Source organism: Perognathus longimembris, chromosome 24 (genome assembly GCF_023159225.1).
Source record: "Perognathus longimembris pacificus isolate PPM17 chromosome 24, ASM2315922v1, whole genome shotgun sequence".
Lineage (NCBI taxonomy): Eukaryota > Metazoa > Chordata > Mammalia > Rodentia > Heteromyidae > Perognathus > Perognathus longimembris.
The window spans coordinates 25,277,567-25,522,075 of NC_063184.1; the positions used below are offsets into that span (position 1 = coordinate 25,277,567).

Genomic DNA, 244,509 nt, shown 5'->3' on the forward strand with positions numbered 1-244,509 from the left:
CTTCTAACCTCATTTCAGATGTGAGAAAACCTAATCCAAAGTGCAATTCATCATTATCCCTTTCATTTTTTCTTCTACGATTTACTAACAATAACACATAATACGTTGTACTTCACAGAATAACATTTGAAAAACAATATGATCCCAAAGAGTTAGGCCAAAAAAAGTGTTTTTTTGGAAAACAATTTGAAATTTTACTGAAGTGTTTCTTTATTTCAAGTCAGACTTATTCAACACCAAACTCATTGCCAAGGCTGCTCTATTCTAACATGAACGAACTGACCAGGACTATTTGGCCCTTATGTTATATGTTAGCTAGTTGTCTATTTTCACATATCTTGCAGACAAACTAACCACACTGTGAGCTTTCTTCTTCCTTTCTATTAATTTGCCTAACCCACTGTTTTCTGGGCAATCAAACAGACTGATGGATGGAAGTTACCACAGTCTTTATTCCAACTGATTAAATGACAAATGACACTGCTGCCTTGAGAAGAGATAAATTAGTATATATTTTGATTTTAAAATGCACAGGTCTTAACAGAAAGAACCCAACAGATATCTACTAAAGTGTAGCAGGACTGAAAAGGAAACACATAGTTGGAACGTTGACATGGGAAAAAAAAACAATTCTACTGGATCCTAATCTTGCTCTTTGATAGGCAGAGTTGTTTTGTTGAATGTTCAGCCTAAGATTACCAATCAATCAAAACAACCAAGCAAGAAAATAACTTCCATTTCCATGTAGCCTAGAAACTCATAAGTAGAAAATATTTTCTCTTTTTGGCTAGAAAAACTGCAAGAGGATGGTTCTAGTGGAATAGCTTTATTATTAGGTATATAGCTCATTTTTTGACATCTATTTTTCTGTTTCTCTATTTAAATAAACAGTGGTTTCCATCATTTGAGTGTCAATTTGTCTGAAATATTAATTAGTCATACCTAAAAGTGTTTATCCTTATATTTGTCTGGAAACCCTTGGAAAGAACTTTTAACCAATAGGAAAAAAATTAACATTTATCCTGGAGAATATTTTTCTAAGTCCATTTGGCCATGACAGTAGGCTTGGAATGCAACAGTGCCTGTAATTTTTATTTAATTTCCCTTCACTTTGAAATCTTGCTGAATAAATAGAAACTAATGGAAAGAATCAGAGAACGATTGATTATGAGAATCTTTTCAAATATTGCCTGAAATGTGGAGAGAAAGACATCAGAAGGTAAGAATAAGTTGAAAGACAAGGGAACCACTCAAAAGATCAGCCAGTATCTTAGAAAGCCAACGTCCCTAAAGCAAGGACTTTACTTCTCATGGACATGACTTTCTTCTAGAACAGTTGGTGCACAGAAAGACTTCACTAAAGGGTTATTTTAGTAATAAAAATGAAGTGTCATTAAGAGAGTAAGGTAAGACTTTAAAAGGATTTACAGGAATTATTCTATGTTGATTACAAATGATCGCAACTCTTGAAAGATGTGCAACCATCTCCAATGGACAGCTCTCTATGGACCCCTCTCAATGGACATCTTCCTTTCCAACTGTTGGTTTCCTCTGCAGAGTGGACGTCTAAGAGCACTGTTGCACATCAATCCTGGGGGAGTGCTAAGGGACACATACACAACCCCTGTTCCAACAGAAGGGAAAGCAAATGCAGTTGTGCATAGGTGACAATGGAACCAGGTAGCTCAAGGGAGTTGGGGGAGGGGGGGTGGGAGAGAAGGAGGAGAAGGATGGAATGGGTGACATTGCATTGTACTCATAAACTGGCCTGTTGGATTGAAACCTCTTTGTACACTATGTCAAGATAATTTTTTTAAAGAATATTCTGGTAAGACTCCCAGGGAATACTCTATTTTGTCCTGAGTTTCCCTTTGAAGCAAATGTCCAAAGACTGGAAAAGGAGGGATCCCTGCTTTGAGTCGCCACTAGTCAGAAGATGCCGGGCTAGCTCTATACCTCCTTCTGTGTAAAGATCCCGGGCCTATTTACCCCCTCCATGTGTTCCCCTTTCGCTCTCACGCATATCCTCTGGCCAGTAGGAAGTAATGCGGGAGCGAGGGCCACGGATAAGCTCCAGACCGGGTGTGGCCTCGAGAATGCCCTCCCCCCGCATACTCGCCAAGGAGGCTGGGTGAGCATGGACATCTCGGAGTCAGCTTCAGGAGCTTCCCAAAGTTTTATTCAGGGGAGGGGCTTATATAACAGTAATGGCGGCAGGAAGAGGAGAGACTAACTGGGTATTAATGATTGGCTAATGGACTGTCCATCATGGTGATGTCACGGACCTTCCCACAGAGGCGGAGACCACAGTCCCTCCAGGACCGGTCCCCGGGGCAATTAGGAGACACATGCTCGCAGAGGAGAGGTGGGGCTGGTTTGGGGGAGGTTCCAGACCCGGGGAGAAAGTAGGAGTGGCTAGCAGCCAGCAGTCCCAGGTCTTAAAGGTATAGCCATCCCCGACATCAAGAGGGACAACTATAAGTGGCCAAGAAACTTCCAGGTTCTTTGTTGCCCTTGCAACTATGGGCCAAAGGAGTAAAAGATTCCAGAAATGTGAAGGCTAAGTACCTTTTCCAAAGAAGCTTTCTCCAGGCACATTTCCACGAGATGAGAATCCTAAGGTGCACAAAGGACCAAGAATCTGCCATTGTGAGGAACGTAGCCTTCTTTAACACACTCAACCCAAATAAGGTAAGACTGCTTTTGGAATCCCTCTTATGTAGCCAGCTGTGCAGCCCAATTCCAGATTGGAAGACAGAAGGAATGGGAGGCACATGAGCAGATAAAATAGGGAGTTACCATGGGACAGAACACCACCTGTGCTATTTCGGTCTTCCAAGAAAGCATGACTGCTGAGGGCTGTGCTTTGGGCTTCCATAACTAGCTCAGTGGTGCTGTTCTACCTGAGCCAAGACTGTGAGTCCCAGACTCTAGAACATTCCCCTGATGCTCCAAGGGCAAAGAGACTGAGAACAGCATTCCCAGGGCTGAGCCTAGAATCTTCCTGGAGAAAGACAGGGGCCAGTTCAATGTGTAACGGGCCAACAGAGCCCTGAAATCGGGAATATGCTCTCAAGAGTTGTCATGAGCCTGGACGTAAGAAAGGGTCTGTGACAATGAAACCCATGACATTTGTCAGACGAATGACACATGCTCAGATGTGAACCCAGCCAAGTGAGTGAAAGTAACAGAGATGCATAGTGCTGAAGGCAGGAGGAAGAGGCATCTCCCGCAAAGATGAAGTCGACCTACCAGAGTGTCTAAGAAACCTAGATGTGTCCGATATGCTTCACGTCATAGGAATGAAGGACCCTGAGTATACAGAACTACCTATTGAGTATTTCTTCACTAATATAGCTCAGTCGACCAAAACACTAGCCCAAACTAGATAGGTTATCTTAAAATTCCCAACTTGGTCAAGCATCGCTAAGGCACTCAAAGATGAGAGAACCAATGTGGTTGGCAAGGAAAGCCTCCCAGAAAAGAGTCTTGAGCCACAGGAGAAAGGTAGGAGGAGACCCAAGAGCTGAGCAGGAGCTCAGGGGTGAATATCTAGGCAAAGGTTCAAAGGAACTTTCCATAAACAGAGCACATGGATGAGGAGGCAGGCAGCAAGGGTGGGAGACATTTTAAGGGCTTCAAAGAATGCAGCTGGGCATGGGCAGGGGACACGCTTTTCTAAGGGCAAACATAACACAGGATGGACTCCATGAGCGACTTCCCACCTTCAGTTTATGGGCCTGCCATCCACGCCACATGCAGGAAGTGTGTAAGAATATTTTAGACTGAGAAACCCACATGAGAACATAACCCCATCATCTGCCCATCACCTGGCTGGATAGTGCTCACGAGGAAGCATCTCCCGGATTTGAACATCCTGTATTTTGCAGAACCGCATGAAGACAGATCCATCAGATTCTTGATTTAAAGATTCCAGGAGGTTGGACAACAAGTACCCTAACACAATTAGACACCAATAACAAGCTCTGGAGTCCCATACCTCTGTGGGGAGCACTGTGACTTGCAACCACTTAGGCCCAATTGGAAGAGAAGAGCTTGACAGTTCCAAACACAAAGTCATGATAAGGAGATGGAAATGATTCCAATTTGATGGGTACACATTGCATATAAGAACTGAAACATCGCACTGTACCCTATAAACATGTATGATTATCACATTAATAAAAAGTGCTGAAGAACAAGGAAATTTTAACTAACCTGATTGGATCATTATGTGTGTGTACATGTGCCAAATTATGACGCTGTATCCCCACACATGCCCACAGCTAAAATTACAAATATACAAATAGTCAAAGAAAAGTAATGTGGGATTTGGGGACTCTTGCTTGAGCTTGTTTTAACTTCAATAACAGGAATAAACCCAATGGAAAACCATAAAATTGACAATAAAATATCCTCAATCACTTCAAACTTCATGGAATCCAAAGTGGAAAGAAATAGCACATAAGGAAGAGTGTCTAGCAGCAATTATTTAAAGCAAATGGCTCCAGCAATTGAAGATGAACCAATCGATACAGATGCAAGGCTGCGCCGAGGCCCTGTTGTCCCTTCGGTCTATCCAGAGAACCCCAATGTCTCACTAAACAATTGCGTGCTCCATGAAGCACTTGGCAAAGGACCGGTTGGACATATGCGACCCAGACTTTCCCATGGAAGGCTAGTCTTCCCAGATGGAGCCCTCCTCTTAAGAATGTGTGCAGGATTAAGATGTAATCCGTCATTCCAAAGAATACAATGATGCATGAAATAAATGTTCAAGTTGACTCTTCCCCTAAAGAATTCCTCAACTGCAAAGGATACAGAACCCTCTGCTGAAGAAGAGACATCTCTTCTATCTACATGCTGAGGGGAACATGGAGAGAGTAACAAAAAGGGTTGAAGACAAAGGACACATGCACGCACGCATGCACATGCACACACACGCACACACAGGAGAATCGTCTTGCTTTCTCTCTTTCTCTAGCCGAAGAGGACATTGCTAACCCACATTCAGGATCACACCTGACAGAGGTGTCTAAGAAAGCAGCTACTTCCTCTTCCTCATCTCCACCCTACACCAGAAAGACGTCAGGTGTAGGTACACACTGGGACAGGGACAGTCCATGTTGGAGAAGAAGGGTCGATGGAAAGAGCCCCCTGGCAGGCTTCGGTCCTAGACTCGGGGCCCTGGGTGAAGGGATCTGAACTTGGGGCCTGGTCCTCTGGAAACAGTCTAGGAGAAGATTCCAGACTTTGAGTAAACATCTCCCATAGTGCCTCAGGCTCCTCCCCAAGGGCAGAGACACCCCTGAATTGCCACCTGTGTCCATCCCTCCAGACACTATATTTTTGGCTTCTCCATATATGAGGATGTCTTTGTACAGATCTCCTAACCACCCTTCCAACTCTAAATGCCTTGGCTCATGAAACGTTGTCTCTGCAGGAAGATCAAGAGCATCACGGTATATTGCGATGTCTGCAATATACCTGTAAATTTATGAAGGCTCGTGGAACTGAATGTGGAGTGGTAAGAGCGACATCCTATACGGAAGCTGCGTGGCTGTTCTGCCTCCCTTTAACAAACTCCCCTACGAGCATCCTAAAAGCCCTATGACTGTACTAGGGATGTCTTTGGCAACTGTCTTTATCAGTGGCTGGCATTAGAGTGGGCGATCAATAAATATTAAGCATATTTAATCCACACATTATCTGCAGGACTCAAAATGCCCGGGCTCTAAACAATTGGCTTAATTTCAAAAACCACATAAACAAAAGAGACCTGCATTCCCTCTCCTAAGCCTCTTCCTATGACTACAAATGTTTTTAATCACAGGCAATGCCTGTAGCCACATGGCGTGGCATTGTTTTGCTCAGCTAGTCTTTGTTATGAGGACCTAATTTACTTACCGAAAGCTCTTCAAAAGGTTATGTGAGCTTTCGGCTCTTGGCTTGGGAGCACAGGCAGAGCCCTGGTGTCGGCAGCTGGGAGAAGACAATCATTCAACAGAGATGGTGAGGAGTGAGGACGTCCAGTCGTCACCTAAGACCATCCTCACCATGGAAGGGTGCTTGGGCACTGGCTGGAAGGAACCAAGATCCATGGCGTTCCATGTCAATTGACTTTGGTTTTGTCATCTGTTCCTCTTCCTACTTCATGGCACTTGGAAACGACTGAAGCAGAGGCAAGAAAACCCTCCACCTGTTAGGAACTTTGCTTTGACCAAGACCAAAGTATTTACTTGTAGATTTATAGGCACATTCTAATTACTACAAATGAGGGAAACTATGCAATCTATGTTTCTTTGGGTCTGGCTTATTTCGCATAATGTAATTTTTTCCAAGTTTTTCCATTCCCTTATGAATGGGGCAATAGCTTTCTGATGAAAGCATAGAATTCCATTGTGTAGGTATACCAAATTTCCTTGATCCATTCATCCACTGAGGGGCATGAACTCCAAGAAATGGAAACAAGAGGGTTTTTATTTTACTTTTTGTGGGGTTTTGTTTTGTTTTATTTTCTGTTTTTCCTCTTTGGTTGCTTTTTTTTATTATTTCTGTACCTTTTGTATTGTACGTACATTTATCTGATTTGGGGAGGGTAAGGGGAAACACAGAGAGGGTGGTTTAAAAGGTGAACTGATTCAGCAGAGACACTATGAACTATGAAAATGAACTATACAGCTTGTAGGGAAGGCCGGGAGGGGAAAAAACAAAACTGGGAGAAAATGAGAGAAAAGGTGACACTGTTTAAAAAGAAATGGACTCATTACCTGACCTATGTAACTGCAACCCCTCTGTACGTCGACTTTACAATAAAAATTAAAGTTAAAGGAAAATATTTAAAAGCATGTAGATACTTTTACCTAGTACATATAATCCCATAACTAAAGTAAATTGCAACCTTCAGCAGGAGACCTATGCTAACGCTGTCATGATGTTAGGTGCTAAGAGCAGCTGTATGTATGTTATTGTCAGGGCTGGGCTCAGTCACATTGGACTAGTCCACGCAAATAGTTTCTGCCACAAGTCCTGTGGGGGACGCAAAATAAAAGAATGACAGGGAAACAGAAGGCCAGCCTGGGTTAATTTACCTAATCTTTGGATGACATGTAAAAGCATAAAATACAGTGGATTTTTTTTTTTTTTGGCCAGTCCTGTGGCTTGGACTCAGGGCCTGAGCACTGTCCTTGGCTTCTTTTTGCTCAAGGCTAGCACTCTACCACTTGAGTCACAGCACCACTTCTGGCCATTTTCTGTATATGTGGCGCTGGGGAATTGAACCCAGGGCCTCATGTATACGAGGCAAGCACTCTTGCCACTAGGCCATATCCCCAGTCCCGGATTTTTTTTTAATTGAAGGAAAGTTAAATCATCAGAATCACCTCAACCATCATTGTAATTTCAGGTATAGAGTCACTTGATCTCTTCATTCTAATCATCGCCAAGTTAAATTTCTCCCACCAGCTATCTACAGGAATGTGAATTCAGATTCCGTATTTTGTGACCCAGAGTAAGCCACTAACCCCTCTCAGCCTCCGTTCCCCTGCATAAGGGACCAAAGGGCTGAACTGATGAGCAGAAGCTGTGCTGAGGAGAGAGGAAGAGAGAGGGCTCAGCCTTGACGTTGGCCTGGGTGGCCCTGTACACCGGTCACCTCCTTCTCTCTGCTGTCTTCCTCTGCTCCCCCTCACACCTGAATCTTCTCAATTCTTCCATGGGCAAAGTTATAAACCACGTCATGTAGACCCAAGCCAACATCTGTCACTCGTATGACATCCATTGCTTGCGAACCCCCAGCCCTGTCCTCCTGGGAGCCCTTGCCTTTGTTTTGCCAGCCCCTGTCATCCTGCTGTGCGTGTCTGACTGATGCCAGCAGCAAGTGGCTGAGACTTGAATGGACTCATGTGTTCAGTGAGTGTAGATGCCCTCAGAGTCCCAGGGACCTGGAGAAATCCAACGGCAACAGCCCCGCCTTCCTCCTCCTCCACAGATCTGCACAGCATCCCCGGAAGTGCTCAACTCTGGAAAAACTCTTTCAAGTGACAGCTTCCCTCCTCCCTCCCCCAGCCATCCGGGGACATCCATGTCCCCTTGGGACACCCGTTTTTCCCAGAAAGGGACAGAAAGGCACCCTAGGTATACCAGGGTCTGAGGGTCAGGGGTGGGGCTGAGGGGGTCTCGTGGCACACCTTATTTTGAAAGATCCGTTTGTCTGAAATCAAAGCCTGTATTTTCCTTCGCGAGGCCCTGCCGTCCTCAGTAATCCTAAGAGAAATGAGCAGAACAGATGTTCCACAGATTTCTGGAATTCAGTCTTCCCTCTGCCGGACCACAAAGGTCAACTCTTTGTCCCAACAGGGAATAGAAGTTTGTGGTGTCAGAAAACACGTGTTACGGTCTTTCCTGGACTTTGGATCTGAGACTGTCAGCTCATGAGACATTTTTATTCCACAGTGCCATGGCCAGTCTACTTAGAAATTCCATTGTCCCCCTGCCCTGTCCAGCCCTCCAGTGACACCCCACTTGATCACTACAGCCAGCAAATCCATCTTGTTGTGACCTCCCCAAGCCAAGAAAAAACTCAAAACTACTCTGAACCTAAAAGAAGAACCATCCCGATTTTCTGGCCCCAGAACTGAACGTAGTTTGAAGTTCAAATTTGAACTAGTGCTCTTTGCTGAACTCTCTTGACTCTATCTAAAATAGAACCAAATCTAGTTTTCTAATGAGTAGTCTGGAACTAACCTAGCATATTTAATTTTTTAAAAATCAAAACAAAACAAAACACTGTCTGAACCAAACGTGCCAAAGCTAAAGTCTTCATGTCATGTGAATAACACAGTTGTAAAACATCCCAATACCACATGCTTCCTTTGGAGCTGGGTCGGGGCATGAAGGTCTGAAAACCATTTGATATTACTAGAGTGAAAAGTTCAAAACATGAAAGATGAAACTGCAAACTACCAGTCAAAGTTGAATCAGTGATCTGGAGTGAATCTGACTAAAATTTCTTGGTGGTAATATGCCCCAGTTGGGTAGTGTCAGAAAGACTCACGATCCACAAACCACCTAGGGCCTCTGGGGCCAGAGACAAGAGCAAGAACCAGCAAATGTTAAGGGATGGGGAGACAGGAAAGAATCAGGTGGATAATGCAGAAGAAGCCAGCGGAGGCAGGATTTGAGAATCTGGTTGAGGAACCCAAAAGTTAGCAGGAAATAGAGATAAAGAGAATATAATGCAAGAAAGTAGAAGGGGGGAACGAAAGAACCAACATTTTAATGGGATAATGATGGAAAGTTCTCGCACTAACGAAAAAAATGAGAGCTGATGGGCCTCAGGCTAAGATGGCTGAGACATTGGCCAATTTCCTGAAAGCCAACCTGACCAATAATGGACATCAAGAGGATGTGGGTGTTCGACATAGAGCACATTCTCTTGAAGCATAGTTCTGAATGGATGAAGCGTGCCTGTGATCTGAGCGATGAGTTTGCTTTAATATTTTAAAAATATGTCTAAGGTATAGTTCATTCAGACAAGTGGAAGTCTTCTAAACCTAATGCCTGCAAAGAAGCACTGTTGGGTTCCTCACTTTGGACGTGAAGGAATGACCATTAGGCTCTCTTTAACAATTGCCTATTTCCCTTCAATGCCACTAGAAAGATCTTTTCGTTCTAAACTTAATGCACTTGATCAAAGGATGGGGTGGTGTCACTGGGATCCTTTTCTGGATCCCCACATATTTTTTGGCCCCCAAAACCTGATGTGTCTGGCCTCCACAATTATTCTTCTGGAATTAGATTTCAGATCAAATCTCTTCTTGCTCAGAAGGGAACCAATGACCTCCAAGCCATTGCTTCCTTTCTTCCATGTCTTGTGCTTTCACACTTATGCTTTGTTCAAGCAGGGTTCCACCTGGAATGTCCTTTTCCCAGTCCTGGTCCTTAGGTTTAAACCCCGCCTATCCCAGATCTTGGGCCCCATACCCTTGACTTGCTGCTTCTAAGCAGTGCAGAGCCCTGTGTGGCTTGACATAGAAAACATGTCCCGTCTGGACCTCTGAGACAGACAGTCATATTCAACCCCATCCCGCTTGGTGCGGAGGAGAGCTGGCAATTTCACAGCGCTCTCAGAAGACATATTTAGCACATGAACAAACTTACAGGATGTGAGACTTCGTTTTACAATGACCCGAAAGTGAGAACTTAGGGATGGGTATCAAAGATACACCAAGTTCCACACAGAAACGAAGAGTATTTTCCCCCAGGCGGAGGAAGCACACGTTCTGCCCATCATGGTGATGGTCACACGAATCTCCCTCTGTGTGAAAATAAGTAGAACTGAGCACTGAAAGAGAAGAATCTTACAATGAGACAATTTTATATTTTTATCGACTTTTTTTTTTTTGCTTTTTGAAACTATGCTGTACTTTATCTCAGCCAAAAGGCAACCTGGCCTTAGGAATTTGAGGCCTCCTGCCTCAGTCTCCTAAGTGCTAGGCTTACAGGCACGTGCTAGTAGGCCTGGTAACTTCCTTTATTTTTTAAGTAGTCATCAATTAGAGTCTAATTAATGATTTGCCTTTGGCACTGTCTCATCTCCAAGGAATAAACAGTATTGATCATGGATTGGGAAGCCTGTGGCAAAGGAAATGTTTTATGCTGAACGATACTGTGTAGTTGGGAAACATGAGCCTTACTATATGTAGTACCAGGCTTAATTTTCAATTTCCTTTCTCACATACCTTAAAACAAGAACCTCATACAAATATAACATACAAATTTTGTTTTTTCTATGTAGCTTTTTTTTTCACCTAACCTAGACCTTTCTACTCATTTCCATGCATTATTTCTTATCTAATTAGTTTAGTAATTTCAACTAAGTCTGGCTGCAGGTGATGTAGGTAATTTGCTTCACAGCCGTAAAAGTACGTGTGCTTTTATTAATTACTAGAATTTTCCAAAGTATGCATCACTTGTGACACACTTGATCAGGTTAATAATTCATTTCTATATTATTAAGGATTTGATGAGCCCATAAAATCCAGATATGTGAATCATAAATTTCCTGACGTGGTATCTTTTCCATTGCTTCTTTACATTAATCTAATTTCCATCCTGGTCTAATTCCATAACAATCCTAATTGAACTCTGCAAAGGGTAGTTAAAAATCCGAGCTCAAGTGAGAATAGATTTAAGTGAGTTCTTAATGGAACCCAGAGACCTGCAAATTTTAAAAGCTGCTTAATTCCTAACTAGGTTCTAAAAGCCTTTCAACCAGGAAAAGGTGCTGCCCCAAATTCTCAGCAAATCTGGGCTATGAAAGCCCAGCCAAATGTTTTGGTGTTTTGTTTTTGTTTTAGCTTTTTCCCCTAGAGCATGCAAATACAAACAATAACCTACAAATTCTCTTTTTATTAGTATTCTATGCAAAGCACATTCTCTCAGCCAGGTTCTGCACAGTATACATCTTGCCGTATGCTTCAATTTTGCTGAACAATAATTGGGGTGTGGAATCAACAAGAAAAATGACTATAATATGGACGGCTTGGAAAAATTATTAGCAAAGTGTTCATGCTGCTTTAATTTCCGTGCTGAATCAATGTACTTTGTCTACATGGAGCCATTGGATTTTAGAAGCGTCAGATTCTAAGTCTCAGACAATAATGGAAAAAAGTTTGCTATATTGGTACCTCAGTTCTCTGCTCCAGTTCTCAGACAGAAGGCAAATCTAATCATGCTAGACTAAAATCAAAATCAATATACAAAAAAAAAAGGGAAGGACAGCTTTGTCCGGGAACATATATCTGAGCACGATGGTTTTCAAAGCACTTAGCCCTGGTTCTACCCTTTGAGCATCCTAGTTTGCTTTGCCAAGGATTTGAACATCCAACAACTAACGTCTCTATTTTGATTCCTTATTGAAAAAAAGAAATCTTAACAATGAAATCCTTAGGAAATCTCTGTCCAAAAAGTAATATCACCCCCCAGAAAGTTGAAAACTCAGCTTCAGAGTAAACACACAAATAATTACCACATGTAAGGAAGGAGAAATTCTTCCACTGAGACATCAGTCAGGAGAGGAACAATAACAACTCATAGCTGTGATGTGGAGGGGAGGTTTGGAACCCTGTGCTGGTGTTCCAACATCAGTTAGGTAGCACCCTGTTCCACAAGAACATACAGAGTGATCATCAGCTCAGGAAACAGCCATGACACATGCTCCTGGGCCAGTCACCTGGAAGGAACTGGAAATGGTCCAAAGCAATCCAGCAGTACAACTTACGGAGCTGTCTCATCAACTTCCTTTTTCCAGCCATCTGCATGAGACTCTACTACTACTGGGAGGTGCCAGAATAATATCTCCTGGCAGACTCTCATCTTTACTTAGTGGGCATGGCCCAGTACATGACCACTGACCCAGTACAGTGAGGAGAAAGTTCCCATCACACTGTCATTCCAACAGAGAATATGGTGTTGTGCAGATCCATCCACATTCTCCTCGGCTCATAAGCTAGAACCGAGACGTGGAGCAAGGAGAATAAACCTGTGTGCATGCCCTGTAACTGACCTTATGAGCTGAACAATAGCCAGCAGTCAAGAAGGACAAGGAAGATGGTTACAGATATAGAGGAACTTAACATGGAGAGCAATATGCCATGTCTTTGGGGAACAATGTGGATATTAAATATATAAGTATATGTATATATATGGTAAGGTACTTTATAATAGCTGGGTACCAGTGGCTCATGCCTGTAATCTCAGCTATTTGGGAGGCTTCAATCTGAGGATCACAGTTCAAAGCCAGTCTAGGCAGCAAAATCCATGAGACTCTCCAATTAATCACAGAAAAAGATGGAAGTGGTGCTGTAACTCAAGTGGTAGAGTACTAGCCTTGAGCAAAAGGAGCTCAGGGGACAGCACCAGGCCCAGAGTTCAAGCCCCAGGACCAGCAAAAACAAAAAACAAAAATTTCATAATAGTCTTGGAGATGATATGGGCTTTGTTTTCAAAAAATAAGCCCAGAATCAAAGTAATTATCATCACAATTTCAAGTGAAACACATCACAGCCCGCCCACCCCCCCCCCCCACCAAATGCCACTGGCTCAACAGACAGCAAATAGGAAACATTCCTTAAATGATAAGGAATCTAAAACTTAAAATTTTTAAGCTAAACTTCTGGAACTCTTTTTATGCTCTAATATTTCTATTTCCTGTGAAGGAGCCTCGGGGCACCAATGCTCTTTGGGACTGGCTAGCTCTCTGCTCTGCTCTCGGCAGGTGTTTTGGAAAGGGAATTTGGAGTCTGTCCGCTTCAGTCTTCTCATTTCAGAGAATGGAAAGATCTGGCTGTGCACTGCTAGGGAAAAACCAAGGGCTGAACACCGCACCTGGCTGGCAGAGTAAAATCACACTACACCAAAGCAAGTGGCCTCTACTGACAGCTCCATCTCCTGGCAAATGACAGCAGGAAGGAGGGAGGAAAAGCGGGAGTTAGGCAGGGACAGCGAGAGAAAGAGGGATTTCATTGTTAGATAGGACCCCTCTGCTGCTTCTCATAGCCATTTCTATCTTCCTGTGAGTGGATCAAAGAAACAAGCTGTTCAAAGACTTGGGCAAGTGTTTAGCAAGTTCAAGGCCCGACTGGCAACAACATAGCAACTCCCATCTCCTAAGAGAACAGGAGAAAGGGAGGGAAGAAAGGAAAGGAGGGAGGGAGACAGGGAAGAGGAGAGATGGAGAGGGAGGGAGGGAAGAGAGGGAGGAAAAGAAGGAAAGGAAGGAGGAAGGGAGGGATAATTTGGGGAAAAACATGGTTTAAACCAATGAAGAAACAAAATTAAAACTGTCATGTATTTTAATTGCAGTCCTACACTTACTTTCAAGCTGTTTTTGCCATCTTAGTGCATCTTAGCCCAGCTCTGACAGACCCAGCTAAGAGCAATAGCTAAGAAAGTCAGAGCAAGCCTCTTGGTCCAGCTAGGCATTCGGCTGGGACCTTCCCTCCCCTCTGGCGTGAGCCCATTCTTCCTTCCTGAAACCCTTTTTCCATTCATGCCCAGATCTACTGGGTGGAAGTTTTCTGAGTCAAAACTGGACAGCATCTTATTGAGTCAGGTGGCTCCTTCCTTGACAAGAAGGAAAGCCAACATGTAAATGGTTTCCCATTACCAATTTTCTGAACAGAATATGATTTCTCCTTTGAGAAGTTACAACACTCAAAAGGAAAAGCTGGGGTTGCATGGTCCAAAAAAAGAAATGTACTCATTATCTGACTTCTGAAATGATGACCCCTCTGTATATCACCTTAATAATAATTTTTTTAAAAAGGCTCATAGGGTGGAGCTTGTGAGTTTATGGAGGGCAAGCCAAGTCTGTAACTCAACAACAACTGCTTCCATCTGGGGGAGAAAAAGACAATTTCATAGAACTTTCTCCTAGAAAATCATTACATTTCAATGAGGTTTTGTATCTTTCAGACCCAGAAGAGCACAAAAATGTTAATTACTTAGGTTTCACAGAACTAGCACATGGCCCCTGAGTTAAGTAGGAGGTCAGATAGAATCGATCTTGCTCTTATCCAGAACACTCCACACAGGAATTGTCTGTTTTCCTAGTGCAGATCGGCTGCTCTTACCTGACCCATTACAGCTTAACAACCTCTTCAGTCTTTCAGATATAGGTGCATTAAAATCACCAAGAGCCCACCCTTCTGACAACTGAAACACTTTCCTTACCCAAGGGATAGACTAGTTTATCCTCCTCCAATTTGGAGAAACATTTCGTACTGGCTGCCTTTTCCTAACTGGTAGAGCAGAAAACAGGACCTCAATTTCCTGGCTCTTGTGTTTTCCTCTCCGATTCCTCTTGGTTTCAGAATTACATATACACTTTCGGTGTGCCTCCTAGGCTCCAGCTATGTTATTAAACTATTATTACCTAACAATACTCCCATTAATCACCATGACAGATGGAAACCAGCCCTGGTCATGTTTTCTGAGCTCCACGTCAAACAGTCCCAATGCTAATGCAGATGACGCCAGCCAGGAATTAGCTTGAAAAGCTTCTGTTCATGTCCTCGCCTCCTTTCTACTACTCTTCATTGCAAGGCCTTTTTCCTGTCACAAGACGCCATACTTCTGCACACAGCAACTCCTTGTGGAATTGTGGGAAATAGTTTACTGTTGACAGACACCATTTAATGATGATAAACGATGGATAAGTCAGCAGTCTTAAAACTGTTACTCCCCTAGCAGCCCACTCCCAAAATACATGGAGTGTTTCTACAGGCAAGAGCTGGAGGGGGGCGGGGATTGCAAACCTGGGGGCGTGGGGTGGAGGACAGAATTCTCCATTCAACCTCCTTTCACAGACTAGGGAGAAAAGTGATACTAAACAGAAAATGTAAATCACCTGTGAGGTAATGTACCCCAAATGATACCTTGAAAGTTCTGAGGGTACACAAACAGTTTCTGGACAGAAGAGCTTTGTTTGGACTCTGGTATGAATGGGGGTGTTACTTCTCTATGCTTCCCCTGAATCAATTACACATTGATTCAGGGAAAGTTCCACATGACTATGAATGTCTTCCTCTGAAGAGATGCATCGTTTTCTAAACTATTGGACTCCTGCAATAATGCTTGTTTAGTCATCCGCCCTGTGCTCTCCTGCCGTTAGATAAGCAACACCACACAACTAACAGGTTTCTAGCGGAAGAAAATATATCATAAAGAAGCTGAGCCTGAGAAGCAGGGGATAATTAACAAAGCTTCTACTTTACTAAGAGATGCTTAAAATCGTAAAAGACTGAGCCTAGTTCACTGCTCTATTTCACTGATGCAATGAAGACATAAAAGGAAAAAGTATCAGGGAGAAAATCCTCTAAAAAGTTTCTGCTGCTTTTATTACTCATATAAGTTCTGATAGCTTAATACTGATAGATTCAATCACTAAGTACCATAAGCCAAACAGAGCTTCAAAGTCTAAGATAATATGGTCCACTGTACTCAAAAGCTAACATCATGCATTAGCCCTGTGTAGTAGTTTGATGCTTAAATTATTATTAAGCAGGTAAAGGAAAGCAAATTCAGCTTCTTAGTTACCATAGTCTCATTTCAAGGGCTATACTGGCACCTTATGACAAGTGACTGACTACCTTGGTGGAAAGTGCAAACGGTAGCACATTCTCCTCAGTCCTGCTGCAGTGCATCAGCACGGAGCAGTCACGCATTTGTTTACACACTAGTGCTTTATGAAACACAATAGTCACCAAAGCAAAGTACGTACACTTAAGAAGTTTGCATCTTACAAAGGGGAGAGACAACAAACAACAAGGGGGACAAGACTGTTCTGCCGGGTGTTAATGGCTGCAAAGAAAATACAGGTAACTGGGTGGACAACTGCCCTGGGGATCGGGTGGAGATAGAGGCAGCTTCATTCAGTCCACGATGCTCTCTCGAAGGAGATGACACTACAGCACTGCTTCAATTGATAAGAAAGAAGCAGCCATAGGGTTGGGAATGGAGCTCACTGGCACAACACTTGCCTAGCATGCACAAGCCCATGGTTCAATCCCAGAAGGAAAGGAGGAAAGGAGGGAGGGAAGGAGGTAGGGGGAAGGAAGGAAGGAAGGAAGGAAGGAAGGAAGGAAGGAAGGAAGGAAGGAAGGAAGGAAGGAAGGAAGGTTCCACAGAATTCCCAGGACAGAGCTTCTGGTGAGAGGTGGGAGATAACACTAGCTCTCAAACACAGAAAGATCTGGAGCATTTCTGGCACTGACCGGAGATGACATCAGATCTATCAGCACAGGCCAAATGCGATAAGGCCTTGTTGCTCATTAGGGAGACTTGACATTTCATTCTTCAAAGAACCAAATGTATCTATTTTTAAAGCTCTCAGCCTAAGGAAAAAAATGCACAGAAAAATAACTCATTCTGCTGACCTCTCAACAGAAATGGAGGCCTTCCTGAGCACGGCCGGGATTAACCCGCTGCCGCTGCTAGGAACAACCAAAGCTCACCTTCATTCACAAACATCTCATGGCCTCCTCCAACATTTCTTAGAAACTGTGAGTGTAGCTCCTGGAGGGGTAGGGAACTAGAAAGGCAGAAGCTCTTTCTTGCACAAGGTTCTGGATTCAATCTACCACCTGCCAAAAAGCAAGTGAGTTATCTACACACCTTTGGTTCTCTTAGCTAAAATAGTGCTGACCTGTTCTTTTGAACACAGAAGTGAGCTGAAGAGGCACTTTACATATGCAGGAAAGGGGGAGAGGATAGAAGAGGACCCAAAAGTCCTCTTGATATTATGTGAGATCAAGTGGAACGGTTCACTGTAGCCAACAGGATGGGGCATCCTGAGTGATGCTGACACCCAGTCTCTATCTGCCAAGATGCATCTCGGTAGAAACCAAAATTAGAAAGAGGGTAAGAATGCAAAGTCAATTTCAGCCTTATTTCCTTTTTCTCTTTTTCATGACAGTCTCTCCCACAATTGAACCTCAGCTTTCTTTCATTTCACTTTTCAACAGAACAATGGATTAGTTACATTACTGTTCAACTTTTAGCACATTTATTATACTGGCTATTTTTCAAGTATTTTGTACAAAACGCTCAAGTTTGAAATTGTAGGAACCTAAAATAAATAAGAAATATTTTTTTCTTCTTTTAAGAAATCTTGTTCTAATTAGGTAGTTCATTTTTATGCCCAGATGCTAAATTGGAAAGGTCCCCCCCCACTTTGTAAGGATAAGATATACCAAAAGTACAAATCTGGCTAGATACTGGTGGCTCACGCCTGTAATCCTAACTACTCAGGAGGCTGAGATCTGAGGATTGTGGTTCAAAGCCAGCCTGGGCAGGAAAGCCTATGAGACTCTCATTTCCAACTAACTACCAAAACCTGGAAGGGGAGCTTGCAGCTCAAGTGATATACAATGCTAGCCTGGAGCTCACAAAAAAAATCTCAGGGATAATGCCCAGGCCAACATGAGAGACAGAGAGAGAGAGAGAGAGAGAGAGAGAGAGAGAGAGAGAGAGAGAGAGAGAGAGGAAGAAGGAGGAGGAGGAGGAGGAGGAGGAAGAGAAGTAGGAGGAGAAAGGGAGGGAGGGAGGGAGGGAGGGAGGGAGGGAAAGTCCTGATTTTTTAAAGAATATTTTTATGCCAGATTTTCTGTTTACTACCTGGCTAATGCTTATGGAGAATGAACTGCAAAGGGATTGTTGAAAGCACATAGTTATGACTTCAGTAATGAGACCTAAAGGTCACAGGCCCCTTGACCCTTTCACAGGCCATATGACTACCTGTCACAGGTCATGCGTAGGTCTCCAGACTTCCAGACTCTTTCAATAAGATGAAGGCTACACTAGCCACTGACTAGTCACTTGACCCAACACAGGTCAAGTTGTCCAGAAAGGTCAGCAACTAGACAAGGCATCAAGATGAATCAACTCTCCCTTCCCTGTTCTTTGTGAAACATCTCTTCTAGAGAAGACTTTGGAGACCCAAAATATGATCTAAGTAAGATCACAGTATGAGTGACAAATACAAAGTACTGTGTCCTAGAGAAGGACACACAGTTCTAGAGAACCCAGCAGGACTGCTACCAGGACTAAGGCTTGTGACTAAGGATTGTTGCATCCTGGTTAAGAATAGACAGAGACCCATAACTCCAGGAGAGCTAAACTGCCAGCGACGGCAGACATGCCAAACTAAGCCTAAATAGACGAGAGCTACAGACTCTGGCTAAAAACAGAATATCCTACAAATTACCCAATCAAAGCCTTAGCAGACTACAGACAACACTTGAGATTTCTGAAAAGGTGAACGCTACATAAATAGCCTTTCTGTATGTAAACCTTACTTTCAACCATGTATCATCTTTTCTAATTATAGAATATTCCTTCTAATAAGCGCAGCAAAACTTACAACCTCACATGTGAAATCACAGGAGCCTCAAGAACTAATGTTCCATGCAGTCTCCACTACTAGTCATCTTAAACTTAAATGCATGAGCATAACATCATCAAAATAATAACACATCTCCCATTACTTAACACTTCACCAGAATCATTCTGCTTGCAGCTGTAAAATCCCAATGTCAGGAGCAAGAAATGCAATCTCTTCTGATCCCCAGTTCAGTGATTTCTGTGGAGGATGTGGTTTTTACCCATTGTCAATCCCAACTCTTTCTGGAACACACTTTCCTAATTCGTCCAGAGAGTTGTCAGCAGGCTGTCCAAGTTGCCCTTCCCTTCCTGGGATGCTGTTCCTTGTGGTGTTCTACAATAACTCATAAATAACTCTCCTTGCCACTATCTGTCCTCTACAAAAAGTAAACTGAATTCCTCTTCTGTTTCAGAAAGAAAATCCAAGCTATTTGAAATAATAGACTCACCAGATCAAAGAGGTCTGATCATGTGTACAAGCTCAAGAAAGCTACTCCTCGCTGAGTCAATCATGAACGAGCAGCTCTGGAAAGCTCCTCTTTCCAACAGAGCAACCGCATGCAACACAGACACGGCCATTTGCTTTGTGCAGTTGTATGGGGTGAGGATGGATGGGGTGGTGCTCTGACCACTGAGAAAGAGAGAGAGTGAGAGAGAGAGGGGGTCATGTTAACGTCTATAATATCTGACTTCTTAGAAAGTATGTTTATTGGTGGAAAAGACACAGGTCAAGATGCTAGAGACAGAGAAAGCCAGGCTTCAGATAAGTCTTTCTAACTATTCTTTTTAACTCAAGACCTTGAGCTTATTGAGCAGGTGTTCTACCACTTGAGCCATGCCCCAGCCCTTCTTGCTTTATTTTTCAGACAGTGTGTCATATTTTGCCCCAGTCATCCTAGACCACATCCTCCAACCTATGCCTCTCCCAGAGCTAGGATCACAGGTGTAATGGACTGCCCTGCTCATGTTGTTGTTGTTGAGCTCCAGGTCTCACTAACTCTTTGCCCTGGACTGGCCTTAAACTGCAATCCTCCCAGGCACCTGGGATTACAGATGCTATTCATCATATCTGGCTCCTTCCAACTTTTATAAACCCTCCTTAAATCACCTACAGTTTTCATTTAGCCCTGAGAGATGGAAGCATAAAGAAGACACAAAGAGAGATAGCAGGAAAGCAATCTTATTTGCAATAGTGCCCATCCTCCTCCCCCCCCCCAAAAAAATAAAATACCAGCCAGGTGTGGGACGACACACCTATCCTCACAGTTACTTCAGGACACACATGCAGAAGGATCATAAGTTCTAGGATAGACAAGGGCAAAGTTAATGAGGCCCTACCCCAAGGACAAATAGGAGCAAAAGATTTGAGGTCATGGCTGAAGTGGTATAGCACTACCCATCATGGGCAAGCCTAAGGCTCAGAGTTCAAGTCTCGGTACCTCCAAAGCAGCAAGCAAGCAGGGACAGGGACAGGGACAAGGACAGGGGCAGGGGCAGGGACAATGAGAGGAGAGGAGAGGAGAGGAGAGGAGAGGAGAGGAGAGGAGAGGAGAGGAGAGGAGGGGAGGGGAGGAGAGGGGGGAGAGGAGAGGAGAGGAGAGGAGAGGAGAGGAGAGGAGAGGAGAGGAGAGGAGAGGAGAGGAGGAACAGTTCTAAATGTCATTTAATACCACAAAAGACCCCCAAATTACCAAAAGTATCCATCTTTTGGAGAGCCTCATTAGCTAGTTGAGCCATACTCCCACTACGACATCTTGTAACTTAACTACTGAGATACAAGATTAAGATGGTAGGGGAACAGAAGAAGGCAGAAAAGAATGTGCGTGTGTCCATTTGACCTAGCAAATGAAGGATGAAGTACTCCTGAGACTTTAGTCCTTCCCACCGCGCCCATCGTGTGGTCTCTGCTGACATCGACAACTTCCTTCTTCCATTGCCCACTCCCTACGCCCTTTGCCCTCCGCAGGTGCTTCAGGCTCAGATCTGCCTCTCCTGGCCCCATGTTTAGCAGTGACCCTCAGTGGAATCCATCACCTCAACATGTCCGGTGGCCGCCCCCCCAAACCCCTCACCCCAGCTCCAAGCGTCTAATTCCTTCTCCAATGTGAGGAACCCAAATGGCCAGCAGAAAACACCACCACCTGGCTTCGTGCAGCCACGGGTAGAAATCATCTCCCTGTGGTCGCTAAGTCTTCCACCCCAACAGAACCCAATGGCACTGGGGTAGGAAGCAAGACCTTCCTCATGAAAGCCGCACTGTGAAGAGGGGAGCCCTGTCTACTTCCACTCCTTCATGCCGTGGACACGTGAACCCTGGCGATGGGCCAGGAAACGCTGTCCAGATGAGTTGCTGACTTAGAGCAGACTCCTAACTCTGAGGACAGCGCTCCAACCGTTCTGGGTGTTTGCCATCCAGTTGGCACTCACGGAGTCTTCAAAGGCCGCTCCATGCTTCTGTTCGGCCAGCTGGGTCAAGGTGTTGGTGAAATGGCCAAGCGCAGTGAACGGCACGAGCGGGAACCCACGGGGACGCTTCACTGGCTGCAAAGTGAGCCTGCTGCCCCGAAGCCACCCTGCGAGGGTTCCCACGACGCCCCCTGAGCCCCTCTGGAGGATCGCAGATGGCGATTTGAGCAGAAGCACCAAAGGAAGGCAAATCCAAGGCCGGCATGGGGCTGTCCCCTCCTCTCCCACAGCTAACCTGGGCCAATGGTATCACCCTGCCCACAGTGGCTGCCAATTAGCCCCCTGGGCAGGGTTGGGGGGGGTGGATACTGCGATGTCACAGGCTCCGTGTCAGCCTCCACGGTGTGAGCTAGTCAGCCGGGTCCCCTGGTTACTTAGATCAGCTTCCCCATGCTGCTCTTCGGCGGACGTTCTTGTGGGACACAGCTACACCCGGCCCTGGCTCCGTCGCCAGCTGTGTTCCTTCCAGGGCCTGGCGACTCTAACGCAGTCATTGACCTTTGTCCTGGCATCAAGGCGTGTGATCCTCCAAGCCAAGCGCTCAGTGGTCCACGCGAGGACGCCTGCACACCGTGTGTTCCTCAAGGCCAACTATAAGGCCGGCTGTGGTGCTATGTCCACCCACATCCAGGAGACGCCAGTCCGTGGCAAAGACCCACCTGAGAACTAGGCCCAAGGTTTCTAGCCAGTTTAAGGGGGGGGGAAAAAAGAGCCTTTTTGTGCTGAGTTATAAAATGGTTTGCCAACCCAATGGGAAGTGTGGAGAGAAGTTTCCAGGAATGATCCAACACAGAATCAGGCCACCAGGAAAGGTGCTGGCCCTTCTGCGACCACAGTGCTATGAAACAAGGGAGGCTCCAGACAAAAAAACAAGTGCGAGTCCCAACTAGCTATGGGATGTAGAGGCCTGCCAACTTTCCACAATCCACCAGTCCAGTCACGTGGATCTTCCATCCTCTGCTTCTCTATAGCCTTGAAGCCAGAGGGAGGACACGCAGACCCGCTAAAGCTGCTTCAGAAAAACCACCCTTGCTTATCTTGAGAGACACAGACGTGCGAATCTAGTTTTCACGCTATTTCTTTTTTTTCCAAATTTCATTCCATACCTCTTACTGAAGAACCTCCATCACAGCCAAGATACTGCCCACAAGGTACTCTAGGAAAAATAAGAGTTGTTAGCCTCTCAAACTGGGTAAGCCAGAAAGGGAACAGCGAGAAGGTCGAGTATGTGTTCTGTGGGCCAAGTGTTGTGATCTACTCTACAAAGGTGGTGGCTTCCAAGTGAGAGTCCTTACTCTGGGAGGAGCAGAGGGTTACTTGACACACAAAGGAGGGGTAACTGGGAGAGCAAGACGTGAAAAGGAAAGAAAAGGATGAGATCCCCACATAGGCACGAGGTCACATCCTAAAGGAAGAGAGAAAATGATGCCTTCAGAAGCACGAGACGAGGAGTGGAGAGATGGGTTCCTCTTGCTCAAGACATGGAAGAGCAGAGGACTGGCATCTTCCCACTCCCCTCGCCCTGCTCTCCGCTGGCCCAGATGCACGTCGTCAGTGCTGAGTGCTAGGAAACAATCACTTCAAACTTTCAACACTCCTCTACTGTAGGATTTTCTCAGAGCAGCATCTGCATTATCTCTGCAGCGTGCATTTGCCTCGGGGATTTATTTTTTTTTTTTTTGCTGGCTATCATTATCCCTTGCAACTGATAACACGAGCTGTCATTGGAGATGTGTGGTCGCAGCGGCGCTCTGCATTTCCACTGACAGGTCCGTGGCCCTCTGGAACTCCAGATCTGAGTGCTGTGTGCTGTTTTAAACCCCACGTGGGGCTCGAGGCGAGAGGGAATTTGGGGCAGCACAACTCCACCCCCTCGGGCCTTGTCTTGAGGGCTCTGAGCCCTACTACACTTCTGACCTTCCCTGAACAGCTTACACTCCGTGATTCAACCCAAGTAGGGCCCCACTTGCTGTCCTGACCCTGTGGCTCCGTGGTTGTCTGCTGAGTTAAATGAGGTGAGGAAAGTTCAGAAAGAACTCACTTAGACCAGAGGAAGATGTTCTTAAGCGAGGAACACAAAAGTGGGAGGAAAATGAGGGAGGAGGTGTCGAAACTGACAAGAAATGTACTTACTACCTTACATGTGTAAGTGTAACCCCTCTGTACATCACCTTGACAATAAAATTAAATTAAAAAGTTCAATGCCTGTGTGCATCTGGTCATATAAAATGGTATGTATTGAAATGACCTCCAGGAAATGGAAACAAGCGGTTGGTGCTGTTTTTGTCTTCCTTTCCCTTTGTCTTATTGGTTCATTTATCTGTCTTCGGGAGGATCAAGTGTAGGGCACAGGAATGGAGGGACAAAGGATGAGCAAATGCAACAGGGATGCTCACTGGACACCATGTTGAAAATGAATTATACAACTTGTGGGTGGGGACAGGAGGGAAAAACTGGGAGAGACCAAGGGAAGAGGCGACATAGCTCAAAAAGAAATGTACTTTTTACCTGACTTATATAAGGAACCCCTCTATATATCACCTTTACAATAACAATTTAAAAATGCATTAAAGAAAAAGGAAGAACTCGTTCAGGCTTGGACGGGACAAAGAGCTCTATAGAACTTGTCTGCATTTTCTACAGTGGGAATGCACTATTTTAAAAATAAATAAAACAGAAAAGGTATCCAATAAGTGTTCTATACTTTCTGGAGGAAGATAGGGCCTTTCATTTGAGCCCCCTCTTACAGGAGCCCTGAAGGTAGGAGGAGAGCCCATGGACTCAGAAAAGTTTTAAAGGAACTCACTTCTAAAAACTCAAGTTCCTAAACTAGGCCTTATTGAAAACAACACCTGAAGACATGCCCAAAGTCAGCCTTCATATAAAAGAAATGTACTCATTACCTGACCTCTGCCACTATCACCCCCTCTGTACATCACCTTTACAATAAAGAGCAAATTTTTTAAAAAGAAAATAATCTCACAGGATGGGAGAATACTGCCCCCCTAAATAAAAAGAAACTAAGAGAACATTCATGTCCAGTGTTCCAATAATAAATGGACTATCTCACCTGGGGTTTTTTCTTGACTCTTAACATCTGTGAAACTTCAGCAAATATCCTCAGCACCCAGTACATCTCAAGGGATTGATTCCAGAACTTTCCACATATACTAAAATCTAAGGATGATCTCAAGGCCCTTTAAGACATGGTGCCTGCATAATTCCGTGCATGCTGTCCTAGAGGCTTTAAATTACAATGTCTAAGACAATGGAAGCTCTCTGTCACTAGCCGCTATGCTGCACTGTTTAGAGAATAATCACAAGGAAAATGGGGGTTACGATCCATAAAACTATGATTACTCAATGTATCCAGTCCATACACAAGCTTTCTTCAAATATTTTCAACTCCAAGTTGTTGAATGCAGAGATACGAAATGCACAGATAGAGCCAACGTGTCTACCTGCCTGTCGAAGACACATATATATGTTTCATGAGCATTCAGAGCTCACCCATGAAATCCTCTCCCCTGTGAGAATAATAGCACTTTGGAAGTTAATCAAAAATGATTCGCTTTAGAAAAGCGTTTTTATTAAAATTGGAATAAAGAGCACACTTGAAGGCTTTTGAGGTGCTCACCTAGAGCCTTTATCTATCTTCTACCTCTCCTTTCTTCTACCTGCATATGGAAGGAGGAGAGGTTTCAATCCACTGGGATTTCTAATTCTGTTCTCTGGAACACCAGGGTGTGTAAGTAACCTGAGTTGTTTCAGCTTGTAAACAGAAACATCACACACAGATTTTTCTCTGAAATCATCTGATCTGATCTGGCCTAGGAAATGGACTTGGCCAATTTTTTTTTTCAAATATTATGTTTTCTAATAGACTAGAGACTCAGGAAGGATTTTTATTCCTTTGGGCCAAAGTAATACATTCCTTTTCCCCCTTGACAAAGTTCAACAAGATGGGGGCTGAAAAAGAGAAGAGCTTCAGGGTGTGTGTGGAATGCGAATTAGGCTCTTGAGCTCTAGACTGGGGAAGCAAAGCTCTGAGTACTGGAAATCCAAAGTTAGGGGGGTGAGGGGGAGCATAGCTCTGTAACAGAAGAAGCTAGGGGGGGAAAGTCATAAAAAGCCCTAATGAGTTACTCAGGAACTAGAAATAGTGAAGTGAGTCGAAACTCAGAAGATTTAAAATTGGAGTAGAAAGAAAACACATTTTATATATTATTAAATTTTTTTGTTGATTTGAATGACCCAGTTACTTGGGCAAAGGACTAAAATATGTGAATATAATTACATCTCAGTCTTGCAGGAGCGAATCTCGGCCCTCGAACCCTATGTCATGAACAAGCCAGCCTTGAGAAATGCAATAGATTGAAGGTCATCTTTGTAAGGTCCGCTCCGGAAAGGCTCCATGCTGACGTCCCCACCTGGTTAAGTCTCCACCCAGTTATCTGGGTAACCAGCAGACCTAGAGGCAGTTACCTCCCCCTTCCTTAAGGTCACAACCTAATCCACCTGGCCACACCCCCTGCCCCTGCCCTAGATTAGGCAGGGCTGGGTGAGGGTCAGCCCTCCTACCCTCTCTCTCTGGCCATGCATCATCTCAGCCACAGGCCAGCAGTTCGGTAATAAACTTTTCTCTTCGGCCTGAATACTGCAGGTATGCTCCTTTACCGGCTACCTACTTTAAAAACCTAACAATCTTCTCTCTAGATTTTAGCTGGCTTTTAGAGAAGAGGCCCATAAAAATTAAGCTTCTCAGCCAGGCACTGGTGGCTCATGCCTGTAATCCTAGCTACTCGGGAGGCTGAGATCTGAGGATCTCAGTTCAAAGCCAGACAGGGCGGGAAAGTCTGTGAGACTCTTATCTCCTATTAGCCACCAGGAAGCTGGAAGCGGTACTGTGGCTCAAGTGGTAGAGCACTAGCCTTGACCTGAAGAGCTCAGGGACTGCGTCCAGGCCCAGAGTTCAAACACCATAACTGACAAAAAAAAATTAAGCTTCTCTCTCTGGTGCATAAATTTAATTTTGCTTTAATGTAAACAGGCCTTGACTTCAGCTTTCTAAGCTTATCAGCTCCAGCTCAACTTGTAAAGCTGTCGGGCACAGGGCAGCCAAATGTCCATTTCCATGCTTAGAAATTAATTTTGGTAAGGAAATATAAGGAAGACTGAAAATATCACTATACAAAGTATATTGTTTGTGGACAGGGTCCACAAATGTGGGTGGACAGGATAGGCAGGAGAAATCCACTTGGAATGAGAGTGAATTCTTGTTTGCATTTTATTTTGCTTGATTCATTCAAGCAATCTATACACTAAATAATAATAAACTAAATAGAAGTTCTCCAAGAAACTTCTGTGACTGGGAATCAGTTGGGACTTTTTGTCAAATGGCAATGTGACTTCCTTGGAATCAGAGTTACTATTCTAACCCAACTGATTCCACTTGCACCAGATTCTGGTTTTTCTGCTTGGTTGGTTTTAGGACTTTGTGGTTGGGGTTGGTTTTGTGTTGCTTTTTGGACTTCTTCTTGTGGTTTTTGTTTGTTTGGGAGGGGTATTAGGGTTTATACTCAGGGCCTTGGACTTACCAGGCTGCATTCCTGCTCTAGCTCCTACTCACCTGGTCTTGATTAACCATCCAAGAAATGCAGTAGGTACTCATCCAACATACCTGAGTTGTATTACAGGATGATCTAAATTGCTTTTATAACATAGGCAAGGTATGACCTCACTAAATAAATGTTCATAGATGTTTAATTAACGTGCTAACTTCTCAGGTACAAATGGATCCTACCAAATACTTGAAATATCAAATATTCCCCATTTCTAGCATGAGACAGGCATGAAGTTGAGTTGCTTTCTTCCTCTTTTAAAAAGAAAAAAACAAAGTCTTTCCATTCTTAACATTCATCTTAATTTTCTCTTTGTTTTCTCTGAAGGCCCATTGAATACAAGAAACAGCGCTAGACACGGAGATTACAAATAGCAGTGAATCCCACGAGGACACAGGGAAAGGCAACAGTTCCACGGAAAATAATCCCAAAAGGTCCAGGCTTCACAGACACAAATCCTTGGCCACATGTAGAAATCATTTGAGTTTCTAGACAATACTTGTAAGTGGGACACGGCCCCAGAGATTTTGATTTCCTTGGTGTGGGATGAGGCCTGGCCACGCGTGTTTGTTAAGAGCGTGTTGTGTAGCTGAGGCTGGGCCACACCTCGCGGGGAGCTCACCGGAGGAACCCAGGGCACAGGGTGACTGACTGGGTGTGTCACGACACACGCACACACGTGCCCGTCTGGTGGCTTGAACTCACGGCTTGGATATGCACTGGAGACATTCCCTATGGTTTACCCCCTGTGGTCGCTGTGTTGGATTTTGATGCCCTGGGTGTTGTACATCCGTTCAACCCGCTCTCCCCGCTCAACCGCACCACTGTTCTCTTCCCTCGCTCATCGCCCTGAGCTCCAGCCAACAGCTTCTCCTCCCCACCCCAGGTCTTTGCACGAGTCCCACGGCGTGGCCTTCTGAACCGGGAAGGGAAGGGTGTTGCCTCTAGGACAAAGAGCGGGTGAGGATTGTTAGACACCACCCGGCTGATCATGACGCTAAAGAAAGACCTAGTGATCCTCTCTGCACGGCCCGCAGCCGGCACAAAGCCACCGCCGCCCTCCTCAGTGCCCGGGAGCCTCAGAGCGCTGGCCAAGCGAAGCAGAAGGGGAAGACAAAGGGAAATCCCTTGACAAAACAAGGCAGGAGGAAAGGGGCTGGGAGGTCAGGGGTCACGGGGTATTGGAGCCCTGAAAGTCCCCTGGATAAAGAAATCACTTCAAGTGTGTCTCGGGGGGGAGAGTGGGTGAGTGGGCCTATTGCACCCTGCACAGTGACCTCACCGCCCTCTAGGGCATCCGCGTGATGGAAAGGGCTGGAAAGGGCCAGGCCGCCTGCCCTTCTTTGCAAGAAGACCACAGCCGGACTCCCCCAGCAGGGATTCCTCAGGGATGTCACCGGCTTCACGTGGCTCCAGCAGCCGAGCCTGCAGCCCAACCTCAAAGCAGCAGACCCCGCTCCTCCACGCCAGAGGCTGCCTGCCAGCCCCAAAGAATCACTCCCCCAGGGCCCCTCGGGTACACAGGGGATGGGAAGACCGTCAGCCCCAGGCATCCTCCTGGGTTTCAGGCTCTAGAGTAAAACCTTTCAGAGGTGCGTCACTGAGGGGGACCCACGGGACCTACCAGGGCCTCTTCCTCTCTTTTCTGCTTCCCAGTCATGAGGAGAGGGGTTCGGTTCCACCATGCGCTGCTTCAACGCAGGCCCCAATGGAATAAAGCCAAACCGTGAGCCCAAACCTTTCTCCTTTATCAGTTTACTGTCTCGGGTATTTGTGATAGGAATGGAAAACCCACCATGGTGCAGGTGGGCAAACACCCAGGAGGAGGTCAGCTTTAATGTCCATCTGTACGGGCCATGCTGCCCTGCCCCACACAGGTGTGTACACACACCTACAAACACACACACCGCCACACACACCCCCCCCCGGGCTGACACAACCCTTTAACTGCTTCCCGTTCACCTCAGTGGCAGCTCCAGTCACCTCGCATCATCTAGTCTCTCCTTGGATAGTTTGAAGGTGGCTGACAGGGTGGACATCTGTCACGATGAGCTCTGCGAGCCTCTCAAGAGGTCTGGCGGGAAGCTCTCTCAATCCCCTGGAGGATCTCCTCTCCTTCTGCTTTGGTTTGTTCTCCGGTTTGGGACATCAAGGGAAGTCAAGTCAGCAGGATCGCATCTACTTAGATGTGTTCCATTACCGAATGCAAATAGTGCTTTAGCGGTCGTCTCCTAACAAGTTTTCATTTAAATGAGCCAGTAGTACATCTGCCTTAGGCTGAGGTATTTTTTCCACAGTATACCCACAGTTTAGTATATAACAAAGAAATGACAAAGGTTTCCCAGAGCTCCAGGTGAATAAGGAATGCAACGTGCCAGTGTGTAATACCCTTCCTTTTATTTGAAATCCAGCAGAATAATTTGTTTGCAAACATGTTCTAGACACTAATGGTTTTGATTGCTCAAAGAAATCTCCAGAGATTGAAAAACAGGAAATTAGTTGAGAAAATTACTCTTTCTTCTCCTACATTGAACTCAGGGCCTGAGCACTGTCCCTGAGCTTCTTTTGCTCAAGGCTAGCACTCTACCACTTGAGCCATAGCGCCACTTGTGGCTTTTACCGTTAATGTGGTACTGAGGAATCGAACCCAGGGCTTCATGCATGCTAGGCAAGCACTCTACCACTAAGCCACATTCCTAGCCCTGAATATTTTTTTTTAAATCACTTTGCAGGAAGTCTAATTGCTGAATTGAAATTACTTTTCTTTTTTTCTTTTATGAGGCTAAGGATTGATCCCAGGGCCTCCCTAATGTGTAAGCACGTGTTCTACCACGGAGCTCCCTCCTCAGTCTGTACTAGCCATTAAGGTCATCCTCAACACCAACGTTTATCTCTCAAGTAAAAAAAAATATCCCGAAAAGATGAATAGGCTTCCAAAACAGATCATATGCTGTTTATTTGGTATCATCCAGGAATAGTCACACGAGATATATCTGGCTTGACATTTAATCCCTGCTGTCATATTTTTGGCTCTTGCACTATCATTGACCAATATTTTATATAAACTTCCACTCTGAACCTAGACTCAGTAAATCAACTGTATCTTTTGCTTTGGATCTCTTTTTTTTGCGGAGTTGGCAAGTGTTGACTCTGAAAGAAATCAGGAGTAGAGGCGCCTGACAATTCCCTTGCAGCTTTCACTCCAACGTGGACACTAGCCACAGGCATTGCTACAACCCTTCGTCCTCGGGACCCGTTCAAGGCGGACTGCCCCCTTCCTGTACTTGACCCAATGCGGAAAAACCACTCTTTCTCTGCAAAACCATCTTGATGACCGCCTGCCTGTCCTCGGCTAACAGCCTCTGTGCCTCTCCTGTCCTTCCCATCCTCTTCTCTCCTGGTGGCCCTCAATCCCTTCTCCAGAATACATCACGTCCCTGCCAAACCAGAGGAATGTGTCCCGGAACCTTCTCTCTTTCTCTCTTGCTCTGCCTTTTTCTTGCCCTGGTTATCTACTAGTCTCTAGACTTCAAGGACATTCTCTGTTTGCTTGTTTGTTTTGTTTTCTGGTACTAGGGCTTGAACTCGGGGCCCTGTCCCTTAGCTTTTCACTCAGGACTGGTACTCTACCACATGCGCCACCCCTCCACTTCCAGCTTTTGTTGATTAACTGGAGATAAGACTCTCATGGACTTTCTTGCTCTGACTGGCTTCCAACCCTGAGCCTCAGAGCTCAGCCTTCTAATAGGTAGGGTCACAGATGTGAGTCACTGGTATCTGGCTTATTGATTTAACCTGGCTCCTTCCACCAACTCAAGCAAAAACTCAGAAAACAATCAGGATGAATGGAGGACCATTAACACTGACACACACGAAACTGGCAAGGTTCCACTTTCCTCTAATGATTTTAGCAAGCTCTGGGCCCCCATGGCCCTTAGCTATAGCTCTGACTCTGAGAGGCGTCTGCGGGCCTTGGTCTGTAATGATGTCTCATTGTTACCCTGACTCTACCACTTCCCTATTCCCAAGATTTCGCCCCACAATGGCCCAGTCACTTCCTTCCTGAATACCTGAACACACCTGCCTTTCCTTCTCTGCCAGTTACTCTACTTGTCCTCCCCACAACCACATCTCAGTCTTAAGGCCTTGTTTAACCTGCTCCCCATAAACAACCCCCTCACTCCCAGAACCTGAAGCAAAAGTACTGAACCCAAGGAAAGCTCTTGCCCATAACTCCTGAAAAAGGGAAGAGAAACCCAAAGCAAGTTCATAGCTCAATCTCCCATCACTGAAAGAACACACAGAGGAGAGGTCAGTTCCCATGGGTTCCTGGTCAATCAGTCCAAAGCAATCCTGTGTGCTTCTATCTAAGCCTGCCTCTGAGACAAAAATTACTCACGGTTTAACAGAGGGACAGTTCGTTTCTGAATTTAGTAAATTTCCAATAGAAAAAAAAATACAAAAATTTAGATAAGAAAATAACATAAGAAGAGAAAACACAATTAGTTTCAAGAAGAGGGAAATCATTCATCTAACACATGATTTAAATTTCAATTAAATAAACTTTTTCAAGTACCAACTTAGGGAAAATAACAATCCTTAAGGTAAGAGAATACACTGACAATTATTTTTGGAAAGCAATTTTATAAAACTAATATCTTAAAAGGTTTATATTCTCAATAATTCCATCCTTAAGGAAATTTTTAAGTTTAGGAAAATAAAAATACTATTTTTAAATTTAAAGCGATATTATGATTAAGAGCAAAAAGTTAGAATGACTTAAAGATCCAATGACAAGAGAATGCTTTAATGAAATATATATATATATATATTTAGTGAAACAGTAAGGCAGAATAAAATACTCATATGTATATGATGTATTTTAGAAATGTTAAAAGAAAATATTAGCACTGTTTTCTCTGATAAATGAAGCTAGTGGTCATTTTTAATCTGATATTTTTCCATGATGAGCATGTACTGTAAATAGTGGCGCTTTTTTTTTTAACATATCTTAGCCACGTATGGTGGTGCATGCCTGTAATCTCAGCTCTTGAGAGGAAAAAAGCAGGATCATAAGTTTAAGGCCAACCTAGGCTGCACAGCAAGATCCTGTCTTTAAAATCAGAAAACAAACAAAAACTCAGACGAAAACAAACGAGCATATCTTGAAAGAAATCGCTGGTAAGCAATACTTATCCTCAGCCTGGTAAATGCAGAAATCCAAAAATACCTGAAGAGATGCACTCACCCTATTCACCCTCTGCTGTTTCTTGAGCTCTCTGGTTCCCACTGGTGAAATAAAACAATCAAGTTAAAAGCCAATACGCAATTTCAGTTTCAGATGGTAAGCTGAAACACACACACAAACCTACCTTTCCTGCAGATAAAACATGATCATGATTGTTCGGGAAACTTCCATGTCCGGCACTCTGCTCCTTTCTGGGTGTCTCTTCATGAGACCTAGCAATGAATGTAGCAGAAACAGTAGCATCATGAACACAGCCATCTATGCAACGCTTGCTTCCTTCCGTTCTCCCTCTGGTTCTTATTGGTTCTATAGCAACCTCAGTCTGCATGTTCCCTTCCCCAATCCTTCACTCACACGCCTGGAAGGGACTCAGCTTCCAGAAGAACTGACCAGAAGAACTGCCCACAGGAACCTCAGATTGGACTCAGTGTGAGATAGAAAGAGGCCGTTGCTCTATGAAACCACAGAGGATGCAAGGCTTGTACTGCACTCCATTCTCCTGCATTAGCTCATCCACCATGGCCACCACAGACATGAACTCAGGCACACTGGCACGAGAGAAAGGTGAGGAGAATGACCACAGAGTCCGCCCTACTAAGTGCAGCGAAATGCTGCAAGGAAAAGGGGAAATGGTTTTCCCCAAAGGAACCTCCAAATGATGCGGAGAAGGAGGACAGACGTGAGACATGGAACTGAAAAGAAGGAGGAGCAGCCACGCAGGGCCTGTTCACAGGGCAATAGAGGTTCTAAAACAAATACAAAGGGTGTCCAAATGGGGGGTTAAAAGAAGACCTGGTTGGAAGAACAAAATAAAAACCCAACAGGGCAACCATAACATGAATGAAATCTTAGCATCCCATTTCCTGGCAACTGAGGCAAAGAAGGAGTTCAGGTGACAAAATTCTCATCTCATAGAAGAAAACAAGTCATGTCTCCAGAAAAACAAAACACAGACTTCCTGACATGAGCTTTGAGAGAAATATCCTTGGTGGGGGGGAGGGGATGTGTATGTTGGGGGGGAATGGCTTACCCAGGGGACAGTGAGAAACACAGGGTGATGTTGTTCCAGCAACTTCTCAGCAAACTCAGAGACCGAGCTGTCCCCTTTGCGTCCACGGCTTGATCATCCATCCATCCCAAACCCACCCTGTGTGAAATGCCCTCCCTGACTCTCAGGGGAAGGATTCCCGAAGGCGTGCCCTCAGAAGACACAGCTGCACTGCTTTCCAAAACATTCCCTTCTCCTGGGGAGGATTCTGACGGGCTAAGTCCGCCCAGACCTCCATGTTGAACTGCCCAGGTGAGCAGGCGCGTCTGAGAGGACTGTGACAGGGCACAGCCGCACATCAGCGAGTTCCTCGCGTTGATGATGCCTGAGCTGTCTAGCTGAGGGAGGCTAGAAGACTCTCCCCGCAGCCCAAAGGCTGGATCTCTCAGACATACATTTGCAAGAAAGCATCTGAGGGAGATAAGGAATGTAACATTTGTTACTTGATGGTAATAACTCCTAATTCCCAGTCCCCTCCCTCCTGAACACAAATTTCATCCACACTACCAGGGGAATTCACTGGAGGCTCCATGTGAGATATATCATGCACACAATTCGGTACAAACACATCTGAGCTGATGTGCACATCTTTTTATCATTAGAGATGATATTTCAGCCAGCCTGGCTGCTGAAGAACTTTTTTTATTTTTAAACAGATCTTTTTAGGAAAAGCACTGCATACAAAGGGGGCAGACGTCCCCTTTGTTCAACTCCCATTTTGAATTCATTTCACATCCAAAATCTTCTGGCCTGAACTATGTTTCAAGCAGGCTCTGAGCTCCAGCGAACACAAACCCCTTCCATACACATCAACATCAGAGCAAGAGCCAGAGTTTGCCTTCCCCCAAACCACGGGGTCTTGTTTCTCTCCTGTCATTCATGAGAAACCTGGTCCAATTTGTTGCATGGCAGGGAAATTGGAGATGAAACCATCCCCAAAGCAGAGCGATGTTTCGCCTGAGGACAGTTATATGTGTTCCAGAACAAAGTGGAGAAAGTCAAACCTTAGTCAAAGGAATGGCTCGGTTTTCTCTCAGGCAGAGACAGAAAACTTTTCACAGCTGAAATCATAACAAGAGCAGGAGAAGAAAGAAACCTGAGCGAGAGCTTGATAGCATTCTCTCGCTTGGGCCAAATATTCATTTGGATTGTCAAAATGAGTAGGAAATCAAACTGTACTTGAAACCTAAAGTTCCAGTATCATCTACAGAAATTTAAAAGATCTTTAATAAAAACTTAGGATGGGGGACCCTCCCATCACACCCCCAAATGCATTGTCCATACTCCCTGTTGAAAGATGGAAAAGTTACAGATTAAAAAAAAAGGAAAATCCAGCTAGCGAGGTCAGAACTGCTATGTGCATTCCAAACCAGGCTAGCCAGCCAAACCTGGCCATCTAGAAAGAATTAAGGATTACTTATCATTTCAATTTGGTGAAAGAAGGTCTATATTTCTTTTTTAGACATAAAATTCTCCTGAGGATGGTGCTTGCCAACACTCTGAAAAAAAATAATCTCTGAGAATTCTTGTAACCCACTGTGTTATGATTTCATCTCATGAAATATAACACCTTTACATTAAACCTCATAAAACTGAATCCCCCACTCCCCACCCCCAATTCCTTCCAGACTTAAAGGATAAACAGCTCATTGGTGATGCTTCCAAAGGTGAAACACCCTCTCCTCAGCAGGGAGCAAAATTTGCTTTACTTCTACAAATATTCACAGGTGATTATTCTCACAGATAATAAATAGATCATGCAAATGTTCTGTGAATGAAAGACTATGTTCCATTCCAACATGGCAGTGTTAATTTCCCTGAAAAGGATCTTCTCAACTGGAATGTACACAATTCCAATCTGGTTTTCTGGCCTAGAGAAGTTATTTCTGCATTTGCCTATGGGTGGTCAAAAGTATAAGTAGAAAGGTCAGAGAAAACAAAATAAAATGAAGGTTCTGCTGGCTAAAGAGAAACTCACCCGAGTTTCCATTCTATTCTTGATGTAAGACCCAGCAAATAGTGCCTCGCTAGATCAAATGGCAATTTCTCCCTCCCACATACTCCCACAGCGGAGCTGAGCCCGCTCATAGGACTTCCGGCAGATTTTCTGTTCTGTAACTTGGTGCCTCAAGGCTATCCTTTAATAAGACATCTCCAAGAAGTCAATAGATGATCAGGAATGCAGGCTGATATCTCAGACCTCTGTATTGTTATGACCAGAATCATTACTCTTCATCCATGTTTAGCTTCAGTCTTTCCATTTGTGACAAAGATAGGTCAATATGCTAAGGAGTTATCACCATTAGCCCAATCAAGAATATTCTATGGGCTGGGCACCGGTGGCGTATGCCTGGACTCCTAGCTAATCAGGAAGCTGAGATTTGAGAATCAGTTTGGAGACAGCCTGATCAGGAAAGTCTGTGAGGTTCTTATCTCCAATTAACCACCAGAAAACCAGAAATGGTGCTGTGGCTCCAAGTGGTAGAGTGCTAGTGTTGAGCGCAGAAGCTCAGGGACAGTGCCCAAGCCCTGAGTTCAAGCCCCATGACTGACCAAAACAAAAAAAAAATTCCTACAGGAATTCTACATACCTTCCCACAGGCCTTTGACAGCTTTTTTTTTTTTAATGTCAGATGTAAAATGGCAAGCTACAGACTCTTTCTTGATTTCTTTATAGATAAATTCTGTATGCCCCAGCAAATATTACATGAAACCAAGACTTTAACCTAGGAGGGCTTTCCTCTTGTTGGGCATTCATTCATTCATTCATTCATATGATAGAATGGAGTTCCCATCTTATTCAACACATTACAGCTTCATTTAGTGAGTAGGATGATGTGGAATATTACTAGGCAGTGGTAAGTACCTGGCTCGGTGGAGGATCTATTATTCTAATGTATCTTCTAGAGGGGAAATCTGGGGGAGGAGGAGGGCAGTCTTAGGAAAGAGTGGACTTGGGAGGCTATGCTTGAGCCTCCCAACAACACCTAATGTTAGTTCCAAGTATTCGAACAGATATTATTTTCATTAGATAATATGAAAGTCCTACTAAGAAGATTTAGCTCTGTTACTAGATTTTTTAAAATTGGAGGAAGATGTCCAGGTGGCAGTAGCTTGTGCCTGTAACCATGGCTACTCAGGAGGTAAGATCTCATGACCAAGGTCTGTGAGACACTAATCTCCATTAACTACCAAAAAAGTGATAAATAAAGAGCCTGAAAGTGGAGCTGTGGCTCAAGTGATAGAGCACTAGCACAAAAGCTCAGGGACAGCACCCAGGCCCTGAGTTCAAGCCCCAAACACAAGAGGAAGGAAGGAAGGAAGGAAGGAAGGAAGGAAGGAAGGAAGGAAGGAAGGAAGGAAGGAAGGAAGGAAGGAAGGAAGGAAGGAAGGAAGGGAGGGAGGGAGGGAGGGAGGGAGGGAGGGAGGGAGGGAGGGAGGGAGGGAGGGAGGGAGGGAGGGAGGGAGGGAAAGGGAGGGAAAGGGAGGGAAAGGGAGGGAGGGAGGGAAAGGGAAGGGAAGGAAGGAAAGAGAAGGGAAAGAGGGAGAGAGATAGGGAGGAAGAGAGAGAAAGAGAGAAGAGAGAAGGAAGAAATGAAATCAGAGGAAGAGCAGAAGTTAAACATCCTAACATCTCATACTCCTTTATCGTGGCATTACAGAATTTGACATCCCAGGCTTGATCTACTTCTCTGTTTCTCCTTTTCTGTGTACATGTTTTCAAGACTGAGCCTGCTGTTATTTGTGAGTAAAATATCTAGGTGACTCACTAGCAATCTCAGGCTTTAGGCTGGTTATTCCAGGGTTCTGCTGGAGTTTCAGATCATCTCCTAAAGCATTCAAGTTGTAAATATTCACATCTCTACTAGATTTAAAGAATGTATATAGTCTTTCATGCACATACCCATTCTCTCCACTACTTCAAAATTGATGTGTGTAAATGCAGTAATTCTCACATGCAATCAAGGGATCTGTCTAAGTCTTTGCCTTTCATATAACTGGGGCCATAAAAGCTTACAGAGCCCTGACCTAGCCTTCCCTTACTACATCAGATGGCCAATCACCAGGACGATAAGTTGATACAGAAAGAGCTTAATTCTTCAGAACCCTAAGATATCCCCCCTTGGTGTTGGCATTGACTTGACCTGAGAGATTTCCTAGGCTGCCCCTCTCTGGATGTCCTGTAGACCAAATAAAGAAGACTATTTGCATTCCTGCAAAGCTGATAAGAGTGAGGGAACAGATATTGTCCATTTCAGTTATCATTTCTCACATAGATATAAAAATGTGCAAAATACTTTTTGTCAGTCATGGGGCTTGAACTCAGGACCTGGGTGCTATCCTTGAGCTTCTTCAGTCAAGGCTAGCACTCTACCACATTGAGCCACAGTGCCATTTCTTGCTTGTGAAATTTAATACATAGACATTTTATACATTAAAAAAAATACTCCCTCCCAAAATCATATATTTACTCACTTGTATCTTAGACCACTAAACCATCTACAGAGCTCCCCAAAGCCTACTGCATGGTCAAAAAGTAATCCAGGCTCCGACTCGGAGCAGTGCACACCTCTGCCCTTCCTCTGTCTTATCCATACAATAGAAATAATGCCCTTTAGGGAGGGTTTCGTGATTACTACATGAAAATAATACCAGTGAAAACGTGTTCAACTAGCATGATGTAATGTTGCTACAGAGACTGTTGTGAAACCTACACCGAGCCCAGGATCCATTTTCATTCTACAAATACAGACCAAGCACCTAGTGAGCGCCAAGTACCGCAGGACTCAGTGATGCCCGAAAGCGGTCTCAGCTTCTGTCTCCGTGGAGTGTATGATGGTCTGCCCAATGAAGGGAAAAGATGTTGATTTAATAATAAAAACGAAAGCAAGTGGAAAAGCCTAATGGTAGCTTTGAAGGAACCAGACATAGAATTTTCAGAATTAATTATAGTGGATGTTAACCAGTGGGGCCATTAGGATTCATTAATTGAATAATATTAATTGGGCCCACGAAAGCCACCCACTGGGAAGGTACTCAGGATTCCAAGCCAATCTGAAAAGCATGACACCACTGGCAGTCAGCTTAGGATGAAGCTTATATCGCTAATTAACAAACCACAGTGGCCTTGGCCAGAACTATGAAGTGAAATGGCCCAGGATAGAATTGCACTGGGCTAATTGTGAACTAGCAGTGGTGAAGCAGAGAATAAACATAGACAGCTCCTCCAAGATGCTGAGCTGTGAGGAGATAGCAGGCTAGATACTGCCCTTTTCTGCATGTACAGAAGGCTCACAAACGTGTATAAACTGCAAGAAAGACAAGTCATGGAAGGCAAGAGTGAAATACAGTAAAAGGAAGGGATTCCTAAACGAACAAGGACAACTAAGAAGCCACAGCCAAGAATAAACTCAGGCCTTAGAGGAAAAAATAGGCTTCACTAATATTTTAGTATTTTGAAAAATGAGGTACTTTGAAGTAAGCCATGTCCAAATGAGAGCATTGTGTCGGTCAGCTTTGCATTCCTGTAAAAAAACACCTGAGGTAATCCATTTATAATAAGGAAAGGTTCACAGTTGGGCTCATGGCTTCGGAGTTTCAATCCAAGTTGCTTGGCAGTATTGCCTTCGGGCCGATGGCTAAAGACGAGATGGAAGGAACATATGGTTAGGAGAAGCTGCAGACTTCATGGAAGCCAGGAAGTGAAAGAAAGGGACAGACAAGGGCCAGCACCCCCTGTTAGTCTCTCCGCAGTACAACCCAATGACCAAACTGCCTCCCACCAGGCTGAATCTTTCAAAGGTACCCCCACCTCCAAAGAGCACCAAAGCCTGAGTAACACGCCTTTAATGCATGGCTTGGAGAGAGACATTCCAGAACCAAAGTACAAAAAACAGAAAGTCTGATTCTTTCTCCCTCACCATCTGGCCTGGTCCTGAGTCTTAGGTTCCAGTAGATCAGAGCACTCAGCAAGCTTATATAGGCCAGTTTTGAAATACAGATAATGTGGACTTGAATTTGGAATCAATAATCCCTACAATTTCCTCACCCCCCCCCCCCAGGCCTCCTCTTGCTCTGTCCTAGCTCCTCCCCATCAGCAGCCTCACTTCCTAGGGATGTGGCTCTAGTTGCTTCCCCTAGAAAACATCAGACGCGCGCACTGTAGAAGTGAGCCTTCCGGTCAGGGAGATTTTCCTTCTCACATCCTAGAGAAGGAAAAACAAGGCCAACGAAGCAATATTCCCCATGGAACTTTCCAGCATCTATCCTCCCTCCCTTCTTCCAGCCCCCAGTCCAAACAACATCAAAAGATAAAATTCCACTCTGTGGTCAGTACACCCCTCAGGATAAGGCAGAACTAATGTTCGCCCACACTAAGAATCACCCTTTTTTTTGTTTTTAAAGCTCTTCTGTTTACATCAAGGAAAACAGTATGGAGGTAATCACAGAAGGACCAAACAATCTGTGAACAGAGCAAAGACATTTACATGCCTTTGTATGAAGTGAAAATCATCGCAACACGTTTGAACTCATAAGCATGACATTTTCAATTGAAAAAGGCAATCTTCAAGAAAGATAGGACAAGACAGAGTGAAACCACACCGTCCCATGTGTCTCCACGAGCTAGATGTCAAAGTTCAGAAGCTCCAAGAACTCTATTCCAACATGTGCACCATCTAGGACACGCAGCAAAGTGTGGCGCAGAAAGCTGACTCAGAGAGTTTTCCAAAGAAAGGCATTACCAGCACCATCACAAGGAGCTGGCAAGCTGCCCCTCACCTCGGCCCTGCTCCCTGACACTCGCAATTGCTACTTCTAGTATCTCCGTACAAGTTCTGGTCAGATTGCAAGTGCCGGAGATAGACCACGGGACAGCCTGAGTCACAAACCACACAATCAAGACAACACCAGGCTCGCTGCACAAACCCTGACAATAGCCTCTGGGAAACACTGATGAAATCCAAGGAGAACTAACAATCCCAAACATTCCCCAAGCCAACTCAGGCAACATGACCAGGCCTTCAGCCGGTTCCCTCCCTCCCCTCCCAAGCCAACTTCAGCCTTAACCAGAATCAAAGAAGACCTTGGGAGTAGAGGAAGCGTGGCACACAGCATTGCTGGATGTTTGGTCAGGGAAAAACCTGATAGAGCATTCACTATCAAACTTAAATCTAGGACTTTAGGGCCTGGGGTGTAGCTCAGCTGTAAAGTACAAAGCTCTGGTTTGATTCCCAGAAGAAAACAATAATAATAATCCAGAATTTTCCGATAATGGAGCAAGTCAGATGGTTTCCACATTATATTACTGTCAGAAAATAAAAGCATAGAAGATTGGAGTGTGTCTTAATCTGTTCATGCTATTACTTTTAATGCCTCAGGCTAGGTCGTTTATAAATAATAAAAATTTACCCGGTGCCAATGGATTACGCCTGTAATCCTAACTACTCACAAGGCTGAGATCTGAGGATCTCAGTTTGAAGCCAGCCTGGGCAGTAAAGTCTGTGAGACTTTTAGCTCCCATTAACCACTAAAAGCCAGAAGTGGATCTGTGGCTCAAGTGGCAGAGCACTGGCCTTGAGCACAAAAGCTTAGGGACAGTGCCTAGGCCCTGAGTTCAAGCCCCAGCACTGGGAAGGAAGGAAGGCAGAAGGAAGGAAGGAGATTTATTCTCAGGTCTTGGGTCTGGTGAGGGCAGCTCTTCACTTCCAGGACGGAGCCCGGGGCCATGTCCTCCACAGAGGACACACGGGGGGTCCTCACAAGGCAAAAGGAAGGGTACCAACTCACTCCTTCAGGCCCTTTTCTAATGACTCCATTCCTGTCCCTGAGGGTCAGCCCTCGAGACTTGGGCACCACCTGATAAAGGCCTTGGGCCTTAATGGGATCACATTGATGAGAAAGTTTCAACACAAGAGTACTGGGGACAAAGTCAGAACATGGCAAAAAAAAAAAAAAAAAAGAAAGAAAGAAAAGAAAAAAGCAAGCAGGTTTTTGAGCTCCTAAAATGTTCAAGCAAGAAATTAATTATGGTGAGGGATCCCAGGGTGCAAAACAACAACATGTCGGCAGCGACCATGCAAAGCCCGGCCTTGGGCTGTACGCGGGCTTTTCCCCGTTGGCTTCTTGTCTTCTCTGGGTTGGCTGCTCATCTCTTGCAAAGCCATAACGATGCAGAGAGCACCCTTATTCTGCAATAGGTGGAACATACCTGTTTCCTGAGAGGAACTCCTACTTATGGCTCCAAAGGCAATGTTCTACGGATTGCTTCTTCCATGAACACATCGCCATACACCAAGAATGCTTACTGTGACTCTGAGAGGACGTGAGACGTGCTGTCAGGATAGGGATGCACGAAGATGTCCGTGAAATGCCAAAACCACCACAGTGGATGTCACCCGAGGGAAACGTGGGGCCAAAGGCCATGCACGGACCAACAGTGGTCCCAGCTCGTTTCTCTCATTATAAATTTGTTTCTGAATACACAAGGTAGGCACCGTCTTCTTTCATCTTCTTTCCTCTCTTTTGCCCAACTTCCCCGCACTTCACTAACATTCATTCCTGCACATGTTGTCAGCGATGACCAGTACAGAAGGAAGAGTCATCAAAGCTGCATTGGGTAGGTATTTATCTGAGCAAGATCCCCAAAGCTAAGTACTGCATACGTGAGAGCTAGAGGAAAACAAGAACACATAAAATAAAATAAAAGGACAGAAAAAGGGCTGGGAATTTGGCCTTGTGGTAGAGTGCTTACCTCGTATACATGAAGCCCTGGGTTCGATACCTCAGCACCACATATATAGAAGAAGCCAGAAAGGATGCTGTGGCTCAAGTAGCAGAGTGCTAGTCTTGAGCAAAAAGAAGCCAGGGACAGTGCTCAGGCCCTGAGTTCAAGCCCCAGGACTGGCCAAAAAAGAAGGACAGAAAAAAAACCCACAAAAACCCAAGAATTACTATGGAGATAGAAGACAATGGGAAAGGATGAGAGGCATACAAAAGAGTCATAGCTTGAAATGTTCACATGTTGAAGTGTCATAATGTCAACTGTCACTTTGCACAATTCATAGATACAAACACCCAAAAGTAACGCCTTCACTACAAAGACTCAAACAGATACAGATTAATTTTTGCCTCTGAAGACAAGACGTGAGCCCTGGCAGGAGAGCTCAGAATTCCACAGGTCTCGCTCTTTAAGCTCACAGGCTAGCTTCTGCATCGAAAAAGCCCGCATCTCCAATTCCCAAGAAGGAAGATCGCGTGGCAGTGAAAAGCGTGGCCCGGGGCAGTTTGTTTGTTTTGTTTTGTTTTTCATAAGAAAAAAGTGGCTTGGGTGGCCAGAGCTGAGCCATTTGGCCACCAAAGCAGATGATATCTAAGAAAAGTACATTCTTAGCTTTTAATCTCTATAAAAGGGGAACGTAAGGACCGGGATTGGATGAGCTATGTGCAGACAGCTCTGTCCTCAAGAACAAACAGGTTTCACGTGCCTTGCATGGCTCTGACCTGGATTTGTGTATTTCAATCACCCTGTTTAAGCTTGGGGGTTGGTGTCATTAAGAGTTCTGTGGGTTCCAGTCTTAGATTTCCAGAGCTCAGTGGTAAGACCTTATCTTCCAGCCTGGCCAGCCATCTAAAATTTAGGCAGACAGCTTGCATTTCTATCTCAAACGTCTCTCCAGTTGTATTCATTTCAGTGCCAACTTTTGCAAATTGATTCATTTTGTTAGACATCTTCATACCTGGCTTGGTTTATAAATGCGAGGTTGGAATCCAGGTTCCGTCACGCCAGCTACCATCCTCATTAGCTTCTCCTGAAACACCTGCGTCAACAGCAATATTGGACACACTTCATCACTGGGCAGCTTTCCATTGTCTTCTCTGTGGAAGGCTGAAGTCGGAGGCCCGGATAAACTAGCCTGGCATGTGACAATTATGTTTAAAAAAAAAAAAATATATATATATATATATATATATAAATCCTGGAGCTGCTGGTGAGCTCTAGGAGTTGGCTATCCTTTGGGGGAAAACTGTAAGTTATTAATTTCTTTATTTGTAATATGTAATGTTTATGTTTATAATATATAGTATATATACCATATTTTATATAATATTTACATATATATTAGACTCCTTCCCTCACACTACACACAAAGATCAATTGCAGGCCAATTAAAAATGTAAATATGAATAACAAAAGTTCTAGAAAAAAATGTTAGAATATTTTATGAAACATGCTGGGAATATTGCATGAAACATGTTAGGAAAATAGAAACCATAAAGTGATTTATCATTTGTCTGAAATGTTTCATTACTTCCAAATAAGAGATCATGAGAAGGCTTTGAAACCAAGACTTGGAAAAAGTGAAGATAGTTGCTACTTATTTCATTGAGTTTTTAAAAATATGGCTTCAAAAATATATAAAGACCTACAAATCCATAAAGAAAATGGCCCCAAAAACTCAAAATAGAGAAAAACAAGATATTAGGTCCAGAAATGCTAAGTAACCCATAAATGTGCAAAAAGAGAAGGAGGAAGAAGAGTAGGAGAAGAATTGTAAACCTCACTGGAAATTATTAAACTAAAAGATTACTATGCACCCATCAAATTGTTAAAAAAATTTTAAAAATTACAAAGTATGTCTGCCAATACTAAAATATAACGGATGTGGAAACCAAAAGCTCCAATGTCACGGGTGGGAGTTTCCGTTGGAATGGCCACTCTGGAGAGCAATTTGGACTACGTAGCATATACCCCACTGCTCAGCAATTCTCTTCTTCAAAATATCTCCCAAGTATGCACCAAAAGACACAGACAAAGCCGTTGCCAGCAGCTGTGGGCAATTAACAAAATTTTAGACACACTCTAGCTGTCCATTAGAAGTATGGGTAAATAAGTTATTACTATTCATCCAACTGACTATCTAAAAATAACATTAAAATACATAAGATCAGGCTCCGGGGTCAACAAGAAGGAATTCCCAAAATATAGTGGAGTGAAGAAAGGCCACTCTGGGCCACACACTTTGCCCTGCTCTCCCTCTGTGGACGTTGCTCCTCCTTTTCAATCATTCCTGAAGCAATCATCCATCCAGGAATTGCTGTTTCCAACGTTTCCCCCAGAGACCTTGCTTTGTAACAGCAACCACAGCAAGGCAACCCCAACCTCGAAACCTCATCAATGACCCTCTTCTTTGTGTTTTTTAATCTGATGGGGGGGGGGAGTCTCAAGAATAGCACCTTGGTCCTCAGTTCGAGCTCCAAGACAGACACACACAAAATAAACAAGTAACTAAAATTATTTAGTTGGAAAGCAAACCCAAGCAAAATAATAATCCCAGGGATAGCTTCTAAGCTGTCTTTTCACAAACTTATAGAGAATTTGGTCTATATATCTCTTTATATTTCTTTTATTTCTTTGGTATTTCATTCATTCGGGTATTTGCTTCTATTTTTAGTGTCATAAAGAAATAAGACCTTGTTTTAAATATGTAATTATCATGAGTATAAACATCGCAAAAAGTTAAAGAAAAAAAAGAAGAAGAAGAAACTAACCTAAACCAGACTTTGGTTCCTATGAAAGCGTTCCCTTGGGAACTGGATTTTTACATTGAAGACCCTGATTTAGCTACAGGATTTATAAGGGCACATGTAGAAATACAAGTCCCTCTAGGGTGATGAACAAGAGCTGCGCCATAATTGCAGTTCTCTCCGCTCTCCATTCCACTGGAAACGGCTCCCCAGAGCTCCGAGGGGAGGTGGTGGGCAGGAGCCCCACAAATACTCCAGGCAGCACCTCTGCCCAGTCACCAGTCACCCACAGCAATCCAGAAACTGTTAGAAGACACCACTCAAATCCTTCCAGACGTCACATCAAGGCGGGGGGGGGGGGGGGGCACTTAGTTCACCTGCAGCCAAGGTCAAGTGCGTGTCTGAAGGCCTTCAAGCCAAGTTCATTTGGACCTACCTGAGCGTTAGAAGTCCAGGCTGTGGCTCAGACCAGCCATCAGAAGCACAGGGATCCTCACCTCTGGGACAGTGGCCTGTTTATCTGTCCACAGGGGGGCGCCACCGGCTCCCCTGCTCAGTGGTTTACTGGGGTTATGACAGCAGGTGTTTCCATTGCCGCTGCGGCTGCTCTCAATGTAACCATCCCAGCAACCACCGGGGCCACCCAGAAATCTCAAGCAATCTGTTCATCCACAGACAGGGACTCCAGGAACAGCGGGGTTGAGAGTCAAGAACATACACACATATACAAGACATTGACCAAGGTAGGGTGCATACAATTTTCTGGAAAGCAGAGTCAAAAAAGTTCCATATGGAGAAGCAATTTTAAATCATTGCTTTCGTCCTGTTTAGCTCTGTGGAATAAAACACTGGTCATCACTAATTGCTTATTCCCTGCTTACACACTTTTCTACCACTGTCATTGAGGCTTTCTTAGTCCTTTGATGAGAGAATATCAGTGTTGTAGCTTGACTAGCAGCCACTCATTTTTCATGATTATTTCATTCTAGTTTATCCCGCCCATTATAAGGTTTGTCTCACAGTGTAATTGCATGAGGTGTTTGTGGAAATTAACATCATTTCTGAATAGCCCAGACATCAGGCTTTATTGATGTCAGAAAAAGTTTAGTCTGCTGATTTGTGTCAGCATCTGCCCATCAACTAGTGCTGTGCTGGTCTGTGGGCCTTTTGGCTCAGAGCGAGGCAGTTCGCTTCCCAGATGGCTCTGCTGGTCCGTGAGCCACGAGCTCTGATACAGAAACTCCCCGGCCCTTCTGCAGAAACAACAGGTGAATTTGCCCACCACTGACAACCTTTCTCAGAGTCAGCAACATCCTTTCCTAATGCGAATGCATTGCACTTGCATTTATACTTTATTCCCGGTTCTAGAAGAGCACTTCTTTATCTAGAAGAGCACTTCTTTATTTGTTTTTGACATTTAAAGGTCTCCACTATGCTTCATACACCACCACTGCCTAACAAGATCCAAATGGAAAAAGAAGTTGAGTAGTGAAGATGAAAATAATACATGCATTGAAATACATTTCATAGAAGCAGAGTATTTTTAGCAACTGACCTTTCAAAATGACCAGCAGAATGGAAATGGAGGAGGTGGTAGTCCATCAGTTGCAGACACAAAGGAAGAACAATGAAAGTGTCACCCCACATAAGTGTCACTTAAGTGCCACCACATCCATGACACTAGGAAGGTTCAGTGTCCCCAAGGAGAAGCGGGAATGCCAGCTGAAGACGCCCCTGGGCTCCAGGGCCGGGGGGAAATGGCGGGGTGTGTGGTTAGTCACAGCAGGACAATTCCCTGCTTCTAAGGAACTCATCAAACCCAAGGGCATGTAGAGGTCATTACACAAGAAGGGCAAAGAAATAACCATAGTAAAAGAACATGCCTCATTGGACTTGGTAAGGTAGACTAGAGCACGAGCCGGTCATGAGCAAGCAAGGGCAGCGTCCTGAACCTTGCAGGGCGAACCTGCGGGCTTGACGGAGTATCTGCACCTATCTGCCCCCCACGGGTTGAAACGAGAAATCACCACCCTACCCTTAGCAGCTCTTTCCAATGGGATTGCTCTTCTGTGGCAATGCACGCTCGCTGCACGGCTGTTGGGTACCAAACCCCCAAAGCCGGCCACAGGATGAAGCCCTCTGTGACCCGCCCTGTGCTGCCTGGTCACGTGGCTGGAGGGCTCTTCTCCATGTCAAGCATTGAAGGAGCAAGGGGCCCACGCGCGGTCATGAGAGCTTCAGCGGCACATGTGGGCACCAAGTGCCACCTCTGTGCTGGGCTCAGGGCTGGGTGTTCGAGGCCCACAGCCGGGAGTGCAGACCGCCTGTCTCTCTAAGCTTGGGTGATGCTGCTTTAAATGTGCAAAATCCAATTTTCAAAAGAAGGAAGGGAGGGAGGAGGGGGGAGGACTTTAAATCCTTAAGGCAGAACCTTCAGGGCTCTTTAGTGAATGTTCTTTATTTTTTGGGCGGGGGGGGGGGTCAGTTGTGGGGCTTGAACTCAGGGCCTGGGTGCTCTGAGTTTTTTTGCTCAAGGCTAGTGCTCCACTTAACTGGAGATAAGAGTCTTGCTGACTTTGCAGGCTGGCTTTGAACCTGGATCCTCAGATGTCAGCCTCCTGAGTAGCTAGGATTACAGGCATGAGCCACCAGCAACTAGCTGTACATTATTGAAAGGCACCTGTCAGCTGTGTGTCTTTGGGTGAGTTCTTTAACATCTCTGTGGTTCCCTTCTGCATCCATAAAATAGACATGATAGTAACTGCCTCATAGAGTAGCAAGAGAAATAAATTAATGAATGCAAAAGACTTGAAATAGGCATTGTGTAGCTTAAGTTATAGAGTAGCTGCCTAGTAAGCACAAGGCTCTGAGTTCAAACCCCGGTACTGCCAAAAATAAAAAAAAAAAATACTTAGAACAATTCCTCATATTGTGATCATTATAAACTTTTTAAAAGAACTTGTTATTACTATTAGAAGCTATTTATAATTTTAAATTGAAATTCTCTACAGTGAAATGTACATACACATGAAATAAATCAAGACACTGTAATAAATGCCCAAACATAATTAAGCATTTTTCCTTGTGGTTTGTATTTCATTATACATGATTTTAGTTTACAGAGAAAGAAAACAAGACTGCACAGGCAAAGTAAATCTCCAGATCACATAGCTGTCTCCATTCACATGCTAAGTCGGTAGTCTATTACATCTTTCTTCGAGTTTCAGCCCTTTTGCCTTTCCTCAATGAAGTGTCATTGCACCTCAAGCGGCTTTGCTGTTGTGCATGGAGACCTTTCTTCAATTTACATCCATCTTTCTAGTGGGGGGGGGAGAATAATGTGGGAGGAAGAGGTCATGGAAAATGAGCAACTATGCAAATGATGTCAAACAATAACTTCAAGCTGGGCAGAGTGATTCACCGCTGTAATCCAAGCTACTTGGAAGGCTGGCATCAGGAGGGTCAAAGTTTGAGGCCAGCCCAGGCAAAAAGTGTGCGAGTCCATCTCAACAGAAAAACATGAGCATCGTGGTACTCGCCTATCATCTCTGCCACAGCGGGAAACATAAACAGGAGGACCCTGGTCAGACCAACTAGGGCACGATGCGAGCCCCTATCTCACAAGAAATCAGAGCAGAAGCAGCTGGTAGTGATGCTCACGTGCCCAGAAAGCACAAGGCAAACCCTCCAGTATTGAATTAAACAAGATGGACTCCCACTTCTTCCCCTATGGCACTAAATGCTGGGTGTTGGTGAGCAAAGCGAGGAAGGTCACTGGAACTAAAGTGTGCAGGTGTGGGTGGAGAAAAGAGTCCTCCAAACCCCAGGGTCAGAAACAACTAAGACAAAGAATGCACACCAGCACCCTTTAGCAAGTCCACTACCTGCACACACACACACACGATCTGAATAACAAATGAACAGCACTTAAAACAATATTGTCTCCAAAGAAGATAAAAGACAGGGCAGGTGCCGGTGGCAGAGGTTTGTCGTCCTGAGGAGCTACTCGGGATGCTGAGATCTGGAGGATCCTGATTCAAAGCCAGCTGGGATTAAAAAGTTCATTAGACTCCATCACCAATCGATCCAGAAGAAAAGCTGGACTGGAGGTATGGCTCAAGTAGTAGCGCATTAGCCAAGCGAGCATGAGGCCTGAGAGCAAACTCTTTATCTTCAAAAATAAAGACAGGTCTGGACACTGGTGCCTCACTCCTGTAATCCTAGCTACTCAGGAGGCTGAGGTCTGAGGATGGCTGTTCGAAGCCAGCCAGGGCAGTAAAGTCCCCATGAGACTTTCATCTACAATTAACCACTCCAAAACCAAAAGTGGTGCTGTGGTTCAAATGGTAGAGCACTAGCCTTGAGCACAAAGAGACTCAGGGAGAGTGCCCAGGCCATGAGTTCAAACCCCACAACCAACAAGAAAAAAAAGGGGGGGAGGAGGAGGAAGAGACTGAGGAGGAAGAAGAGAAAGAAAAGGAGGAGAAAGAAGAGGAGGAAGAGAAAGAAAGAGAAGGAGGGGGGAAGGAGAAGGCAGCAGCAGGCATGATAGTATCATGGCTTATCACTGAAATGAGGCAAAGGACAGTGTGTTCAGTTGAACCAGACCCAAGGGAAGATGGGCAAAGGCAGGATGTCAAGAATATCCTGATGGGAAGATTCAGAGAGGCCAACTTGCGAGTAGTCAGCCGCTGGAGTCGTGATAGCTTCCTGTTACTGAGCAAGACAAGAGCACGATCCTTAGCATTGCTGATCTGGAAATGCAACAATCTCTGTGCACACAGGGTTGATCAGAGATACCGAGCCCAAAGGGTAGCAATGCACACATGCAGAGCAGAGGTGGGTGACCCTGGAGGCCCAATTCTTCCCATTTTCTGAGTAGCTAGGGAAGAAGCCAGCTCTGCTCCTAAGGTTGAACACTTCTATCCTCTTTCTCTTCGGACTTTAGTTTCTCCATGCAAGAATTGTCACCTCCATCATCAAATTTATTTGGCCTCTGCTGTCCAGAAATTGAAGCGAAAAACAAAAGCACATGAAAAGATTTCTTCACTTGACTCCCTCTGGCGCCTCCTTCTTTTAGCTCCTTCATTTCTCCAACACATGGTCTCCTGCCAGCGTCTGCTCGCCACTCTTTGGACGTGTCTGAAATGTGCCTGGAAAGACGGCCGGCTCTTATCAACAGGGAGGAAAAGGCCTGGGGGTATCTTCACTGGCGAGAATGTGGGCGATGTCCCTTCTCTTACTCATCAGGATAGACTGTCTTTGAACAAGCTCAGTGACCCTATGAAAACAGTAGTCTAGAGTCTTCACCAGAGTGAGTCCATCTAGCCTGCTGTTGGGCCTCAGCACAAGCATTCTCTCTGCTTCCCATGGCTTCCCCGCCACCACGAACAGAGACCGCTAAGAGATCAGCCAAGTAAATCCCCCTCTCTTCACGAGTTCTGTTAGGTGTCCTGTCATCAGTGCTCCCAATCATGGCCAGCGCTTTGACTTCACAAATGGACATAGGAGTTGGCCCTGCTGGCTCACGCCTGTCATCCTAGCTACTCACTCTCAGGAGGCTGGGATCTGAGGATCATGGTTCAAAGCCAGCCTAGGAAGAAAAGTCCACAAGCAGAGCTGTGGCTCGAAGTGGTAGATAGAGCACTAGCTTTAAGTACAAATAGGAATAGTGCCCAGGCCCTGAGTTCAAGCCCCTCAACAGGCGCACACACACATATATACACACACACACACACACACACACACACACACACTTTAACATGTATACATAGTACTGCTGAACTTTACCCTAAAAAATATGGCCTAATGATCTGTCTTTGGGAGAGCAAGGAGGACAGAAATGGAGGGACACGGGTGAACAAATGCAGCAGTGGAGCTCACTAGACACGATGTGGAAAATGAACTTGAACTTGTGGGTGGGGATGGAAGGGGAAAACTAGAGAGACAGAAGGAAGGCCTGACATTGTTCAAAAAGAAACGCACTCATTACTGACTTATGAAACTGTAACTCCTCTGCACATCACTTTTATAATAACAATAAAAATATATTTTTAAATGTTCAAAAGGCACCAAAGTGTGGGGGGAAAGGGGTGAATGGTATTGTTAAGCCTATTTTTACCACAATGAAAAAGCAACAGAGCTTTAATCACAAACTACATCTGTGAGCATGTTGAAGTTTAAAAAACAAATAGATAATTCTTTGGTGTGCATGATGGAATGGAGTGAGACTAGGGGGTTGAAATACATACCAGTGGCACCCAAACAGATGTAAATGCCTTCATGCTGAGTTCACACTTGCTGTGGAATCACACGAGTCCCATTGCCCTGGTGGGTCTTACAGGATTGAACTCTATTTGCTGTTTGAATCGGTTTTCTACAAGCCATCCATCTCCAGTCCCTGCTGGCGAAGGTCAAGGCCAGGGTGCAGCACCGGACTCCAGATGTTGTGGCTCCTGCTGTCAGAACCAAATTCACTCTTTCCACTGGGGTTGTGACTGCAAAGGGCAGTGGCCCCGTTCCAGGCAAACCTTCTGCTCAGTGTTTAGCCCTCAACTGCAGAATAGTAACGAACTACATTCATTATGCACTTGCTGTATGCAAAAGCATACCGTTCTGTCTTGAGGGTATAATAGGACAAAAAAAAAAATATATTCCTGCCATCATGGAGCTTAGAATCTGGATGCATCAACAAAACCTGTTTGTAATTAGTAATGGTTACCCTGAAGAGATTACCAGGGAAGATTAATTACAAGGGTTCTTCTTGGAGTGCCAAAACTGTTTCCCTCAGTTAATATTTCAACTACTTGTCATCTATTTTGTAATACAATTTTGATTTGCAATTCAAATTCCAATGACAAGAACATTTTAAAAATAATTCCATCTATTTCTAGTTTAGTGAGTCTGATTTTTCTTTCCAGGATGCAATAAAGACTAAGTTGGCGTTGTTTCCCCTCTCCGAGAGGAGGACATGAATGAACCTGAGTGCTGGCCCCATCCCTAACCGCTGAGCGAGTGAGCTAGGCGGGTCTCCTCACACCTCAGTGCACCCGCATGAAGAATTCCCGGCCACCAGGCTACTAATTGCAAGGTGGAATAAGAAGAATAAGTAGCATGTATAGCACTTCTTGCTATGGTTTGGGTAAGTGTCCCTTAGAGGCCAGAGGGATAAAGGCGTGGCCTTCCATTGGCACCGTTGGTAGTAGAAGCTTTAGGAAGCAGGACCTTGTGGGAGAAGTTCAATCACATAGCATGCCCTTGAAGAAGATTGCCCCATCTGCCATTTTTCTCTTTCCTTCTTTTCTTTGCTACCTGTCTACAAATCGAACAAGCCTCCTCCACTATGATGTTCTTTGCCACTACAAGCCCAAAGCAATGGGATCAATCCGATAAGGGCAGAAACTTCCAAGGCCTTGGGCAAAATAAACCTGTCCTCTTTTTAAGTTGATTTTACTTGAGGTGTTTGTTACAGCAACAGAAGACTGACTAACACAGTGCTATTATTATCTCATTTTACTGCTGAAGAAACAAAACCACTAAGGGTTCAGGTAACCTACCCAGAATCTCACAACCATGTCAACCAACATGGAAAAATAAAAACTAGACTACTTTTGGGAAGTCTAGATGCATGTAAAGCTGTTCCCTGAAATTGAGAGGGCCTCAAGTGAGGGAACTATGAAAGTTCTATTATGAGGTACAGTTACCAATTAGAGATGGCTGGCATTATTGATTATAAATGCAGTAGAACTCGATCATGATCTGCAGAAAACAGTTCCTATAATATTTTCCAGTGATGCTTTGCTTACTAATTCAAACTTGACCAGAAAGTGATGTCTCAACCTTTATGGGATTTACTTAATACCCAAGAGTTATTGATGACAACGGTATCTTCAACACTAGTCAAAACAATGGAGAGAAAATGTGTATAAAGACACTAGTGGTATGAGCACTGTCCCCTATTATCCACACTGAAAGTCTTTGAATTCCACCTTTCTAAAGCCAAAGGTAGTCATCTTCTGCCATCCTCAATAAATGTAGTCAAAGTAACCTAGGCTCCTTATGGGTATTTAGCAACCAGGACGGACTCCCCAGCGCGCTCTGCCCTTCCAGCAGTCCTCTGATCATATCTTGATCTGGTAACACCATCCATAAAGTACCAGAGAATCCTGGAAAACAGCTATTCTGGGAGGACCCTCGGATCCACAGCAAACTGTATTCACGAGCCAGGTTTTTGCTGAGTGTTCATTGTTATAGCACTCCTAATAGAGTGCTGTAGAAGATTTATGATTTGCATCATACTGAAGCCCAGAGCCAAATGGGCAAGTCTTAAGTATTCTCCTTGTCCTGCCAATTGCCAGATGCCATTTTAGCTCTACCATCTTGAAACTGAGTGCCTATGTGTGGTTGCTAGGAGAATTGAAAGAAGATAACCGGCATCAATCAGTGTGGTGATTTACAACAAATCAGATCCTTTACTTCCACAAGAGCAAGTGATGGCATACAACTTAATGATCAAGGTTCAACAGTACCATCATTGAACATAAAGGATAGTCTATTTTATCTTGTAAATCAAAACCCTAGCTTGATTAAACTAATTCTGAAAGTAGAATGCATATATACACAACACACGCAACTTCCCCATCTATCTATCTTGTGCCAGCATGAAAATCTTTGGGGGGGGGGGGCATGCGTGTGTGCGCACATTCTGTGGGTTAGAGGATCTCCATGCAGGTGAGCGTGTCAGACCAATTCTGATAACATCCCCTTCCGAAGCAGCTCACAATCAACCTCGGCTCAGACCCACCTCGCCTCTGCTGTCGCTTACCCTCCTGACAGAGAAAATTCAGCCTTTCCAAGTATTTTTATCCGGAAACCAGAAAGTGCTGTTTCCCAAAGGGCATCCTTGTTTGAATAAAAGGGTACTTTAAGTCCATGAATGGGAAAAAATGATTCAGAAAAATAAGGATGAACCCTTCTCAAATTTTAACCATGCCATTTTTGAGGTTAAGAGAAAAAGCTCTATTGCTTTTTCTGTTTTGTTTCCTTTGCAAATAAAAAATCCCCCTTTTCAACCAAGCGGATGTGGGAAATGTCATCTTGAGAGCCACAAGGAAAACACTTTCTGAGTTGAGGGTAACCTGCCCAAACTGCAGGATCTAATATTATGATTGTGTCTAGACCATGAGATGCTTGCCCAGAGCTCTACCCGGCCGGGAGACCTCACCACCACTGCAGAGCCGGGGAGAAACGGGCGGCAAGCGCCAGGCGGTGCACGCTCCTGCTGGAGCGTCCTTATTATGACACAAGGTCGCCATAACATATGCGGGGCTGTGACAAATAGAGGCAGCATTTGCTTGCATTTTTAGACAGCTTTGTGTGTATGCACTCTCATGTTGAAAGAATGTCACTACTTTTTCACCACTTTTGTGGTATTCAATAGCTTTCCGCTGTCTTTTTAGGACCTGGTGTTGTCTGAGTTTCTTTCTAGGGGATGTGCAGAACCTTTATAAATAGAAGAGGAGCTTTGGGGTTTTTTTGTTTGGTGTTGTTTTTGAGGGAAAGCAAGTAATGACTGAAAAGCCTTATACTAACTTGAGTTGAGGTTGTGTTTATTCCCATCTCGCCTTTCTCCAGTTGTTGCCTACTGCTTTGGGAAATGCAACAATCTTCAGGATGCATTAATGATTAATGAGCCTTAAGAATTTCCCATAGTGATGGTACACATTTATGGGATACGGGTGATGTTTTCATATATGTGTACACTGTGTAATTATCAGATCAGGACAATTCGTTTATTTCTGACTACAGACACATCATTTCCTTTGGGCTATAGGCATTCAAAACCAATTTAGAATATTCTTCTCTGAAAGTAAATTTTAAAATGGAACCAAGAACAATCTCCCTGTGGTAGGTTAAGCTGATCTTAGGATCAAGAGCCCCAGGTCATTTACAGAACTGTTTTCTGATTGCTTGTTTTCTTAGAAAGTTTACATTGCCATTGAAAAGCCAAGGGTCTCTGACATCACTAGCAAATGAATTTTAAGCCTTTCTTTTGTTGTTATCAACAAACATATGTCTCACAGTATGAGGGTCTTCCCCCTTGATCCACGTGTAATTGGAAAGATTCTTTATTCCAGATGATGTGCCATCTTCACCCTCCAGACTGTAGAGCAGCGGAAATTTTCCCTTTACCTGCAAATACACACACACACACACACACACACACACACACACACACACACACACACACACACACGGGAGAAGCCAAAACTATTTTTGAAAGATGGATGGATGCATGGATGGATGGATAGATGGATGGGATATGAGATGGATAGATGGATGAAATTTGAGAGATTTGTTTTGTAAGATTCTAGGATACTAATTTAATTCCATCCCCCACAGTTTAAAAGAAAAGGAAGGTAGAGTGTCCTGTCTGTAGTGACATGCTGGTATCCCATGGAATCATCTCAATGATTCTCTGTACAGTCCTCCACATCCCATGATAATATCCTAAGAAATAACATCATTTTCCAAAAACGATCCAATAATACTTGATTTCGAAGTTGGGAGCAGCAAAAAAAAATAACAGTAACAGTAAGACCCTTTACCCCTTTCCTATTTCCCTCTCCCTGCCTACTCCCCACCCTCAATCCCCGCAAGTGGAACAAGAACCAGGGAAATCAAAGGCTTCAACGGACTGCCGCCAAGCAGAAAGGGGCTCAAGACATGTTTTTAGCATTTGTTCCAGAGAAAAATGGATGGTGGAAAACTTCAGATGGTCTTGCTCAGTGTGCAGTTTTAAGTCCAGCAAGATGGACTTAGGGAAGGGTTTGTGCACTATTACAGATGATAATAAGTTATCTCCACTCATAAAAAAGCACTCTTTCCACTCTTCTTTTTCTTCCAGAGCAGAGCTTGTCATAAACTTCTTCAGTTAATTAAGATTTCAGGGGGAAAATAATAAAGCCTTGCACAACACAGCCAAGATGATCGCGAGCCACTCTGCCCACTGGCTGCCTTCCAGGAACCCAATCTAACATTTGGAAACGTTATTTCACTCCCAACTGTCCCACTGAAGATTTACAAATGATTAAGACATTCAGATCACTAATGAAACGTTGTGAAGAGTTAGTGCCAATGAATTCAGCTGGAGTGTTAGTCTAAAATGAACTCAACTTTGAAACTACATATTCTCTTAGTCCTAGATTATCACACTGCTACCGCCATCACACACATACACACACACACACACACACACACACACACACACAGAGAGCAACTTCTCTTATTTAGAATTACTAAAGCTAAATATGTCATCAAGGGATGGATCACTTAGATGAACCTGACCACTTTCTTAGTTTGGGCTGCATTTAAATTTACCATTATAGAGAAGATTCAGATGCACAGAAAAACAGAGAATGACAAGCACCCCTAAAAGTCAGTTCCCTAAGAACCACAAAGAGGTTTTTATTCTGGGGTTTAGCTCTGGACACAGCATGCCATCTGTTGCTCTAGAGCCAAAGGCTTTATTGTATTGACTTTGTACTCTTATCTGATGGCCATAAATTCCCACCAGAGGGATGGACCGGCTTAGCCCATGACCCCTGCAGCTTCTACCCCACAAAGGAGCAGGTCTTTCTTCCCAGGGACTCTGAAGCTTGGGGACTGCTCTCTGTGAATGGCCTTGGGGTTTTGCTGTTTCCATTCAGGATTTCCTAATGTGAGCAATTATGAGATACTTCACTTCAAGTCTCATGGGTAGCTGCAACACCTCAGTGAGCAATAAACTCCTGGGACCTCAGAAGGAGACAGGGAAAGCTGTTGGTAAAGGGGAATGTTAATAAATCTTTCTGTAATTAAGAATGCAAAATGGATACATAGGCACGCATCCTTGACACAATTTTCTATTTTTGCAACACAAAGACTAAGGAATTACGACTTGCCCAGCAAATCTGAGAACGTGGGCTGCCGAGAAGGCTGGGTTTACTAAAGCAAAAGTGGATTTTTCTACCCAGAGATGAATGTGCCTTTATTGATGGGGGGGGGGGGGTTGCTTGGTTCAGGGGTTATTAAGCAGCCCATGGATATAAATAGGACATGACAAGCCCTAGCCTCATCGTTTTGTTTTGTTTTTTTTTTTTCAAAATGTCTAGGACGATTTTCTCATTGAAGGAACAATAGAAGAAATGGAAACTCAGTCCTTTTCAGGGTACTGACCACAGAGAGGTTCTACAGCGCTGGCCTGGGCCTTCCGGTGGGAATCCGCCTGTGACACGCGTTGTTCCTCCATCCCCAGTCAGTGGGACATTGAAATGTCCTGTACCGCCATTGTGGTAGGTTAGGCCAGTGGGTGACACTTTATCACGTGGATCATTGCCTCATGGTGGTCGTTTTACAGACTTCCCTCACTATCCATTCATCAACTTCAGACCTTTCTCCATAAGCCAGATCACTACACTTAGAACAACAACAACAAGAAAATGTTCTGGAACTGGAGGGGTTTGCACACCAAGCACAGGGCTCCCAAAACCCAGCCCGGGGAGGGGGGGGGGGTCCTTTGATTACAGCCAGCACCAGACTGGGGGGGAGGCTTTGGCCCCCTCTGCCCCCCAGGGAACCAATGCCAGTGTCTCTGAAGTCCCCGGCCAGCCATCAGCCCTGCCCGGGAGGGGACAGAAGGAGGGGACAGGCCCAGGCCCTGCGGGGGGGGGGGGGGGCAGTAGGAGGGGACAAGCCCAGGCCCTGGGGGGGAGGGGGACAGCAGGAGGGGACAGGCCCAGGCCTCTCGCCCTCTTCCCAGCCACCATCTGGGGCGCTAAAATGAGATCGGTGCAGCGGAAACAAGAGGCCAAGGCTCTCAGACCCTGCGTCTGAACTGCTGGGGCCCCAGCGCCAGACGGTGCCTTGCAGGGAGAAGCCCGCACCTGTCACCACCACCCCCAGGGGGGCTCGGGAGCATCGGGTACGGCGGGATCGGCGTCCCCGCGGAGGGCAGACCCAAGGAGGAGGAATCGACCAACCCCCCCCCCCCCCCTCAATAAAACCTCACTGGCAACAAGCGACGATGTGACTTGTCTGAAAGCTTGGCGCAAACCCCGCGGGCTTGCCGGGCAACAGCGGCCCCCGACGGCCGCCGCGAGCCGCGGTTAGGACGCAGGGAAGGGCGCCCCGAGAGGGACCCGCGGAGACCGGGGCGCCCCACTGGGGCTCGCCCCCCACCCCAGGAAGCCACGTGACCACGCGGTGGGGGACACCCCTGGGGGTCGCGACCCGGCCCCAAAGCTGCCCATGCCACGAAGTTGCCAAGGCTCAGGAACCCCGGCAGCCGGGCCGCCTTCCGAGGGACCCGGTCCCGTGCTTCAAAACCAAACCCGTGCCTCAGTTTCCCAGCGACCCTGGTGCGCAAAAGCATTAACGGCCCCGGCCCGCCTTCCCTCCGCCCCCCGCCCCCTGCGGCCAACCGCAGGGCTGGGGTCCACGGGGGAAGGGCGGCTGCTCCGGGTGGTGTGGACGGCGGGGGCCGCAGCCTCCTCGCCCCCGGCGGGGACGGACGGCGAGCGAGCGCCCCGGGCCGCGCGTGTTACCCGGCGGCGGTCCTTGCTCCTGGTCCCCGGGGGTCACCCCGACCCCCAGCCGTCGCGGGGCTCCATCCCCGCGGGCACCAGCGCGTCGACGAAGGGGAGGGGGTGGCGCGGCCGCACGTGGCGAGGGCGACGCCGGGCGGCGGCCGCGGTGCTGGGAGAGGCCCGAGGGCGTCCCGACCGCGGCCACCCAGCCGGGGGCTGCCGAGTCCACCGGGCTGCCCGCGCCCTCTGGCGGCGAGTAGAGCCGCGCGGGGCGGGGGAGTGGGGGGGGTGGAACCCCGGTTAGCCCGCAGTGCGAGGCTCCCACCAACCCCGCTGGTTCCCCGCAGGGACTCCCCGCCAGCGACCCCGGGGGGACGGGGCTCGGGGCCCAAGCCCCAGCTTAGGTGCTCCGACGGAACGTCCGCTCCGCGTGGCGATGGTCCCGCCGCGCCCCCCTCCCCGCCCCCCGCAGCAGCCCGGGGACTGCGCGGGCCCGGCCGCTCCCTCGCCATCCTCAACCGGAGTCCCGGGACCGCAAAACCAGCCCAGCCACCCGGCGGGCCGGGAAAAGCATCCTCCGGAAGGAGGGGACGGCGGGCGCCCCGGGCCCAGCCCGCCGCCGACCCCGGAGCGGCCCGGGAAGTGATCACAAGGCGCCTAACTTGCATATGAAAGGCCTCCCTGCGGGGCGAGCTCCGGGCTGAGCGCGCAGCCCTGCGGGCCGGGGGGCGAGGGGGGGGCGGGCGCGAAGGCCCCGACACCCCGGAGGAGCGGAGGCCTTGGGGCGAGCCGCCCGCTCCCCCGGGCACTGTCCGGGCGCCACGCCGCCTGCTCTCGAAGGGTGCAAGGACGCACTCCGCCCGTCCAGGGACCCCAGCGGGGCCCAGGTACCCGCCCGCGCCCGGCGCATGCTCCGTGGACCGTGCGGCGGGAAGCAGGGGTCCCGCGGGCCCCCCACCCCCACCCCGGGCTCCCGTGCGCTACAGGCGGGTCTTCTCCAGCTCAGCCCAGCTGGCGTCCCGGAGCCCACCCCGCCCACGGTGAGGCCGGGGCGGGACGGGGGGGCCCGCGTGCCTTCCGGTAAGGTGGTCCCCGTGCGTTCCGGGGACAAGTGTCTCCGAGGCGCCCCTGCGACCCTCCAGACATCCCGACCAAGAAGGAGCCCGCCCTCCGCGCCGGGGCCGTGCGCTCGCGCCCGCGGGTGACTCCCGTGTGAGGGCGTCCGCCGGGCTGCGGGGCTGCGGCTAGGGGCGCCTCGGGGAAAGGAAGCTCGCCGGGCGCGCAGACCCCGGGCTCCTCGGGGTCACCGTGCTTAGCGCCCACTTCGGGTCGCCACCGAAGGCGACACTGGCCGGGGCCCGGCGGGCGGAGCACGCTCCCCGGCTCCCAGCAGCAGCCCGAGGGGCCGCCGCGGCCGGGCTCCCGTTTGTTGTTTGGGGCGATGGCGCCGCGTTGCGCGCGCAGCCTCTGGGGAGGGAGCGCCGCGGGGATCCCGAGGGGCGCACACTCCTCCGACCCGGGGCCCGCGGGACCCGCCCTCCTCCGGTTACCCGCTGGCTCCTCCCTGCTCCCCCCCACCCAGAGATTTGCATAAAAAAGGCCGTGGACGCTCCAGCTGCGCCCCAGCCCCGGCTCACTCCGCTCCCCCGCCGGAGCCCCCAGAGCTGCGTGCGTGCGGCGCCCGCCCGGTCCGCCTTCCCCGCCGCTCGGGCTCGCGGGTCCGCTCCCGCCCGCCACGCCGAGCAGAGCCGGCGGCCGCAGCCGCCCCGCGCTCCCCCCACCTCCCACCCCGCTCGGCCTCCTCCGCCCCCCCACGCCCCGGGGTCGCGCAGCCACGATGCGGCCGCAGGGCCCCGGCTCCCGGCTGCTGCTGCTGCTGCTGGCGTCGCTGGGCTGCGTGCGCTCGGCGCGCGGGCTCTTCCTCTTCGGCCAGCCCGACTTCGCCTACAAGCGCAGCAACTGCAAGCCCATCCCCGCCAACCTGCAGCTGTGCCACGGCATCGAGTACCAGAACATGCGGCTGCCCAACCTGCTGGGCCACGAGACCATGAAGGAGGTGCTGGAGCAGGCGGGCGCCTGGATCCCGCTGGTCATGAAGCAGTGCCACCCCGACACCAAGAAGTTCCTGTGCTCGCTCTTCGCCCCCGTCTGCCTCGACGACCTCGACGAGACCATCCAGCCGTGCCACTCGCTGTGCGTGCAGGTGAAGGACCGCTGCGCCCCGGTCATGTCGGCCTTCGGCTTCCCCTGGCCCGACATGCTCGAGTGCGATCGCTTCCCGCAGGACAACGACCTCTGCATCCCGCTGGCCAGCGGCGACCACCTCCTGCCCGCCACCGAGGAAGGTGAGCCTTCCCCGCGCCCTCCCCGGCCCTCCCCGGCCCGGCGGGGGTGAGGCGCTACCGCAGGGCGGGGGCTGGGGGAGGCCTGCAGCTCCCACCCCTCCTCATCCCCGCTTGGCTGCCGCAGGGCTACCTGCCCTGCTCAGTCCCCACTAGCTGGCATCATGTTTGAGACGCCTCTTCCCCCACCGTCACCCCAAGGGCGCTCCCCGAGTTACACCAGGAAGGAAAATGAGGCCAGGGACGGTGGCTTTCTAGAAACAACTGTGGTGAGGGCGAGGGAAGTGGTCCTGCGTGCCCGGGGGCCCCCCTTGCTCTCATCCCTGGGCAGGACGCTCATTCTAGAAGCCTTTGCCATGCAGGATAATCCAGGGGGCACAGACAGATGACCTTTAAGCTCCTTGTTGGTCCTCTTACTAATTCCGGTTTTAGAGAGTGAACCAGCATGGAAATTCATCGAGCAATGACCGTCACTGCCCAGGTGCCCGGGTAGAGTCCCTGGGGATCTTTCTGTCACTATCAGCTTTTATTTTAGGAGTGGTTTTAATTAACTGGAGAAAATCATGCAAAAGAGTTTTCCCCAACTTTTTAGAAAACAGCCGGGGAGTTCCTGGGCAAAAACCATCAAAGCAATGAAAACCTCATGGGCTCTTAATATTCTTTCTGAAAGGAAAAAGTATACAATGTGTCTGAGCTGATTTAGGTCCCCCTGGGATAGCAAAGGGGCTCCCTAATCCTTCTCAGAGAGAGCCTCCTAGCATCTCCCTTTCAATCTCCTACAGACATCATTAGCTCAAGAAAATGCAAAGTTGTTTAGCAATCTTTCCTGGCAGCCACCATAAGCTTGCAATCATCTTATTGGTTAGATTTCTAATTTATTGCAAATGTTTGGCATTTTTCAAACATTTGTCCAACATATACCATAGACTAACCAAACAGGTTAGTAACATTTCATATACATTTGAGAGTTCCTAATTGGAAATGTTTAGTTTGGGAAGGGTGAAGAAAGTTAAAACAGTTTTGTGTGGGTTCCTTTTGTTTTTGTTTTATTTTTGTTTTGTGCAATCAACACCAACATTGTATATTGCCTAGTCCTCCAAGAAGGCGCTTTCTTCCTTCAAAGTAAAAGTTTATCCCCTTCAAGTGCTGTTCCTTGTGACTTTGGACTAATGTGATGAATAACTTTTCTGTTATGAGTCACAAAGTTTATTTGCTGTCACAAACTTCACTTTCCTATTAGTGAAAATCGAATCCCATGTAAATCCGAACGACGGCATTAAACACACTTAGAAAGGATAGATAACATTTTCTTCCCTTTCCTGCAAGAAATTCAGACTCCAACTCTTGCAATGGGCATTTTGATAGCTATGCAAGCACACGATCCTACTTTGCCTAGACCTCACAAACATGGTTATCAGAAGCAAGGAGGGGCAAGAAAAACCCCCACCAAGAAGCTGATGGATCATAATGAGCTCTATTTTGCCTGATTCACACCCAAACTTGGCAGAGAGCACAAGGTGAGATAGAACCAGTCTGGAGCCGGGCGGAAACAGCCCACCGGGAGCCACGCCTCCCAATCCAGACTTGCAAGTGCCCAGCAATGACTCCTGGGACCTCTCTAAGGTGAGGGGGCCAGCCCCATGCCCGCTTCTTTCAGCTACATTTCATGGTTACCTATTTTTCCAAATCCTTCCAAGAGCTTTTGGATCTTCCGGTGATTTATTTCTCCCTAGGGAGACCTTGGGGGCGGGACTTCCCTCTGACTGAATAGGTCCCAGAAATGGAAGGTGGCAAACTGCCCTAGTGACCTAGTGACACATGCCTGCAAGCTCTGCTCCCTTCTGTTGGAGAGATAATTGCTCATGAAGCACCACCTATGGGTGTTGTGGGGTTTGGGTGGGGTTTTTTGTTCGTTTGTTTTCATTTTCTCCAACCCAAAGTGAGACACAAAGAGGACTTTTTTAGGTCTGAATGATCCACATGACTTTTCTAGAGGAGGCAGACGCAGGGCTCAGGTAGAATGCTGCTGCCCGGGCCTGGAAAAGCCCCTGTAACTGGATTCCCAACGCCACCTGCTGTTCCCTTGAAAAGCCAACTTACCAAAGACTGCTTTTCCCCATTTCTAGCTCCCAAAGTATGTGAGGCCTGCAAAAATAAAAACGACGACGACAACGACATCATGGAAACTCTTTGTAAAAATGACTTCGGTAAGTACACCACCGCCGCCAACAGATCCCACGTTCTAAAGCTGGATTTGCCAGGGCACGCTACCATCACAGGTGATTAAGATGTGGCCAGGTAAGCGCCGGGTAAGATGCGGCTCGTGTTCCCAAGTCATCCCTCTCACTCTGCCTCGGGTTCCTCCTTGTGTAACCACATTTGAGTTAAGCCTGCTTAGGTGAGATTCATTGCTCTCCCAAGCAATCATCAAATGATAAAAAAAAAAATTATTCAAATGAGCAGTGGGCAGTGGCACATATTTTTATCTCATTTGGCTTTTTCACGGCCACAAACCTAAACCCTGAGCCATATTCTTTCAATCACGAAACATACACGGGATAGGTATTCCCACTGCTGAAATTAGAATGTCAGCACGGTTTTAAATAGTCCAAAAATAAACATCTAGCCTAGTACCAAATAGAAATCTTTTTGCTTTGTTCATAAGCCATAATGACTGGCTCCCCTGTGTAACATCTAATCGCCATACGTTAATCAACTCCAGGTATCTTCCAGGCAGTGTGCTGGGTTTAACTATAGTAGAGGAAGGAGAAAGGCAGACGGGAGCCCACAGCCCCAACCAACAATTCCCACTAGGAAGAGCCACAAATGGAGCTGATGGCTTTTCTATGTATCCAGGTGCACTGGGATCGGATAAGCCCCCACCACCACACCTTTACCCAATCATAGCCCTTAGCTGCCACACTACAAGACTTTCATCTATAAAGTATCCTTCTCTTCAGGCACCTTACGAGTTTTGCACATCATATAAGGACTCCCTCCTGACTTTCCAACACAGTTGCATTTAGGGAACATATGCACATTCATGCACACGCACACGTGCACACACACACACACACACACTACTTGCTTTGTGGTTTGCTCTATAGAAGGCGGCCCCCTTTCTGAGGATGCCCCAGTAAGTTCTGAGCCAAAAAAGTGTGTGTGTGTGTGTGTGTGTGTGTGTGTGTGTGTGTAAGTATGGCCAGAAATGTGGCCACGCTCTGTCTCCCTAGAAAAAATCCTTTCAAATCATGCAAGTCCTCCTACTTGAGAGATCACACGTATACCCTCCCCAGCTTTCTTTTCTATTTCTGCACTCCTCTTCTGGTCCATAAAGAGAAAGCAAAGCCAATTTTCAGGAAGTGTGTCATAAACTTTTGGTTTATACTATTCCCTGTTGCCCTTGTCCTTTGGGAAGTTGTGGGTAAAAGGAAAGGGTACAGATTCAGATTTATTTTAAGCCTGAGTCTCTGGGGGAAGGCATAACATTTCCCCCAGGCACCCCTGACGACAGGGGAAATCCTGATGCCGTAGCACTTCAAGAACACACGTACCGGAGTAAGGAATGGCCGAGAACTCCCTTTCTAAGTGTCCAGCATATGTCTGGGGCCTAGTAACATCACCTAAGTCTCCTACCCCAGCCTGAATCCCCAATCACATCTTCCAGGGCAGGGAAGTTCTGTGGGAATCTTTTGCTTCTGTACATTTGGTCTCTACTGAAGATCCAGTAGGAAATCCCACGTGTTCTCCCACGATCTGCATCTCCAAGTTGGTTATTTGAGAGAACCATGGGTGCTATTCTTCCTGCTGCTGCTGCCACTTCAAAGTGGTGATTTTCCTAATGGTGCTTTTCCTAATGTTGATTCAAGCCCAAGAATGTGTTCTTGGATCAAGTGGCATCAGGGACATACGTGCTCCATCACGCTAGAGGCTTTCTGGCCTCCTGTACCAACTCTGACTTGCTCCCATGGCGGGGTGGGTCTGATAACACTACAGTTCGCCACCCCCTAGCACCCTTGATTTACCTGGCTGAGCTCTCGTAGCCTAGTTGGCTAGAAAGGCATGCTTAGCAGCATATCCTGGGGTTTCAAGGAAAACCTCAGTAGACAGCGATTACTAATTCCAGCTGCACCCGAGTCTCCTGGAGTCAGGAAGCTGTTCTTGTACGTGGTCTGCACAGAGCAGCCATCAGTGGCCCCAATAGTCTTAGGACACGCACGCTGGATAAATGAATGCACCAGCCAGGGCAAGAAAGCTAGAGAACACAGCAGGGCTACAGAAGGAAGGGGTCTGGAGACTGAGGAGTAGACAAAGCTCTAGGATCCAAACTCATTGGGTGGCCTAATGCAAGTACTACATTTCTAGACTTCAGATTCTTTGAGTACTAACTAGTGATTTACTTAGGATGACCATTTGTAGCCTTAAAACGATTATCCTTTTCCTGCCTTCATGCCGTCTTGAAATTTAACTCCAGCCTGTGTATTTGGTAGAACTTTCTTTCCCAAGGCACACAATAAAATGTGTCTTTTATAGGAAAGCACTTACTTTCCATCTTTAACATTCTAATGAGTCTACATATACGTTTTTGGACACAGTACATATATGATCTACAATGCCTCGGCCCTGGACAGGTGAACCAGAGCCTAAGAGGATGAGGTCTTCAGAAACTTTTATGGCTAAACATGTTGTGCTCTTAGAGAGTCTTGCATACGTTTTTCCTCTCCTCCCAGTGACTTTACCAAATCAAATGCAGCTGCAAGATCAGTTCTTCTTTCCCGTCATCTGTGCTATAGTGTACAAGGATTGTGTGATACCGTTTCCTTACAGGTTTATCCAAAATCTTCCCTGCCATCATAAGTGGAGTTTAACGTTGGCAGCCACGGGTGATCAAGTTTCATCTGGGACTCAGGCATTTGTTCTCATGCTGAAGTTTCCAATAGGGAAGCTCAGTTTGCTGGGGAAAGGTGGGTGGACCCCAACCAGCAGCCTGCTTCCTTACTGGGGTGAGAAAGAACACCCCATTGCGTCCTGCAAAGTTCTGAAAGCAATGCTGTTTTCAAAGGGAGTGTCTGACCAATGCTCTGAGGCTTTAGAAATGGAGCCACCCCCCCCCCCACCCCAGGCTCCAGAGTCCCAATCATTTTCACCGCCCCACCCCCCCCCACCACCAAATCAGAGGAAATGAGATCCCGTCCCTACTGCCTTCCATTGTAACCACCTAACGTAACGGACGCGATGCTGCCTCTTGTCTTCACAGCACTGAAAATAAAAGTAAAGGAGATCACGTACATCAACAGAGATACCAAAATCATTCTAGAGACCAAAAGCAAGACCATTTACAAGCTCAACGGCGTGTCCGAAAGGGACCTGAAGAAATCGGTGCTGTGGCTCAAGGACAGCTTGCAGTGCACCTGCGAGGAGATGAACGACATCAACGCGCCCTACCTGGTGATGGGACAGAAGCAGGGCGGGGAGCTGGTCATCACCTCGGTGAAGCGCTGGCAGAAGGGCCAGCGGGAGTTCAAGCGCATCTCCCGCAGCATCCGCAAGCTTCAGTGCTAGTGCCCGGGGCTCCGGCCGCCACGGGCCAGCTAGGCTGACCGCCCCGCTCCTCCTGCTGCCCCTGCAGACTGCCAGGCACACCCCGGCCCCTCACACACGGGCCCCCGCAGCCTTCCTGACTTACAAGACCCCAGGGCTCCTCAGGCAAGGAGAGTGGCCTCTCCCATCAAGGAAAACCCCACCCAAATCTTGCAGCAATATCCAGACTGATTAGAGCCAGCAATATCTTTATCAAGTTTGAAAGTAGCTCTTTTCCTTTTTTTTTAATTTCCTAACCAGTTCTGAGGCCTGAACTCGGGGCCTGGGCATTTTCCCTAGGCTTTGGGATACAAGGCTAGTGCTCTACCACTTGAGCCACAACTCCACTTCCTGCTTTTTTGCTGGTTGATTGGACATAAGAATCTCACGGGGTTTTCTGCCTGGGCTGACTTTGAACCATGATCCTCAGATCTCAGCCTCCTGAGTCGTGAGGATTATACAGGCGTGAGCCACCCACACCCAGTGAAAAATATCCCATCTTAAGCCTAGTTTTGAATAGATGGGGCTGTGGCTTGGGTCTGAGTTCTCCCGTCTCCTTTCTTTGGTCGGTCAGCTGATTTTCACTGCTCCTTGAGGTGACTATTACACAATCTGCTTCTTTTTTCCTCTGACGTACAAACCTGCGGACCCCAAACCTCGTTGAGATAAAGCTGGCCATTGTCTCAACATCTCCGTCCACCGCAGCCTGAGACTCTGAGTCTTCCAACAATTCATTTTCACGCTGCTCCCTCACTAGGAGCTTAACACAGCTGCATGTACCTCAATGCAGCTACAGAACTTCCATTTATAAACAGCACAGGAACCATTCTCCATAGCTTGATGCGTTCTTCAAATAAAGGGCAAAGAAACCTTGATGAATTGACTTGAGTACTCTAAGCCTTGTTTAAAACATTTTTTACTTAATTTTTGCAAATTAAACCCTTGTAGCTCACTTGTAATATACATAGTAGTTTACCTTTTCAAAAGTTGTAAAAATGTTGCTTTGACCAACACTGTAAATATTTCAGATAAACATTATATTCTTTGTATATAAACTTGACCTTCTGTTTTACCTTTGTCTTTTTTCTTGTCTTGGAACAAGGAGCTAGGAGGGGAGTCATGCCCCAGTTCCCTGGCAATCTCAAGTCCTCGGTGACTCAAGGATTCTACCATAGCCGGCCCTGTGGGAAGCAAGGCATGAAAGTACCTTTTGTTTCTTCTCGTAGTTCAACTGTAGCTGTATAACAACAGCCAAATGTGTGGCTCACGTGGTATCTCCCTAGCAAGTGCAAGGTCCTGAGTTCAAATCCCAGTACCACCAACAGAAATTGGCCAAGGGCTTTACAGTTTTGCTTTCCATCTGCTGAAATTTTTTTTATAATGCCAAAGAATAACCCTTGCAAAAATGTTCATCCTTTCCCAAGTTTAACACTGACCCTCGGGTGCAAAAGCTCTAATTTGGAAAGTATCTCCCAGAAGTCCAGGGATTAGAGAGAGTGGACTGAAAAGTTAATATTAGGAAAGAAGTAGACAGACATTCACATTGACAAAAGGTCTTAGCCCATGGGTTGCTATAACAAAACACATTAGGATGGTAATTTATAAACAGAAGTTTCTCATACTTCTAGAGGCCCAAGTTCAAGGTCAAGGAGCTGTGTAGTCTCAATGTCTGTGAAGGTAGTGGCCTCTTGCTCCTCCAATGGTGAGGGCACCAATCACAGGGGTTCTCCCAGCCCAGACAGTCACCTGAAGGCCACTACCTCCTCCTACCCACTCGCTGGGGACCGAGCAGGAGTTCTGGGGGAACACAAACACATTGTAGCAATGCGCATCCAAACACATCATCATTTTACAGTGGAACCTCCTCAGAAGAGGGGCAGTTAGACAGCAAGGCTGCTGGAAGGCAGAGCTGTGGGTGCAATCTGGGTGAATCAGAGAAACCCCAGGTGCTTGTGCCTGAACAAATACACACCAACGAGTTACCAAAGAGCAAGGCCCTGACCTAAGTGCTGACGTTGCACCTTGGTCCTCGTTCCCACGGAGCTCACACGAGAACAAGGAAAGACAACAGCCAGGTAAGGGACAATGCCTAGCAGTCTCCCCGTGACATCTGAAGTTTATCTGATGCCATTTGTCCATTTAGTTGAAAAGATTCCTGGGAAAGAGATCCAAGATGGCAGATTAGATACCGGGCAATGCCAGAGCTTTGTCTGCTCTATGAGAACCATAAGGCATAAAGAGATTGCTGGCCATGCATCGGTGACTTCTCTACAGCAGTGCAGTTAGCATCACCTGGGCTGCATGCCCTATGCAGTCCTTGAAATCCTCTGCATTGACACTGGACACAGCCTCTCATCCCCAAACACGGGGTGTCTATGGGACAGACCTAGAAGGGGCGGGGGACTTCTCAGTCAAGGTTAATATTTGTTTTCAACATTTGGAATGAGAGTCTGGAAAGGACAGATAAGACTAAAGGAAGGAAATGGTAAAGCAAGGATTGAGTCCAACAAGGATCAGGAATGAGAAAGGGAAATAGAACTAATTCTATTACGACAAATGCAATGGAAACAATGTGGAAGAATCAACCGAACCAAACGCTCCATTTCCATTCAAGCCCAAAGTTACTTACCATGCGTGTGCGATGGGACAGGAAAACGTCAGCTCTGGAGAAAAGTGGACGCTAGACACGCTTCAGTCAGTCATGCTCTGAGCCGCTACAGCATCTGCCTGCTGCCCAAACCTAGGGCCATGTTAAAGGTCAGCTTGCAGACCCTCAGAAAAGCCACCAAGCAGCCTGAAACAGATGTACTTGCCAAGAGCTGAGATCAGGTAAGCAATTCCCTCCCTCCCTCCTTTCCTCCCTCCCCCTTTCCCTCCCTCCCTCCCTCCCCTCCCTTCCTTCCTTCTTTGCTTCTCTTTCCTTTTTTGTGCCAGTCCTGGGGCTTGAACTTAGAAATTGGGTGCTGTCCCTGAGCTTTGTTGTTCAAGGCTACTGCTCTACCACTTAGGCCATAGCTCTACTTCGGGATTTTTCTGTGATTAACTGGAGATGAAAGTCTCATGGCCTTTCCTGCCTGGGCCGGCTATGACCCATGATCCTCAGATCTCAGCCTTCTGAGTAGCTAGGATTACAGGTGTGAGCCCCCGGCCCCCATCAACACTGGGGACATTTTGAGAATTTAAAGGAGAGATCAGACATATCAGCTATGTCTGAGGTTATGCCTGATATCAGATACAGTGTGTGCGTAGCTGAAGCATACTGTAGGTGCTTAATAAAGATGAACCTTTTATAGCTAGGACAGTAGAGCTTGGCCTGGCTGGCCAGGGCTGTCTGGCCTCAGTGCAGTAAAGGAAGCCCTCTCAAAGGGCACTGGCCAAAAGAAAACAAGGAGAGGGGAGGGGAAGGCGCCCCAGGGGGGGACCGAAATGTGGCCCCCCCCTCCCACTGATGAGACCTCTACACTCAATAAACCACGATGACCCCGGCTGAACTGCCAGGCTTGAAAGTATGGCTGGGTTTTAAAAGGCCTTCTTCTTCTTTCAAGATCAATTGTTCAGAGTGCTGAAAAGCTTGCCTTCCAAAGAGGCTCCGTCCTAAAACCTGGAGGGTAAACCATTAAAGAGCAGGAATGCGCCATTTCTCCACGGGGGAGCAGGGCCCTGCTCCCCGCCACCGCCCCTCAATGGCCATTCTGCGCCCTCTCTGCTCTACGCTAACCAGAAACCAGAGAACCTGAAAGCTGAGCTCCGGCGAACACCAGTGAAGTGAGCCAGCTGTTAAACACCACCCTTAAACCACATGGCATTTGGCACAGGGGGGAGGGGGCTGCCGACGGGCCCCCAACTCCACACATGAATTTGGAAGGCTGTGGTTTGAAAGGCACAAGGCATTCTCCCATAGAAGCAAGGCTGTAATCGACAATTAGGGCTTCAAGCCAGCTCACAAAAAGACATGTGACCATAACATAGCCCCAACCCAGTATGGTTTAGCTGGGGGCAGTTGTGGGGGGGAGGGGGAGTAGCAATCAATACTGTTATAAAACCAATAACTGAAGAATGAGATAAGTGATAAAGTTAAGAATCTCATTTGTTCCTAGAGCCATGCTTAAGCACAAGCAGATTTAATTAAAAGCATAGAAAGCTGCTGTTCAGACAGGCTGAGGGGCCAGGGAAAATGGAGACTGCAGTAAAGAATCTAGCAGTGAGAGATTAGACCAATGTGCAGATGAACCTGAAGTCTGGACCCGGTAGGGATGGAGGGGAGGGGCGAGGAGGACAGGAAAGGAACCAGCCTGATGATCTCGCTCCAGGGGGCCTGATTTCATAAGCCCACCCTTGAGATGATCAAGCCCACCAATCCCAAGGGTGCCTGGTCCCGATCACCAGAATCAGACGCTTCCTGCCTTTCAGGGCATATTGACTTCTGAGATCTCAGGAGGTCTTGGACAGCTTTGAATCTGACCCCCTCCCCCCTCCTCCCCCACCTGCCCACATCCTTAAAGAGACAGAATCTGCTGCTCGCCCTCCCCTTCAGGGAAGAGAGGCCCTGGCAGCTGTCCAGACTCTCCTTCTGCCCCTCAGCACACAGGTAAATGGACTCACTTGTGTTAGCTTCATGCTAAACAGTAAATACACATTTTGGTCAGTCAATATAAAATGAGAGAGAGAGAGAGAGAGAGAGAGAGAGAGAGAGAGAGAGAGAGAGAGAGAGAGAGAGAGAGAACAAAACACAAAAAAGGAAAGGAATGAACTGGAAATTCATTTGTAAAGCAACATAGAATTTTGCAAGAACTAACCAGCAGGGGGCACCATCCTCCCAAAGCAGTTCTGTTGCCCCTGAGGGAGGAACTGAGGGGTGGGGATCCGGCGTTAAAGCAGTTTGGGTTAAAGCCCCTAGTGCTGAGACAGTTGAAGGGAGTTCAGGAATTCCTGTGAGTTGTGTACTCTACATGAGCTTACATATATACACACACAGGTGCAATTATTAAATTATTAATCCCCTATGAATTACAAAAAGTCTCCTAACCTTATTTCTTCACATTGGTTTATGTATGTCCTCTGTCTATTTTCTATTGACTTAATGCTTGCTTGTTTGCCTCTCTCTCCTTATTTGGGGGGCCTGGGGTGGGGGGTGTCCTGGGACCTGAACTCAGGGCCTGGGCAACTGTCTCTGATCTTTTGTGCTTAAGGCTACTGCTCTAAAACTTCAAGCCACAGTGCCACTTCCAGCTTTGTAAAGAGTCTCACAGACTACTCAGGCTAGCTTTGAATTTGGATCCTCGTGTCTTAGCCTCCTGAGTAGCTAGTATTAAAGGCATGAGCCACCAGTACCTGCCTGACTTAATGCTTGAAAAAAAATTAACTTTTAGCAGTTATTTTTTGTTCTGAATCCTAATCCTTTGTCAGTGAGAGGTATATAAATACGTCCTACTGAACCACAGCTTGCCTTTTTAAATTGTAACTTTGTACAGAACATTTCAATTCAAACATAGGTCAGGTTATTATTTTTTTCTTTGTGGTTTGTTCTTTTGGTTATTGTTTGACATATCGTCTCCTATTTTAGGACGAAATTCTTCCCAATCATCTTCTTAAACCTTGGCTCTCTAACATGGTCCCTGTCTCGGTATTTTTTTTTAGTGGATAATCTAGTTACTAAATAGCTCAAGCCTTCTCCTGCTCACAACAGATGCACGCCTGTGCCCAGCTGGTGTCTTCTACAATCTCCACCAGACTATTTGTCTATACCTTCACCGAATCACCAAATACCGTATTTACTTGTCTAGCTATTTTTGTCCACTTTGTTTTCTAATGCCTTCGCCACATTCACGCATATATTCCTTGACATCTCCACAATCCCTTCAGGTCTCTAGGCGTCAGGCCACAAGCAGAAGGCAAACAAACAGCTACCAAGACACTAAACCTGCTAGCACCAGGCAACAGGGAGCCACTTCATCTAATCCAGAAGACCGGTTAGATGTGGGAGGCCAAAGTCGCAAATCAATTAGTCTCGTACAGAGGTCCATTTGTATTACCAAAACCAAATACCTTTATAAAGAAGTACTTTATAAAGAAAAGAGATTATTCAGCTCACAGTTTTGGAGGCCCAAAGTCAAAGACTTACATTCTGGTCTGTTCTACTTCGTGGTGAATAGAGGCACAAACAGTGAGATGGGAGGCCAGTGAGAGTCAGAAGTTAGCCTCACTCTTTTTATAACCATGGAAAGTAACCAGGGTCACAGGTGAACTACATGAATGCCCTCTAAAGACAGCGCCACAATGGCCTAACCACATCTCACTAGCTCTCACTTCTTAACGGCTCCACTACCATACTGAAAAGCAAGCTCCAGCCTGTGCACTTGGGGTGCATGTCCAACCAAAGCATTGGGGGTCAGGGACTAATGCAGAGCCACCTGGACATTGAGTGACCCCTCTGGCTACCAAGAATCGCATCCTCCCACCCCACCCCAGGACAGAAGCACAGAAAGAGGAAAGGCAGGGGCAAATCCATTACAGGTGAGGGAGCAAAAGGGGAACTATTGAATTTTATCCTGATGCAATTATTGGCCTAAAGCCAGAAGAAAGACCTCTCCCTTTGTGTTTATAAGTATGAAATATGTGGACATTTATGCGTGCTAGCAATCCATCATGGAATAGAGACTCCAATCAAGTGGCTAGAACCTTCATCAGGATACTGAGCCAGATTTTTACAGAAAAAAGAACTTCTATTTCCATCTGCAATGTTTTCATTATCATTTATTTGGCTGACTTGGAAGAATCCAAATGAATTGAAGGACTTCCTAGGCTGGATTTAAGAAACAGCATTGACTACAAGATGGTAGGCCAACAGCTTGGTAGGAATACAACATGACCAAATGAACTCTCCCTGTTCCCCAAAATATACTGGTCTTTAAATATGACTATTCATAGACATGGCAGCAACATCTGCCCAAATACTAAGCTGTTCAAAAAACCACATGGTTGGGCATCTTCGCTAAAGATCACTCAAGCTTTGTAGATTCAATCACATAAATCTCCAGGCTCCATTCTTCTCTCCCCCTTCTCCACTCCATCACACACACACACACACACACACACACACACACACACACACACACACACACCCCACAAGGCCACTGTCATCTGTAGCTACAGTAGAGTGACAGCTTTCTGAGCAGTCTCTATCTTCAATCATGGTCACATCCCTGCTTCTCAGGAAGCAACTAGTACTATTTCCTTGCTCAAAACTCTGCAATCACTTCCTGTTCTCCCGTGACCACAGTAACACCCTACTTAATATAACATCCATAGACCTTCTTGATCCTGCCCTACTAACCTTGCAGCCACTTTCTTGTGTAGTTAAGAGCCAAGAACTCTGGGTTCAAATTTCCACTTGGAAACATGGATCAGCTTTTCTCTGTTTCAGTGCTGGGAGGTGGGGGGTGGGGTGGGGTATAGGGGAAAAAAAACCCAGGGCCTGTGACTCTTAGACAAGCACCCTGCCAGCTACATACCTGGTTCCTTCAACAAACTCTGAACCTGTGCCTCTGTGCGCCTGTCTGTTCAGTGACAATAATGACATCACCCCCCTTGGGAAGTGGTGGGGGCCTGAATGAATTAATGCATGTAAAATATTTTGATACAGTAGACACAATGAACCTTCTATCAGTGTCAGCTATTACTTCTATTTCCGTTTCTCCAGGCTCCAGGCCTAGACACACACACACACACACACACGCACACACATCTGGAACACTTAGCAGGTCTTGCCACCGGCCACCTCTGAAAGCCTGAGCAGGGAGAGTGGGCTTAGTGATCCGAAGTTGTCAGGAGCCCTTCCTGGGATTCGGATCCGTAGCCGACGCCCTGACCTGGGTAAACTGCCCTTAAATACTCATTCTCCCCCTGCTAGGCCCCAAGTTCCCCCAACGGCTCCCCAATGCTTCCAACCTGTTGACCCATCATCCCCATCTCCACAGGCCGGCCCTCGGAGCCTCCCGAGCTAGGATGGAGCCTTAAACCACGCTCCGTGGGGCATGGCTGCTTTGTTCACATTTACGTCTATTAGCTTCTGTTTGCTATTGGAGGGCATGTGGTCCATCTCCAGTGATGACGCTATATTCCCATCAACCTCTCCTTCACCCCCACTCCCTCCCCCTCCCCGCAGGGCGAGTGGTTTCAGCTGCGTGGCCCCCCTAAATGACCAGCCAACCTGGGGTTCGGGCTTAGCTGGGAGGTGGGGCGCCCTGGGGTGGGGGTGGGGGGCGGAGCTGCATTTCCTGGTCTCCCCCAGAGTGGAGCAACTCAACTCTGCCAACCCTGGAGAGCCAGGGGCACTGAGAGGAGCAGCCGGCCCAGGGGGTGGCGGGGTGCAGGGCGGGGGTCAGTGTCTCCCACTCCCTGGACTCCCCACGGTTCTTCCTACCTATCCCAGAGCCCCCTCCAGCCGCGTCCTCTGGTGACCTCCGGCCACGCGGGGCGGGCGCAGGGCGTGGGCGGCCCCCACCCCACCCCACCCCACCCCACCCCCGCGCTAGCCGGGCGAGGCTCGAACCCTGCGCCCGGGCTCCGCTGGGAGGGGGCGCGCCGCAGGCGGGTCCCGGGCGGGAGGGCGGCGCGAGCTTCCCGGGGCGGGCGGGGCGGGGCGGGGCCGCAGCCGCAGCCGCAGCCGCCGCTCCTCGGCCCCCACTGCGGGCGCGCGGCCCGGGGCGCTGGGCTCCGCGCTCCGGAGACGCCGGGGCGAAGGCGCGCGGCCCGGCCATGGCGGCGCGGGTGGCTGCGCGCAGGGCCGCCGTGCTGGAGGCGCCCCCGCAGCCCGAGCAGGTACGGGGGGCGGGGACCCCCGCGGCATGGCCGGTGCCGGGGCGCACGGCCCGGGGACCCCGGTCTAGACCCGGGGTCCGCGCTGAGCCGGCTCTGGAGGCCCGGACCCCATCTAGAAGATGTCACCATCCGTTCCTCCCTCTCCTCTCCCTTCCCTCGCTCCCCTCCATCCTCTCTCACGAGATGACCCCATCCCTTCCGGCCCCCCAAACTGCCTCTTGCCTCCTAGGCCCAGGCCCGGGGAGCAAGGGGCGTGAGGTGGGGGGGAGGCCCCGGCCTTCAGAAGGCCACTGAGCCCGGCAGGGGTGGGGAGCTGGGTGGGGGAGGCACCCATCCCCCCCGGGGGCGTCATTTTTGGGGGTGGGGTCCTCTGGGTGCTCCTCCCCTCCTGCCGAGGGTGCTCATGGCCACTCGCGGCGATCTTCCCTAGTGGGCCGTGGTTCAGGAGCTGTGCTGGGGTGGATGGAAGGCCTCCATCGTCCGGCCGGGGTGGAGGGGGGGGTGGGGGGTGAGTGTCTGGCCCCGGGGTGGGGGGGGGATGTTGGATGAAGGTTGCTACTGACCCGGGGACGGGCGAGGGCACGGTGGCATGGGAGCCAGGCCTTCAGCAATGGACAGGATCTGCCCCAGCAGAGACGCCAGGCAAGGAGAACCCCGGATGGATGGGGCACAAGTCACAAAGTACTTGGAGGCATGGACCAGGCGGGTGGCTGGTGTTTCACTTTGCAAATGGGCATCTTTCAGTCCCTGGTTTTCCTGTGTGAGTTCTTAAGTTCTCTGCCATTTGCTAACGCTAGGGCTCCCATTAGTTGCATGTGAACTCTCCTCATTTCCTGTGGTTTTGTTTGTTTGTTTGGTTGGTTGGTTGGTTGTGGGGCTTGAACTCAGGGCCTGGACACTGTCCTTGAGGTCTTCTGTTCAAGGCTAGCACTCTACCCACTCACTTCTGGTTTTCTGGTGGTTAACTGGAGATACATGTCTCATGGACTTTCCTGGTTTCTAACCGCGATCCTCAGGTCTCAGCCTCCTGTGTAGCTAGGATTACAGGCCTGAGCCACCAGTGGGCTTTGTCTTTTAAAAACTCTGACAGAGCTCTTCAATGTGTTCTCACTCTTGCATGTATATTATAAATACACATTGTGTTATGGTACGTGTAATTTCTCTCATCCCATTTTAATTTCTGAGAGTTTATTCTCTTCGGCACATGCTGGGACAGGTGCGCGTGCTTCTCGTGTGTTTCTCGTGTGTTTCTCGGAGGCTGCCTACACGAACGGTTGCTTTCGTGTGGAACACAGATGATGTGATGCATATCCAAGTAACCCGTGGCAGAAATAGGTTGCAAGCATGGCATTCTTGTCGTTCTGGGTACAGAGGGCTGTTCTCTCCATCATCGCGTGGCCTCCTGCTGCCTACCTGCACTGGCTGCTGGGGGGGGGGGGGGGGGCCTGGCCTCTCCACACACCCAGGCCTGGCCAGGGCCTCTGAGCTCCACGAAGGGATGGATTCTCAGGGAACCTCCTGTTACCAACCCCACTGGACCCCTGTTCCAGAACCCGCTGGGTGCTCTCAGTTGCTCTTCACCTTCCTGAGTGTCTAGGCGCTGTCAGCCATTTTGGAACCTCCCAGAGTTGGCCATCTCCACATCTTCTTCTGCCCGCTGCCCCCTTCCTTCCCTGGGCCCCCCTGCCTCCCAGCTCCTGACACGGGTTGCTTCCACGCCTCCCTCCCGTTCTCCCTGGGCTGGGAGTTTGTGCTGCTTCGTCTTTTGTGGCATCCTCCTGGTGTTTGAGCAAGGGGTGAGGGAGACGCGACAGCGATTTCTCATGCCTCATCCGAAGACCTTGTTCTGACTTGATTATTTCAAAACACACCATGGTCAGTGAGCCGGAATATCTTTCCACAGATATATTGGTATTTATATTTGCTTGGTGAATTTCTAGTTCAGATACTCCATCCTTCCAGATATTTGCCTTTTCATTTTTAATTACACTGTCAAAGCTCTTATTTATCTTGACTATTTATATTAGCTACCTGCCTCGCCCTTCCCCAGTGTAATCTGTCTTCCAAATAGAGTTGTTATCATATACTTCATTTTTATGTCCTCAAAATCTGTTCATTGTTTTAGTTTATCATTTCTAGGCTTCATTTCATATTTAGAGATACCGTTTCTACTTCAAGATTGGAAAAGTTGCTCAGCTGTATTTTCTCCTAGTGTTTTTAAGGTTTTCTTCCTTACATTTAAAGTTTTGATCCATCTGGAATCTATTTTGAAGCAAGAAATTAGTATGAATTGATTCATTTGTACTTCTTTCCAAATACCTAGCCAATTGTCCCGGTATCATTTATTAAACGATCTACTTTTCCTCTGATTCGAAGTGACTCATTTGTCAAGTGAGTTTCTGGAGTCTGGTTATTCGTCTTCCCATCTCTCCACCAGTACTGCCTGCTTTCAACTGATTCCGTGGCTTTATCATAGATTTCGGGACACTGGTGGGCCAAGTCCTAGTTTTGACTTTTCTTCTGAATTTTCCTGGCTATCCTCATATGCTGTCCTTCCAGATAAATTGTAGGGCCATTTTCATTCCTAAGTAAATACTCTTGGTATCTTTAATGGGCTTCAAAACTAATATATTAGAAAATATTGTCATGTAGACTTATCCAAATATATATGTGAAAGCCTAACTAGACTAGAGCACACTCTGAATATCAACATCACTATTGTCCTCACCCTCATCCTATTTCACTTTTTCTCTAGCAAATAATGGAAGGTTTTGTTGTTGTTACTGCTGTTGTTTTTGTGCCTGTACTGGGGGGTTTGACCTTGGGGCCTAGGCACTATCCCTGAGCTTCTTTTGCTCAAGGCTATTTCTCTACCACTTTGAGCCACAGCTTCACTTCTGACTTCTTGTGGTTAATTGGAGATAAGAGTCTCATGGACTTTCCTGCCTGGGCTGGCTTTGAACCTTGATCCTCAGATCTCAGCCTCCTGGGTAGCTAGAATTACAGATATGAGCCACTGGCACCTGACAGAAACAATGGTTTTAATATCACTTTACCTGAGAAAAGTATTGTATTTTGCAATTTTTTTTCAGGAAAAATTCTACCCCTTCAACTTTCCTGGTCTTCAAAACAATAATTTGCCATTCTATATATATTTTATTATCAAACTTAATTACAGAGAGGTTACAGTTTCATACATTAGGCATTGGATACATTTCTTGTACTGTTTGTTACCTCGTCCCTCATTCCCCCCTCCCCACTTCTCCTTCCCCCCACCCATGAGTTGTTAATTTGCCATTCTTTATATAAGATGACTTAGTCTCTAAAAGATCTGTGGAGACAGTTATGCCCAGGATTGTATTCCTAGTAAAAAAGCAAATGGAACTTTTACAATAATCAATATTCAGTGCCTTATCTTAACATCAAATACTATGAACCTAAAGAGCTCTAACAGCAACAAAGAAAGTCGGTCTGTAGATTGTGACTTTTATGGAAAATAACTAGCTCTTGGATTAAGCATCCTCTTACAAAATCCTCCTAGAGTCTCGTTGGGGCTCACAATATTCGTGAAGGAAGCACAAGCAGTGGTTTTAAGCGCAGTCTCCAGTATCGGAATCAGGAAGTGGGAACAGACAGCAGACTGGTGATGCGCACCGAGAACCAGCTGGGTGGCTGTGCCCAGGGCACTGCGTGTCGCATAGCTTGGGATTCCTTTCTGTGTTTCTCTCTGAAGCAGAAATCAACAGACAGAGAGAGAGAGAGAGAGAGAGAGAGAGAGAGAGAGATCTTCTCAAACAGATGAGTCGGGGGCAGCTATTAATAGAGGGTTCCTATTCCCCTGGAACTTGACATTGGGAACCCACTGCTGTGAACTCCACCTTGAAGCCCTGTCTATAGACAGGAAGCCATGAAAAAGAAGTTTCCAGAATCAACAATTGTGTCATCCCTGGCACTATGCAAATAGCATCTCACCCTCTCTGTGACACTTACCCACGTCACCAGGGCCCTGCTCTTTCTTGTAAAGGAATTCTTTGTACCTCTGGCAGAGATCTATGTTCTTCCCAGCCAATTTGCCTTAAATCAGAAAAACCCAAGGCACAGCCAGGAGTGGCATTTGTTTCTTTCATTTGGCCAGAACTGCCTACACCACTTGAAGAAAACAGAGGGAAAGAATCTGGTTAATGTCAGATGTGTATGACAAATGTTTTATTGTCCCTCCCTTCTTCGCCATCTTTGGGAATTTTACTTTCAAACAGTATCACGGACACTTGTTTTTATTTTTGGTGCCAGTCCTGGGGCTTGAACTCAGGGTCTAGGCACTATCCTGGAGCTCTTTTTTTTTTTTTTTTTTTAACAACAACAATTACGCATCATTATTTTTCTAATAATAACACCTCATGGCTAAAATATCCTTGAAAGAATCTTACATATACCTTACATTTTATACCTTACAAAACAGTTCTATTTCTTTATCTAAGTCCTTGTAACCACTCTGGGAGCAATTTTCCTTATGAGAAAATGGACTTTCCAAGAGGTCCAGACGCTTGTATAAACCGTGTCTTTGGACCCAAGGGTCTTAAGTGCAAAGCTTTAGCTTTATAAAATGATCATGTTCCATCAGTGAACAGCAATGAGCCAAACCAAATATAAATAAATTTGCTTTTCCCATTGGTCTGAATTTTTTTGAACTTAGCTTTGACCAGCAACGTTGTCCTACCGCCTAGAGCTCCTTTGCTCAAGGCTAAAGGTCTACCCTTCTGGCTTTCTTTCTTCCTTTATTTTGCAATGAATTAGAGACAGGAGTTTAATGGACTTCCCTGTCTGGGTACGATTCTCGCATCAGCCTCCTGAGTAGCTGGGATTACAGGCGTGAGCCATTGGCATCTGGCTCATTCAACACCTGTGAATGCAGCATTAAGCTATCTGCTCTCTCTGCAAGTTGTAAGATCGTGTCTTCCCAATGAGTGGCCCTAAGGTTTCAAACAACCAGATGTAGTGGATGAGCAGTGCTCATGGGAAGGCAGCGGATGGATGATCTCTGTCCCAGGAATGGTCAACCTGTAAGGACGCAAGGCCTGAGCAGGCCCTCTCCAGGGTCGCTAATGATGCCTGCTTGCTAGAAGGATACACGTGTAACATGCTCCCGACACAGCCTCTGGTCAGCGCTTTCTCTGAACTCTTGAGCTTGGAGTTGGTTTCACTGAACTCACACATGAAATCCCAGACACCAGACTGCCTCTGCCTTAGGAGAAGCCACTGTCTTCCATGATGACTTGATTGGCCAGAACAGAAGTTCAGGCACGACCTTCTCTGACCTAGACGCAGAATGAAATATTCATTAACAGTGGCCTGCTTCATTTGTTCTGTTTTAGTTCTATGTACACAAATCATTTTATTTGGACTTGCATCCTAAATTACCCTAAGGAACATTGCTGTTTTCAGAGTTTAGATTTCCCCTGAAATGCTCGAAATTACAAACTGATGAATAAAGGCAACTTTAATCCGGGTCTTTTTTTTCTTTCCAGATTTCTCACACAAAGCTTTCAGCAGATGACACATGGAAGTAAGTTCTTAGTATTTTTGTAACTTTTTTAAAATTAAAAATTAGATTTGCTTGACAGTCTGAGAAAAGGAAGGAACTTGTGCCTTTAAAAGGTTGCATACTGCACGGGGTAGGGCATATGGGTAAGGAAGCCATGTTCTAAGAATAAAGAAACCTCAAACTTACCTGTGTCCCAGGAAATCTCACGAAGCCAGGGTCAGGTTACTATTGATTTTAGGTACATGGTGCATCTGGTTTTCTTTATATGCTCTGTCCTCTGTGTTCTGGGACCTGCGTGGGACCATTGGGTGTTAGGAGCACCACATGAAAGAAATAAAAATAATAAGTTCCGGGGCTGGGGATACAGCCTAGTGGCAAGAGTGCCTGCCTCGGATACACGAGGCCCTAGGTTCGATTCCCCAGCACCACATATACAGAAAATGGCCAGAAGCGGCGCTGTGGCTCAAGTGGCAGAGTGCTAGCCTTGAGCGGGAAGAAGCCAGGGACAGTGCTCAGGCCCTGAGTCCAAGGCCCAGGACTGGCAAAAAAAAAATAATAATAAGTTCCTCCCTTTTTGCACTATAGTCACCAATTATAAATGTATTCCTACTTCAAACAGGAAATACATATTGCAGTTATATTCCAATTTATACTTTTCAAAGGGCTTCCACATAAGTTAACCCATTTGAAATGGATTTTCATGAAACATATGCAAATGTATTTATGTGTATATAGATACATAGATCCAGAATAGATTAATATCATATAGCATATTCTGTCTTCTACCTATGCAAGTTCTACTTTAGGTTGATGATGAATTCACTCTTCAATCCACAGGGCCTACATTGGAAGTCTGTGAATTACGTAGAGTATTGAATTGTTGGGTCTGTTAAATCATAACTAAGTTCTTCAGCTGTTGTCATTTTTGTTCACTTCTTGTTTCTTCCAAGGAATGAATTTCTTATGAACCTCTAGAAATCATTCTTGTCTCCTGAGTTCAGCTTCCAATAGTATCCAAAGAGACTGCAGCTTCTTCACTTCATAAATGAGATCTTGCTCACTGACATGCCAAGGGGCCACCTCAAAGAAGCTGAACCCAAGCGGGAATGTTTACTGGGCTGGGTGGTTTGGCCACGCCTTGCCCAGCAGGGGGCAGCCATGAGGTTTGGACAGAGTCCTTTCAGAGGCACTGGGCTCTCCCAGCTCTGTAGAAAAGCCTGTAGAGAGAACAAGGCTGGCTTGCCTCTGAGCTGCTGTCAGAGGTCGTGGTCTTTTGACTGGCACACTAGCTGACTAGCCGCTTCTGTGCTTGTAATCTGCTATCAGTGGAAACGTGAAGCGTTCTTGTAACTGATGGCACCCCACTGCCAGTGAGAGAGAATACCAGCCCATATTCAGAAGATGCCACGGCCTTCGGAAGTCCCCTCCTTTGCTGTGAACATTCCCCCCCAGCCTCCCTCAAGGCCAGTGATTTGGAACCTTAGCTTCCCCTCAAAATCACACTGGAAGGTTGAAAAATCACGGATGATACCAACACTATACAGTGTATACACGTATCCAAACATTACATGGGCCCCATTAATATTATTGATAAATGTGGATTACAACTCCCAGCCATCCTCTGAAGGTGTACACATGCCACTCTACCCTTTTTCCCTAAATTATTTCCCAGTAGCGTACACAGATGGGCTCTGGAATGTTCTGTTGTCCCATAGACAGTGTGCTCACCTTCGGCACAGGTACCATCGGCATACACAATGGACTTCTACTTGAGAACTAGTAGAAGTTACTCGAAATTACCAACGTTCTGTTATTTTTTTTACTTTCAGAAATCGCTTTTTTTTTCTATGATTCAGCCTAATGATAATTACTCGTCATCCAGTTACAGATAAAAGGTGTGCTTATGGTCTTGCGCCATATATATCATGCGGAACCCAGGGATGATCTTAACCTTACAAATGAGGAAACTGAGACTCAGAGAGGTACATGACTTTCCCAAGTTAGGAGGTGATCAGGTGGCAGATGGGGACTAGAACCCAAGTCTTCTCAGCCTCATCGCTGAACCTAAAAAGACCAAACTGCAGGCCAAGCGCGGGGGCTCGGGTCTATAATCCCAGCTACTCGGGAGGCAGAAAACAAGAGGTTCCCTGTGTGATAACAGCCTAGGACAATGAGCTGGCTACGGTGGTATGGCTTGTGGTACAGCTGTGCCAGAGGTGGAAGAGAGGAGGGTTGGTCCAGGCTGACCTGGAACATCTGTCTAGCACGTGCAAGGCCCCGAATACACACACACACACACACACACACACACACACACACACAGACGAACTACGCCAGGCACTGGTGGGTCAGGCCTGCCATCCCAGCTAGCGGGAGGCTGAGCCGCCAGGTGGCATTTCTTGGTTGCAGCCTGCAGCAGGAGAGGATGTACCAGATGCACCGAGGCCACGACTCCATGCACGTGGAGATGATTCTGATCTTCATCTCGGCCCTGGTGGTCGCCCAGGTGGCGCTGGTGCAGTGGCGACAGAGGCACGGCCGCTCCTACAACGTGAGTGCTCTGGGCCCCGGGAGCCCCTCCTGCCGTCTCCCCCTTTGTGGCCACGGAAGGGCTGAACTCCGCGGTTCTCAACTAGGTGCCATTTTGCCCTTCCGAGGTATTTAGTCATCTACAACCCTTTTTTATTTGTCACAACTCCATTGCGGGAAGCGGCGTGGAGGAGGGGCAGCGAGCTCTCCACAAGAAAAATGATCAGTGGGCTCAAATGCCCATCGTGCAAGGTTGAGTCATCCTGATTTCAGTGAACCGAGTTCTCTATCATGGATGAATAAATCCCAGCAATGGCCCGGGAAAGGGAGGGTTTGGAATCGCAGAGGTGGAGGAGGCCTCGTGAGTTCCATCAGGGACAGAGCTGTGTGGTAATCCCACCAGCACCGCGCAATGAAGGGGCTGCGCATCCGCGGAAATGTGTCCGTGCCCACGCGTGGCGTTGTGTTTGCCGAAATCTTGAGCGAGGCACAGATATTCACGTCCATACTTGCATACATATGTGTAGTGCTGTCGAATCATCGTGCACAGCTAAATGGCAACATCAACTCTCTGGATTGATTTGGAGACACAGATCTGGGCGAGTTGGATTTCTACATGTCCTTCACGGGCCAGATTCCACTTTCTTCCTTCTTGCTCAATTTCACATCCATTTTCTTCACTGCCTTTGGATCAACAACACTGGGGTTTCCTGGAGTCATTCATTTCCATAAACCTTTCCTGCTCACTTCTGAGCATCCTCTGCCTCCTCTGCCCCTACACACACACACACACACACACACACACACACACACACACACACACACACACGAAACTAGCATCACACACATTCTTTGCATCTGCATACTGCCTGCTCCATACGTCATTTTGTGCAATCAGGCAAATGAAAGGCCTCTTTGTTGTGACTTGATCTGCAGTTCTTTTCATATTCATTACGTGCAGGGCAGCCAGGAGGAAAGAAACATGGTACCTTGGGCAGCCCCTGATTGGTCAGAGGCGTCCTCCTGTTCCGATCGGTGGGCGGGGAGGTGGCGATGATAGGATCCAGATGTGTGCGCGGCCTTAGCCGTGCTGCAGATGGGTTTTCGAGGCACATGCCCAGATGCTGACCCCTCTGGCATTACTAATGTGCTCCACATGACAGGCGTCCCCCTTGGCGTGTGCCCAGCTCCATTTCACGTCGCTCATGTGTTTATTTATGAGGCACAGCATTCCTCCATTTCATATGTGGCAGTTACTATTAAAAATGAAAAGGTTTAACTACTCTGGAAATTGCTTTTTTTTAAAAAAAAAAAGTCTTTTAAATTGCAATGAAATGTGGCCTTCATTTCAAAATGACGTCTCAATTATTGAATCCATAATGTGAATTTCTGACCCATCTCTTGACATGTTGAGAAAAGATGGTGCTGGCTGTCCACTTTAAAGATGGCTAAGAAACCAAGTATTTGCATCCATAATATAGTGTAATGATTTCTTTCTTTCTTTGCATTTCTGATGTCCAAACACTATTTTTTTTTTTTTTGGCCAGTCCTGGGACTTGAACTCAGGGCCTGAGCACTGTCCCTGGCCTCTTTTTGCTCAAGGCTAGCACTGTCACTTGAGCCACAGCGCCACCTCTGGCCATTTTCTGTATATGTGGTGCTGAGGAATTGAACCCAGGGCCTCATGTATAGGAGGCAAGCACTCTTGCCACTAGGCCATATCCCCAGCCCACCAAACACTATTTTTTTTAAAAAGTAGTGTGTCTATACATTAAACATTGTTACTCATTGTTAATTAGATCCAGGCATCAAGTAAGAATTAGGGGGTCTTCTAGAAATGGCCCATTCTTACAGATTCATGGGGAGAGAACTAATTTCATAAAAATAGTGTCCAACTATACCTCTGTTCTATCATTATTTTCTTTTGTTGGATATAGGGCTTGAACTCAGGGCCTGGGCGCTGCCTCTGAGCTGTTTTTTATTCAAGGCTAGCACTCTACCACTTGGAGCCACAGCTCCACTTCCAGAAACTGGTGGTTAACTAGAGATAAGAGTCTGATGGACTTTCCTGCCCTGGCTGGCTTTGAACCGTGATCCCCAGATCTCAGCCTCCTGTGTAGCTAGGATGACAGGCGTGAGCCACCAGCGCCCAACCTATCATAAATGTTAAGGAAATGGATTACTCTTACAAATTTCAGCTTATGATATGCAATATAAAATATAATAGCATAGTAGTTTCACTAAATGAAATCATTCAATGCTTTATGCAGAAAATTTCATTCTTAGGAGGGAAATGTAAAGTGAATCAAATTCTTAGAAATATGAAAAGGGTTGGTGGTGTGGCTCAATGGTAGATCACCTGCCAAGAAATACTGAAAGTCCTAACGATTATTAGATTTTGAAAGATGCCCATTTCCTTCTTTAATATCTGATGTAATACTTTTAAAAGTCAGTGAATCTGCAATTTATGACTTATAATGTATAGCTTTCTCTATAACCAGCTATGGGAAATAAGTGAGCCAAAAGTACTGATGAGATCGTGTGTGTGTGTGTGTGTGTGTGTGTGTGTGTCTGTGTGTCTTAGGGCTTGAACTCAGGGTCTGAGCACTGTCCTTGATCTTTGGGGCTCAAGGCTAGCACTCTACCACTTGAGTCACAGCTCCGCTTCAGGCTTTTGGGTGGTTAAACGAGAGAGAAAAGTCTCACAGACATTCCCATCTGAGCTGGCTTTGAACTATGATCCTTAGATCTCAGCCACCTAAGTAACTAGGATTCCAGGTGTGAGCCACTGGTGCCCGGCCTGATGAGATATTTAAATGAACTATAACTTGTATTATCAATACAATGGCTAGTTTTGAGTGCTAGCATCAGCATTTCTTGAGTCTTAGTTCTCTAGTAGGTAGGTTCCGACACTCAGGAGAACTGTTGTATCTCTGTAAGTAAAGCCTGCTTTTCCTGCTTGTATATACGTATTTATGATTATGTATATATTTATCTCAATGTCATAAATAAAGGTGCTTACTTATTCATCAGTTCTGACCACAGCCACCAATAGGATGGAAATTTAAAAGCAATTTATCTGACTAATTCAGGCAAAAGTAAAAAAAAAATATTCCCTTTCCCCTGAAATTTAAAACCAACAATAGCAAAAAATAAGTTATGGAATGTTTTTCCCAAATTCTTTAGCAATCTTTCTCTCGGGCATTTTTTTTTTCCCCAAAGGCATGTATGTAACAGCCTTGGTGTTTTCAGAAAGCAGACTTCTCTAAGAAGTCTTGTGCTTCTCAGGTTCTGAGGAGAACGGAGATGTTCCTTATGAACAGAGTGGCTATGGTTTGCTCACTGCCACATACGCCTCACGTCCTGCCCAGTAGTTTTCCTGAGTGACCTTAGACCACTAACCAAGACCCTTCCTTAAAGGAGCCCAATAGGGTGGGCGCCGGTGGCTCACGCCTGTCATCCTAGCTACTCAAGAGGCTGAGATCTGAGGATCGCAGTTCAAAGCCAGCCCAGGCAGGAAAGTCTTACCTCCAACTACCCCCTCAAAAACCGGAAGTGGTGGTGCTGTGGCTCAAGTGGTAGAATGCTAGCTCTGAGCAAAAAGGCTCAGGCCCTGCGTTCAAGTCCTCTGACTGGAAAACTAAAATGAAACAAGAAAGGGATTAAGCCCGCTAGGGTCACCAAAGCAAGGCAGCGCCTCTCTGGCCCCTCAGCTTGGTCTTCGCAGCTCAGTGAGCTGTGAGATTGGAGCCAGCCGGGCTAAATGGCCCTCCGAAGATTTGGCACTCTCTCATCGGGCAGCATGGCCACAAGAGATCATGCACAAGACGGTGAAAGCACGGCCCCCACATTGAGAGACAAGAAGGAACCCGATGGTAGGGACAGGGTGACTAACCTGCAGAGCACACAGGAGCAGCAGGGAGAGACGGACCCAGGATGGGCCTCTTCCTCTTTAGACACAGCTGTGCGCAGGCGCACGGACAGCCCCTGGGCACCACTCGGTGCCGGGTGGTTTTCAGAATTCTCTCTCACCTCAGGTCTTCTCCCTCTTCACCTAGGGCAGCGCAGAGAGGAGGTGCAGCCTCCCCCCCCCCCCCCACCTGCGGCTGCTATCCTAAGACTTGTTGGTCCAACATCGCATTGTCCGGGGCAGCTATGTTCTGAAATAAATGAGAGGAGGTGACAGAAGGTGGGGTGTTGGGATGGTTTCCCATGTGGATTTTCAGGGGATTATACCCATTCTCCCCACCATTACAGTTGGAGGGTGAGCCGGTCACGTGACCCTGGTAGTGAAGATCCGGCATCAGTCCTGGGTCTCGCGGACGGGGCATGTGGCTCTGTAGTGCGGTGCAGCCTTAGCTTGCCCGAGGTCCTAGGTTCAATCCCAAGCACCACAAAACCATAGTAATCCTGGAGCTGTTCTGCGGGCCCTCCGTCATTGAAGAAGACCGTGTCATTTCTCTGACAGCTGGTGACCTTGCTGCAGATGTGGTTTGTCCCTCTGTATTTCACCGTTAAGCTTTTCTGGTGGCGGTTTCTGTCTCTGTGGAGCATGTTTTCTCTTGTGACCAGTTATGTCCTCTTCAGAGCCACGCGAAAGCCTCTCTCGGGAGCAACGCCACGGTATGTATTCCGTCCCCTCCTTCCCCCCGGAGCCCCTTTATTTTCAACATGAAGCAGCAGAGCTGATTTCCTTTTGTCTGGGGGTGGGGGTGGGAGGGTTATACTTCTGTTCAATGTCTTTTTTTTTTTTTTTTTTTTTTGGCCAGTCCTGGGCCTTGGACTCAGGGCCTGAGCACTGTCCCTGGCTTCTTTTTTGCTCAAGGCTAGCACTCTGCCACTTGAGCCACGGTGCCACTTCTGGCCATTTTCTGTATATATGTGGTGCTGGGGAACCGAACCCAGGGCCTCATGTATACGAGGCAAGCACTCTTGCCACTAGGCCATATCCCCAGCCCGTCTTTTATTTTTTTGGTAGCCTATTTGGAGGTTAGCAATACTACTGTTCATCCATGGAGGTTATTTAATGGTGATTGACACATAGCTGTCAAATTTATCACTGCACACTTTCACTGGGCAAGGCCAAGACTGAGAGAAGTGAAACCTTCTAGACTACTATTATTTGCAAGGTTATTTTTGGTTTTAATCCACTTGTAAGTTCTGTCGCACACTTGAAAATAAAGCAAGAGTTGGACGTCTGTGTTTTAACCTGAAACTATTTAAGCTGACAAAGACAAGGAGTTAAGTAATTTATCTGAGCTGTGTGAAGAGCTCTGAATTTCTGGCGGGCTCAGATGTCCTTGTCTTTGTCCCCTGGGTATGATCTCTATTGCATATCCACGAGACAAGTTTGCCGCCCCCCTGTGTCATGAGTCATTCCGGCTAAATGCAAGGTTTCCAGGCCTCCGCTGACTTCATGACGAGGTAGCCGAATGCAGCTTCATTGCTCTTCATGGTCGCCCCTCTCAGACGGCCGGCGGGGCCTCGCCTCTGCTTCTCATGCCCATGACCCATCTGCCTCAGCTTCCTGCCCACGCAGCTCTGCGCCCCACCTCCAGCCTGCACCCCAAGTCCAGCCTGAGAGCCAAGAGCAGCCCCAGAAGGCATGGGAAGAGAGCCCGGCAACAGTGTCAGAAAGGGTTCTTCTAGACAAGCAGCAGGGAAAAGGAGCGCTTCCATAGTAGTAGGCCCTGACATCCTTCTAGATCTTTCCGTCACCACCTACTGTAGGTGAGTCAGCTAGACTCCACTTGGAAGTGGTAGATTTGGGCACAGGAGGAAGCCATTCATGAAGAGCCCCAAGCCCGCGGCTCCTCCTCCGGAGAAGGAGAAGTGAGAGCCCCTCTTACTCCCTGAGGTCGGGCTCCCAGGCAGCCGTGAGGTTCGGGTGGCTGACCCCGGCCTCACCAACTGCAAGGCCAGGCCGGGCTCTCGCTGGGAGGTGGCTCCGAACCAGGAATGCAATTGTTTACCTGGCCTCTCAGTTCTAGTGCCATTGGAACAGAAACACCCCTGGACTCTACAGTGCTTGGAAAGTTGTGTCCCCAGTAAGCAGGAAAAGAGGGGGGGGGGGGAATGCAGCCCTAGCAATGGGAGATGAGTATGTTGCAGGCCAAGTCCTCTAAACATGCTATGTCTCCTCATATCATCGTCAGCACAATGGCAAATATTGGTGTTATCATCGTCCATCACTGGGGCTTGGCACCCTAGGCCCTGGGTTCGACCCCCAGCATCTCCAAAAATAAAATAAAAGCTCTTTAAGAACAAAGGGATCGGGGCTGGGGATATGGCCTAGTGGCAAGAGTGCCTGCCTCGGATACACGAGGCCCTGGGTTCGATTCCCCAGCACCACACATACAGAAAACGGCCAGAAGTGGCGCTGTGGCTCAAGTGGCAGAGTGCTAGCCTTGAGCGGGAAGAAGCCAGGGACAGTGCTCAGGCCCTGAGTCCAAGCCCCAGGACTGGCCAAAAAAAAAAAGAACAAAGGGATTAGCGGCATATATCTACAATTCTTTTATTCTTCCGAACATAAACATATACCAGAAGTTTCACAAAATCACTTGGGATTGCAGTTGTTCTAAGACTGTTGCTGCCTAAGATTTTCAAGAGCAATAGCCTCAAAATAGCAATAAATCAAAATATTATTTATAACAATGTCCGGAAAAGACAACATACTTTTCTGTCATTTTCTGTATTCTCCTCAATTGTCACAGATTTGTCTACAAATGGTTTCTTCTCATCTACAAATTGAGCTATGCCTTTGGTGTTGTGGGCTATTTGGCGATCATGTTTACAATGTGTGGATTCAACTTACTTTTCAAGTAAGTACCTCCAGTGAGGGCCGGAACACCCCCAAGGACCTGCCAGTCACCATTCAGCTGGTCACAGCCCCTCCCAGCTTTGACCCCGTGGTATGCTATGCCCGGTTTTTTTTTTTTTTAATAACAGTTAGCACTATTTTCCCCATAGTGCTAATGATGGGGGAAAGTCACTAGAATAGCAAGAGGGGAGTTCCTACAAAATAAAGTATTTTTTAAAAACTTTGGAACTTTAAAGAGAATCTGTAATTGAGTACAAATTTAAAAATTCACCATTCAAAGTGGGCCTCCAGTGGTGATAGAATATCCTGACTGGTCCGGTACTTTCCCTTCCTATGTATCCTTTCTTCATAGATATCGAAGCGCTGTACTAGCCAATGAGGTCACTGCTAGCTCATATGACTGATAGAGCTTAAAATATGACATAAGATGTGCTGTAGTGTAAAATGTACCAGCATCTCTAACAAACCAATGTACCGGAAGTTATAACAAACCAGCTAGGCAAGGAAGAAGATTCATACACATTTAGGGCTCATTCTTCCTCTTTTGAGGAGATCTTTCCCTTAAAGTGTGAGGGGAGAGGAAGGACTAGCACAGAGAAACCTAGTATTTGAAATATGTTTCAACTGGGAAGATCAATTGTTTTCATTAACTAAGGAATAGTAGCAAAGGTTCTCAAAAGTCTGAGCTTGAGCCAGGTATGGTGGCTCATACGGATAATCCTAGCTACTCCGAAGACTAAGATGGACAAGGATGACAGTTTGAGGCCAGCTTGGGCAAAACAGTTCCTAGGACCTCATTTCAACAGAAGAGGTTAGGCATGATGGGTCCTGCCTGTCATCTCAGCTACAGCCGAAAGTGTAAATAGGAGGATCACAGGACAGGCCAGTCCGGGCCAATCCAGACAAAAGGTAAGACCTCGTCTCAAAAATAACCAGATCGCAAAGAGCACAGCCCATGTGGTAGAGCACCCAGTAAAACCTGGACTCCATTCCTGGCCTTGCTAAGTACTGATTGTCATGGGAAACAGCTATTTTTTTTCCCTAAGTCTCCGTGTTTTCATGTATAAAGGGGGAAGTATCATATCGATCCCTAACATTTGTTAGGTAAAACAAATTACTTGGAAGCATTTTATAGACTCTAAAGCCTATAACAGCATTCACAGCTCTTGTTATCTTGTAGAGATACCTGGTAAACACTTTACGAATGCTGCCATCTGGGCTGGGAATGTGGCCTAGTGGTAGAGTGCTTGCCCTGAATGCATGAAGCCCTGGTTCAATTCCTCAGTACCACATAAACAGAAAAAGCCGGAAGTGGTGATGTGGCTCAAGTGGCAGAGTGCTAGCCTTGAGCAAAAGAAGCTCAGGGACAGTGTCCAGGCCCTGAGTTCAAGCCCCAGGACTGGCACACAAACAAACAAATAAAAACTGTCATTCAGGGCTGGCGATATGGCCTAGTGGCAAGAGTGCCTGCCTCATATACATGAGGCCCTGGGTTCGATTCCCCAGCACTACATATACAGAAAATGGCCAGAAGTGGCGCTGAGGCTCAAGTGGCAGAGTGCTAGCCTTGAGCAAAAAGAAGCCAGGGACAGTGCTCAGGCCCTGAGTCCAGTCCCCAGGACTGGCCAAAAAAAAAAAAAAAAAAAAAAAAACAAAAACAACAACAACAACAACAAAAAAAAACTGTCATTCAGACCCTACCTGAGACCAACTCAACTAGTGTCCTCGGTGAGCCGATGCATCAGTATATATTGAAATCTCCCTGGTGATTCTAACCTATGGCCAGAGCTGGAACCCATTTCTCTGGTGGTTATCGGTGCTAGCCACTCACTGGAGTCACTTGAGGTTTTTGCTGCCCGGGTCCCATCCTGAAGATTCTGCCTGGGATTGATCCGGCCTGTGGCCTGGAGACATAGCTTTTCGTAAGCTACCCAGGCCTTTCTGTGATTAGCCAACTTTGAAACCACTGGTTAGAATGACATCATTCTAAAAAGTTGTTCATCTCTTGCTATGCCTTATTTACACACTAAACTTCATCATAGATGTGCATGTATGGGTAAACACGGCCTACATAGGGCCCAGCGCTGAGATTCACATACCCACTGATGGTTAGGGAATGCATCACCCAAGAATAAAGGGGTTCCTCAGGAGGTCCTTGTCCACTGGCTGTGAATGGAGCCCTCCGAGGGAAACTTAAATGCGTTCAGACCCCACTTTCTTACTTCCTGCTGATGTTGCTTTGTGTAGAATCAAAGCCAGAGATTCCATGGAGTTTGGCATCGTTTCCTTGTTCTATGGGCTCTACTACGGCATCATGGGGAGAGACTTCGCTGAGATCTGCTCCGATTTCATGGCTTCTACTATTGGGGTAAGCATTGCTTTTCTTTGCAGTCATTTATGACATGGGAGAAACGGTCTCATCTTTAAATATTTACATCCATGTTTGCATCTTTCTTCTGGAACGATTTTGGTACTCTCAGCCCCATTGATTCTTGGCTAGCTAATTAGAAAACACATCTATTATATATAATAGTGAGGATTAAGTCATCTTGTAGTAATTCTATGCTATTAATGAAATTTGATATTTATTCAAGTTATTATCCCTAGGATACTTCTAATTGCTAACAAAGAATAAAAGGTCCACCATAACCAAAACCCTTTATCTCTGCCTGAAACTCCACCCGATGCAGATAAAATTCATATTTGAGAGGCTACGGTATATAGCTCAGTAGTAGAACTTGCTCTGGGTTGGATCCTCAGCACCACAAAATGTCTAGATTTGTATTGGATGCTATGTGGAAACACTTTGGCATCACCAGTAACGCAGCACGGGAAAGATTAAGTTATTACGACCCAGCATCCACACAAGCAGAAGATGCAAAATGTATGTTGAAGGTATCATGATGATATATTAGTGCCTTTCATATTTCAAAATCTCAAACAGTGTGTGTGTGTGTATGTGTGTTCCACTCTCTTAAAATTAAAATGATTAAGAATCAGAATGAACATACTTTCCAGTTCAATGGATTCCAGATTCAGGCTTCTAGAACATTCCTCTATGTCTGAGCATGCATACATACCTCTAAGCACTTACAAAGCCAGGGCTCCGGCTGGCAGGTGTTCCGTGTCCTCTCCACTTCCTGTCTCATGACCCACACGCAGATCTGAAATAGGAAAAGGAGTGTAAGAGAGGTGCAAGCTTCTGGGCTCTTCCCTCTCCATTTGCGCACCTTGACCTTACCAGCGCCTCGCTGTCTTCCACGGACCATGGCTCTCTCCGTCCTCCTTCCGGAGCCTGCCCCGTCCTCTGGTCCTCTGCAGTGCCACACTGCGACCGCAGGCCCTGGGAACTCCGGGTCCCGGGGCACCTGCGGGCCACCTGCCTTTCTGATAAGGTGCAAGGTGGGCGCAGGAAGGTCACCCCACTTCCAGCGATATCCAGAGGTCACATCCACCTCACCACCACCCCAAAATTCCCAAAGCTGTTGTGCTTGTTCATGAGCAGGGGACGGAGAGATTTTCAAGAAGAGATGTCAGCTAGCCAAACAACCAGCTTTCCAGAGACCTCACTCGCTCACACCTCCAGACAGCCCAGCCGTCCTCGGGGCTGGAGGGGGGGGGCTCTGTGACCTTCATTCCAGCTCCCAACTCTGTGTGTGTGTGTGTGTGTGTGTGTGTGTGTGTGTGTGTGTGTGTGAAGAAGTGAATAAAGGAGGACCAGCCTCCATTCCCTGACCAGTGCCCGAGCCTCACGCCAGATCAATTTAGTCAGAATCTCCAGGAGTGAAGCCAAGGCATCTGCTGGGTTTTAAAACTCTCCTTAGAAAAAAAAGAATGAGCGATTAAGCCATCCAGAATCACGGAGAAACCTTCCCTGCGTGTTGCTGGGGGGACGGAGCGGGAAGGGCTCCGTGCCCAATGTCTCCTTGGATGGCATTGCAGAAAAGGCCCCGCTGCAACAGCTCAGGGCTGCAGGGGTGAGGGAGAGAGCAGGGGTGAAGAGGTGACGCGCAAAGATTTTTTTTATATGTGTATATATCTCCTTAAGACCTTAGTTTCTGGAGAATCAAAGCAGAGGGTCCACAGACTTTGGCACTGTGGGCTTTCTCTATGGTTCTCTGAAGGAGTCATAGGGACAGGTTTTGCTGAGACCCGCTAGGACTGCAGTGCAGTGTGAGTTCGTTTTCACACTACGACAAGGATCTGTGACACACAGCACTTTTCAAAATCCTTAAGAATGATGTTGCAGAAAGGATGAGCCTTCAGGCATGCAAAGTTGAGAATTTATTTGGGAGGTCAGAGAACGAAGACTGTGAGGAAAGAATCAAATTGTATTACAAATGTGTGAACTAGCCCTACTGAAGGTAGAGGATGCTGTCCTAAGGAAATTAGCGGAGAATATAAGATCAAAGCAAAAGGAATTGACTATCACATTGTAATCTAGCCGATAAAGTCACTTCCTTCAAGCCTATGGATTAACAACTCTGATACCACTATACATGTATTCTGAAATGGAGCCATTAAAAATAGATATTTGATCATGGAAGCTAAGTTTCTCACTGTCTAAATGAACAATTACAGGCAAGCCAAGGAGAAGGGGCTAGAATGATATATTAAAATGGGACCAGCATTAGCTTAGTGTCAATGCAGATGAACACCAACAGAATACTTAGAGGTATGGACATACACACAGATTACTATATGCAGATAGACACATACAGAATACTTAGAGGTGTGGACATATACACAGGTTAGTATATACAAATATATTCCCTGTGCAGTCTGCTAAGAGGTTGTAGAAGCAATGCTTCCTTCGGCACCCCAATTTCCAGATCTTGGTTTCTAATACTATTCTATAATAAAAAGAAACATGGGCCAGGCCCTGGTTGCTCACACTTGAAATGCTACTTATTTAGGAGGCTGAGATCTGAGGATTCTAGTTCAAGGCCAGCCCAAGCAGAAAAGTCCATGAGGCTCTTATTTCCAATTAACCAGCTAAAAGCTAGAGGGTGGAGGTATGGCTCAGGTGGTAGAGTGCTAGCCTTGAGTATAAAGGCCAAGCAGGAGTGGGAGGCTCTGAGTTCAAGCCCAGCACTGGCACATATGCGTACACACACATACAGTCTGCTAAAAGGGGAAATGATGCATGGCATATATACTGTCTTTATGGATACTAAAACTATTATAGATGTTTTATTTAGAAAAAACAACCTGGTATCCCATCCAGGTTGAGAAGAACCCCCTCTTTTGCCCTAGTAGGCCCCTGCACCCCAAGATTCTAAGGGCCTGTGGCCAGCCTGTGAGCTCCCAGTAAAACCACGGGCGTTTAAAAACAAGACATGAGGCCCTGGGTTCAATTCCCCAGCACCACATATACAGAAAACGGCCAGAAGTGGTGCTGTGGCTCAAGTGGCAGAGTGCTAGCCTTGAGCAAAAGGAAGCCAGGGACAGTGCTCAGGCCCTGAGTCCAAGCCTCAGGACTGGCAAAAACAAAAACAAGACAAGTGCTTGGATTTCCTGCAGTTCTCCGAATCACACACAGGGAGGAAAGGAAGGGCCGGCCATGGATGAGCCGAAAGGCCTCCCGTGTGACCGAGGAACCATCACCCAAACCTCTTCTCTTTAAGAGAGAACGACAGGCAGACATGATTAGCAATGAGCTTCGGGGTCCCCTTGGGGTTCAGGGCTTCTGCCTGGAAATCTCAACTCCCCCGCCACAGTGTTCCTAAAGAGAAGGTGGCTGGGGTTCTAACCCGGCTGGGCGCCCCGCTGTGCAGCAGTGCTCCCCCTGGTTACTTCCTGACAGTTCTACAGTGTCAGCGGGATGCCCACCCGGAGCCTGGCAGACAACATCTGCGCCGTGTGTGGGCAGAAGATCATCGTGGAGCTGGAGGAAGAAGGGCTCATCGAGAACACCTACCAGCTGCCGTGCCACCACGTGTATCCTTCCCGGCCTTCCTCCCCCCCTCCTTCCTCCCCTCTCCCTCCCCCAGCGCTGCCCTCGGCAAGCCCCGCACCTTCACTCTTCCTTCCTGAATTGTGAACTCTTCTCTAGTAATTGCCATCAACCACATGGCAGTTACGGCTGAAGGGAGCTCCCGGGGCAACGGTGGAAGCCGTCAGTGAGCACGCAGCCAAGAAGGCCCAGAAGAGGAAGATGGGGTAAAGAGTAAGCAAATGAGGGCTGGGAGTGGGGCGCATGCGCTCTCACGCTGGCCAGGCCTGGCTGTCCCGAGGGAGAAGCACAGGGCGAGGCCCGTGGTCTCTCAACCTTGACCCGGTGCGCTAGGCCTGCAAAGAATCCAGGGGTCCCATCTGCAGCGCTGAGACACAGGGGTGGTTGTGGGAGAGAAAAACCAAGATTCTCACCAGCTGCCTTAGAAGTCTTTTAAAAACACCAGTTGCCATTGGCTCACACATGTAACCCTGGCTACTCAGGAGGCTGAGATCTGAGGATCATGGTTTGAGGCCAGCCTGGGCAGCAAAGTCCATGAGACTCTGATCTGCATTTAACTGGCAAAAAGCCAGAAGGAGAACAGTGGCTCAAATGGTAGAGCACCATAGCTCAAAGACAGCATCCTCCGCCCCCCTCCCCCAAAAGTCACGCCGCATGCAGTAAGAAGATATCTTAGGTAACGAAAAGAAAGACCAACATTTGATATCTTGTTGTTGGACTACCGGGTTCTTCAGCCCGTGGGCTCCTCCTCAGGTAACTCTCTAAGGCTGAGGGAGGGGCTGGGAATGTGGCTTAGCAGTAGAGTGCTTGCCTTGCATGCATGAAGCCCTGGGTTCCATTCCTCCGCACCACAGAAACAGAAAAAGCTGGAAGTGGTGCTGTGGCTCCAGTGGTAGAGAGTGCTAGCCTTGAACAAAAGAAGCTGGGGGACAGTGCTTCTTGGCAAAATAAATAAATAAAACAAAAAGGCTGACGAGCCTGAGGTGATAGTCACCGACAGCCATGGAGTAGAAAGGCCCCATGTGTCCCAAAATGCTTTCCTCAAAACCCCTGCACAAAGCAGACGGTGGATTTGGGTTTGGCCGGCAAAGCATACTGTAACCTGTTCCAAGATACAAAACAAAGCATCGGTGATCTTTTTTTTTTTTTTTTAATTGCATCCAGCGTTTATTGTATTTTTTTTTTTTTTTTTTTTTTTTTTGCCAGTCCTGGGCTTGGACTCAGGGCCTGAGCACTGTCCCTGGCTTCTTCCCGCTCAAGGCTAGCACTCTGCCGCTTGAGCCACAGCGCCACTTCTGGCCGTTTTCTGTATAGGTGGTGCTGGGGAATCAAACCCAGGGCCTCATGAATACAAGGCAAGCACTCTTGCCACTAGGCCATATTCCCAGCCCCGCATCGGTGATCGTTACTCCATAGCACAGTGGCACCCTCCCGGTCTCTGTGTGCCCTGTGACATCAGAGCCGAGGCCTCGTGTGGGCGCCCCTGGAATACCTTCTGTGTCCCCGGAGAGCAGGGCTGGCCATCCAGCGCTGCTTAATCTGGACAACGTCCACCTCTTCAATTGCGAGCCAGCAAGGAAGCCGTCCAAATGCATCTCAAACGTACCAGGCGCCTGCCCTCCCGCGGCGAAGCCTGGAAAGGCCAAGGGAAGACATGCGAAGACATCCCACATGGAATCCCATAGTGATTTTTCACTACAATGCCTTTCTCCCCTCTCCTCTCCTCCCCACCTCCCCCCAAAAAAGATCGTTCTTAGTTAGAAACGTTCCCAGTCTGGCCTGAGTTTTAATATGATTTGCTTTTTAAGTGTTGGCACGGAGCCCCTTCGGCCATTTGCAAATGGAAATATTTTCTCTCTCTCCACCTTTAAAAGCCCCTCGGGGATTGCTGGACGTGTGTGCATAGGTAATGTGAAGTGTAGTCACCTTTACATTCGCCTCGCGGGGAGTATTAGTAATGGCTCACGAGCGCATGAGTCATCTCAGCAAGCGGGGGGCTCACGCGCTCACCCGGGGGGGACCGGGGAGGGGGCCTCGGCAGCCCGCCACCCTGCGCTGCCAGGTCTCTTGGCGTGTGTGAAAGCCAATGTGGAGGGAGGCTGGTGGCTCACACCTGTAATCCCAGCTATTTAGGAAGCTGAGATCTGAGGTTTCCCGGGCAGCAAAGCCGGTGAGACTCTTATCTCCAATTAGTCACAGAAAAAAACCAGAAGCGGCGCCGTGGCTCAAGCGGTAGAGTGCTAGCCTTGAGCAAAAAGGAGCTCTGAGATAGTGCCTAGGACCGGCCAAAAAAAAAAAAAAGGAAGAAAAGAAAAAGTGAACTTGTTTTGTTTTTTTTTTAAGTGCTGAACTCTCCATCTAGCTGGCTGGCAGGGCTATATTTTAGCCCTTCCGACTAAAGGACTGCATAGGTTTAGATTTTAATGTGTGTTGCAATCTGCCATTTTCTGTTAATCTAAAGATATATATATATTTTTTTTAAATGTCCCCAATTTCTCAACCTAGTATTGAGAAATTATCCTTGGCCTTGCTGATGTGACAGCTCATTCAGGAGGGAACTTCTCCACCAGTCATGACAAATGACAAATGGGTGTGCAGCAGGCTGCTCGGAAGACCACGTGATCCCAGCCACGAGCCCACGCGTCTTCTGTGAGTGACAGTAAATCAGTCAGCAGGCTGAATCTCATTATAGTCAATCATTTCGTCCATATCTGCAGTTCTGCAAAAGCTGGAAATATTTATTTCCAAAAACTGCTTTTGAATGATTCATTCAATAAATATTTCCTAGACACTTGCTTTCTATGGTGAGGACAGGAAGATGAATAAGACTATATCTTATTATGGCCTGAGAGGGAAAGAAAGAGAGAGAGAGAGAGAGAGAGAGAGAGAGAGAAAACGCATACACAGAATGTCCTGATGCCTAGACTAAGTTCCTGGTACTGAAGGAAAACACGGGGTTTATGTTCAACTGTAGAGACAATGGCTAAAATTGGAGAAGTAAGTATATTAGGTTTCTATTCTATTAAAAGTAATTAACTGGGGCTGGGAATGTGGCTTAGTGGTAGAGCGCTTGCCTGGCATGCATGAAACCCTGGGTTCGATTCCTCAGTACCACATAAACAGAACAAGCCAGAAGTGGCGCTGTTGCTCAAGTGGTAAAGTGCTAGCCTTGAGCACAGAGAGGTTCAGGGACAGAGCCCAGGCCCTGAATTCAAGCCCCAGGTCTGGCCAAAAAAAAAAAAAGAGAGAGAGAAGAAGAAGAAAGAAAGAAAAGTAATTAACTCATTGTTAGTAATTTTTTTAAGTGTAAAGAAGGAAAGAAGTTAATAGAAATATTTGTAAGATAAGGGTTTTGGGGGGGGCGGGATGGATAGAAGGAGGGAAGGAATGATTGGTTTTCAGAGGTATTGACATATAATTTAAATTTCCATAAGACAAGTCTGATTATACAGAAAATAACAAGTAACTGGGGAAAAAAAAGTAGAACTGTGTGCTGGTAGCTCACACCCATAATCCTAGCCAGGAGGCTGAGATCTGAAGATTTGAGGTTCAAAGTCAACTTGGGCAGGAAAGTTGGTGAGATACTTATCTCCAATTTACTACTAAAAAGCCAGAAGGGGAGCTGTGGCTTAGGTGGTAGAGTGCTAGGCTTGAACACACACACACACACACTTAGGAAGTACTAGGGTACTACATGAAAAAATTGCACACGCGGTTGGGGACTGGGAAATGCATTGACACCCGCAGCCATCTGCTTTTCTCACGTTCTAAGAGCTTGCAAGGAAGGTGAAGAAGGAGCCGCCACAGGGTGAGCGCCACAGGGTCAGGCTCCTTTACAGCTAGCTCGCTGGCCTGGGGCTTCCATCGGCCCCTAGAGTCTCCCTAGAGGAGTGCTGTGCATTGTACACATTCAAGGTAGGCCCGGCAGTCATTTCCACCCGGTGCTGCTAATCTAGGATCTTCTCCACATCACCACTCCATGCTCCTGACTATCTGGAACCTTCCCTAACAAGTTCCTTCAGCTTTCATGAATTCTGCATCCGAGGCTGGTGTATTGTTGGAAAAAAGCAGACCTGCCCATACTGCAAAGAGAAGGTTGATCTAAAGAGGATGATCAGTAACCCGTATCCTTTCTACGATGTGCAAACTCTCATCTCCACTATTTCCAGGGATGGATTCTTTAAACTTTCATTATCTCCATACAGCTAAGGTAGAAGTCTTCATCGTCTCTAATAACCTATTTTAGAATGGCTTGTCTGTACTTCTGCTCTTGTGAGGAAGTTAAATGCCTAACATACCGCTCTTTCTGTTTCGTATTTTCCACATGAAGGGATTTAGTGGAAATGAAACAGGACGTTGAAAACCGTAAGGAAAATACAAGGGATGGGTGGGTGCATGATTGAATTGGGTGGGTGATGGGTGGGGAGGTTAATAGATAAGTTCGAGTCTGAAATGTAAAAGCCCCAAGTGTGAACTGAATTGCAGAGTCTCGTATTTTTAGGCCATACTACATTTTCTCCTCACCCTGCATTGTAGCTTGTGAAACTCCTCGCGGCTCTGCCTCTGCTGTTCTCAGGCTCAGCCCTCGTGGTGATGGTCTCGAAAGGAAACAAACTCCTACAGATAGACGTTCATGGCCGCAACTAGGGTTATTTTTAATACCTGCCAGGGACCCAGCAGAATAAACGCAAGTCTCATAAAGACCATGGAAAGGGAATGGCCCTGGTCCAGAGCTCACAGACAGCTAATCCTCTGCCTTGTGGTTTGGCTGTAGGCAGCAGCACCCCATCTCTGAGGACCACAGACAAGGAGGGTGTCTGGGCAGGAGGCCTACGGGCCTGAGCACTCGCTGCGACGGCAGCAAGCGCCTATGCGATCATCCGTGCTACAGGCCTGGCTCTTGGCTGACCCTGTGCCAGCTTCCTGGTCTTCCCTCTCCATTTCCTGTTCTTCACATCCCCATCCAGGATGTGACCTGGTCCCCAAGTACTTTCAGTGAGGAACTAATAGAGCGACAAGGCGTAAGTCTTTGTCAGAAAACGGATAATGAAGGCATGATGGTTCACGTGTGAAATCCCAGTTACCCCACCAGGCAAAGACAGGATCGCAGTTCAAAGACAACTCAGGCAAAATGTGAATGAGGCCCCCATCATAATACACCGGCGGGGCACAGTGGTGTATGCTATAATCTCTGCTACTCAGAACCTGGATATAAAAAGATTGTGGTTCAAGGCCATCGCTGAGCAAAAAAAAAAAAAAAAAAAAAATTTAAGACTATCTCTGAAAAATGCACTCTACGCAAAAATGTCTGTAGGCCTGGTTCAAGTGCTAGAGTGCCTGCCGAGTAAGCTTGCAGCCCTGAGTTCAAACAACATTACTGAAAAGAGAGAAAACCAGTGGTAATGGGATCACCAGGGTCACTTTAACGACAGTTTAGGCATGAAAGGGTGATTTGTTTCTTTATAGATTCTGGAGAGAATAACTCATAAATATTAACCAGTATTCTTTCTAGAGACACAGTGTAAGGTAAAGCTACATGCTCTTTGTAAAACTGCTACCAGAGATGATATGGATTATGTTCTCTTAGGTCTATCTATCAAAGACACCAGGTAAAAGTATGTCTTATCCGAAGAACTAGTGCTGTGGTTACCATTGTTGACACTGTACTAGAAATTGGACCCAGGACGTTCACTATGCATGGGCGAGAGCCCGGCCACTGGAACTGGGCTCCTACCCCATGTCATATAGACAGAGGGTTTTCTGTTGTTTTGTTTTGTTTTCTTCCTATGGTCAGGGGGCCGGGGTGCCATCCCTGAGCTTTTGTGCTCAAGGCTAGCACTCTACCACTTTGAGCCACAGCACCATTTCCTGTTTTCTGGTGGTTCCCTGGAGATAAGAGTCTCACAGACTTTCCTGCACTGGCTGGCTTCAAACCATGATCCTCAGATCTCAGCCACTCCTGAGTAGCTAGGATTACAGGCATGAGCCACTGGCACTCGGCTTGGTTTCAATTTCTTTTCAGAGAGTGTGGTATAAAGAACTATGATAATCATCATAGTACTAAAAGAATCATGTGACAGGCTTCCCCCCCCCCCCACCTTTTATTTTGGCAGCACCGATGTTTGAAGGCAGAGCCTTGGGCCTGCAAAGCAGACACTGTACCATTGGGACCGCGATCCGTTTTGCTTTGACTAGTTCTTGAACAAGCTCTCACATTTTGTCCAGGCCTCCCTGGACTTTGATCCTCCTATTGCCTTATCTCGTGTAGCTGGGATGACAGCTGAGTGGCAACCAACTAGATTTGATCAGTTGAGGTGGCCTCGTGAATTCTTTGCCTGGCTGGCCTCGAACTGCGACCTTGCCAATCCCAGCTACCTGAGTACCTCAGTTTACAGATATGAACTGATGGAGGGCTTTGAATTTTGCACAGAGGATGAACAAGAAAGAAAGCACCCATTCATTACATTGTGTATGATAGCTGCAAGCCATATTGATGGGTATTTCTGGTCCCACCACTTTCCTTTACTGAGACTCAGCTGGGAGCGCACACACTTTCTGTATGGACAGATCCTGGACTGGCTTCGTTACCTGGTAGCCTGGCAGCCGGTGGTGATTGGCGTCGTTCAAGGCATTAACTATTCCCTAGGGCTGGAATAGTAAGTACCACGGACGCAGTGGACTGCAGGGCAGGAATAGTTTTAAATCCTTGGTCTTACGTGCAGTAGGAATATTTCATTCTAGAAATAATCTGAAGAGTTCAGAATACTACCAACTAAAAATAAATAAAGGAAAATGTAACATTTGGTGTCACCCTAGAGCAAGTTATCTCTGTGGAAATAACTGAAGAGAAGCTGAACAATGGATTCAGCAAATAAACGATGCTGTTTCATCTTTCCTCTTACAACTGCTTTCTAACGGGACACATGTGGTTATACCCCAACCATATGCACTGCGCCCCCAGTTTGGCTTACAATGACGTCTTTTCTATACGTTGTGGTAGCTTGGCACCACAAAGCCCTTCTGTGCAGAGGGTCGCGCACAAAGCTCCAGGAGCAGGGCTACTGACACACGGGGACTAAACACTAAGTACTTGGGGGAGAGAATGTTCACACACACCACGTGCATGCACACACGCACACACACACACACACGCTTCATCCTGCCTGAAGCCTCTGCCTTCCTTCATCTTTTTCACAGTACATCCCAGTACCTGCGGCCACGCCAGCCCGCGTGATCTGTCTCCCACTCAGGGAAGGCAACGAGTCTCATCCACTCTGTGCTCTACTGTACTCATAGCACTGCAAGCACCCAGCACAAACCCCACACAGCGGGGTTGCTGAAAGAAAAATAATGAATCTGGCATGAGGAAACAGAATTAGCTGAACAGGGATGACTAACCAGAAAGGACTGGCCAAGAATGACGTGTTGGATTCCAAAAAGTAGTGCCAATGGCACTAACGGGACAGGAGACATTCGCTCACTCAGACCACCACCCTGTGTGGAGTCGGAAGGAACTCTGCTGATGGTTGCTCTCCCTGTCCAAATATCGGCAGTGTACTTAAAGCTACCTCAAGTTCCCCATCAAGATAACTCACGCTAAGACTTCTACCTGCTGTGGACTTTCCGTCTCCATGCTACCTGATGCCTTAGCGTTACAACTGGTTTGCCATCTGGATTGCCGGCAGACCTAATTCCAGTTGTTTCTGTAGTCAGCAAGACACCAGCAATTCAATGCTCATTATATGATAGGCACACTCAAGAGTTAAGGAAACAAAACAAGATTCTTGAGTGTAGTCCATTGGCAAATAAAAATCAATTCTCATACTTGCAGAAAGTACTAACTACATATTTATTTTTATGTTTTTTTAAAAAAATGTAAAGATGCTATTACACTGTTCTCTAGTGTATTTGCCACTTATCTTTTATAGATAGCTGCCAGAAAATAGCTCCTGGAAGCTTTTAGAACTCTGGACAGGTAAAGCAGTATTTTTTCTGCATGGAACTCAAAACAGCCCTCACCGTCCAGAAAGATGAAGTAATCGCTGTGTTAGTCAGCTTTCTGTTACTGTACCAGCAGTACCAGCAACAATCAGCTTTTGGAGAGGAAAGGTTTGTTTGGGTTCACAGTTTGCGGAGGTTTGGTCCCTGGTTAGCTGGCCCTTGTGGTTTCTGGGCCTGTGACAAGGTGATAAGTTGCAGCAGGGAGCCCACAGGGAAGAAGATGTGAGAAGCAAGGAGAAATGGAAACGAAACTTCAGAGTTAAAAACAAAGACTTTGCATAGAAGAAAAGCAACAACATCCACGTAGGGGAACAGGAGCTCAGATAACCAGATGCTAATTCGAATTTGGCAGGTGGTTCAAGGCCAAGAAATATCAGACTTGACAGGAGATTTCTTTCAAATTCTTCTACATATTTCATCTATCCCAATAGTTTTGGTCTCATGGTAAGTTACAGTTTGTGGCATCTTCTGTTACATACCCTCTTCCAGTCACGGCTGGAGAAATTCAAATACCCAGAAGCACAAGACCCAGTTCACACGGAAACACACCCACCAGCAACAAACCTGGCCGAGTACCCACATATCCTGCCTGGTTTTTAGATCAACTTCAGGGAGAGGGGGTGGAGCAGAGTCTGCCCCGTGTACCTACCCACGTGTCTCTTTACAGAAAGCAGCCTGGACAGCCAGGAGCGATCATTTGTGCTGTTTCCCGATGATCCGGGCCAATGGTGCAGAGGATTCAGATATCACTGATGGATTCAGATCCGGACTATCTTACAGAATAAAGAAAAGCCCAAACCCATTTTTCCCTTAATCTGGTAACAGGTTTAATAGCCCAACACTCTTAAATAAAGCTGACAGGTTAAGTAGTTTTAGTTAAGTCCTCAAGTGACAGTACATTGTGTGACTTTGATCTCATGATGTCAACACGAACTGAGTGACAGCTGGTGGTATCGAGCTCACACGGTCACGGGCGCTGGATGGAGAGAGGACCTAGGCTTTGATTGCGGTCCTCAGGCTGACCCAGAAGCCCTCCTGCAGCGCCTCGTCTCGGGGCCACTCCAGGTAGGTCTTGGTGTTCATGACCCTGCGCAGCTTGCAGAAGCGCTGGGGAATGGCCTTTCTCTCAATGGGCTCGAGAAGCACGAGGATGACGGCATCGTTGTTCTCATCGAAGAGCCGGAAGTGCGAGAAGTCCAGTTCATACTTACACCACTCGCTCCTCACGAAGTTTTCCGACAGCACAAAGATGGTCTTGTGGCTCTTTTCAATGGAGTCGATGATGTTGTCGATGATCCATTTGCCAGGGATGAAGTCCCGCTTGTGGAGACACAGCTTGAAGGGGGGGAGAAAGTGCTCCAGCTCCCGGACCATCAGGTTCTCCACCCAGTGGGAATCGCGCTCACTGTAGGAAACAAAGGCATCGTAGCAGATGTCCCTGACGGGGGCCTTCCTAGGCTTCCTCTTGGCCTGCAGCCAGGCCCACATCATTTTCATGTACCACAGTCCGTGGAAATGGTGGCACAGGCCCCCAATGAGCAGGACCAACAGGAGAAGGGCACAGCACACAGCGGATACCACTGCTGCCTGGTGGCACTCAGAGATGGACAGCCAAGCGTCCCGAACCCGCTGGCCCCGCAGATGGGATGGGGAATCACACAGGTAATTGTCTGGCCAATCCACCAGGACCTCAGCCAGAGCTGGTTGCTCTTGGATGAATGACACGAATTCACAGGAGCAGATGAAGTTGTTTCCACCAGCTTCCAGAACCTTTAGTTTATGAAAGGAATCCAGTTGCTCCTTAGAGAAAGTATTTATTGTATTCCTGTTGATCTTCATGACTACTAACACAGGCAAGAAGGATGCATCTGGTAGAGTGTTCAACTTATTTTGGGAAATATAAAGTTCTTTAAGTAGAGGCAAAGACAAAGAAAATGAGTTGAGATTGTTATTGCTCACATCTAAAACTTCCAGGGTCTGCGGAACACAGTGAGTTAGGCTGTGTATTTGGGTGCTAGATAAGTTTAAGCTTTTCATCTTTTCTGGCCACTGGCAGGTTCCAGACATCGAATGAAAACCGTTCCTACTGAGATCAAGGTTGGTCAGATTTTTCAGGGCCAGTAAAATCTTTGCAGTTTCTTCTATAGATGTTAGATGGTTCTGCCTTAAAATCAAGGTTTGTAGGGAGGGCCAGCCCCCCTCACAGGCTGAATTTTTCAAATATTCTTCAACCATCAGATTTTCACTGAGATCCAAATATTCCAATGATGTTAAATGCTGTGAGAAGGAACAAGGAACCAGAAACACTTTACTGTTTTCAACAGTGACTCGTTTAACACTTCCGGCAAGCGAATAGATGGTCCTCAGATCATAAAATAAGAAGAAATTGGGAATACGCAATCTCCGGATCGTTACGGTTTCTATGCGACGTAGGTCTTTCAAGTCCTCAATGTCAGATTCCCCAAAGTCTCCAACACCATTGAGAGTGCAGCCATCAAGCTCCAATTCCACCAGTCTGGAAGCATACTGCAGGAGTCTCAGCACGCCCTCTAGACTCTCATCGGTGAAAAACGCATTTCTAAATGTCACCTTGCTAACGGGAGGGTTTGTTTCAGTGACAGATAGGCCTAAAAACTGAAATCTGTTCAAATCTGTATCCCTCAACTCCAAATATTCCACAGAACTTAAAAGATCTCCAAAAATCTCTGTCAAGAAAGTCATCTGTTTGAGGTGAAGGGTCAGATGACTGATGTTTTGAATTGACTTGAAACTTCCAGGCTCATAACTCTGGAGATTTGATGCAATGACTTCAAGTTCCTCAAGAAACACGAGTCCAGCGAAATCTATTCTCTGAATCAGTAAGGTGTGGAGGCTTCCGACCCTCAAGGTGTGTAAGTTGGTCAAGTGAGAGAAAAGAGACACTTCCCCGAGTGTTTGGTAAGGATTTCTCATTACATTTAAGACTTTCAAGGAAGCAAGGGGTTGGAACCAGGAGGACGATAAGTTCGACAATCGATTGTCAGACAAGTCCAAGTGCTCAAGGCTGTGCAGGGAGGAAAACGCGTCCTTGTCTATGGCATGGATGCCATTGGACTGGAGCATCAGGGCCTGGAGCTTCACACAGCTCTGCAGGTCGGCTCGGCCCACGGAGGCGATCTTGTTGTGGGACAGGTCAAGGCTCTGCATGGTTGCTGGGAGGCCTGAGGGAATGGCGGTAAAAGACCTGGACCGGCCATCACACACACCTGCGTGGTCACATGACAGAGACATGGGATCAACGGGCCCTTGCTGGGAGAGGCCAATCATGGCGCCCACAGCCCACGCTGTCCACAGAGCATGGAGCATTGTCTGCTCAGGCAACCTACAGATAAATGAAGTTCATATTAGTGGTTGTGTGTGTGTGTGTGTGTGTGTGTTAGTTCTTCTAGGTGAGATAAAGGGGAGGGGAAGCCCATAAATGTGAGGGGATTATTAATTATAACAGAATTAAGACTACCAGGTAGTGAGTTTTACAGTCCTCAGTGAACACAAACATGCAAACACATCTACTTGCCTTTGAGACAACACACATTGTGTGACTAAACCAATAAAATATCTTATTTGTGCAGGTTCTGACCACCGAACCTCATCAACTCAACTCTTGACACTTAAAGGAAAAAAAATGAATCAGTTGATTAATTTCTAGTATTTTTCTCTTTCATTTTCTTGCCAGTCCTGGGGCTTGAACTCAGGGCCTGAGCACTGTCCCTGGCTTCCTTTTGCTAGCACTCTGCCACTTGAGCCACAGCATCACTTCTGGCCTTTTCTATATATATATATATATGTGGTGCTGAGGAATCGAACCCAGGGCTTCATGTATACGAGGCAAGCGCTCTTGCCACTAGGCCATATTCCCAGCACTCTCTTTCTTTTGAAATCAAGAAAAGTAAATGCCATGGCTTAAAAGTGATCATGTTTAGTAAAATGCCTCCTCCACGGTGACTCCCAAAGCAGCGAACATGCCACTGTCGTGTTCTCCATGTGGCTGAGGAAGTGTGTAGGCCTTGCAGCAGACTGCCTGGGCTGAACCCAAACCTCTGCTTGACCCTCTGACATGACCTGCTCTTAAACCTCCCCCTCAAATGCTGACAGGGCCTCCCAGCTCAGAGTTACTACATGGTTTAGTCCTATGACAGAGCACACACAACACCCAGCAGAGTGCCCAGTGTGGTCACACTCAATACACGGCAGCAATGGCAGAAACAGCCCGGTCACTGGAGTTTGTAAAAACATATCTGAGAGTCTATGTGAAAACCAGAAGCAAGTAGCTTAAACATGAGTCTCCCCATTTTATCAGCTCGATTTTCTTATGGTTACATAAAAGTTTACTGTGAAAGGGAAGACAGATTCTCCTTAAGGATTTAAGGAACAATTTCTCTCTTGGCTCCATTTTTATGTCAAGTTACACAGGTGCTTACAAATTCAGAATTTGTAACTGTTCTCGTTGTAACTTTGATTCTAGGGAGATGTTCTTCCTCTTCTCTACTGCTGATTATTTTATTTTGTCTGATATTAAATAGCTCTAACAACTTGCTCTACCAGTAATTGGTTGTAAACTTTGGCCTTTTCTTTAGTGTCCTTAACTATCTCTGGTCAACAATATGATTATTCAGTTGTAGTTTTTAAGTCTATTCTAACAATATTAGTATGTTAATTGTAAAATTAACAGACTTTTCCTTCTATGTAACTACTAATACCATGATCAAATTATGACAGTATTACTTTCTTTCCCGCTTATTTTGCATACCTTTCCTTGCTTTTTTTTTAAATCAGGGAAGGGTTATAATAAGACTTTTTTTCCAGTTAGCTTCTTTATAAATAAAACAGTACAAATATTATCTGATAACCTAGAAATACCTAAAACGTAGTGGGATTCTGCCAATATTTTGTAAAAATGGAGACATTATAAAGATGCAAAGCCATTTAAGATGCAAAGATTCTTTGCTGGAACAGGAATGAAACTTGAAATACTGACGAGGAAGAAGTCGTTTCTCAATCAAGATGGTTGGTACTTTCTGTGTGTGGGTGTGTGCGGGGGTGGGGTGGGGTGGGGGGGTGTCTCTTACCTACCTTCTGGTTCTTTAGAACAGAGTCAGGGTCTTCCACAAGATCAAGGTCCTCTGAGCAGGCCCCGGGTCTCGTGGCTAGCACGCAAGGCATTCACAGGGATGGAACTCCACCCGGGAGGCCGCAGGGGTTTCCTCGCGACACGCCCTTCCACCCCACCCGCCGTGGGAACGCAGCGCACTAGCTCAGCACGGGGGTGGGGGTGGGGGGTGGCTCACACCTGAAAGGAGACAGAGCGATTCCAAGAGCGGAAGCCGGAAAGCCTGCAAGATCAGCCGCTCGCCAATGAACCAGCAAAAGGCTGGACAGGAGGCCCGGCCCAAGTGGGAGAGGACCGGCACCCAGGCGGGGTGCAGAGAGTGCGCGCCCAAGAGACGCTTCCCACTGCGGGGTAAAATGACCGACACACACCCCACTCTTCGTGGGTTCTTTCCTGAAGCGATCGGGGTTAGGTCTCAGCCTGGGCAAGGCCACTGCGCGCCCCCCCCCCGGGGGGCTGCGCCCCATGCCGGGCGTCTCCCCAGGGGTCCCGGGTCCCCAGCGCCCGCCCTGCCCGCCCGCCCCGTCCGCGCTGCCCGCAGGGGCGCCCGCGTACCCGGGCCGGGGTCCCGCGTGGTCCTGCGCCCTCGCCCCGCGGCGCTCGCTCAGCTCACTGGTCTCGTCCCGGGGAGCCGCGGCGCTCCAGGGCGCGTTCCTGAGCTGGCCGCCCGCCGCGGGGCCCGGGTGATGCCAACCCCCGCCAAGCCCCGCCCTGCGCCCCAGCTCCTCACTTGGCCCCGGGGCTTGGAGGGACGGCAGGGCAGGGAAAGGGGAACCGAGAGGTCAGAGTGCGCCGGAGGGACTTCCCGGAGCACCCGGCAGAGCCGGCTAGGCGCCCAAGCCCTGCAGGGTGGAAGGCGGAGCGCCCCCCCGCACCCCCTCCCCGCACCCCGACACCTCGGAGCCCGCCGTGCTCCTCCATCCCGGGCCTTGCTTCTGAATCCCCCCTTCCAGGGCTTTGTGGAGCCCAGGCGCTCTGGGATTGTTTACCCGAGCCCTGTGGCCGGCACCCCGGGCTGAGTTCCACCCCTTGGCTCGCCCTCCCTCCTACTTGCTCTTTTGCTGTTGCTCATTGGCCAGGCGGTGCCTCGCCCCGGCCTCGGTCTGATTTTTGCCCCGAGGGCCTCCGTGCCCATCAACAGCGGTAGACTGGGTGTCTCCATTTCCACACAGGTGTGCCCCACGCTGTCCCTGAGAAAAACGAAACAAACTGCTTTGAAAAAGTAAACTGCCTTAGTATTCCCAAACTATTATTTCATACTCATAATTGTAAGGTTCACCCCACCCCCCCCCAAGGCCCCGGGGAGGGCTCCATGCAGATTCCCCACCCCCCACCCCCCCACCCGCGTTTAAGTCTTGAGTTACCTAGGTAACTGGCACACCTGGAGGCCGTTACCTCCCCCTCCTCTAAGGTCACATCCAACCTACCTGGCCTTATCTCTCCCTTTTCCTATATAATCCGGCTCCACACGGTATCCCCGCTCTTTCCTTTTCTCTCTTACTCTCTTCTCTTTTGCTCTTTTCTCTTTTTCCCTTCTTCCTTCCCCTCTGTCTCCTCATGCCTCGGAGGCTGGCAATTTGCTTTCCCCCCAATAAACTCTTCTCTGTTTGAACCATATGGCGGGTTTCCTTTCCAGCAAACCTTACAATAATTACATTTGATCTTCACAAGGTGAAATTTGAATTAAAGGAGGCATTCTTGCTAGAAAATGCCACGCAAATTTTAAGCAATAGGACTGCGAGTTAAACTAGAATTTTACCCCATATCCTGGGTTCTCTCAGCCCTGGTTAGATCCTGCTGCGGGTGAGGGGCTAGTGAGGTATTTGAATCCACAGAAGACAGGAGAATAGACATACACATCCACTCACAGACAGTGCTTGGGAGCACAAAACGTGAAAGTCAAAGATGGGTCAGGGGGTTAGGGATCAAAGCCCTTCTCTTCATGAGAAAGAACCTGAAAGGTCTAGGCAACTTCAGACGGACAGCAAATAGGGATGGGACAAAGTTCCCAAGTTTCACCGTTTCTAGGAGCATGGCTCATAAGGGCAAATGGTCCAGGCCAGGAAGACTTGGGTTCCAATCTTTACCCTTCCACGATTGAGATCTAAGAGCGGATCACAAGGCTCAGTTTTCACCACTGTTAAAGAGAGATCATTCGTATCTAGAATATGGTGCCCAGAACTGGCAAACGTTTGAGGTTAACTTTTTTTTTGGGGGGGGGGGGAAGCCCTGGGCTTGAACTCAGGGCCTGAGCACTGTCCATGCTTTCTTTTTGCTCAAGGCTAGCACTCTACCACTTGAGTCACAGCCCCACTTCTGGCTTTTTCTGGTTCTGTGGTGCTAAGGAATTGAATCCAGGGCTTCACGCGTGCTAGGCAATTACTCTACCACTAAGCCACATTGCCATCCAGGTTAACACTTTCAGGAAAGAATTTAAGTATAGGAACTTAGTCTCACTTCTGAAGTGGGGTCCAAGCAGTTCAGTCTAAGTGTTGAAGCATTGGGGTGAAAAGAATATCAGCCAGGGAGTAAGGAGCTATGTCATAAAATCAGCAACTCCATTCAGTCAATCCTCTCTCCTGCTTGAGTGAGCGCTGCTGTGGACAGATTCAGAATCTGTCAAGAAGAGCTATGATGTTGCTAGGTAGGCAGGGACCATCACCTGGCCCTAAGTACGCAGTGGTGCGGGCAGATCCTTTCATTTTATTGAACTCTTTACATTTGCTTTTTTTTTAAAAAATCCTGCCCTGAGGCTTGAACTCAGGCCTGGGTGCTGTCCCTGAGCTTTATCCACTCAAGGCTAGCACTCTACTACTTAAGCCACAGCCCCACTTCCAGCTTTTTTTTTTTTTTTTTTTGGTGGTTAATTGGAGATAAAAAGTCTCCCTTTCCTGCCTGTGCTGGCTTTGAACTGCAATCCTCAGATCTCAGCTTCTTGAGTAGCTAAGGTTACATCCTTTTCCCCCTAGGGAGGTACTCTGCATGGTCTGGGCAGAGCGGGGAGTGCCCACTTACCACCTATGCTGGAGGGAGCCCCAGGGAGAGTTCTTTGTGGAGTGGAAGGGACTGAGGCCCGGGTAAGGAGGAAATGCTAACAGGATTAATATGCCTCTCAAAAGGCAAGACCGCTAAAGAATGTGAACATTCTTTGGCTTTTAGTCAGCCGCGCATTAGTATGAATGAGAGGCCAAGCATACTATCTTCTTCCCTTGAAGTGGTTGAGCTCAAGTTTCTCAGGGGAAAGGAGCACCTTGGTATTGTCAACAGAGCAGAGGGTGTCGCCTTCCAGAGAATCTCAAAGGATGGACTGGGGCTGGGGGAGAATTGGGAAGCAGAGTCCAGGAAAGGCAAGTGGAGTGACAAAGGGGATGGGCAGAGACCTGCCGATGAAAGCTTCCTTTGTGGCAGTGTAGCCCAATAACAAAGACCACCTTGCTCTCAGAAAAGGGGAGATAGGCCATTTGACCTTTCTCTCTCTTACAAGAAGGGGGCAGCTCTGCTGAGAAAGCTCTCTGGGCCGTAGAGAATCACGGGAAGATGAGCTCTGCAATTACCCTCGGAAACTCGTGTCACTGAGCAGTAGCAGTGCTCGCTGTGTCCAGCCCTGGCACAGACCCCACTCTGTTCTGGTCCAAGCCAATCCCCTTCAGGAAGTGACTGGTGGAAATTCCACTCTTGCACAATACACTTCTCAGACGTTTCAGTTTTAGGAAGTGAAAATGGCTGCTATGGACGGCTGCAGTGTACAAACTGCTGTTGCTCCAGACCAGTAGCACACGCTTGTAATCGTAGCTAACCAGGAGGTAGAAATCTGTCAAAGCCAGCCAGGGTAGAAAAGTCTTTGAGACTCCATCTCCAATCAATCAGAAACAAAACAAAACAAAACAAAATCCCACAACAAACAGGACCAGAGGTATGGCTCAAGTGAGAGCATTGGCAAAAGGAAGTACAAAGCTTCAAGTTCAAAACCAGTTCTGACCAAAATACAGTAAAACATCCACAGTGCCCTGTCCCCGCCCCCCCACCCCCACCAGAAGGAAGAACATACCACACACTCAATACCTTCATTCAAAAGAAGCGTTTGAATGAGGTGCTGCTACCAGCACACTGAGCAGGAGCCAGGAGAACGGCCCCGCCCCCCTCCTTCTGACTGGCTGAGTCCGTCCCCTGACTCCACTCATTCCAACAACCTGTTAAAATACAGGAAATCACTGTCAAGCTCTAAGTAGAGACACGCCTCTAGAATGGTAAAAAAGGCACGTTGGAAATTGCCATTAAAGTGGCATCTAGATAACAACCCCAAATCCTGGAGAACAAAGAAGCAGAGAGAAAATTCTAAACAACTAGCCGAGGACTCTGAAGCATCATGCTAAAATACCAGACCCCTATGACTAATATAGCAGAGAAGGATTAGATCTATGGGGGCTGAGAAGCCCTTTGTACTCCTCCTCCCTTCCCCATGCGGCGGGCATTCCAGCCAGCAAGGAGGGAAAGGGCACTCCTGACGGGGAGCCGGCTTCTGCTCCTGGAAGTGGCAACCTTAGGACCTGTGCTGCGCCGCGCACAGGCAGAATGGCTGTGATACCCACAACCTCACAGTCCCGTGAGCCGGCCCAGGCCACTGCTGTGGGCGCCTTCCCGCTCCACGTACTGCAGCGTCCCGGTGTAGACCAGGCCACGGCCTCCCCAGCTTTTTCCCAGGTTTGCAGCGACCCTCAGGGGTGGCACAGCCCCCCCCCTCCACAGGCCCCATCTTGCTATGGCTGGGATGGCATGATTTACCGTTGTCTCCTGGACCTGCCCGCTCCTGGTCCAACTGATGCACCTGCTTGGCGCTCCTCACCAGGCAGACGTCCACAGCCTCTCCTCCCTCCCTGGTACTGTCTGAGATGCACCCATCTCCACTGCTTCAAATGCTCTCTGGGGCTGTGGACACTCTCGGCATGAAAGCTCCCCCCAGTAACATGGAAGCCTGGGATGTACTCACTCTGTACACCTGCTGTCCACCCTAGTCCCCTGCCCCCCCAACTCAACTATCACAAAAAGGAAGGTAGCACTCCACTTGAGAAATCAGTTCTACTTCCATTTCCAACGAAGACAAAACAACTGAAGGATAAAATTTTATTTCAGATATTTTGGAAGTCTACACATGCACATATATGTAATTCCTCACCTTAGCTAATGCCCAATGCAGAAAGAACTGGTGTGTGTGTGTGTAACAAGCACTGCTCCTACCTCCTCCTAAGACTGCTGTTTAGAGTTGGCCTGCTTGTGGGGAGGGCAGCCTGCATCTACTAGAATGTCCCCGCTTCCATCTTGGGAGAGGGGCAGGAACAATCACCACCCTAATGGGAGCTCAGAGTAAACACCAGGCCCCTGTCTGTTCAGCAGCCAAGACATGACAGGGCTGGGAGTCTTCAAGCAGCATCCGCCCTGCTGAGCAAGGCTTTCCTAAGTACACTGGCCACTCTGCTCTGGGATTGGTGCCCGAGTAACTTATTTTTGGTCCTGGGACTTGCCCTCAGAGCCTGGGTGCTGTCCCGGGTTTTTTTTGCTTAAGAGGTTAGCACTGGAGCCACAGGTCCACTTCTGGCTTTATCTGGTGGTTAACTGGAGGTAAGAGTCTCAAGGGCTGTCCTACCCAACTGGTTTCAAACTGTGATCCTCAGATCTCAGCCTCCCGAGTAGCTAGGATTATAGTCATGAACCACCAATGCCCGGCTCCAAGTAATTTCTTAATGTTCACAATGGTGCTGATACTCAGCAATTTCCCTCCAAACCTTACCTTCTCCCTGGTGCTCATTTAAAAGGCTGGGATTGCTGGACACGTTTCTTCAATTATGGAAATTACGACAGATGGATGTTGAGTCTGCCACTGATTTATGAATGAAAGGTTAAAAAAACAGAGCACCCAGATTTCATTAAAAAATTTATTTTCATATAAAAGTGCCAAAATATCTGCCAATGTCGTAATCTATCTTAACAACCAGTTTACACTCGTAATCCAAACACAAGCCTCTTTATTCACATTGTTTAAAAATCCAATTCTCTTCACACATTCCCACAGTAGCTGGAGTCTCTGGACAGCGGGAAGTTCGTGTTGCGATTTGCTGTGGAAGTCCATATGTCCAGGTTCATGTAGGCACGAAATGGGTTAAACCCTGGGTAGTACTCCTTACACATGACGGCCTGGTTTTCCATGTGGGTTGAATGTTCCGTGGGGGAACTAATGGGGCAACAATTTTCGTACACATCACTTTGTGGGGCCCAGATGGAACCAAAAAGTCCAGACATCGGAGACAAGCTTCGGGTACTGGTGAGGTAGGGCTAAAGGATGAACAGGGAAAAAAGACGCACACAATTAAAATCTCCAGGAGCTTTAGAAAGTTGAGTCTGAATACTTACCAGCAGACAGGTGCATGGTACCTATCCAAGATACCTGAAATTGATTGAAGTATTCTGAGAATTCTGGGTTGCTTAACCTCATTTTTCAGGAGTATTATTAAATCTAAGGAAAAACTCAAAGCCAAATGCCTTTCATTAAAAAAATAATGTGAAGAGGCAGGAATGATGGCTCAAGATAGTAATTCTAGGGCTGGGGATATGGCCTAGTGGCAAGAGCGCTTGCCTCGTATACTTGAAGCCGTGGGTTTGATTCCCCAGCACCACATATACAGAAAATGGCCAGAAGTGGCACTGTGACTCAAGTGGCAGAGTGCTAGCCTTGAGCAAAAAGAAGCCAGGGACAATGAGTCCAAGGCCCAGGACTGGCAAAAACAACAACAACAACAACAACAAAAAACGTAATTCTAGCTACCTGGTGAAGGTTGGGAGGATCATAGTTCAAGCCCAGCCGAGGCACAACGTTTGCAAGATCTCACCTTGAACCACCAAAAACGTGGGTGCCAGCCAACCCAGCTATGCAGGAAGAATAAATAGGTTTGTGGTGGTCCAGAGTAGCCAGGCAAAAATGAAACCTTATCTCAAAAATAAGACCAACAGAGTCGTTTCTGCCGCGGGCGCGTGAAGGAGGCATCAATTTCGGTTCCCAAGCATCTCTGAGCCCGCAGAGTAGGAATCATGAGCAAAGCTCACCCTCCTGAGCTAAAAAAATTTATGGATAAGAAGCTATCTTTGAAATTAAATGGTGGCAGACATGTCCAAGGAATATTGCGTGGATTTGATCCATTTATGAATCTGGTGATAGATGAATGTGTGGAGATGGCAACTAGTGGGCAACAGAACAATATTGGAATGGTGGTTATACGAGGAAATAGTATCATCATGTTAGAAGCCTTGGAACGAGTTTAATAAATGACAGCTAATCAGAGAAATCTGCATCCCCTCTCCAAAAGACTACTTAACTGTATACAATTTGGTCATGTACATTTTTATAGTTAACTTTTTTTTTTTTTTTTTTGGCCAGTCCTGGGCCTTGGACTCAGGGCCTGAGCACTGTCCCTGGCTTCTTCCCGCTCAAGGCTAGCACTCTGCCACTTGAGCCACAGCGCCGCTTCTGGCCGTTTTCTGTATATGTGGTGCTGGGGAATCGAACCTAGGGCTTCATGTATCCGAGGCAGGCACTCTTGCCACTAGGCTATATCCCCAGCCCCAACTTTTTTTTAATAAACATTTGCAATAATAAAAAAAATAAGACCAACAGGGCTGGGGGCATGGCTTAAGTGGTACAGTATCTGCCTACCACACACAAAGGCTCTGAATTCAAATCCTAGTCAAATCTTAGCCACCACTCCTGGCTCCTCATTTTTTTCTCTTGAGAAGGGCATTTGGATGTGGGTCTTTCCTTTGGTTACACATTTGTCTAATTAGAAGAGGGAAAACGTGTGGAGTTAATGTGTTGAACCTAGTCACTGTCCCCTAACAGACCTTCCTGTGTCCTTCACTTCATCTCTTAACACTGAAGTGAGCAAGGCCCCACACAGACGGCTATGATGCAGACTTTGCTGGCCCAATTTCTATTTTATTCATAAGCAATCTCTGCTTGGTGTAGTTTGGGACATCATTTTCATTCAGGGCAGCCAGTGTTGGTGTTGGCAAGCCTACACATTAGGGTCCTCCTGCCTGTGGAGGACGGCCAGCCTATGATCTAGAGAATCCCACCAGCTCTGGCTGATCTGGGCTCAATGATAATGCAAGCTGAGGCTCGGATGAAGGGGGGATTAGACAACTGGAAGCTGCCGTAACACCCACCTGAGAGTTGACGAAGCTGGCATGTCCCCATGCAGTGGGCATGTTGGGCGGGGTGTTCCAGGTAGAATGAGAGTTGTGGTCGATGAAGTCAGTTTGAGCTTCTGCAGGACAAGGGAAGCCGTTGGTGTAATTCATGTTCTCTATGAGGAATGGGAAACAGCAACAAAGTGAATATTTTCATGGAGAGAGCTGAATTCTTACTCTCAAGAGAGAACTTTCCAGGCCTTCCCATACTGGCAAGGGAGAAACAGACATAAACATGTTGTGCCCCCATTGCATGGTCATCCCGGGTTAAAGGTAAAGCCTGTCCTGTGACCCCACCTGTGAACCCTCGTGAGGAGTCTGACTCAGGGCTTGTGTGTCTGTATTTGATTATTTGACAGGAATCTTTCTTATATAAAGTGTGCTTAAAACACTACTATAGACAGTGCCACGATTCATATATATTCTTTTTCAGGGGCATGCGTGTGTCCTGGGGATGGAATCCAAGGTCTCACACATGCTAGGCAAGCGTCCTAATGTTGAGCTATATACCGCCCTCATTTTTTGTCTGTCATGCAACCTTAGCACCTGTACACAGCCTGATAAAGCAATTAGAAAATCAAGGGCTTCATGGGTATCACTAGATAATAAACTCAGAGCCCAATAATCCTAGGAAGGAAGCTACCAAAGCACCCCACCTTGTGGTTAGCAGAGAGCAGTGCAGGTAGCAGAATCCAGGCTGGAAAGGCAGTGCTAGTATGAGAAATCATGAGCATACTATAGTCTATAAGAGGAACACTTTCCAGATGACCAAGGGAATATTTATTACAGCACATGCTTGAGATCAAGAATTTCTAACTGTCCCATTTCCTGTCCAGACTTCTATCATTCCTTATCCAGCACTGCTCATCTGGCCCAAGAGTCAAGACATGCTCTTAAGAACAAGCAGGCAAACACTTCTATTTCATATGGGGCTATGAAAAAGCACAGCAAACAACTAGTGCCCCAGACGTCCAATGGTCCACAGAAATACAAATGACCTAGTTCTACCTCAGCACAAGGATGAAATGGACAAAGTTTATATGCAGAAGGCTTGAGGGTCATATAGAATTGTACATGGCGGGCATGCACAACTGGATCCACATGAAATCATTGACAACCACTCTAAGACCATTCTTTGAGTCTGCTTGCTACTAAAAGGCACATTCTTCACAGGTTTGTGCTAAAGTCCACACACGTCCTGCTTTGAGCTTATGAGAGAATAAAAGCACTGCGACTGCTCAAGTCACTTTTACCTTCTGGAAAGGCATTGTAATCATTCAGTTCCAACGGGCAGTACACATTGGGAAACTGGCCTTCGCAAGTTGCATTCCAGTCAATGAAACTGCTACAAAAAACAAGAGGTCTAGTTTCAGAAATGGGATGCCACAAGATCAAGTAAATAAAGAGTATGATTTTATGGTCCAACATCCTAATCACTGTAAATCCCCCAATTTAGGAAAATGAAAGATGTTAATTTTCTCAAGTCAGAGAATCAAAGACCATCCCTAGATGCTCATAACCAGTAACATCCACCTGTAAGACGGGTTCCTTTATGACCATTGTGAAGTTTCACCCAAGGCCACAGCTCTATCAGCACTGAAGAGTCTTAGAATATATCTGGACCCTGCCATGTTGGTTCTGCTAATAAAATGCCTACCTCTCACAGCAGCACTCAGCTTAGGAAGTCGCCACTATGAAGACTACTAGTCATGACACACTCATCACCACTGCCAACTGGGCTCGCATTACAGAAATCAGACAAGCAATACTGTTGTAATAAGCTGAACCAAAAACATCTTTCAGTGGATCCTGTGATTAAACAAAGGTATTAGCATTTCTTCCAGGTTCCCTAACGGAATGATTTATTAATACCCAAGGGAAAATTTAAGATGCCGTCATTGCGTAACTTTGTTGATGCTCAAGCTCTGTGATCTTTTAAATTTGTCAGTGTGTTCAAGAGTGATGTCATGGGACAATGGAAATCTTTGCTGCTATATAGTAGGAATTATGAGTTGACTGTTTTTCAAATTTGCCTCATATGTGTTATGAGATAAAGAAAACAGTGACAAGGGTCCCCAGCTTTTCTTGATTTTATTGCATATTTCTTTCAGTGCCTGACTGGTTGGGTTATTTTCTAACACGTTGTAATATAACTCCAAGAGACAGAAGCAATGTTTTAGTACAGCTGAGTTCAAATCCCAGCTCCCAGCCATTAGGGCAAGCGAGGCCTGCATCCGAGGAGCAAGGTCCTACCTGTTGTGGACTGGGTCCCGCGTCACTCCAGGCATGTTCTCCATAGGGCAGCTGAAGCTGTTTGCCAGACAAACTGGCTCGGGGGGCCACAAGTCCCCAGGTGAGTAAAGACCTGAAGAAGAAAGCAAGGTCTCTCAGTCCACTTCCTTCAATATCCAGTCCTCAGTGGCCCTTCAAATGATGCCTGGCTCAACCTCTCTTCCCCTGTCTGTCACCCCCACACACTGACTGCTGTGGCCGTCCCCGAGTCCCTTTGGGAGACACTATTTCAGGACACAACTCTGAAGGACAGCATGCTGCTTGTCTGCTTCAGATGCGGCAATCGCGATTGTCTCCTTGCCTGCCTGGACAAGAACTTAAACAGATATTTGAGGGGCTGCTCTGTGCAGGGCCTCCCTACAGATCCTAGAGATGCCGCAGCAAACAAGGGCATTCAAGTGAACAGACACCAAGGACAAAAGGACAGCAAGGCACCATGAACAGTGCAGTTGTAACTACGGTAGTCAGGCCTCACTGCTGGAGCTTGCCATCAAATATCCAACTGTAGACAGGGGGTGAGCCACGTGGCTCCGGGAAGCACAGGCCAGGCAGTGGCAACCATTTGGCAAATGCCCTGAAGCGGGCGTGGCTGAGCCCCACGCAAGTACAAGGTAAAGGGTGGTGTGAGGACTTTGTGAAACAGAGTCCCTAGAAAGAAGGAAAGCAAAGAATGGCTTGCTGTGGTGGGTGGAATGTGGAGCTTCCTGAAGGCCTTATGCTGTTTTTTTTTCCTGTAAGCCAGGAAGCAAGATCGATGTCCTGGTGAGGCAGAAGGCACTGGCCCGTGGTCCAGGAGGCCAGCCGATGCTGCAAGGAAGCCCATGCAAAGCGAGTGGTCAAAAGGCAGGGCCGTCAGACGTGTGCTCTCCAGAACACAGGGGGAGGGGAGCACCCGGTAAGACCGCGACTGCGGCTTTGCAGCAAAGAGCCAGCAGCCCGAGAAATGCTTAACCATGAACAGGATGTTTTGGCAGTGCAAATGAGCCTCGGTATGAGGGAGGCATTAGCTCTATAGACAGCAGGCCCAGTGTAGACACAATCTGCTTCAGTGACCTCAGGACCTAACCCAAGGAATAACAGCTGCAGACTTATTCATGAGGACCACAGGCACAAGTCTAATTTCTAAGAGACAACACAGAGCCTGGCGCTTCCCATGTAAGAAGGATCTGGTAGGGATAACACCTTTCCTTTTTCTCACAGTCCTGGGTTTGAACTCATGCTACTCTTCCACTCGAGTCACAACATACTCATCCCCATGGACCTTGCTTGGTTATTTTTGAGATCGAGTACTCTGTGTGTATTTGTCCATGCTAGTTTGCTTCCCAGAGCTGGGATGACAGACATATACCATTACACCCAGGGTTTTTTGTTGTTGTTGTTGTGATGGAAGTCTCACTTCCTCTTTGGCTGGCCTTGAACTGCAATCCTCCTAATTTCCATCTACCTAGTAGGTGGGATTATAGGTATGAGCCATGGTGTCTACCTATGGCCTGTAACTTGCAATCCTCTGACTCCTCATTCACCATTAATTTCTATGAGCTGATATGCAATGATGCAAGTATGTGTACTAGTGCTAAATGCTACAGAGAGTACAAAGCAGGCATATCCTGCTATGATTCCTGATATTGATTTGGCAGGAATGGAGAGAGAGAGAGAGAGAGAGAGAGAGAGAGAGAGAGAGAGAGAGAGAGAGAGAGAGAGAGAGAGAGAGAGAGAGATGGAGGGGAGTAGGAGAAAAGGGGGCAAAATGAAGGAGGACTGGACTTAATTTTCCATTGAAAGCCCAGGAAGGAGTGCATTTCCTTTCTGACTATTCTTATTTCCACACACTAAAACCACCATCCTCACTCCCCCACCTGCAGAAGGTGGGGAGCTCTCAGACTTAGCCTTGTGCCGACTGAGGCTGAGCCCAATCACTAAATCAAGATTAACAGGCTTCCAAGACAGAGTGAGCTGGAGGAGAAAGTGGCCAGGGAGGACTATGGAAGCAGGTGAGGATGCGGAAATCTCACTCCTGACTTTCTCTCCACCGGGGTCTCATGCCGGCCCGCAGGCATCATGTCTGTTTCCTGTCTTCTCCAACTAGGGAAATGAAGTACAGTGTAGCAAGTCTCCAATAAAAGGCTCTAAACTGAACTGGGACTGTAGGGGCAGGCACCTGTGCCTGGGCTACCAAAAAGGTGCTGCATATCCATAGAGTGACAGGCAGAAACCAAAGTCACATACCCTGATGATGCCTGTCCACGGGGCAAGTGCCTTCAACCTACACACCCAGCTTGGAGAAGGGTCCCACCCAGGGGACAGAACAGAACATCTGGCTGGTATCAGCTTTGCTGTGCCTCACCTTTATCTTCTTCAACACCTGAAGAGCCGGCAGGGAGGCTGGGACAGGAAGGGTCTGCGTAAGACAGGAGGTCACTCACATCTCTGTGGGGAAAGTGAGCACAGAGGAACTGCTGACTTTTCTGCACAGGAAGTACAGATAGTACATCGTAATCTATACAGATATGGCATGTTTTTATTACTTGAGTTTTTACCCACAGAAACATACAGCTATTGCAGACATAAAGGTGCACAGAGAGACAACATTTGAGGGATATTAAATTCCCAAGATCCGGTAAAGTTTTGCTTGAACAAACAACAAGTCAGTCAAACTGTAGTTTCCAAGCTGCCTACCACATGGTTGCAACAATTCTTAAACATTAGTTTACTTTTCACCTGTAACAAAACATTCATAAAAAGCTTTTCTTATCTGCTAGCTGGGTTTCCTTCTTCGCAAACTCACCCATCTAATTACAGCTTCTTATACACTAAGGAAGACAAGCACACTTGCAACTGCAATGCACTCCACTCCCTCCTCGCTAACCCTGCCTTCATGTGGTTATAGGTACAGCTGGCTGCCCTCTGTGCCACAGCTTCTATATCCTTTAATTCAAGCCAAAAATACTTGCAAAAAATGCGACATCATTTTCTGTAGGGGCCTTGAACATGTGCAGACTTCAGTGTCGGTCTGCGCGTGTGTGAGCGCGCACACGCATGTATATGTGCGCACGAGTGCGTGTGCGTTTACATGAAGGAGGGCCCTGTAACTCACGCCCCATGAGCAGTGAGGAACCACTGCAAGTGGGAGAAGGGAATCCCGGAGCATGCACGAGACACTGGAAACTGGAGAACACTTACGTGGGGCTGCAGATGTGATGTGAAAGGTTCAAGGAGATGGGAGTCTCGGAAGGGAAGTCACTTGAGGAAAAACTGTCCCCTGCATTGAGAAAAAGTTACCACAAGTTTTAAGAAGCGTGATTAGCTGTATATTATCTGTATTAAAATGTACATTTTGTTAGTATTATTAACCCCTAAGAGTGATCTCTTTTTCACTTCAAACCAATATTCACAATTCAATTAAATTGTAACGGTCTTCTATTGTTTATCCTTTCATTGAAAAATTAACAAAATTAAATATTTGGATGAAGAATTTTGGATCAATACCTTACACATTCTGGAAAAAAGAAACATCTTTATTATGAATATTTCAATAGATTTTTTCCTGAAAGAAGACATTTAGCTATATAATTTTAGTATTTACTCCCTTAAGTTTATTAAATATGACCATTATAAGAATTTATAAAAGGAAATGAAAGCTGAAAGGGGTACAAATCACCTACACTTATACTGCCAGTATGAACACTCGGTATTTATTTCTTATAATCTTGTTTATGTGTGCATACACATACAGGTGTAAAATTGGGATTATACCCCATATTATACTTTCCTTGGTGGGAGATGGAGCTGTGTAGATTGTGGGCCATGAAAAGCAAAGATGTCTGAACAAAGAAATCTCTCTCCATCATGAAACACAAAACCAAGTGGCTGCTCCTTCCCTAGTCCGCGTTTCCCCCACACAATACACACTGACCCCAAGAAGTCAGCATTGGCTTGTTTCTTGGGGGGTTGGGCTATCTTTTTATGGCTTATTTTATCAAAATAAAAAAGAATGAACAAATGTACAGCTCTGTTAAGTGTGTCAGAGATAGACACTAAATAGTAATAACAGTGTTAGTGATTAAAGAGAGAGGAGGGAGGAGGAGAGAAAAGGAAAGGAGAGTGCAAATCAAAGCCTCAGATCTGGGCAGAGCAGGACCTTACAGGGGGCGTGCTGGGCACACGGGGAAGAAGGGTGTGTGGCGATGACAGGGAGGCCACGTGGGACTCACCAGGCGGCAGGAAGTGCTGCACATCCACTGCAGGCTTCCTGTCACCGTCCGAGCTGCCACTGCTACTCCAGCTGCCCCAGCTACCCCGGCTGGCACGCACACTGCCGGAGGAGCTGCCACACTCAGAGCTGGAGTCCAAGCAAAACTTGTCTGAGGGTTTCTTCTCTGGCTTCTGGTAGTAGCCCTCTGCAGGAGGCAAGGGGAGACGCTGTACTTCACTAAGACAATTGCAGCTAGTGCCACTGCTAACAAACAGGGGAAGCTAGCAAGAAGACCAGAGTCAGCTTCAGGACTGGACAACTCTGCTCAGCTACAAATGATAATAAAATATGACAATGAGGCTTAGTGAAGTTAACACAGGACCTGGAGAAACTCCAGGCCAAGTCTGTTCCGTGTGTGGATGGACGATCAAACCCAAGCACAATTTTCATCTAAAAATGATTCTAGAGGCTAGGTAGGGACAAAGCTCAGTGGTAGAGTGCTTTTTTAGCATGCACATAGTAAGGTTCGATCCTTAGCATTATATAAACACAGCAAGCAATAAGTTTGCTCTGTTGAGAAACTACTCTATTAAATGGATGGAAGACCTATAGGTGATTTTCTCCCTCTTTCATTAGGATGTAAGTTAGGAATTTCAAAATATTACTGACATATGGGTGGGGAGAAACTCCGATTAAGACTGAAAATGAGCTAGGTACCAGCAGCTCATGCCTCTAATCCTAGCTACTCAGGAAGCTCAGATCTGAGAATGACAGCTCGAAGCCAGCCTGGGCAGGAAAGTCCGTAAGCATCATATCTCCAATTAAACACCAAAAAGCTGGGAGTGGAGTTATGACTCAAGTGGTAGAGCACTAGCCTTGAGTAAAAAAGCTCAGAGACAGTAATCAGGCCCTGAGTTCAAGCTCCAGGGGTGACAAAAATAAAAAGAGATAATTGAAAAGGAGCACACATAAGTTAAGGGAATGAAAGACAACAAGAGATAGAGACCAGTTTCCTCTGGCTGACCAGTGTGTGTCCCAGTGGAGCCTGTGACTAGGAAAGCGGGATGTGCTGGATTATTCTCCTCTGGCTCCAGCACAGGGGCCCCTCACTTCCCATTCCCAGGGCACTGCAGCAGCAGTCCCAGGCTGGACGGGGCGTGGCTCTGCAGAAGCTATCGGACTTAAGAGTGGAGTGGCACTGTCTCACCTGGCCGCTCCCTCTTCCACCAAGCAGATCCTGTCTCCCTCTTCCACCAAGCAGATCCTGTCTCCAGCCAGCCACTCTGTTTCTTAAGCAATGTTTATGAGGACTGAGAATGGCCAGGGTAGGGGGTAGGCAGGAGGGCAACACTAGCAGCCTGCCTAGGCTCAAAAGAATCCTTACTTTCCAACATGGTATCGCACATACAATGGAGATTTCCTGGAGGAAGCAAAGATTTCAAGGGCAGTATCTTGCTCAGCTCTAAGTTGTTACATACCTTCCTCTCTCCGTGCCGATGAGCTGCTTGCCATTTCCGTAGCTACCTTACAAACCTCGCCTGTGTTTTCCTGTATACACCAGCTTCTTACATCCATGTCGCCACGCAGCTCTGATCTCTCAAAGTCACCGCATAAAAGTTTTAGCTCACTTTGTTCTGTAGGCCTGAAGTCATTTAAAAAAAATCACTTATGTATTTTGTCATGTTTATACATATACTTCTTTCCCATGAGACCACCAGAGGTGGGAATGTCAATCTGCAAGACAAGGCAAGAGGACATGCCTGCTGGGTGCCTTGCACATGTGAGTGTAGAGTGCTAGGCAGTTAAAAGAAATCAGAACTCAGGGGTCTGGGCCACATTTGGCCTAGTGGTAGAGTGCTTGCGTAGCATGCATGAAGCCCTGGGTTCAATTCCTCAGCACCACATATATAGAAAAAGCCAGAAAGGCACTGTGGCTCAAGTGGTAGAGTTGCTGGCCTTGAGTAAAAGGAAGCCAGGGACAGTGTTCAGGCCCTGAGTTCAAGCCCCAGGACTGGCAAAAAGAAAAAAAAGGAAGAAATCACAACTCAGAGGCCACACCACTGAGGGTATCTGGAGTCACATACACACTGTGGATCTGCAGAAAAAACCCTCAAGCTGAGAAATGTTTCATCAGATTCCATTTAGGGAATGTTTCTGGAACCCCTACAATGTAGGACTTCCATGCCAACACTGTCCAGCACCTTCCTTTTACACACAAGAACATGAAAACTTGGGAGATTCAGTGCCTCTAGGAAGCAGAGTTTCCAAGGCACAGTGCCAGGCTGCCTGGGCTCCACTGTGGCTCTGCTCTACCATGTAATTTGTCATAAATGGTGGACTACCTGGGCGCCTCTCTTCCCACATCCAAGGAGCTCTCTCTACCTATACTGCAAAGCACTACCGAGGGCTATGGAAGTTGGGAGTATTCTAATTATTGCAACTTCTAGGTGGCCCAGTGGGTGGGTACCTGCACCCAGGCTTTCCCCACTATGTGCGCCTGCCCCGTAAGTGCACTTGCCCTGACAGGACACACAAGGACTTGGTTTTCCCTAGAACCTCCTATGGCTTTAAGCATCTTGTAAAGGATGAACTACAAAAACTGGTCACTTTTAAAGTATCTAACAAAAAAATATGAGGGAAAAAATGGCAAAGTGACAAATTAGATCAATATGGCAAAGGGACTGTAGAAATAACACACCTTGAGGCCTGAGCAATGCCCTTTTTCTTGTTTTTTCTACATGTTCGGTTCTTATTCCAGTTTAGATTTTGTACATTTCCTTCTCTTTTCTCCTGAAGTTTCTTTTTCCTGTAAGAATCTTCTTGCTAAAGTAGAAAGAGAAAATGTTTAGTAGTTTAAATTGACTAAACATGAAGATAAACCTGTGCTTGTTTCTGTCCTAACTTCTGGAGACCAACTCCACCTGCATTTAGAAAGTTCCAGTTCTGGGGAAAGCTGAGACGTGCGTTTCTCAGTTTCTAGTTTGTTTTCCTTTCCCTCCTTCCATTGCACTCGGCAGAAAGAGAAGAAAAGAAGAATTGTTGCCCATAAAATTCCTAAGGGGCTAAGGAGGAGAAACATCTGCTAGCAATTTAGGGCGGGCTGGCTCTGTTGGCTTCAGCAGCAATACATCCTCCAGCCGCCACCTGTTAATTTGGTATGTGCAACTGGCATGAATTACTACTGAAGCAAAATCAGATTAAAACCCAACTGAGGAGCAAGCTGTGTATTTCTGTTTTCATTTGTTTACTGATGCAATTTAGAAGAACAGCCAGATCTCCACAGAATGCTCCAAACTATTGTAAACTTCTAGGATAAATAAGGCAAGAATATCCTTCTTAAATATACTTTTTAAATGTGCCTCTGAAAACATAATTCATCAGCCAATGTATGTGCGCGCATGCACACACAGACACACATATATGAATGTATATACGGATGTAAGTTATAGATACATGTATATTATTAATAGGCTCAGAACAGCAGGATTCTCTACCTTTTAGACATGCACAGGGCTCACTGACTAAGACCAAGGGATTTTCAAAAAATATCCCAAGTGTGTTAGTTCCTTTCAGGAGGGAACTGCCTCTTCCAGGTGCTTCAGAGGGACAGAGACCCCAGAGCAACAGGGACTCAGGCACATTCAAAGCCACAAGTCTCTTCCTATTGGCCTTTAGGAGTCACACTGCATGAAAGCAAAGACTGGCTCATTTCATCTTCTTGCTCAGAAGATTGTTCCAGATTAGGAATCCATGAAGTTATAGAAGATAGTTGACTACAACATAGTAATTGAGAGAAGAAAAGGTTTCTAAATTCCCTACATGTCCTAGATCTGGAATACCAGAATTCTCCTGCATCTACAATAAGCCAATACTAGAAACACACTGTAATGTTAACTGTACATTCAATTATGGGGTTTTGCAGTCTTTTTTTTCTTGTCAGTCTTGGGGCTTGGACTCAGGGCCTAAGCACTGTCCCTGGCTTCTTTTTGCTCAAGGCTAGCACTCTACCACTTGAGCCACAGTGCAACTTGAGGCCTTTTTTTTTTTTTTTTTTTTTTTTGTATATATGTGGTGCTGAAGAATCGAACCCAGGGCTTCTTGTATATGAGGCAAGCATTCTTACCACTAGGCCATATTCCCAGCCCTCCTTTATACTCCTTCAATTCTCCTCTCCAATACATGAACTGCAACTTTTATTTTGATTCTACAAGTGTTTTAAAACCTGACAGGTCAAATACACAAAACCTATAGGACTTTTGTCTAATCCTACAGGACTTCTGGCTAATTGTTTTAAGTCTGACAATAAACAGACACATGATCCAATTGTCAAAAATCAGACACACGGGGCTGGGGATATGGCCTAGTGGCAAGAGTGCCTGCCTCGGATACACGAGGCCCTAGGTTCGATTCCCCAGCACCACATATACAGAAAACGGCCGGAAGCGGCGCTGTGGCTCAAGCGGCAGAGTGCTAGCCTTGAGCGAGAAGAAGCCAGGGACAGTGCTCAGGCCCTGAATCCAAGGCCCAGGACTGGCACAAAAAAAAAAAAAAAAAAAAAAAAAAAAAAAAAAAATCAGACACACACTATTTATTCATGGATTGTTGTTTCTTTGTAGTCTTATTAGTTCTCCTCTTCCCCACGCCTTGTTCACTCAAGAGCCAGCAAAGGCTTGTCAGCATAAGTACATGAGCTTTGCCAGCCCTTCAGGGCCTGGCACCAATGAAAAACTGATTTCTATGTGGGGTCAGAGAAAGAGGGAAGTGACACTTGATTGCCCTTCCCCAATGAATCTGGTTGGAACTGTTCCCCTGTACAGGCAAGCAGGTCACTGTATTTAGGATGAGAAGAAGGATGCAGAGCTCAGGAACTTCACAGAAATCTCTAAGGGTAATAAGGAAGGGGCCTGAGTGGAATGACCAAGAAGTGAAGTCCACGAGCCACCTACCAGGGGACGACACAAGGGTTAGAGACATGAAAGTAAAAGACAGAAGACAGAAAATGCATAGCCCTTTCCTTTTTAGGTGAGTCCTACTCAAAACCGTGGGCAGTGAGAAAGGCGAGAACAGTCCTCAATGCTGGCCATGGACGTAACAGAGGGGAAAGCACACCAGAGAGCCAGAGCAATATACCTGCCTAGAAACGTGTAGAAGAGCAAGACAGGTGCTGACTGCCTACTGAGGGTCTCACCAGGATGTAGAAGAGCTACACAGTCACAATTAAGATCAGTGTCAGGGCTGGGAATATGGCCTAGTGGCAAGAGTGCTTGCCCTGTATACATGAAGCCCTGGGTTCAATTTCCCAGCACAACATATACAGAAAACAGCCAGCAGTGGCACGGTGGCTCAAGTGGCAGAGTGCTAGCTTTGAGCAAAAAGAAGCCAGGGACAGTGCTCAGGCCCTGAGTCCAAGGCCCAGGACTGGCAAAATAAATAAATAGATAGATAGATAGATAGATAGATAGATAGATAGATAGATAGATAGATAGATAAAGATCAGTGTCACCAGGCCAATCCTCAAATGCTGCAGTCTATGTCAATTTGCACAGGCCTCCTAGCCTCTCTGCCTCGGTTTACTTCTTCAAAGGGTGATTCTAAGAGTTAAATTCCTTGGCACCTAACAAGCAGTTTAACATCACTAAACCATGTGAACTAATTAACTTCTCTGATCTTCCTGGCAGAGGTGACTATTGATGGGTGTCAGGAGTGAAGAAAGATTCTGAGTGTTAATAAAAGCAAAAGAGAGAAACCAAAGAGAAAACACAGATTGGATGTATAATGTGCTTCCCTTCCCCCTTCCCCCTTCCCTTCCCTTCCCTTCCCTTCTTTTTGCCAGTCCTTAGGCTTAAACTCAGGGCCTGAGCACTGTCCCTGGCTTCTTTTTGCTCAAGGCTAGCACTCTACCACTTGAGCCACAGCGCCGTTCTGGCCTTTTCTATTTATGTGGTGCTGAGGAATTGAACTCAGGGGCTTCATGCACGCGAGGCAAACACTTTACCACTAGGCCATATTCCCAGCCCCTGTATAAAGTGATTCTTAAATCCATGGCATAGAGGTAAAAGTAGATACATGAGGGAAAAAGAAAACAAAAAAATCTGTGCTTCATTTTGAATGGATTTTTGCCTTCTTTTTTATGTTGCTGTATTAATCATGAATGATTTTCTCAGGAAAAGATGCCAGAGCTAGGGTTAAATTTTAGTTATGGTTTCTAAACCTGGGCTTCAATATTTTTTGACAATAAATCTAGAGAAATGTTCTCTGTGTACTATAGACAGATTTACACAGTTTTCTAAGCTGCAAAGTTAGGCCCTAAGCAAACACTGAGTACTGCACTTGGGAATGTGTTTACTCAGAATAATTTTCTCCAAAGTAACAAAGAAGTGGAAAGTACACTCTTGGGACCTTAAAAACAGTTCTACAGAAGAAGGGCGAGTCACAGAAACAGCAAGAAATGAGAAGGACAGCTCAGAATACTGCATCAGAAGGGATCACCTTGGATGACTTAGCTGGGTACAAGTCCAGTCTGCATGGCCTGAACTGGCCCATCGCCATCATTAGGTGCTAATGGCTGTAACAACAGGCTCAAAGACTCGCTGCAAGAGGACAGTCTAACCACAAGGACTGACTGCAAGGACTGTCTGAGTTCCAGAATTAGGGATAAACGGCAATACCCATGCTTGACAGTCAAGAATCTAGTGATGAAGATGCACAGGGAAGAAAATGCTTTTAACACATTCAGAAAGCCATCATAATGAAAGGCACACGGGCTGGGGATATGGCCTAGTGGCAAGAGTGCTTGCCTCGTATACATGAGGCCCTGGGTTCGATTCCCCAGCACCACATATACAGAAAATGGCCAGAAGTGGTGCTGTGGCTCAAGTGGCAGAGTGCTAGCCTTGAGCAAGAAGAAGCCAGGGACAGTGCTCAGGTCCTGAGACCAAGCCCCAGGACTGGCCACCAAAAAAAAAAAAAAAAAAAAAAGGAAAGGCACAGATAAGGAGGTTAAGTCTGGCCCAGAGAACCAGAAACAGTTTGTGATGGGAACAACATGCACACAATGTGGCACGAGTGCCAACATACAGCAGTGTTCTTCAGGGGCGCCTCAGTCCCAGGCTCCAACATCACCCTGCATGGCTGTTTCCAGGCCAAGTCTCCAAAACCTGAGGCAAAAAGCCTATCAGGCTCAACTCCTGCCCTCATTCTTTTCCTTCCATCCCAAACACGGTGACCTGATTTCTGTCTAGAAAAGGAAGCCCCCCACCCCCACAATGTTGTAGCTCCAATGCCACCCAACATCCACACTCAGACCTGGCTTCCTGCTATAAAGCTACAGAGAATACCAGGCTACTTTCCAATCTACCTCCAGAGGGACAATGTGCTATCTAAGTTCCAGGGCTGACTCCTCATAGCAGCTGTAGCTGACAACCTGCCCCCCCCCCATGCTGTCCCTCTACTTCATATCTCAAAACTCCCCTCCCTGTTGTCATGGCACTTACTACTTCCCAGAGTGGCTCATTTACTTGGCACAAACCTGTAAGGTGGGTACACCATTATCACCATCATTCCACATGAGGAAAATGCAGTATGGAAGCAGTAAATAATGGTCTGGGGCTCTGGCTATGTTCCATACTTTTTTTTTTTCCCTGGTGGCTGGTTCTAGGACTCAAACTCAAGGCCTTGGGGGTGCTGTCTGAGCGCCTTTTAACTCAAGGCAAGAGCTCTATCATTTGAGCCACAGCTCCACTTCTGGCTTTTGTGGTGGTTTATTGGAGATAAAAGAGTCTCAAAGACTTTCCTGCCAGAGCTGGCTTCAAACTGCGATCCTCAGATCTCAACATTCTGAGTAGCTTAGGTTTACAGATGTGAATGAACCACCAGCACCTGGTTGGCCCATGCTTTTAACCATGATGTAACATTGCTTTGAAAGATGTAAAAATGAACCTGTTACATAAATCAGAATTCCCCCACCTTCTAAGTCACTAGGCTTTGGACCCTGATGTTATCTTTTGCAAATTGTTATTTAAAAAAATACAAATCCTCTGGGCGCCAGTGGCTCATGCCAATAATCCTAGTTACTCAAGAGTCTGAGATCTGAGGATCATGGTTTGAAGCCAGCGTGGGCAGGAAAGCCCATGAGACTTTTATCTCCAATTAACCACCACAAAACTGAAGTGGGGTTGAGGGTCAAAGTCAGTGACAGTGCCCAGGCCCCAAATTCAAGCTCCATAAAAGATAAAAAAAGAAAAAGAAAATCCTTTTTGAGTGAAGTACTGAGAAATCTCAATGGCTTTGCTTCTAAAAATGTCTCATTTTTCTTGACCATTACCCTACTGTCACTATACACAGGTATTGATTCCATTACGCTCCCAGGCATAGTAACAGTGTGCTAACTAGAACTAGAGTGGATGCCCACCTCCCTTCCTCTATGCCCATCTCCCAAATACTCAGGTTGATTTTCTAAAACTACCTGGTTTACACATTCACTCAAGCACTAGCCAAACTATGCTCTTTCTGCATAGGAGCAATCTGGCCATCTTTGTGGAACTCAATTGAAAAATGTGTAATTTACTTCTCTCAAAACCAGTGTACTGAAGACACAAATCATCAACATAGATTCAAATGCATTGGGGTTAGAATACACTTGTTGTATAGAAGCTACACTGCTCTGTTTTTAATAGGCAGGAAGAAGGAATACAGACCTCAACTGAAGGTATGTCCTGTTTCTCAGAACACACATCTTCTTTAGATACTTTGTGGATCTTCTTTTCTGAAGGAGACTTTGTTTCATTTTTTTTCAAAGTTTCACAACTGTCTACTTCATTCTTGACAGGCACTTGGTTAGTCCCTTAAATAAATAAAAACAATTCAATTTCTAGGTTATTTTTTTGTACTTAATACCTCCTAGTTAAACTTTTTTTGCTACACGAAATCCCATTTAAGGAGATTAAGGCATACGGGGCCTTTTGACATCGATGATGGTACAAAAATTGGCCTTGTTTTACAAGTGAAAATAAACTCAAAGTAAGAGACACTCGGGAACGGTATCCCCCCAAAGGACACACGAGTTGTGGTATGAGGGTGCAGGCTAAGGAGTGGACATGTGCAGGTTGTACTGCTGAGAACCTTATTCCGAAGCTTTCCCATTTTGTCAGTTAAAGTGTAGAAAATCAGTGTGAAGATGAAACCCAGGGCCTTTGCACATGGAGGCAAGTGCTCTATCCTCAGCCACACCATGAAGTCCCCTTTTCTTACTTTACAATAAAGGCAAAACAACTTCAGCCCCATGGATAGGTAAGTGGCCTCAATTTTCTAATTCCAAACAGAAAGCATCTCTTCAATACCACAGGTATTGAATCTATAATCTGTTACTTGAAAGGCCGAGGCACAAGAATCGCAAAGGAAGTGCAAACACCAGGGCTAGGGCTTAAGTGGGAGGGTGCGTGTGGGAAGCCCTGGGGAAGAGACTAGCTGGTCTGGCACAAGTGGGTCTGGCAGAGTAGGTAGATGCAGAAGAGGCAGAAGGGATGTCTGACCAGACAGGGCACCTGGGCTGGCAAAGCTCTCCACTGTCAGAAGGAAAGGAGCAGCCAAGTCCCCTCTGTTAATGAAACTCCCAAGTGAGCCTCATGCAAGGCAAGGCACACACATTCCTTTTTCAAATAACACAAGTTAGGCATAATTTTAGTCTGTAAAACTGAGGAGTTATATAAATATCACATAACTTTGGGAGGGAGGGAAGGGGTGACATGGTCCAAAAAGAAATGTACCCTTTACCTGACTTACGTAACTGTAACCCCTCTTTACATCACCTTTATAATAACAATTAAAACAATTTAAAAATATCACTTAACTGTCGAGTTAAGCATGTAGAACACACACTGTGTGATGTGGAGCAGGTTTAAGTACAACTACAGCATACCCTGGCATGCCTACACTCTGAAAGAAAAGGTCCTATCATAGAATTAAGGTTATACCTCCAAATATCACAAGATGGGGCTGGGAATATGGCCTACTGGCAAGAATGCTTGCCTCATATACATGAAGCCCTGGGTTCGATTCCCCAGCACCACATATACAGAAAACGGCCAGAAGTGGCGCTGTAGCTCAAGAGGCAGAGTGCTAACCTTGAGCAAAAAGAAGCCAGGGACAGTGCTCAGGCCCTGAGTCCAAGCCCAGGCCTGGCACAAAAAAAGAAACAAAAAAAAAAAACAAATATCACAAGATGAACACAGAAAAATCAATCTTGTGGCTGGATTACATTCATTATAAAAAGTAAACTATCATGGAATGCTTTTATGTTTTGTCTGTGACAGGAGAGAAAGGCCACAGAGAAAGGCATATCCAGAGGAATAAAGTGTCCCCAAATCAATTAAGATCTTTAAGTTATGTAACTTTGTCCTTTGATAGTGAATATTACCAGATGTAAAGGCAAATCACTGATCTATGATACAACATGGATGATGAACCTTGAAGGATAGGATAGCTCTCAGATCCCCTTTGTCCTGATCTTTTCTGAACTGAACACCCAACCACACCCCACTGAGTCATCACCATCACTTTCACAAGTTGTCAACATTAAGTCATTTTAGAAATGTGATTCCTACTACATGACAAACCAGATGTCAGACAACCACAAAAGAAAATATGCAACGCTGAATGGGTAAAGGGAACTGCCCAAGCCAGGGAGAAAGGGCTGTGTAACAGAAAAACTGATCAGAAATGAGGATACCACTTTGAATTCTGAAATCTGTAAGTATGAGACAAATACAGATAACCATTAAAAAAGGATGTGCCTTTACTTTCCCAGCATTTTAATTCATGAGCAAATGGAGTTCCTAAAGTTTTCTTCAGGTCAAAAATAAAACATCAAAGGTATTAGCTATCAATGTTTCTAAACAAGGACCCAAATTTAATAGCCAAAAAAGCAGGCTCTTGAAAATTACTAGTGCCTCCTGGAGAAGCGGGAGGGAGGAAAAAGAAGTCTATAATCCTGTATCAGGACAAATAACAAAATAAATGCTAATTACAAGCTCACTGATAATTCTTTATGAAGTTCTACCATGAAAATACTTAAGAATATAAAAATACCGTGAGTGTATGTATGCTTCCTTTTAAAAAGGAATCAATCCATGTCAACCTATTAAGTGTGCAACTTCCCCACAGAGTAAGAGTGTTTATGCCACACTTAAAACTAAAGAAATGGAGAAGGCAGGGTGGAGCATGGCCTGTTTATCCCAGGACTGGGGGAAGTTGTTATATTATTGTAAGGGGCCAGTCCCCATCCCCAAACAAAAACAAAAACAAGGAAAAAAGCAACAACAATAAAGAGGGAAGGAGCAAGAGTGATCACCGAGATAAGCTGAGATATGGTTTGTGGCTTTGATGGTAGTGCACATCTTACCATGTACTACCATGTACTTACCTCCAAACTTAGTAAATGCTCACAGCTTTTTATCTCTCCATCACAGAAGCAGTTATAATAAAAAATCAAGAACAAATGGAAGAACAAAGAACAAGGAAACTCACAACATCCAGTTCAAAGTTTTGTTGTCTAAATCTTTTTTTTTTCCCCTTGTGCCCATCCTGGGGCTTGAACTCAGGGCCTGGGCATTGTCGCTGAGCTTTTCTGCTCAAGGCTAGTGTTCTACCAAGTGAGCCGCAGATCCACATCTGGTTTTTGGTGTTTAACTGAAGATAAGCATTCTCTTGGGTTTTCCTGCCTGGGCTGGCTTTGAACCATGATCCTCAGATTTTTCTGAAACACCAGTGCCTGGGCCATTGCTGTCTAAAATCGAATCATCTGACACATTTTGAATAAACCATTACAATTTCATTTCAAATTATTAGCATCTGTAAGTAAGCAAGAACTTTAAAAAAAATTCTGCAAATACAGGTATTTTGGAAATTTGGGGATACCTCATTCAAAAAGAATTTTGAGGTACTATTAATTTCAAGGCTTAAAATACTATGAAAATTAAAGGTCTGGCTGAGCTCTACTGGCTCACTCCTGTAATCCTAGCTACTTAGGAGGCTGAGACCTGAGGGATTTCAACTTGAAGCCAGAACAAGCAGGAAAGCCCAAGATACTCCATTTCCAATAAAAATCAGCAAAAAGCAGAGCTGGAGATGTGACTCCTCTAGTAGAACACTGCCTTATAAGCAAGCTGAGCAAGTTCAAGGCCCTCAGTTTAAGCCCTGGTAAGTTTATTATATTCTTTACTTATGTAAGTAAAATAATAATGATCATGGTAACAACAATAATAAATTGTTAAGTATTTCTGAGGTTGAAAATGTATCTATTTCACTACAATCACAAATTTCTATTTATTTAGATCATCAAGCTGAGCAAGTTCAAGGCCCTCAGCTAAAACCCTGGTAAAAGTTTATTACCTACTGTATTATCGTAAGTAAAAAAAAAACAAAACATGAAATAATGTGCTATTTCTCTTTGGTAGTTCTAAGGTCAAAAATTTAGTAATTACAAATATCCATTATTTAGGTCATATTTAAAATGAAAGCTATAAATATTTGCCAAAAGGTATCGTATTTCAAAAGATCATTTAGATTAACTATAAAGCCCTTCCCTCATGAAATGATCATGAGGTTCTGGGACATGTAACAGATATTTGGAAAACTTAGCTGTTTACCGTTGTTTGACAGGTCGATGCCAGGACACAAATGTGGGAAAGCAGTCCTGAGACTCAGACCATAGCCTTTACTTCCATCATTTTACCTTCTCATATACCAAAGGCCTCTCAGGAGCAGGCAGATGGAGAGGTGTAGCATAGGAATAAAACTTGCTCTGTTATCAGAAAATGTCTGTTTTTCAACAAGGACTCAAGGAGGGTAGTCCTTTGAGTGCCTGAAATGATATTCCTAACCATTAGAACTTTTGCACATAACCCCATCTCTTGAAAGAACTATGCTTTCCATTCGGAGGCATTTCCACCTTGCCACCTAGGCCCCAGGTGTCACTTGTGCGACAAGAAAATGTTTCAGGGTACGTGCTAATTTGTGGCTCTAACTTTGTACTCCTTGTTGAGTACCGTGAGCCAAATAAATCTTTGAAGTTTAAGGTTTCAAGTATTTCACTGAAGAAACATGAAGCAGCAAAGGTAACTGAGTTTTTCCAACATGTATAGGATCATGGACATTAATATGATCAGATGCAAAGGAAGGAAAGGCCCTCTGCCCTCCGCCAGAGGCCAAAGGGATCAGCTAAAGCATACCACCAGTTTTCTCTGTAAACAGTCTGCTTTTACTTGGGTTCCCATTAACTGCATTTGCTACATGAGAACATCTGCCTTCTTTTAACCAAGAGAAGCTATTAAAAAAACAAGGCCAGGAAACATGAGCTGCTGGCAGCTGAAAAGAAGTTGGTATAGTTCTGTTCAGTCAAAAACAAAGCAGGTCTGATTAATTTCTGCAAATAAGCTAAAAAACTGAGCACAAATAATCAAAAAAAGATGTCATTATCCTCCTAACAATGAAGTATATTTGTATCCTTCTCAACTTACGTTCTGACAAACTTCTTAGCCATAATATTCTGCAAGCTTGGTGCATTGTCTCAAAACTACATTTTTCAAGTCACATTTCAACATTTACAGACGTTCACGAAAACTCTGTATGAATTAAAGAACTCAGCGCCCACAATTAAAACAGAAAGTCACAGGTGAGAACAAACCTCATTCAGAATAGACAGGGACAAACAGCAAAGAAGACTCATCAAGGAGAAAATATTACCATTATGTTTCCTGGAAACTTCTGGCAAGTCTGATTGGTGGTACTGAGGTGAGGTTCTTGGCAAAGGATTTTCAAGTAGCTTTTTAGAGTTTTTTAATGGACAGAGCTCTTGTTCCTTGAACTCAGCCATGTTCTCTGTTTTAAGGTCAGTTTCCTTAGGAAACATACATGTCTGCATTCCCTCCTTCATACTACATTCTGAAGAAGTGTTATTGACAGTAACTGTGTCTTTCAGTGTGTTTTCCTCTTTATTCAGTAAGTTTTTGGGCAGAGTCAGATTCTTCTGCAGATTGACATTCATGCCACTTGCATACTTGAGGTTGACCCAGTTCTCACCCACATCGGTGCACGCGTCCTCCTTAGCAGCAGAGAGGGGCGTGCCCAGGGTCAAGGTATGCTTTTCCTCAGCAGTAGCGTTAGCACCGATGGCGGTGGCGGCACTGGCTTTGTGTCTGCTGTAGTACACGGAGCACTTGTGCTTTTTCTGAGAATGCCCGCAGGTTGCAGGGCTCCGCTTGGCAGCATTCTGGCTCCTGCTCTGTGGTGTGCTCACAGGAAGGCAGCTTTTCCCCCGGCCTTTGTCAGAGGGGCTGTAAGTGTCCAGAAAGTTCTTGCAGTTACTTCTGAATTGAAGGAAAAAAAACATTTACCAAAAAGGCAAACTAAATAAACTCTACTCTGTTTCTACATCATGAGAGGGAGGTCACAACCTTTAAAGTTCCTGAGTTTTCTGCCAATAAGGAGACCAATGAACTAGGCCCTTCAGTGAAGACTGTATCACAAACATTCACACAATGATGTAAAGAAAATTTTATAAAAACAAATTTGGAATCAAATATCTTAAAGCCAGAAATGAGCAGGATCAAAGGTGAGAGATCACACATGTACAATATCACATGCATACACGCACAAACACAGATTCGTACTTGTGAGAATGGGAGTTGATTACATCCATTGGACTGCTGCTCTGCTGTGAAGAGTTATTAGCATGCTGCCTCTGCCTTGTTTTCATGAACTCCGTGAGAATGTACTGTGCTTGCTGGAAGGCTATTAAGATCACACCCAACAGAGACAAACTGAGGAAGAAAGCAACGATACTCATTACTGCATGGTTCAAAGTAACATTAAAAGATTAGTTGTAAGCTACACATGGTGCTGCATATGCCTCAAAGGGCAGCACTCAAGAGGCTGAGGCAGGAGGGTTCTTTTGAGCCTTAAAGTTCCAGTTCCTGGGAAATATTAGGGAGAGCTTATCTCAAGAAGCCAAAAGTTGAAAGATAATTTCAGATGTTTCTTAAAGATTAAAAAAAAAAGCCCTCAAATTCTAACAACATATGTGTTAGGCTGACAATACAATTCAACTTTGAAACATACTTTTAAAGGGCTGTTTTGGTCTTATACTCATAAACTGTTACTGCACTGAATGAATAAGCACTTCCACTGTGACTGCCAATGGACAACCTGTGGAGCACAGGTCTGTGACACTTCTAGGTCCTTTGGCTTGCAGTTAGTGTCTTATGATCTTAATGCTCACCAGTTACAACCCTACCTGGCTCAAAGAAGTCAGAGTCCTCAAGGCAATAAAAATCCCATTCACTTCCTCTGCTCTGACCTCTACTCAGGTAATTTGTATTTCACGCAACTTTCCAGCAAGACTTCATTACTCAACAGGGGCAGAAAAATGAAGAAGTGGTGGCTTACCTGACAAAGAAGACGGTGAGCCTCCAAAAGGCTTCCTCCCAGCTGGGCCCTGGAACCACATCTGCACATAGGGGCAACAAGTGATGGGGCAGGGTCACATTGAGAGTGAAGTGGAATTCCAGGTTTGCTGCCGTGACCAGCGTTAGCTCACGAATGACCCAGGAAGAAGTAAAGTCTGGGGTAAACCTGGAAACAAATGCTTCAGCTTTACAAGTTTTTACTGGTTTTAATTTTATTTGCAAAGAACCTAATAGTATCAAAACTTCTTCCTTCTACAAAACAAAAACCTAAGATGCCTTACCAATGGAAAAAATTAATACCCCCCCCCAATTGTCACATGTATCACAAAACTGGAATAAAATTAAACCCAGCACTTACACAATGCTGATGTCACGGGATGTATTTGGACTCAAGGAGAACTGATGACAGTCCAGGACTTCGAATCCATAGCCCTGGCAATGATATCCACTGATCTTCAGTGATGACACAGTGATAGGAAGAGGGCCAATGTTCTCCACTTTAAAGTTCTTTGTAATAGATAAAATCTGCTTGCTGTCTTTCAGTTCTATTGAGGACAAAAGGTGTCGTTTAGAGTATACTGCAACTTATTTTAAACACTTAAGCAATAAAGAATCTTCCCAAGTCTTCTGCCTAAGTACTGGACTCCTTTACTCACAAGAGGTAAAAGTTCACTATTCTTAGAGCCAAACAGGTTAAATTTACCTGTAGTTGTAATGTACCCTGAGACACTGAGACTGTCACTCACACCAAAGCAGGAACCACTTCCAAATACCTGTATCGGCTTTCTTGTATATTCATCATTGTTATTAGACAGTTCAAATAATCACAATTATTAAACCACTAATTAAATCTTTGCAAATAAATGAGTGTATATTTTACTTAGGAGTTTGAAAAGAATTGCAGTACTTTACAAATATACCTATAAACATGTAGTTCAGTCTCTCCCATATAAGAACTAATATTTGGCTACTTCTGTACTTTTTATGAGTCCTAAATTTATCAAAGCCAATTCTAGATTATACTTAAGATTTTTTAATACAAAAGTGTTGGATCTTTTCAAAATCAGGCTCATTGTAAAGCACTTTTCTAAAATTAAAAAAATTAAAATAGTGCTGCAAACCACATAGCAGTTGCATCAACTAGTTTTCTCTACAGAAAACATATTGTTATACTAAAAACAATATATGCTCTTTACATGAATTTTTAAAGAGGAAAACAGGATAAAATTCACTGAAGAACAAAAAAAGATTTGTCTCTTTGATTTGTTTTACTTCTTGAGAAAGTTCTTGAAACAAATATAAATTATTTAAACACATTTAAGTGAATGCATAATTTGCAAACTCTAGAGCAAGATATCAATGTATTTTTTAGAAAGGTGTGTAGATAAAATATATGGCTTCCAACGTGCAAAGCACATAATTTGTGGCTGATCTCAGTATATTTCTAAATCAGCATTGTCTGATAGAACAGCCATTAAACACACAGGGCTATTCAAACTCAAATTTAAAAATAGACTTCATCAGTGAAACAAGCTCTACTTTAAGAACACACTAGCTGCATGTAGCAAGGGACTACTGTATTGGATGACAGAGTATACACAAAGAAAACAGTCTAAGCTGGCTTTCCTTTCCATACAACCAGAGACATATATAAAGAATATTTCTACCACCACAAAAAGCAATATTGGTCAACAAAACTTAACTGCTCTATTTGTCACTTCTGTGTGATATTCCTTCTTTAGATAAATGGTAACAAAGTACTTACTTTGTATATTTATCTTAAGTATTTTACACTATACTGTTTCCAATCCAGAGGACTAGCCTACACATGCTCAAATGTTTACCTGATTGAATTATTTGCAGCAGTACAATGAATTACTCTAGGTTTTAAAAAGAATCTTCCTATAGAATCCTTTTGTTCTTGGTTTCAAGACCAAAGTTCCCCTGTCAGCACGCACACAAGCCAACTCACGTCGACGGCAGTCCATCAGCGTAGACTCGGGCACCTTAAATCGAAGTGAACCTCCTGTGCCAGGAAGTCTTCCGCCCACTTTCAGTAACTCTCTTGCTCCAAGCCCTTCCACACCAATCATGTCAATACCGGTCAAGTTATTCCTACAGTAAACCAAGACAGAAACGAAAAAGCATTATCAAAGAGACACAGGATACACTGAACTGAAATGCACTTACACTTAAATTTTCCCAGACAGCAAAAATTGTTTTGAAGTTAAAAATGTAGTAATCAATTTAAAAAGCATGGCACTTCCTGCATCTCACAGACTAAGAGTATGTCCAGAGTCCCTACAAACTGACTACAACAAAAATGCACGAGCAACTGTGATCATTCTCTATTTACTACAGGCCACAAATGAAATTCATAGATTTTTCTAAATCAAAGCACTGAGGTGGTGGTCAGATATGCAAGAGAAAAAAAGAAATGAACTGGCAAACACAAACCCAATTTTGGACAAAATGGTGTTTATCAAGTAAATTAAAAAGATGCTCATAGTAACTTTGTGCCTGTAAGAATTACACATTAGGGATGATAATAGAAATAAAAATGCTTTTTCTTTGGAATCAAAGATTTTAAATATCACCCCAGGAACAGCATACTTGTAGTCACATTTTTACTGACAACAGTGATTCAGACTGTTTGCCTCTTCACACGTTGAATCCAAGATTTCTGGGATGAAATACATGGAAATGATGCTTAGTGACACATACTGAACTCAAGGCTCATGCTATATAGAGCACCTAACAAAAACTGAGATAATTTATTTTACTTTTCTAATTATGAAAATATACCCAAAGCATCTTCGTGTTTTGTTAAATGACTAGAAATTTAATCTTTTAAAAGCTCTTACCTGAAAAACATTATGACTAACTTACAGAAAAAAACTAATTGATTCTGTATTGATAAATAGAAACCAAATTTAAATTAATTTAAAACTACTTTTAAAGTGTAGACTTTCTGAGACGTGACCTGATTAATAAACCTTTTCTCTACACGTTCTATGCCCTTCGTTCTCTGTCCTTACAATAGTTTTTAAATCACACATGGAAGTCAACAGGGCATTAGAAAGTCTTACTTAAAATATTTCAGAACAGGGCTGGGGATATGGCCTAGTGGCAAGAGTGCTTGCCTCGTATACATGAGGCCCTGGGTTCGATTCCTCAGCACCACATATACAGAAAATGGCCAGAAGTGGCGCTGTGGCTCAAGGGGCAGAGTACTAGCCTTGAGCAAAAAGAAGCCAGGGACAGTGCTCAGACCCTAAGTCCAAGGCCCAGGACTAGCAAAAAAAAAAAAAAAAAATTCAGAACAAATGCTTCAAAAATTTACTTTAGAACATATTCTTTTGAGTAACATTCAGTTGCACAAACTCTTTCATATTTAAAGGATATCTCAAAGAGTTTTCCTACAAATGGATATCCTAGAAAAGCTTTAAAAATAAAAATGTAATCAAAGATATATTTATGTTAGGCTTCTCACCAACACAGAGAGCTTCGAGGCTCTCAAAAGGATTACCTAAATATATAAACAATAATGAAACACACAAATAGCTACATATACCCGTTAACCATAACTGTCAGTTAAAGGAAGGAAAAGAGAAAGCCAATGGGCTCAGTGAAGCACTTGTTCCATCTCTGGGGCTAAAGCGAATAAGTGGTATTAAGTTTAAAGACTATGGATGGGAAATGCCTACTGCAATGTTTCCATTGTTTTTCTGTGCTAAGGATTGAAAAGTACACCTGCACCCTTGTGTATGCATCATGTGTATGTGTTCTGTCTTTTGTGATGGCTTTGGATTTGGAGAGAAATGCATTTCCCCTCTTACAGATATGAGCAGACATATCCTATTGGGAGAGGGAGGCAAAAAAAGGTCTTGGGCTGTGTCCAGCCTTGCAGACCTCTCTCCTCAGCTATCACTTCTTCCTACCCTGCAACACAGCCTTGCCCTCAACACTGCACACGACTGAAAAGGGAGTGCCAGCTATTAACCACAGAGATTATTCCTTAAGACAGAATGAGATTTAGATAGGTAAGTCAGTGAGAAAGAAACAGACTCCAGGACAGGGACCCACCTACCGGATTAGTATGAGTGAGGTAACTTTTCCATAGTCAGCTGGTGTGAAAATTACACCAACCCTTCTCATTTCCAAAGGCTGTAAATGCAAGTGGAGGGTGCCAAACCTAGATTCCTCGGAATGCACACCCTGAAAATGATTAAGGAACACAATTAAACATTCTATTCTCCTACAGAGCAAGTTTCCCTCATCAGTAAGCACAAGCTAGATATAAACATGATTACATCCATCCTTCATCAAAACTAATTTTGTATGTGAGTGTTTGTAGGTGTGCACATGTGTGCATGCTAGGGACTGAACTCAGAACCTTGCATATAATAGGCAGGCATTCTACCACCAAGCTAGAGCTACACCCCCCCAACCCCATGTTTGTCCTGGTAAGTTCACCCCAATAAATAATGTCTAACCATAGCTGAGAAACACGGGCAGTGACTACAGGACAACCTGACATGACTCCTGGAAAGAGACATGCTTTCTGCTTTGGATGGGAGTTGGAATTAGAACCTTTCTATATGAAATCATGTTTTGAACATAACGCATCAATTAGAAAAGATCTGTCCTGCTCAAATTCTATAGAAATCAGATAAGACAGTCACTGTCGGAAAACTCTTAAGACATCTTTAAGATAGATTTCAAGTTTATATAGAAACTGTCGTTTTTATATTTGGCCTCTTCAGTCACAGGACCTTCATGTATCCCCTTTATCCTCACCAAAATTTCTTTTTCTAGGTAAATCTTGAGTTCTAACATTTACTATTAAAGATGTCGTTTTTTTCCCTCCCAACCTCCCCCACCCTAAGCTCTTTTCCAACACAGTGTCTAGTGGGTGTCACTGCTGAATTACCTCACCTTTTGTCCCACCATTTTCATGCTTCCTCTCCCCCTCCCCAAATCAGGTAAGCTTATGTACAAGACAAAAGGCACAGAAATCAAAAACAAAGACAGAGGAGAATAAACCAAAGAAAAATGGAAAGGAAAAAAAAAAAAAGAACTACAAACAGTACAATAAAATAAAACCACCTCCTGCTTCTATATCTTGGAGTTCATTTCAATAAGTGTCATTTTATATGATCATAAAGGAAATGTACTTATTATCTAATTTACATTACTGTAACCCCTCTATATCACCCTCACAATAAAATTTTTAAAAATTAAAAAAGATGTAGTTTTTATATTTCTGCTGCTTTTTCTAGCACATTCTCACCAAAGCACTGTTCATCGATTACTTAAGCTTATAAGCATATACTGTGCAAAGTAATATATCTCTTTCCTATGTTTTCTTTTTTTAGGGGTATGGGGGGAGAGCTGAACTCAACAAAGCTTTGTGTGCTAGGCTGGCACTCTACAACTGAAACCATGCCTCCAGTACAGTCAACTATTCTGCCAGGCTGGCCCTGACCTATGATCCTCTGGACTACAGACTCTTGAGTAATTATGAATATATACGTGAGTCACTGGTACCTGGTTGCTTTCCATTTTTAAACTTGTTTTATTCTTCAAGTATCCTATCCCCTCCCTTATTATTTTGAAAGAATAGGAATGCTATTTGATTCAATCTCCTTAGAATTACAAACTTCATAAAGGAGGAAATCCTACTTTATAAATCTAAGTGAACAAAAAATTGCTGACTTTTGGTATTAAATTGGTAAGAATAATAGTAGCATTTATTTATTAGTGGTTTTTAGATGCCAAATAGTGGACTGCTTAGGGGGCATACACAATACAAAATAATCTTTTTTATAAACCTATGGAATCCTCAGATTTTTTTGAGGGTGAAAAGAGGAGCCTCAGGGAGGTTAAACAGTCTGCCCAAAGAAGTTCATATAGGTGACCTTCAATGTCCAGTTCCATATAGTCCTCAGCAAAGGAACTATAGTTTTAAAAATAAACCTGTGAATTACCAGGCAAGAGTCCTTTTTTCATCTCACAAAGAGTTTTAACAACTTTTTGTTAAATTTCCAGTCTTTAAGGTATTAATACAACTATGTTTGTCACTGGGATAAGTTAACAAAGGTAATAATTTTCCTCATCATAGACGGTGTAATATTCTTGGAAAAATTCTTCTGATATAAATTCAAACGTTCTTTTCCCAAACGAGGTTCATTATCTGTTCAAATCTCAGATATAAAAGAAACTGGCATGTACTTTTCCATTTCAAAATATATGGTTTGGAACCAGTAGGGCAAACAGCTCAAGTGTTTCAGAGGAATTCTCTTTGTGCACTTCTGCCCACTGTTTGGGACAGGGAAGAACGAGGGGCACAGCAAGGACCTGGAAGGGAAGCAAAGCACAGGGCAGTGCAGGGCGCCGCCTCCCAGTACAGCTGGGACCCTGGTGAGAAAGCTTACTGAAAGAAGATCACACTGAAAACTTCCCTGTTGTTGACCTCTTAGTCACAGGTTGTCTGTGGTCTCTTTGTTATTCCAGTTAAGTAAAGCAATTGTGTATTTCTGGAGGAAAAGGGTGGAAAAAGAAAATTACCCATCCCATTTATGTATGTGTGTGCCTGAGTATGTGTCTGGGAGCATTCTTTCTACAGATGCTTCCCTTCTGAATTTACCCACGTATCTCACACACCCTGTACCCGTGAGGCCAATGCTCAGTCATACAAAGAACCACTGAGTGAAAACAAAGGGATGGATGGAGCTGCCATGTCTGCAGGCAGACATCCCCGGCATGTCACTACTACCCCTAACCGCGAAAGCAAGACCTTGTAGTTGTCCAGACACTTAAAAACACTTAGAAAAACTATTTAACAATGAGATGAATAACATAGGAATGGGATGACTTGCTAAACACACAAAGACAGTGTATAGTTTTAAAAAGTATTTTAAAATGTATTTGCTCTTACTGTATCTCACCCTAGAAAGGATTTCAGGAGGCAAAAAAAAAAAATCATAATAGAAATATAAATTCTGGGCTTAGCCTAAAATTCCATGGTTTTCTACATAGCATTGATTCAACTGTAATTCCTTATTTGTGTGAGTGTAAACACGACTCTAAACTCCTGCTGCACTGGTTAGCTAGAAAAACCTGCTATGCTTCTGTGACTAGAGGATGAAAATCAGAGAGCCACACAGAAAACAAAAAGACACTTAAACACAAAGCAAGGAGGCCTACTATTTGGGAGGCTAGTCTGTCGGAATTCTTTTTGATGTTTGGAAATGATAATCCTACCAGGTATGGGCAAGCTTTGGTAAGCTGGAATTCACCAGTTGTGAAATTAACCATCTGCATATCCGTGCCAAACCTACAAAGAAAAAAAAAATAGCACTCAGACCTGACAATGAAGAGTTAAAACGTCTCTCATTTGTGCAAATATATACATTTATGCGTGCATGCACGTGCGCACACACACACACACACACACACACACACACACACACTCAGTTCTCTGGCTACTCTATCTCGGCCCCACTCTACACTTACCCATACCTGGCATATACTAAGTGCTCAATAAATGTTATTTAATGAATGACTTAGGTAGCAACAAGATGTAAAGAAATAGACAATGTCAAAAGTTCTAAACAGGAAGCAGGGTTTTCTCAAAATAGTTCACAGCTACAGAACCTGAAAGGGTAAGTTACCAAAAGTAACTTTATTTCCTAGAACACCTGGTAGTGTCTGCAGACATTTTTTGGTCGTCATGGCTGGTAAGTCATCCTACTAGCCTCGAATGGCAAAAACCAAAGCAGCTGCTAATCATCTTTCAATATTCAAGACAGTCTCCCTGTCCCAGTTATCACCTGGTCCAAAATGACAATGATGCTGAGGTTGAGAAACCCTGACTATTAAAAAAGAAAAGTACGTAACAGGTATATGAACAAAACACTTGAGCCATCCGGCCTTCAAATTCTGCCTCCGTGAGCAGCTTAAGATGATTCACGTGTATCCAACACTTACCTTTTAACTCATTTCTTATGCCTAACTCAAGAAAAGAACATTCTGCTGCATGAAGTAACACTGAATGAAAGCATCTTCCATTCAATCATGTGCAATCAGGAGACAGGTACCCAGGTTCGTACATCAAGAGCCCAGGGGACAGCACCACAGAATTTTCATGTTCTGAGGCTTAACAGTTATGGGTTTCCCACCCTGACCATCAGTCTTCCTACCATTTGTGCAGCAGGCGCACTGCAGCCTCGGGCTTTGGGTACAAGGAGAGAGGCAGGAGCTGCAAGGAGACTGGCAGAGAAGATGGGTTCCTCACCATGAAATATTTCACCTAGATGTGGGGAGAGGAATGTTCAGAGTGAATGACACATTATCGTCCTGAGGTAGTCCTACTATAAGAGCACAACTGGGATCTAATCAGAAGGAAACCACCACACAGCTCTCAAAACAAATGGCCTGCATGCTTCAAAAACCTCAACGTAAACTAGGGGGGTAGCTCAATGAGAGAGCACATACTTAGCTTAAGTTCAATCCCTAACATTAAAAAAAAGGGGGGGGGAGGGATATGCCATGAAAGGCAAAGACAGGTTCAGGAAAACTTAAAATATAGTGAGAGTCTAGGCTGATCTTGATCTAAAAAAAAACAACAAAACAAAGTATGACAGTAAGTTTATTGGAAAAACTTGAACATAAAATGAATAATCAGGTAACAGCACTGCAATAAATGTTTCATTTCCTAGTTTTGATAATTATAGTGTAGCTATATAGGAAAATTCTTGTTTATAAATAATTACCAATGAAACAGAGATGAAGCAACTCAATGTCTGACACTTTCAATGGTTCATAAAAATATGTGTATCTGCAGTAAGGAGGAAATGAGCTAAAAGTGTGTCAAACACTGAATAGGGAGGAATGTTGGTGAATAGCAATTGGGAATACTTGCTATTACTCTTTTGTCTAAACAGAAATTGCTCCAAAACCAAATATTAAGTAAAATATAAAAGCAGCTGTACGATATCATCCTGAGGAAGCTCCATGAGCAATGGCTAAAGTGCGTATTATAACTCTGAATACGTGTGATACAGGTTGCCATTATGAGACATAAATGCATGCCCACTAGTGGCACCTCCTTCCCTTTGCCTTCATTCTGCCACCCCGGCTAGACAGAGATGCACATATAAGGAAGGAAGCCAATATACTAAAGACAGAAAGTCAACTGGCAGATGGGACCCAGGTTCCTGATGGTATCATAGAGCAACTTGGCTCCCCTGGGCTTCTTTCTTCTGAGCTTCTCCTTTGACACTGAGCCTCATTTAAGCCAGGGTGAATGTTTTCAAGATTTTAACTCACACTTATATTTAAGAACTTCAATTCAACACTTCTAAGTCACCTAAAGAGTTTCACTTGCTGTTTTGTTTTTTAGACACCTCCCCAACTCAAAATGCCCTAGTGACACATGAGTGTGTTTGGTTTTGAAATAATATCTCTGAGTGGAAATACTCTGGTACTTTGAAAGGCCGAAGTGTCAGTGACCAAAAGGACTGACTGCGAGACACATTTTGTTATCCTCACCACACTATTCCTGAGGGCAGTTGCGCTGAAGTTTATCACCAGGCCAGGCTCAGCTACCAAACCAGGCAAAAAGGAAACAAAGGATTCTAATTCCTTGGATTTCTTCAAATGAGCAAACTGAGCCACTCCCAACACATTCCTCCTGGATAGGTAATAAAAAAAGAAAATATTATGATAAATAAATAATTTTGACATTGCAAATGGGAAATCACTGAATAACTTTCTCCCTAAAAAGGAACACGGGCTACTAGGAAAAGAGAAAATGTTAGGAATCACTCAATGGTGCTGGGGCATAGCTCAGAGCTAGAACACATGGTGAACAAGGCAGCAGACACCAAATCTGATCCACCCTCCCACTCCCCTCTCCAAAAAAAGCTTTGACTCTAGAACATTCTGTTGTCCTGAAAAAGAATTGCTCAGAGAACGATGGCAACCTATAAAAGATACAGAAGCCACAAGCAACCCTCTCAAGACACCCACACCAGACTTAGGACAATTCATCATTAACAATAGTAATTATGATAACATAAAACAACACACTAACTAGAAACTATAGTGATGTTTTTTAAAAAAGGGTTTTTTAACAAATTATATACTAAGTAAATGTAGAACAAAAGAAATCATTAGAAACATTACCATTTTATAGCTATCAGTCTAACAGGTGATTCAAACAAGGATTAGCCACGAATGCTAAAACCACTAAGTGAAACATTCTTAGGGAACAATAAATGCATGACATCAAAAATATCATCAGGGAGCCAGTAGCTCACACCTGTGATCATATTCAAGTAGTTGAAATCTGGAGGATTGTGGTTCAAAGCCAGGCAGAAATGGCTGTGAGACCTCAGCTCCAAAATAACCAGCAAAAGGTTAGCTAGAGGCATGGCTCAGTGGCAGACCACTAGCCAAGCAAAAACCCTGAGTTCAAACCCTGGTTGAAGGGATAAAAATAGTCACAGAGTAGATTATTAATTAATGAGAAAGTGAAAATGTTATGCATCACCTATACCCAACAATTACCTTAACAATGCTAATAATGAGACAGACTATACAATAAGATCTATCAGGTAACTATGATTAGTAAAATGTTTATTAACCCAAATATTCATTTGAGGAGCTGATCAGAAAAATCCACAATATGCAATGTTCTAAAGACAACTGACTCATATTTAAAAAGCTGCCAACAAGCTGAAAAATGAAGACAGTTGGAGCCCTACAGTCTACAGAAAGAAGACAAATCAAATGCAAGGAGGGTCCTTACAGCACTTAAAGAAAGCAAAGAATAACAAACAAGCCCAGGAGATGGTAGCTCACAAGTAGCTACTTGGGAGACTGAGATCTAGAGAATCCAGCTTAGAGGACAAACCAAGCAGAAAAATTTATGAGCCTCCATCCCCAAAATAACTAGCAAAAAGTCAGGCAGGAAGTATGGTTAAAGAAGTAGTGGTTTGAGAGTTCAAGCTCCATAAATCCAGCAGTGGTACGCACTGACACAATGTTAAAATTAACTATACAACTTGTGGGTAGAGACAGGAGGGAACAACTAGGAGAGAATGAAGGAAGATATTCACTATCTGGCTTTATATAACTATAACCCCTCTGTCTATCACCTTTATAATAACAATAAAAAATGAAAAAAGTTTAAACACCAGTATACCAGTACTGCCACAAAAAAAAACCCAAAAACAAATAAACCCATAAAAACACAACACACATAGCTACAACAAATACTTAACCAGGGAAATCTATTTTTGGGTGCTGGTCCTGAGGCTTTTAAAGCTCAGGGCCTGGGACTCTGCCCCTGAGCTTTTTTGTTTCATGGTTGGCACTCAATTACTTGAGCCACAGTGTCATTTCCGGCTTCTTCTCATCTTTTCAAAAAAAAATTTATTATCTTTATTTTTTTTTCCCCAGTCCTGGGGTTTGAACTCAGGGCCTGAGCACTATCCTTGGCTTCTTTTTGCTCAATGCGCTACAAAGTGCCACTTCTGGCCTTTTCTATATATGTGGTGCTGAGGAATCGAACCTAGGGCTTCATGAATACAAGGGGAGCACTTTACCACTAGGCCATATTCCCAGCCCCCCTTTCAGCTTTTTCTGAGTAAGTTTTAGTGGAGACAAGAGTCTCATGGGCTTTCCTACCCAGGTTGTCTTTGAACCACTATTTGAAATTGCATTCTTAATTTTATTTATTTATTTATTTTTTGCCAGTCCTGGGGCTTGGACTCAGGGCCTGAGCACTGTCCCTGGCTTCTTTTTGTTCAAGGCTAGCACTCTGCCACTTGAGCCACAGCGCCACTTCTGGCTGTTTTCTATATATGTGGTGCTGGGGAATCGAACCCAGGGCTTCATGCATATGAGGCAAGCACTCTTGCCACTAGGCCATACTCCCAAGCCCTGCATTCTTAATTTTTAGTGATCAGTATTGTTACCCTTTTTTATGCTGTTACAAGGGTAACAATACTGATCACTAAAAAGAGTGCAATTTCAAAAAAGCAGCTATGGGTAACATGTCTTTCCCAACTGAAAAAGAAAAGATGAAGACTTTGATAGGGATAAGAGGGGAAAGGCAAGTCCTTTAGATTTACCTGCAGACATCACCATTTTTGTATTTCTTCCATCGTTCATACAATTTAGTTGCAAGTTCAGAATCCATACTCCAGGTAGACTGGTCCAGAGAAAGGCTCTTGTCCCAATTAGGATTTTCTAAAAGTTAGATCCAATTTATTTATTAGATTTACAGAAAATACAGATCAAGAAGTAAAGAACTCTGCTGACTCTTAAGACATCTCAAACTGAGAGCACTACACAGTGAAATTCTCTTTCCTAAGCTGCTCTAATGAAGTCCCTGTACCTTAATGGCAAATGATAAGAGCAAATTAAACATGTAAAAAGCAAAACTAAATGGATTATATGGAGGTAGTAACATAAAAGACATGGTTCATGAATACGGCCTGAAACAAGTAAATATTACATTTACAACATTTCTCATAGCTTTCAATCTAAAATACAAAACTACTTTTGATGTAAGTGTTGATCTTTATTATGGAAATCTTTCAGGATACCAAGTAGAGTGCTGAGGACAACTGAAATTCCAATGAGAGGGCATGGACTAGAGGCAGATCCTGCACAAGTGCATGAACTAGTCACCCTGACTGCTCAGCCACTCTGTGTCTTGTTTCTGCTAAAGTGTACCAGGATAAAGGTGGGTCTCTAAAGTAGAAATGCTGTAATATGCCAAAATTCAGAAAAAACCCTCAGACAACCTAGAAATCATTTCCATATCAACACCATGACCTTCACTCACTCAAGCCATATAGTACCTCTTAGTGAGATGTACATGTCCCTATTAAGTCTGCAAGTACAATTCCAAATCATCTGACTTAACTTCTAGACAGCTCTTTAACACAAAAATCAGAGAATTTCCATTTTTCCTTATACTCAAGTCTACCATAATGACCAAACAGGATTTTTTGTTTTTAAAGATCTCTTAACCAAAGCTTAAGCTACTGAAACCAAGAGGGCACTATTTACACAAGTACATGAAGGATTTATAATTATTTCAGGTCATGATTAATGACCATGCTCCCCAACAGAATACTATGCATGTACTTTAAGAGGATCAATTATTTCATCTAAAAATGTTCATTTCACTCACTGCTTCCCACCCCGCCCCCCAAAGTGGAGTTCTACAGAAAGCCTAAGGGCAAAATACTTACCTGCTTTTGACTTTCCCATGAAATAATGCATGCCACAATGTGCTATCACTTCAAAACCCAGACTCCCTTCCTAGGTTAAAAAGTAATATATAAATAACTTAAAGCACAACACTCAACATAGAAATCCTAATACAAAAGTATGAAGCAGACATTAGCCTCTACACCTCAGTGAATTCCTTTTTAACTAAAGGCAAACAAGAATTTGTTTCCTTAATCATTAAAACCAGAGAAATCTGAGCTGCCTCTCACTACAGTAAATTCCACACAATCATCAATGCCCATAATGACAACCCATGGACCCACAAGACACCAAGCTGCCATCTGCATTAAAGATTGATTACTCTCAGGACATTCTTAGTGGTTTTGTTTTAGGACTGCTTGTTTTACAGTGTGCATACTCTAATCCTCAGATACTAGTGTATGCTAATTCATAGCTACCCCAGACATTGAATGCCTATTTGCTACAGGTGTGGAGAGTATAAACTTCCACTTGCTTCTTCTGGAGCCTGATTTCTCATCCCTCCCATGATCACTCTTCTTATATGAGTCTCTTGACTGGAAAAGGGAAATTTTAAAGAAATCTCCCCTGTTCATAAATAAATACTGGATACGTTTTTGTTGTGTTTGGTTTTCTACATCTTCTACCTTCATATCTACGCTAACTATGAGGCATTTCTAAGTATGAAACATCAACAGTAAGTGAGAAAAATAAGAAAGATGGTTGCATGAATGTCTCAAAGAGAAAAAGTTAAAAACCATTGTTATACAGAATAGCTTGGACCAAAGGAAGCAGTAGTAACCAAATAAAAAGAAATAAACATTGAGAAAAATGGGATATGTTTAAGATAATCTAAATAAAACACTATTTGTCCAGATTTTAGAAAGCATTCTCTTGTGGACCATTTTAGGCTTAAGACTTGGCTCACTAACAAGTCACTTAAAGAGATCTAACTAAAACATTTAACAATTTATAATATATTTGAAGTCATTACAAGTTTATGTTAAAAGTTCAACCATGTTTGCTACAGCAAGCAAATACTCCTCACTTAAAACTGCTAGAAGGTAAGAGCTGGCACAGCTCAGTGACAGAGCACTTGACTAGTGTCTACAAGGCCCTGAAACTGATTACCAGCATGAAAAAAATAAACAAAAAGCCTTTCAAACTAAATGAAAATGAAACTGATGAATTCGTTTGTAGTGCTTTATTCCTGTGTGTGTGTGTGTGTGTGTGTGTGTGTGTGTGTGTGTGTGTGTGTGCGTGCATAAGTCCTGGGACTTGAACTCAGGGACTAGGTGCTGTTCCTAAGCTTTTTTTGCTCAAGGCTAGCACTTTACCCCTTGAGTAGCTCCACTTCAGTCTTTTTTTTTTTTTTAAGTGGAATAGTATAGTCTCATCATGTACTTTCCCTGGCTTCTAATCAGAATGCTCAGATGTGTCTTTTGAGTAGCTAGGATTACAGGCGTAAGCCACTAGCACCTCATAGTAGTAGTGCTTTACTTTCAAAAATAATTTCAAATTACTTCATGAAAAATAAAAATAGCCCATTTCCAAGAGTTCCACATCTAAACAAATGCATAATCCAAGACTGGCTTGGGAATATCCATCTTTTAGACAGCCTTAAGAATATGAATGCAATTAATGGAATTAAATGCACTTAATAAAACCTAAGCACCATATAAATGAAATGTTATTAAAATTTTAACACACATACAGTGTTGCAAACAATACCTTGGTTGGTGCTGAGAAAATGTGCAGAGGTATTGCAAAAATGGCACCTGTGTTTGTAGTCAAAAATACATTGGTAAACAGATTTATGGCAATGTCTTTAACAGCAAGTTTCAAAGAAAATATATTCCAACAGCCTGGAGGTAGAAATAAAGGGCCAGTGAAATTCAGAATCTAAAAAGAAAAGAAGCAAGAAAGATTACTTTTCCTAACACTAAGTATGACTAAAATCATTATAGACTAGATGCTAAAGTTCTGCTACATATCAGGAAGCCTAATTCAATCTCAATTAGTTCCAGGTCAAAGACTATTATTTCTTATAGAAATATGTTCTAAATAATAACTTAATATGACCCTATTTTATATTTCACAAATAAACTTTGAAGTTTTTAATAAATATAATCTTTCAGTACAAATCATATGACATTGTTGAATAATGGTAAGAATAATTTTTAATGAATATGCTACTGATTATTTGAGATCCCTGAGCAATAGCTGTGAAGGGGAATGAGAGGGGAGGGGAAGGCATGAACAAACAAGAATAGAGAACTCCTGTAACTAATTCTGAAAATGTTAACAGGAAATATTTGCTTTAAAAATGAGAAGTCAAAATTAATTTCTAGTGATATTCATTCCATAGCATTCTACTTTAGACAAAGCTGAAAATAGGCTAAAACTTAAGAGAAAAACATCATATATACCTTTAAAATGTGTTTGGTCTCCTTGGAAACAAACACATCCTTTAATACAACACCATGGTCAAAATAGTTGAGGCACCATATTGACCACCCCCCTGATGAGTTCTCATGACCCTCTATGAGAAACTGGGCTGCAGAAGTTTCCACTCTGAAATACCTACAAACAGAAGACATACAGACTGTCATCCCACATAAAGAGAGTGGCCCACACTCGCAGGAGCCTCCAACTGCAAAAAGGAGAGCAGAATAAAACCGTATCAAAGGTTTAGATCACTCCACAAACTTCCGGTTCACACTTGGAGAAACTGAAGGCCAGAGAGGAGTGACTGGGTCATGATGAAGGCATTTGCAGAGGCCACAGGACCAAACCAGGACCACAACACAACTCAAGAAACTCAGAGAACATCACAGGAGCATTTCCTTCCAAGCACATGGCTGCCAGGTGTGGAATCTATTTTATTAATCTAGTTGTTTAGCTCCCTCTTCCCATTCTGCTAGGAAAACTTTCCTGTGCTAATGCATAGGTGGCAAGTCCTGAAAGAGTCATATCAAGTCAGCACCTCGTGTTCAGTAAGCCTGCTTGCTTTAGTATTCTACTCTACCACATGTACTACACCTCCAGCCCAGTGTTCTTTTGGTTATTTTGCAGATGGGGTCTAGCTGACTTTTCTGCTTGGGTTGGCTTTGTACTGCAGTCCTCTCTTTCTTGGGTCTGAGTAGCTAGGAATGCAGATGCAAGCCACCAATGTCTGGCTCCTATCAATTACATTTTGAAAATGTAAGATGCAAAACCCAGCATTTCAGGGAAAGTGGAATGAACTTACCCTTGAATTACTGGAGAGGCGAGACATGCATTTAGTGTTGGAGTGGTTTTTTTCTTCATAACTTCTGTAACTCCACCATCACATGATGTAGCTGCTGTTTGTATAAAGAAATAAATGTCATGTATAAACACTTTTGGTTCTACTATGATTGAACAAAAATGGACATATACTATTCACTTTTCAGTCTCTACTAAATTAGTGAATGAACTATATATGGAAGATACTTTCTCTAATGTTTCCAATCTGCCTTTCTTCTCAACTAGCTTGTTGCCAATCATCTGGAATGTTATCCATATTCCTCCTCTACCCCTTTTAAGCCACATTCTCATTTGTTCTTGGAGATGGGGAGGGTTTCAAGTCGATACCATGTGGCTTTCTTCACACAGACCTGTGTTTATCATAAATAAGAACAAAGTCCTGACATCAATGACAAAAGGAAAACTCAAAGCTCACTGGTAAAGTAACGAAAGTATGTGGAGAAATAAGTATGAAAGGAATAAAATCTAAATAGGAAAAAGGAATTTAACAATAAACAGTGGGAAAGCATTTCAAAACGTTAATTTACCAATATATTTTTATGTTTTCCTTGACGTAGGTCATTAAACCACTGGTAATGAATTCTTAATTGTCATGCTTTTTGTCATGGCTCAAAACCAAAATTCAAACACTAACAAAAAATATATATAAAGCTAAGTCAAACTTTGAGCCCTGACTTACCAACCACCTCAGAGAAAACAACAGTTCCTTAGGGATCCTTCCAGTGTTCTCTGTATACAGCAGTAGGCCTACAACACTCGCCCCTCCCTTTTTTTAGGCTGGTTCTGGGGCTTGATTTCAGGCCTAAGCACTATCCCTGAGCTTTTTTACTTAGGCTACGGCTTTACCACTTGAGCCACTTCCACCTTTTGCTGGTTAATTGAAAATAAGAATCTCACAGACTTTTGTGCCTGGGCTAGCTTTGAAGTGTGATCCTCAGGGTCTTGGTCTCCTGAGTAGCTAGCCTTATAGGAAGGAGCCATTGGTGTGTGGCCTGCACACAGCCTTTCAAACAACTATATGCCACATCCTACTCATACGTTGTGCTGCTTTTTAGTGGTTTCAGAGTACACTCTCCTGTACATGAATTCATTACAACAACAGTAGATGCTTAGGCTGTCCTGTTGTCACAAGTCTATTTCTGTAGATTGGGGCTTCTAATAAAGATTACATAGGCTGGGCTTGACTTCTTAAATTCAAAAATCTCTTATCTCAGCCTTCCAAGGAACTATAGTTGTACACCACCCTGCCCATCTTAGGTATGGTTTTTGAAAATATGTATATCTATGGGACACATTCCTTGAATTAGAATTAAGGATCAAGAACACACACACACACACACACACACACACACACACTTTAAATTTTCTAAGATTGCCAAATTTCCCTTCAAACAGTATGCTATCTATTCTATTTCAGTTAAAACATAAACATTTTATTTTCTAATCATTACTAACACAATATTATCAATCTCTTTATCCACTGCAGTAATAAATTACATCTCAATCATTGCTTTAAGTTACATTCCTTTAAAGATGTTTTGTTATGCTTCAAATCCATCTAAATTCCTTTACAGAACTTTGTAAGAACCTGAAGACAGGACTGGGCTTGTCCTGACTAGACATTATGCAGCACATTCTAAACAATCCTGGCACAACAACTATGCTACCTATGAAAAAGCATCATCTCCTGTACACATGGTAGAATACAAGTAGCATCAGCAACAGTTTCTGGATCAAACTATCTCTAAGAACCACTGACGAATGTAGTTTATTGAAACGAAACCCATTCATTTCTTAAAAGCCATGCCCCATCTGTTGTAACAAAGTAAACCTCAATATTACTAAAATGTGTACCTTTGCAAGTAAAAGAAGCAATTTTCGTAAAGTTTGTTGTGGAAGTAGGTAGTAGTACAGGTTCAAACTGCAAAGACAGATCATTTCTATGGGAAAAATGATGAACATCCTGTAACAACAACAAAATAAAATCCATATTACTCCTCTTTGCCAAAAAAAAGTATTTGCCCAGCTTGAACCCACTCAGTTCAAGTTAAGTATAAAAGCACAGACCAGGCACCTAACAACTGCTCAGCAGATGGATGAACAGCAGCAGAAAATGAGTGCTGAAAACCTCCATGCAAATAGGGGTTCAAGCAAAGGACAAAGGGTTAAATGAAAGCAAAACAGTGTCTTTACAACTGTCTCAGCATCTGTTTCTAAAAAGCCCTCAGGTCTTGCCATTAAATGTACTCTTGTAATTTCAAATTCTACTTTATATAAGCATTGATAATTACCTGTATCCATATAAGGCTGTTTCCTGAATGTAATACATACATATTTACTGCAGAATCATCTGTCCAAAAGAATCAGAGCAATGAGGTTACAACATAAAATTCCCAAACCTTAATACAGTAATTGGTTAAACATTTCTACAAAGAATTTCTGTGCACAACTCTGAAATCAAAATGAAGAGCAAAGCTCTGTGTGTGTGTGTGTGTGTGTGTGTGTGTGTGTGTGTGTGTGTGTGTGTGTGTGTGTGTGTGTTTTGGTGGTGGTGGGGCTTAAACCCAGAGTCTGACGCATGCTGGTGGGTATTAACTTTAAGTCACAAGAGAAAAGATCCTTACGAAAGTATTGGCCTAATCACCTAGGCTCACTAAATGATGAAAAATTTTCAAGAGAGAAGGTCTAAATTTAATGTCATGGTACGTTCTTCAGTAACCAACCAGATAGCCTGAAATAAAGCTAAAACTTTATTGATTAGAAACTCTTGTACTTCCTAATTTAGACAACTACATTTGGAAAGAATTATACTCTGGTATCTCAGAACACCCGCTTGCTTTCGCCTTTAAACAGCAGAAATGTTCCCCATGGGACAGCAATCCCTAAATCAGTGTCCACCATTCACCAAAAATGGTAAGGCTGAGGGCAAGAGAACCCCCCTGTTGACCCATCACTACAACAGCCAATTCTGAACACTGAAAGACAAATGATGCTTGACCATCAACCAAGAACCCTAGCAAGGAGCTGGGATGTAGCTCAGTGGCAAAGCACTTGCCTAGCAAGTGCAATATCCTGGGCTTGTTCCTCAGTATCAAAAAGGACAAGACAAAAAAAAAAGAAACCTCTCCCAAAACAAAAACAGTTAATGCTAACAGGGCTAGGGTGTGTCTCAGTGGAAGGACCCATACTTACCATATGAGGCCCTGTGTATAGGTCTCTAGCACACACACAAGACTGGGACTGTCAATAAAAAATTATGCTCTTAGATATTATTTGCACCACTTCTTTCTTTGAATTTGAATACATATACACACTCCATACCAGAAATCATCATACCAAAGAATATTAGGAAAACCTAACTTATGAATTTCATCCATCATGTACTATGCAAAAATTCTTAGAAAGTTTTAAGAATTTATTTCTGGTAATTAGCACACACTACATATTTCCAATAAGGGAATGCATTGAACCAACTTGTCAAGTATCCAGGAAAAATCGTTATCAACCACTAAGTATACAGCAAAACAACAGGATCTGGTCAGCTGAGATTTGCAGTCCACTAAAAATTAAATGAGAGGCTATTTGTCTTAAAATACTTTGTGAATATTCATCTTAAGACAGTTATGCCCATTTAATATGCTTACTATCTGCAAAACACCAAGAACATTACTCTCAAAGAGATACTGAGCAGTTTGCAGTGGCCACTGAATGCCTCAAAATAATACAGCCTAGCCAGGAGCCAGTGGCTCATACCTGCAATCCTAGCTACTCAGGAGGCTAAGATCTGAAGATGGAGGAGAGAAGCCAGCTAGGGCAGGAAAGTCCATGAGACTCTTACCTCTAATTAACCACCAGAAAACCTAAAGTAGTACTGTGGCTCAAAATAGTAGAGTGCTAGCCTTGAGCAAAAGAGCTCAGGGAGAGACCCCAAGCACTGAGTTCAAGCCCCATGACTCACAAAAAAAAATAAAATACAGTAGGTCTGTGAGCAACTGCAGATTGAGAAACAGAGCAAAGGTCTATCTTGTATTGTTATGATAGTCTACACGAAAATACTATAGGATGATAATGTAAATGAATCCAAAAATATTATTTTTATTTATTTATTTTGTCAGTCATGGGCTTGAACTCAGGGCCTGGGTCCTGTCTCTGACCTTTTTTGCTCAAGGCTAGCACTATATCACTTTTTTTTTTCAACTTTGAAGTATTTTATTTTTAGTGTTTTTAAACATTTTAATACAACAAAGATATAAAATAATATATATTAGTTAAATATGGATTTAATTTAGAATCAAAATTTACTTATGTACAATACTGTGCTTCAGGTATGGCTACCACAGGAGCACTCATATCTTCAAGTAACACTAGCTTCTCTGTGGATGGGAGACTTTGAGTAGAATTCTTAAAACATGCCCAAGCTAACTTTATGTCCCCACTATCAGTTTCCACTTCCTTTGTTCCCTATCAGAAATATTTCACTGCTGTTAACAATCACAGATATTCTGAATGAAAAATATTAAAATGAAACATTTTAAAGATAATCTTACTAACTGATAATCTTACTAACTGATCACAGTATGGCCTGGCTCTGTTCAGTTGTTCAGACAATCCAGGAGTTCAGATTGAAACTAACATCGTGTTCTTTTCTTTGTACTGAAAACTTCCTTATGCTGAGGCATCAAGTACACTGAATAAAAAGTCCTTTGGTTGATTTGGAATAGAATGTATTCTAAAACCCAACTTGGAGAAGCTATATAACTTTGGTCTACTTTTTTTTTTGAATGTTGTATTTGGTTCTGCAGTTGTAGTCTTGCATATTTTGAAAAACACTTTTATCCTTTGATTCCTTACTACATAAGGAATTGAAAGTTTTGGATTCGGGAATGCACACTGGAAGTTATATTGAAAGTCTTTGGTCCATTTCTATGTTCCTGAGTGCAGTGATGCTTCTTTTCTTTTCCCCCCTTTTTCCATCCTTTCTTTTTTTAAGATCAAACAGAGTATAGTATTAGTGAAAGGTAATTGAAGTTGGTGGGGGGAAAAGGTTCTAAAGAAGGCAAATTTGCCATTATCATCAGATTTTTTTTTAAGGAAAAAACCTTTATGCACTCTATCACTTTGAGCTACAGCTCTACTTCTGGCTTTCTGGAGATAAGAATCTCACAGACTTTCTGGGCTGCCCTGGCTGGCTTTGAACTGCAATCCTCAGATCTCAGCTTCCTGAGTAGCTAAGGTTACAGGCATGAGCCAATGGTGCCTGGCAATCCAAATACATAATAATGAATACTTACTGGCAGTTCCTGAGCATAGAACCTAGGGCCTTGAGCATGTACTCTACCACATGCTAAATTCCCCAGCCCTGTCATGAGATTTTTTAACAGATTTCACCTTACCTGAGGTCTCAGGTTTATCTGTGGCTACATATACAATAGAAAGATGATCTAGCAAATCTTGAGTGTTTTCTTCTAATTCTTTTGAGGAATTTTCCATTGTTACAATTATGCTCATTTGTAACTGCAAGACTTCATCAGATTCCAGGTAACAACTCTGAGATTAAAAGGAGGGAGAAAAAAAGAAAATATCAAAAAATCATCTGAACTCTTTTGAAAATGAAAATCACTTAAGGCAACATGTCTATTTCTGAGAACAGAACATACGATTTTGGTTTTTTTTTTTATTTTTAAGCAAAAAAGCAGGAAGACCCAGTGGTTTTCAAGATACTAAATGTTTTTATATTACCTTTAACTGTTGACACACTTTATTATGTAAACTGCATTCCAGTTGTACCTGCAGGAGGCTAGTATTAGTGGTTGCTACCTAAAAGAAGAAAAAAAAGAAAATAAAAGAAAGCAAACAGCATAACCTAATACTACTAGTAAATAATCTCTTATTTAGAAAACTCACTTGTTCACTCATTCATTTACTCAATAAACGTGAAGTGTTTGTTGTATATTCTCTATTTATTCTATACTAAGTGTTGTATATTCTATTTACTAGAAATAAAACAGGGAACAAAAGAGAATAATCTGGGCTGTTACTGGTTTACCTTCTCAAGGAAATCATTACTTCTCTTTTGGGCAACATGAAAATTCCTAGTAGGGCAAATAAGTAAATGAGTATGTTCTAAATACACATCTGAAGACTGTATGCTGGTGATTCTAACACATGCTGACCACTGTATTTAAACCAGGAATCTTACTTTTATCTTAACGTATGTTTGCCCAGAAACACTCAGTTTTTAAGAATATGTGCTATGATCTTTAGAAGCCACAATCCTAAAGACAGAAAAGACCACAAAAAGAAATTCAACTGCATTATTATTATTATTTTGCCATCCCTGGGCCTTGAACTCAGGGCCTGGGTGCTCTCCCTGAGCTTCTTTTGCTCAAGGATATTGCTCTATCGTTAGAGACACAGTGCCACTTCTGGCTTTTTCTGAGTAATTTATTGGAGGTAAGAATGTCACAGACTTTCCTGCCCAGGCAGGATTTGAACTACAATCCTCAAATCTCAGCCTCTTGAATAGCTAGGATTACAGGTATAAACCACTGGTGCCCAGCCAGTATCGTTTTTAATATGTAGAAGAGCTATGCATGGAGGAGACCAAAGTGTATAGAAACAATGCAGAACTCTGTCAAATTCAAAGACCTTAGCTAGAATGATTGTAACATAGCTTCAAGAAAAGGAAGCAGCCAATCTGATCAATGGAAGGACAGGGCATCTGGGTTGGAGGCTGAGGGCTGCACACACCCGAATGAATACATAACCACATTAGAGCAGCATGTGTCTCTAAAGGACTAAGGTTCTAAGACCTCCTAGTCCACAAAGTTTGATGTCTCTGGAACAGTGGTTATAGATACATGCTGTGCCTGAAGCTAGACCTAGAATTAGAGCACAGGGAAGTCTCAGCAAAGTTAAGAAGGAACTCACTGCCAAGACTGGATTAATTTTGTATGAACAAGTTTGAAGTGCAGGAAGATATATTGTTAAGCACAAGTGCCACCACCATGTTTGTGGTGCTGGGTGCTAATGGCTCACACCTGTAAGCCTACCTACTCAGGAGGCTGAGATCTGAGGATTGTAGTTCGAAGCCAGCCTAGGTAGGAAAGCCATGGGACTTATCTCTAATTAATCAGCAAGAAGCTGAATGTGATGCTGTGGCTCAAGTGGTAAGGCACTAGCCTTGAGCAAATAAACTCAGGGGCAGGGCTTAGGCCCAGAGTTCAAGTCCCAGGACCAGCACACAAAAAAATCTTATCACTAATAAATACATGAAGAAAAATAGTTATCCTTAGCATAAAGGAAATACAAACCAACACAAATACCGAATACAAACTACACTGAGATTCTATCTTTCCTGAGTCAGATTGGTAATCATTAAGGAAACACACAAGGAATGTTGAGGAAGTAGAGGCTGGGGGAGAGACTCATATACTGCTGGAAGAAATGTAAATTAGCACAGCTACTATGGAAGTTTCCTTAAAGAAAACTAAAGATAGATCTACCGCTACAATCCTGCTAGCCCACTCCTGGGTATAGATGAAAAAGAACACAAGTCAGCATACAGTCGATACACTTGTACACCCATGTTTATAGGAGCACTATTCATGGTAGCCAAAACATGGAATCAGCCTACATGCCCATGAACCAAAGAATGAAAAAAAGGAGCTAAGGTATACATACCCAGTAGAGTATTATTTAGCCATTAAGAGAGAAATTACGACATTTACAGGAAAATGAATGGAACCGGAGATCATGTTAAGCAAAATAAGCCACACTAAGAAAGATTTATTCTGTCATATGCAAAACTTTCTCTTTCCCAGTTTCCTTTAACCATTTTTGACTAAAATAAATCCTTGCTAAAAAAATTTTTAATGACAGCAATGTAAAATAGATTCTGTTTGGGGGTAGAGACAAGTGGGAGCCAGTAGGGTAAAAGATGATGGGAAGCAAATATGACTCAAGTACTTTATACTCAAGTGTTAATAACAGAACAGCCAGGTACTGGTGGCTCATGTCTATAATCTTAGCTGCTCAGGAGGCTGAGATCTGAAGATCATTCTGTGAAGCCAGTTGGGGCAGGAAAATCAGAGATTTGTATCTCCATTTAACCGCCAGAAAACTAGAAGAGATGCTGGGGCTCAAAGTGGTAGAGCATTGGCCTTGAGCAAAAAGGGCTCAGGGAGAGTGCCCAGGCCCCGAGTTCAAGGCCACAACCGGAAAAAAAAAAAAAAAAGAATGGAACCAAGCATGATGAAATTAAGAAGGGGAAAGGAAAATTGGTGGAGGGGGTGAATCTGACTGGGGTGCATTCTATGTATGTAATTATTACAGTGAATGCAATTTTGACCATTAATATAAGCTAATAAAAATGGAGGTGAGGCACAGTGGCTCATCTCTGTAATCCCAGCTGTTGTGAGGGCGAACTGGTCAAAGCCAGTCAGGTAAGTTTACTAGACTCCATCTCAACCAATTAAAAAGCTGGGAGTAGTTGTGACACCTGTCATTCCATCTATCTGGGAAGAGTAAATAAATAAGATTGATGTCCAGACTTACTTGGGCATGAGGCCCTATTTAAAAAGTAATGATGCAAAAGGAACTGAAATAGGGCTCAAACAGTAGACTGCCTACTTACAAGGCCTTGAGTTAAAAACCCTATACCAAGTCAGGTGCCGGTGGCTCATGTCTATAATCCTAGCTACTCAGGAGGCTGAGATCTGAGGATTGTGGTTTAAAGTCAGCTCGGGCAGGAATGTCCATGAGACTCTTTTTAAATTATTGTTATTAATTTATTTATTGTCAAAATGAGGTACTGGGGTTATAGTTTCATACGTAAGGCAGTGAGTACATTTCTTATCCAACTTGTTATACCTCCTCCCTCATTTTTCTCCCCTCTTCCCCTCCTTCATTCCCCCCGAGTTGTACACTTGGCTTATAGCATATTGTCTTATAAGTATTGCTGTTGCATTGGTTTGCTTTTTACCCTTTGTCTTTCCATTTTGATGTTCCCCTTCCCTTCCCTAGTTCCAATAAAGGTATATACAATACACCAAGGGTACCAAAATCAGTTACAGTAACATCAGGGGTAAAACCCTGGGGAAGAAAGACAAAAGAAAATGGCATAATTTCACATGGTATGTTGAAAATAACAACAACGATGAATAACTTATTTCCATAACTTGGAGTTCATTTTGCTTAGCATCATCTTATATGTTCATATGTACACAGTTATTGAGCTATAGTGATCTTCTGCTAGGACTATCCTAGACATGTACTAATTATTTCAAATGAGGGAAACCACAGAGTCTATGTTTCTTTGGGTCTGGCTCACTTCACTTAATATGATTTTTTTTCCAAGTCTTTCCATTTCCTTAAGAATGGGGCAATGTCATTCTTTCTGATAGAAGCATAAAACTCCACTGTGCATATGTACCACATTTTCTTGATCCATTCATCTACCGAGGGGCATCTGGGTTAGTTCCATATTTTAGTGGTGGTAAATTGTGCTGCGACGAACATAGCTGTGCTGGTAGCTTTAGTGTGGTCTTGCTTGTAATCCTTTGTAAACTACAGACGAAAGCTGGAAGTAGTGATGTGGGCTGAAAGTAATACAGTGGTAATCCTGAGCACACATAGGCTCAGGGACAGTGCCTAGGACTGGCAAAAAAGGGGGGGGGGCCAAAAAAAACCAATACAGCCCCCCCCAAGAAAAACCTCACAACTTGGGAGGAGTAGGTCTCAATACAGAGCTCATACTCATGTTCACGAGGCTCTCCGCTCAATCTATAGCAACAACTTCAGTTGTCACGGAGGCAAAAAAGAGTTTCTTTAAAAGAAAAATAAAAAGATTGCATTACACTTTAATATGCCATAAAATGTCATTTAATAAAGAAGTCATTAATGTCATTTTAATAAAGGACCGTTAGTCAATGACTCTTCAAATTATTCAATTATTGCTAGTAATTGAATATTCTTTAGAGTGAGAATGTTTAATGTGCAAACTAAACCTAATTTTTTCTTTGGAGGTATTGGGGTTTGACCTCAGGGTCTTGACTTATTTGCTAGGCTGGAGCTCTATCACTTAAAACCACGACTTTAGCTTTTCTTTTCACTAGTATTTGAGATGGAGTCTCGTGAACTACTTATGCTCAGGCTCAACTCAAATTGTGATCCTCCAGATCTCAGCCTTTTGAGTAACTAGGATTCAAGTCGTTACACCCACCTGAGCTTAAAATCTCTAAGAAGTAGTAAAACTGTCATTCTATGAACAAACCCATCTATCAAAGACAAGTTAAAATTTTAACCACATTTGAAATGATCTCTACTGAACCAAATATAAAGGTGTGTGTTGTACATTTTTGCAAGTCAGAGAGTCTAGTACTTGCTAGGCAAGCACTCTACCATTTGAGCCACACATCAATCATTTTTGCTTTAGTTATTTTTCAGGTAGAGTCTCATGTTTTTGTCCAAGGCCAGCTTCAGATTGAGATCCAATCTTACTACCTTGCCTCCTGCTGGGATGATAGGCAAGCACCACCAAATTAGGCTTGTTTTTGAGATAATGATTCCATAGCCCTTTTGCCCAGGCTGGCCTCCACAATCTTGCCATTCAAGCATCTGGATTACAGGGAATGACCATAATCCCAGACTTTGCCCAGCCCTAGGAACTTGGTTTTAACTGTCCCTTCATCATTTTATCAGTAGCCAACCACATGCCCGTCTCCTTCCTCCTTCTTTGACACTGATGCTGGGGTGATTCTGGATACTATATTGTGCCTTTTTCCCCATTCCTAGGGTAGTTCTGAAGCTTTCCTGTGTATTTATCTAGCTCAGGTCTTTAATAATAATATTATCTTTAAGTACAAAGGGGTTTCAATTCTACATGTCGCTCTGAGTATAATGCGTCATGATGAATGTCACCCATTTCTTTCTACACACATCTACTGTCCAGAAGAGATAAGTACTCACCTGAACTGTCATGCCACGATCCACAATCAAGCACGATCAAGCCACTTTCTACATGCTGTGGTCTGGCCAGAGGTAAATGTCCACCTGAACTATTTTACAGCCTATTTGCTGCATGCCTTATCTTCATGCCACTAGTCACTATTGTACCCCCCCCCCTTTTTCTTCACACAGTTGTATAAGCCAGAGACAGGAAAAGCAACTTCATTTCACTTTCTCACCCATTAAATGAATCCCATAACCAAGTTACACTGGCTGCAATCCTGGACTGCCCATAAGCATACTCGTGTGTCTTTCTTTACTCGTAAGTACACTGGTGATTGGAGGCTGACAGCTGGCTAACTCCAGGCTGCTGCCTATTTCTGTAAACAGTTTTACTGGAACACAGTGTGAGCATTCCTGTCTGCACAGTCTAGGGCTGCTTTCTTGCTACAATGGCACTAGGTGCTTGCAACCTAAGACTGCATAGCCTGAAAAAAAGCCCCAATAACCACTTTACTTCCACTATAGTAAACTACAAAGCAAGTTTATGGCACAGTGCTGCTCCTTCCTGTGTCTCTGTGCTCCCTGCTGTCCTTTCCTCTCCATTTCCCACACTACTGCAAAACTCAGTTAATGCTCAAACTCGGGCACCTTAGAATTTTTGTTATTCTTGGTAACCTTGTGATTGGATGTATTTTTAATTTACCATTTAAAGAAAGATTAATTTGCTAGTTGCAAACATAAGAAAACAAGAAACTGTGAAGGCCAAGTATTCCCTATTCAAAATGTTGGACCAGAAGTGTTTTGGATATTTGGGGATTCTGGAATGTTTGCATACACACAGCAGGATACCTTGGGGATAGGACCCTAACCATGAAAATCACTGTCTCATATGCACCTAATACACACAACCTGGAGGGCATTTCTTACAATGGTTTTCCTCATTTTGCTTGTGAAACAAGGTATCATGTGGAGTGAACCAGCAGACTTGCAGTGTCTGTTTCATATCTCAAGAGTCCCACCAGGGGGCATACTCGTGCCTCTAAACTGCCCTGAAGTGCACAGATTTTAAAGTTCACTTCCTTCTTTCTCAAAAGAACAATGCTGTTGCAACTTTTAACAAAGAAACTATATAAGCAAGATGTAAGTCATGTAGAGCAAGCACACAGACTGGGTTTATGAGTTCTGCTCAAGGTGCCTGATGGAACACACCAGGACACAAGGATGTCTCTGATCCACTATGTCTGGGTATAATGAAAGAAAATAAAACCTGTCTATTTTGAAGCCGCTCGTATGGCCTTAACATTCTCTCTCAGAAGATGAAGGAGGATGTAGCTAGCATGAGAGACCGAAGGCCACAGGACCAGTTAATGGGTAAATGTACATCAGTCACTTTTCCCAAGTAAATCAGGGCAGACCAAGTTGACTACTCTCACAAAACAGTCTAAATATTCATCAGTACAGAGACCTGTACCTGCAAAATCTTAAGATATAATGGAACAGTAAATAAAATACATATGCTAAAATCTCCCTTTTTACTCCCATAGTTTTGTGTTAAAGGGATAGAAGTTCAGGTAATTAGTACTGAGAAAAAAACATTTCCCATCACATCCTAAACTGATCTTAGGAACAGGTAGTTAAAGGGGTTGTATGCTATAAAAGAAAACTGTAAACCATATGCTAATGGAAGCACACAAGAATTTCTACTATATTAATTTTTAAAGGAATGAACCTGAAATTGTGATGCTCTCAGTAATAACCACATACGAAACCTTTCATTTAAGGAATATAGCTGGGTATTGTAGCACATGCTTATAATCCCAACTCTTCAGAAGATAAGGTATAATATAATAGCTAATGAGTGAAACCAAGGCTACATTATGAGACTTAAAAAGCCCAAACCAAATTTAAAAAAAAAAACCCAAACAGTGAAAACCAACAGCATGGCTCATTTAAGGAATATAATTTGTGAAACACAAAAGAATTACTTAGATAATATCCTAGCCTTAGATTCTATTATTGTCGGACACTTTTCTTCTAGGGTTTTCAAAGCAAAACTTGAGAGGTCTTTCTACATGTCTTAAGGCAACTTGTGCATCCAGAGGAACACAGATTCCGTACAACCCAAGGGACTAGTCAGCCAGCACCCCCCAGCCCCCATACAAGCTGGATATAAAAAAAGCCTATACAGCGAATAATCTTGCATAAATGGGAAGTATCTTGGGTCTCGTCCACATACCTCCCACTCTAGTGTTTCCTACTCAAGGACAGGCTCTCAGAGCAACTATCAACAAATGTTACATGATGGTTTGACCCTGATATTAAAGAGCAACTGTGTTTCAACCCTCACATACCTCTTCTGTCCTCAGGCCAGAGACACTGAAACAAAATTTTCCTGTGTTGCCAAATCCACTCATAAAAACATTCTCAGAAACCTAGAAACTGGCTGGCTCTCCTGAGTTTTCTGGTTTTGTGTACAAATTTAAAGGAGTTTACATATACATACACCATTTTCCAGATCCATGTCTTTTTAGAACAGGTACCAGTGACTTTTCAGACTCAAGGTTAATCTCCAGCCATCAGTGCCTGGGGACATTCCCTTCCCAACCTAGGATTCAGTTTGAGTCACTGAGTTCACAGTAATATTGTGAGCAGGAAACGAGATACACGTACAAGCCACCAGATATAAAGGAAGTCCTCAAAGGGAAAAGTCCTACGTGTGTTCACTCACAATTCATTTACTTAGTAAAATTCTACAACAAAACATTTGGGTGCTCATGACAAGCACTTTTCCTACACTGAAGTGGTTAGAAGGAAATCTCTTTATTCCTCTGGCTTCTAAGAGAAGAGTTCTCCCACTACCAAAACCCACTTTGATTTGTTTTCCTCTTATTTCACAATTAGTGCAGGATGTGTGTGTGTTACTGTCTTTTTACTGTACACCACTTCTCACAACCCCTGAAATGTGCCAGAAACCCAGAAAGACTTTAGACAAAAAGGGCAGTTAACCTTTAAGATAGTAAGATATTGGTTCAAATCAAGTAGAAGTGATCTACGAAGCCAGGCACTAGTGGTTTACTAGCTACTTAGGAGGCTAACATCTGAGGATCACGGTTTGAAGCCAGACTAGACAGAAAAGCCCAACTCTATCTCCAATAAATTAATCAGGAAAAGCCAGAAGTAGCACTAGCCATGAGCACAAAGAGGCTCAGGGACAGTGCTGCTCTGACTTCAAGCCCCACAAAAAGTGATATACAATATGCAACACCATGGCTCTTCACACTTGGGCAAATAACTAGCTTTTAACTACAACCACTGTTGGCAGTATCCTGATAGCCATGTGTGATTTTCACCTTGGGAGGTCATAAGCCTATGATGGCTGTGTCCACAGACAAGTTACTATTTTTATACGACTGCATGATACTGGGCAGTATACAAATGGCACGTAGGTCTTCTAAGGCCAGCTCATGGCCTAGAAATAATAGGTCAAGCTTTATGAAGTAGGCTGCTGGAACTTGACCGTGACCACATTCTACTTAGAAATGGTTGTGGCAGGAAACTTTAAAAAAGGAAGAGTAGGAAAAAGCATTGTGATTCCTAAAACATTAGACACAAAATTATCGTACAATTTAGTGTTTGTACTTCTAGTTATATATTCAAAGTACTAACAAGGCCTCAAGCAGGTATCACTATCATGTTCATATCAGTATTTTTAATGACAGCCAAAAGACAGAAAAAGTAGAAAACAAGTCTCTGCCAATGGATGAATGGATAAATACATTACCATGTAGCCTTAAAAAGGAGTGAAATTTTGACACATGCTATAACATGGATAAACACAAACAACATGCTAACTTAAATAAGCCAGGCCAAAAAAAAATAATATATAGGACTACTTACACGATAAATCAAAAATAGTCAAATTCATAGAAACAAAGTAGATCAGATCAGAGGCTTAAGGAACTGGAAACAGGGAATTAAGTATTTAACAGGTACACATATGAAGGTTCTCTTTCTTTTGTTTGTTTCTCTTTTTGCCATTCCTGGGATTTGAACTCAGGGACTGGGTATTGTTCCTGAGCTTTTGTGCTCACGGTTAGTGCTCTACCACTTTGAGCCACAGCTCCACTTCCAGCTTTTTGTGGTTAATGGGAGGCTTCCACAGACTTTCCTGCCCGGGCTGGCTTCTTTTTCATTTTTCATTCATTCATTCATTCTCAGTAGTGAAGATTGAAGCAAAGGCCTCATTCATACTATGCAAGAACTCTATCAACTGAGCTATGCCTTAAGGTCTGTTTTCATTTTATTCTTTGAGAGAAAATCTCACTACCATTTGTCCTAGGCCAATCTTGAACTCTCAAATCCTCCTTTCTCTGACAGGGATTATTGGCATGTACCACTATGCCAAGCTGAAGTTACAATTTTGCAAGATGAAATGTTCTAGAGATACATAGTTGTAATGATTACAGACCATAAACATACTTAATGCCACTAACCTATACAAATAAAAATGATTATTTGTAGAGTACGATTTACCCCAAAAAGGGGGAAGAAGACACGTAGAGAGTTGAAATAGAATAGAAACCTCAGATTAAACCCACAGGAAAAGAAAGTAGATACCTGGGATCTGAGAAGGAATCTGAATGGAGACAAACATTGTACGTATTGGAAGCTTTGGGAAACACTCATAAAGGAAGACAGATAAGATCTCAGAAGACCTGAATTATTCCTCTCTCAACTCACTTCAAAGTCTTCCATACTACTGTCATTTGGATCTTAAATGTCCCCTCAAAGCCCCCTGTTGAATGTATGGTTTCCAATAGTGCTCGCTGGAAGCTGAGTGAAACCTTTAAGAGGTGGATGAGACCTAGTGGAAGAAGTTAGGTCCCAGCCTTTTCCTTCCTGGCTACCATGGGATGAGCAAGTCTGCTCTACTGTGCAGACTTGACATCATGTGTTACTTCAGTTTGAGTCCAAAGTCACAGAGCCAAGTGACCATAGACTAAAACCCTGAGTCAAAATAACCCTTTTCGGGGCTGGGGATATGGCCTAGTGGCAAGAGAGCTTGCCTCGTATACATGAGGCCCTGGGTTCAATTCCCCAGCACCAAATATACAGAAAACGGCCAGAAGTAGCTCTGTGGCTCAAGTGGCAGAGTGCTAGCCTTGAGCAAAAAGAAGCCAGGGACAGTGCTCAGGCCCTGAGTCCAAGCCCCAGAACTGGCCAAGAAAAAAAAAAAATAACCCTTTTCCTTTTAAGTTGACTACTTTAGGTATTTGTCACAGTGATGGAAAGCTGACGGACATAATACATATAGTAAGGGTGATACTTTAAATGAAGACGGAGGCAGCTACATCATGGGTTACATGAATCCAGATCACAGGCCAGTGAGGGGAGACCAGAAAGATGAATACACACTCAGCAGAGCAGTGCTTAGGTGGAGATACAATTCCTGCTTGTGCTCTGAGGACATATGCTTGAGAAATCTACTGAATAAGGACTCAAATCAAGGCAAAGCAAAAGCCAGACACTGGGGGCTCACACCTATAATCCTAGCTACTCACAAGGCTAAGATCTGAAAACCCCAGCTCAAAGCCAATCCTGGCAAAAAATCCAAGAGACTCATCATCAATTAACCAGCAAAAAGCCACAAGTATAGGTGTAATTCAAGTGGCACAGAGCCAGGTTTGAGGAGAAAAACAACAACAACAACAACAAAGAACAAAAGTTTGGGACAGTGCTCAGGCCCTGAGCTCAAGCCCCATTATTGGCACAGTATTTTCAGCATCTAGGGAAAACCTTATATAATGAAATGTATTCACCTGGCACAGAATAAGTTTTCAGAGTTGATACCCTCTCATTTTCATGTAAGAGATCTATGACTTTTGCAAAGAAAAGTTTAAAAATTACATTAAGATGACACACATATTTGTACAAAGTCTCAGCTATTACACCTAGGAAACTGTTCATTCCATTTAACTAACTTGTAATAAAATCAGGGAAGAGAGAGAACTGTGTTAGGGCCAAACCTTTCCCTGTCTATTTCCTCCAATGGTAGATCTAACGTTTACAATCTAGTCATTAGAAAGAAATGTGCCACTTTCTATTTTTCCTGTCAAACTGGGAGTAAAAAGACATTCCTGTGCTTCTCACAAAGATTTTTACAGCTTCCCTTTCTAACTGCCACATCTAAATGACAAGGTTCAGCACCCACAAAAGTTGCAGATAAAGCACCCTGCCCCAACCTGGCAGGCTGTAGGCAGGCCCCTGCCCAACACCTGTTCCTGACAGGCACAAGAGCTTAACACCACACACCAGAAGCAAAGACCGTGCCAAATTTAAAAGGTTAAAAACTCTTGCTCTAAAATGTATTAGGTATCATACACAATATCCAGAGGAGTCTCTCCTTTATATAACCAGCCAAATGGAACCATGGTAGGGGAAGAATCTCTCAGCCATACTCACAACTCAAGAAAACAACAGAAAGTAAACAACAAAATATGGTGGCCTTTGTCAACCACAACTGTAGTTATGAGGATTCCTTCTGGGTGGTGAGAGAGGAGAATAAGCACTAGTCCTGGAGCTTAAACATAGAACCTGGGTACTGTCCCTAAGCTTAGCACTCTACCACTTGAGCCACATCTCTTTCAGTTTTGGTGGTGCACTGGAGATAAAACAGTCTCATAGCCTTTCTAGCCCAGGCTGGTTTTGAACCATGATCCTCAGATCTCAGCCTCCTGAGTAGCTAGGATTACAGGTATAAGCCACTGGCACCTAGCCATGGATTCTTTTTTTTTTTTTTTTTTAATGCAGTTACTGTACACATTCAATTGGATTCAGTGTGTATTTCCATACAGGCATACACCATGCCCTGGTCAACTTCAATCTACCTTTGTCCTGCCTTCTTTCCAGTTCCCTGACTGTCCCTGTCTTCTTATAATCACAGAACATCCCAAATACAAAATCTCTCCTTTAGATAATTCAATAATATGCCAGGTTCTCCTTCTTTCCTTCTCCCTCGCACATCTTACACATACATACATAAGCCACTTCTGCTTAGTAGAATCAATGTGCCATGGATTTTTTCCCTAAACTTAAAAACATCTCTGTTTTATAGCTCTATTGTATTACATAATTACATTTTACAGTAATTCTAATAATAACTTAAATTCCCAGTTGTTGCTTCTCCAATTGTTCCTTGTTTTCCAAATCCTAGAGTGTAGCTCAGTCTTTAGCCTAGCCTAGATTGATTAGAAATCTCTAGAGCAAGCAGGTAATCTGGGATCTCTACCAGGCAGGGCTGGTTGCTTTGTTTTCTGAAATGGTTCTCTGGCCAGGAAGCTGCTCTCAATGGGCATGGTGAGGCCTTTCAAAGTCCAGCCTTTGGCTACTTCCTTTGTTCCCACTAGGAGCTTTCAACTTACTTGAGCCAGCCTCTCACAACAATCTTCCACAAGGGTATCCCAGAACATTTACTGCCCTTCATTTCCAAGTCCTTGGCGTAGGTTCAGTCTTGAGGCTTCCCTGGCTTCAGATTGCTTGCACTCACCTAATGTAATCTGGTGGCCAACTACGTCAGTCTAAAAGAGGAGACCGTCTAGAGAGATGCATCATGCGGCAGTTCTCCAAGATACGGAAGTGAAAGTCGAGTCTGATGCTGGTCTGTCACACTGAGGAAGTCAGGGTGTAAGGCTCTGGAAAGGTATACCTTGAGGAAGGCAGGCAGGTTACCTTTAGGCAAAGACTTCGGCATCTTCTCCCCAGCAACCCAGGGCTGGAGCTGCAACTGTTTCCCAGTTTTCTAGGTCTTCTTTGTCATTCATCACACTTCAGCTTCCTGTTTCTCTTATACACTGTGGAGTTTTCTCCTCATATCTGCTCTTTTGAATGCAATCCCCTTTCTTACCCGATTCTTCACTCCAGAGGAGACAGAAGAAGATTCTCCTCTGCCACCTTCCTGTCTTTTTTTTTTCTTGTCTTTTTTTCCTGTCTTTCTTTGTTCTTTTGTGGGGGTACTAGGGTTTGAACTCAGGGTTGTATGCATGCTATGCTAGCATGAGACTTAATACATTAGACCAAAATCCAACTCTATGTACACCTAAACATATTGTTAGCCTGTACCTTTTACTTCTGCACAAATCATAGCAACATTATTCATAATAGTCAAAAAGCAGAAATAACTCTAATGTCCACCACTGGGGAGAAAGGTGTGGTCAAGTTTTAGAACACTTGGTCTAACAAACACAAGGCTCCAAGTTCAAATTCTAATACCACCAAAACCAAAAAATGTCTACCTACTGATGAATGGTTACACAAAGTATGTTATGTCTATAAAAATATGTTATGTCTATAAAATGGAATGATAACCATGGGTACAACCTGAAAATACATTACTGGAAAGAAGCCAATCACAAAGGAATATACATGTTCTTTACAGGAAATATTAATAATAGATAAATACACACAGATAGAAAATAAATTTAGTGGCAACCAGGGACTTGGGCAATGGAAATGTTCTAAAATTAATATAGTGGTGTCAGTTATACAACTTTGTGAATATATTAAAATCCACAGAATTACAGTCCTTAAGTGGTGGATTTTAAGGTGTATAACTTTTATCATTAAAATAAAAGGGTTGGGGTGTCCAGTTCGGTGACAGAGGAATTTCCTAACATATGCAATGCCCCAGAAGTTCAATTCTCAAAACTGCAAATAAAAAAGAGAAAAGAATGTACCTTTAAAAAAAATTAAAAGCAAAAGTATGACAGTTCGGTTGGCCAGTATTACAAATTTTGCTTTGCTATTCCTGAGTGAGATCATTCTAAATTTCTATCAAACTCTGCCCATCTACTTTGAAATCAATGTTATACAACCTTCATGTAAGGGAAGTCTTCCTATTTCTGTTTTCTGGAAGAGTTAATATAAAAGTGAAATGAAAAGAAAAATAAAATCCTATAAAACCACGTGGGCTACATGTTTTCCTTGTGTCAAAAGTTAAAATAATTCACAAAAGTTTTCAAAAGAAGTAGAGTTCCTTAAGCTTTCTATTTACTCTTGAATCTGTTTGGCTAAATCCTATTCTTTTAATAACCTGTTCATTTGGTCTCTTTTCTGACATACTGACATAGGTTTATTAAGAGTATTTATACACCAAGCACTTTCTACACCACCTCTCTCTCTGTCTGTGGCATGGGTTGATTATACCTGGGGTTTGTATTTGTGGTCATCATGACCACCATTTTTATCTTTTATATGAGTTTTCTTAAAGCGCCAGCTTAGGCTTCTTGATTTTCTGTACTGTATATATTTGTTTTTATTTTAATCATTTCTACACTATTTCCTTTCTTTTTTCTCTCTAATTTCTTTGGATTGTTTCTGTTTCTGGTTTTCATTTGTTGGGTAAGATGCTAATCATTCTATTTTTTCTGTTATAAGAATTTAAGGATCTAATATTTTTAAAATACTACTTTACTGATCCCCATTTAAAAAAAAAAGAAAAAAGGATGTGGTTTCCACAGATACTTCACATACATATTATTTCTATATTTCAGAACTTTTCAGAAAGCAAAGGACAGTCAAACCCCAGGTTTTGAGTATGTACAAAAAGCTATACACACTCTGCCAAAGACACATAAACAAAGGAAGCTACATTTGTTCAAAGTGAATCTACTAAAATGACCTGTGTTTCTGAAAGCTGAATGCTCTGGACCTGTGGAAGCAGAAAATAAGCATTTGGCAGCCAATCTGTAGACCCTCCGGTAGAGATTCTGCGAGTGCCAATACCAGATACCTGTAGAAAAAGAAAAGTGAACTCCTGTTATGCTCTTAAATAAATAGCCTGATGTTAAAACAGCCCCCCCCAAGAAAATCTGCATTCATTATTGTAGCCTGTTGACTCAATTATTACAACTGTCTAAGTGTTTAAGTAGAATGTTTCTTATTATAGCAAAGCTTTCCACAAGCAAAGCTTTTCTTGATATGAAACCATGTATTTAATGAAATCTCTTAAGAACCACAATATGATTTATGTTGGCACTCAAATGACTTGATACCACATCCTGTTCAAGATGTCCCAAGTACCACACTGAAGGGTATGATTCCTAACTACTTTTGTGAATGAGCACAGTTCTTCATGTTCCCTTCCTAGTATATTGATATGAAGAGTGTTATGGTCAGCTCCATGGAAAAGAACCCCTGACCACACCATCAGTTCTCCTGACCAGAAACATTCCTGAATCATGGAGGGGAAAAAAACAGAGCTGTCCTGACAGCTCACTCTCTCTTGGTTGGTGGGAGCCTGTAATGCTAGACTACAAAATTGTTATGGTCGATGGCTCTGCTTTGTCTCAACTCTTCAAAGGTTCAAGGAAGGTTACAGCTTCTGCGGTCTGTAGTGAAGATAGTGGCATACGAAGCACAAGGATGAAAAGGACAATCAGTATCAACAAGCTCATATTTGAATGTCATAAAGCAGGTGAGAGAATTTTCAAACGCCTTCAGAGCCAGGTACCAGTGGCTCACACCTGTAATGCTAGCGACTCAAGAGGCTGAAATCTGAGGATCACAGTTCAAAGCCAGCTGAGAAGTCCCTGTGAGACTATTCCAATTAACCATTAAACAACTATAAATAAATAACCAAACAAACAAACATGGAAGTGGTGCTGTGGCTCAAAGTGGTAGAGCACTAGCCTTGAGCAAATGGAGCTCAGGGACAACATGCAAGGCCCTAGTTCAAGCCCTAGGACCAACCAAAAAAGAAAAGCCTTCAGAATATACACATCCCTCTGTTATGTCAATAATCATATTATATGCCCAGATAAAAACTTACTTACATGATAGGAAAGGACTCCATGTGAAGAAGTATTAATAAATAAAGAACTTTCAATGCTTCCTTCTTCCGTAGGGAAAAAAATAATTCTGAAGGAAGTTTTCCCCATTGCCGGAATTACCTGAAAGAAAGGTTCCTAATTAGCCCTCTTGGAATGGATTCCTTTGATCAACTGTCTTTCCCAGACATTTGTGACCATTTCTGTTAACAAATATTTGCATATTCAGTACCACTGACTTAGTATCATGAGAGCCTGAGCGGCCCCAAAATAACCAATACTTAACAATCTAGGAACATATCATCTACTTTGGCACATGTTGTCTCTACTTAAATATATTACTAGTAAGCAAACATGTTGATATGTGGATAAAAATCAAGGACAATAAATCAAACACTAAGCTTCCCATATAACATTTTCTTAGACCCACGGTATTTTGAAAAGTCCCCAATATTGGATAGATAGAGCAAAGCAAAGTAGGCATACTAGCAATCAGTATCTTCATTAAAAGTTAAAGTCCACTAAGAAATCAAATAGAAGACTAGGATTTTTAACTCTGTTATGGTGTAACTTAGGTTTATAAGCAGCTATCTACTTCTTTCTTTGATGGGAGTGAGGGGTGGTGTGGTAATATCTCACTGAACTCTCAGGCCAGCCCTGAACTCTTCATTCTTCTTTCTCAGCTTGTCAAGTTCTTGAATAACAAGTTTGTATGTATCAGAACACCTTTTATTCTTACATTTACAAGTAGGTTTGAGGTAGAAGAGGCTACCAAAAAACTTGTGTTGGTTACTAATGTCTCAGCATTTGGTGTAATGTCAAGCATTATAAACTTTCACCATGATAAAAGTTACACTAGGGCTGGGAATATGGGCTAGTGGAAAAGTGCTCGCCTCGTATACATGAAGCCCTGGGTTCAAATCCTCAGCACCACACATATAGAAAAAGCCGGAAGTGGCACTATGGCTCAAGTGGTAGAGTGCTACTAGCCTTGAGCAAAAAGAAGCCAGAGACAGTGTTCACTCCCTGAGTTCAAGGCCCAGGACTGGCAAAAAAAAAGTTACACTAACTACACAAATATATGTGTGTGATATATGTGTGTATGCATATACACACACAACTACATGACTAGCTAGTTTCTTTCAACTTTACTTTTTCTCACAGTTATTCAGAGCCACCAATGTTATGAAAATGAACAACTGAAAAAAAATATTGTAAAGAAAACACACAGAAGGGAAAAGTGAGCAGCAGAAAAAGGGGAGACAGGGAACACAAAGTTAAAACTTGAGTCCAAAGAAAGCAAGAGACCTTTGGCAGCCTGCCACTGCACGGCTTCCAGAATATACCAACACTCACCCTGCAACGAAAGGGAGACACATGAAAATGTCTAGCAGCTGTAAACACTGAGTTAACCACAACCTCACTCTCCCTGCTAGGGTTGTATGCATAGAGAATCTTAGCTGCAGGGTGCCCCAGGAACCTAGGAAGAGAAGCAGAAAAAAATAATATATTGGGTGGTTATCAATTATTTCTACACATGTGAACTCATATATACAATATACACAAACACACAAATTTTTTGATGATAGGCATTGAACCCAGGGCTTCACACATATTAAGTACTCTGAGCTACACTGTGACACCACACAAGGTTGTTGTGTTGTTTTAATTTTTACTTTTTGCTGGTCCTCAACCTAGAACTCTGAGCTTGGGCGCTGTCCCTAAGCTCCTTCCGCTCAAGGCTAGTGCTCTACCACTTGAGCCACAACTCCTCTTCCATGGTTAACCGAAGATAGGAATCTCAGGGACTTTACTGCTCTGGTTGGCTTTGAACAATGATTCTCAGACTTCAGCCTCCTGATAAGCTAGAATTACAGGCATGAGCCACCAGCACCCTGCTGGACACACAGTTTTTTTTTTTTTTTTTTTTTGGCCAGTCCTGGGCCTTGGACTCAGGGCCTGAGCACTGTCCCTGGCTTCTTCCCGCTCAAGGCTAGCACTCTGCCACTTGAGCCACAGCGCCGCTTCTGGCCGTTTTCTGTATATGTGGTGCTAGGGAATCGAACCTAGGGCCTCGTGTATCCGAGGCAGGCACTCTTGCCACTAGGCTATATCCCCAGCCCTGGACACACAGTTTTAAAACCATAAAACTATTGATGTTTATTACTAAGTAAAAATAATTAACAAATTCTGTTTTAAATCACAATAGTCAACCACACACAAACAAACAACAAAACCCTTTTATAAGACATACCAACCCACAGCAGACTCCACTGACTTCTGTGTTAATCCATCTATTAAGCACTTGTCTAGAAAGCAAACAACAAACACACAAACAAAACAAACAAAAAAAGGAAAAAACCTATATCTCCCTGGCTTTTAGGGTTTCTCATTCAAATAAAAATATCTTTAGATAAGAAACTATACACAGGGCTGGGAATATGGCCTAGTGGCAAGAGTGATAGCCTTGTATACATGAAGGCCTGGGTTTGATTCCCAAGCACCACATATATAGAAAACATCCAGAAGTGGCGCTGTGGCTCAAGTGGCAGAGTGCTAGCCTTGAGCAAAAAGAAGCCAGGGACAGTGCTCAGGACCTGAGTCCAAGGCCCAGGACTGGCAAAAAAAAAAAAAACTATACACAGAAAAAGGCTACTTTCTTAAGGCTTACTTTCTGAGTAATCAACTTAAAGAGGTCTTTTGGGGGAAGGCTTTTTCAACTCACAAGGAGAATTTATTTTATTAGGGCTTATAAAAGGAAAACATAATTGCTGCTTATGGCCATTCTGAGAAAGATGAACGCCCTGTAAGCACTTTGTAGCAGCCATTTCTATCTACTTGAATTATGAGCCTTTTGGAAAGCTCTGATGAAGGCTGTGGCTCCTCCCTCCATTCACACACACACACACACACACACACACACACACACACGCACACGCTTACACATCACTGCCAAACCTCTCCTGCTCATACTTCCCCCAAACTCTAACAATGATACTGCAAGATGACAGAAGCTGGTCTTTGGACCTTGATATTCCTTTTAAACATTTCATTCTGACTCCCATGGCTCAAAATTCACTTTAGTTCAATTATATTGCAATTGAGAGCCTACAAAAATGTCTCTAGTTTGAGCACTCTTAATGGTAGAAATGGAAACACACAGTTCTTATTAGTATGGGCCACAACTAAAACTATTCCAATTTAAGCAGAAACTTCATATTGATTACCCTGTATTTCCCTACTTTTAGTCTGACAGTTCTAAAAATATTAAAAATGTGTGCTTTAGGAAAAATGAAGTGAACGTATTTATTTCTCTCAAATATAAAATACTTCCCCAAATATTATAGTACCATCAAATCCTTAGTTTTTCTTCTAGTTTTCACTCTTAATCATTAAGTCTTGAACAACTTCATATATTCAATGTGCATTTTAAAACATAAGTTTTTCACCTCTAGTTAAATAAAACACACGAGGACAATTTTTAAAAAGAATCCTTGATTCTTCTAGTGTTCTTAAATAATACTATTAAACGTTTTTTACACTACCATTAACATCCCAAATACCCTTACTTAAAGGTACCTCAAGACAGCCTTATTTCAGAGTGGTGGGTTACTATTTGCCTCTTTCCTCATAATTAAATTTAAATAAATAAGGATTGTGATGGATTTAAGCCAGTAACATGAATCAATCAGGAAAGTTACTACCCACTGTTTATATAACTGCAATGCAAGATATCTGGTTTCACAGAAGAATGTCTACTGGAAAAGAACATCAGAACAATGACACAATGGAGGGCTCCTCGGCTTAGTGACAGCAGCCATCAGAACCTCTAGTGAAGAGCACCAGAAGATGAGGTCGCACTCGCAGAGCTCCTCTGCTTGGTGACAGCAGCCACTGGAACTTTGACAGACAAGAGTGCTAGCTGACTAAGATAACACTTAGCTCTATTCTAGCTCTATTCTATTTTTGTTTCTGGTTCTTTTGCTGGTCCTGGGGCTTGAACTCTGGGCCCATGCTCTGTCCCTCGGCTTGTTTTACTCCAGGCTAGCACTCCACCACTTGAGCCACAGTGCCACTTCCAGATTTTTCTGGGTAGTTTACTAGAGATAAGAGTCTCATAGACTTTCCTTCCCAGGCTGGCTTTGAACTGTGATCCTCAGATCTCAGCTTCCTGAGTAGTATTACAGGCAAAAGCCACTGGTGCCTGGCTTGTATTTTTTAATGTGTTATGAAGATACTAATTTCCCTCACTAATGACAAATGGAAGATAATTAACACTACAAAAATAAATAAAATCTCTTGTGAATGATTAGCACTTTTAAGCTTGGGACAAGCAAAATGTTAAGCCTAAAAATAAGACCTAAGAAGCAGGCAGAGAGCAACTGAGTAACACGATCTTAATTCTGCAGCCAACAGGGTAGCCAATGCTATGAAAAGAGATGAGGTTTGCTCAAGGTTAACAACAAAACAAACAAAAGCTAAAGTTGAACCAAAGCAGTAAGGAAAACAGAACTCCTTGGCTAGATTTGATTTTAATGACTATAAATTATGCCATTTGGTAAAAGAAAGATAAAACCTGATTCAAATGTCTTCTAATTTACACTAGAGTGTGCTTTTAATTTTTTTAAAACCTGCTGTCTTCTCAAATCAAAGCCTTTAAACATTCTCTGGCTATCAGAGGCAGCAGTGAATGTATGTAGCAAAGGCAAATGTAGCTAATATATACATGTGCATTGATATACTAAGGAATAAAATAAATATATATACTGAATAAATATATTAAGACAGTTAGGACCCAATGAACTGGAATTGTTCACCTCATCTAACTATACTTACTACAACTGTCTTATTGTATCTACCAATCTATAACATAAAATCTTTAATGTGCCCTAGCTTGAAAGATTTCCTTTTATAATGAAGACTTTGCATAAAAGCAAAACACTCTTATCAGAATTCGAAATCATGAAGTTATTACTAAAAGTCCATCTTATTTATTTGTATTCTCAGCCAAATATTATAAACTCAAATTCTAGTACATTTTAAATTAAAATATAATATATATTTTTAAAAGCTGACATTTAGACAGGCATTGGCGGTTCACGCCTAGCTTTTCAAGCAGCTGAGATCTGAGGATCATGGTTGAAAGCCAGCTTGGGAAAGGCTATCAGACTCTCATCTCTAACCACCCAAAAGTTAGAAGGGGAGGTATGGCTCAAGTAGATCACTAGCTTGGAGCACAAAAGCTCAAGGATAGTGCTCAGGCTTTGAGTTCAAGCTCTAGGACCAGTACCCTCCCCCCCCCCAGAAAAGGGGAGGGAGCTGACATTTAGAATGTTGTAAAGTCAGCAACCCTCCCCCCCCCCATGATTGTATCTCTTCTTCCTTTTACAGAATCCCCATTAACAATAGCTCAACAAGGTATTTAAGTTTTAGATTCATTTTCCTTCCTTGTAGCTCACACACCGAGCTATACCGAAGGAACTGAGTCTTTGGATTCTCAGGAGATGCAAACAATGAACAGAGAATAAGGAAGGCAAAGGGGAGTACCACAACAGCTAAGGTAACCTGTCACCAGGTTACTTTCATCTTAAAAGTTTAAGTAATAGACTCAGCTATGGAAATAAGCACAGCATTCACACCCCAAGCACAGCTACTCCTAGCTTTGAATTACTGACTGGAATTCTACCTTTCACTGCCATATTCTGCAACCAGGAGGCTTTCAACACTTTCAAATTTCAAACTGTGTCACAGACAAGAGTTCTTAAGCTGCTTCCTCTTTATCTTAATTTCTTCAAATTCCCAAATGAGATCCTCAAGTGACTCTCAAGTCACAAGTCCTTCATTTCATGACCTTAACATGAAGTACATCATTACAGCTAATAATCTGTTGTCTTTTCACCTAACTTTGCAGTCTTAATCCTAGGAATTGTCAAGACAATGCTATTTTGAGTCCTAACGGTACAAGAAAGAAAACTAAGTGATTACCTGAATTAAGTTTTAAAAAAATTCTGAAACCATTAATATTACAATTGTTTCCTGCAAAATAATCTTGTTTCAGAAAAACAAAGGCTTAATATTGGCTTTTTACTGAATTTGAACCATTACAAAACAGCACAAGAACTAAACATTAAGAACTACAGAAAGGAAGCTGAGGGTATGTATAGCTCAATGGTAAAGCAGGTGCACAAGGACCTAAACTCAATTCTAGCATTGCAAAAGTAAACAAATAAGTAATTGTGTGAAAACTAAAAAAAAAGGATAATGCTCTATTTTCCATGAAAATATTTTAACAAATACTAAGATCAATACCCCTCTATTTTATTAATATGCTTAAGCTTTAACATTTTGTGTATATAAGTATATACATAATATATACCATGAAAGATGAGTAATGAGTAAATGCCACAAATACAATGAGTTATTGATTATAATGAAAAGATACTTACTGTATTCCAAAATCTAGAAATGATGGCTGGAAATGTAAGCCTTTTCCACTAAATAGTTTCTCTGAGAAGCTAAAAAAAAAAAAAAAGAAGAGATAAGATACTCTTAAGATTATGGTTCTTTTAACTTATCAAATGTACAGATTTTGTCAGCATTCTGACTGAAATGGGGACAGACTTAACATCTATAGTCTTTTTGTTCAGTATAGACTCAGAAATATGGTCTTTTCAATAAACTTCCAAATCAAGAAAGGCCTATCTACAGTGGACTTCAGCCTCCAAATCTGATAAAGATGACAGGTAACAGGCAAAGGTCAGAACAGCTCCCCAAGGCTGACACCATCTCTAGGTCTCCATTTTTAAAAACAACCACATGAAATCTCACATGGTAAGCTACATTTTTAGCAGACATTAAACATTATTATGATCTCATTTTTCTTCAGAAACAAGGTCTACAAATCAATACAGCAGAAAAACATACCAAAAAGCATAAACACATAAAAAAGGTTATAATAAAGATACAACAAAATAGATGAACTATCAAGTTGCTATATATATATAGAGAGAGAGAGAGAGAGAGACTTAAGCCAAGAAGCTGCTAAAGGTAACATGCATAGTTTTCAGAGACTTAAAGTAGCTTTCCAAAATAAACTCTTCCCCTTCCTTCTCCCATTAAGTTGCACTTTGTAACCTTCAGCAAATCACTCTGCAGATCCTATTCTCCGCTACTAGACTTGTAATTCAGGGCCTCCAGCTTGCTAGACAGGCACTCTATCACTTGAGCCACACTCCAGTCCTTTTTGCTTTTTTTTTGTTTTTTAAGGTAGTCTCACGTTTATGACTAGGCCATCCTGGACTGAAATTCTCCTGTCTATTCTTCCCATGTAATGGGGATGATAAACACACCACTATATCCAGCTTCCTATTGATTGAGATGGGGACTCGTGCTAACTCTGTGGCCTGTGGCCAGGCTAGAGATTCTCCTGATCACTCTCCCTTGAGTAGTTAGCTACAGGTATGAACCATATGGTGGGCCTAGTTTTTTTCTTAAGGGCACAAGCATGCAGACACCAGAGACCAGTTCCAAAGTCCTCATTTTATAGGAGGAAGTTTAGTTGAATCTTTTCTAAGTTTAAAAAGTATCAGTTATTACATATCAAACCATATTCGACACAGGAACTGACTTGAAAAGTACTCAGTGACAGACATTCCCTTGAATCTGTTAAAGACTAAGGAATGTGTGTGATATTACAATATGTGTACTTTGTTTTAACCATGGTTCTTGGTTCGTAAGTACCATAGTTTGTAACTAGAATCTCTCTCCCCTAAGAAGGATTTTGAAAGTTCTGATATTTCCCATCCATTTTGGGGCTGGCCAGGAAGGAATTCTCTAAACTATCTATGTTGATAGTAGGTCACAAAAGATTCTGCTCATTCCAGATTCAACCTGTCCTGTGCCCTAGATGTAGGGTGTGGGTTGCGGAGAGAGGGCAAGAAATAGCTGGCTGGGTTCCCTTCCGGCCTTCTAGCAATCTTGCCTATGGAGTCTCCATAAAAGATCCCAAAAAGAAACTTAGACAATTTATAGACAATTGAGCACACAGAGATTCCTGGAGGATGTACATCTCTTTCTGGATCGTTTGAGTCCTGTGAACTACTCTAGCAAATTAATCAATTGATTGAGGTTAAAGTAAGACCAGGCAGAAAATCTGCAAGACTCCATCTCCAAAATAATCAGTAAAACACTGGACTGTCATGGCTCAAGTTACCACTTGAGCACCAGCTTCGAACTAGAAAGCCAGGCCAAGTGAAAATGAGAGGCCCTGAACTAAAGCTCTGGCACTGACACAAAAATAAATAAATAGAGATCACAGTTCGAAGCCAGCCTGGGCTGGAAAGTCTGTGAGACTTTTATTTCCAATAAACTACTCAGAAAAGTCAAAAGTGGTGCTGTGGCTCAAGGGGTAGAGTGTTAGCCTTGAGCAGGCTCAAGGGACAGAGCCCAGGCCCTGAGTCCAAGCCCCAGGACCATAAACAAATATACACACACACGCACGCACACACTTACATACAGAGCTGTTCAACATCCTTGACAGAACACAGTAACAAAGATAAGAAATGTAACCCCTAGGTGAGAGTGAGGGAAGAGGTGACACTGTTAAAAAAAGAAATGTACTCTTTGCCTGACTTTCACTGTACATCACCTCTATAATAGCAACTTAATTTTTTAATTTTTTTTTGCCAGTCCTGGGCTTGGACTCAGGGCCTGAGCACTGTCCCTGGCTTCTTTTTGCTCAAGGCTAGCACTCTGCCACTTGAGCCACAGCGCCACTTCTGGCCATTTTCCATATATGTGGTGCTGGGGAATCGAACCCACGTATGTGAGGCAAGCACTCTTGCCACTAGGCCATATTCCTAGCCCCCTGCAACTTAAAATTTTTTAAAAATGTAATCTTAGGTGTGTGAGTGTTCTCACTTATATAGGACATGGTCCATACACTTTTAGTTCTTCCTTGGTGAGAAGGGCAAGCCGGTGGGGAAATAACTCTGGGCTCACAAATGTTTGGCCTATGTGTTATCCCTGGGCAAGCCTCTTCCGAGTCCTTATTTTAAAGATGCCTACCTTCAGCAAAGAAATGAGCCTTCTCAGAGGCAGAACACATAGACTAGGGAACTCCACACATGCTTTAAAAAAACAAGATTTATCTTTTCCTAAGATCACTTTTCATCTTTTCCTCAAACTTGAGCCCCATTTTTCTCTATACATATAAAACAAAACAGCTTGAAAAATGGTAGCCTAAGAGTAAAGATGGTTCACTGGAAATAAAGCTGGGGTCAGGCAAAGCTGTGATAGGAGACCTCACCCCTTACAGCCATGACAGGGTATGAGAGTCCCTTTTCTACAGAATGGGTGAGTTATTGTAATAGATGAATGTGACATCCTGTGATATCTGACTGCCCAGATTCCTTACTCCTAAGAAAATTAAATCTATTTGCTAGTATTGGGCACACCCATTAAAAATAATAATCTTAAGGAAATTAATTACCCAACTGTTTTGGCTATTAGGATAATATGTTGTTATCTGACCCAAAATATGTCATTTCAAAGGCAATGTTCCACTACTGACTCTGGGCCCAGCTGCTCAGCATTTTTTGCATTCAAAGAGGGCCTGACTGCCATGAGGCCGGTGGCTAAGCAAGGAACATGCTTTTAACCTCAGGTTTTAACCCAGAGGGTAAGGGGGACTCAGATACTACTCATATACTAACAAGCACAAACTCAGTGCTTGGAGAGTTCAGAGACAAGAAGAAGAGAAACTGGGGAAAGGAGAGGGGGTTGGTCAGGGGGTGACAAACATTTCTTCCCTTTCTATCCCTCTTCCTTTTTTCATTTTTCTTTTTCAGTTCTGGATATGGAACCCAAAGCTTCTTTCATGCCAGGGAACGCTTCTATCAGGGTCACAACCTAGACTCCAGCAATCGTTTCAAAGAACGGGGCTATAGGAAATGAGGCTTGAAGAACAGTCACCACGGTGGACAGAGGCCATATTCCCCAGAGCTGAAAGCATGAACAAAGACAAAGAGGTTAAGCAAACCTTGGACCCTGTGTGGCAAACAGCCCGGGCACAAGGAGAGGTGAGCAGGGAAGGAAAGCAGCAGCAGCTGGGCTCACATGCAAACTCACAGAAAGGAGTGCAGGCCAATTCCACAGATGCTAGAGGAGCTAATAAGCCTCCTGTGGTGTGGACCCTGCTGACTTTACACCTCAAGTATGGCTCTGACTCGTCTGAAGCGCTCCTGACTAGATCCCGCCTGTACATTCTGTGCACAGAATCCAAGATGGCATCAAGTGCAACCCCTGTGGAGTCAGCGTGCTAGGTTCCTACCTCAATGGGCGGCTTGCCTATGTGCCCACCTGGAGGTCTTGGGGCTATCCAAATTCTTGTAACTTCCTTGACCCACATACAACCAAGGCTGACCGAGTGCTGTCCTAGTGTTTCATACTTTCACACCACACTAATCTGTCTCCTCCTCTCCCACTATCAAGATTCTGTACTCAAAAGGAACTACATTTGCAATTCAAAGAACCTTGAAATACAGCAATACATTTAACATTTAATCATACCACATTCCACATGCAATAAAGAAGTATTTTAGCCAAGTGGCTAAAATGGCTTTGCAAAAACTAAAAAAACAGGCCAGCAATTAAGCCCATGTTTCCCTAATTCCCATTCCAACATTCTCCTTGTTTCAGTTTATCCTTCTCCACCTGTTAAGGATTTGATGTCTTTATTAGATGCTACAGTTAAGTCATTCTATTATATATTAAAATAATTAAACATGATTTTAGAATGCACTAAATGCAAGATCCACTTTGCCTTCAGCTCTAGATAGCAAATTACCATGAAAAACAATTCAGTATTAGATTCATTAAATTTCTGCCAGATGCTAATATACATAGGAAAGAAGAAACTAATGCAGTCATAGGCTGCACACGGCAGGGACCCAGCAACAGTAGCTGACAACCCTTTCAATTCAGCCAGGGAATTTAATTGTTGTTAATTGTACAGTTCCACTCATATGCAAATCATGCACCAAGAATTTTCCTTTTAAATTGTAATTTTTCTTTCAATTCCTCCAGGCCCTGAAGTGTAATTGCTGAAGAATGGGCAAAAGAAAAGAACAGCCCTGCTAGGCCCTTCAGGCCCGGAAAGCCCTGCTAGGCTCTTCAGGCCGGGAACCAAGACACCTTAGCACAGGTCCCCACCCCAGCTGCTCCCCTCTCCGGGCCAGGTCTGCCCCAGTCCTGCACCTGGTTCTCCTTTTCACAGCTCTCTCCTCTACCAATTTCCTTTCTCCTTCCAGTGTGAAAGGGCAGCATGCAACCCATGTACAAAAGCAAATGCAGCTGTGAAACAAACACCAGCCATAGCACACAGCACACAGCACAGAGCACGTCATGTGGTTTGATCTATTCAATCCTTACACCAAGAGCCACCAGTTCCAAACAAGCTTGCTCCCCATCAAGACCCAAGATTATAATAGTGATGGGGGCGTGGGGGGGGGGAAGGTGGGAGGAGAGAGATGATACTGTGACAAGTAAACATGGAAGAAATAAAAGGCTGTTGTACAAAACCTGATTACAAAAAAAAAACAAACACTCAGAGGAAAATAAGAAAATGATGAGAATACCCACTGCAATGGTGGGATCAAGACTATCAGTAACATTTCTCTGGATTTTCCAAGAGCTTCAGCCTAAGAATGTAAACATGGTATAAAAGTGGTATGCTTTTAATAACAACTCCTATTGAGGAAGGCATCTTCTTTCTAAATACAGTTTATAATTATATTCCTTGTTATGGATTCAGATTGCATAAACTCTCTAAAAGCTAACAAAAGTTTCAATTGCAATGTACTTGGCTATAGTATATTCCCCCTAACTCCTGTCACTTCTCAGTCTCCTCTGCTCCCACTGTGGACACCCAGGCTCAGCTTCAGCCCTCTGGTTCTTAAGTAAAGCCATTCAAAGCCCTGTATCCAATCCCAGCACTCATTGAAGCTCACAAGTCCCCGCAGGCGCAGCCCCCTCAGCTCACAATGTCCAGCCCTGGGACCATTCTTGACTACACACTGTCTCACACTAAACATCCAATATGTCAGAAATTCTATGAGCTGTGTTTTCAAAACATAGCTGGAACCTCATCCATGCCCCAGTCAGTCCAAGTACCAGCTGAGGGCCGCACTCAATACTAACCCACTCACTGCCTTGCAAAATCTAATTCAGATTCAGTCATTGCTCCAGTCGCTATTCCAAGATGACTCCTACTTTTCAAAGGTGTCTACTGACCTCCATACCACATTCCTCCATACCACATAACACTCAATTCCATCTGTTCCTCAGTACATATTCTGTTCCAGGGTCTTGTGGCTACTCTAACAACACTTCAGATATACAGAAAGTCAAGGCCTTGCGGAGACTAACAGAGCTTAACAGAAAAGGAAAACTGGGAGAGAGAAAGGGAAGGGCAGACGTTGTCCAAAGAGAAATATATTCATTACCTGACTTATGTAACTGTAATTCTTCTATGTATCACCTTAGTAATAATAATATTTTTTAAAGAAAAGTTAAAAGCAATTGAGTGTCTGCTAGCTTGTATGAAAACCTAGGTTAGATTCCTAGCAGGATGGGGGAATCATATTTTCCTTTTTTTTTTTACTGTATTTTGGGGGTCTTTTTTTTTTTTGGCACTTGGGCATTTTTTTTCTGTGGGGAGGATGAAGAACAGCATTACTGACATTTAACTCAAGGCTTCACTTTTATGTTCACAGTTCCAATTTATGTTCACATTACCAGTTCTTTTACTTCAGTTTTAAAGACAGAGACTCATGTTTTAGGCCATGGTCAGCTTCAGATGGTAATTCTCCTACTTCTTCATCTATGCTGTTAGAATTAAAGATGTGCACCTATCTTGTTCTTTGAGATAGAGTCTCACTAATTGTTTTGCCTGAATTGGTCTCAAACAACAAGCCTCCTATCTGTGTCTCCCAAGTAGCTAGAATTACAAGAGTGAGTCAACATGCCCAGCTCTGTATTTCCTTTATAAAAGAACCAACAGTTTCTTTAAGGAAGGACAAAAATTGGATTGTGGCAATGGCTGCACAACCCTAAAAATATGAAGGAAAAAGCCATAAATTGCACTGTATTGTGGCATGCGAATCACATCTCAATAAAGCTGTTAACAAAAAGAAAACAATAGCCAGTAAATATACATGCCAATTTCCGAATTTAATCATTCTGTTAGAATCCCATATGGGAAAAGAAAGAGGAAGCCTCTCCTGAAGATGTATTTTCTCACACAATCATCCAAGCCCTGTGTATACACATGCGCACAAACAGGCCTCTCATAAATAATGAAAATGTCATATGCAGATGCATTTCATTAGCACCATGCTCATTTCCCATCATTATGGGGCCCTCTATAAGCTGCAGTTAATTCTTATTATACCCATGCAAAATTATCCTGCCAGATATTAAGCCACCTGGCAGTCACAAAGAACAGCTTTGATTGTGGTTTGAAGCCAATCCCAGGCAAAAAAAAAGAAGTCCAAGACACTTCCTCTCAACCAGTGGCTGAGCTGTTGTCACTGCCAGAGACACAACACAGCAAAGCCCATGTATGATGGTTGTAGCCCACGTCACAGCTTGAGCATTAAACCGAGAACCTACTTCAAAAATAACAATGCAGCTGGTGCTGTTGGCTCACTACTCAGGAGGCTGAGATCTGAGAACCACAGTTCGAAAATACCCCAGGCAAGAAAGTCTGTGAGACTGCATTTCCACTTAATCACTAGAAAACTCGAAGTGGTGCTGCAGCTCATGTGGTAGAGTGCTATAGCTTAAGCAAAAGAGCCCAGGGCCCAAATTCAAGCCCCACCACCACCCCACACACACAAATGCAAAACAGGGCTAGAGGAGTGATTAAAGTGACAGAGTGACTGCCTAGCAAGCTCAAAGACTAGAATTCAATCCCCAGGGACTGCCATTAAAATTAAAAAAAAAAAAAAAAAAAAAAGCTGGAAGGATTCTGGTAGATCTTGATCATGTGATTATTAGATTTTTGTTGTGTATTAAAAAAAATAAATCCTATCAGTTTAGTTCAACTGCCACTAATTTGGTAAATGAAAAAAAAAAAAAAGGAAGGAAAGAGAGTTTATCAGAGAAGACAGGGTTCTAAGACATAGATAAATAAGATGCAACCTGAGCCGAATCACAGAATACATTTAGAAGATGTCAGGTGCAGTACTTAAATGTGAATTAGCAGATTCCCCATAGGAGATGAAATAGAAAGTCCAGAGGAAGTAATGTAGGTGAGAAAGGAATGTCATATTTAGAGTTTCAGTGAGTACCTTAGAATGTATTCAGCAGAGGAACATCAGAAAGTGAGTGATCATCTCACTAGTCAATTGAGTAGACATCTGATGGACCAAGAATGGCAGCAGAGGCAGCTCTCTTTTTGGGATCACGACCCCCTGAGGCACCCTACCTTCTTAATATGACAGAGCAATCCTTATAAACCTGCCAGTTCCCCGTGGTTCTGGGAATCTTTGCTGGAAACTGAGCGTAGTCTCTTTCCTCAAACCACTCACTTACCTTCTAATACAAGTACCTAATTCTTTGTATAAAATCCCTTTTTTACTTAAAATAGCAGCTTGTTTCCTGTAGCTTGTCACTGTTTGAAGAATTTTAAAGTGGGAATTAACTTCCTTGGAAACAAACAGAAGGTTCCTGATGTATTCTAAATGACCACTGCTCTGCCTCTGATTCTTGTAATGAGTGCAGTGGGATTGCTTGGGAGAAGTTGACCTCCACCCCCGCCCCCAATAGATTCCTAGGCCCAATCCCAGAATCAGGATTCTGATTTGGGCTAACAATTTTTAAAATCTTTGGTGTTAGACACTGTACCATCACCATGACAAAACACCTGAAAAAAAATCAACTAAGGGAGGATTGTTTTATTTTGGCTCACAGCTTTAAAGTTTTGAGTCCGTGGTCAGCTAGCTCTGTTGTAGGCCTGTGAGGTAGAATCATCATGGAAGGACATGATGGAGCAAAGCTGCTTACCTCATAGTGGTCAGGAAGCAGAAGCAAGAGAGAAAGGAAGGGTTTGGAGATAAACACTTGTCCCAATCAGACCTCACCTCCTAATCGCCCATTTACCAATAAACTCACAGAGGAATTAATCCATTGATGAAATTAGCTCCCCAAAGCCCATCAGCTGGCAGCAGCTAAGCTTTTACCACAAGCCTTTTGGGGGTGAAACTTCACATACAACCACAGCAGCAGCAACTGCTTATCTATCTCAGAGAGATGGCCACCGTAGATACCAATGGACTGACTAAATGATTGCTTAACTCTGCAAACTGGTGCTCATAAGGGTTCCTTCTTAGAAGGGAGGAAATGTTTTCAGAGCTATACATTTTTCAAGATTCCCCTATAGATGATTTACCTTTTCTTGGATTTCAAGGGATAAATTCTGTCACTGCTGCCAACATGTGGTGGTGTTTCTAATGTGGAGTATAAAGGATTTTACTTCATTAATAGGTAAGAATATTTCAATAGTGTTACTAAATACAGAATAAAAATTGAGTTTCTTGTAAAGAGACTTAAAAATACAACTGAATACGTTAGTAGTCAACATTTCATTGTGTAAAATATACTAACTTCGTTGTAGAAAGTGCTATTTAGTATATTTTCTTATCTCTTGTTGATAATTAAAGGAGAAAAATGGAATTTACTTAATATGCAAAAATATTTTCTAAGAAGTGAAGTCAAAGGGATTATTGACAGAACTGGCGAATGCAAATTCAGTAGCAGCAGAGTTCACTGAGCTCTGGACACCAGGTGGTGGGAGGATCACAGGTGTTATTCTACTTTTCCTTGACTTCTATGCCATGCTCCACCCTCTCCCAAGTCCCAGTCCTCAGATCCATCCCTCTCTTCGTTGTCTCCGGATGACTTTTAAAAGTGCATGCTAACATATAGCTAAGAATGTCCCCGCTGTTCCCTGATCTAATAGTATGTGCTAGTTTGATTAATTAAGCCTCTGTGCCATCATGACCAACTCAACCAGAACTTTTACACAGTATTTTCTGGGGAAGTGAATGAGTGCAAGCATAGAACACAGCTCCTACCCACTGAGAGTTTGTTTTATCAGTGGAGCAGCAAAGATCTGAGGAAAGACCAAAAGGAGATGGCTCCCATCTGTAATCCTAGCCATTCAAGAGGTTGAGAACTGAGAATCTTGGTTCAAAGCTAGCCTGGATAGAAATGTCTGTGATATTCTTACCTCCTAACCAACAAAAAGCTGGAACTAGATGTGTAGCTCAACTGGTAGCGCTTCAGTCTTGAGCAAAAAAGCTAAGCAACTGAGTACAAGGAGTTCAAGCATCAGTACTGGCCAAACAAACAAACAAAAAAACTACACATACTCACTTTACAACTTAGGGGTGGGGTGGGGGGTAGGAGGGAAAGTAGGAGAAAAACGAGGAGGGAGTAACAATGTTCAACAAGAAATGTACTCACTACCTTATATATGTAACTATAACCCCTCTGGTATATCACCTTGACAATAAAATTAAATTTAACCCCACACACAAGACAGCAAGAATTTTGGATGCTGCAAATAGAATATTTAAAACCAATATGAGCTGTAAACTGCTTAATTTGAGATAACAGTGGTTGTTCTCTTCTTAAAGCAAAAGTGTCTCCTGAAATTAATATATGGTAACATCTTGTGAAACAGCCAAGAGTCCATTTTTGCAATCAGTTCTTACTTAACAGAATACACAGAATGATTTCAAAACATAAGTACATGTCACATACAGAAAATCTCCCAGAGGTTCCTTGGAGGGGTAGAAGGTAAAGGGAGGTCGTTAAAGCAAACAAAATTATTCCTAACACAGGGATTCAGGCCAGAGAATACAGAGCAATGTGATAGAGATGGCCCTTAAATTGATCCATTTGCTTTTTTCCAAGAAACAAACTTCTTTTCCTGCCAAACCTGGTGCTGTATTTGTGCTTATGTTAAGAATTTCCAAAAAGGTTATACTAAGTGTAGTGAGCCAGACCCAAAAAACATGGACTGTATGGTCTCCCTTATTGGGAATAATTAGTACAGGTTTAGGCAAGTTATAGCAGAGCATCACAAGGCCCAATAGCTATACCCTTATGAACACATAAGATGATGCTAAGTGAAATGAACTCCATGTTATGGAAACAATTGTTATATCACAGTTGTAACTACTTTCAACGTCCCATGTGTATATGTATCTTCTATTATTGATGATATTCTTGTATCACCTTCCTGTGGTTGTACCTACACTATCTCTGTAATCTTATCTGGGTATATTGGAAACCGTGTATACTGGTATTGGAAACCGTGTATACTGGTATTGGATGCAGGAAATTGAAAGGGAATACCAAAATTGAGAGACACAGGGTAAAAAACGACAAACAACTACAAAAGCAATACTTGCAAAACTGTTTGGTGTAAGTGAACTGAACACCTGGGGGGGGGAGGGAAAGGGGGAGGAGGGTGGGAACAAGGTAACAAACAGTACAAGAAATGTATCCAATGCCTAACGTATGAAACTGTAACCTCTCTGTACATCAGTTTGATAATAAAAATTTGAATAAAAATAATAAATAAATAAATAGATAAAAGAATTTCCACCTCTGAGGATTGTTTTCTCTCATTGATTTTTTTTTTTTTTTTTTTTGCCAGTCCTGGGCCTTGGACTCAGGGCCTGAGCACTGTCCCTGGCTTCTTCTCGCTCAAGGCTAGCACTCTGCCGCTTGAGCCACAGCACCGCTTCTGGCGGTTTTCTGTATATGTGGTGCTGGGGAATCCAACCTAGGGCCTCGTGTATCCGAGGCAGGCACTCTTGCCACTAGGCCATATCCCCAGCCCTCTCTCATTGATTTTCATCTTTCAATCAACTCCTTCCCACTATGCACTAGCTGTTTCTAAATCAGGAGTGTCCACATGAGTTTCCTTACTTTACATATCCACTCTTAGAAAATAGAAACATACACACTGAGTATGTTTCTCTTTAGTTATGTTGAAAAAGCCTGTGTCAGTAAGTGGAAATTTTTAGTTTCTTTCTCCATCCTATCTACTATACAAGTTGGGTACAATTTCCTTTATACAAAGTTCAACATGATAATCTATCATTTCTTTTATTACTCCATATACGAGAAGCTCTTTACAGAAAAGGACATTTCCACTTTCTACAGATGAAAGCCCAATTTCATAGATACTAGGTTAAGTGTCATTTCTCGTTAGCACCAAGATAAAACTAACCACAAAGTATGATCCCAAAAAGGAAACTAATGGGTTGTCTCTGGAGTTCTATGGATAGCAATCTCTCTTCTTAATAATGCAGAGGCTACAATTCTCCCAGGCCTTAAGTCTATACTACAGGTGTCCTACTGACTCCTGGTGTGATCTGCGTATCACAGTCAAAGAAGACCAACAATGGCTGCTATCTCCCAGCTTCCTAAGTCTACTGCCTCTCCAGCTCACATTCCCACAAAGGGGATGGCGCCCCCAACCCCATCTAGTCCCTATATCCTTCATTTTATTGGCTGACACTAATCTTGAGAACACCAAAACTGAAGTATGTGTTATACTGCAAGCGGTGTGACAGTATTTAGGCAGCAACTTTGCTGTTGGGGAGCAACTCTGACAAGCACATTTTATAAGAAGCCAAGGCAGGGCACCTGTAAGAGGAAATTCCTTCTTCTTTAAAGGCAGAAGGAGGAACATAAGAGAAAATAGAAATGGGAAAGCTATGCCCTCCTTAAGTTGAAAAGTAAGTATTTCCCTCTTGTACTTACTTTTAAACTTACAGCTTCTCTCTCCTTATTATTGTTCTGTTTTTATACTCCCCACGTTCCCACAGGGGAATGGTTTGTCTGACTACACATACTATTTTAAAACCAAGTCTTTTTTTCCCCATTATTTTAAAACATGCCACAGTTTTCTCCAGTAACTGGAAAAGGACACATCAAAACATAAAACTTATGTTCTGCAACCCACACAAGTTTACCCATGCCAACTGCTAGAAGAACACACACACAGGCCTGTTCTCTGTTCTGCTTTCCAATAAGAGGCTTTCCCTACCTGGTAAGTTTCCATATTTACTAGTAAATAACAAACCTAGAGAGGCAGAATGTAACCCGCTTTGTGTGATCTGATGCCAAAATCTGCAAGTAGGCCACAATATATCACCCCCAGTTTTAAAAATCCACCCTTATGCATAGGGCTCTCCACTTCACAGACCCTCAGATACAGGTCAAGTTCATGGCAGGCAATGCCGTTCAACATGGCAAGTAAATTCGGGCCAGACCATGGAGAGAAGCACTTACTCAATTAACAATATGCTTACACCTCTCAAACAGGACCAAATATCATCAGAGAAGTCTCTCAAAATTGTGAAAGTACAACACTAAAATCATGAAACTAAAGAGAAACGCAGGCAAAGTGGCTAACTAAGCTGTGAAAAACTAACAAATGAGTATTACAATTCACAGTTCAGAATTCAGAATGAGCCTTCAACGTCAAGGGTATATGGCTGACTAGGCCTGACTCTGGCTTATCTGTCTGGATAAATGTGATTATCTTCTCTCTCTGCTGTTTCCTCAAACTGACTTCCCATATATCCTTATGGCAGTCACAAGGTGTGAATCTATAAAACATGTGGGCTGGGAGTGTGGCCTAGTGGCAGAGTGCTTGCCTAGGATGCATGAAGCCCTGGGTTCGGTTCCTCAGAACCACAGAAAACAGAAAAGGCTGCAAGTGCATTGTGGCTCAAGTGGGAGTGCTAGCCTTGAGCAAAAGAAGCTCCGGGACAGTGGCCAGGCCCTGAGTTCAAGCCCCAGGACTGGCAAAAAGAAAAAAAAAATACAAAACATGGATGTGAAAAAGGCTTGGAAGGGGGGAAGGGACACCGGCGCCGCCATGCATCAGATCCCAACAGTACTCAATGGTTTAATCAATGCCCTTTTAAAAAGGGTAAGAAATAAATAATTCACAAAGGAGTACCATGTAATTACAGTAAAAATTACCTTTATCTTCTCTTCTGAGATTCATTTACTACTACCAGTCAACAGTTTCTGTCAAAAATAACCCCAATTCTTACCTATGAAATTCATGCCAGAGGTAAAAATAAGAAAAGGCTGGCCCAAGACCTAAAAGGACCCCTGGAGCCTTTCTATGAGGGCCAAATAACATCATTCACCCAATACTTACTAAATACTGGAGACCGGGTCTTGGGCAGTTCCAAACAAAAAGGACACAAAGACAGAAAGCACCAATAAAGCAAGCACGGGCTTTCTCTCAAGATCATATCCTGACATGAAACCTTAATCACCAGACCTTCTATGAAATAAACCTCTTCCTTCCTCCTTCCTCCCTCTCTCCCTCCCTCCTGTTTTGGAAGCATTTTATACCTCTAGGCATTTCACAATGTTACAGTGGCTGTCTACCAGCTTTGCCAGCCTCAGAATAAGATGACAAGCTTCGTGAGAGCAAGGAAAGTGCCCCTAGTCTTACATCATTAGTCCAATACAGAACCAGCAAAAGAAACTGCTCAAGAAACTTGCACAGAGTATCTAACGTGAGAGCTAGGTATAGAACTTTGCTGCATGGATAGAAGATGCCAAGGAGCTGAAGGGCACAGGGAACCAGGTTTGGCCTACATAAACTCTAGGTCTTCACAGCTCTAAAACTGGACCACAGCTAGTATCACTACATCACCTGCAAGTCTGTAAAACATAGTCTCAGACCACATCCCAAACCTAACTCACAATCTCCAGGTTACCTAGGCACCTACATGGCCCACATGTACCTTGATGTTTGAGGACTGCTGGTCTGAGAAATTTGAGTGGGAAAGCTACTGAGATTCAGCAGGAGCCAAAAGAAGAAATGTACAAAACTAAAGAGCAAAGAGTTGATTTTTTTTTTTTTTTTTTTTTGCCAGTCCTGGGCCTTGGACTCAGGGCCTGAGCACTGTCCCTGGCTTCTTCCCGCTCAAGGCTAGCACTCTGCCACTTGAGCCACAGCGCCGCTTCTGGCCGTTTTCTGTATATGTGGTGCTGGGGAATCGAACCTAGGGCCTCGTGTATCCGAGGCAGGCACTCTTGCCACTAGGCTATATCCCCAGCCCCTAAAGAGTTGATTTTTGAAGCTGTTAAAATCTGCAATGAACAAGCGCTTGCTCTAAAGAGGCAATGAGAATCAGTATTTTTATAGCTTAAAACCAGCGAGGAATTCTGTTTAAAAACCCTATAAACCAACTTCCTAATTCAAGACTACTGGGTTTGTTTGCATCACTCTCTCACACACACACTTGAGAATGCTCATTCTGCAGCTAGTTACATCAACCTATAAAGCACAGAAAGGCACCTGTCAAGTACTTGGAACAGTGTGCTGTTATCACACTTAGTACCACTTCACCATGCAGACAGACAGTAATGTGGTCCTTCGATATGTATGAGTCACCTACCCACTGACCCCTATAAAGACAGCACAGGTCCTGTCTGCTGCTCACATCACTCTCGCTGACTCTCACTGCCGGCCTGTGGGAGAAAAAGTCCCATCCCCAGGGGCCAGACTTCCTCCAGACTGGCTCCTGTGCAGTCAGCAGTAAAGGTACTTACTGTGCCTTTGTACTCCTGTCTGCTCTGCACACTCTGTGCCCTCCACCCTTGATTTTACACACCCCAGAAGCACTGCTATAATGAAACTTTAAAGTCTGAGAGGCACTATGTGCTGCAGTGAGTTGCTAAGTGAGGCCCTGTGGGCTAGCAGAGGTAGGAAGAGGTGTTCAGTGCACCCCTAAGGGACCAGCTTTAGCTATAAGAGCAGAGAGGGGAGAAAAATTACCTTTTGTTTTCTCCTTCATTTCAAAGTAACTGGATTTACACACAGCTCATCTTCACTATGGTGGGGCAATTGGAAAAGTCAGTAAAATCCTGGACTGTTAGGATCTTGTCCCTTTCAATCACCAACAATTGAGGTCTCCAACCAGGCTCCTGTTGTCCTAATCTGTTTTAAGGAACGCTTGGTCTTCGCCTGCCTCATAGTTAGGGTATCAACAGAAGCCCACATACCTCGCCACGCCAAGAGCACTCTGAGTAATTTAAGAAAAGCATGAGAATTGAGGATCTGCACAGCTATACCGGAAAGCATAGTACTGGAAATTTAAATGTCCTGGGGTACTGGGCTCCAGGTGAACTTGGGAGACTGCTGACAGTTGGTCTCCGTCCTTATTCTCTCAGGTTGTTGGTCACAATGTTTACTTGAAAGTTTCTCCAGCCTAACTTCCATTTGGAAAGCTCTAAAAGCAGGCATGGATATATTTTCCACTCTTTTTTCTCTCTCCAATATTCACAGGTTACAAACCAAAGTTACCATGAGAATTATGGTGGCGGCTGAGGTAATGAGCTGTGTTCCTACAGGTCTGCTGCAAATGTATGCACAAGAAAATGAAGAACTGATAGAACACTCCTCTTCTCCCCTCCTTTCTTTCAGGTCCTCAATGTCTCTATCTTCTCATGTAGCAAGTAAAGTTACCCGAGGAAATCCCTTATAGGCCTTTCCCTAAATAAGGGAGCCAGATATACAGGAAGAAATTTTTTGGAATAGTTAGGCAGGCAGCAATCTTGAGAAGGGTCCCAAAGGCACTACTATACTTGATTCTAAAGGCAAGACAGTCATTCGTCTGCACAACTGATATGTAACTTCTAGCACCTGACACACAGAAGACACTCTTAGACCATCTCCTAGGCACACACAACCCCAAAACATGCATTCCTATGCACCCTTTCCCTGGACAATGGAGGAACCAGAACCTGTGTCAGGACAGTTTCTGTACAAGCAATGAAGAAATGCAGTGTGGAGTACTTGAGAAAAGAGACATCGAGAATAGTCAGCTATTTCTGATTCTTTCCTCACCAAAGGCTCGTCGCTGAGAAGTCCTGGGAGCACAGCTGCCTCATTTCTGTACTACCTGCTCTCAAGAGCTTTTGCCCTCAGCTCCCCAGGAGTAAAGGTTTCATAAAAGGGAAGTGGAAAATACCCAGAGGGCATCCATGAGCAAACTCAGAAGTAAACTAGCTCCCACCCCAAGAATCTATTACAGGCTATTTTCTCAGCTTTTTCCCTGAAAATGGGATTGATTTGTGCACTTTCAAACCTTTCCCACTTTTTTCATTCCAAAGTCTAAGGTTTTTGTCTGTTGTTAAAGAAAATATTAAATAATAGACACTGGCCAATGTAATGTTACAAGTCATACCAAACTGTGAAAAATAAATGTTTAAAAAAAACATGAAATAAAATATGAAAATAAAAATATGAAAAATAAATTTTAAAAACGAGCCATCCAATGATGTAAAATTACACCAAGATACCCCCTGCTTTTCCTTCATAGCACATTCCTAGAGACCAAAAGGTAAGTCCAACTGCATCTTCCCATGGGAGATAAGTTATTACTGAAGGGTTACAATCTGGTCAAAAGCACCAAGTAAGTTAACAGCCACACATAGCTGAAAATTCCCTAAATAACATAAAGCAATAAAATGGGACTTTAACCTGTACACTGGAAATTACAATTGAGAACCAGTACCACAGAAGTATTACGTGATAGCTAAAGCAACAGACTGAGCCACTAAAACTTCATTCTTTACATCCTATGAAACCTTTCCACTATGGATCAGAGCAGGCTCAGGAAAACACATGCTGGTGGTAACAAGGGACTTCCTCTCTACCTCTCCCAGATGACCAAGGGAAGTCAAGGCTCCAGTAGCAGGTGGGTGGAAGGAGAGGGACAACTATGGAGTGCTGGGCAGTGATAGGAATGTGACAGGACCCAGAAAATGGACTGCGGCACAGGATCAAATACAACTCACCTCCTGGGCAGCCAGTCATTCATGCCTTCTAAGAAACAAATAAAGATAGCCAGCACTAGAACGCACAGCTGCTGAAGCTACCAGAATAAAAAAATACCGTAAGACCCCTGTTCTTAAACAACTTCATTATGGTGAAGAGAGAGAGAACCAACAACTGGGCAGGACAGGGGGGTTAAGCAAAAGCACAGGGAGCTGGAGGAGGTGGCAGGCTTTTGGGAAGAGGCCCTGCGCTGGGCAGAGCGTGGCCCTGCAGAGGACTGGCGCTGGCGTCCTGACCTTGCATCTTCCTTCACTTCCACTCTGAGTTTCTTCCTTTCCCTGGCGCTTAGCACAGAGCCTTCCCAAGCCACTCTTGAAAGGGAAGAGGCCATGTTTCCAGTCTTCTAAAACCCGTGCATAACAAAGTCTGCATGCCTGCTTAACACGTACCAACTTATAATGTTGAAATTAAAGCCACACAATACGAAGTAAGCTTCAACGGGTGAGAATGTCCCATTTCAGAAGAGACAGCTGGAGCTAAAGTTCACACTTCCCCCTCCATGTATTCCTTCCCATCTCCCCACCCCATACCCAGGCCGTCAGAGCCCACTGCAAGCAGACTCTCATTCCAGCCTTGCTCTCACATATCTTACATTTGATGATTGAGAGAATAATTATAGAATCCTTTTATTCTTCTCTATATTATTGAAAGATTGTAAAACAAACATATATTTCTTTGGTAACAAGGAAAAAAATCTTAGGCTGGGTGCCGGTGGCCCATGCCTACAATCCTAGCTACTCCAGAGGCTGGTATCTGAGGATCATGTTCCAAGCCAGCTCAGGCTTTAGAAAAGCCTGTGAGACTCTTCTCTCCAACAAAGTACTCAGAAAAAGCCAGAAATGGTGCCTTGACTCAAGTAGCAGAGCCCTAGACTTGAGCACAAAGAGGCTCAGGGACAGAGCCTAGGCCCTGAGTTCAAGGGAGTGGGGGGAAAAAATCTTAAAAGAAAATCCACACATACATAAGAATGTGGACAAAGCTTAAGACATGCTAAGTAAAGTAGGTCAGCCCAGGCAGGTCAGTCTGGATCCTACTAATGAAATCTCCATGAGTTCATGGTTAAGTCCACAGTGATAGAAGGTGGTTGCCAGAGCAAGCAGGGGCAGATGAATGGGCAGTTGTTTTTTTGTTGTTGTTTAGGGATCTGGAGATTTGTTTCTTATTTTTTGTAATGAGACAGTCTCACTATATGGTACAAGTTGACCTTGAACGTGTGTTTCCTATGTGCTGGGAATACAGGAGTGTGTTACTACACCAGATAATTAATGGATACAGTTTCAGTTTTACAACAGGAAAGATTTCTGGAGATATAGTGGTGATGGTTACTCAAATAAAGTAAACATATTTAATGCTACTGAACTACAGTCCTAAAAATGATTTCAGTCAGGAATCCAATGTTCTGCATTTTACCGTAATTTCCAAAATAAATAAAAAACGGTTTCAAGGAATCCATTTTTATCTAAACAAGCTATACTGAACAGTATACGTACTTTCCTCCAGCATTGCACAATGGTTCTAGCAATTAAAACCAAAGACCATCTAGGGGCTGTGGGTGTGGTCAGCAGTAGAGGGCCAAGTACTCACAGGTCCCAGGCTCAATCCCCAAGGACCAAAACAACAAACATTAGGGGGAAAAGAAAGGAGGGAGAGGGGGACTATCTAATTTCCTAACTGAAATACATCCAAGGTAAACATGTGTACCAATTTTTGAGTCCTTCCTGCAAGGCCTAGAACATTCCCTTGAACAAGTCACCAATCTCCTCTCTGGTGATGTAGTTTTTAGCATCATTAGCCCAACACAGCCGCCACCACCATTCACTGAGTCCCTGTCCTATATTCAGATAAGCATTACTGAAATCCTCAGATGCCTACAGGGGAGGAACTGTCCTCACTGTACAGATGAAGAAACACAAGACCACAAGACTGGGAAGTGGCCAAACCCTATACATTGCTGACCTGTGAGTAGGGCTGCTCTTCAACATCCGGTCCACCTTTCTGCAAACCACATGCACAAGAACTGGCTGCCCAGAGTGGACTGCAAGTCACCCATTTGTTCCTACGACACAGACACAATGAACACCTGTTCTATACGTTTGGCACACTATTACAACAGCTGGATGCAGAGATCCCAAATGGAAAAGCAGAAGCTGCAACTCGTCCCTCTCAGGGTCTCCAGTCCTGGGCATAAATAAACTCACTCTAAAGCAAAAATGACTTTGGTGCTCTGGTTCCTCACATAGCCTTATTAATCCACTTCCATCATGAATCCTAGCATATCGTTTGCCTGTGTGCCCTAAATGTACCTGCTCCTCACTGACCCCATTTTGTCTTGGGGGAGGAGCTGCAGAGCTGAGCAGTCCTGTCCTAACCTCCCATCCACACTTTTCAAATGTCTTAAAACTCCCCCGACAAATGAGAATTAAGAACCCTGCCCTTCCAAGTTTGCTGCTCAGTGTGTGGGGAGAAAAAAAGTCTAGAGACCAGGCATTCCTTTTCAAACTATATGCAAACTGAGTCCTCTAACTTGGGCTTTGTTTTAATGCAAAAGTTAAGTAAATCCCAAATTTTAAGTAAAGCTGGCACTGAGAAAGGTGGGCTGTATTTATGCAATGTGTTCAAAGACTCCCCCTCCTAGCCTCAACACTAGCCCAGATGAGGAAGTAAATCTACAGAACAGCACACAGAGGTCCTCCCTACAGCCTTCAAGTCAATTTCTATAGCAAGTTCCTCCTTTGAACAAGTGACTGTAGCATTCCCTGACTACATCTTCCTCTGAGTAACAGAAGTGTCACTTGCTGGACACTTATTACTCATGGGGCTTCACACTGGTCCTTTTGCTTTCATGTGTTTAAATTGCCTGAGGTCAGGCACTGTCAAACTTCCCTATTCCCTGTAAGAGACACTAGTTGTGGAAGGTGCTTCCAAGAGTTTCTGGGTGGGGAAGGAACAAGCCTTCTCCCAAAACTGCACTGTAAAAACCCTTTTCTTCCCTGCCCCCCCAAATCCAGTGTGGACAGCAGCCATTTATCCTGTCTATGGGGCTCATTTTTTCCTTCCTCCCAACCTCTGAAGTCAGCCAAATCCCAGGTGCTAAAAGCATGCCCAGGCCTTGAGTTTCCAGATTTGGCCCCAAGCATACAGCCCAGAAAGAAAACAACCTGTCCAGCTCCTCTCTACTCTTCCACCATTTCTCTGTGATCATAGGACCTCTCACTTTCCCCAGGGCCATCTGTTCCTATCACTAGTACCACAAGTAATTCATATATACAGCTTGCCCCCCTCCAAAAAAAAAGTGGGGAGAAAAAGATTATAAACAGAGCCTACAGACTGATCATGAAAAATGGAGACACAGTGCTCAAAATTTTAAGATTCTGAAAATAAAGCCACAGATTAAGGTCTATTCATGTCTTCGCAGTCCCAAGTAGTCAATTTCTTATCCAGTCTGTACTGACAGAACAAGCAGGAAAGAGCAGGCAACTGAGGACGCAGCTATGAAATCAGTGTGTATATGTCCTCCAGAGTGATGTGTTCAACAGCAAAGCTGAAATCTGGTTCTAATATATCCTCAAGCTACTGAAAACAGGACCTGAGAACTTTTTTAGGCTTTCACAGTAAGCATATACCAATACATGTAAGAGCCAGTCCTTTTTTTTTTTTTTTTTGAGACTGTCACATATAACTCCGATCAACTGAAAATTCTGTAATAACCTAACCTTTTACCTTTCAGCCAGTCTCATAATCTATACTACTCTGAATATCACACACACATCCTACTTGTCATATTACATTTGCTCTGCACGGTGAATCAGTACTAAGACAAAATAATGACAGTAACAATGTGTTCACTATTGTCAAGCTTTTCGATTGCATGTAGTTTCTCAGCTAATGCTGTCTGTTTCTTATTTTCATAGACCCTGATACTAGGCCAGGCCTCCTCTGGTTCTATTTTCTCTTGGGATCTGCAATGCATGTCCCTCTTTATTCCTTGCCACAGCCTTCTGTTATACCCAAACCACTGACTACCCTTTCAAATACTCAGCAGCATCCTACAGTGCTATTCAAAGGTGCTCAGAAAATGAGAAGACCTTTTATGTTCAAATGATCACTGCTACAATCACAGCACTTAGTATGCGTGGTGCTGTGGGCAATGTGTGCAAATGCCAACACCTGCTGACCTCAACCTCAGTTCTAAACATTAAGCTGAGTAGAGTCAAGTTACAGCCTTGGGTATTCATTTCCATTCACAATGTTCTTCTCTCACTAAAAGAAAGTCAGAAATTTCCTATCAGAAAAAAAAAGTTTACTGAATTTTTTCACTGTTATATAGACTCCTAATAAGATCACATAATAGAGAAACCTAGTAAACAAACTGCTTTGAAAGCCTGCCATTCAGACTAATAAAATTTTAAGCCACAGAAAACTGGATCCAATAGTCATAACAGCAGTGAATCGCAGAGTGAATTAGGAAAGGGACGATGGAATTGAGTGATTTCACTGCATTATAGAAAGAAATCAGGAACTGATCAAAATAGGTTATTTTGGCTTCTGGTCCAGAGTGAGAACAAAGGACTGCCTAAACACACACTGCACACAAGGCTAATCAGAGCCGTTGGAAACATTCTAAGAGCCTTTCTTTTACCACTACTGTATTCTTCATGAAAGCACTAAGAACTCAGCCTCAGAAAGGCAAAGGGTCAGACCCTCCCCTTAATGCTACAAACAGCTAATGAACAAGCCTAATGAGTTTTGCTCTGCATTTCATTGAACATCTAGTAAATCCTAGGCAGAGGGAAGCCCAGGTTCCATGGGGCTTGAAATTTATTGCAGGGGAGTATATTTTAAGAGGAAAATCCATATATCTTACTTTTTTCTTTCTGGTGTCAGTCTTAGGGCTTGAACTCAGGACCTAGGGCGCTGTCCCTGATCTTTTTTGCTCAAGACTAGGGCTCTACTGCTTGACCACTTCTGGCTTTTGGGTGGTTAATTGGAGATACAAGTTTCACAGATTTTCCTGCCCAGTGCTGACTTTGAGATACAATCCATAGATATCAGCCTCCTAAGTAGCTAGGATTTACAGGCATGAGCCACTAGTGCCCTCATATGCTTTACTTTTGAGAGTTTAGTAAAATAATAAAATGTGTACAAACATTCCTAGGAAATATCCCAATGGTTTAGAAAGAAGCTATGAAATTCATAACAAGAAAAGGTATGTCTGTGAAGCTGGGGAAAGAGAGAAATAACTTCCAGAGTGATTAAGACACTCAAGCAGGAAGATCAGAAGGAAACACAGGAAGTAATCTTCCAGCACAGTAAGTAAATTTCCAGCATAGGAAATGAGGCCAATGGTGAAAAACAAATACAACCTCAATAACTTTGTTTTAATAAACAAATACAAATTAAAATAAGCATAGAACACCCTTGAGTTTCTTAGATTAAAACTAACAACATGAACAAAAAATACTAGAATCCAGTGCTGGGAAGACTGTGGGGCAACTGACCACCTCAGGATATTTGTATGTATAAACTGGAAATATTTCTCAAAGACCTTAAATCCTGCTCAGATTGGGGGCATTTCCTGGTCAGTCATGGGGCTTGAACTTAGGGCCTGGGCACTGTCCCTGAGGTCTTTTTGCTCAAGGCTAGCACTCTACCACTTTGAACCAGTGTCACATCCAGTTTTCTGGTGGTTAGCTGGAGAGAAGTCTCATGGATTTTCTTTGTGGGCAGGCTTTGAACAGTGATCCTCAGATCTTGGCCTCCCGAGTAGCTAGGGTTATCAGTGCTGGGGGGGGGGGGCACTCTGCTTTGTTTGTGGGGTTTTTTTTAACCTAGTGATTCCAATAATTAATCTTAAAGAAATTCTTATAGAAGCATTCAAAATACAGATGGAATTTGGTGGCTTTCTTTCTACCCTTTCCAAATTAAACTTGTGGAGGCCGGGGTATGATCAGTTACAGAGCATGATACCTCTTTTTCTATATATATTGTACACATATACATAAACAACTCACATGAAATCAAATGAATCTCACATATAAAGAATACGTTTTTAAATTATGGAGCAACCATACAATAAACTACAAGGCAGTCACTAGAAGTGATAGACACACAAATATGGAGAGATGGTCATGATATACTAATAATTTACTATAGTAGGGCCTAGATTATATAGTTCTGTGGTTGAGCATATGCTTAAAACCTGGGTTTAATCTCCAGCAGTAAAATACATTACCCCTGCCCACACACACAGAGAGAAAGGAGGAATAGGGGGAGGAAAAGAGAGGAGAGGAGAGATCAAAAACAGTGAAAAAACTTCTGGCAGGATACATGAAAACATTACAGTATATGTGTCAATAGTAAAAATGCAATTAATCCAATTTAAAAAATAAGCAAGGAATTTGACTGGATATTTCTCCAAAGAATATATACAATCAATATGAACATGAAAGAACCTCAACATAGTCATTAAAGAAACACAAATCAAAATCACAGTGAAATACCACTTCACACCACCAGCATGGCTACAATCAAAAGTCAGTAAGTTAGGGGGAAGATGTAGAAAAATCAGAACTTCTTGTATTTTGCACGTGGAAAAGTAAAATGGTACAGCCAATTTGGGTAACAGCGTGGCATTTCCTTAAAACGCTACACACACACACACACACACACACACACACACACACACACACACACAGTTACCATATGAAGCACCAATTCCACTCTTAGATATATACCCAATAAAACTGGAAACACATCTACACAAAACCTGTACACAAATGTTCCTGACAGCATGACATGACAGCCCCAAACTGGAAGCAATCCCTACATGCATCAATTGATGAATAAATTGTGGTATTATATCCATACAGTGGCATATGGCAAAAGAAAGGAATGAAATAATGACACACCACAACATGGATGAAACATTATATGAAGGAACCCAGTGTTAAGAATGCACAAATCACTTGATTCCACTTGTATTAAATGACCAGAATAGGCTAATGCATAGGGACAGGGATTGTAAAAAACAGGAATAAAAATGACTGATAGTGGGTGTAGGGATTTTTATGGAGTGATGAAAATGTTCTGAAATTAGATAGTGGTGATGACTGCACGTGAATATATTAAAAATCACTAGGGCTGGAGATGTAGCTCAGTGGTAGAACACTTGCTTGACATACACAAGATCTTGGGTCAGATGACCAGCACCATAAAAAAATTAAAAATAACCAACAAGTGAACAAAAACCACTGAACTGTACACTTCAAAGTATTAATGTAAAATACAAGATTATATGAACTGTGAATTGTATCTCAAAAAGGCTTTAACTTTTATTTGTTTTGTTTTTGTTGCCAGTACTGGGGCGTGGACTCAGGGCCTGAGTACTGTCCCTGGCTTCTTTTTGCTCGAGGCTACCTACCACTCTACCTCTTGAGCCACAGTGCCACTTCTGGCTTTTCTTCTATCTATGTGGTGCTGAGGAATCGAACCCAGGGCTTCATGTATACGAAGCGAACACTTTACCACTAGGCCATATTCCCAACCCCAGGCTTTACCTTTTAAAGAAATCAGTTATTAGCTCTATATGTGAGGATGGCTTTAATTTTTCTTTAGATTTTATATTGTTTTCCTTAAATTGTTTACCAATAGGCATTATTATACTTACCAGCTGGGCATGCCCAAAGATGAACTTCAGTTTCTTATAAAACAGGAACAAGCTGAGAGCATGCCAGCTCTATGGAACTAGCCTTGAGCAAAAAAGCTCAAGAACAGCACTCAATCCCCAAGTTGAGGCCCCACGACCGACAAAAAAAAAAAAAAAAAAGGAAAATATAATAATAAAAAAATAAAAAGAAGGGTAATCTTGAAAAAAGTAGGTGTCAAAAAGAACTAGGACCATCTTCTCAGGAAGATCAATTTTAGGACCAATTATACGAGGGTCTAAGCATTAGCAGTTAATTCCTTTAAGATACCATAGTTCTGGCAGGTATGTTTGGGTATCTGTCTACTTCTCTCTACATATATAGATAAATAAATAAATTAGAGAGAGAGGAGAGAGATCTTTGTGGGGTACATGAGGGTATGGGGATGTTGTGACTTAGAGGATCTGGATTGTAGAGTTCTGACCCTGTATTTACTATACATTTTAAAGCAAAGGCCTCACTACATAATGAAAATTCTGAACTATAACATTTTAATTGTTGTCTTTCCTTATTAAATATTTATTTCTAGTCTCAACTGAGATTATTTATATACCATAGCTATGTCTTTATGAGTCTTACTCACTTGCAAAAAAACATTCACAACTAGAGTATCATTACAGTCAGAATATCATTAGTTACAGTCTTGCAATGAGGTAGAAAGACAGACGTTAGCTCCCTTCTGCTTGAGGTTGAAAGCAAACTAAATCACAAACTGGCAAACTGAAGGACCCACACACACTGCCTTTTTGTCCTGGCTCCAGCACCAATTTAACATATTCCCATCATTTTTTTCTTTACCATTGATATTCTGGTTTATTCTAACAGATAAGTTTTCCAAAGTTAATAAGCAAATCCAAAAATGAGAATATTTCATAGTGCTCTATTTTAAATAGCCATCCACTTCATACAACTAACTTTACCACATTCTACTTTATCTAATTGGCCCGATTTCAGTACAATTTTAAAAGCTATGTAAGGATAGTCATTTTATTCAATGTATATATGTGAAAATAGAACCAAGTAACTTGAAGTAGGGTAGGGGAAAGTAGGGGAGAATAATGGGTAGGGTTGGGGAAAGTAGGAGTGAATAAAGCAAGGGATAACACTGATCAAGAAGCATTATACTAATATGCTGATTTGTTGAACTGGAGCTGTTTTGAACAACTATAAGGATATTTTTTCTAAAAAAAAAAAATTAAAAGCTAGGGCTGGGGATATAGCCTAGTGGCAAGAGTGCCTGCCTCGGATACACGAGGCCCTAGGTTCGATTCCCCAGCACCACATATACAGAAAACCGCCAGAAGCGGCGCTGTGGCTCAAGTGGCAGAGTGCTAGCCTTGAGCGGGAAGAAGCCAGGGAAGCTCAGGCCCTGAGTCCAAGGCCCAGGACTGGCAAAAAAAAAAAAAAAAAAAAAAAAAAAAATTTAAAAGCTACAGAATGATCAAAAGAAAAAAGGAATAATCAAATCTCTGAATTGTGAAAATTCTCCTGCAGTTGGTAAAACTAAGGGCAAAGTGCATTAAAATGAGCAAGTTATAGCAATAAGAAACTGCACATATACATCTGATCAGTGTTAAGGTTCTTGAGAAGTATCCTAAGTATCCAGGGCTGGGAATATGGCCTAGTGGCAAGAGTGCTTGCCTCCTACACATGAAGCTCTCGGTTCGATTCCCCAGCACCACATATATGGAAAACGGCCAGAAGGGGCGCTGTGGCTCAGGTGGCAGAGTGCTAGCCTTGAGCGAGAAGAAGCCAGGGACAGTGCTCAGGTCGAGTCCAAGGCCCAGGACTGGCCCAAAAAAAAAAAGGCTAAGTATCCTAAGTGAGAAAACTCATCCCAGTTAAGTATGAAAAAAAGGAAATGCCTGTTTGCTTTAATGCACAGTTTATAAAGTTTTAAGATTAACCTTTAAACATTTCTGAATTTTTCTAGCTAAAAATAAATCTCAAGTATTTGGGTCAACAAAAATAAACATAAGGAGGAAGAATAAAAAAATTTTTTTAAATCAACCAGCAAAATGAGACTTTGTAGTAACATACTTTCTAGAAAGCTTACATGTAGGAACAGAGTCATGAATCCCTACTTATCCTCTTAACAGAAGGAAATAAGGCAAACATCAAAAACCTAGGCTTTCCAGGATTATAGCACTTCTAAAGCACAATAATCAAAAATCAATTTATATATACCAGGCACCAAACAGTCAAGGCAATATGTGAAAATTATCTCCATACAAGGATAATGTACAACTAATATTAGCCTTACAAGACAATTTTGGTAATTTCCAATTTTCTTCTCTGCCATGTATTTTTTAAACTAATGTTAAGCTGAACTCATTTAAATATACATTCAGCCATATTAAAAGCTTTACTGGCCGGTTCAAGTGGCTCAGGCCTATAATCCTAGCTACTACGGAGGCTGAGATTTGAGGATCGCAGTTCCAAGCCAGCCCGGGCAGAAAAGTGCCCATGAGACTCTCCAATTCCCACAAAAGCTTCACTGTCCAGATTAACATGTTATTTACTTGTCAACCAAAGTGTAAGTTAGTATGTCAGTGATCCTTGATGTCAACCCCTATAGAGAACAAATGTTACATTTTAAAGGCTTCGGATTGGGTGTATGGCTAAGCTAAGGCTTAGATAAAGAAATTGCTGGATGCTGAACCCAATGTAACTGCTTTTGCCATCCTCCTTAGAAAGAGGTTCTTAACTACATATATGTCCACAGAATGGTCCTCTCTTAGGCTACTTTGCCACTGAGATTCAACTATTTGTTATGAGAACGCATGTTCTAGAAGTAAGACATGGAGCTACTTCCTGAAAAATGGTAAAGGAGCAATTGCTGTTGCAGCTCCTTCCTCCCTCCTGGGAGGAAGATGAACCTGAACCTGCAAGCATTAAAGATTGGAGAAAATGGGCTGGGAATATGGCCTAGTGGCAAGAGTGCTTGCCTCATATACATGAAGGCCTGGGTTCAATTCCCCAGCACCACATATACAGAAAATGGCCAGAAGTGGCACTGTGGCTCAAGTGGCAGAGTGCTAGCCTTGAGCAAAAAGAAGCCAGGGACAGTGCTCAGGCCCTGAGTCCAAGCACCAGGACTGGCCAAAAAAAAAAAAAAAGATTGGGGAAAATACGCCACACCGGATGATCATACAGTGATCATGTCAGCCCTGCTTACACACTGCTCTCGAGAGCAAACAATCTAAAGTGAACTTCTACGGTGTTATATCACTGAGTCTCATCCGGACCCTCACAGGCACACTCCATCACCACCACAGCCATAGGCATGATGGCAACTGCAACTCCTGTAATTATCTGTACATACCTACAAGCCTTTATCATGCACCAGAAAGATCACATTTGCAAAATAGTTTTTCTAAAGCACCCACATGCTCAATCAGAAGTACGGGTGATCCATTTATTTTCAGCCAAACTCCCCCCATGTTCTCCCTCTCTCCCAAAACAAAACTAAAATCACACACACACGGGCGTGGGCGCACTATGATATGCTGGGTAAGAATCTTCTATCAGTGATGTGGATGCTTATCATTACCTCAATCCTCCTACTTTCATGCCACAATCTTTTTGTCTTTCTCATCGGTTAGCATCTTTTTTTTTTTTTTTTAAGCACTGGGGATTGAACTAAGGGGACTTGTACATGCTAGGAAAACACTCCACCAGTCCTAGAGCTACATTCCTAGTCCTTTATATTCATTTCCTACAGTCCAGAATCTTTGGGAAATCAACGGATAGCTCCTTTCCTAAATATTTCTTCACTGAAGGTCTTTACTACTCTAAATTCCTACCCAAGACAAAGTCTTGGAGCCTCACCATCCCAAAATGCTAACAGAAGAGACAAATGAGTTGCCTGGGATAAGCCCGATATGAGTTTTGGAAAATGTGAAGCTAAGATCCCAGTAACAGACTATATTCAAGGCAGAGCACACAAAACAAACATTAATACTGAAGCTTTGCTCGCTGCCATTCAGGGATTAGAGACTACAGGACTGGTTGCACTGTGCAGTGTCCTGTGGGTGTTTCCGCACCCCACCCCCCCGCCCAATTCTCTAAGTTGATATATAACTGCAAAGTCCCAAATGGCCACAGTTGAGGCTGCACTAACTTCTAGACAGCAACTTGACAATCTCCTGCTTCAAATGACTAGTTCTAAAAAGTAACTGAAAGAAAAGGCCAGGGGCAAAAGGAAGCCCAGCTTTGTTGGGGAAGCCAAGCAAGAAGACCCTGTGGACCAGAGGACTACAGGAGCTCATCTTTATTGTTACTAGCCACAGAAATACTAAAGACATTTTCCATGCTAAAACATTGACAAGCTGAAAAGACCTGTATCTGCCCTCCTCCTTCCATGAACACCCACATCCACACCCACCTTCTTATGTAGGGCAACTAGCCATGTAAGGAATGGGCGGCCTCTGTTACAGAACTCTGCAAAAACCATTTTTATGAACCAATCCAATGAAACACATGTCATGGGGTCTCCAATTAAACAGTGAGCTGGGAAAGAATGGAGAACCAGAGAGCAAGGGAAGCTGGCCTCACTTGGCCTTCAGAGCTCTAAGCCCAAGTAGGCTTTTGAAGTAGCTTCCAGCTAGCCTATGACAATGTTGGAGGCCCCTCCACACCTCTCTGCCTCAGGAACAGGAGCAGAGGGGCTGGGAAAGGGCACAAGCAGAGAACTCTTCCAATACTCGTCTTGTCCATTCAGGGCCTCCCAAGCAACACCTGTGACTAAGGCAAGCTGCACCTTTCCATCCTCCTACCACTTCTCCCATCGGCCTCCTTCAAGAGTAATGGGGAGGAGAACATGCTGAAAAGGAGCTTCGCTTTTTTATTTAGCTAAACATCAACCTGCTTACACACTGACATTCATAAAGAGTGACTTAGAGGATGCTTATTTGAGAGTTTATTGTACAAGTCTTTCAACTTTGTAAAACTTTTATTTTATTAGAGAAAGGAAGGAAAAAGTCTTTCTGTATCCTGAGCTCATGCCCAACATCAAGTGGGAAAGCAAGCTTATGATAAGCAGACCCAAGCATTCATGTGTGAGGCCATTTCCAATTTTACATCTGTGAGTTCCAAATATGAGAAAGCACATCAGCATACATGAACCTCACATGATTCAATGCTAGCACAGAAAAGGTGTCCCCATTCCCCATAACACAGACTACAAACATCTTTGAAACTATGAAAAACAAAATACAAGGCCTCATTTAACCAAATTTTCTCCCTTGGTAGCCAATACTCTAGAGCAAAGCATTGCAAACTCACAGCTTCTGGAGAGCTCTGCCTCAGGGCTGGAGTGCCTGGAGCACACGTGTCAGAGGGTATTTTCAGCAAACAGCAGGAGGCCAAACCCAGAAAGGGCAAAGAGCCCCTCAGCTCTCCCTGACCACGCATCACACCCTAAGTGCTGTTCTTTGGAAGTGGGGAAGACTTGCCCTAGAGTCCTCAAAAAGTCCCTCGTTAGCAAATCCAAAGCAAACATAGCTGACACTGTCCTGGTAGAACCTATGTGTGCAGAGGGCCTCAGTGAGACCAAGATCTCTCAGGGGGCTGGAAGAGAGGGCTTAGCCTTCCAGCTGAGTAAGGAAGGAAAGGTGTGAGTTCCAGAAAGGCAACTATCCCTTTACCTCGGTGGACCTCCCCAGCCCAACTGCAATAAAGCACCTGGTTTTTGTCTGTTTTATATAGCTTCTACAGAAAATTCTGTTTAAACAAAGTGTTCAGTAAAGTTAGACTGCTTTGTTTCACAAATCAAACTAGTTCAGGGCAACCCTCTAATGTAATGCTTAGGCAAATCCAACACGAGAGCTTCCAAAAGAATTCTTATCCATTAAATCCACAGTGTAATCTGATTGCTTTAATTCAACCACCTTGCTCATTTCTAGTTACGCCATCCTGGAGTGGGGCTGGCTTGGCAAAGACCTTGTCGGCTGGCACTCGAGGAATTCACCACCAGATTTCTTTTCTGACAGCTACTCCTTAAATGCAGACTCAGCCACATCCTTGTTAACCAAGTGGACCGGCCCCACGCCTGTGCGGGAAAGAGTGACTGCCTTGCCCAGACCCCTTTCACCTCCTAGACTGGAAAGCACCTGGCAGAGCAGAGCCTGGCTGACGGTCCAATACCACCCTCAGCAAACATCAGCAATGTCTCCTCAGGCTTCTCCAACTAAGACTCGCAATCAACAGTCCCGATCTCATGCAGTTCCTATTTTCCAGTATTTCCCTTTCCTAAGGCCTTCAGTAAGGTCTGGCAAGACTTTACACTAGAGGTTAAGAGGAGCTGGTCCTAGATGTCAAACTCCATTCTGGACATTTCCCTATGGAGAAATGGGTTTGAACTCAGGGCCTCAAACTTACTTTGCCTGCTTGCTCAAGTGGTGCTATACTACTTGAGCCACAACACCAACCTAGTCTGTGCTGGTTAACTGGAGATGGAGTTAATGGACTTTTCTGCCCTCTCCTCAAAGGCCAAAACACTTTAAAACTGTTTAGGGACTTAGCATCCACAAACATCTTAAGGGCTAGACTAAATTTGTTTACTATGGCAAGTAGAATGCTAAAGTCTCCCCAGGAGTGGCACAGAAGAACATAAAAAAAAATCCACAAAACTGGCATTAAAAAATAACCCAGTGATCTAGAAATCAACTCCACTAAATGTGTGTTGAGTGCTTTTCTGCAGAGTAATGTTAAAAAATAAATATACAAGCTGTAAAACTTATAAAATGACAAATGTGCCAAAATATTTTATGTTGTAAGAACGCTTAAACATTATTTTATTCACCACATGATTACAGAGAGACCAAAATAAAGGATATGAATCACTGAGAAAATAATAAAAGACTGGCGACTTAACGTCATATGAATAATACCTATAACCACTACCTACCTGGTCAAAATCTCTAACAGGTATGTGAGGGGAAAAGAATGTTGGAAATCCAAATCGCTAAACAGTTCTTTTTTTCCCTCTCTCTCTACCAGTCCCTTTCCAGTTACTTTCTATTTTCTCTCTTTTTTTGTTGGTCCTGGGGCCTATTCTCTCTTATCTCATCAATTACACATGTTTGGGTTCCTTAGAATAATTTATCCCTTTGATTATCAATTCCAAAGTGGAAATAAATGTAAATAGTGGGCATCTGATTAACATATAGGCTTTAGACTCACAAAGAATCAAGCTACTGATTCTCAAGTGTCCACAAGCCGTATTTCAGAAGGCAAAGGCCCTGTTCTTAACTCAGCAAGGACAAGACCCAAGACAAATCCCTCTACTGAGTTTTGGGTTCATTGTGTTTTTACTTAGACTTTAGGCTCATTTCTAAACCTAGAATCTTGGTTTCCAATGAGGAACAACTTAATTTTAATGGACCCTTAGCAAATGCACAGTACCTTAAGTTTGCCCAAGTAGGCAATGAGGCTCACTCCCCTTAACTATAACCCAAAGGTGCTAAATTAATAAACCCCTACTCAGTCACCTAAAAACAACTTCTGAATTAAAATGAAGCCTAATTTTGCAACCCAGGTTAAATTGGTTAGAAGATGAAGGACTAGAGAGCATCTATTCTCACATTTCACAGCCTCCAATTGTCCAGCCCTCTAATGACTACAGGCGTCTCTGTAAAGGCACCTAATTAGCCACGAATTACACCACCCGGAACCAATTTCAAGATCACAGATCACATTCTCCCCAAACACAACCTGCTAATTAAGTTACATGAAAGTCCAGCTAACAGGCAATTTGGATATGACATTTATCCACCTGAAAGTAGACTGACAGGGTATTCAAATTCACTACAGCAGCTATTCCTTATGGACAGCACTGTTATACACTGGGATAACTGTAGTTAAAATGTATGAAGCAGAAAGACACTTATCTCTATGATTCAGACATTTCAAGGAAACAAAAAGATTCTCCTTGCCAAACCAAGGAATGGTTCATAGGAAACTCCCTTGGCTTATGAATCCCCCTTTGAGTACTTACTAGTTAAGTTAAACGAGTAACACAAGAGGATCACAGAACACACATACATGTACATGTACATACATAAAGGCATGTATCTGACTAATCTGAAGAACACAATTTGATTTGATGGCTTTGCCTATTTTCACATTAAGTTCACTTTTAAATCTTCCCACTCATGGCTGTGTATTGGCTCACAACTGTAAATCCAGCACTTGGAGGCAGACATAGGAGAATTACTAGTTGAAGGTCAGCCTAGGATACACAGTGAGTTTCAGGCAAGCTATGCAGGGACCCTATTTGAAAAGGGGGAAAAAACAAAAAAAACAAAAACAGAAAGAAAATCTTCCCACTTACTCTTATAAGAATAAGACATACAACATCAAAGAAATTTTGCTTATCCTAAGACCTAGCTCACAATATGATGTAAGTTTTTGAATGGGGGGGCCTGAACAAGGTGGTACATGTCTATAATTTGAGCTACTCAGGAGCTACTCAGAAATTAGAAGATCTCCAGTTCAAGGCTACTCATGAAAATCTCATCTAACAAGCCAGTTGTGGTTCATGTCTGTAATCCTCGTTGCAAGAGAGATGTAGTCAGGAGGATCATGCTCCAAGAATGGCTAGGGCAATACTGGGAAAGTTGTAAACAACAAAAAAGACTGGAAGGTATAACTTACTTGGTTGAGTGCCTGCCTAGCAGGCTCAAGACCCTGAGTTCAAATACTGCTATATTCACACAAAAATAAATAATTTAGAAAGGTCAGTCAATCAAAAGACCAGGTTCTGTTAGCTGGCAAAGAAAATCTGCAGAACTGGTCGTGCCACACAAGGCTGGCAGCTGCACAAAGCTGCAGCTGACAGTCTGGGACACCTGTCATGTTACTGCACAACCTGTCCCATACAAAGTACTAGCCAGAATTTAAAAAAAAAAGAAAGTTACTTCCTACAAGCCAGAGAATTAGAAGAAAGAGGACAAAGGCATTCATGAAGACTCACACTTAAGTATCACTCATTATGGTAGTATGGTCATTCCCTGATTCCTGACAAAATGACATGCTGAAGTCTTAATCCTAGTAACTCAGAATAAAACCTTATTGGACAGGATAAATGCAGGTGCCATGCTGACATCGAAGGACTCCAAATCCAGTATAACCATCATCCTTATAAAATGGGCATGAAGACACAGCTGCACATAGCCTATTATGATAAAGGTAGAAACTACAGTGATGCCGAATCAAGCTAAGGAAACCCAAAGAGGACCAGTAGCTGGCAGAAGCTAGGGAGAGGAAAGGAGTCCCTCACATAGGCATATTGCACCTTGACCTCGACCTCTGGCTTCCAGAGACAACATAAATTTTTCTTGTTCTAACCACCTAGTTTGTGGTGCGTTATTACATCAGTCCTAGTAAACATTAGAGACAACATTTAACTTGGCTTTCTTCCTCTTGCCATGCACTAAGACCCAGCCCCCTCAGCTGGCAAATGTTCCCCTATACCACCAGAGAGCCTCAGGGAAGCCCCAATCTGTGGTTTAGTTGGGGAGTCCCTTCTCCCCATAAGGGCACTTGACATGTCTTGTCTCAATCTTATTCTCCGCAGCTCCCGGGCTGCCTAGGCTAGACCCCACCCTGCCCCTGAGACATCATCTACCTCACAGATGAAGGATGGAAGGGGGATGTGGAAATTCCCTTTCTTGTGAGTAGTTCCCGAGCTATGTCACCCACCCCAGTTTCTCACTGAAGTTTTAGAACACTTCTTTCAAGCTGGTTGACCGGTGGCTCACACCTGCAAATACTAGCTTCTCAGGAGGCTGAGATCTGATGATCAAGGTTCAAAGCTGGCCCAGGCAGAAAAGTCCCAGTGAGAATATTATCTCCAAATAACCACTCGAAAACTGGTAGTGGCACTATGGCTCAATTTGTAGAGTGCTAGTCTAAAGCAGAAAGAAGCTCAGGGGCAGCGCACAGCCCTGAGTTCAAGCCCCACAACAGACCCCTCCCAAAATATTAACTACCAGAAAACCAGAAGTGGAGCAGTGGCTCAAAGTAGTAGAGTGCTAGCCTTGAACAAAAGAGCTCAGGAACAGTGCCCAGGCCCTGACTTCAAGTCCCATCACACACACATAAAACAAACACTTCTTTCACTTAAGAAATTAATACCCCGCTGGGAATGTGGCTTTACAGTAGAGTGCTTGCCTAGCATGCACAAAGCCCTGGATTCAATTCCTTAGCACCACATAAACAGAAAAGGCTGGAAGTGGTGCTGTGGCTCAAGAGGTAGAGTGCTAGCCTTGAGCAAAAACAAGCCAGGAACGGTGCTCAGGTCCTGAGTCCAAGCTCCAGGACTGGCAAAAAAAAAAAAAATTAATAATCTTTCTTCACTCCCCCTCCCTCCCCACACACACACCAACAAGAGCTGGGCCAAGAGACTAACGTGTACACACACCACCCTGTAGGAAGTAGTCACTCCTATCCAATAAATGAGCCCTTTTGTTAAAAGACCAAGGTTTTCTGCCAGATTCACTTCCCTTATAACCAAGTGATTCTTCTTAGGAGGGATCCTGGTTCATCCTGAAAGCTGTCTGATGTTAACCTAATCTATTCACCAGGCGTGCTAGGGCACGCTGGACCCAGAGTGAATGCCAAAGCTCATCCTGGAATCTCACCACATATTCCATATCCATGACAGACCTCCTTCAGTCTAGTATGTGAAGAGAATATGTATGTGAACCAGGTGGTCAGCTAAAACCTGAGCCAATGAGGATGGGCAAAATTTTCAAACAACCTCCATCTCCCAATTTCCATCCACTGCTTAATGAGAGGCCATTTTTGATTTCTCATTGTTTAATCCTCTATGAGAATGTATGCTGAAATGTGATTCCTCAAACTGGAGCCCATATGAGACTCACCAGGAGCTCAGAGATCCCCTCCCCTGGGTCTGACTCAACAGACCTGGGTGAGGTCTGGGAACTCCATCCTCTAACAAGTTCCCAGGTGATGCCAAGGGGAATCTGAAGAAGCGCAGCCCTCAGAGGCTCTCTCCACACTAGGCTTTAGTAACTCCCTTGGCAAGCACACTCAGCTGCTGGCTTCCTACCACCCAGGCCCCTTTTCCCGCTAAAGCAAGACTCTGCTACAGAACTACTCAAGTAGTTCCCCTCTCCCCAAACCAGTTAAGGGGTCAAGGTGAGCAAAGACCCATTTCTGACCTGGAAGGGGAATCTACTGAGTGGTGCTTCCAAGCAGAAGTACCAGAGAAGGGTTATTTTCACCTGCTTGTCTGGGTGAGGCTTCTACAGCTCTCCTGCAATATGAGGAAACGGGGTAACACGCTGGGCACAGCCAAGTAAACAGGTAGAAAGGAACCTGATGAGCAAATCCACACAGAACCACCTTGCCCTCTGGCTTCTTGTTAGGTGACATAATGCATCCTTTATTGTTGGAGCTGGCTGAGTCAGGGTTTTCTGTTACCTGCTGCTGAAAATAATCACAAGGCAAGCTAACAGGACAGTTCACCCAAAGTCTAAGGGCACCCTTTCCATACATTTTATAGTGGCATTTGAGACTAACATGCCACATATAATTTCCATATTATTTCAAAGCTACATAGCAGAATGCTCACAGATGACCAAAGCCTCCAACAGTGTGGTATACTAATGGAGGGATCAAACACACAGCAAAACTGTTGAGGATCTAACTTTGGATCTATCTTATAAAAACCATGATCACTTTTCCCCAGGCTTTACCAGGAACCATATAAAGCTGTGACTTAATAAAAAAAAATTTTTTTAATCAGTTGCTTCCATACATCATTCTTAGACTTCTTCTCTTACAGGAGCAGATGGGTTAACACTGCACTATCTCTCCACACATACAATACAGCAAGGCAGACACATACACTGAGAGGATGCCTACCTAGGTTCATGTACCATTTCTGATACTTCATAGCTCTGTAACATTATTTTACCTTTCTGAACCTAGTTCATCTATAAAATGGGATTGCTACCATTTAGTCTTTAAGGACAATACATGTTAAAATACTTTGTAAATCTGAAGTTCTAATACCAGGCCAATATAATACAACCTGTTATGCTTTTATTAACTGCATCTCACTACATCCCAGAGCTTTGGAAAAACAAAGAACTACAGTAAGCAAGGAAGAATTTTTCTGACATCATTTATAAACTAATTGCAGTGACTGATCTAAAACAATGGTTCTAAAAACATAGACCACAGCTTGCATGAGATACCATCTAGACTATCATAGCAATTATTTGTAAAGTGACAACATTCTTTTGTTACACTGAGGGAGGTCACTATTACCCTTGAGTCATTATTTCACATGTGAAAGACTCTTAACAACAAACTAATCATTTGATGACAACTCATTTAAAATAAGTAACAAGCTCCCAGGAGACCCCATTATTTTAATATCAGTGTTCCTAGACAGAGAACACTACCTTGGGAAATCATATGGGTCCTCTGAATGTTGAAAGCCAAAGCTATGCTGCTGCATGAAGCAGTAAGCGGCCTGGCATCATAACGTATCTAGAACACCTCTGCAGAACTCAATAGTGCTGCTGCTAACTCAGTACCTCATTAAGAGAAAGCCATCGCACAATGCCACCAGCAGAAGTAAACAATGGGACCTGAGTGTGATATATAAAAGTAAACAATGAATGTACCTCTCAGTCTTGAAATAAAGCCTTCTAAAGGCAAAGTCAGGAATATTATAATTCTAGCTGGAATTAGATTCACTACATATATAAAACCCAGATTCCTAGACTGCAATTCCATGTTTTTGTTTCATTAGTACCAACACTAAAAGTGTTTTGTCCATTTTTATTCTAGATTAATGTTTCAAAATTCTTAAAGGATTAAAAAATTACTTGAGGAAGTGATGCTGTGGCTCAAAGTGGTAGAGTGCTAGACTTCAGTGACAAAGCTCACACAAAGCTTCCAGGTCCTGAGTTCAAGCCCCGCAGCCAACAAAAAAAGAAAAACGTTACTTCACAGGGTGCTTAGGTGCTACTAAAGATTCTTTTCAATATAAATACACAAGCTATGCACTGGTGGCTCACACCTATAATCCTAGCTACTCAGGAGACTAAGAACTGAGGATTGCCATTTGAGGCCAGCCAGGGCAGGAAAGTCCATGAGACATTATCTCAAATTAAATATGGACAAAAGCTGGAAACGGAGCTGTGGCTCAAGTGATAGGGGGTTAGCCATGAGCAGAAAAGCCCAGAGACAGCATTCAGGGCCTGAGTTCAAGCCCTAGGACCAGTGTAAAAAAATTAAAAATTAAAAAATACACAAATGAACACAAAGCTAACAACTGTAGGGTTTATAAAAGGATTTGAAATAGTTTAAACTTTCAATGAAGGATTCTGGTCCTAATATAATATTTTCTACTTTCTTTCAAGTGAAGGTTAAATAATTACACAAATAATGTCTAAGTTTTGCTTAAAAGAAATTCAAAACCTAAATTTAAAAAATGTGTAAATATTTTGTGGTTCAAGAACAATTTTAATATATACCATGAACCTTGTTTTTAAAAGCCTGTTCTGCATTAAGAACAAAGTCTAAATTACGAAGTATATTACAAAGAAAATTCTCTACATTATTACTGCCAGGAAACCCATGACTGCACGCATTCATTCTACAAACCTCTCAGGACCTACATGATCATGAAGAAGGTACCATGAGAATACAGTTGTATAGAACTAATATCCACTCTCTAAAAACATACCAACTTAAGCTGGGCACTGACAGCTCACACCTGTAATCTTAGCTATTCAGGAAGCTGAGATCATGGTTCAAAGCCAGCCTGGGCAGGAAAACTCAAGAGACTGCTATCTCCAATTAACTCCCAAAGAAGTTGGAAGTGGAACTACTACTCAAGTGGTAGAGTGGCTCAGGGATCATGCCCAGGCTCTGATTTCAAGCCCCAGCGCAAGAGCACACAAGCACACACACACACCATATGACTCAAAATCTCACAACAATGGTGCTGCGGTTTCAACAGCAAATGCATACTTGGACATGACGAATATATGAAATACAATTAACTGAAAAGACTAAAAAAAATTTAAACACTACTATATCTAACAGCTCTTCCACCTAGGTGCTGGTTACTAGGTATAGTGTTGGGAACTCAGTTGAAAGACACTTATGACTTTGGGCATTCTGTAAAGGGCAATTTCCTACCAGAGGAGTTAGCCCTGTGCCTGGGGCTTTGTACCGCAGGGAAGGAAGGAAGGAAGGAAGATGAGGAGATCACCTAGTGGGATAAGAAGAGAATCACAAACTAAGGGGACCAGTTCCAGTCAAAAATGTGAGGCCCTATCAACAGATAGGGGAATTCAATTCCGTGAAGGTGAACAAAGATAGGAAGAGTACCTGCCGTCCCCTGGGGGCTCTGAGCTCCTCCCTGGCTACACTTTTGTCTACAATTGGACCTTTCAGCTGAAAGGTCACTGACAAGCAAGATCAGTCTTTTAACTAACAAAACTATTTCAGGAGACCACACTTCCATGCTGTATCCAATCAGGCAAAAGTCGGAAAAGCAGGGGAAGAGGTAAGGTGCTGAAGTGCAGCTCAACAACAGAGAACTTGCTGCTATGCACAAGGCCCTGGGTTCCAACCTCTACACACACAAAAAAAAAGAAGACAACACCTTTTCTTACCTACCCATTCAAAACCTATGACTTCCATAACTATTTCTTAGAGCTAGAATAATATACTATTCATATTTTGCCAATGCTTAACGTTTTATACTCTAGCAAACACTACCCTCTCCAACAAACTTATCCGAGTTTCAAACATAGAAAGCAGAAGAGCTTTCCATAGCAGATCAATTCTCCTAAGAGTTAAGGTTGGCTCTCATCACTGTTCCCAACAGCAATCTTTCTTTTCCAGTTGAGTAGATTACTGCTGATATTTGAGAACCCCCAGGAGAAAAAAAACGAAGATGGAGAGAGGAAAAAAACTTTTCAAGTAGTGCTTTCCTGGCTTTCAACCAAATACAATTACTGAAAACCTACAGAAGATGAAGTCAGGATAATATAAACAAAATCTTCACTGAGGCCAATTATCCTGAAAGCTTCCCCCACTGTGTCTGAGGTGGCAGGCAAGCTGCTCTAGAGGTTCCATGCCCAATCAACACGGTACCTAAGCAGTCCTCGAGTGAGACAGGGACACTTACTTCACCATCTACATTCTCCCCATACTTTCAGGGGGTATATATGGGAGACTCTTCTACAGTCAAATTTATTTCCCTCGTTTATAATAGTTTGTCTAAGTGAATACTTCAGAGATATGAATTTGTTTCATAAAGTTGGTGACTGGCAGCTCCACTGATTTCAAGTACACTTGACAACATTTGGCATTATGGCTTAGTTCTTAAAATGAAAATCACAAAAAAGTTTTTGAAAAGTATAACAAAATACTAGTAACTGTACATTAAGATTAAGGATAAATAGCATGACAAATTCAGTCCTGGACTGTAACCTTATGAATATTCACAGGTTCACAGTAATGCAATCAACTAAAAAAGTGAGAAGACAGACAAACCTCCCATAGAGAACAATTCTAAGTAATTTGTGCTACAGCAGCTTAATCCACTTAATGACTTGATTTCAGAGTACAGTGTCAAGAGGCTGAAAGCAAAACAACTTCACAGTGGAGAAACCCCAATAGTTCCGTGGCCAACATCAGTGAGAAATCATGCTGTAGTACACATTCTTGATATGACAAAAGACAACAGCAACTTGCATAACCCATGCCCATGAGGAAAACATTAGACCAACTGATATTGAGGAACATTTTACAATGCTCTTCAAAATTGACAATGTCACCCAAAAATAAGCAAAGTTCAACAAACTGTGAAGCAATTATACCTAAGAAGACATGACAACTTAAGAGTAGCATGGTATGTGGAACCTATGGCTAAAGAATGCAAGTTCATGTTGACGTGTAAGACCCTACTCAACAAGAAGACGTTGGAATTTTGCTGCAAGTGCTGGATTAGTTTCATGGAGTAAGCCTTTCAAAGAGTTAACCATTTAACGAAGTTGAAATGAAATTGTAGGGTGGCAGGAGTAGTGGGGAGAGTGGATGAATGGAAACAGAACAGGAGACAAATACAACAAAAAATATGCACTGTACATATGTGGTTAAGGAAGTGGGACGTGTGAAATGAGTCTGGAGGGAAGGAAAACACACAAAGGGGCAGAGCGATGGAAGGTGCAACTCTGATCAATAAGCACTGAACACTTTCGATGGACGAGTTAAATTATAAGCCCCTTAGAAAACCTTTGAAGTTCAGAAAAAAAAATGACCAAAAGTATCAGGCTATTTTTTAAGTATAAATATCTATGAACTCATTCAGATATAATGACTAAATATAAGACAACAGATAAATCTTTCATACAGAATGCCAAATAACTGGCACAGATGAGGCTTAACTCCATTTAAGAACCTGCAGGCAGAAGGGACGTTAGGAACTAACACTGCTGACATGCAAACAAGTGGAGTGATGACACAGTAAGGGACTAGTGTCTCCACAGTGGCAAATGGACCAGAGTACTAGGGTAAACTTCCTGAAAAACATGCAAATTAGTACTGATCAGATTGTAAACCACAATCTACTGAGAATGCAAAGACTGAAGGCTGAAACTACCAGGGAACATATTGGGGAGTAGGGGTGGGGGATGGGGAGAGAAGGGGATGAAAATATCCTAAAACTTATTGTGATGTTTGTACAGGTTGGTGAACCCACTAAAATTAAGCTGAGCACTTTTAGTGTACAGTATGCAAATTCTATCTTAGTAATTATTACCAAGAAATAAAATAGGTGACAACCAACTTTTCTTTTGATGAAATAAAATGAAATAAAAATTAGAGAACACTGTAAACAATAAAGATCAGTACTATTTTGTAAAACTCTAATCCATTCTTTTTTTTTTTTTTTGCCAGTCCTGGGGCTTGGACTCAGGGCCTGAGCACTGTCCCTGGCTTCTTTTTGCTCAAGGCTAGCACTCTGCCACTTGAGCCACCACTTCTGGCCATTTTCTGTATATGTGGTGCTGGGGAATCGAACCCAGGGCCTCATGTATATGAGGCAGGCACTCTTGCCACTAGGCCATATCCCCAGCCCTAATCCATTCTTTATAAACATACAAAAATGATATACACATACATATTCATAGATCCATATATACATGCCTATACGTTGTTAAAAAGTAAAAGTATTTCTTACTATAAGTCACAAGATCTAAATCACCAATACAATTAATTCTCCCTCAGCCTCCCACATCTCTCACTTTACTCTGTCCAAAGACCAATAAGGTTAACATCTACTACTGTCTTTAAGTTTGCTAGAAAAGTAATCTAAGAAAAAATAAACCATTTCTAATAAACAACAAAGGGCCTTGGGGATATAGGTGGTAGAGTGTGTGCTTAATATATGTGAAGGCCTTGGGTTTGAGCCCTCACACCCAAAGAAAAAAACTCAGACACTGGTGACTCACACCTATACTCCTGGCTACTTGGGAAGCTGAAGGATCACAGTTTGAGGACAGCCCAGGCAGAAAAGTTCACAAGACCACTTCTTAAGTGGGTGAAAATGAGATTTTACCTCATCTCACTACCATACAAATCAATGTCAGCTTCTCTTCAAAGCCCCCAAATTGCGGTCAGCATCTCCAACTACAGTGCCTTTGTTGTGTGTGGGGCACTCCCTCTGGCCAAAACACTCCCTCTGTATGCCTTGGCTATTTCTGCTTCTGCGGTGGTAAGGTTGCATGTCACCTCCAAAGAGCCTCTCCTGTCCTGCTTACCTGCCGTATCATTCTTTTACAAAAACCTAATCCTTGATAGCTCTGATCAGTGCCCCAGTACACACAAGGTGTAACATGTGTTAAGTCAGATTCATTAGTAGAGAATATGAACACCACTAAGGCCAAAAAGAAAGGGATATGACCAAACACTAAGCACAGACAAAATTACCCCAGGGGGTATCCACAGAACAGGACAATGTGGCAGGCAAGAATTAGTTGCCTCCCTTCTTTTCTTACCTCTGCTCCTGAGAAGGCTCTTCCCCATCGTCTTCAGAATCGCCCTATTGAAAAAGAAGATATTTTAACACCTGTTCCAAAGGAACACAAGCCAACCATAACAGCTCAACTCTCCAATGACAGCAAGAGTGGGTAGCACACTATCCCAATAGGTATTTAGTGAAGACTTTTATTCTATACATTGGCAAGTTAAATTTAGCTCTTCTGGTTTAAAAAAAAAAAAAAAAAAAACGTAAAAATTCTACCAGCTGGGGCTGGAAACATAGCCTAGTGCTAGAGTGCTAGCCTCATATACATGAAGCCCTGGGTTCAATTCCTCAGCACCACACATACAGAAAAAGCCAGAAGTAGCACTGTGGCTCAAGTGATAGAGTGCTAGCTTGGAGCAAAAAGAAGCCACAGATAGTGCTCAGGCCCTGAGTCCAAGCCCCAGGACTGGAAAAAAAAAAAAAAAAAAAGCAGGTGCTGGTGGCTCATGCCTATAATCCTAGCTACTCAGGAGGCTGAGATCCAAGGATCATGGTTCCAAGCCAGCCTGGGGAGGAAAGTCTATGAGACTCTTGTCTCTAATTAATCACAGAAAAACCCAGAAGTGGCACTAGTGGAAGAGCACTGGCCTTGAGCAAAAGAAGCACAAGGACAGTACTCGACACCAGAACTGGAGGGAAAAAATTTTCTACCAGTTTAAAAACCACAGCCTAAACCTAATTTCAAAATGAGTCACACATCACTTCTCTTCAAGAATCTTTTTTTTTAACATTTAAGTTTAATCACCTAAGATAAAAGTTGGATGCTAATTAAAATCCCCAAGTATAGAAGACATAATTCTGTTCAGCTCAGAATCCTCTTAATGAATACCTGATATATTTTGACATCAATGTAAAATAGGCTGGTAATTTTGTAAATTACATAAATACCACACTTAAAAGCTCTTCCGAAATCATCTGCCGGGCTTACTGGGTAGAAATCTGACCTTGCATAATGTAGGTCAGGGTAAAAAGAGTGACTGATTGAAACACAAGAAGGGGCTCTGGAAACAGAAACCAGAGGCCAAGGACACACACACACACACACCAGAGGCCAAGGATACACACACACACACACACACACACACACACACACACACACAAAATACACTTTGCTAGGCAGTCAAGTTCAGCCCGCATTACTGTTTCTTGAAGGTCCCCAGTGCTGGCCTCTAAGACCTGGACCTTGTGGTTCCACCAACTTCTCCATTCTGTCTTGAGAAGCCTCATGGCCCAGGTTCCTCTGCACTAAGCCTCAGCATAAGCCACCCTGAACCCCAAATCTGGTACCCTGTCCCAAACTACAACGCCATCATTTTATTTCCCCAACACCAAGAACCATGTGCTTTGCTTCCAAGTCCTAAGCCCATGTCTTCTAGGGTAGACTTAAAATTCAGTCCTATTTCCAAATGTTCCTGGACATATAAACTGTCTCAAGCTCTGTTTCCTATAAATAGCTATGGTACTCATGTTAGTTATCAATGTGGGGCGGGAGGGCTGCTGAGTGGCTTCAGTTAGTCCCCCCTCCCTCTCTGCTGAGGGCAGCCGAACACACTTGTCCCCTGGCAATCTTTAGGGTCACCTTGCTCTCTTCCCTTCAGACCTGCCCATCCTTTGTCCTCCATTCCTTCTGCCAGCCAGTATTACCCACACTTCAGTGTCCTAAGCCAGGGTTTGCAAGGCACACAGAGTTTTCTTCTTCACTTTGCCCCTGCTGGCCTCACCAGTCCTGAGCATCATAGCAGAACCCACCCTTCCTCCACATCTGCTGTTCTCGCTGCCAATGTGGAAGGGACCCAGTACTCAACGCGCAGTGAGGACAGATGTGATCCCAGCCCTAAGGCTGAGATAGGACAACCAGTGCCAGGCCAGTCTGGTCTACATGGAAAGACCTTGTCTTAACAAAGAATAAAACCACGATGGGACCTCGGTGTTGGTTACATATACACCAGGTTCTCTCATGACAGGTCAGCGTAGCCCCAGCACAGGCCCTAACTAACATACATGCTCCTTCCCTCGCCAAGCTCACTGAAGCAGGCTTCGGCTCCGATGTAAAAACTGAACTACATTGTCTACCATGTGAGGCTCTGAGCTAGGTCTAGTCACACCCAGTTCCATGCTGTCTCCAGACATAGTTGTCAAAGGAAGCAACCAAATCCTCTAATTCTTCATCCTCTCTTGATAGTGTCTCAGGGCCTTTGCAACTGCTATTCCAATTCCCTCTATGCTTTCAGGGGACAGCTCAAATATGGCCTTCTGAAAGTGGGCTACTTTGACCTCTTAAATTAACAGGGAAACGCTCATCACTACCCCATCCTGCTGCCATGTTACATGTATGCTCTTTGAACAAACTGCGTAACTCAAAATTAATGCTGTCTTGCTCATTCCCCCCATACCTTCATTTAGACTGCAAGTGCCACACAGGAAGCTGCTTCTGTTTACTGTAGCATCCCCTACACCTGAAATCATGCTTAGCTCGCAGATACGCTGAGTAAATGTCTTGAGAGATGAACATAATCCGTCTCTCTTTAGTTCTACTGAACAAAACTAGTTTTGAAACTTCATTAAGCCATTTTTTTCCAAATCAAAACAGAATAATAAAGTTCTTTTCCTCTGCTTGAAGAGCAGCATTTTCATCACCACGGCATTGTTTTTTCTGGGTATGCTATGACTATGTCAAGTAATGTCATGGCCCAAAGCTCAGGATCTGGAGCTAACACTTCACTGGGTTCAAGTCCCACTACCACTTTCTTATTGCTCTGTGCCTGTTTCTGCACCCGTAAAAATCAGGTAGTAATACAATGAGAGTTTTTACTGCACCAATAGGAGTTAATGCTCTTAGAGCGCTTAAGGGATGTTGGCAGGGCTCAACCCATGTCAGCAATGTTGATAATGCAAGGAGATTAAACCAAAAATAAACCTCTATGACAAAATGATTTCCAAATACTAGCCAATGATTCATGACTGGAGCAGCAAGCTATTATTACATATCACAGTACCTGAGATGATAAAAAGAACCTAGATACCATTTCCTATTTCACTTTCTACCAGTTTCCATTACCTCTACCTCAGACTTCAGAGACAAAAATCAACAAGCTATGGTTACTGTTTTGTTTTGGCTTTAAGTCAGGGCCTGTGTGCTGTCCCTGAGCTGGGCTCGTGCCCTACCACTTTGAGCCAAAGCTCCAGTTCTGGTTCTCTGGTGGTTAATTGGAGATAAGAGCTTTGTGGGTGGAGCACCAGGGGCTCCTGCCAGCAATCTTAGCTACTCGGGAGGCTGACATCTGAGGATCATGCTGGGCAGGAAAGTCTGTGACACATCTCTAATTAACCTAGAAAACCAGAAGAAGTGCTCAAAGTGGTAGAGTGCTAGCCTTGAATGAAAAAGCTCAGGGATGGCACCCAGGCTCTTAGTTCAAATCCCACGACCACCACCAACAACAACAAAAGAAGGAGGGGCTGGGAACACAGCCTAGTGGGAGAACGCTTGCCTAGCATACACAAAGCCTTGGGTTCGATTCCTCAGCACCACATAAACAGGAAAAGCCGGAAGTGGCGAGGAAGCTCAAGTGGCAGAGTGCTAGCTTTGAGCAAAAAGAAGCCAGGCACAGTGCTCAGGCCCTGAGTCCAAGCCCCAGGACTGGGGAAAAAACAAAAAAAGGAGTCTAGACTTTCCTGCCCAGGTTGGCTTTGAACCACGATCCTCAGATCTCAGACTCCAGAGTAGCTAGGATTATAGGTGTTAGCCACCAGTGCCCAGCAAGACATGGTATTTTTTTGGCCAGTCCTGGGCCTTGGACTCAGGGCCTGAGCACTGTCCCTGGCTTCTTCCTGCTCAAGGCTAGCACTCTGCCACTTGAGCCACAGCGCCACTTCTGGCCGTTTTCTGTATATGTGGTGCTGGGGAATTGAACCCAGGGCCTCGTGTGTCCGAGGCAGGCACTCTTGCCACTAGGCCATATCCCCAGCCCAAGACATGGTATTTTTAAAGGCAGAAATTTTCTTCTTCACCCTTGGATCCCAGGGGTTCAAGGCCAGACCAAAGCTTATTGTCCCATGAACAAAGCCAGCCCAAACCAATTGGGTTCCAAGCACATGCTGCAGAGTACTTCTCCTAGTCAGCTCCATCTGCATGTCTGTACCCCAGATTTGCCAAGAAGGGCCAACAGGAGTGTGTCTTCTCATACAAGTTCAAAGAGATTCTAGGCCAACCTTCTTGCTGCTGGGACTGATACAAAAATGTGGTTCTTAAGCAGTAAGAGGAAATCAATAGGCATTTCAACTGCTTCAGCAGGACTGTCTGGCTCAGGTCATAACTAGAGAAGTGGGGAAAGATACTGGTAATTCCCTCAGCCCCACTGGAAAGACCTGCAGAGTTCTGGGCCTTCAACAGGGCTCCCAAGCCAGCCTCAGTGGTCGACTCTCACAAGGGAGCTGTGGCAATAAGCACACACAAGGCAGAACAAAAAATTGACAAACTCAAGATACTTAGGCAACTCAGAGGAGAAAAAGGTGATGAACCAACTGCAGGTTAGGAGACAGGCAAGACCAGCCCGGAGCCACCAGCAGGCAAATAACCTAATGGGCTCACCTGGCCAAGATCAGGCAGGGTCCCAGAGTAGTGAGCTGAATAGAAGACTGCAGCTCACCCAGGACTTCAATCACAAGGAATCACAAACAGATTGAAGGAAGTAAGAAGGTACACAAAGCTGCACCCTGTACACAAGTTACCGCTTGGCCTCTGGATCATGGCCCTTTGGAGTCAGACAGGAGAACTTACAGTAAGTTTAAGAAAGAGGGAAAGAGGTCTTTTTTTGGAGGGGGGAGGGGGATTGAGATGTTTAACTTGAGGCCTTCACACTTGATAGCCAAATACTGTTATGCTCCTAGCCCTTTTTACTTATTTTTCAGATAGGGTCTTGAATTTTTGCCCAGGCCAACTCAGACCACAATCTGCTTACCTTCACCTTTCCAGTAGCTAGGATTACAGGCATGAGTCACAATGCCTGGCCCTAACTACAGTTTTTATGTTAATGCATCAAATAATTTTATATAACAGAAGTAATTATAAAAAGATCTGAATGCAGATCTGCAAAGCTGGGTCTGGGTGAACACAAGCCTAGCACACAAGGCCCTGGGTTCTACCAACTCAACTCCTCCGAAGCAGGAAATCGGTTCATGTTTTCAATGACCAAGTCTATGGTTCAGCTGAGAGACGACCAATGTGATAGCTAACTATATAAGGTGCTCACTGAGCTCAAGGCACTTAATCCTCATGAAATCAGCCCCATCGTTCCTCCACACTACAAGTGGAAAATCAGAAAAAAAGCTGAACTTAGGGAGTGGTACTATAGCTCAGTCGTAGACTGTGTGCTTAGCGTTTTTCAGGTCCTGCATTCAAGAGAGCAAGGACTCATCAAGATTCATACCCAGGACACCTGATCATAGACAAATGTTTGGCAATTCGTAACAGTCAACTGTTTATATATGATTTTATTGATGCCTAGTTATTCATACTCTTAATTACTTAGAGGCCCATCAGAAAAGGAAAAATCAACAGTATACACAAAGTTAAGATATTGTACAAATGGTCATATCTTCTATCTGTTCCTGTTTCACCTGATGAATCTTTAGGGTTCTCGAAGCCATTTTTCCGTCCATAAGAACTAAAGGTGCAAGCTACTGACTAGTTAAGCAGAAAAACATTCAAATTTAAGTAACTCCTATAAATATTCTCTTTTCAACAGACACCTTAAACACACACAAGAAAACTTCTGGAAAAAAATTCAAAATACTTTGAAAAGAACTCCCTAGGGCTGGGGATGTAGCTTAGCAGTAGAGTGCTTGCCTAGCATGCATGAAGCCCTGGGTTCAATTCCTCAGTACCACATAAAGAAGCCAGAAGTGGCACTATGTCTCAAAGGTGCTACCCTTGAGCAAAAGAAGCTTAAAAACAGTGCTCAGGCCCTGAGTTCAAGCCTCAGGACTGGCCAAAAAAAAAAAAAAGACGAAACAAAAACTCCTTAAAAATAACTTCCAAGATGCAAAGTATTGGTAGTTTACGGACCATGGTTCAAAGCCAACACGGGCAGGAAAATTAAATACCTTAAAACTGGAAATAGAAGTGAAGCTGTGGCTCAATGTGGTAGAGTGCTACCCTTGAGCACAAATAGGCTCAAGGACAGCACCCAAGCCCTGAGTTCAAGCCCCATGACTGACCAAAAGAAAGAAAAACACTTCCTTCCGAACCCTCTGCAGCTATAAGACAGGTATGTACTCCTTGCCCTGTCCAGGCGTGTGCACAGTAGGATAGGTTCTAAAAGGTTTACTGAAAGACAGAATTCTGAAAATTATTTTGAATAGTTTCACTTTCATTATAGCTTTGGTTAAAAGTTTGACTATCAATGCCTCCATAGTACATGCTCTATAAAGACAGCTTCTCAATCGTTTTTATCTAAACAAACTGTATTACCCAAACAAATCTAACCTGAAATTAAGCATTTTCTAAAATAACCCTGAGCCTAGAAAATAATTAATGCTACCACAGACCTTGGCATTTTCATCTCTAGGCATTGTGACTATGTCTTCCACTAACGCTTTAACAATAAGAATCTGTAATTTTCTTTCCTTTTAGTCTAACCAGCTAAGAGGTGCAGACTGGAGATGAGTAAAAACGTTCATGCATATACACACTAGCACTTAACAAGGGTGGTTTTGCTCCTCTTGGAAATGTCTGCAGACACTGGGGGAGGGGGAGGCTAGGGCCAGGTATGGTAGCAAACATGGTAGTCCCAAATAATTCAAGAGGTGGAGGAAGTAGGCTCACTGGAGCCCAGAATTTTGAAGGTAAGACCATGACTCAAAAAAAATAAATACAAATTAAAAAGCAGTAGGGGACTGGGGGTATGGGAAAGAAGTGTCAATAATATCCAACATTTATCAAGTACTGTTCAAGGTCCTATATTTTACCAGACTGCCACAACAAAAAAATTCTCCAGCCTGAAACATCACTCATGCAACTATAGAGCAATTTCAATATTCACAAAGACAACAATCTTTAAGGTACACCGAGTGATAAATGTGGTTCTCTAAACAGGATTACCAGCAACAATTTCTACTTTGTTTTTAGCTTTCTGTATTTTCCAAACCTTGAACATCAAATAAGACATGTTATTTACATTCAAGGGGGGGGATCATCTTGGGGATAAACTGGGAAACGGGTCTCATAAAGCCTGCAGCCCTTCGGGAAAGGGAAATTTTTGTTACTAAACTCCCCTCTCTGCCTTGAAACTGTTATTCATTAGTCCTGGTCAAAACGGCGATTTCAGATATCTCAAAACCAGAAATCTCAATGCTTCACAGGAGAAAGAAAGCTGACACATAAAACGGTACTACCCTAATCTCCAGTGAAGTTACAGCTCGACACTCTATGTTTTGAACCTTGCCACCAACATGGGAAGTAATAACAGCACACAGACTGACTACTTATTCTCTTATCATTCAACACACACACACACACACCCCCAAAATGCATTCTTGGGTCCTTTTTGCTGGGCTGGTCAACCACAGCGATGCAGCCATGTGATACTTAAACATGTACCTTTGCAAACCAATGAGTATTTCTTGTATACAAGTGAAATCTTCCTTACAAGACAAAAAGCTTGGTAGCACTGCCTCTGTGGCAGCACAAAGTGCTCCATGCTAGATTCCCAATAAAGTCTCCATAATTATTTTTCCCGCATGCAATCATCGGTGGAGCAGGGCCGTGAAAGTCAAGTTCTTAAGTAGGTAAATTCTAACAGGAATGAAAGGCACTTGGAAAAAATCCAAGATTCCCATCCTTTAAAGTCCTATCTTCATCCCCAAAGCTACTTAACGCTAATGGCAAGTACCACTCACCAACATTCATGAGATCAATACTCCCGTGGTGCCCAACCCTCGGGTCCCTGGCCATCCACCAGGCACCAGCCGGCTTGGAGAGAGTAGTGCCTCCCCCTCCACCCCACCCCACCCCACCCCACCCCGGGATCACTGGCCAGCTGAGAAGTGGGAGCAGTGGCTGGCTGGACACAGCCCCGTTGGGGTGGCCTGGGCTCCCCACTTCTGAACTCAGGGCGGCCAGACTGTTGCCCTGTCACATGGCCCGGAGAAGCTGCCAGGTGTTCAGGCTGGGCGACCGTTTATTTGCCTTGCAAAGTGGCCTGGGCCGGTGCGCGGCCTTCCCCCGCCCCCCCCCCACGCCGGCCCCCCGCGCGCGCGTGCCCTGTCACCTGGCCGTCCTCACCTGGGTGGGCAGCAGGAGTTCCCCTTCCTCGGCCTGCCACAGCTCCACCACGTTCGGCAAGGGCTCGATCGCTGCACCGACGACCAAAAAAATAAACAAACAAACAACAAAACACACACACACCGAGTTGTTCATGCACGGAAAAGAAACGCTTCCTGTTTCCCCAGCCGGCCCCCCTCGGTGCCACCCGCCTCCCCAAAACCAGTCTCCGTCCCGCCTCAGCGCAGGCTCCCCCCGCCACCCCCACCCCCTCCGCGCGAGGGGCGAGCCGAGGAGGGGAAAACACAAAGGTGGAGCCCCGCCGAGGTGGAAGGCGAGGGCGCCCCGGGGCCGGGGGTCCCGGGGGCGGCCGGGCGGAGGGAACAAAGCTGCAGGAAGCCGGGCCGCCGCGGGGCCCCGGCGCGCCACACAAAGCGGGGGCTGCGCTCGGGGCGCCCGGGCCCGCGCACAAAGGCTCCGGGGCGTGCGCGGCTAGCGGTCCCCGAGCCCCGCGACGCCCGCCCCGGGGGGCTCCGGGCTGGAGGACCTCGGCGCCCCCGCCGCCCGCGGCCCCTCACAGATCTCCAGAGCTCCCCCCCCCCGACACACACACACCCCCAGAGGGAAGGGAAGCGGACCCCCGCGGCGCCGGGCTGACCTTGTCCCTGAGCCCCTCCCGGGCGGCAGCAGGGCAGCAGGACCTGGAAGACGCCCAGCAGGAGGTTCACGGCCGCGGCGGTGCGGCGGCCGCCGCCGGGCTGCGGGCGTCGGAGCCCCGCCATGCTGGTGGTGCTCGCCTCCTCTCCGGTGGCTCGCTCTCCGCCTCGCTCGCTCGCTCGCTGGCGCCCCGTCCGCCTCGCCGCGCCCCGGGCCCGCCCCCGCGCCGCCCGCCACGCCCCGCGCCGCCCCCGCCGCCGCCGCCGCCGCTGCTGCTGCTGCCGCTCGGCCGGGGGCGCGCCGCTGGCTCGGAGCGCGTGTGCGCCGCCGAGGGGGCGTGGCCAGGCGGGCCACCGAGGGGGCGTGGCGGGGGCGTGGCCCGAGGCGTGGCCGGGCGGAACGCCGCGGGGCGCGCGGTGGGGCGGGGGACGTGGACAATGCGAGCGCACGCGGGCCCGGCGCGCAGCACGTGGCGGGGCTCGGGCCCCGCAGCAACCTCGCCCGGGCCGGGGGGGGGGGGTGGGGGGGGGGACGGCTCTGTCACCGGGCGCGGCCTCCCCGGCAGCCCACTTGGGTCGAGGGCATGCGCTCGAACTTCCCGACGGCCCTCCCCCTGCCCACCCCACCCCCTCCCCGCGCCTTGTGGGTGGCACACGTGCCGCGGACCGGACAGGACGGCACCCTCGGGGCAGGGCAGGGCGGAGGCGAGGGGCCTTGCACAGGGTGGCAGTGGAAACGCGAGCGCAGCCGCAGGGCCACGGCCACTCGGGCGGCGAGGATATCCGGTGGCTGCGAGAGTCTGTCATTTGGAATAAAATGCGCTCCCGGGGGCCCCCGGAGGCCGACCGCGGCGCCGCGTGGCGGTGGCCGCGGGCCAGGCCGGCACAGGTGGCGAAGCCTCCCGGGCGCGGGGGGTGGGCAGGGGGGAGGGCGCCATCCCGCGGACAGCGCCGCGGAGCTCCATTGTGTGTGTGTGTAGTGGTGAGCAAGACCAATGTGCTACCACCTGAGCCACAGCCCCGCTCCAGCTTTTTGCTGGTTAATCGGGAGAGAAGCGGCTCACGGCTTTCCCGGGTCTGGCTTTGAACCAGGATCCTCAGACAGCGGCCTCCTAGGTAGCTAGGATTAGATGATGGGTCCAATTCTTTCTCAGCCTTACATTGTTTTCTCTTAAATGAATGTTCCGCCTTTCCCAGAGATAGGATGAACAAGAGTTTACTCTGGAATGCTTTGATTTACCTGGAGTGTTATTCATACTCTAGTTGGTTGGCTGTTCCAGAGTCGCGCTTGTATGAAATTCGGAGAGCTTGAGCTCTATAGCATGGAAGGGATAGGCATACCTGTCTGCTTACATTGATCCTTTTATTTAATTGCAACTGGTGCCTTGCAGTCTAGACTATGGAAAAATGGTGGTTACGTAGCAAGACCTACTGGAGAAGACCAACAAGGAATTACAGACCCTCAGCCCGTATACAGTGCTGTGGGTTAAATTGCCTCACTCCTTGGCCAGATGTAACCTTTGAGATTAACATGAATATAAATTGTAGGTATGAATAAGGCATTTCGCATTGTCCAACTTGAGCATCTCCAACTATTCCTTAGGGTTTTTTGTTGTTGTTGTTTTCTGTGTTCCTTTCTAACCTCTTCCTTGAGCAAACTCTCCATTCCCATCCCGACACGCCCTTTTACACTCTGCATTTAATCTCACCAGGTTTGCATTTGCCCCTTGGACTGTGAAAGTCCCTCAGTATGGCACGGTACCTGCCCTGGCCTGAAGGCGTGCCTTGCCTAGTAGATGCTGAGTTCCTGCTTCAGCCCTGAAGGGGGAAAAATGGTTTTTAAATGAAAGTTCTCTTATAAGGCCAATTTACTCTCTGCTAATTTCAAGTCTGATTATGACTGAGAGGAAAACAAACATCCATGAATTCACAGGTCATATTAAACAGTTCTGTTTTGTTTTGGTGCCTGTACCGGGGCTTGAACTCAGGGCATAGGTGCTGTCCCTTAGGGTTTTTTTTAAAAGGCTAGTGCTCTACCACTGGAGCCAGAAGCTCTCACTCCCAGCTTTTTGCTGGCTGATTGGAGATAAGACTCTTCATGTGATTTACTGTCCAGGATGGCTTTGAACCATGGTCTTCAGATCTCAACTTCCTGAATGCTAGGATTATAGGTGCACAGTTATAAACCACCAGCACCTGGCTTAGTACAGTTTTGATTTAAAAAAAAAAAAAAAAGATGAGCTGGGTGCTGGTGACTTACATGTATCCACCTATAATTATAGCTACTCAGGGGGCTGATATCTGAAGATTAAGGTCCAAAGCCAAGCCAGGCAGGAAAGTCCTGAAAGTCTAACTCCAATTAACTACTAGAAAACTGGAAACAGAGCTGTGGCTCAAGTGATAGAGCACTAGCCTTGAGCAGAAAAGCTCAGTGACCGCACCTAGGCCCTGAGTTCAAGCCCCAGGAACCACAAAAAAAAAAAAAAAAAAAGACATGATGTAGCCTGTTCTCAATGGCTCATGCCTGTAATCTTAACTACTCAGCAGGCTGAGATATAAGGATTGCCAACTCTGGGCAGGAATGGCTGGGAGACCCTTATTTCCAATGAACCACCAAAAGGCCAGAAATGGATCTGTAGCTCAAGTGGTAGAGCACCAACCCTGAGTCAAAAAGTTCATGGACGGTGCCCAGACCCTGAGTTCAAGCACCAGATCTGCCCCCCACACACACACGTTAAAAACAAAAATGTTATGATGTAAAATTCTTCACTGATATTTAAATTACTTTTATCCTTTAACTAAGAAAGTCCCATAGTAACCATGAGTTACTAAGAAACTTAACTAAGAAAGTACCATAGAATCAATGAGAATAACGTGAAAGACAAAATAACTTGCTCAGAGCCACATTCAAATCTACTCTCATTTGATCTCCTACTGAAAGTTTTCAAGACTAGCCTGATTTTTTTTCCCAATTGTGGTCTTGCAAACTTTCCAAAGTGAGTATTGCTATTTTGGACGGTTGTTCATGACGCCAGAAGCAGGTATCTACAGGGCCATGGGCTTGGAGAGGGCTACAGCATTACACAGCTGTCTTCTTAGATAAATCTGACCTACTTAGCCTTCTCAGGAGGTATTTTTCCTGCTGACTCATAGACAACAGGAAAGTTACGGCCCACAAAACAGCATCCATATTTTGAAGCGAACTTGTTCTCCTATGTATGTGTGCTATATTTCCATTATACCCTTGGTCAGAAGTAGATAATGGGACAATATTAGAGCTGGAAAATTTGGGGAAATCACTTAATAGGCCAACTGCTTAATTTTACAGACTAGACTGAAGCCTAGAAAATATCTCAATTGATGGGCTCCTTTAAGTGCAGAATCTATGTATGTATGAATGGTAACTGAAGAAAATTTAAACATGAATTACACCAGTATGAAAAACATATACACAAGACTAAAGTCTCAGACACAAAGATGGTATCTTCATCAACTTTATTGCTTTTCATTTTATTTTCATATTGAGTATGTCAATTTTTTTGGTTAGAGCTACATAAGCTAAGACTTTAAAAAAAAAAAAAAGACAGGAGCTCAGCTTAGTGGTAGTGGACTTGCCTAGTATGCATGAGGCCTTGGGTTCAATTTCCTGCTACCAGGGGGAAAAAAGCACTTGTACATAGTTAAAATGACACTTGGTTTTAAATATGCATGATGTTAACCATGTTTTACCGGCTTTCACTCCTTTTTTGTTTGTTTACATTGTTTTGCTTTTGCTGGTCCTGGACCTGAAGGCCTAAGTGCTGTCACTTAGCTTTTTCAACTCCAGGCTAGCCCTCTACTACTTGAGCTACAGCTCCACTTCCAGCTTTTTGGTGGTTAATTGGAGATAAGAACTGCATGAACTTCGCTACCCAGGCTGGCTTTGAATCACGATCCTCAGATCACAGCCTCCCAAATCAAATTAGAGGCAGGATTACAGGCAGGAGCCACTGGCTCCTGGCTATTTATTTTTTAATGAATACAGGTGAAAACCACACGTCTACGAATACAAGTTACATCTCAACACATCCTACATAAAATTGACTGTGAAACGTTAAGCTCAAATCACTTGTCTAATGATTCGGAAAAGATTTGGCATGCACAAAGTATAAAGATTAAATGAGATAATATATAGTGAAAATCTGTTTATTAGGTAATCAATAAGTGCTAGAAATAGTGCTATCATTTATTCCTATTATGGAAGCCTGCTACATCTTTCATTAATGTGGTAAATTGAATCAAGTGGCCTATTATCACATCTTTTTATCAGATATGCTAAAAGGGAAATCATTCATGGAAATGAATTATGAATGAGATCTGCTGTTGACCCATCTATTTGCCCATTATTGGTCTTATCCTAATTGAAACAATAAAATCAACTCCTTCACTAAGACACCACCACCATCATTGCTGGGGTCAAAGAAAGCATGGGTCTATGTGTATGTAAGTGTGTGTGTTAGTACTGGGGCTTGAACTCAGACCCTTAGGTTTTTGCTCAAAGCTGGCACTTTACCAATTGAGCCACAGTTCCACTTCAAACTTTTTGGTGGTTAATTTGCGATAGGAGTCTCACAAACTTGGCGGCACCAGCTGTGCAGCCAACTGTGATCCTCAGATTTCAGCCTCCTGAATAGCTAGGCTGACAGGTGTGAGCCACTGGAGCTCAGCAACGAAATATTTGTAAGATGTCTATACTGAATAAACCGCATTCTGGCTACTGAGTGCTTCGTGATTCCAAAGTCAATCTTACATTCACAGAGGTAACCTTGATATATTAAGTCATATGAACTCATGCTTTTGTGGGAATTAGCCAAACTAACACCATATACCAACTACATAGCTAAGTAGGATGCTAGTGGAAGTATTTCAGCATTCATCTAACTTACCGAACTGTATGTTGCAGTCAGAGTTTTGGAAAACATGCTTTATGACCTTAGACAAGGCACTTCACTTCCCTGGGCCTCTTAAAATAAAGCCATAAAATGATATGGCCTTTAAGGTCCTTTCCATATCTAACCTTGAATGGTTTTCAGTTCTGACCTGATAGCTTGAAAGCAGGAAACTTGAACACTTAAAATCCATTGTTTTGTTTTGTTTTTTCTGCTTCAAAATTCACTGAGTAAAGCAACTTCACAGCTTCCTGAATCTGCGTGCTTTCAAATTACAGTCATGTTAGGTTTGGCACTTAAAGTTTAAATAAAAGACTGCCCGGTCAGCAGCAGGAGCCAGCTATTAGGAATGAGTGATAAAGGAAATCTGTTCTCTCCTTCCAACACCTGGGCCACTTGGCAAGACTTAGAGTCAGTGGAACTGAGTGCCAAATCTGTGAGCTCGTGGGCAAACTAACCTACCTGTTTTTCCGCTCTAAAAAATGGGGGAAACCACAGTCTGCTTCATAAGTTGAGGCAGAAAAACAAGTCAGAATAAATAGATGTGCTGAAGAGGTCACTGCCATACTAAGACTGGCAATAATGCAATGTGGTCATTTCCTGTGTGGCTCATATTGGTCATCCCAACTACTCAGGAGGCTGAGATCTTTTTTTTTTTTTTTTCCCCTGCCAGTCCTGGGCCTTGGACTCAGGGCCTGAGCACTGTCCCTGGCTTCTTTTTGCTCAAGGCTAGCACTCTGCCACTTGAGTCACAGCACCACTTCTGACCTTTTCTATATATGTGGTGCTGGGGAATCGAACCCAGGGCTTCATGCATTAGAGGCAAGCACCCTTGCCACTAGGCCATATCCCCAGCCCCAGGAGGCTGAGATCTGAGGATCACAGTTCAAAGTTGATGGGGCAGGAAAGCCCATGAGACTCTTATCTCCAATTAACCAGCAAAAACCTGGAAGTGGAGTTGTAACTTAAGCAGTAAAGTGCTAGCCGTGAGCAAAACAACAACAACAAAAAAGGACAGGGCAGCACCCAGAGTTCAAGCCCCAGGATTGGCACCAAAAACAACTAAAAAAACAAAAAAAAAACAAAAAAACAAAAAAAATGGGCTAGGTATAGTGGCTCTCATCTATAATCTCAATATAAAGTCAGCCAGGACCCTGTCTCAAAAGTAGGCTAGTGTGATGGCCTGCACCTGTCATCTCCACAGCTTAGGAGGTGTTAAGGAGGAGGATTTGGGTCTAAAGTCTACCTGGCAAAAACTCAAAATCCTATCTGAAAACCACTACAAGCAAAGGAAGAAGGGTGTGGCTCATCTGGCAGAGTGCTACCAGCCAGCATGGTGCCCTGCGTGCCAGCCCCAGCACTGCAAAACAAGCACAAGAAAAACAGAAAGAAAACCAACTCGCCATAAAGGGAGAAGACAGCGGTCTTGACCAAGGCAAAGGTTAGGAGCTAACCTCTCCCACGGTCCTGGAGGAACCAGAATTCAAACCCTGGCATTCTGGTCCCTGGCTGTGTGCTTATATCCTGGTAACTGGGGACTCTCTCTCTCTCTCTCTCTCTCTCTCTCTCTCTCTCCCTCCAATAGACTAAATTCAGCATGTGTATGTGTGTGCATGTGTGTAGCAGAGAACAAAATCATATTGTTAATTTACCAAGAAAGCCTGCTGAATTGTTATAAAGGATGCCCTCGCAATGGATGCAGAGAACGTGGCACCTGGTCCCACAGCATTTTAACCGAGAGCCCTCCCTCCGGAAAGAAGCCGCAGAGCATGAACTGGGGTGTTATCCAACTTCCCGTCCACATGCTGACTGGCTGTGGCAGACCCATGGAGAACAGGATCTATCACTCTAGGAAGAGAAAACAGTGCAGGAGGCAAACAGGACACCCAGCACACACCCCAAGGCAAGTGACTGCGAGCAGTTGTTCAGAGGTAATAGAAGGCAGCAAGTGTGGCTGGGGATATGGCCTAGTGGCAAGAGTGCTTGCCTCATATACATGAGGCCCTAGGTTCGATTCCCCAGCACCACATATACAGAAAATGGCCAGAAGTGGCGCTGTGGCTCAAGTGGTAGAGTGCTAGCCTTGAGCAAGAAGAAGCCAGGGACAGTGCTCAGGCCCTGAGTCCAAGCCCCAGGACTGGCCAAAAAAAAAAAAAAAAAAAAAAAGAAGGCAGCAAGGCCTGGGAGAAAGCAGAGCAAAGAGACAGAACCCCAAACAACAGCGGCATAAACCCCCTTTGCAGGGGGGAAACGGAGGGAAGGCTTCAGCAACACAGTAGCCTTCAGAAGACTTCTGCCTTCTTGAAAAGTAGTGGGAAATGCTGCAAGGCAGAGAGAAAATAATACAGATGGGGGGAAACACTGGGAGCTTCCATCCCAGCTGGCTCTGTGCTCCCCAGGCCTGCCTACAATGCTTGCTCTGTGTGAGCACAGTAAACTGATGTGGTGTGATAGAGTTGAAGGTTGAAAGGAAGTGAATTGCTAGGAACAGTAGGTGAGGAAATAATATGTGCAGACTACAACAGTGACAACAATATGGCCAAATAGCAATTAAAGGTTATCCCCCAACCCCCACAGATCAGTTCTCCTGCATGGATTCCCCCCTAGTCTGCCCTTTGGAAAGTTGTTTTGTTATAGTTTAAAGATGCAGTCCTGAGCACCAGTGGCTCATCCCTATAATCTTAGCTGCTCAGGAGACAGGGTTCTGAAGATCACTCAGCAGAAGCCAACCTGGGTAGACAAATCCTCAAGACCCTTGCCTACAATTAACCAGCAGAAAGCTGAACTGGACCTGTGACTCAAGTGGTGGTAACATGCCAATTGTGAGTAGAAAAAAGATGATCAAGAGTGCTAGGCTCTGGGCTGGGAATATGGCCTAGTGGCAAGAGTGTTTGCCTCATATACATGAAGCCCTGGGTTCGATTCTCCAGCACCACATATATAGAAAACGGCCAGAGGTGGCACTGTAACTCAAGTGGCAGAGTGCTTGAGCAAAAAGAAACCAGGGGCAGTGCTCAGGCCCTGAGTCCATAGCCCAGGAGTGGCAAAAAAAAAAAAAAAAAAAAAAGAGTTCTAGGCTCTGAGTTGAAGCCCCAGTACCTGCACACTAAAAGAAGTCCTGAAAATGTATATTTACAGAACTATACTATTTATGTACTTATTTACTTACTTAGTAGGGCCAACCCCAGGACTTCATGCACGTCAAGCCTCTATCATTGAGCACTATCACTGAGCTCCACACTAGCCCTGT

At 44.2% G+C, this 244,509-nt stretch overlaps 5 protein-coding genes across 14 annotated transcripts; 3 read left to right on the top strand and 2 right to left on the bottom strand.

Annotated features, from left to right (window-relative positions):
- Positions 1-60,185: 60,185 nt before the first annotated feature.
- Positions 60,186-66,632, top strand: Sfrp2 (secreted frizzled related protein 2). The gene is made up of 3 exons (XM_048333512.1): positions 60,186-60,764; positions 62,888-62,968; positions 66,019-66,632. Exons 1-3 carry the CDS (start codon positions 60,257-60,259, stop codon positions 66,321-66,323), a joined length of 894 nt encoding a protein of 297 aa, XP_048189469.1. The 5' UTR covers positions 60,186-60,256; the 3' UTR covers positions 66,324-66,632.
- Positions 66,633-75,098: 8,466 nt separating this feature from the next.
- Positions 75,099-102,920, top strand: Rnf175 (ring finger protein 175). Its single transcript, XM_048333679.1, has 9 exons — positions 75,099-75,161; positions 80,687-80,724; positions 83,113-83,254; positions 87,701-87,855; positions 89,946-90,053; positions 92,300-92,420; positions 95,859-95,992; positions 100,031-100,132; positions 102,545-102,920. Exons 1-9 carry the CDS (start codon positions 75,099-75,101, stop codon positions 102,663-102,665), a joined length of 984 nt encoding a protein of 327 aa, XP_048189636.1. The 3' UTR covers positions 102,666-102,920.
- A 1,220-nt stretch (positions 102,921-104,140) lies between these two features.
- On the bottom strand, positions 104,141-109,216 carry Tlr2 (toll like receptor 2). 2 transcript variants are annotated; one of them, XM_048333625.1, is made up of 2 exons: positions 109,119-109,216; positions 104,141-107,370 (listed from the first exon to the last, which is right to left on the bottom strand). In XM_048333625.1, exon 2 carries the CDS (start codon positions 107,352-107,354, stop codon positions 105,003-105,005), a length of 2,352 nt encoding a protein of 783 aa, XP_048189582.1. In that variant the 5' UTR covers positions 107,355-107,370; positions 109,119-109,216; the 3' UTR covers positions 104,141-105,002. The 2 variants fall into 2 exon arrangements, with proteins under 2 accessions (XP_048189582.1, XP_048189583.1); XM_048333626.1 differs by having other exon boundaries at positions 109,115-109,216.
- A 5,855-nt stretch (positions 109,217-115,071) lies between these two features.
- Tmem131l (transmembrane 131 like) lies at positions 115,072-236,509 on the bottom strand. 9 transcript variants are annotated; one of them, XM_048333811.1, is made up of 35 exons: positions 236,334-236,509; positions 235,697-235,767; positions 227,387-227,430; positions 184,115-184,183; positions 179,025-179,148; positions 177,675-177,791; positions 176,522-176,632; positions 161,635-161,712; positions 161,289-161,442; positions 158,187-158,245; positions 157,750-157,858; positions 155,858-155,948; positions 155,037-155,190; positions 154,339-154,509; positions 152,610-152,679; positions 151,479-151,596; positions 148,891-149,032; positions 147,540-147,649; positions 146,602-146,674; positions 143,426-143,553; positions 141,308-141,450; positions 139,694-139,880; positions 139,316-139,501; positions 138,541-138,690; positions 137,615-138,237; positions 132,571-132,716; positions 126,573-126,697; positions 125,353-125,516; positions 123,894-124,079; positions 122,863-122,941; positions 122,027-122,109; positions 119,644-119,755; positions 118,644-118,735; positions 117,367-117,506; positions 115,072-115,482 (listed from the first exon to the last, which is right to left on the bottom strand). In XM_048333811.1, the coding sequence occupies exons 1-35, from the start codon at positions 236,455-236,457 to the stop codon at positions 115,207-115,209; spliced, it is 4,809 nt and encodes a 1,602-aa protein (XP_048189768.1). In that variant the 5' UTR covers positions 236,458-236,509; the 3' UTR covers positions 115,072-115,206. The 9 variants fall into 9 exon arrangements, with proteins under 9 accessions (XP_048189768.1, XP_048189766.1, XP_048189765.1 ...); XM_048333809.1 differs by having other exon boundaries at positions 139,694-139,883; XM_048333808.1 differs by having other exon boundaries at positions 155,858-155,951.
- Positions 116,152-116,545, top strand: LOC125341706 (small nuclear ribonucleoprotein G). The gene has a single exon (XM_048333816.1). It carries the CDS (start codon positions 116,236-116,238, stop codon positions 116,464-116,466), a length of 231 nt encoding a protein of 76 aa, XP_048189773.1. The 5' UTR covers positions 116,152-116,235; the 3' UTR covers positions 116,467-116,545.
- Positions 236,510-244,509: the final 8,000 nt, after the last annotated feature.

Coding starts and splice junctions, on each gene's coding strand:
- Sfrp2 (XM_048333512.1), top strand. CDS start 60,257: ATGCGGCCGCAGGGCCCCGGCTCCCGGCTGCTGCTGCTGCTGCTGGCG. Junction 60,765..62,887: donor CCTGCCCGCCACCGAGGAAG/GTGAGCCTTCCC, acceptor CCCCATTTCTAG/CTCCCAAAGTATGTGAGGCC. Junction 62,969..66,018: donor TCTTTGTAAAAATGACTTCG/GTAAGTACACCA, acceptor TTGTCTTCACAG/CACTGAAAATAAAAGTAAAG.
- LOC125341706 (XM_048333816.1), top strand. CDS start 116,236: ATGAGCAAAGCTCACCCTCCTGAGCTAAAAAAATTTATGGATAAGAAG.
- Rnf175 (XM_048333679.1), top strand. CDS start 75,099: ATGGCGGCGCGGGTGGCTGCGCGCAGGGCCGCCGTGCTGGAGGCGCCC. Junction 75,162..80,686: donor CGCCCCCGCAGCCCGAGCAG/GTACGGGGGGCG, acceptor TTTTCTTTCCAG/ATTTCTCACACAAAGCTTTC. Junction 92,421..95,858: donor TCATGGCTTCTACTATTGGG/GTAAGCATTGCT, acceptor ACTTCCTGACAG/TTCTACAGTGTCAGCGGGAT.
- Tlr2 (XM_048333625.1), bottom strand. CDS start 107,354: ATGCTCCATGCTCTGTGGACAGCGTGGGCTGTGGGCGCCATGATTGGC.
- Tmem131l (XM_048333807.1), bottom strand. CDS start 236,457: ATGGCGGGGCTCCGACGCCCGCAGCCCGGCGGCGGCCGCCGCACCGCC. Junction 177,792..179,024: donor TGTCTCCCTTTCGTTGCAGG/GTGAGTGTTGGT, acceptor CCTTTCTTTCAG/GTAATTCCGGCAATGGGGAA. Junction 143,554..146,601: donor CCAAAGCTTGCCCATACCTG/GTAGGATTATCA, acceptor AATCATTTTCAG/GGTGTGCATTCCGAGGAATC.